Source organism: Chlorocebus sabaeus, chromosome 1 (assembly GCF_047675955.1).
Source record: "Chlorocebus sabaeus isolate Y175 chromosome 1, mChlSab1.0.hap1, whole genome shotgun sequence".
NCBI lineage: Eukaryota > Metazoa > Chordata > Mammalia > Primates > Cercopithecidae > Chlorocebus > Chlorocebus sabaeus.
The window spans coordinates 37,360,167-37,645,423 of NC_132904.1; the positions used below are offsets into that span (position 1 = coordinate 37,360,167).

At 39.4% G+C, this 285,257-nt stretch overlaps 3 protein-coding genes across 3 annotated transcripts; all 3 read left to right on the forward strand.

Annotated features, from left to right (window-relative positions):
- The first annotated feature begins 6,863 nt into the window (after positions 1-6,863).
- LIN7C (lin-7 homolog C, crumbs cell polarity complex component) lies at positions 6,864-19,043 on the forward strand. Its single transcript, XM_008003731.3, has 5 exons — positions 6,864-6,957; positions 11,763-11,881; positions 12,121-12,192; positions 13,890-14,099; positions 14,651-19,043. Exons 1-5 carry the CDS (start codon positions 6,921-6,923, stop codon positions 14,804-14,806), a joined length of 594 nt encoding a protein of 197 aa, XP_008001922.1. The 5' UTR covers positions 6,864-6,920; the 3' UTR covers positions 14,807-19,043.
- Positions 19,044-41,043: 22,000 nt separating this feature from the next.
- Positions 41,044-149,412, forward strand: LGR4 (leucine rich repeat containing G protein-coupled receptor 4). The gene is made up of 18 exons (XM_008003745.3): positions 41,044-41,750; positions 101,266-101,337; positions 122,038-122,109; positions 123,382-123,453; positions 129,104-129,319; positions 130,142-130,213; positions 132,627-132,695; positions 134,240-134,311; positions 134,495-134,566; positions 134,864-134,932; positions 136,780-136,851; positions 138,335-138,400; positions 139,183-139,254; positions 141,486-141,557; positions 141,849-141,974; positions 143,132-143,247; positions 143,832-143,915; positions 146,361-149,412. Exons 1-18 carry the CDS (start codon positions 41,566-41,568, stop codon positions 147,635-147,637), a joined length of 2,856 nt encoding a protein of 951 aa, XP_008001936.1. The 5' UTR covers positions 41,044-41,565; the 3' UTR covers positions 147,638-149,412.
- A 2,841-nt stretch (positions 149,413-152,253) lies between these two features.
- On the forward strand, positions 152,254-175,777 carry CCDC34 (coiled-coil domain containing 34). The gene is made up of 6 exons (XM_008003758.3): positions 152,254-152,652; positions 157,485-157,623; positions 164,775-164,882; positions 172,721-172,879; positions 173,451-173,592; positions 175,254-175,777. The coding sequence occupies exons 1-6, from the start codon at positions 152,312-152,314 to the stop codon at positions 175,466-175,468; spliced, it is 1,104 nt and encodes a 367-aa protein (XP_008001949.2). The 5' UTR covers positions 152,254-152,311; the 3' UTR covers positions 175,469-175,777.
- Positions 175,778-285,257: the final 109,480 nt, after the last annotated feature.

A 285,257-nucleotide genomic window follows, 5' to 3' on the forward strand; every position in this document is an offset into this window, starting at 1 on the left:
TGCTTCTCCATATTACTTTCCATTTTCCTAGCTTCCCTTTAGACAGCCTTCTACCCCCACTGTTCCCCACCCACTCCTTTTTTCACTTAGTACGTTGTATTTGCAATGTCTCGGGTTAAGAAAGCTTTTATACCTTGGCAGCCTACTTAGGGTTTTCATTCGTTAAACAAAGACTAAATTTCCATAATTTAGCTTTCACTGGGATTTGTCTAGACCCAAACATCCTATTCCAATTTTAAAGTTCCTCTACATCTCTGAGGCAGGAAGTAATATGAGGAAGCAACAGATGAAGAGGAGTTCTTCCACACGAAGAGCAATTCTTGATTAGGAGAATTGGTGATTTAATAGCCTGGCAGAGGCATAAAAGGAAAACCAGCTTCCCCTGGTTCATGCTCCTAATGGCCTCCTTTGAGATGCAGGACAGCAATCCATATTCTCTTCTTTAAAATGAGGGAGCTGGACTCTCTAGGTCTTTCCCAATGCTAATAGTCTTGAATTTTCAATTAACGAGGAACATTTTGGGATTCTCTCCTTACACAATAGTTGATTCTTTTGTTTATTTTGTATGTTAAGTACCAGTGGGCTGTTGGTTAATGTGAGGCATATTTTTCCCTCTCAGAAGTAGTTTCCAAAACTTTTTTCTTCCTTACCTATGCCTAAAATAATTGATATAAAATTTAAAATCAGCTAGAAATGCTGCCCTTTATGCAAGAGCTACATATTCTTTTATAATGAAAATCACTTTCTCAATAATTTGTCTCTGCAGTTTTATAAAGAAACCGAATTTTAGTAGAAAAAGGCCCTAGAAATAATCTTTTAAATCCTGAACACAGTTCCCTGTGTCAGGCTAGCTGTGTCAGAATCACTAGAGGTGTTTTAAAATACAGATTCCCAGAGGCTTCTCCTAAGGATTCTGATTTGTTAAGTCCATGAAGTTCAAGGGAATCTGTACATATTTATATTAATTACTTTATTGATATAGAGTCAAGTAATTTTTACATGCTGACCGATTTTTTTAAAGAGTTAGGGTGTTGCTGTGATGCTCAGGCTGGAGTACAGTGGCTACTTACAGGCACAATCATACAGCCTCAAACTCCTGGCCTCCATCCTCCTGCCTCAGCCTCCCAAGAACTGGGACTGCATACAGGTGGATGTCACTGCGGCTGGCTCAGACAGATCTTATTCAGTGGTCGTGCCAAATAAGGAAACAGGTCTAGAATGAGAATGTGATATTGTCAAGATCACACTATCACAAGGTGGCTTATCTATGATTAGTAACCAGCTCTCCTGACACTTAGTCCTGTGCTTTTCCCATAATGTCAGGCTGCTACTCTTATGGAATTTGCAACATTTTTCCCAAATGTATATGTAATGTACTATATTAGATAGGCCAAATGCATTGCCTGCTGTACTCTAGCCCTTTCTAAGGGAAAATGTTCTGTCCCCAGACTTATCAGAGACTTGGGTGAACCATTACTTCCACTGTACCAGATAGAGTTGATTGAACCAGGGGTGAGTATCTGATCAAGGGTAGCAAATCCATAGACTACAGCACAATGAGATTCAAATACCAAATAAAGCGCATTTACAAATCTATTAAATGAAAATTGTCTAATCATTAAACACTGCTTTAAACCTAATAAGTCTGTGCTTTTCAAGCATTCAGATTGTGCTTATAATCAAGTTTTCTTATTCCCCTTCCCAAGAGCAAAGATTTCAAACTGAAAACATGAGGCCAATACAAATTAAAGATTTCAAAATAAAATACATCAAATATTATCTTTAGTATTGTGATTGCTATTTATTAATTTTCATTTTTATTAAAATGTCTTTTTAAAAATGCAAACAGCATTACAGGGTTTATACTTTAAAAAAGTAAAAGTTACTGAATATGTTGTATGCAGCTGATCCACCTTCTACTCATTATATATTTCCTTTATTACATGGCTTTTTAGGTTTTTTTGGAGTTAATAATTGCTTTATTTCCTCCCATTTGCTTAGTTTTCTATGTGTCTATCACCACTTTATTCCCAAACTCTCCACTAAAATGCAGAAATGTGTTATCGATATGCTCACCCACATTGGTGAACTGCACATTTCTTTTTTTTCTTGGCAACATCTCACCTCCACTTCTGCCCTGCTCCAGTGTGAATGGATTGCTCACCTTGCCAGCTGCATGTCTGCTACCCTAGGCTTCCCTTCACAGTTGTGGTGGATTAATTTTATGTGTCAACTTGACTGGGCTAAGTGATGCTCAGATAGCTGGTAAAACATTATTTCTGAGTGTGTCAGGAAGTTTCTAGAGCAGATTAGCATTTTAATCAGTAAACTGAGTAAAGATCACTCTCATTAATGTGAATAGACAACATCCAATCCACTGAGGGCCTGACTAGAGCAAAAAGACAGAGGAAGGGCATATTTGCCCTTTCTGTTTGAGCTCAGATATCCTTCTTCTGCCCTTGGACTCCAGTGTTCCCAGTTCTCAGGCCTTCAGACTCAGACTTTAGTACTTACACCAGAGGCCCCTCTGGTTCTCAGGCCTTGGTTCTTCATGCTTGGACTGGAACTAAAGCATCTTTTCTGGGTCTCCCACTTGAAGACAGCAAGTTATGGGATTTCTTGGCTTCTGTAGCCTCCTGAGCCAATCCCTCATAATAAATCCTTTCTATATACCTAAATATATTCTATTGGTTCTGTTTCTGTGAGGCACCCTGAGACAGTAATCATTCTGAAATCACCTTGATCTCCTCTATATTTCTATATTGGATCCTCTTTTTATTGTACTACATATACCTTTCTTGGCTAACTTTTTTTTTTTTTTTTTGAGACAGATTCTTGCTTTGTTGCCCAGGCTGGAGTGCAGTGGTGCAATCTCAGCTCACTGCACCTCCCGGATTCAAGTGATTCTCCTGCCTCAGCCTCCTGAAGGGCTGGGATTACCACTCCTGGCTAATTTTTGTATTTTTAGTAGAGATGGGGTTTCACAGTGTCAGCCAGGCTGGTTTCGAACTCCTGACCTCAAGTGATCCACCTGTCTCAGCCACCCAAAGTGCTGGGATTACAGGTATAAGCCACCGCCCCTGGCCAGCTAACTTTTTTTCTTAAAGATGGAGTTTCACTCTGTCACCCAGGCTGGAGTGCAGTGGCACAATCATAGCTCACTGTAGCCTCAAACTCCTGGGCTCAAGTGATTCTCCCACCTCAGCCTCCTGAGTAGTTTGAACTACAGGTGTGAGCTACTGTACTTGGCTTGGCTCACTTCCTACTATTGATGGAGCATATTTTCTAATAGCTCTTGAGAAAGTATATATGGAAGGTTAACATTTTTTAGAACTCACATGTGTAAAATATTTTTCATTATTCCTTCACACCTGATTGATACTCTGGTTGGTGTTATGGGGTGAACTGTATCTCTTCCCCTCAAAAAAAATTAAAGTTCTAACTCCCAGAACCTCAAAATGTTACTTTATATGGAAATGAGGTCACTGATGATGCAACTAATTTAGGGTATGGTCATACTGAAATAGGAAGTTCTTATAAGATTTCCAGCTGACGACAGATACACATATTTATATTGATTTACATATGATAATGACAACAGAGATTGAAGTAATGCAGTTGCAGGCCAAGGAACACAAAAGCCTGCCAGCAAACTACCAGAAAGTGAGGAAGAGACAAGGAAGGAATCCTCTACACTTTCAGAGAGCACATGGCATCTTGACTTCTGACTTCTAGCCTCCGGAAGTGTGAGACAGTGAATATCTATTGTTTTAAGTCACCCAGTTTGTTTTATCTTGTTATGGCAGCCCTAGAAACCTAATACAGTTGGGTATAGAAATCTAGTTTGCAAATAATTTTTTCTAAAAATTTAATTGCTCTCTGTGTCTTAGCTTCCAGTATTGCTGAGAAGTACAATCTTGTTCTGATTTCCAGTCCTTAGAATATAACTTTTTATCCTCTCTGGAAACTTCTAGGATCTTCTACCTATTCCTGGGATTCTGAAATTTTATGATGATTACATGTGTTAATCATCCACCCGGGTGCAGTGGCTCACGCCTGTAATCCCAGCACTTTGGGAAACCAAGGTGGGCGAATCACTTGAGGACAGAAGTTTGAGGCCAGCTGGCCAAACATGGTGAAATTCCGTCTCTACTAAAGATACAAAAATTAGCAGGGTGTGGTAGTAGGTGCCTGTAATCCTAGCTACTCAGATGGCTGAGGCACAAGAATCACTTGAACCCAGGAGGCAGAGGCTGCAGTGAGTTGAGACTGTGTCACTGCATTCCAGACTGGGTGACAGAGCGAGATTCCATCTGAAGAAGAAAGAAGAAGAAGGAGAAGGAGAAGGAAGAAAGAAGAAGAAACAAATTACCAGACAGGGAAAGGAAAAGAGTCAAAAAAATCCACAATCTCAGTTCATAAGAACAGTCCTGTTCCTACCAAAGTAGAAAAACCATATAATTCACATTGGGTATGGGGTAAGGAACTTCGAAGGGTACTGTCTTAGTAGTGGTATACAATTAGCCCTACATAAATGACTGAATTGGTTCCACCTAACAAAACAAAACAAAAAATCAGACCCCAAAAGAACAAAATTGTTTTTCAAGTAAGTAAATTTTACAAAGTCTACCATTTTGTTTAAAAAAAAAAAAAAAGTGTCCAGGCATGCAAGAAGCAGGAAATTATGAACCATAATGAAGAGAAAAATCAATCAATAGAAACTGTGCCAGAAATAGTGTAGATCATAGAATTAGTAGACAAGGACATTAAAACTGTCATTATAATTGTATTCTATGTGTTTAAGAAGCTACAGAAAAGATTGAGCATGTTAAAATATAAAAGATGTAAAACACACACCCACACCCAAATCAAACTAGTAGAAGCAACAACTACAATGTTTTATATGAAGAATGAACTGGACAGGATTTCAATATTAGATATTGAAAAAAGATTAATGAACATGAAAACCTAGCAATTATCCAAGAGGAAACATAAAGAAAACCTTGAAAAAAAGAAGAGCATCATTGAGCTGTGAGACAATGCCAGTTAGCTCAATATACATGTATACTATGTACATGCACACGACTCCAATAGTCACCAGTGGAGAGGAGCAAGAGAATGCAAAGAAAAAATATTTGAAGAAATAAGAGCAATGTTTGCATTTGTCTTGTTCTACCTGGTATTCCTATCAAGGCACCTGGTATATATTAGGTGCTTAATAAACATTTCTTGAACACATTTGCAGCAGAAAAAAATGACAACAATGAGTAAGAGATAAGCACCTGAGTGTTATTGCAGGGTATTTAGGCCATCAGAGGACAAAAAAGTGGAACAATATGGAGAAAAGGCTTGGTAGAAGTGGCATGTCTTCAGCAAGGACCCATGAAATGGGTTCAACTGAGTGTCTACAAAGTTTGGAGAATAGGAGGAGATGAAGAAGGGCATTCCACACAAGAACAACATAAATGAAGATTTGGGGCCCGGCACAGTGGCCCACGCCTGTAATCCCAGCACTTTGGGAAGCCAAAGCAGGAAGACTGCTTGAGCTCAGGAGTTTGAGCCTGGGCAACATAGCAAGACCCCCATCTCTACTAAAAATTTAAAAATTTACCAGGCATGGTGGTGCTTGCCTGAAGTCCTCACTACTGACAAGGCTGAGACAGGAGGCTCTCTTGAGCTGTGATCGCACCACTGAACTCCAGTCTGGACAACAGAAAGAAACTCTGTCTCTAAACAAACAAAAAGACTTGAAACCAGGAATAAATATGGTTGAAACTATCCCACCTGGACTGAAGTGGTGGTTGCACTTAGCGGTAATGAGAAATGAACTTAGCTGGATGAGTTAGGGTCAGAGTATGCAAGGCTTTAGAAATAAGAAACAGGAGAGAACCATTGAAAGTTTCTGAACAAATCTTGTGATGATGAAATCAGAATTCAAGGGGAGAAAAAAGAAGCATAGTGATGGCAGATATCCGTGATGGATTTGGAGAAGAAAATACTAAAGGTGAATGGAAATGGTGGACCAGGGGCAACCAGGTTATTAAAACAGTCACATCATGAAGTGTTGAAATATTGGATGTAAACACACCTACCACAGTATCAGTATAGACTAAGGGCTTGGATAAATGTTAGTCAAATCCAAATACTAAAATTCTTCTTGGTTCGCGAAAATTTCAGGAGTGGTCAAATAATCTGTAATGCATTAAGAATACTATTTGCTTCACAATATTTAATTTACTTAAGATTTCATAAGAATCAGCTGCTTATAAAATTGTTACTTTGTGGTGCACCAAAGCACCTTGTTCTCTCCCTCACCCAGATATGTTTCATGCTGTTTGTACTTTCCACCCTTAAACAGATTTGGAGGGAAGATTCAAGCCGTGGATTTTTAAATTTAAAGCAATGCTGTCACAAACTGAGAACTGACAACATGTCATTACATATTTAATTGCCACCAGATCCCAGACTTTAAAAATTGGAAGGACCTAAGAGATAGGACCTTTCGTTGTACAGAGGTGGAAACTGAGACTGAGAGAGGGTAAGTGAACAGTCCCAGATCACAGAGCTGCTAATGGCCAAGGTGGGACTAGAATCTAGGCTTGACTCCTCTACGTGGAGCCAAGGGTTCGAAGCGATTCGGATAAGGGAAGCCCGAGGCAGGGAACGAGAGTCATGAAAGCAGCTCTTTCCAACCCTAGGAGGCCGGGGGACCTCGCCACCGCGGAAGGAGCGGAGCCACGCCGACCTCAAAAGCCGCAAGTCCAGGTACCCTTACCCAGATGGCCCCGGCGACACCCTCGGCCACCCTCCTGATCTCGCGATACTAGCCGGTACTCACTTTTCCGGCTTCCTCTAGGCCCCGCCCCTCCACCTCAGCCCTTCTGTCGTCATTTCCTGTGGGTCTGTGGGCTAGGGAGAAGATGGCGGCGTTAGGGGAACCCGTGCGACTGGAGAGGGGTGAGTGCAGCCGAGGCTCGGCCGAGGTGGGTGGAAGGGTTGGGAGAGTGCTGTGTCGCTGGAGGGGAGGAGGAGTGACCCAGGCTCTGAGATCCGGAGCCAGGCTATCCCTCGTGCCGGCGCCAGAGGCCACCGTTGTTCTGTGCCTGGCTTTAGTGAGGGCGCTTACGGTATTTCAGCTGTTACTCTAAGCTCTCCTCTGTTCCCACGGACTGTCCCGAAGCACAGCAAAACTAAACACAACCTGCCCGCTTCGCAGACACACGCCGCACACGCGCTCCCTTGGTGGGCACAGCAGAAGCAGCATTCGGAGACCCATATACCCGAAAAGCAAACGTCACACACCCGGTTCGCACAGACTACACTCAATGCCTGTACAACATGAGAACACACACGGTACAATTCAACAGAACCTCCCTTCCCCCTTGTTTACACACATACTCCTTCATTACTTTTTCCACAACATCGCTTGTATTTGGGTTGGGGTATTTGCTAGCTTTTGTGCCCCTCCTAGAAATGGAGAGGTTGCTTTAAAAACAATCCTACTCACTTGGTCTTGGGAAGGAGGTTACGTAAGTAAGCAGAATAGTGGTAGATGCTAAAACACTTGCAGGTGCAGTGTTTTTCATTTCTTGCAAACCCTGCAATTGCAAACTGGTTGGCTGATTGCTTTCTAGAGCAGACTGTCAAGGAAAATAAAACCTCCTCTTCTGAGTGATTTTTTTTTTTAGAGAAGCCTGTGAAAATAACTGGCTATGCGCCTACCAGATTTCCAGCATTACAGCGTTTCCAGTCCTTTTACAGATTTCCAGCATTCCACTCTGTCCCTAATCCTTTATTTCAAACAATTTCAAGCATGCTTTTCATGCACCAGCATTAGAAATCATTGATAGGAGTTGAGAAGTACAAATAAACATTTTGAGTACTTGTGGTTAAAGAAAAAAAAAAATTATAGGATGGAGACTGAAATTATATTGCACATATTAACATTTGCAGTTACAGTCTAAATACTACTATTGTTCCCTAAGAAAACACATTTTTAGAATTACTGTACTTAGAAAAACTTCTTTCCTAATGCCTTCCCACAAAGAAATGTGCACTTAATGTTGCTGATTTGCTCTTTACTGTGTTCACCATTTGGAAGTCTCACTGTAAATGAGATTCTTACCCTTAAGCCAATTAAAGCATCATTTTAGAGGACTAGCTACTCTGGGAAGTCTTGCCGAGTTAGGCCTAAGTCTGTGACATCTTCCTCTTGAGCGCAGTAGCACTGTGTTTTATGGATGGGAACAAATCTGTTTGGTGTTAACAGGAGTAGGTTTCTTCTTCGAAAGCTAGTTGTTAAGATTCTAACATATTGGTGGTCTTCTGTGTTTTTGTTGTTGCTGTTTGAAGACGTAGTCTTGCTTTGTCGCCCAGGCTGGAGTGCAGTGGTGCGATCTCAGCTTACTGCAACCTCCGCCTCCCGTGATCAAGCAATTATCTTGCCTCAGTCTCCTGAGTAGCTGGGACTACAGGCGCACACCACCACGCCCGGCTATTTTTTTGTATTTTAGTAAAGACAGGGTTTCACCGTGTTGCCCAGGCTGGTCTCAAACTCCTGAGCTCAGGCAGTTCGCCCGCCTCGGCCTCCCAAAGTGCTAGGATTATAGGCGTGAGCCCCTGCATCCGACCGGTCTTTGTATTTTTAAATGCAACACAAAATGTGGAACTTCTGTGGCATTTAGTTTTGATAGTCATGGCTTTGTTTTTTGCTGTTACAGACTTCTTTTCCGTTCTTCAGTAGAAGGCTCAGCCCCTTAGTAGGATGAATTACAGTTAGCCCTCCATATGCATGGGTTCCACGTTTCAGCCAACTGCAGATTAAAAATACTCAGAGAAAAAAATCGTGTCTGTATAGAACATGTACATTTTTTTCTTGTCCTTATTCCCTAAACAATGTGATATAACAACTATTCACATAGCGTCAGATATTGTAAGTAATCTAGAGATTATTTAAAGTATGGAGGGGGGATATGCATAAGGTTATATGCAAATACTACATCATTTTATATCGGAGACTTGAACATCTGCAGATCTTGATATCTGTGGTATCTGAAGAAGGTCCTAACGAATTCCCCACAGTTACTGAGACAGCTGTACTGGTCGTTGCCATTTAGCAGGGTAAGAAAGTCAGATTACATCACCTCTGATTCTTGTTTACAATTCTAACAGACTCTATTAACAAACACTCCCAACAATCTTACAGTAGAAAATCCTACAGTACAATTACAGTACAGTACCTGATCACATATGATTTAGAGTGCCTTCTAAATCATCAAACTATGATCTAATGAAACACAAATTTGAGCACATGTTAGCTACATTTTAGATTTAGTCAAAAGCATTTTATTTTTTTCCGTTTTTTTTTCTTCATTGGAAATTTTTATATGACTTATATATTATAACTTTATAAATCAAAATAATTGAACCAACAGTCCCCATTTATCAGTCATTCTGGTGATGGGAAATCAGAATGGTGAAGGTCTATTTGTTTCCATTGCATTTGATTAACTTTTTAAGTTTAAGCTTTCTTTACACAAATTTAAAAATCTGTTTTCTGCCAGGTGCAGTGGCTCATGCCTGTAATCCCAGCAGTTTGGGAGGCCGAGGCGAGCAGATCAATTGAGGTCAGGAGTTTGAGACTAGCCTGGCCAACATGGTGAAACCCTGTCTCTACTGAAAATACAAAAATTAAGTGGGCGTGGTGGCAGGTACCTGTAGTCCCAGCTACTCCGGGAGACTGAGGCACAAGAATCACTTGAACCCTGGAGGCGGAGGTAGCAGTGAGCCAAGATCATACCACTGCACTCCAGCCTCAGCAATAGAGGGAGACTCTGTCTCAAATAAATAAATAAATTATCTTTCAGCCGGGCTTGATGGCTCACGCGTGTGATCCCAGCACTTCGGGAGGCCAAGGTGGGTGGATCATGAGGTCTGGAGTTCGAGACCAGCCAGACCAACAGGGTGAAACCCCGTCTCTACTAAAAATACAAAAATTAGCCAAGCGTGGTGGTGGACCCCTATAATCCCAGCTACTCAGGAGGCTGAGGCAAGAGACTCTCTTGAACCTGGGAGGCAGAGGTTGCAGTGAGTGGAGATTGCGCAACTGCACTCCAGGCTGGGTGACAGAGTGAGACTCCCTCTCAAATAAATAAATAAATAAATATCTTTCTTTACTGCATTTATTCATAGTTTTCTATCTGCAAACACGAAGAAGGCCATACTATATGAAGAAAAATTTCTAGTCCTTGAGTATAACATGAAATCAGAAACTACTTCTACTTAAGTCAAAAGGAAGCAAAGCAGTAATGGAATACTGGGCACTGTAGTACCTGGGGTACAGAAACTGTACAAAAACAGTTTTTGGAAAAAAAAAAGTAGAGATAGTTAACAGTATTATAGCTGACCTCCTGAATCTTCTAAAAATGTCTCAATTCATAACATTTATCCTCGCACTTCTCAATGAGAATCCCTTAACATGCTTCATACATTTCTATAAATGTATACAACCTCTTAGGGTTTTTTTGGTTTGGTTGGATTTTTTTTTTTTTTTTTTGGAGATGGAGTTTCACTCTGTTCACCCAGACTGGAGTGCAGTGGCACAATCTCAGCTCACTGCAACCTCTGCCTCCCGGGATCAAGTGCTTTCTCCTGCCTCGGTCTCCCAAGTAGCTGGGATTACAGGCACCTGCCACCATGCTTGGCTAATTTTTGTATTTTTTTTTTTTTTATTAGAGATGGGGTTTCACCATGTTGGCCAGGCTGGTCTTGAACTCCTGACCTCAGGTGATCCACCCACCTCAGCCTCCCAGAGTGCTGGGATTACAAGCATAAGCCACTATGCCCAGCCAGTATTTCTTATGATTAATTGGTACCAATGTAACATAACATTTTTGCTTGCTGAGCCCTTTTTTATGTATTGTGTGGTTCAGTCGTTAACTGAACTCATAACTCTTCCTCGTAACCCTTATATGGAAGGTACTGTTATTTCCATTTTACAGTGAAAGAAACTGAGACATAAGGAAGTCATGTAACTTGCCCAAGGTCACACAGGTAGTATAGAGACCAGATCGACAAAGCTAATTGTTTTTATTTTTCTCTTTCATAAACGTAAGTGTTTGAGCTTGTTTGAATTAACAGTGTTAATTAAGGTGAAAAAAATCAGTTTAATTCATTTGTACTGCTTGTTTTTGCATTTTTACGGTTGTTTTAAATGTGTCCCTGCCACTCACTGCATCTGCTCTTTAATGGTTATCTACCTGTGTATCATGTTTCTTTCAAGAAACGATCAGTGATTTTACTAGCTTATAGTGCCTTGTACTGTTCAGTGCTTTGGTTACTAATAATGATAATTTGGTAAATTTTTGTTGACTAGTTTCTGACAATATTGCTAGCTTTTCTGAAGCAGTACAATGTTCATGTAATGGTCACGTTTGAGTCGCAGTCCTTTCTGATGACATTTGGTATTTTGTGTTCAATTTGCCTGTGTTTCTCCAAGGTCTTACTTTATGCTTCTGTAATCTCAGTAGTTTTTCCTATCTACTGTAAATTTTAGTGTTCTTACATTTTACATTCTCACCCTTCATGTGTGTACACACGCACAGTTTCCTCCCCACCAAACACATGTGCAAATTCAATGCTTTTTTCCCCACTATTGTCTGTATATTATTAGCCCTTGAAGAATGAATCCTAAGTGCTACACTGTTACCTAGGCATTGAGAAAACCCTTGGAGAAAATTATCTGTGTGTGTGTTTAACTCTAGATATTTGTAGAGCAATTGAATTATTGGAAAAACTACAAAGGAGTGGAGAAGTACCACCACAGAAACTTCAGGCTTTGCAGAGAGTCCTTCAAAGTGAGTTCTGCAATGCTGTGAGAGAGGTGAGTAAACATCTTTAAAATTTACTAAAAATTTGAGTTAATTAGGTCAGATAATACTCTAAATTTACATTCAAAATTTCTTAAGAAAAACTTCAGAAAACGTTAAAACCAATCCCTTTCATTTTTGGAATTTCTGATAGAAAAAACATTTTATAAAGATGCATAACTTTGCCTGAAATTTTAACTTCACAGAGAACTCAAGCATGGTATATTCTGAGATATAACTTTGGCTTTTACAGGTATATGAACATGTCTATGAGACTGTGGACATCAGTAGCAGTCCCGAAGTGAGAGCAAACGCTACCGCAAAGGTAAATTTTTTTGTTTACCAAAAGTGAGAATTCTTCATAAATTAGAAGTTTAAAATATGCAATTATTAAATTCATAATAAACTTACTTTGAAGACTAACATGTATCTTTCAAGCTACACCAAATTTCTCAAGTACTAAGAAGACATTTGTTTCTACTGGCTTTACATAAATGGTCCATGATAAATAACTTTACATAAGCTGTGTTATGCAGTTTAGATAATGCAATAAAAATGTACTTGCATACAATATCGTGCAATATATAATTGTGTTGTATATGTTACATATATGATACTATATAATATTCATTATACAAAATCTAATCATAATTTTAAGATATGAATTACTATCCTCGTCTTATTGATGAGGAAGCATGAGGTTATTTGCCCCAAACCACACAAATAGCATATGATAGAGCTGTGGTACTACCCCGAGCTGATTTTTGCTTTCTTCTTTACATTATCTGCATCTCTATGCCATTGTTTTCCGCAAATAATTTAGGTATTGACCTCACTGTTCATGATAGGTGGTTTGAACAGGATAATACCAGCAGTCGGTGACTTAAATTAATCATCAGCAGATAATTTTTTATGGATAGTTACTGGCTCTCAGAAGGAAATGGTGGATTCTTTGTTGAATACAAATGCTTAAACACGTGGATGTAGTTTGTCAGTGTAGAAAAGACCAGAGAAACACGGTTTTAATTGCTGAGTTGTGTGACTTTGATAGCCTGCTGAATTTCTGAGCCTTAGATAACGGGTATTCAGTAAATCTTGATTTCTTTCTTCCTCCCCATTTTTGTGATCCATCACAAAAAAAAGGTACTAGATGATTACCCTTAAAAGCAAAGTGAAACAAAATCTCAACTTTATAATTAGTTTGGATTAGTCTAAGTTTGAGCTTTAAATAAGATATGGCTCTGTTTCATCTTCTGTGGGGATTTTTAGTTGTGACTAGTTAACTAAAGCAACAAAAACATTCAGATTGGCTATATGTACCTCTCTTTTTCTCATTATTGAGTTACTTCTTGACATCTTAGATATTTAGTATATGGTACAAATAGTGTAGAAGCCAAAATGATTACATATAGGGACAACTCCATGTTGATTATATAGGTAGGTTGTGTCCTGCACAGAGGCTCCTGAAGGAGTTGGGCAATCCAGATCTAAAGCTCAGGGCTGCTGGCATGGTAGGGGAGGGGTTTTCCTCCTTACCATGTATAATGTCCATCTGCCCAGCAAGTCTGCTTGCTAAGCCCTGTGCATATGGGACTGCACCAAAGACTGACACTGGGCACTGGATGGGCTAGGAATGACCTGAAAAATCATAACATTTCCTGTGTAACTCAGAATTATTCATTTGTCATCTCTAAAATACCTTCTGTTTAGCTTACCTTCTCAGAGTCACCAGTGAATTTGTGAGTATTCAGACGTCAAAAATACGTGCTCAAAAGTAGTTTTTAAAAAGAGGCCAGGTGCGGTGGCTCACGCCTGTAATCCCAGCACTTGGGAGGCCAAGGTGGGCAGATCACGAGGTCAGGAGATCAAGACCATCCTGGCTAACACGGTGAAACCCTGTCTCTACTGAAAATACAAAAAATTAGCCGGGCGTGGTGGCAGGTGCCTGTAATCTCAGCTAAAGAGACATAAGAACCGAAGTAAATAAAAGTCATACTTTTAATACGTAAAACTTCCTTTCAGGCTACTGTTGCTGCATTTGCTGCCAGTGAAGGACATTCTCATCCTCGAGTTGTTGAGCTACCAAAAACAGAAGAGGGCCTTGGATTCAATATTATGGGAGGCAAAGAACAAAATTCTCCAATCTATATATCTCGAATAATTCCAGGTGGAATTGCTGATAGACATGGGGGCCTCAAACGTGGAGATCAACTCCTCTCTGTTAATGGCGTGGTAAGGATGAATTTTATTTCTATTTGTAGTGATCTGTTATGACCACCTGGGGGCGTATTTGAGTTATAGGAGAAACCTAGGAAACTTGTGGTTTAGAAATGCCTTGAGGGAATCCTAGGCAGTACTATTAATACAGTGGTCCTTTTTTTTTTTTTTTTTAAGAACTGTAAGTGTATTTTGCAGTGTGAATTAGCAGTGCTTGGTGTTTGTAATTTTTATGACATAAGCTCTTTATTAAAGGCAATACATTAAATCAGAAGTCTACCCTAATTTTACTCTTATGGCAATTGCTTGATCTACTGACATAATAAGGCATATAGATTGATATGCTAATTATTTGGAACTTAAAAGCCAGTTTTTAGATTATAAACAGAATATATGTAAGAGGATTTCATATAGATTAAAATGGTAAGGCAGGATTATTTCTTAGTTTTATAACGTTGGAATAATATAACATTAAAACTTTCTTCCTTATATATATTTTAATAATTTTTGCAATTTGAGTTACTTTCAAAACTTAGTGTATGGTTGTTTGTTTTTTTTTCCCCTAGAGTGTTGAAGGAGAACATCATGAAAAAGCTGTAGAACTGCTGAAAGCTGCACAAGGAAAGGTTAAATTAGTGGTGCGATATACACCCAAAGTCTTAGAAGAAATGGAGTCGCGCTTTGAAAAAATGAGATCAGCAAAACGCAGGCAACAGACCTAATACATTTCAAAACTTGATATTTCATTTTGCATTTTAGCTAGAGAAGTTTTCCTTGTGACTTACTAATGGCTGCAATGCCAATGATTGTAAGAAAACAAACAAATTTATCATGAAATTCTCCTTGCCATTTTATAAATGCCTATTTTAACATCATTTATGGTTCTAGAGATGCATACACTTTTTTCTGACAAGAAAAAGTAAAAGGTGATGAGGGCAATTCTGTCCTCCTGTTTTTACAGGCCTTTTTCAAATGCAGATTTTGTCATAAAGTTGTTATAGATTTTTTAAAATGCTTTTTTAATATTAAAATGTACTTTTACATTCTTAATCTTTTTTTAGAAAGGAAAAGTTTTCTTCATTTGGCTGCTGATTTAAAAGTAAAGTTCTCCAATTCTTTTTTTGCTTACTCTGTTTTTTTTAACCTGTGAAATTTCTTTACAGTTTTCCAAAAAGGTAAACATAACAGTCTTACCTACAGCAGTTCATTACACCGTCAATGTTAACATCATTGCTGCATTTTGTACTTTGAACACACACATAATATATATAAAACCAGTGGTAAATCATGACTCAGCCCAGTGCAAGTTTTTTCACTTTTACTTAAGCATAATATATAATGGATATTCATTTATGTTGATTTATAAAAGTAAGTTTTTAAACACTGAAACAATCATTGCTAAAGGATGTATTCTTAATATTTGAACATTGAGGCAAGAGGATGTAATTGATAGCATTACTTATTACATCCCTATTTATATTCAACAATACATCAAATTATAAATGCAAAACAGGTTCAGATTTCATCTTTTGCAATTTATTTTAAATACTATTCATTTTTATTTAAATACACAGTATTTCCCCTATATTTTGGTCCTTCCATTCCTAGAGAGAAACCAGTTATTTTGTGGTGGGAAGTAGCTGAAGCAAAGAAGGAAAAGTAATACCGTTAACCTCACTAGCTTCGAGAGTAGACATTCTTACTAGCTCAATTTAAATAATTGATTTTAGGAAGAAAAGAGGATATATTTAAGATACATAGAAATTATGATGTGATGTTTTCATGAGAATCTGTAGATTCCATCAAAATAAGTAGGAACTGATACTAAAATTGTTGGATTTAGAGATGCACCTTTTGTTTATGATTCAAATATGGGAATTTGAGAAATATTTCATTTGTCCACTGGATGTCACTATTTTACTAAAAGGCAGCTATTAGTGTGTGACTGTGACTGAGGTCTTAAAGACTGAGAGTTGAGGTTCATTTTCTGTCACAACTTACAGGAACATGTGTACTTTAAGAAAAGCTTAAGTGACAAATGTTAGAAGATGATGGATTGAAAAATATAAGTAATTTGGCATCGTTATTGACCTTGTATAAAAGAGTGGGCATTTTGTAACATTCCTTCAGGAAGAATAGTATGCTTTTTTCTGCATGTTTGTGATCTCTGTGAGTGAGTCTCAGATGATTATTCCAGTTTTCAATGATTTTTCAAAACAAAAGTCAATCGGCATTGTTATTTATCATTTAGGTATTGAACACTGGATTGCATGGTTGAATGTGTCTTTAATCCACTGCAAAATGTGCTTGTTATTGATAGGATCATGTTGTTAAATTGTATATTTTCAAAATTAATTGATGTTTTAAAAATGTTGAGACCAAAGTAGTATAGAAGTATGGACTTAATTTAATTGTAAAATTATTAGAGGTATTTGTTGTAGAGCTTTATATATTAAAGAGAGGTATTGGTGCATATAAAAACAGTAATATTATTGTTATGCTTGTATTCTTGCATTTCAGGGTAAGTAAACCCTGAAGAAATCTTATTTTAGTATAGCTACAGCTGCAATAGCTTTTACGGATGTATCAACATTTCATTATAAATTATAGCTTCCTGGGTCTGTGTCTCAGCTGTTTAAGAACTTTCAGCCAAGTTAAATCTTTTTTAGTGTTGAAACTTTTAGTAAGTTGAGTAAGCTATTTTTTTTTCCCTACGGTAATCCACAATCTGTTCTTTGTGTGGGTTGACACCTATTTATAATTCTTAAAATAAGGGTAGCTCAAAGGAGCCAAATATAGTAGTTTAGCTTGCTACTGTTGAGCATGAATAGCAGTAGTTTGTTTTCATTAATGCAGTTTTCATAATGTATCCCAGAATTTTAAATCTTGACCATAGAAAAATACAGTCATTCATTGCCAGAGATGTACAGTGGTGGTTTAGTGCAGTGAGGAAATGATGGGAATTTTTATCTTAGAAATGGATGATTCATGAATAAAACTAGGTACATAGTATATGATAGATGTTTGATTTGTCAATTACAAATATAAATTATCACCCCCATTTCCGTTTATTTTCTTGATATATCAAAATGTGTTGACTTAGTGATTCTCAATCTTAACTACATATTAGAAAGCCCAGCAGAGCTTTAAAAAATTGATACCTGGGTCCTATTCCGTAACAACTAAATCAAAACCAGTTTTTTTTTTTTTTTTTAAGCTTTCCAAGTGATTCTAAAGGACGCCTAGGGTTGAGAACCCATTATAAAATGATCTGATTACACTGGACACTGTCAGGAAGTATCAGAATAGAACAGTTTAATTTGCAGCTACTTAATGATTAATTATATTTCTTAGTTTTTGTTTGTTTGTTTGTTTGTTTGTTTGTTTTAAGAGACAGGATCTTGCTTTGTCTCCCAGGCTGGAACACAGTGGTATGATCATAGCTCACTGCAGCCTGAAACTCTTTGGCTTCCACCTCAGCCTTCCAAAGCATTAGGATTATAGGCGTGAGCCACTGCACCTGGCCAAGTAATTTCTTTAGGAATAAAAGGTACTTGGCATTTCTTATTTGGGAAGTAATTACAGTCTTATCTTTTTTTGGTTGTTTTTAAATAAAATCTACCAGTAGTTTAAATGTGAGCTTTTTATGTCTGTCATCAATCTGCCCCCTTTGCCTTTAAAACTTACAAGAATACGTGTCTGTTACTTGAGAAAGCATGTTTAAAAATTGCAGATGAGCAGTATTGTCGTTAATATATGTGCTGTCTTAATGTGAGCACTTGATTTGTTAGTGTAGTAGTAGATTATAGCAGCCTAGTTCTTTAGGATTTGATGATTCAAACATGTTTTTGGTTTTTTTGTTTGTTTTGGTTTTTTTTTTTTTTTTTTGAGACGGAGTCTTGCTCTGTTGCCCAGGCTGGCATGCAGTGGTGCAATCTCAGCTCACTTCAACCTCCGCCGCCTCAAGGCAGTTCAAGCGATTCTCCTGCCTCAGCCTCCCAAGTAGCTGAGACTACAGGCGTGTGCCACCACACCCGGCTAATTTTTTTGTATTTTTAGTAGAGACGGGGTTTCACCATGTTAGCCAGGATGGTCTCAATCTCCTGACCTCATGATTCACCCCCCGCAGCCTCCCAAAGTGCTGGAATTACTGGCATGAGCCACTGTGCCCAGCCTCAAATATGTTTTTTAAAAATATCATTGTCCTCCTCCTCTAAGATTTTTGAAGTTCTTTTGCTCAAGTACTTAAGTAGTTTGGTTCAAGTACTTTGTTTACAATTAAAATGGATATTACAGCATTTAATAGAAGAAATGGTTATGGCTTATCCAAAAAGAATAATGTCAGCATGACGACTTTAAAAACTACACGTTTGTGAATATTTTATAATGTGGAATGATCATTGAAATATCAAGGATTCTAGTAATTGTATTTCCTGAATAAATGTATGTTTATGAATTTTCTAACCTACATTTTGTTGTGTCCTCTGCCAACAATCTGATTTTATAATTGTTGTCTAAAGTTTGCTGGTAGTGTTTCTTCAAAGGTTATTCCAGTTATGGTTAAGTAGTGCGAAAAATCACTTACTAATTTTCAGGAACTTTGAGACTAATTTGTATTGACTCGGTTTTTAAAAATACTGGCAAATACTATGCTTCTACTTTTAAAATTTGTGGTAATACCCAGAATGGATGTAAAATGCCACTTTTTCAATAGATTAATTCATTTATCAATTTAATTCTGATTTTAAGGCATATTTAAAATAAATTTGTATGAGTTATGTCCTCGTTCTTTGGAATTGAAAAAAGTTGATATAACTACACAATAGATAATGTTTGTGAAAGCTATGTATAAAAAAGCATAATTCATGGTGGCTGCCGAAATGAAACTTTGAATTTCTATATTTTGGTTTGTCTTTCATAAAATTAAAAAAAAAAAAAATTTCTTCTGTTATTTCGAGAGTGGCAATATGACATGTGATTGAGAGCACAGATTCTGAAGCCAGACAACTCTGGTTTCAATCCCAGTTCCACCATTACCGTGTGTCACCTTAAACAAATTGCTTGATTTCTTTGTGCCTTAGTTCCCTCACCTGTCATTGGTAACAAAAATACCTGTAAGTGTCATGCCATTTTCTGTAAGGCCCTTAAAAAGGTGCCTGGCATAGTAAATACTGTTTGTGTTTGCTTTTGTTCATGTAAAATAGCTTCAGAACCTTATGAGCTAAAGGAAATAATTCTGGTCAAAAAATTAAAATTAGCAAGTTTTTATTTTTGATGTTTAGAAAACAACCTTTATGCTTAAAAACTTTAGAAGAATAAGATTCATAAGAAATTATCAAATTTCTATTTTGGTCAAAGAAACTCAGAACTTTTAAATTGGAACTTTGAGGATTGAGGCCATATTCAAATGAAAATCATTGGAAAATAAGTCCAAGTAAGGATTTGTTTTTTTTTTTTTTTTTTTTTTTTTTTGAGACGGAGTCTCGCTCTGTCGCCCAGGCTGGAGTGCAGTGGCTGGATCTCAGCTCACTGCAAGCTCCGCCTCCCGGGTTTACGGCATTCTCCTGCCTCAGCCTCCCGAGTAGCTGGGACTACAGGCGCTCGCCACCTCGCCCGGCTAGTTTTTTTTTTGTATTTTTTAGTAGAGACGGGGGTTTCACCGGGTTAGCCAGGATGGTCTTGATCTCCTGACCTCGTGATCCGCCCGTCTGGCCTCCCAAAGTGCTGGGATTACAGGCTTGAGCCACCGCGCCTGGCCTTGGATTTGTTAAACTGTAAGGCAACAACCTAGGTCTAGAGATAGTAGACTGCTGGACTAGGTGTTAGTACAAGGCATCACCACCATTAACTTTAAAAAAGTGTGGAAATGTGCCATGCAGCCGAGGAACAACAAAAAGCATTTAGTGTTAGGACTCAGTTTTTTCAAAACTTTCATAGACCAGAGTATCCATTTGCTAAATTTTTCGAGTTGGGTTTTGTTATATTCACTATTTTGATTATTCTGATTTTAATATAATCAATTACTGACCCATATTTTGTACATGTATTTATTAGTGGCAGATAATCTCCCTGATGGAATCTTTAAGATTTACTTTATATACAGAGCAAAAGGTAAATTCATACAGAACCCATTTGTCGATTTTATTTTTTTGAGTTTTAAATTTTAAAGGGACAAATGCTTCATTTCAATAAGGTATATGTAAGACCTCTCCTAATTCTCATAAACTATACCTGTTGGTTAGAATGAGAAGTCATCCACACTTTCTTACCTAGAGACAACTTTAAAAACACCAAATCTTTTTTTTTTATTTATTTTGTGACAGGGTCTATTTGGACACCACAATACGTATATTTAAAATCACCAAACATCAAGACTTGGTGTTTTGGGGCCAGGTGCAGTGGCTCACACCTGTAATCCCAGCACTTTGGGAGGCCGAGGCAGGTGGATCGCTTGAGCCCAGGAGTTTGAGACCAGCCTGGGCAACATGGCAAAAACCCGTCTCTACTAAAAAGACAAAAATTGAGGCCCAGCATAGTGGCTCACGCCTGTAATCCCAACACTTTGGGAGGCCAAGGAGGGTGGATCACTTGAGGTCAGGAGTTCAAGACCAGCCTGGCCAACATGGCGAAACCTTGTCTCTACTGAAAATACAAAAATAAGCCAGGCATGGTGGCGTGTTCCTGTAATCCCAGCTACTTGGGAGGCCGAGGCAGGAGAATTGCTTGAACCCGGAAGCCAGAGGTTGCAGTGAGCTAAGATTTCACCACTGCACTCCAGCCTAGGCAACAGAGTGAGACTCTGTCTCAATAAAAGTACAAAAATTAGCCAGGTGTGGTGGCACGTCCCTGTAGTCCTAGCTACTAGGGAAGCTGAGGTTCTCATGAGAATTGCTTGAGCCCAGGAGGCAGAGATTGCACTGAACTGAGATAGCACCACTACACTCCAGTCTGGGCAACAGAGACCCCATCTCAAAAAAAAAAAAAAAAAAAAAAGGTGGTGTTTTTAGAGTTATCTCTAGGTAAGAACCTGTGGATGATTTCTCATTCTAACCAATAGGGATAGAAATTTTAGCCACTGCAGCAGGTAAGTTTCCTGTATATGGCAGTTACTGGAAGTAATTCATTTCATCAGAGAGTATTAAAAACCCAAAACTAATTTTGTGTTTGTTTTTTATTTGACAAAGAAATGCAATCAAACCATGAAGAAGGAAGTTATTCCTGGTATCTCTTATTTGACATAATTTTGAGCCCAGACTTTAAATGCTATCTAACCTTTGTGTTTGAGTTACGGGTTGAATTGTGGTCCCCTAAGATAGGTTGGAGTCCTAACCTCCAGTACCTCAGAATGTGACTTCATTTTGAGATAAGATCTTTATGGGGTAATCCAATTAAAATGAGGTCATTTGGGTGGGCCCTAATTCAGTATGGCTAGTACCATACTTTTTGAAAAGCTGAGAGAGATTTGAACACAGACGCACACCCAGGGAGAACACGATGGGTAGATGAAGGCAAAGATTGGGGTGATGGTTCTACAAATCAAGAAATATTGAAGATTGCCAACAAACTTCCAGAAGCAAGAAGAAAGGCATAGACCAAATTCTCCCTCACACTGAGAAGGAACCAAGTCTCCTGACACTTTGATCTTGGACTTAACAGCCTCCAGACCGTGAAACAATAACTCACTGAAGCCACCCAGTTTGTGGTACTTTGTTATGCCAGCCCTAGAAAATGGATATGTGAGAGAATCCACCTTTCGGCAGCATCACTACCAAAACTGGGTACAGAAGCAAAATTAAATGTTGGTTCTCCAATGTGTGATAAAAACATTCCAGTAGAAGTGGCTTTGGCTAAGAAAGGATGAGATTCCTGGCCCTTGGGGGTGAGGAGAATGCTGGTTTCTTTGTTTTCTATGGTTGAAATGCTTCCTTGGACACCTGTGCAGCTGTGTAACTGAGCTTGTGCCTCCATGTTGGCCCCCTGGACTCATAAGCACCTAAGCACCTAGCTGTTTCTTCACTTAGGTTGGCAGTTACTGCATGGCTGCGTGTTAACCCCAGGACTTGTCAGGAGTTGGTATGGTCAGAGCATTGTCTCCTTCAGCACTGAGAGTAGTTTCTGCAGCAGTCCTTGCTCCAGCTGGAGTGAGATGAGGATTTGTCTTTGACCTGGGGCATTTCAGCCTGTAAAGGTTTGTACAGGTTCCTTATGATCCATGGGTTTAGTACCAAGCACTAATTAAGTCAGAACTGATTGTGTTGCTCCCTCTTTAAAACTCTGCATTGTACTTAGGATAAAATCCAAATACCTTGCCATGACCTCAAAGGTTCCGCATAATCCATGCCCTACTTCCTCTCAGGCCTCATCTCGGTCCACTGCCCTATTTGTTTTGCTCCACAGCCTATTCCCTTACCGGAAAGCTTCCCTCTAGTTATTCCATTAACTGGCTGCCCTCGTTCAGGGGTCAGCTGAAGTTGCTTTGCCTGTTAAGTTCACCATCTCAAGGCTGATTCCTCATCCTTTAATGTGGCAACACCTTGTTGTTTTTGATTTCTGGGGTGTTTTTGTTTCTGTTTTTTTGTTTTGTTTTGTTTTGTTTTTTTGAGAGACAGTTTCACTCTTGTTGCCCAGGCTGGAGGTCAGTGGCGTGATCCAAGCTCACTGCAACCTCCACTCCCAGGTTCAAGCGATCTTCCTGCCTCAGTCTCTTAAGTAGCTGGGATTACAGACATGCCACCATGCCCAGCTAATTTTGTATTTTTAGTAGAGATGGGGTTTCACCATGTTGGCCAGGCTGGTCTCGAACTCCTGACCTCAGGTGATCCACCCACCTCGGCCTCCCAAAGTGCTGAGATTATAGGCATCAGCCACCATGCCCAGCCAAAACCTTGTTTATATTAACATGCTTAATTGTTTCTTTTCTATTAGAATTTAAGTTACATGACAGCAAGAAGGACACAACTGTGCCCCCATTAACACAGCGCCTAAAACATGGTATGATGACTTGTTATACCTTGTTGAATTGACTGGCTTTCCATAATTCCACAGGTAGATCAATAACTTATATTAGAACTATATAAAAACAAACGTGTGTATCAGGTAGACACAGTATCAACTGATCTTGATGTTAGATGTCCTAGAAAGGATCAAAATACTAAAGGGACAATGCCCTTGTCAATCTTTTATTAGCTCACGCCATTAAAATGCCAAGTACCGTTTGTGGAGGACAACAATGAAGGTTACTTTCATCTTTTATGTAAAACTGTTCCAACTAATGTTAATAGATGAAATTTGTACAGTAACACCTAATTTTTAAAAATAGAACAAAGATTCTCTTTCTTTGGGTATTACAACAACCAAAATTAAATGAAGAATTGTGCACTGCTTGGCCAGGCGCGGCGGCTCACGCCTGTAATCCCAGCACTTTGGGAGGCCGAGGCGGGCAGATCACGAGGTCAGGAGATCGAGACCATCCTGGCTAATGCAGTGAAACCCCGTCTCTACTAAAAATACAAAAAAAAAAATTAGCCAGGCATGGTGGTGGGCGCCTGTAGTCCCAGCTACTTGGGAGGCTGAGGCAGGAGAATGGCGTAAACCCGGGAGGCGGAGCTTGCAGTGAGCCTAGATCGCGCCATTGCACTCCAGCCTGGGCAACAGAGCAAGACTCTGTCTCAAAAAAAAAAAAAAAAAAAAAAAGAATTGTGCACTGCTACCCAAGACCTAGTTTTTAAAATGTCTATTGTGTAATTTTAAATAAAAAATAGCAGGGCTGGACACAGTGGCTCACACCTGTAATCCCACCACTTTGAGAGGCCAAGGCAGACACACCGTTTGAGCCCAGAAGTTCAGGACTAGCCTGGGCAACATGGCGAAACCCTGTCTTTACAAAAAATACAAAAGTTAGCCAGGTATGGTGCACACCTGTAATCCCAGTTACTGCGGAGGCTGAGGCAGAGAATCAGTTGAGTCTGGGAGTTCAAGGCTTCAGTGAGTCCTGATCATGCTACTGCCCTCCATCCTGGATGACAGAATGAGACCCTGTCTCAAAAAATAACAGCAATGACAAAGTGTAGTGGAAGAAACACTGGACTTACGTTCCAGTTCTGCCATTAACATGATCCTTAAGTCTTCATTTTCTTGATTGTATAATAAGGGAGGTTGGTAGTTTCCAATCTGGTTTCATTTCTCTATTCCTTAGAAAAGTCCTCTCTTCAGCCAAAGCCTAATGTATAGAACTATGCTGGTTCAAGAAGGCTGTCCCTCTTCAACCCACCGTCCCATGCTGCAGACAGGAGTTCCTCTGAGCACAGTTTGAAAACCTTTGTCCTAGAGCTGGGGTCCCCAACTCCACGCTGCAGATCTGTTAGTGTCTGGTAAATCTGTTAGGAACCAGGCTACACACCAGGAGGTGAGTGGCAGGAGAGCGAGCATTATCGCCTGAGCTCCGCCTCCTGTCAGATCAGCGATGACGGCGTTAGATTCTCAGAGGAGCGTGAACCTTATTGTGAACTGTGCATACATGCAAGGGACCTAAGTTGCCTACTCATTATGAGAATCTAATGCCTGATGAGCTGAGGTGGAACAGTTTCATCCTGAAACCATTCCTATCTCCCCATAAACCACCGCCTTCCCCCGCAACCCCTGTGGAAAATATTATCTTCCACAAAACCATTCCCTGGTGCCAAAAAGGTCAGGGACCAGTTTAAAGTCCATTACTGTTCTAAAAGTTCAATAACATTAACATGCAATTGGTTTGATGTGAACTATTTTGTATCATGTGATGACATATAAATTAGTTTATGCACAAAGGGGGTATTTGCTAAAATATCAGAAATATTGATAATCATGCATGGCTGCCTTTCATAAAGCATCTACTAAGCACTGCATCTAATCCTTATACTCCCCAATAAGGTGGGTATTATTCTGTTTCACAGAATCAAAAACACCAAATAGCTTATTCATAATTACACACATACTAACTCATGGACCAGATTCTAATCCCAAGTTTGTTCTCAAAACCCATAATTTTTCCCCAATACCGCATTGCACTTTTAGCAAGATTTTGTCTCTCATTCATTTGATTTTAATTTTTTTAGGTTTCTTGTTGGATTTGTTGCAGTTTTTTGTTTTTTTTTTTAATCTAGAGTCCTGTATGAAAAACAACAAAAAAGCAGAGCATGAATCTAACTAGTATATTTATGTCAATATTCAATTGGATATTTTTAAGTTGACATCTCTTCCCCAGTATACAGGTATTATTATTTCATTAAATAGCATTAGTACGTTGAAAATACCACCTATTGTTTTCTACCTATTGTTACTTTGTATCACAAAATTATAAAAAGAATGTTGTAGCAATTAAAAATTTTTAAGCGATGAATGCTACAGAAAATGGCAGCAATCTGAATTATTTCCCTAGGAAAAAAAAAAAAAAAAAAAAAACATTTAAAAAAATAGGCTGGGTGTAGTGGCTCACACCTATAATCCCAACAATTTCAGAGGTTGATGTGGGAGGATTGCTTGAGGCCAGGATTTGGAGACCAGCCTGGGCAACATAAACCCTATTTCTACATACATTTTGTATTAAAAAATAAAGAAATAGCATTTTATTAACTGTTGATGATAGTGAAAGGAACTAACTAAAGAAATGACAATGGGAAAAATTGGAAGAAGAAAGTGATCAGCTATGGTTTTATACATTTCAATAAAATGAGCTTGATTTTGAGTCTTGTTTTACTGGGTACATACCATAAAATTAATTCATTCATTTATTCATTCACTCAACATGTATTTATTGAGCATCTATTATGTACTGGACAGTGTACTTAAGATATAGCAGTCTACAAGATAAAATCCTGCTGATAAGGAGCACATATTCTAGTGGGAGAAGCAGAACAACAAGAGAACAAATAACATAATTTTAGGTAGTGACAAGTATTATAAAGTCCAGCAGGCTAGGAGGGCTGGAAAGCAATAAAAAAGATAAGACTCATGGACATTCAGTCACTTGTCAAGGTGCCAGCTAAATCCCACAGTCCCTTCTCCTCACACTGGGGTATGTCTGGGGTGGACTCAGGGACATGGGCTCAACGTGTCTAAGCAGCTTATTGTAGCTTTTGTCAGAATCTCCATACCGCACCAACCGCACTTCCCATCATGCTTGTAATTACTAAGCACTCATCTTACCTTTTTTTTCTTTTTTTCTTTCTTTTTTTTTTGAGACGGAGTTTTGAGCTCATATTCTGGCCCTCTGTCACCCAGGCTGGGGTGCAATGGCACGATCTCAGCTCAGTGCAAGCTCCGCCTCCCAGGTTCAAGCAATTCTTCCTACCTCAGCCCCCCAAGTAGCTGGGATTACAGGCACCGGCCATCACACCCGACTAATTTTTGTATTTTCAGTAGACATGGGGTTTCGCCATGTTGGCCAGGCTAGTCTTGAACTCCTGACTTCAGATGATTTGCCTGCCTTGGCCTCCCAAAGTGCTGGGCTTGCAGGGGTGAGCCACTGCACCCAGTCAGCACTCATGTTATCTTGAAAGCACCTGCTGTGTGCTGGTGAGTCCTTTCTACCAGTTATCCTTAAGACACCCGTTGGCTGCCCAGCCCAGTTAGAATGGAAACCCAAGCCCCTCACTATGACCCACCAAGCCGTGCATAATCCAGCTGCTGCTTCCCTCCCCAGCCGTCACTCGTACACTTTTTCCCTCTCTGTCTCCAAGTGTCTCCAACAGGACAGGCCTTCACACTCGCGGTGCTCTCTACCTGGAACCTTCTTTACCCTCTGTTGCTATGTATTTATTTGTCCATTTTGGCTACTCCCTCCTCAAGATTATAAACTTGAGGGCAAGCAGGACACTGTTTAGTTTTCTGTTATATATTTATAGCTGAGAACAGCACCTACCACATAGTAAACAGTATTTGTTCACAGAAGAAACAATTTGAAAGAAGACTGTGGTGTTGTTTTTGATAGGGCAGGTAAGGACATCTGAGATGACATTTAAAGAGAGATCTGAATGGTGTGAACTGAAGAAGCCACTCTTGGACTATCTGGGAAATCGGGGGTTTTGACAGGGATCAATAAAGAGTATCTCCCTTCCCCACTTGGGTTCTAGGTACAGCAGGAAATAAATGAGTGGTGGATGAGGGCCAGAATATGAGCTTTATTACTTATTAATTTATACTGACCACAAATGTTTGTCAGATGTCCACCATTTACCAGCCACGGTTAGGGGCTGGGAATTCTGTGGAAAACAGAACAAAGCTCTTGCTCTCACAGAGCGGACACTCTGCTCAAGGCTGGGCAGGGGCATGTACCTGAGGCCTGAGAAGAAAATGGGCATTGTCAAAACTGGCCAGAGAAGCTTCTCAGAGAAGCCTGTGGCTGGGGACTCAGTCTGGACAATTTTCAAGCATGGAATGGGCATGGTCGGGAATGGACTCTGATGGTGCCAATCCCGCAGGGGCAGAGCTTGCCCCCTCTCTAGGCGTGTCCAGGATAAGGGCCTGTTGCTGCCTCCCAGATTACCAGTCAGTTGCCACTCCACTCCCATGGAGTGAATTTTACCAAGGGTGGAAGCAGTTAGGAGTCACTCACGTGATGACACCTAGAAAGTATGGTATCTCTGCAGCCAGGCAAATACATGAACATATCAATAATTATAAAATAGAATGGCTGCTAACAAAATTAAAATCACTGTTGTTGCAAATATTGGCAGTATTGGAATTTATAATATGATATTTTCCTTTCAAAGCTAAAGACAGAAGGACTTCATCACACACACACACACACGCACTGTTCCCCACACTGCCTTCTGTAAATACATACAACTCACAGATTTATTATACTATTTGCATAACCCTTTTCTCCTAGCTTTTCACATTTGACCACAAGGTGGCGCCAAAGCGCTATTGTTTCTATTTTAGACTTCTCTAGCAGTACTTGCCAACTGAAGCTGAGACCTAAGCTTTAAAATGTACTTCAACTTTTCTTTTTAATTCAAAATTAAAATTGAAATGTATTTTACAAAATTCAAAGCTCTGTAAATGTGGAGAAACAACTCCTCCCAAATAAACCCTAAAGAAAACAAACATGTAAAATACCAAATTACATAAATGGTCATCTACCATTTAGTATAAAGGTTTGGGAAGGTGGTGGGGTGGTGTAATTCATACTGTTTTTTTGGCCCTTCTACTAAATATAAACAACTTTAGATGATTGGAAATTATCTTTGGCTTTGCTTCTCTTACGTGTCTTCACCCTTCACAGGATGTTTGAGAAAGGTAATTTCAGAGGCATGTGGCAACTTCTTTTAAATAAACTGGAGACCATTTGAATCATTGCGATTAACTTGTTGTGTGTGACAATAAACTTGTCAAAAATTTTCTTTTCCATGAAAATTTAAAATAAAAATTAAACCGACTACAGAGTAGAAAGAGCAATTGACCTAGAAATTAGCTCCAGTTCTGTCTGTAACTAGGTACATTGTGGCTTTGGGTAATTTGGTTATCCTCTGTGGGTCTGACTTCTCGCTATTAAATGAGGGGATTTAGCACATATCCCCAAAGTTTTTTCTATTCCTGAGGATCTTTTTTTTTTTTTTTTTGAAACAGTGTCTCTTTTTGTCACCCAGGCTGTAGTGCAATGGTGTGATCATGGCTCACTGCAGCCTCAACCTCCTGGGCTCCACGTGACCTCCCACCTCAGCCTCCTGAGTAGCTGGGACTAAAGGTGCAGGCCAGCACACCTGGATAATTATCATATATATATATAGACATTTCATGGGAAATTATAATTGTTTCATACTGTTTCCTGAAAACGCTAATACAGCATAGGTCAAAGAAAACACCAAAAGTATAATAGAAGAGGCTGTATACGTATATTCTTTAGTATATCCTTTACCTTTAGAAATTTTTTGGAGACAAGAGTCTCCCTGTCACCCAGGCTGGAGTGCCGTGGCATGATCTCGGCTCACTGTAACCTCTGCTTCCTGGGTTCAAGCGATTCTGGTGCCTGAGCTTCCCAAATAGCTGAGATGACAGGCATGCACCACCACACCGGGCTATTTTTTGTATTTTTAGTAGTGACAGGGTTTCGCTGTGTTGGCCAGGCTGGTCTCAAACTCCTGACCTCAAGTAATCCACCTACCTCGGCCACCCAAAGTGCTGGGATTACAGGCCTGAGTCACCATGTCCAGCCTAAAAACAGTTTTTTAAAAAAAATATTAACAGTAATTTTAAGACTAAACTGCCAGGCGCAGTGGCTCACACTTGTAATCCCAGCACTTTCGGAGGCCGAGACGGGTAGATCACGAGGTCAGGAATTCAAGAGCAGCCTGACCAACATGGTGAAACCCTGTCTACTAAAAATACAAAAATTAGCCGGGCATGGTGGCAGGCACTTGTAATCCCAGCTACTCGAGAGACTAAGGCAGAAAAATTGCCTGAACCCGGGAGGCGGAGGTTGCAGTGAGCCGAAATTGCCCCTGTGCACTTCAGCCTGGGCGACAGAGCAAGACTCCGTCTCAAAAAACAAACAAGCAAACAAAACACTAAAGTGTGCAGTTTGCTCCAATGTGTCTCAAAGTCAAACTGGCAGGAACAGACTTATAAAAAGCTAATAGATATACCTAACTTGGAAGACTTGTATCCTTATGCCATATTTTATCATTTGACTACTAAAAAAAGAAACTGAATTAAAAGAATCCATCTCAAGCATGCTGAGATGATAGTATTAACACAATGCAAACATCAGAATATCCAATAAAGTTAACAAGCCAAGGCAATTTTGTTACATAAATTAACCCACTTATTATAGGCCTCTGATGGTGACTTTATGGTGACAGTAGAGGTGGTATTGTAGGTCCAGGCACCGCCAGTCATTGTCTTCATGCAGGAACCACCGTGCCAGATCCCCACAGCTCATCTCTTCATCTTGGTTTTGCCACAGAAAGAGCAAATGTACTTGGTGCGCTGGGTGATTTCAGTTTTTCTTCACCATTTTCCGGAGGGAGGCCCCATAGCGGGTCCCACAATTACGGACGATTCTGACTTTCTTGGTGCATTTGGCCATGTTGCCGCGAACTAAGTCCGAGCCCAGAGGGCTATGTTTTGTTTTTTAGTAGAGATGAGGTCTCACTGTTGCCCAAGCTGGTCTTGAACTCCTGAGCTCAAGCAATCCTCCCACCTCAGCTTCTCAAACTGCTGGGATTACAGGCATAAGCCACCACACCCAGCCTTATTTCTCATTTTTAAAGCATCAAGAACAAACAGTTTGTCACAACATAATAGAACTTTCTAACAGACAGAAGTGCCCAAAGATGGACTACTCCCCGTGGCAGTATGAATATGCCAACTCTAAGGTATCTAAGAATAGCAGGGATGCTGTTCAGCCTTCTTAAGCCCTAGGAAGGTAATTAAACTAGTGTTAATGTCTTTTCTAACCCCGCGTTTCTACATTCTGAAAGTTGAATTGTAAACTGCTTGAAGGAGAGCTCCATGTCGTACCTTCTATCCTGGGACTGAGGTGAAAGGCACCTGTCAGACCTCTGACTGTGGGGACACTAATTGAGTAACAGTCCTAAGGTAAAATCCTTCACCCTGTTTGTGCCAAGACCACACTTCCTACGAGCTGGTCCCAGGCAACGACTGAGCATGGCGGGGATACTAAGGTAGTCCTGTTCCTGGGAGATGTGAGACTCTGGCAGATCATATTTGTGGCCTTGCTGAAATTTTATGGAACTGCACTGCAATCTAAGACTCTTTTCCTTCCTTTACCTCCTCACCTGGGGCCAGACCCACACATCTCAATCTGATGGTTTTTCAGACGCTTTTAGCTCCCTCCCCATTTTCCCTTCACAATCACTTCCCCTAACAAAACTCTTGCATGAGTAATCCCATATTGATGTCTGCTTCTCAGAGGACCCACATTTGCCTTATCCTGTAGCAAAAAGTCATACATCTTGGTTGGGGGTGGAGGCCTATGTCAGAATCAGGAACTTTTTAAACACTGGGAATTCAGGGACCCACAGAGACCCTCTATAATAGAATCAGTGGAGATGGAATCTTGGAACTTCTGTATTACAAACCTTCCCAGGGTGATTTACATGCAGACAGCCCAGCATCAGTTAAAACTCTTCAGTGCCCAAGAGAGTAAATTCTGAAAAGTAGGTGTGTAGTAAATAGTCCTTGAAAAACAAAATCCAGCCAGGTGTGGTGGCTCCTGCCTGTAATCCCAGCACTTTGGGAGGCCAAGGTGGGGCAGATCACCTGAGGCCAGGAGTTCGAGACCAGCCTGGCCAACATGGTGAAACCCCGTCTCTACCAAAAATACAAAATTAGCCAGGCATGGTGGTGCAGGCCTGTAGTCCCAGCTACTTGGGAGGCTGAGACAGGAGAATTGCTTGAACCCAGGAGGTGAAGGTTGCAGTGAGCCGAGATTGTGTCACTGCACTCCAGCATAGGCAACAGAGTGAGACTCCATCTCTAAAAAAAAAAAAAAAAACAAATTCAAAGAATGTTGAAAAGTCTGACAAGTTTGTGTTATTTTAGAATAAAAGGGGCAAATTGGCAGAGTTACTATAAAGTTTTTCCCTATTATCTCAACATCCTTCATTTTCTCTTTCATATCAAACATTTTCTAAATTTTCTCTTACATTATACAGATCGCCAAGTATGTTTTAACATTAGCCTGAGGCAGAGGGAGAATGAGAGAGAGAGATATTAGCAGATATTACCAGATTTTGTCAACCATCTTCAGTATCATCCTGATCCAGCACCACTGACCCAGCATTGAAGCTTTGCTTTGCCCCTTTCCAAAGTAATCTTGGAAATTACAAATGGCTGGCAGTTTGCCTGTGTCTTTAAAAGCACTGCTTCAGGGTTTTTTATTTTGAAAATTAAAAGACATTTTCAAAAATTTTCGGATTGCTAACATTTTCATTCTCACTGCCGCTTTTCTTATTTGAAGACAGCCATGGTAGCTGTCACTAGACAAGAATAACAGCTTGGGAATTACCAAAGAGGTATTTAAGAGTGTTCCTTTTTTTTTTTTTTTTTTTTTCTTTTTTGAGACAGTATTTGGTGTCTAGTTAGGAAAAAGACAATTTACAGAATATAGAGTCTTCCCTCCACATCCTACCCAGTATTTCTCCTTGGGTCTACATTTAATTTCCTCTTTCTTTTCTAGATTTCTTTCATAACATGTTCCTGTAGACAAAGAACAGCTTTTCAGAACGTTTTAGCACCACCACCACCACAGCCCCCTACTCCACCCTAAGTGCTGGTTTTCTGATTACACATCAGCATGGTATGCGCAGATTTTGCACGTAGTTTCTTGAAATAATTGTGTCATGCTAATATCTTTCTAAAATGTTCAAAGTTTTATTTGGGATTCTGAGGGAGTGAAAACTACCCAATTCCATGGCTAAACTTTGTGTTGGTATTTTGGTCTTAACAAATTATCAGTTTGACCAGCTGGTAGTCTTCCTGCCTTTCTATTCTGATTTTTCTACCTTTACTTTTCTATCTCTTATAATATCTGGTTTCTTTAACAATCATTTAATTTTTGCCTACTTCTATTTCTCACCAGTAGTTTATGCACTCAGACTTTGGAACCCACACGTGGTTCTGTAATTCAGAAGTTGCTCCCTTGAGTCTCATTTTCCTCTTGTGTTAGAATTGAAAGGGAAAGATCAGGAAAAGAAAATCAGATTTAGAAAAGATTAGGCGGCCGGGCGCGGTGGCTCACGCCTGTAATCCCAACACTTTGGGAGGCCGAGACGGGCGGATCACGAGGTCAGGAGATTGAGACCATCCTGGCTAACACGGTGAAACCCCGTCTCTACTAAAAATACAAAAAATTAGCCAGGCGCCGTGGCGGGCACCTGTAGTCCCAGCTACTTGGGAGGCTGAGGCAGGAGAATGGCGTAAACCCGGGAGGCGGAGTTTGCAGTGAGTTGAGATCTCGCCACTGCACTCCAGACTGGGCGACAGAGCGAGACTCCGTCTCAAAAAAAAAAAAAAAGGAAAAGACAAGACTAGGCATGGCCAGGCACGGTGGCTCACGCCTGTAATCCCAGCACTTTGGGAAGCTGAAGTGGACAGATCATCACCTGAGGTCAGGAGTTTGAGACCAAACTAACCAACAAGAAGAAACCCCGTCTCTACTAAAATTACAAAAGTAGCCGGGTGTGGTGGCACACGCCTGTAATCCCAGCTGCTAGGGAATCCCAGCTACACACACACACACACACACACACACACACACACACAGAATTTTGTTTTGTTTTTAGACAGAGTCTCACTCTATTGCCCAGGCTGGAGTGCAGTGGCATGATCTCGGCTCACTGCAACCTCTGCCTCCCGTGTTCAAGCGATTCTTCTGCCTCAGCCTCCCGAGTAGCTTGGACTACAGGTGCACATTGCCACACCTGGCTAATTTTTGTATTTTTAGTAGAGACGGGGTTTCACCATGTTGGTCAGGCTGGTCTGGTTTTGAACTCCTGACCTCGTGATCTGCCCGTCTCGGCCTCCCAAAGTACTGGGATTACAGGCATGAACCACCACGCCCAGCCCATACAGGTATATTTTTAATGTATAGCCAGCTTCTCACTTCAGGTAGCTTTTTTGCACTTATGCTTTTATTTAAGCTCTGTAACTATTTCTCACAGGTTATGTTATTATTTGGGTCAAAAATATTTAGGGTGCCTTTTACACAAAGGGTAAGGTAAACTCTAAGTGCCCAGGACTCCCTCTGTGTCCGTCATTCTAGAAAGCAGGGCATTTTTATTTATTTATTTATTTTTTTTTGAGACCGAGTCTCCCTCTGTGGCCCAGGCTGGAGTGCAGTGGCCGGATCTCAGCTCACTGCAAGCTACGCCTCCCGGGTTTACGCCATTCTCCTGGCTCAGCCTCCCGAGTAGCTGGGACTACAGGCGCCCGCCACCTCGCCCGGCTAGTTTTTTGTATTTTTTTAGTAGAGACGGGGTTTCACCGTGTTAGCCAGGCTGGTCTCGATCTCCTGACCTCGTAATCCGCCTGTCTCGGTCTCCCAAAGTGCTGGGATTACAGGATTGAGCCACCGCGCCCGGCCAAAAGCAGGGCGTTTTTAAGCTTGCACTCTTCATGGCTCATTCTGCAATATAATCTTCAGCAAGAGGTCACCATGGAGACTGGAATTTTGAAAGTGCTTGAACTTAACTTGCAATAAAAGATGGTTGCCTTTGAGGTGTGTCCCTCTGAATTTTACATAATCATGTAAATTGTTTCCAAAACAATCAGTAGGCTGGGCGTGGTGGCTCACTCCTATAACTCTAGCACTTTGGGAGGCTGAGGTGGGAGGCTCCCTTGAAGCCAGGAATTTGAGACCAGTCTGAGCAACATAGCAATACTAGGTCTCTACAAAAAAAGATAGTAATAATAATAATTAGCTGGCATGGCGGTGCGAGACTACAGTCCTAGCTACTCTGGAGGCTAAGAAGGATGGATCCCTTGAGCCCAGGTGTTTGAGGCTGCAATGAGCTAAGATCATGGCATGCAACTGGGTGACACAGGAAGAGCCTGTCCTTTAAAAACAAGCAAGCAAACAAAAACAAACAGAAATAATGAGTATATTTTAATAAAGGATTAACATCCTATAAAACAGGGTTAGCAAACTATGACCTATGGGCCAGAACTAGTCCAACACCTGTTTTTGTCAAAGAAGTCTTACAGGAATACAATGACATCTATTTTGTATTATGGTTGCTTTTGTGCTGCATGGCAGAGTTGAATAGTTGTGACAGAGACCATATGGCCCACAAAGTCCAAAATATTTACTACTGGGCCCTTAACAGAAAACCTTTGCTGATCCCCACTATAAAACCATAAAAGCAAATATAAACAACTCAACGGAAAACAAACAGGCAAAGGAAATGAATGGGCAATGCATAGAACAGCACACAAGAATGTCCAATAAATACATGAAAATATGCAGTTGGAATCAGGGGAACTCAAATTTAAACCACACAGATTTCATTTCCTATGCATTAGATTCATAAACATTTAAGCCTTACAATATCAGGTATTGGTAAGATGTTGAGTAACAGGGGTTGTTATTCTCTTCTGAGGGAAGCATAACTAACGCAGTCACTTTTGAGAACAATTTAGCAACATCTAATCATGGTAAATGCACCTAATCTACAACCTAACAATTCTGCTTTTTTTTTTTTTTTTTTTTTTTTTTTTGAGATGGAGTCTTGCTCTGTCGCCCAGGCTGGAGTGCAGTGGCCAGATCTCGGCTCACTGCAAGCTCCTCCTCCTGGGTTCACGCCATTCTCCTGCCTCAGCCTCCCGAGTAGCTGGGACTACAGGCACCCGCCACCTCGCCCGGCTAGTTTTTTGTAATGTTTAGTAGAGACGGGGTTTCACTGTGTTAGCCAGGATGGTCTTGATCTCCTGACCTCGTGATCCACCCGTCTCTGCCTCCCAAAGTGCTGGGATTACAGGCTTGAGCCACCGTGCCCGGCTTTTTTTTTTTTTTTTTTTTTTAAGACCGGGTCTTGCTCTTGTCTTAGGCTGGCGGGCAATTGTCCAATCATGTACTCCCAAGCTAGAGTGCAGTGGTACAACCTTGACCTCCCGGCCTCAAGCCATCCTGCCACCTCAGCCTCCTAAGTAGGTGGTACTACAAGTGTGGACCACCAAGCTTGGCCAATTTTAAACTTTTTTTGTAGAGATGGGGTCTTGCTATGTTGCCCAGGCTGGTCTTGAACTCCTGGACTCAAGTGATCCTCCCATTTTGGTCTTTCAAAGTATTGGGATTACACGCATGAGCCACAGTGCCCAGCAGCAATTCCACTTCTAGACACACACACATACACACATATACACATGAGTATTTAAAGAAAATATACACATTTTAGAGAAACTCTTACATGTATGAACAAGCAAATATATACAAAAATATCCATAGTCCAATTGTTATTAGAAAAAATAAAAATAAACAATATTAACCCAGAGGATGGATAAATAAATACTGAGAATAATGATGAATTTTATATGTCAACTTGACTGGGCAAAGAATGGCCAGATAGCTGGTAAAACATTACATCTTGGGTGTGTCTGTGAGGGTATTTCTGGAAGAGATTCAGTAGACTGAGTAAGAAGATGCCCTCATGTGGGTCGGGCGCGGTGGCTCACGCCTATAATCCCAGTACTTTGGAAGGCCAAGGCGGGCAGATTACCTGAGGTCAGGAGTTTGAGACCAGCCTGACCAACATGGAGAAACCCCATCTTTACTAAAAATACAAAATTAGCCGGGCATGGTGGCACATGCCTGTAATCCCAGCCACTAGGGAGGCTGAGGCAGGAGAATCACTTGAACCTGGGAGGCGGAGGTTGCAGTGAGCCGAGATCATGACATTGCACTCCAGCCTGGGCAACAAGAGTGAAACTCCGTCTCAAAAAAAAAAAAAGAAGATGCCCTCGTGCAACCCATTGAGGGCCTGAATAGAACAAAACGACAATGGAAGGCTGGGCGCAGTGGGTCACACCTGTGATGCCAGCACTTTGGGAGGCTGAGGTGGGTGGATCACTTAGGCCAGGAGTTTAAGACCAGCCTGGCCAACATGGCGAAAACCCTTGTCTACTAAAAATACAACAATTAGTTCGGTGTGGTGGTGCATGCCTGTGGTCCCAGCTACTTGAGAGACTGAGGCAGGAGAATCACTTGAACCCAGGAGGCGGAGGCTGCAGTGAGCTGAGGTCATACCACTACACTCCGTCCTGGACCACAGAGAGAGACTCCATCTCAAAAACAAAACAAAACTCCATTAAAAAAAAAAAACAACAACAGTGGAAGGATGAAAAGGTAAATTTGCTTTCTGCTTGAGCTGGGACATCTGTCTTCAGCTCAGACTTCACTGCTCCTGATTCTCAGGCCTTCAGACTTGGACCAAAACACCATTGACTCCCTTGGGTCTTAGGCCTTCGAGTTTGGACTACAACAAATCCACCAGCTTTCCTGGGCCTTCAGCATGTAGATGGAAGACTGTCACTTAGTCTCCATAATTGTGTGAGTCAATGCCTCACAATAAATCTCTTTTTGTATTTCTATATATATCCTATCGGTTCTGTTCTCTGGAGAACCCTAACACACTGGGCATATTCATTAAGTGGAATATTATATAGTAATGAAAATGAAGTTACAATAGCCATGTAGTTCATGAACGTCGATTATGCTCACAGGTTGAGTGAAAAAGCAGGTTGCAGAACAGTATACAATGATGTTGATTTATATATGCAAAACAATAGTGTTTATTGTTTAGGGATACATGCATAGGAAAAGCATGAAAATATGCATGGGAATTAATTACAAAGTTTAGGAAAGTGCTTCTCAGGGAGAGGAAGAAAAGGAATATGATTGGGGAGTGGTACAAAGGGAATATAAACTACATTTGTAACATTATTTCTTAAGCTGATTGCCATTAACAATTTCTAAGTTGAAATATTTCATAAAAAGTGAAATTCTACATGTTTGAGGACTTTTATCCAGTCAATCATGATAGCACTTCCTGAAAGCCCCCACTGTCTCTGAGCTGTTACTGCTGTAACAGAGCACCTTGAACCATTCACCCAACAGGTAGGGACTCTGCATATACTTGTTCAGGTTCTATGTTTATAAGAGTTCTCGGGTAAAGGGGTGATAGAAGGGAAGTCCAGCTTATCCACCAGTCAACAAGCCCTGTGTGCTCTGCACAAAGACACCAAGGCAAGCACCACTACGATAGGGTACTTTCTTCATGGCCCAAAAGCTCCATGCCACGTATACAGAGGGGTTGCAGCCCAGTTCTACTTTTTACCTAGCCTGTGGATGCTGCAAATTTACTTATCCCAAACCAGTGAAAACTTTTTTTTTCTTTTTTCTTTTTTTTTTTTTTGAGACGGAGTCTCGCTCTGTCGCCCAGGCTGGAGTGCAGTGGCCGATCTCAGCTCACTGCAAGCTCTGCCTCCCGGGTTTATGCCATTCTCCTGCCTCAGCCTCCCGAGTAGCTGGGACTACAGGCGCCCACCACCTCGCCTGGCTGGTTTTTTGTATTTTTTAGTGGAGACGGGGTTTCACCGCGTTAGCCAGGATGGTCTTGATCTCCTGACCTCGTGATCCGCCCGTCTCCGCCTCCCAAAGTGCTGGGATTACAGGCTTGAGCCACCGCGCCCGGTCAACCAGTGAAAACTTTAACAGGAACCAGTCTGTAAACAGAGACCATATTATTTTTTGCTTGCCATCAATTTTTATTTGATTTATTTCAGTATATTTTCAGTCCTTATGGTTTATTTAAGAGCTGATCATTTTTCTCTAGTTATCTGAGGTAGTATCTTAATCATTAGTTTTTTGTTTTTTGTCTTTATACTCTCTTGGGACATCTTATTCAAGAGATGGAGACTAATTGACCAATTTATCTTTAATGCAAAGCACACAAAATGTAGCAAATAAGAAATACAAACACTTTAATATATCGTATCTTTTCTGTTCCCTACCCAAGTCTTTTGTTCCTGATCTTTTATCTTCCTGGCTAAGTTGCAAATTTGAATCTTCCTTTCTTACATTTGTCATCTAACAGACAATAGGAATTTATTCTGTAGTAAAATCTGCATCTCTCCTTTTTTCAAAATCTGAAACTCTCCTTTCACCTAAGTTTTCAGCCATAAGACTTTATTATTTGAAGACAAAGAATAAAGTTCTCCAAGTGTGGTTCATGAATCACCTGTGTCACTTTCACTTGCTGTGCAAAAAAATGCTGGTTTCTGGGCCCCACTTAGGCCTACTAAATCATTCTCCATTTGTAATCAAGATTTGCATGTAAGCCAGGCTCCATGGCTCCTGACTGTAATCCCAGCACTTTGGGAGGCTGAGGCAGGTGGATCACTTGCGGTGAGGAGTTCAAGACCAGCCTGGCCAACATGAGAAACCCCGTCTCTAGTAAAAAAAAAAAAAAAAAAAAAAAAAAAAAAAAAAAAAAAAAAAAAAAGGTAGCTAAACACGGTGGTGGGCACCTGTAATCCCAGCTACTGGTGAGGCTGAGATAGGAGAATCACTTGAACCTGGAAGGTGGAGGTTGCAGTGAGCTAAACTGTGCCACTGGACACACTGAGACTCAGTCTCAAAAAAAAAAAAAAAAAGAGAGAGATCTTAAAGAACCGATTACAGAAACTAACTTTACAATTTCTTCCTTATTTCATTTGTTTATGAAATTTGCTAGAAAATAATGGAAATGATTTAGACGATGAAAGCCAACTTAGGGAAGGCTCCAAGAGCACCAGATTGGGAGCCAGGAGCCCAGGAGCTGTTCTGTGACGATGATGGGCAGAACACACTCTCTTGAGAGCCTCAGGTTTCTTATCTATAAAACCAGAGTTGTCCGGGGATCTTTAAGTTGTCTTTCAGCCCTACAGTGAGAGGAGGTATGTCATTCCTAAAACTTGAAATGAAGGCATATTAAACTCTCTAGCTTCTAGACATATTTACTGTATGTGACTTGTGTGTCCAACCTGACATTATCATTTAGATAAACTCCCAAATACAAAGATGATAGAAGTTTTTCATTTTAAACTTATAGGTCTGCATCAACCTGTTTCCATTGTTCTAAGTTTTATTTATATACGATGGCTAGTCAACTTTATATGATAATTATTTTTAAATCCTGCTTTTTTTGTTTTGTTTTGAGACGGAGTTTTGCTCTTGTTGCCCAGGCTGAGTGCAATGGCGCGATCTCCAGCTCACCGCAACCTCCACCTCCCGGGTTCAAGCAATTCTCCTGCCTCAGCCTCCCGAGTAGCTGGGATTACAGGCATCTGCCACCACACCCTGCTAATTTTGTATTTTTAGTAGAGATGGGGTTTCTCCATGTTGGTCAGGGTGGTCTAGAATTCCCAGCCTCAGGTGATCTGCCCGCCTCGGCCTCCCAAAGTGCTGGGATTACAGGCGTGAGCCACTGGGCTTGGCCCGGTGAATCCTGCTTGTTTTAATGTATTCATTAAAAATGTCTCCATTATAAAGTAAAACAATGCCACAGCAGAGAGCAAGAAAGGAAGTACCCCTAAAGCAGTAGTTGGTACAGATAATGTGGGGTCCACAGATTCGGTGGGGTCTATTAGGCCACAGGTACTCAAAATCCAGCAGAGGAGGGAATGCTGATAATTACCTAACACCAATGTTGCTGCCGGCTTCTCAGCCGTAGTCACCTCCCACTCAGATGTTTTGGAAATTGTCCAGTGTTCAGAAACATCATTTTCTCTGACCTTTACAACATTCCTGTGTTTCAGGATTTTAAAGTGTGTGCGAAAGGAGTCTGATTTGCAGTCACCAAAAACACCAAATACAGAGAGAGAACTGGGAGAATGAATTGCTAAGTAAGACTTAGCTACCAAATGCATATCAAGATAGGTGTAAAGATCCCAGGTGAAGTGACGCACTGGAGAGGGTACACTTTTAGCTTAGTGCATAGCTAAAATCCAAAGATGTGTGCCACATCGAGGGAAACTTTTTTCCTCCTCTTCAAAATCTTTTTTCCGTTTACAGAGCTCCAGACGTCCTCGCCCTTTGGAACAGCGGAGAGTCATTTGAAACTTAACTGAACGCTGGAGGGAAGTTCTACTTTCCAGGTCATCCAATTTAGGAGATCCAATTTCTGCGGAGGGAAGAAAAAGATGGCTGGGGGAGGGAAAAACTAGACCCCTTGTCCGCTTATCCTTCTACCTTCAATCCACAACCTGCCACACAAATCCAGCCAAGTCAGGGATTTTGCCTTGAACCACTACCACCACCACCACAACCACCACCACCTTGTCACTCACACTCGAGAAACACGCCCCTCTGGTCCTACTCTTGGCCAATGGCGGCTCTCTTCTCTGCATACTAATGAGCTCGAGATCTCCCCGGGCCAATGGCGCTCCGGGAGAAGGGGTAGTTTTGCATGTACCTAAGTGATTTGCATAAGCCAGCGGCCGGGGGCTTGGGAACCAGAGCGTGCAACCCTAGAAGGGAAAAGGACGGGAAGAGATTGATCCGCGGCGGGGAGAGAGCGAGCCAGAGTCTGGGTGTTTGTGCGAGAGCCGCGGCGGGGGCTGGGGCGAGTGGCCGGCATGGCTGAAGGCTGCGCTCTGCAACCTTGAAGAGCCGCTGCATTGGGAGGCCGGGGACAGGGAGGCGGGTGCGATGGCAGAGTGCGGCCCCCGCCGCTGCGCCGGGCCGGCCCTGCTGGCCTGAGCCGCCGGAGGAGCGGGGCTGCCTCTGCGCGTCCATGGAGCAGCGGGAAGGGCGAAACTCCGGAGCTCCGCGTCCCTGCGCCGCTGCGGCGGACTGCTGAAGGGGTCGAGCCCGCGCGGACCGCCGAGGAAGAGACCCCTGCCCCAGCCCGCAGGCCGGCTGCCCAGGGGCGAAGGGGGGCGTCGGAGGGCAGCGGAGCAAGCGGCGCCGCGGGAGAGGCCGGCGCGGGAGGCGGCCGCAGCAATGCCGGGCCCGCTGGGGCTGCTCTGCTTCCTCGCCCTGGGGCTGCTCGGCTCTGCCGGGCCCAGCGGCGCGGCGCCGCCTCTCTGCGCGGCGCCCTGCAGCTGCGACGGCGACCGTCGGGTGGACTGCTCCGGGAAGGGGCTGACGGCCGTGCCCGAGGGGCTCAGCGCCTTCACCCAAGCGCTGTGAGTGCGGGCGGCGGGGACGCGGGGGAGGGGGCCCAGCGGGGGGCGCCGCGGGGCGGAGCCAGGGGTCAGTCCCACCCCACCCCGCCCCGCCGCCGCCCGGGCCTGGGAAGGGGGTCCGCCGGTCACCTGCGTGCGGGCTGACTGGCACCCACTCCTGCGCCACGGGCTTTCCGCACTTTGCCAGTCCGTGTTCGAGCCAGCAGTAGCTTTCGTTCCCAGACTTTTTGGGCACAAGCACCCTCCCACCCCACCGCGCACACCCCCAACTCACAAGGGCATCTGGGGCCAAGGAGGAGGAAGGAATCTACACACGCTTGCCCCGGACAGCCTGTCCACGCGACCTTCCCTTCTCTTGCGGGCCCTCGCTCAGCTAGCAGGAGTTCCGCCACTGTCGGGGCTGAGGGCGCCGAGAACTTACTTGGTCTCAGTCTGCAGACTGAGGCACGTCTCGTGGGGAAGCACCTGGAGCCTCCAGGGTTCCAGCATGTGGGGAGAAGAAACACCTGTACCTCAGTCAGGGCGAATCTCCTTCCAATTTGGCCCCATCCAGGTAGTGCGTCCTGGCACCTACTTCCCCCCAGTTCCACTCGGGACTACCCCTCTAACGCCCAGGCTTCTGCAGCACGCAGAGGAGTCCGAGAAAACAAGGGAGAATTACAGGGTTCTCTTGGTGGACATGATGTTACCCAACAAGGTCTTTTAAAGAAGGAATGCTGACTTGAGGTGCAGGATGTTGGAAGAGAAGCAAGTTCCGGAGCATATGCTCAACCCAGGCTGCAAGGTAGCAGCCGGTTTCTAATGCACCTTCACGCAGCCAACAGATCTTTTCTTTTGAGCTGTCTGAGATCGAGAGACACTCAAATGTTTCAGACTTCCAAAATCTCCCTGTTCAAACGGGGACTTGAGAGCTTTAGATGTTCCCTTGAGAAAATAAGAGGAATCTGAACTAGGTTGTGAGGTGGTGGCAAAGGCCACGGATAGAGGAAGAGGGTGACTGAGGGCAGGGCTTGCGTGTTCTTATTGCTTCTTGTGTTGCGTGGCCAGCTGAATGCTTACATCAGGAGCAGTCAAAGAAACGTGTGAGAGAGGAAGGGATCCTGAGGGGCCCGAGGGTAGACGGAATTTCCTTTTACCTATTGTGGAAGGGACCTCTTAGAAACAGAAAGTTTTAAAGGACCCTGTGGAGAAATCTTTATGCAGGCAGGAGCATTGCTGTATTTCCAGGTCGGTGGTGGCAAAGGTGTTCTGCTTGCCCTCTCAGAATGGACTTTTAGTGAGCATCGAGGCCTGTTGTCTTGGAACCTGTTTCATTCTTTCACCTTCAGCCTTCCCCTCACCATTTGTTATTTTTCTTGTCTCAGGTTAGTTTTAGTTATGTATTTGAGGTTTTTTTTTTTTTTTTCAGTATAGTGAAGTTTAACTTACATTAAAAAACAAAAGTTAACTTTGCGGTGAAGAGCATTTTGTTCACAAAGTTACATTAAGTGGGAAAGTTTGAGCAGGAATGAATTGAATCAAGAGAAAGAAGACCTGTGGAGAGGAAATGGGGCTAATTTTTCCCCAAGTTCTCTACAAACGTTTAGGGAATTTGTGCAGAAAGAAAGGTCCCTCTACCTGAACCTCTTGCAAGGCTCTGCATAGAATAGAAAAGCACGATTTTACTATTTTGACTAGTTGTAAAGACCTTGTTTAGCAGATTCCTCACATTTTAGTGAGGAGACTTGTCCTATAAGGAAAAGGGCTGTTTTACATTAGTATCTAAAACCACAAAGAAATAATCACATTTTTATGGGAACATACTCCTCTCTCCAAAGCATATTCTGGTAGAACTCACTGAAGGTAGTGAAATGCTGTATCTTCAACTTTGGGCCTTAGAATAAGTTAGTGTTCATGGCTTAGGAAACAAAAATAATTGGTACCAGTCTAAATTGGAGTGCCTAAACTAGCATTATCTTAGCACTTTCTGAGCTTTGGTGGTGTGCAAATGTGTTTTATTTTCTTAGATTTGTGACCCATAGGTAGAGTGATTGTATATTCTGGTGACTCCTTATTTCTCCCTACTACTCATTTCACCCTCAAAAATATATATAACCACCCTCTCTAAAATGGTTTTCAAGAGCAGCATATTTGCGTTTTACTCATGGGGAAACTAGCTCATTCAGTGATTCTCAAAAGCCATGTATGAAGCGAGGCCAGTGCTGCAGGTCTGCACACTCCAGTCGATCGTATATAGGACATGTTGTGATCAGCTAGGGTCTTTTTCCAAGTACTTCCAGTCTCTTCTCCCATCGCAGCTTTACTTAGCTACAGTTACACATCAGGAGACTAGTTCCGTGGTCTCTAAGCGTTTGTTCACCTATTCTTAATTGCTGGAGCATGTGAACCAAAAACCTCTGTAGTTATACAGAAAATTACAATCATGAAAGTAGAAGTTAAAAAGATGAGACTATAATTACTAATCAGAGTTCTTCATTTTCTTCTCATTGCTCAATGGCTTGTCCTGGAGTAGTGCTTTCACCTCCCCTGGGGACAGGGGTGGAGGGTGCATTCCACTTTAGAGATCCTGGGACTGACAGAGCAGTGATTTTATTTTATTCAACTTGGGGTCCCCAGAGCCTGGTATATAGGAGGCACTTAAAAATGCTGGAGTGAATAAATAAGGATGCAAGGCCACACTGACAGCAGAACCATGGCATGGAATTCAGACACCATTCCTACAGGGGATTTTCAGATGCAACATTCTCAGCACTTAGCCTTTTGTCCAGATTTGAGAAGGTCCCAGAGAGAGAATACCTGCTTCTTCTCCTTGAGGCTCGTTGAAACTTGTTCAGTCTAACAGTGTCTATTTCCTGGTGAAAGCTGCTTTACTGGAGTCTGGGGACAGCGTCAGATGTAATCCTCAGTACTGTGAATGGGATTCCTGTGTTCACACCATTTGCTGCACCTGTAGTGACTATTTATGTTTTTGAACGACAGTGTTCAATCTTGTGTCACAATGGACTGACCTGTCACAATTTACCCTGAGGAGTGTTCAAGGCCGTAATCTTACTAATATTAAAATTCAAAAGTTTAATCAGAAGGATTCAAGGTTATTACCATATTTGTGGTAATAACTCAATCACCTACATTCCAAGATTGGAAGAAAGGGATGAAGTCATGGGGAGGGGAATGTGTATGTGAGTCCTCTCATTTGTGTGTTATTGCTATGGTGTTTGAGAAACGTAGACCTTGAGCACAAATTTGCACGTCCTAGGTTATGTTTGGCATATAGTTTTAAGATTAGCAAGGCTATTTCTGTGACTTCGTGAAGAAAGTGGTGGACCTGAGTACTTGATCACAGCCTTACTATGCCACTGAGTAATTGTATGGCCTTGGGCAAGTCATTCACTTTTTTTTCTTTCTTTTTTTTTGTGACAATTTCCTCATCTGAAAAATGAAGCAATTCACTGACAATTTCCTCATCTGAAAAGTGAAGCAATTGGATTCACTTGATCACCTCTAAGGCTGCTGCTTACTTCCAGAAGTTTTGTTTTGTTTTGTTTTGTTTTGTTTTGTTTTTGAGACGGAGTCTCGCTCTGTTGCCCCGGCTAGAGTGCAGTGGCCGGATCTCAGCTCACTGCAAGCTCCGCCTCCGGGTTTACGCCATTCTCCTGCCTCAGTCTCCCGTGTAGCTGGGACTACAGGCGCCCGCCACCTCGCCCGGCTAATTTTTTGTATTTTTAGTAGAGATGGGGTTTCACCGTGTTAGCCAGGATGATCTCGATCTCCTGACCTCGTGATCCGCCCGTCTCTGCCTCCCAAAGTGCTAGGATTACAGGCTTGAGCCACCACGCCCGGCCACTTCCAGAAGTTTTATGACTTTATATTTTTTATGCAATTTTAGGATGGCAAGGTGACAATAAGGTTATGATCCTCTCATAAAAGTATCGCAGGAGTAGCAGAATATCCTTTTAGTTGAACTCACACCAACCTGTTTATTACTTGGAGGGGTTCTTTGTGTTTAGAAGTGTGTGTTAGGAAATTTGCCATGGAGACTTGTTGCAGAATGCATGACTAGCTAAGGCACTCTGCTAGGGTAGAATAGCCTTGGTTGTTTCCTGTGGGTAGGCTTAACACTTGGAAAAGAAAATCACTCTGTTTCAGTAATTTGGATACTGTACAAAAAGTTACTCAACATCTTCACTTCCATATAATTAGTCATAATCTCTCAAACCTTCACAGTGTATGTATCCTGTACATGAGCAGGTTGTCCAGCTTTTTATATAGAATTGAGTTACCTGAAGGGCTTTAAAGTGTTTTTAAAGAATCTGCTTTTGGAAAGATCATCTCAGATTCTTCCCTAAGGTGTATTTTTTTTTTTTTTTCCACTACTCCAAGCACCTTTCTTCTTTTACTAATACCATTTGAAAGTATTTTTTTTTTACATATTTTCTGATATCTACTGTATATTCTCTGGCAGGTCAGGTTAGTAATCAGCGGCTACATGTTTGTATTTATTGATGGTAGAGTTTTGTCATCTTTTGATTTCTGAATTACAGAAATCAATTGTTGGCTTAGTTTGTGTTGTGTGTCTTTCTAGGGATGCATTAGTTTTATATACAAGTGAACTTTGTTCAAAACAAGAACGATGTATGAATATCTTTAAGTATAGGTCCTTTATTTTCTGAACTAGTGAACCATGGATTCTCTTTAAATATAAGCAAGGAAAAAATATTCTGCCAGGCATAGGGAGAGCTGGGTTCCAGATCTGTCAATAATTCACAGGAGTGACCTTGAATGAATCACATGCTTAACCCTTTAGGACCTTATTTTCCTCATCTGTAAAACAAGTCAACAACTCTTACTGCCAAAAGTTTTTTTTTTGTTGTTCTCTATTTAATTAAATTAATTAATTAATTAATTAATTTATTTTTTGAGATGGACTCTTGCTCTGTTGACCAGGCTGGAGTGCAGTGGCACAACCTCGGCTCACTGCAACCTCCGCCTCCCAGGTTCAAGCAATTCTCTGCCTCAGCCTCCCAAGTAGCTGGGATTACAGGCACCTGCCACCACACCTGGCTAATTTTTTTGTGTCTAGTAGAGTCGGGGTTTTACCATCTTGACCAGGCTGGTCTTGAATTCCTGACCTTGTGATCCACCGGTGTCGGCCTCCCAAAGTGCTGGGATTACAGGTATGAGCCATCATGCCCGGCCTTAATTTGATGTTTATACATTCTTTGGGTCCTCTGTATTGTCTTAAGTGAAGTATAGGTGTCTAAATTGTAGACTGTCTCACCTACCCAGGACAACTGGAACCAGTTGTCCAGTTCACCTGAAACATTTCCACTGAATGGGGAACTCATGCCTCACAGGCAAAAGTGTACTGGATATGACCTGAGCAATTCTTAAGACTTGAGGCCAGGCGTGGTGGCTCACGCCTGTAATCCCAACACTTTGGGAGGCCAAAGTGTGTAGATCCCTTGAAGTCAGGAGTTCAAGACCAGTCTGGCCAACATGGTGAAACCCCATCTCTACTTAAAATTTTAAAAGTTAGCTAGGCATGGTGGTGCACGCCTGTGGTCCCAGCTACTTGGGAGGATGAGGCAGGAGAATCTCTTGAACCCAGGAGGCAGAGGTTGCAGTGAACCGAGATTGTGCCACTGCACTCCAGCCTGGGCAACAGAGCGAGACTCCTCTCAAGAAAAAAAAAAGAAAGAGAGACATGAACCAGTAATTCCCTCACTTAGGGTTCCTTAAGGCTTATAGTAACCAATAATGTTTTATAATTTCCAGTCAAACTAAATGCTGTGCCGGTTATGGTATCATAAGTGATTTTTAATGTCCAGGCCCTTGGCTCTTAACGTTAGGATTGTAAGGTAACATTTGACAACTTAATCTCTTAGGAAAGATCAAAGTTCTGTATTAGTAGGTGGATCCAGGCAAGTTTAGGCATATTCTTGGCCTCTGTCTCTGTCAAGTCTATCTGTCAGCTTCTTATTTTAGTCATCTTTATAATAATGGAAAGTACTGGCAGCTTGCAAGTTTGGAGTTTGGTTTCTGGTCTCCTTGATGGTGCCTTTTATGCTCATTCTTCTAATCAATAAATAATGGTCATTTGACTAGATGATGGCTAATGCCTCTCTCTTTGCTTTGAATTTCTGTGAATCTGAGTAGAATATTAAGTAAAGTTGTAAGAATCATTTAGTAATTCATGGAAATATTTTTAAGACTGTCTCCCACCTTTTCTCTATTAAAAAATGATAAATATCTTTAAAAGTACAGTATTTGTTGGTATACTTGGGTTAAAAGTTAAAACCCTGCAAAATGTGCCTTTAACTCTGAAAAATAAAAGTAATGTAACTTAGAGTATTCTTTATAAGACAGCTTTGCTCTTTTAATGTTTTAAACTTGATCTCAAGGTTTTGGAGTAAGAAATATGTTACCCAGCTTGCTATTTAACCGTCCTGTGCGGCCTTCAAGTTGTTGGCAAGGTTAAAGCTTGTTTTCCTATATATAAAAGAATATGGATGACTTTTTTCTTTTTTTCCCCAACTTTGTTCGGTGAAGTGTGGTTTTTTAAAAGCTTGATTGAAGATGATAAAATGCGGTAATTGTAAATCCTGTCAGTGAAAAAAAAAAAAATCTAGGACATTTAGCAAATCAGTACTCTTACACAATGGCTAATTTGTCTGCCTCTCTTGACATTTCTTTTGTGCCTTTCAGCACCTGATGGTCACACTATATGCTAGGTGTCAACTCTATTGTCTACAATTGGGTGAGTTAAAAATTGAGTTTAGAAATCAGTCTTAGCATGAGACAGATCATGATTTTTAGCTCATGTACAGTTAATAACTTCTCAATTTTCCAAAGACTAACAAGTTAGTATTCAAACACCTCTTTTAAATTGCAAGATGTAATTGTGTGGTAGTATACTCTCAGTTCACTCACACATAGACAAATATTTGTTATTAAACTTTGTGTATGGCTGAGCTATTTTTAGCAAGATTTTTAAAGCATACTAAAATATTCTGTGTCGTGTCCAGGCAATTAAAACTCTGAATAATTGGGTTGGTTGATTTTAATCTCTAAAATGTGTTTTTTATACCATTACATATTTTAGTTGTCAAAAAAGCTCATTAGCCTGGTCTTTCCCCAACCACAAGATTTGGCATTATGCACCTCTTATTTTAGATGCAAGTGACTGAGGTTCAGTAATACCCTTGTAATAGTCCAGGTCCCAGAAATGAATATTTAAAAAATATATACTACTTAGCTTTCTGTCATGAAAGATCTTATGGGTAAGACATTGAACCACCCTCCTGTGGCAACATGTTGGTTCGTAAGTATATAAGCATATCCTTGTAAGGAAATGTAAACCATAGATATTTTGGGAGGCAGCTGGGCCAAGATTGGGTATACGTTTAGATCCCAGGCTGGCCTGCTATTTGTGCTAGTGAGAAAATGTGCAGAGGAAGCATATTTAATTTGTTACAAGACATTTAGTGGTTCTTTATTCTTTATATTTAATTTGTAATTAAGTATTCTGAATCAAGATAAGCCTTTTTAAAAGGCCATGTAAACCCCTTTAGCTGGTTGTATTTTCTAGATTTACACTAAGAGAATGTAGTTTTTTTTTTTTTTTTTCAAAGTTTTAAAAACAAAATTGACCCTTGAAAGAGTGAAAATCTCATTGTACCCTGGCAGCAAAGTATTTTTGGTATTTGAATCAGGATGTAGAACCCGATATCCAGAAAAAATAACAAGTAAGATTCTCTCTATCCCCTTATATTTTTAAAGTTCTATTTTGGGAAATTTTTCTTCCTAAGAAGAGTGACATAAATTTGGCAGGGAGATAGCTCCTTACCTTGGAGCTGTAATAGGCATAGCTAAGGAATGTGCCTGGGATTGCTTCAGGTCGCACTTCTCCACTCCCCTCAGGCTTTGAGGTTCCTTGTGTAGCTCTTAGTGTAAACAGCAGAGTCATTTAGTACAAGTGGTGACATCAAAACTCCCCTAAAGAGCTTTATTAGAGCTGTTTTCATGTGAGGGGTGATGAATTTTATAATTCTCACTCTTCAAGTGTCTGGTTTTGAAGTTGCTGAATGGGAGGTGTGTTTGCAAACTGGCGATCTCTTCTCTGAAACTCTAGGGAGTAAGGCGTGGGCTATACCATGGCTAACTTCCTGGTTTTTCCCATTTCCGTAAGGGATCAGCTTTATGCTTAGAAGCCCTTGAAGAAACCATAAGGGTCATATATGAAGGGCTTGGCAGACCAGATATTTTCAGGAGGGAGGAAACTCATGGTTGCCACTCCATTCTAGATTATCAGTCTTTTTCTGTGTGCAAACCATCTCAGAGAGCTGGATTTTTGCAGAATAATTCTCCAGAGAATGAGAGAACACTCTTGAGTAACTTAACAGGAACTCTTAGGCTAGCCTATCAACTCTTTTCTGTAGTAGGGGAGAGAAAGCAGATATGTTAACTGTGGACCTTCAGATTTCAGTTCGTGGAAACTGTTCATGTGCTCTTCAGCCTTCTGTTTTAGATACTAAATTAATCCAGTCTTTGCATATTTTAAATGTGATAATTGCTCTTTAGTTGCCCTTCAGGATCTCCTTCTCTCACACAAGTTGAAGTGTACACAGAATTCTTACATAATTTAATCTGAGTTCATGAGAAGGGAATATTAAATGAATTTAATACATTTCAAATATCTTTCTGTCCTGTTTTTGTTTTGTTTTGTTTTGTTTTGTTTTGTTTTGAGGTGGAGTTTCATTCCTGTTGCCCAGGCTGGAGTGCAGTGGCACGATCTCAGTTCACTGCAACCTCCGCCTCCTGGGTTTAAGTGATTCTCCAGCCTCAGCCTCCCAAGTAGCTGGGATTACAGGCACCTGCTACCACACTCGACTGATTTTTGTATTTTTAGTAGAGACAGGGTTTCACCATGTTGGCCAGGCTGCTCTCGAACTCCTGAGCTCAGGTAATCTGCCCGCCTCAGCCTCCCAAAGTGCTGGGATTACAGGTGTGAGCCACCGCGCCCAGCCAAGTGTCATGTTTTAAATATTCTACATTATAGGCTTATTAACTGATATTTAGCAGTTTATCATAATCTCGGTTTTCATCCCTTCTTTGCTATTTCTGCTATTTATTTCATTTGATTAATTTTTAAACATCTTAATGTTTTTCTACAAGGAAAAATTTTCTGGTTGGCCTTCCATTCTCCAAGTTCATTTTTAGTCCATGGTCATGTCATCTAGCTTTTTAAGTTACTATCAACTCCCCAGTCTTTTTATTTTTGAGACAGGATCTCACTGTGTCACCCAGGCTGAAGTGCAGTGGTGCAATCACGGCTCACTGCAGCCTTGACCTCCCAGGCTAAGGGCATCCTCATACCTCAGTCTCCGAAGTAGCTGGGACTACAGGTGAGCGCCACCTTGCCTGGCTAAGTTTTGTATTTTTTTTTCCTTTTTTAGAGACAGAGTCTCACCGTGTTGCCCAGGCTGGTCTCCAACTCCTGGGCTCAAGTGATCTGACTGCCTTGGCCTTCCAAAATGCTGGGATTACAGTTATGAGCCACTGTGCCAGGCCCTCAGGCTTCTTTTATAGGCGTATTTTTATGAATAGATTTTCAAAAATGGTTTGTTTTTTTCCTTTCTTCTTTTCTTTTTTTTTGAAGAGTCTGACACAGGACATGAAGACCTCTGAGTTCAGAAAGGCATTGTAGAGCTTGGGCAAGTCACTTAACCACTTTGGACTTAGCATTTCCCTTGTGCAAGAAGAGGGAGCTTGCATTATCTTTAGGGTTGCACCAAGGAAACGCTTCAGCATGACTTTTTTTTTTTGAGACAGAGTCTCGCTCAGTCGCCCGGGCTGGAGTGCAGTGGCGCCATCTTGGCTCACTGCAAGCTCCACCTCCTGGGTTTTACACCGTTCTCCTGCCTCAGCCTCCCCAGTAGCTGGGACTACAGGCGTCCGCCACCACGCCCAGCTAATTTTTTGTATTTTTAGTAGAGACAGGGTTTCACCGTGTTAGCCAGGATGGTCTCGATCTCCTGACCTCGTGATCCGCCCACCTCGGCCTCCCAAAGTGCTGGGATTACAGGCGTGAGCCACCGCACCTGGCCTCAGCATGACTTTTTTGAGTGACACCGAGTGAAAACTCAATTTGTTGTCATTTCTTGTGGGAGTGACTAAGCCGTTGTGTGTGTGTTATAACAGTGACTTAAAATTCTAACCCTGTTTCTTTGGTTCTTTGAATATATATCAGGTTCAAAGCCCATAGACTTCACAGGTGAGCCACTGTGCTAATGGAAAAAGGCTACTCATCTGGTGGATTTTTTGTGCAAAAATCCATAAAGACCCTGGTAGAGAAACAGTAGTACATCTGATTTTATAAATATACCTTCTTGTAGATGGTGCTACTTTCCTCTAACAAGAAAGCCTTATGGAGGAGAGGTACGGTTTATCTGGAGGAGGGGGCTCAAGGGAAATCTTACATTTTTTGCCTGGGTCTCTGTGACTTGTTGCTGCTTTCCTGAGATGGCTGGTCAAGTAGAAAGTGCTGTCCTAACAGGCGAATGTAGGGTTTCTCTTCAGAGCAAATGGGTGTGTGATAGCCCATCCTTTAAAGACAGTGTCAATGTGATCTGTAGATACTGACTTTCTACTTCCAGACTTTGTGACAATGAGGACTTTCGTTAAAAATCCTAACTCAGTGGCTGGGGGCAGTGGTTCACACCTATAATCCCAGCACTTTGGGAGGCCAAGGCGGGTAGATTACCTGAAGTCAGGCGTTCAAGACCAGCCAGGCCAATGTGGTGAAACCCTGTCTCTACTAAAAATACAAAAAAGAAGTTAGCTTGGCATGGCAATGGGCGCCTGTAGTCCCAGCTACTTGGGAGACTGAGGCAGGAGAATTGCTTGAATCCGGGAGGCGGAGGTTGCAGTGAGTCAAGATCCAGTCTGGACGACACAGTGAGATTCTATCTCAAAAAAAAAAAAATCCCAACTCAGTCTTTGGGAACCTTCATGCCAATGAGAGCCCACTGTAGTTTTTCAGATCACTTTCTTTCCATGTGGACGTAAGGAGCAGGGGTGTCCAATCTTTTGGCTTCCCTGGGCCACATTGGAAGAAAAATTGTCTTTGGCCACACATAAATTATACTAACAGTAACGATAGTTGATGAGCTAAAAAAAAAAAAAAAAAAAAAAAAAAAAGTGCAGAAAAATCTCATAATGTTTTTAGAAAGTTTATGAATTTGTGTTGTGCTGCATTCAAAGCTGTCCTAGGCTGCATGTGGCCTGTGGGCTGTGGGTTGGACAAGCTTGATGTAGAAGATGGGTAAGATTTACTTATCATGGACAATTTGGCTGCATTCTTATTTTTCACATCACTTTGTTCTAGAAATATGCAGATTACAAAAGAACTTTTTAAGTATTTTGAAAATATTTCTTTTATGATTTTACTGGTTATTGGATACCTGTGTGTTTTTTATTTTTATTTTTTTAATTTATGGAGATAGGTTCTCATTTTGCTGTCCAGGTTGGCCTCGAACTCCTGGCCTCAAACGATCCACTCTGAAAGTGCTGGGATTACAGGTGTGAGCCAGCGTGCTCCAAAGTTTTTTTTTTTTTTACATTTGAGATTAATACTTGGTTTTGTGGCTAAAGAAAAGCTTATTATCTTAAAAGTAAATTTAAAACTAAAATCCTTTCTTTAAAGTATTACATATTTTTAAAAAGTTATATGACATTCTTAAGCACAGTTAAATCTTTCTCAGAAACTTTAAAAACTTCTCTGAGTTTTGATTCAGACCTGATTTGAACATGAATTATAAAGCCAGAATGGTAGCTAACATATGCGGTAGCACTCACAACCTATTTAGATTGAGTGTTTCAAATACAGTTGTGCATTTTCTACCCTGGGTCTCTTTCTTAAAAAAAAAAAAAAAAAAAAAAGTTTGAGATGTTTTTCCCATTACCATCTTGACATCTGCCTGGTTACACATGAATAGCTTGACCCAGTCCCTCAGCAGGGAGACTACCGTGGCCTTGCTTTCAATAGCCATGTCACTGACAAAGAAAACATATGGAATATTTCATTCCTATCCTTCACACACAGAGTCTGGGGCTGTGAGGGCATGCAGCAGAATGCTTCATACTTCATGGTAGGCTGGCAAATCTGTGCACAAACCACAGGCTCTGTTGTTAGTAATCAAACTGTGTTTTCCAGAGCCTCATTATATTCTGTGGAAAGAAAATCCCTTGTTTTGGATAAATCAATTTCTAATATCAATTTGAATTAACTTAGGATGGCCTGCTTCCATAATGGGTTTTCTACCTAATCATGTATTTCACCAAAGGGCATTTGGGTATTGCTGTCCCACATTTGATATGTGGTGTGTGTTGGGATCACAGATGCTTGAATTCCCAGTAGGATAGACCTTGAAGACTGCCTGCCTTTATGTTTATCTTCTTGTCAGTCCACAGAAAGAGATCAATTGATCATTGTCCTGCTAGCCAAACACTGCTGCAATGACCTTTAAAAGTTTTGTTGCATATAGTACTAGCCTTCTACTTGGGGGCTCGGTTTCAGCTCAGCTAGCATTGAGGACTTTTGTCTGTGGCATCTAAATCTATAGTATTGAGGCTCATCAGCAGGTGTGATAGGAGATGGTCAAGAACATGAAATTGAAGAGTAAGTTAATTCCTGTCTTTCTCAGCTCTTATTCTTTTGTTTGAGACGGAGTCTTGTTCTGTTGCCCAGGCTTAAGCATAGTGGCACCATCTTGGCTCACTGCAGCCTCTGCCTCCCAGTTCAAGTGATTCTCGTGCTTCAGCCTCTCAAGTAGCTGGGACCACAGGCACATGTCACCACGCTTGGCTGTTTTTTATTTTTTTTAGTAGAGACGGGGTTTCACTATGTTGGCCCTGCTGGTCTCGAACTCCTGACCTGCCTCGGCCTCTCAAAGTACTGGGATTACAGGAGTGAGCCATTGCACTCAGCCTCTCCAGCACTTATTCTGTGTTAAAAGAATTTGCCAGCCAGGTACTGTGGCTCATGCCTGTAATCTCAGCACTTTGGGAGGCCGAGGTGGGTGGATCATGAGATCCGGAGTTTGAGACCAGCCTGGCCAAGATGATGAAACCCCGTCTCTACTAAATATACAAAAATTTGGTGGGTGCGGTGGTGGGCGCCTGTAATCCCAGCTATTTGGGAGGATGAGGCAGGAGAATCACTTGAACCCAGGAGGTGGAGGTTGCAGTGAGCCGAGATCGCACCAGTGCACTCTAGCCAGGGTGACAGCAAGACTGTCTCAAAAAAAAAAAAAAAAAAAGAATTTGCCCTTCACACCATCCTGGCTGAGGTGGCATTCCAGAAGTAGGAAAAAACCCCCGCTGTGGCATCCAAGGATAAGAAGATTTATGATGTTGGCAGAGGAAGTAATGACATCCATTTCATCAGGGTCCTTCCCAACCCTCAAGTTACTCCAGCCTGAATTTCTAGTTTCATTGTTTTTCAGACATGTAGACTGGTTTTGACAGAAGTTGATGATTTATCTAAAAGGCAATGAGCTCCTATTGATTATTTTATCCCTGATATAGCCAAATATAAATTTATATAGACATCCCTTCTAGAAGTTATTTCTGATGGTTCTTGGTATCATTACTGAACATAAGCTGAATAACAATGTGCTAATAGAAATTATTGGCCTTCACGTTTTCTCGTAAGAGTGATTCCTTTTGTAGTTCTTGATTATAATAGATTTCCTTTAAATTTATTGGCTCTTTTAAGGTTAAATTTTTAAAAGTTTCTGTTTTATGGTTCTTCATAAATGAATCTATTTGTGGTTCCCTTTTTATTTATTGCCTCCGTATTTTTATCCTAAAATAAATGGTTAATCTTAGATGTTCCATCTTCCTTACTTTGACCGCTTCCTTGACTTTCAAAACTATAAATTAAAGGCCTGGCATGGTAGCTCACACTTGTAGTCCCAGCACTTTGGGAGGCCGCGGTGGGTGGATCACCTGACATCAGGAGTTTGAGACCAGCCTGGCCAACATGGTGAAACCCCATCTCTACTAAAAACACAAAAATTAGCTGGGCATAGTGGCAGGTGCCTATAGTCCTAGCTACTTGGAGGCTGAGACAGGAGAATCGCTTGAACCCAGGAGGCAGAGGTTGTAGTGAGCTGAGATCGTGCCGTTGCATTCCAGCCTGGGTGAAAAGAGCGAAATTCCATCTCAAAAAAAAAAAAAAAAAAAAAAAAAATTAAAAAAAAACCCTGTGAATTCATAGAGAAAACTCCCCCAAGCTCCTCAATTTTAAAATTCATCCTTTTTAGTGTTCAGTTCTGTGAGTTTCAAAATGTATACAGTCATATGACTACAGTCACTGTGAATATATAGAGCATTTCTTCACCAGCTGAATTTCCATGCCTCTCTGTAGTTATCTCCTCTCTTCACCTCCAACCTCTAACAACTGCTGAACTGTTTTCTACCTTGGTTTCCTCACTTTTTGTAGTTTTGCCTTTATTAGGATGCCATAAAAATGTAATAGAACAGTGTAGCCTTTTGTGTCTGGCCTCTTTTACTCACCATACTGCATTTGAGATTGTAACATGTTGTTGCATATATTAATATGTAATACTCACTTTCTTTTCTTTTTCTTCTTTTTCTTTTTGAGATAGGGACTTGCTTTGTTGCCCAAGCTGGAGCACGGTAGCATGATCACAGCTCACTGCAGCCTCTAACTCCTGGGCTCAAGCAGTCCTCCTACCTCAGCCATCCAAATAGTTGGGACTACAGGCATGTGCCACCATGCCTGCCTAATTTTTTAATTTTTTTGCAGAGATGGGGTCTTGCTGTTTTTCCCAGACTAGTCTTGAACTCCTGGCCTCAAATGAGCCTCCTGCCCTGGCTCCCAAAGTGCTGGGATTACAGGTGTGAGCCACTGTGCCTGGCTAGTACTCATTTTCATTGCTAAGGAGTGTTCCATTGTATACATATACTATAATTTGTTTCTCCATTCGCCGGTTGAGGGACATTTGCCCTATTTCTAGATTTTTGGCAATTATAAATAAAGCTACCGTAGATATTCACATAGAGGTTTTTGTACGAACATAGGGTTTTATTTCATTTGCGTAAATACTAGAGTGAGATCCTGGGTCATATGCTAAATGTATGTTTATAAGAAAATCTCAATTTTAATGTCTTGGGCTGTGGTGAGGTTTGCTATCACCAATTCCTTATAGTCACAATGTATTGTTAGCATGGTGTGTAGTATTAGCAAAAGCTGTTAAAAACTGATTTTGTTTAAATGTCTGCTTTCTTTTTTTAAGTTCTTTAAGCTCCTCTAAACTGAGAATGTCTGCTTTTAGAAGAATTCTTAGCTTGCTTTATGATACCTAGCAGTTATTGTAATACCCGCCAGAGACTCCTGTAGAAATTACCCTAACGTGAAACATTTTGCTTACAGTGAAAAAAGTTTGAATTATTAATATATTCGTATTTGGTCTGATTTTTTAAAAAATGGAAATTTAATGAAGAATTTCAGGGCCTATTATGCATCTTACATGTGCTAATGGGAATTTCCACAGTAACCATCTTGGTCCATGACAGGATTCCCATTTTGTCACTGAGCAAACTGGGATTTAAAAGGATTAGGTAACTTGGTCAAATATCCCACAGTTAGTGGATGGTAGTTTGTGAAGCTCAGGTGTTCCATATTTAAGTTTGTTCATCCCTGTAGTTTGCTTAGATATTTGACAATTTATCAGAAGAGGAAAAGGTGAAATGAGAAACAAAATGGTGAGAAGCTACAGGTTATTACAGGAAAAAAAAAAATAAGAACAGGAAAAAAATGTGTATCCAAAAAGCACACACACATCTGTACGTCTGTATACACTGGGAGACTATGACTTGATTTAGATTCAAAATCTATTGCGTAAAATGAAGTTATCTGTTATTCGTAGCAGAACTTTTAAAAAGTATCTCTAACTTAGTCTTTTTGCTTTTTACACATACTTGTTTAAAAGCTTTCACATCATTTCCCATGTTAATAGTGTTTTTTTGTGTGTGTCTGGAAAGTATCAGTCATATGCTTTTTGACTTGCTTTTTCTTTCTTGCATGAACTTCACTTACATGGTATATGAGGATCAGATCTGTTAGTGGACTCACTGTTCTGTTTCTAAAGGAGCAAATTTCTGAATATGCTGCTTTAAACCAAAACCTTGCAGTCGATTAAAAAGCAAAATGTGCAGTATGATGGTTTCCATATAACTGCCCCCATTCACTCACTGGAATTTCCTGCCTCTCTTGTTGAAGATGTTTTTATAGGGAAGTCAGCATAAAAGTGAATCACCCATGAGCCTTTTTTTCCCCCAAGGCATTCATTTAGTCAACTTGGTATTAATTTAGTTGGTACTCTTTCGTTGACTCGAACACTGTGTGTGTTGATGGTGTGAGCTGATGTTTATTAAGCTGTTAATGTTTTACAGACTTGATGGGTTTCCATTTGGATCTGTGTGCACTTTCCTTTAGCAGCAGGGCTATTATTCATGATTGAATCTGTGGCCACAGTTTTAATTTTGAATGTACTGGTGATAGCCAGCCTCATCCTAAACAGTCATTTGCTTGGTGATTCTAAAGGTTGTCTTCTTCCCCTGGAAGCATTTTGCTTTCTCATTTCACTTATGTTGCATTCTTAGTCATGAAGAGCTCTCCGGTCTGTCCTGCCATTCAGATAATATCATCACCATCCTCTTGTTATTAACTTAGATGCTCATAATAATGTTATTGAGTGCCAGGTACTAAGGGAAATGCTTAACACATATTATCTATTTAATCCTCCCAATAGGCCTCTAAAGCAATGCTGTTACTATTCTCCCCATTTTAGAGATGGAGAAACCATGGCAAGTGAGGACTTATTACCACTAGTAATGAGAGGTTTTGCAGGCAGGGTGTTGGATCTTGCTTTTATAGACTAGGGTTATTTGGTTGAGTGGGTTGTATAACAGTGTCTTTCAGTGCTCTTCCTAAATGTAGGCGTTCATCCATTGTACATGTCTTAGGTATCGTAAACTTCTCATTATGTAGATGGGGAATTAATTCTGGAGAGGTTTTGTTTTGTTCTGTGCTTGAAGTGTTCTCATCTCCTTAGAATGTAGATTTGGAAAGGATCTAGTCATCTAGTGCAGTGGAGCTAAAACTCTTGTGTATTATGGTCCACCCATCAAAAAGGCTATGTCGTTCCATGGGGAAAGCAAAAAATCAATTTCTTCCAATGGCATATATTTTTTTATAGACATGGTAGTTATTATTTGCTAAACTTTTCAGTCATGTAAATCATAACACCAAATTCTCCTGTTGATTTTTGTTTTTAGACTTTTCCTCCCTTCTCAGTATACTTCTGTTAGGAGCTGGCAGTTGCTCTGGCCCAAATTCCCCATTTAATGGGGGAGAAATTCAGTTACATTTAGTTGTATGACATGACCAGAAACATTTATAGTGCTCCAGGGTATGTTAAAAATGAAACACCTCATCTCTACAAAAAATAAATTAGCCTGGCATGGTGGCATACACTTGTAGTCTCAGCTACTCAGAAGGCTGAGGCAGGAGGATCACTTTAGAGACCAGGAATTTGAGGCTGCAGGGAACTATGATGTTGTCCCTGCACTGCAGCCTGGGCGACAAAGTGAGACTTGAAAAAAAAAAAAAAGAAAGACAAATAAGGCAAGTGGAACAGCATTATCAGAAGAGATGGTCCTTTGACTGTGTTAATCTTTAACATTTAATTTAATATTAACGTTTAGTGAGACTTTTGACTCGTGTTGCTGTGGCTTGTGTCTGTTGGATGACAATATAAAATTTCCTGTGCGTCTTCCTTGTCTTCCCAGTTTTCCATGGGCTCGGTACTTTGTTGAAATTGTTGGAGATAATTTGTGGAGGTAAATAAAAATGTTTAATGCAAATAATTTTACTTTTTTTTTAGAGACAGAGTCTTGCTCTGTCATCCAGGCTAGGGTGCAGTGGCACGATCTCGGCTCACTGCAACCACTACCTCGCTGGTTTAAGTAATTCCCCTGCCTCAGCCCCCTGAGAAGCTGGGATTACAGGTGCATGCCACCACATCAGACTAAGTTTTAGTATTTTTAGTAGAGATGGGGTTTCACCATGTTGGCCAGACTGGTCTCGAACTCCTGACCTCAGGCAATCTATCTGCCTTGGCCTCCCAAAGTTCTGGGATTACAGGCATGAGCCACCATGCCCAGCCAATAATTTTATTTATTCAAACTATTCTTTGAGAGCTACAAACATTTGTATAATGGTTCATGGAATTGTCAGCCCAAAAGTATCTGTGACAGATCTCAGTCAATTTAGAAAGTTGATTTTGCCAAGGCTAAGGACTTGCCCGTGACACAGCCACAGGCAGTCTTGAAGATGTGGTTGGGGTACAGCTTGCTTTTATACTTTTTAGGGAGATGTAGTATATCAATTAATACCTGTAAGATGTACATGGGTTTGACCTGGAAAGGCGGGACAACTTGAAGCCGGGGAACTTCCAGGTTATAGTTAGATTTAAAAATTTTCTGATTGGCAATTGGCTGAAAGAGTTTAGTTATTATCAAAACGCCTGGAATCAATAGAAAGGAATGTCCAGGTTTCAATGATAAGGGTTGTGGAGACCAAAGTTTTATCATGCAGATGAAGTCTCCAGGTAGCAGGCTTCTAAGAGAATAGATTGTATTATAAATGTTTCTTATAAGTCTTCAGGTCTGTGTTGATGCTCATGCTGGTCGACTCTTACTGAATTCCAAAAGGGTGTATGTAGGATATAATGAGGCATGTCCAACTTCCCCTTCCCATCATGGTCTGAACTAGTTTTTCAGGTTAACTTTGGAATGCCTTTGGCCAAGAGGAGGGTTCCATTCAGAAGGTTGGGGCCCTTAGAATTTTATTTTTGGTTTACAGAATCAGTACTCTTTCAACTTTAAAGTAATAATTACTGAGATAATAAGTTGGAACTTTAAAAATTAATTTGTTCAACATTTGTTTATTAAGTGTCTGATGTGTTAGGGACTGTTTTTGGTCCTGGGGACACAGAATTGAACAATATCTGACGCCATCCTTGCACTCCTATAACTTACCTGGTGCGGGGGTGGAGTGGGAGTTTTGGTAGACAGTAAATAAGCACAATGAATATAAAAGGTCAGGTAATATTAAATACTGTCAAGGAGAATAAAACAAGATGAAAGTGGTTTGCTGTTAAAGTAGGGTAGTCAGGGAAGGCTGCAATGAAATTTAGATATTAAGATAATTAGTCAATATCTATCAGAATATGAATCCATCTTAAGCAATGGCAAAACAAAGTTTAAAAAGTTCCTCCTGGCCGGGTGTGGTGGCTCACGTTTGTAATCCCAGCACTTTGGGAGGCCAAGGTGGGCAGATCATGAGGTCGGGAGTTTGAAACCAGCCTGGCCAACACAGTGAAACCCCATCTCTACTAAAAATACAAACATTAGCTGGGCGTGGTGGCGGGTGCCTATAATCCCAGCTACTCGGGAGGCTAAGGCAGGAGATTGGCTTGAACCCGGGAGGTGGAGGTTGTGGTGAGCCGAGATCGCACCATTGCACTCCAGCCTGGGCGACAGAGCTAGACTCCATCTCAAAAAAAAAAAAAAAAAAAAGTGTCTCCCTACCCCATAGTAACAACTTAATTAAACATAAAAGTCACTGTGCGTGTAGGAGCATTGAAAAAGAAAATAAAAGAAAAAAGAAAAAACATAAAAAGGTTTGAAATCAATGTGGCAGAGTAAATTGGTATGTCAATACGGCAGGCACATGTCTGTAAACCCAAGACTTTGGGGGGCCAAGGCGGGAAGATAGCCTGAGCCCAGAAGTTCGAGAACAGTCTGGGCAACAGGGCAAATCCCTATCTCTACAAAAAAAATACAAAAGTAATACAAACTATTGATACACATGACTATGGATAGTTTTCCATGGTATTAAGGCTGAATGATTAAAACCAAACTCAAAAAGTTGTATACTGTATGATTCCGGGTTTACTATAAATGACAAAATTATAGTGTTGGAGAACACAGCAGTGGTTGCTAGGGTTGGAGATAGGAAAATGATGCGAGAGAAAGGTGTTGCAGGAGGGCATTTCTTTGCAGTGATGGAGCAGTTCCTTATCATGATTGTAGTGGTAGTTACATGAATCCATCTGAGTAGGGTCTGTAGTTTTAGTAGTGTTGCATCAAAGTAAATTTCCCGGTTTAGCTAATATATTATGATTATGTAAGATGTTGCCATTGGGAAAAGCTGTATGAAGGGTATGCAGGAACTGTCTGTACTGTTTTTGCAACTTCTCGTGAGTCTTATTTAAAAAACAACAACAAAAGTATACCAGATCTGTTGAGAGTCCTGAGAAGTCTTAGTCATGGCCTTACCCCTTAAAGAAGATGAGGAAACTGAGTCTCTAAGGTAAGATGACAGCCTGGGGTTGCAAAGCCAGAGTCTCAATCTAGATCTTTTAACTTTCACATCAACATTATTTTGCTCCCTGAGAGCATAACCAGTTTTAATTTGCTATTGAGCAATTGTTGGAAGATTATGTGGGTGTCCATTTTTCTCCCCAGCTTCATGCCCACATTCCCCCCAGCTATGTATGTGTGTACGTGAATTCTCTTTTATGTTCTGAAGCAGAGAAAGTACAATATACAAATTATGCATTAGGTTTGTAATTTAAATGGTTTGAATCATAATTTTGAATGGAATGAACATGGATCTCCTATTATGAAAGTATTTCATTACTGAGTGCTTGGTACAGTCTAAGTAGTATGAGGAATGACCTTGGATCTCTGCCTGTGAATTAGTAGCTGAATGGTGTTTTACTTCTGATGATTCAGTATATTTCCCTTAATTGCTGGATTAACCAATTTCTTGCCTCCCACTAAAAGCACACACAGTTATCTAAACAGAGGATGAATGAATGAAGTTTTAGGGACTAATTTTTGTGGTATTTAAGCAACAATAGTCTAGATTACCCACAACCTTAATTTCCTTTCATGAGTCCTATAGATGGGCTCTGTCACCATTTACACTTGATTACTTCATTGTTAACCCCAGTGATGTGATTTAGCATGCAAAGACTTAATTATTCCTTTCTGGCCTAGTGAGAAATTTCCTTCCAATAATTGCCTCCACTGCCCTTTAGCCTCTTTAAAACATTCAGTTTGCTTGAAACAACATGGTTGCTCAGTAAGCAATTCCAAGCTCAGCAGTGCCTGGCGCTGTCTTTGGACCATAATTTGTACCTTTGACATAGTGACTTAGGCCTCAGTTCTTAAGTGATGTCTGGTGGGTACTCTTCATTAAAGTAGTGGTGTAAAGCATTTGTCTGAAGTTATGGTTCCTAACTAAATGGTCCTAAACAGTTCTCTGGTCGTCTCTTTACATTTAACATTACCTTATTTTAAGTGAAAAATTGTGCCAACTTTGAAAATAAAAGTAGACTCTTTAAACTTGTTTTAAGTATTGAAAAGTACCATTCATTTAGTTGTGAATACTAAAAACTGTAGTATTTTTAAGAAGTGTTTTTGTAAGGAGTCCTAGAAATAGTATAGATCCTTACATAACCTAGAAATAGTAATCCTGGAAGTAGTATATAGATCATTACATAACCTGCCACTGGACATTATTCTGTCCCAGGGTATCAGACTTGTTGGAGAAACTGAAACGTTTATGAAGAGTTGGCAAAGAGATGGTTTTGTTTTGTTTTTAAATACAGGTGCATTGCATCTAGCACCCCAAAGCAAGGAATAGATGTGAGAGTACAATTTTCTTTCTTTCTCTCTCTCTTTCTCCTTCCTCCCTCCCTCCCTCCCTCCCTCCTCCCTTTTTTCGCAGTTTCACTCTTGTTGCCCAGGCTGGAGTGCAATGGCATGATCTCAGCTCACCGCAACCTCTGCCTCCCAGGTTCAAGCGATTCTCCCGCCTCAGCCTCCCAAGTAGCTGGGATTACAGGCATGTGCCACCACCCCCAGCTAATTCTGTATTTTTAGTAGAGATGGGGTTTCTCCATGTTGCTCAGGCCGGTCTCAAACTCCCTAACTCAGGTGATCCACCCACCTCAGCCTCTCAAAGTACTGGGATTCACAGACGTGAGCCACCGCGCCTGGTCTGAGAGCACAATTTTCTGTGAGAGTATTTTTTATTATACAGCAAAAACATTATGGGAAGTTCCGTTTCATTTTCCAAGTGGAAGTTTGTGGAATTGAAAGTGTCTATTTTCTACCAGGAGAAATTGAAGATATTCTGCCAGAAGGAAAGTATTCTGCCAGGAGGAGTTGAAAAGTATTAATTGTACCATGTTTCAAGTAGAGGAATATACCCATGTCTCTACTGACAATGTATAAGGCTTGTTGAATGTTGCTTTTTAAATTTTTTTGGTAGCATAGGTTTAGAGCTTTAGTCTTAAGGCCCTATTGTCCATCTTCAAAATTCTGTCCCTTCCCATGTCCTTAATGTTAACAGCTTCATTTTGCTCAGAGGATCTAGAATAACAATAGCATATAGGGAATTGGATATTCTACATTAAAAATACTAGCATGCCAGTCTTTTGGAAAGCAGAATATTACATTTATCAGACATAATGAAAGCGTTTTTCAGGGGAATGTAGCCAAGTTCCACCTTTCAGTTTGCATGTCATACAAGGCATTTTAAATCATCAGCTTTTAGGGGAACCAACTTTCAGGTAACCTAGAAATAAGTCAAAGGAACACTCACTGAAGAGATATTGATAATAAAGCAGTTCTAATTATTAAAATTCTGATCAGGAAGCATAGCAGAAACAATTGAAGCTCATCCTGTTTTATTTTCTGGAGTGTTTTTAAAGAGTTTAGACTATTCAGCTTATTATAGATATATGTCATTTGAATTCTGTAAATGATATCTCCTACAGAATTTTTCTCAGAAATGATATAATTGTCAATATTTTAAACTTTATTTTTATTTAATTTACTTTTTAATTTATTGGTCTTTTTTTTTTTTCTTTTTTTAGTAATAGTAAATAACCAAGCAAGTTTTTGAATTTTTTAAGAGACAGCGTCTCACTTTGTCACCCAGGCTGGTGTGCAGTGGCGTGATCATGGGTCACTGCACGCTGAAGCTCTTAGGCTCAAGTCACCCTCCTGCCTCAGCTTTCTGAGTAGCTGGGACCACAGGCGCAGACCACCATACCTGGCTAATTTTTTATGTTTTGTAGACACGGTGTCTGGCTGTGTTGCCCAGGCTGGTCTTGAACTCCTCAGCTCAAATGATCATCTTACCTCGGCCTCCTGAAATGCTGGGATTATAGGCATGAGCCATCTCACCTGGCTGACATTTGACAAAATGATTGAAATAGATTTTTGTTAAACTTTAATTATTATGATACTATACATTCAATATCAAAAAATAAACTCTTAGGCATGTATGAGGATTCACTCATTATACTTCAGTAGGTATTGGTTATTTTATAGCAGCTGATAAGTATCTGGACAGTTTTGATGATAGGCATCACGTTCTCTTGGATGAAGGTAATACAAATAATATCCTTTACTTTTGATAGTTTTATTATTATAGTTTAGCTAACTTGTGATAGTTAGATAGTTAGATATGATAGGTGAGTTTTACCTCCCATTTGCATACTTCCATAGAAAAATAAGAAAAGATGTAAAAATTTATTATAGTATGTGTTTATTATGTTTTATTTAGTTTTTATGCAGTATCAGTGAGTGAATGAGAAAGGCATTTGTTGGTAGTCGTAATCTAGTGAGAGTAGAGGTGAAAGGCAATACTCCTGCCCTCAGGGGGCTTACTCCAGTGGTTGATTTAAGGAGCTCATTTTTGTTAGTCTCATGACTCTCTTCTAGAAAAATGGAATACAGTAAACCTGCCTGATATTTTCAAATGCAAATGCATATCTGTAGCTTTAATGCTTTATTCAGACTCATGAAATTAGTATTTCATGACAAAATAATTTGGATTATGAACAAATATATAGAAAAATCATTTTGTTTCTATACATTCTTTTCAGCTAAAGAACAACTGAGGTGGGGTGTGGTGGCTCACGCCTGTAATCCTAGCACTTTGGGAGGCTGAGGTGGGTGGATCACCTGAGGTCGGGAGTTCGAGACCAGCCTGACCAACATGGAGAAACTCCATGTCTACTAAAAATACAAAATTAGCCGAGCATGGAGGTGCATGCCTGTAATTCCAGCTACTCGGGAGGCTGAGGCAGGAGAATCGCTTGAACCCGGGAGGTGGAGGTTGCGGTGAGCCAAGATCGCGCCATTGCATTCTAACTTGGGCAACAAGAGCAAAAGCTCTGTTTCAAAAAGAAAAAAAAAAGAACAACTGAAACTCTGGATGATTTATTCTAATTTAAAAATGATTCTAACTTACTGATGATTTTATTAAACTAGGTCTTACTAGATTGCTACATTTAAGCCAGTGATCCTGTATTTCATGGTAAGGTCTTTGAAAAGAGCATTATGGAAACAAAATGATTTTACCACACATTTGTTCATGATCCAAATTCTTTAATTTCATGTGTAAGTAGTTTTGACTCTTACGGTGCTACAGAGAGCAATAACTGTAATCATAGAACCACAGGATATAGACTTGGAACGTATACATGGTGCTATGTTAACATGAAGCATTGGTGAGAATTATAAGGTTCATTGAAGTATATTAAATATAACATGCATAAACCCTATTACTTTCTATTCCTTTAGTGAAATGCGATACTTTGATTGTACATATATTTTTAAAATATTTAGACTTAAAATATTTTAAAATATTTAAAGACTTTAAAAATATTTAAAGTCTAATGAGAAAATGCACATTAGACAAACATATTGTGAAAGCGTAGTGTCAGCCATGAATACAATAGACATATAGTTCTAGATGCTTTGTCATAGGATGAACCCCAAAATTGGGGTTCAACCTACGAGACCATGGGAATTCTTGGCTTTGCACAGGAAGGAATTCAAGAATGAGTGACGAAGTTCTGTGAAAACAAATTTATTAAGAATGTAAAGGAATAAATTGGCAGAGCAACCCCAAGGGCTGCTGGTCAGCTATTTTTATGGTTATTTCTTTATCATATGCTAAACAAAGGGTGGATTGTTCATGAGTTTTCCAGGAAAGGGGCAGGGAGTTCCCCAGAACTGAGGGTTCCTCCCTGTTTCAGACCATATAGGGTAAGTTCTGGACATTGCCATGACATTTGTAAACTCTCATGGCACTGGTGGGAGGTTCCTTTAGTATGTTAATATATTATAATTAGCATATAACGAGCAGTGAGGATGTCCAGAGGACGCTCACACCACCTTGGTTTTGGCAGGTTTTGGCCAGCTTCTTTATTGCATCCTGTTTTATCAGAGGGGTCTTTACGACCTGTATCTTGTGCAACCACTCCTGCTGACCTCCTATCAGCTTCATGCTCAGAATCATTTGTAGGCTCTCTCTCTTTTTTTTTTTTTTATTATACTTTAAGTTCTAGGGTACATGTGTACAACATGTAGGTTTGTTACATAGGTATACATGTGTCATGCTGGTGTGCTGCACCCATTAACTCATTATTTACATTAGGTATATCTCCTAATGCTATCCCTCCCCACTCCTCCTACCCCACAACTGGCCCTGGTGTGTGATGTTCCCCACCCTGTGTCCAAGTGTTCTCATTGTTCAATTCCCACCTATGAGTGAGAACATGTGGTGTTTGGTTTTCTGTTCTTGCGACAGTTTGCTCAGAATGATGGTTTCCAGCTTCATCCATGTCCCTACAAAGGACATGAACTCATCCTTTTTTATGGCTGCATAGTATTCCATGGTGTATATGTGCCACATTTTCTTAATCCAGTCTATCATTGATGGGTATTTGGGTTGTTTCCAAGTCTTTACTATTGTGAATAGTGCCGCAATAAACATACGTGTGCATGTGTCTTTATAGCAGCATGATTTATAATCCTTTGGGTATATACCCAGTAATGGGATGACAGGGTCAAATGGTATTTCTAGTTCTAGATCCTTGAGGAATTGCCACACTGTCTTCCACAGTGGTTGAACTAGTTTACACTCCCACCAACAGTGTAAAAGTGTTCCTATTTCTCCACATCCTTTCCAGCACCTGTTGTTTCCTGACTTTTTAATGGTCACCATTCTAACTGGTGTGAGATGGTATCTCATTGTGGTTTTGATTTGCATTTCTCTGATGGCCAGTGATGATGAGCATTTTTTCATGTGTTTGTTGGTTGCATAAATGTCTTCTTTTGAGAAGTGTCTGTTCATATCCTTTGCCCACTTTTTGATGGGGTTGTTGCATGACTAAGACACCAAAAGCAATGGCAACAAAAGCCAAAATTGACGAATGGGATCTAATTTAACTAAAGAGCTTCTGCACAGCAAAAGAAACTACCATCAGAGTGAACAGACAACCTACAGAATGGGAGAAAATTTTTACAATCTACCCATCTGCCAAAGGGCTAATATCCAGAATCTACAAAAAACTTAAACAAATTTACAAGAAAAAAATCAAACAACCCCGTTTGTAAGCTCTCTAAGGGCAGGAATCAACTCTCACTCAGTATCTTTTTAGTTCTTCCCTTGCTTATATTTGTGCCTTGCATGTAACATACTCTTAAATGCTGAAAAATTTGAAGGACATAGACAGATTGTCTTTCAATATTCTATTATATTTTACTGGCGACATTTTATTAATTAACTTGCTTAGCCAAAGTTTATACCGTGAACATCAAATGTGTGCCTACTGCACTTTTTTTTTGAGACAAGGTGTCACTCTGCTGCCCAGCCTGGAGTACAGTGGCGCCATCTCAGCTCACTGCAACCTTTCCTCCAGACTCAAGTGATCTACCGGCCTCTGCCTTCAGAGTAGTTGGGACTGCAGGCATGCACCACGAGGCTTGAATAATTTTTAAATTTTTCTGTGGAGACGAAGTCTTACTGTCTTGCCTAGCTGGACTCAAACTTTACCTCACACCATCCTTCTACCTCGGCCTCCCAAAATGCTTGGATTACAGGTGTGAGCCACTGAAACCAGCCTCTATTGTACTTCTAAATGTGCTGCTGTATTCATGGGGGGAGGAGGGACAATATAAACTCTTCTTCCTCTTTTAACATTTATGAAGCTCTTCATGTGTACCAGATATCATGCTGAGAGCTTTATATATGTGAGTTTACTTGATCATCATAACAGCTGTGTAAGAGGTATTCTTTATCTCCATTTTAAGCTCAGAAAACTGAAGTACAAAATGTTTAAATACACATTAGTCAAATATATTGAAAATATATATCCAAGGTCATGATTTATAATCTCTAACCAGAATTTGAACCCACATAGTCTGACTCCAGAGCTTGTGCCCTCCAGTCTCTCACACTGGCCTGCACGTGTCCGTAGGTGATAGGGTTTGGTGGAAAAGATAGACATAAACAAATAAAATACAGTACGAGAGTACCCTAAAGGAGGGATGAACAAAGGGCTGTGGGAGCAAAGAGGAGGGGAATTTACTCTGCCTTGGGGATTGGAAGGCTTCGCAGCAGAGGTGACATTTGAGCTGGGTCATTTAGTCTTCTGTAGGGCAGCTGCCCGAGTTCTGCCTTGTTTGAAATAAGCACATTTACAAGAGAATAGTGGAGCACATTCCACTTGATGGATTGGATTGACAGATTGAAAGTAACTCCCCAGAATGATGGCTTTGTTAGGTATTTGTTCTCTGAGAACCCTACCTGCCACTCCCCTTTGGTGAATTGTGGCAAGAAAGCTGTCACATTAAGCTGTCACTCAGGATACTTGTGAGAGGGGGAGGGAAGAACAAATTATGGGCAGAACTAGGTATTTTCAGAACAGTCTAAAACCCGGAAAGATTGTATTTCAGAGCATTTAAAAGTGAACACAACAGCCTTTTTTTAAGTTGTGCAAAAAGAAAATTGAATAATGAAAACTTAATTAGGCTATGGATATTTTTAAAGCTGGACATTCTGATTCTTATCCACCCTAATTATATGAAGCTTTTTAAAGGCCAAGATAGAAAAAGAAATCAATTATAGACCTACACAAAGTTCTTATAGAGATTGTTTAATTGTAAAAATATCTTTTTTGTGTGTGGTTTTTAAGGAGTGTTTCAGAAGCAGATTCAATTCCAATTTGTATTACCTTTTGTCTCGGTTGACTAGTTGTTTGCTCTAAGAATATTTCATGTTTTGCTGTTTCTTTCAGTTTGTAGGTGCTAAGCTATTGAAAGGTCTAGAGACTAATCTAGGTCTTTCTAAATTATGGCTGCTTGCAGTTTTATTCCTGGCGAAATGGTTTAACAGCACTTCTTTGAGTTGGCACTCTTCTGCCTGTCTCAGCTTTAACTTTCCCGCCTCCTTCTCAGTAGTCCCTCTTTCACCCTCCACTCCCCAAGCCTGAAATGGAAAGAACTTGCTTTGTTACTGATGATAATATTTAAGCTCTAAAATTTTAACAGTATTTCAGTTGCAAATAAATGGAAATTGTGTATTCTGTTTAATGTGTTTCAGAAAATCCCTGCTATTTTTTTTTCTTTAAATACAAGAAAACAGGCGTGTAATGCCTCATTGAAAAAAGCCTGTAGGGGTGCTTTGTGCAGGTCTTAATTAAGGGCTTTGAAAGACCAAACAAAAGGAAAAAGGAAAATGCTACAGGGTTATTGTTATTCCACCCCATTGGCTCAGCTAGCTGACCATCCATTGGAGCATTTTGTCCATTTTGAAACTGAATGACACTTTTGTTCGTGATTAACAGAGGTGAAAGAAGCCAATTATTGGGCCGTCTTTTTCCATAGAGCAGCTGCTGTTGGATTTAACTGCAGGCAAATATGGCCTTTTACTACCACAAGGATGTTGTGATGACAGTTTATTTTTATAGAACTCTGGTAGAAAACAAAATCTGTCTGACTCCTGTTATGAATATGCCCTGGAATTTTCATGAAAGGGTCATTTTAATGTTCTAGCTGTCCCAGAGGTCTCTTTAAAAAACAACATATATGTATATAAATACCTAGGTACATATTTTTAACAGCTCCTTGTGTATGGATTCAGCCTTAAAGTTATGTAAAGATTTTTTAAATTCGTACATTTGTAAGCTGCTTCAGCCTTCCCCCATTTCCATTTTAATAAAATCCTCCAAAGCTTGTTAAAGTGACCAAGTAATTCGGGAAAAACAGAGTAGTCTTGCTCAAGCTGTTTTGATATACAGGCTACTTAGGTGGGACGCATGAGTCTCAGAGACCACCTACCCATTAGTTCAGACTTCTAGCCTCTCTGGTGTTCAGTGGTAGGAATGAGCTTGGGGAGGAATTTCCCATTGTGCGATGATACTACATGAGTGTGTAATAACAGGTGTAGCTGGGAGAGGGGCACATGGTTCAGTTCTCAGGATCCACCCAACTCTGATATGCCCTTAGACAATGGAGTAGGAGATGGGGTTCGGGGACCAGCGATCTGCCAGGATTTCTTTCAGTGAGACTCTAGGCCTTCCATTTTTGAGGCATCCTTGTGCTGTGGATAAAGTGCCCTGTCCAGTGTTTCCTTGGGCAAGTTTCTTAACCTTTCCGAGTCTCAGTTTCATCCTCCAGTTGGAGTTAATAATACCTGTCTCTCAGAATGCTTCTGAGAATTAAATGAGTTGAGCATGATATGTGTCTATCACAGTCCCTGTTATATAGGAAATATTTGATGAATACTATCTTCCTTTATTTCTCTTTTGCTGTGAACATTCCTTATACCAAAATCTGAAACCAAACTCTGCTTCTTACCCAGTTAGTCTTCTTCCTCTCAGATTTTCAAGTAGCAGAGGATTCAGTTTTCAGGGATAATTTAATGAAAATAAATGGCTTCTCTCTATAGCCCTCTCTTCTTCATTTGTCTAGAACAGAACCAACACAGCTCTGTGTACAATGTGAAGAACATGGAATATTGATCCTTTGTTTGTGATTGATTGTCATAATTCATTTGAGAGTATTCTCAAGTCTGGTGCTGTTGTGCTCTGTAGTCTTTTGAAAATCACCTGTGTTTTTTTGTTTTCGTTGTTGTTGACAACATAGTGGTAACAACATTTAACTCACTACCCCTCAGATGTGTTTTGAAGACGATTATAAGTGGTTTATAAGCCCCCTGTAGATATCATTACATTAAAATGGAAGGATGAGGCCCCTAAAATTGTAAAACAAAACAAAATAAAGTTTTCTGGCAAGGTAGGTAACGTAATTGTGTAGCTACATGAGACTAAGTTATTAGTTGAACAAGGTGTTTAATAGTGAGGTTCATCTTGTTGTCTATCAGGTTCTTTGGATGGCACTTTCACCCCCACAAAAGAGTGAGTAGTTCTATTTGTAGACCTCCCACAAAAGGTGATATTGGAGCTGGGTTGCTTGTCTCTTCTTCTCTGGTTTGATTTCCTACTCCTCTTCTTAATCCCAAGCCCTTGCTTGACCCATTCAGTCTAACCCTCTTCCATGGTTGATACACTTTTCTCCGTCTCAGCCTGTTCACTAGCTCTTCCCTGAGGAACTGCTTCCCCTGCAGACTTTTGGTTAGAGGCTGCTCATCTTCCTACACTGTTAAGAGAATAGCATTGATTCTCACCACTCCTCGTTGCTGCCCATGGGTCACTGGGCTTTCATCTTCACTCACGACCTCTGTTCTGTCTGTGGTCCATGACCTTTAGTTCTGATCCCTCGCAAATACTGTCATCTACTGGTTCCTCTGTTGGTCCCCTTTAAAGGAGAATTGGGTGCCAAGTTCATGATCTTATGATTTCTGCTATCCTCTCCCCTGCCTAAGTTCTGTCATTCACCCAACATGAACAATGCTTCCAACAGTTTTGCCTCTCATTTCATTTATCTCCATCACATTGGTGAGCCCTGTCTTAACTCCACTTCAGCCTTTTCCTCCCATGACCACATCTTGGACCTTGTGAACACAGAACTGCTAAAACACTCTGACTAACCTCTCTTGCTCTCTTTTTAAGAAAAATTTTAGCTCAGTGTATACAACTTTTTCAGCCTCATTAAACCCTCATGCCCCTTGAACTTTTACTTTCTATCATTCATTTCTTTCTCTGGTTAGATTAAGATCTACTGTCCATTCGTTTAACCTCAGTGTCCTTAACCCTCTTACCCTGTTGTCTTATCAAAGACATTCAAAGACATTCATTTTTATGTAATGATGAAATCAGTCTTATTTAATCACCCATGCCACTTTTTTTGTGTGTGAAATACTTAGTAAGTCCCAAACTAAGTACTTATTGTTTTGTTTAATTTAATTTAATTTAGGAGAGCTAAGTAATTAAACATGAGGCCAAAGTAGGTAAGAAAGTGGCAGTCTTTTATTGCAAATATGCACACACTCTTGGGCGAGGTTCTCTGGTCCTCAGGTGTGGGGGGCCAGGGAAGTGGTGCCGGGCACTCTAGGGTGATGTTCTCCGGTCCACAAATGCGGGGGCCGAAGAAGTCACGCCGGCTCCTGCTGGCAGCGGACTTTTATGCATTGGTACTGGAAGGGGGAGGGCAGTGGAGGGCGGGATAAAGGCGTGATAGGGGCGTCTCCGTAGGCGTGGCGGGTAAGTTTCCATCTCTTCGGATTGACATCACCTGGCGCATGCTCAGTTGATCTGCATCTTCCCCGGGCGGGCTGCATATTCCCGCGCACGGGAAAGTTGGTGAGGAAGAACCCGGAAGCAACATGGATTATGCCTTCTTGTTCACCTTCCTCCATCTTGTCCTTTGTCCTTCACCCAAACACTTATCACACACAACTCATCATTTGAAGAGGTAGTTAACTAGTAGAGGCCGACTGCTTAGATGGAATGGTTTGATTGAGAGTGAGGATGGCACTTTGGCAGGAGAAGAGGCTTTCCGTTATGGCATGTGTGATCTTGTTCATATCATTGAGGCTCTGGGTTCTAGTCGCCTCACCTGTGCATTGAGGATACTTGGTTACGTGATCCCCAGTATTTCTCTAGTTCTATGAATTTCTTATTCTGTTTGTTTAACTGTGTCGCTTTAGGTAAGTCAGGGGACTCCTCTGGGCCTCAATTTCCCCATTTGTAAAAGGGGACACTCTCCCAACTCTACCTGCCTTGTAAAGTTGCTGTGAAGTCCAAATAATTTCACGAGCATAAAAGTGCTTTGTGAGAGCTGGGCAGTGGTTCCCCAGTGTGCCGCCATAATGTGTATTCAGATCACTGGGAGCCTGTGTAAAACACATTGCTGGGCCCCACCTCTAGGATTTTTGATTCTGTCAGCCTGGGTGGGGACCCAGTTACTTGTATTTCTGGCATATTTCCAGGTGATGTTGGTGCTGCTAGTTCTGAGAGCACAATTTGAGAACCCCTACTTTAAGGAGTTCTGGATATGTGAGATACTACCTTACCCTTTCAGACAGTTCCATGCGGGTATGGTAACCATACTTCTTAGTCAAAAGTAAAGACAAGCCTCTGGGTCTTTGTGGGAACAAAGTTACAAATTAATTGAAATCCATACTCTTCCTAAGCAGCTTGGACCTACTATTGTCCCACATGTAAGTATGCAAAGCTACATTTTGCCAAGAATTAACTCGTGAAAACCATTGAACTTGTATTTAAAGTCAGCTTAACAGTGGTACTGTGCTCTGTAAAACCAGAATCTTTTCCCACAAGATGCATGTAAATAAGAGACCTCAAAAATAGAAAGACTGTGTTTTTCAAAGAATGCAAACAGGTGTCACATAGAAAACTTGAGATGACATGGGGATTATTTTTCTCAGGTTTCACAGACTGCGGTCTTGGGTGGCTTTCAGGATTGGTTTGGAGAAGGGTCCATCTGCTGGGTGGGCAGGTGTCTTCCTTCCCATGTGCTCTGTGCCTCTGCACACCCTTCCACTGTGGTCAAGATGCATTGTAGAAATCCTACCTCAAGGCCAGGCACAGTGTCTCACGCCTGTAATCCCAGTATTTGGGAGGCCGAGGAGGGCAGGTCACCTGAAGTCAGGAGTTCAAGACCATCTTGACCAACATGGTGAAACCATGTCTCTACTAAAAATACAAAAATTAGCTAGGCGTGGTGGTGGGTGCCTATAATCTCAGCTACTTGGGAGGCTGAGGTGGGAGAATTGCTTGAACCTGAGAGGCGGAAGTTGCAGTGAGCCGAGATCGTGCCACTGCACTACAGTCTAAGCAACAGAGCGAGACTCTGTCTCAAAAAAAAAAAAAAAAAAAGACATCCGCCTCAAGGAAAACCAGAGAGTGACAATTCATATTTAAAAAATCACTCCCTAGGGTGTCTTTAAGAGTGCCCCAGTTTTTAAAGTATTGGCTCACTACCTGCTTCATAAAATGGCCAGGGTACAGGGAGGGAAGTGGAGCAGTGAGAGGTAGACAGAAGAAAACTTCTGCTAATGAGAGCATTGCTGAGTAAAAATGCACCCAAAGGAATGTAAAATGGCATAGCTTCTGTGGAAAACAGTGTGGTGGTTCCTCAAAAAATTAAAATAGAGTTTCCATATGGCCCAGCATTTTCACTCCTGGGTGTATGTATTCCCCCCAAATTGAAAGCAGGATTTTAAAAGAAATATTTGCACACCTGTGCTCATAGCAGCATTATTCACAGTAGTCAAAATGTAGAAGCTCCCCATGTGTCCATTGATGGGTAATTGGACGAACAAAATATGGTATATACACACATACAATGGAATATCGTTTAGCCTTAAAAAGGAAGGCAATCCATCCTGACACATGCTACAAAATGGATGAACTTTGAAGACATGCTAAGTGAAAGAAGCCAGTCACAAAAGGAGAAACACTCTATAATTCCCATTCATATAGGTACTTAGAGTAGTCAAATTCATAGAGACAGAAAGTAGCATGGTGGATGCCAAGGGCTAGGGGGAGTGGGGAATAGGGAGTTACTGATTGATGGGTAGAGTTTCAGTTTTGCAAGATGAAAAAAGTTCTGTGTGGATGGATGGTAGTGATGGATGCTACTGAACTGTACATTTAAAATGGTAAATCTCCATTTACCATCATGACATCTCCATTACGAAAATGTCAATATTCTTATACATCAGGGTTTTTTAACCTTGGCATTGACATTTTGTGCTGGGTAATTCTTGTTGTAGGGGCCAGTATTAGCAGGGGTTTTCCAGAGAAATAAGACCAGTGGAATATATATAGGATATATGTATATATGTTTACTGAGATTGATTAAAAGGAATTGGCTCAGGTGGTTATTGGAGGTATAGTTCCAGTCCACGACTGAAGGCCTGGGACCCAGGAGAGCTGATGAGATAAGTTTCAGTTAGAATCTGAAGGCCTGAGAGCCAAGAGAGTCAATCATGTAAGTTCTAGTTCGAGTATGAGTTGGAATGCCAATGTCTCAGCTCAAAGACAGTTAGGCAGAGAGAGCAAATTCTCCTTTACTTTACCTTTTAATTGTTTTCTAACCTTCAACAGATTGGATGAGGCCCACCCATATTAAGGAGTGCAATCTGGTTTACTCAGTTTACTGATTAAAATGATAATCTCATCCAGAAACACCCTTACATATATACCAAGAATAATGTTTAACCAAATATGTGGGAACTCCATGGCTTAGTAAGTTGACACATAAAATTAACCATCACAGGGCCTGTCCTATGCATTGTAGGAAGCTTAACATCATCCCTGGCCCCTACTCATTAGATACCAGTAACCTCCCAGCTTCTGCCTGCCAAGTGGTGGCAACCAAAAATATCCTCAGACATTGCCAAATGTCTCCAATGCCAAATCACCCCTGGTTGAGAACTATTGCTAAACATTCTTCAGAAGAGTATAAATGTCTTAGGTAAGGAAAATAGATATTCATTCTAGACTTGCATTTGTTTTGCCATCCCTTGCAATTTTTAGATTCTGATATTTTTATATAATACATGCTAGTTATCAGGTTGTATTGGGAGAAATGTGGGAAATGCACAGACCAAAATTTGGGTCTTGATTCTGGTTGTGTGGCTTTGAAAAAAGAAATGGCCTTTGATTTACTCGTCAGTACAAGTTCCAAAGGTGGGGGTGAGAATCACTTGAACTAGGTCATCTCTATGGTTTCTTTCTTTCTTTTTTTTCCTGGGGCAGGCAGAGAGTCTTGCTGTGTTGCTCAGGCTGGAGTGCAGTGGAGCAATCATAGCTTACTGCAATCTCAACCTCCCAAGCTCAAGTGGTCCTTCCATCTCAGCCCCTTCGCCCCTGTCTTGAGTATCTGGGACTACAGGGGCACGCCACCCCTCCTGGCTGTATTTTTAATCTTTTTTGTAGAGACAGAATCTCACTGTGTTATCCAGGCTGATTTCAAACTCCTGGACTCAGGAGCTCCTCCTGCCTGGACCTCCCAAAGTGCTGGAATTATAAGCTTGAGCCATTGCACCTAGCTTTATGGTTTCTTTTTAGCATAAACACACACGCACACACCACCAGCCTTTTAAAAGACATTCAAGTAAAAATCCATAAAGACTTTGGAAATAGGACCACCCTCTTTTCATGCCTAGCATTACAAGGATTTGAAGGACGGATCTAGTCCCTGTTCTTGCAGAAAATACCTGACCAGGTGACATGCAATAAAAATAGCCACTCCTTCTCAATTTTAACTCGCTATTTATTTTTAAAGCACTTGATAAAAAGTGCATTTTATGGAGGTACGTTGGTTTTAATGATTGCTTCTAGGTAGCACTCAACACTAGAAAATAGTAGCATGTCTTTGGTCTGTTCAACACACATGGATAATTATAATTTCTTTTCAAAATAGCAATTTATAAAAAAAAAAATGGCCAAAACAGTAGGGTTCCTTGACTATTTTTAGGGAAGAAATTACTAAGATGCAAAATAAGTTTTAAAATATAAACAAGTGTGTGTATATTTGGACTAACTTACATGTTTATGTTGGTTGTCCTGACTCAGCCACTTAAGTGGCAGTTTGCATTCTGGGCCAAGCTTTTTAGCCTGCTAGCCCCCAAATTTAAGACCCATCCCAACTTTTTTGTCTCATGTTTCTATCTAAATATTGGGTGGAAACAGCAGAAGAACCAAAGTAAAATGGAAGGGGGGATTATTTGAAATTAAAACTAGTTAGTAACCAAGCAGGCAGATATATGCCAGATTTTTTAGGGCCATTCCCACCCCCTCAAATCCCTCCATCTCCCTTCACCCCTTCCTATTCCCACGATGCAGTGCAAAGACTGGTATAGCTAAGGGCCTATATATCAAACAGATTCAGGATTTGCAAGCATAAGACATGTAGGGTTAGAGTTACCTACAGCTGTGTGATAGGTGCGTGATAACATTATGAACAAACCTGTGATGACTGAGTGGTCCAATAGCTATTTTTATTGCCATGTTGTAAACTATAATGACAAAAATTGTAGGGCTTGTAGAAAATATCTTTACTGCTATCATGATTTATTTTCCTGGGATTTTGCTCTTTTTTCTCTCCATATACATGATAAATATGATGAAAACACTATTACATATATATATTTTAGTTATATAAGTGTTGTCTTCACTTTTCACCAAACCAAGTGAAATATCCGTCCTTATAATTTATTCATCCAGGATAAATTTCCTGGATAAATAAGTAGTTTTAGAACATTTCTTAAAATCATTTGTTAGTGCCTGACAGTTTCCTTCCTTTCCTTCCTTCCTTCCTTCCTTCCTTCCTTCCTTCCTTCCTTCCTTCCTTCCTTCCTTCCTTCCTTCCTTCCTCCCTCCCTCCCTCCCTCCCTCCCTTTCCTCCTTCCTTCCTCCCTCCCTTCCCTCCCCTCCCCTCCCCCCCTTCCTTTCTTAGCATTATGGTGTAGTGATTAGGAAGACAGGATTTTGAAGATGGTCTGGGTATTCAGATCCTGGCTTGACATCATTGTGAGGTAACTTTAAAAAGTTCCATTTGGCCGGGCACGGTGGCTCACACCTGTAATCCCAGCACTTTGGGAGGCCGAGGTGGGCGAATCATGAAGTCAGGAGATCGAGACCATCCTGGCTAACACGGTGAAACCCCGTCTCTACTAAAAATACAAAAAATTAGCCAGGCTTGGTGGTGGGCGCCTGTAGTCCCAGCTGCTCAGGAGGCTGAGGCAGGAGAATGGCGTGAACTCAGGAGGTGGAGCTTGCAGTGAGCTGAGATCAGGCCACTGCACTCCAGCCTGGGGACTCCGTCTCAAAAAAAAAAAAAAAAAAAAAAAACAAAGAAGTTCCATTTCCAGTTCTGTAAAATGAGAATAGTGATAGGACCTACCTCTTAGGATTATTGTGAGGTTTAGGTATGTGGAATCATTTGAATGCATTCAAAGTAGTTGATGAGCTGGACACAGTGGCTCATACCTGTAATCACAACACTTTGGGAGGTTGAAGTGGGAGGATCACTTGAGGTCAGAAGTTCAAGACCAGCCTGGCCAACATGATGAAACCTCATTTCTACTAAAAATACAAAAATTAGCTGGCTGTGGTGGTGGGCGCCTGTAATCCCAGGTACTCAGGAGGCTGAGGCAGGAGAATAGCTTGAGCCTAGGAGGCGGAGGTTGCAGTGAACCAAGATTGCACCACTGTACTCCAGCCTGGGCAACAGAGTGAGACTCTCTCACTCTGTTGAAAAAAAAAAGTAGTTGATGAACAGAAGAGGCACTTGGTCAAATAAGTGTTATCTAAAAGGATAATACCATTATTAGAATTTGATCATTTAAGAGACTCTGTCTAGTAGCATTGTTATCTCTGAGTTTTTTTTGTTGTTGTTTGTTGTTTGTTTTTTGAGACAGAGTCTCACTCTGTTGCCCAGGCTCGAGTGTAATGGCACAATCTCAGCTCACTGCAGCCTCTGCCTCCTGGGTTCAAGCTATTCTCCTTCCTCAGCCTCCCAAATGACTGGGATTACAGGTGTGCGTCACCATGCCCAGCTAATTTGTATTTTTAGTAGACGCGGGGTTTCACTATATTGGCCAGGCTGGTCTTGAACTCCTGATCTCAAGGGATCTCCCGCCTTGGCCTCCCAAAGTGCTGGGATTACAGGCATGAGCCATCGCATCTGGCCGAGTTTTAATATATAAGTAGCTCGTCAGGAAGGTCATCTGGTGTAGTGATGTGGATTTCCAGCTACCTGTTTGACAAATTGCATGGCGAAATATGAAAACTAGGGGTATTGTCTTGATTTTTAAGTGACTCTATTCTTATTCTATTTAATTTCCTATTAAATAGAATAAGAATTTAAAGGGCCATCTTTTATTCTAAGATCATACTCTTTGGCTCTTTAGATTGATGGAGTTGTTTTATAAATGTGCTTACAAGTCAAGTCAAAATAAAAAGTTGACAGCCTTGAATTGGTCTCTCCAGTTGTGTGGTATTTCAGGGGGTATGGGTAGGCATTGTATTGATTTAAGGTACCAGAACTCCAGGAGTCACATTCATGGCAGGAAGCTTTTCTCCAGTGTCCTTGACAGATTGTCTTTAGCCACTGCCTTTAGTATCTCTGGCAAGGCAGGGGCTTCTCTTACTGAACAGCTCAAGACATTAACAGTAATCTTTTTTGTTATATTTTGTAACAATTAGCTTCCCAGTTCAGTATAGTGGACAGACCATGGACCTCTCCTTCACCAAAAATTATTTTACTTTGGGTATGTAAGACCAGAGTTGTGAATATTAAATGGGGAAATGAGATGGAAACACTAAGCTATATTAAACATTTTGGAATTACTAGTTCCTTTCTTCCTTGCTTTCCCATCGAAAGCATCTATTGATTGTACTTAATTCACGCATCTAGAACAATGGAGATATTCTTCTCTTATTTACATGAGAACTCTTCAAGTTTCTTCCTCAATCTTATCTTCTCCAGACTAAATAGCCTCTCTTTTCAGTGGCTGCCCTCGTCAGGTTCCAGATCCCTCACTGTCCTAGCCTTCAGTTTTAGAGGCTGAATACGTGAAGTTTCTATGTTTGGTTCATGAATTCTGCATGGGCATCTAGTATATGTAGAATAGTAATAAAAATGCCTTAAGTTCCCAGAAGACTGTAGTTTTAATGGTGCTTTCCAATCTTCCCAGCCCTGTGGTAGGGGAGATATTTTCCCTTTTGACTGTGAGGAACCTGAGAGCCTTTCTAAGAACAAACAGACATCATTTAATTTTAGAGTTGGGAAGGCTTTGCATGCCAAGCCGACCTCACATCCCAGAAGAGAAACTAGAAGCTCGGAAGAGTTAAGGGACTTGCTTCAGGTCACATGGCCAAAGTTTGGCTGTGGCCCATGGGAATTGGACTCCATTTTTAAGTCCCATTTTAACCCAGAAATTGAACCACCGCACTGTGCTGCCTCTGTGTTGTGCAAAGGATGAGAGAAGCATAAGGCAAATAACAGGCTCCTTAGTGCAAAGAACTTGCACAGGAATAGAGTGAATTATTTGTTTTGACTTTCTGTTTAATTCATTAAAAAAATTCCAGCAGCTTACATGATGATAGGGTACAAACTATAGGAGAAACCTTCACATCGGGTGAGATTGTTCACGGAGGATAGTTTAGACTACACTCTGAAGAACATTAGGTTGTAGGAGAAAAGAATAGAAGAGTGGGCCTGGCGTGGTGGCCCATGCCTGTAATCCCAGCACTTTGGGAGGCTGAGGCAGGCAGATCACGAGGTCAGGAGATCGAGACCATCCTGGCTAATATGGTGAAACCCCATCTCTACTAAAAAAAAAAAATTAGCTGGGCGTGGTGGCGGGTGCCTGTGGTCCCAGCTACTCGGGAGGCTGAGGCAAGATAATGGCGTGAACCCGGGAGGCGGAGCTTGCAGTGAGCTGAGATGGCACCACTGCACTCCAGTCTGGGTGACAGAGCAAGACTCTGTCTCAAAAAAAAAAAAAAAAAAAAAAAAGAATAGAAGAGTGTTCCCTGTGAGTGATCTAGGGTAGTGTTCCTTAACATTCCTGTGCTGAGGTGCCAGTTTTTTTTTTTTGTTTTTTTGTTTTTTTAAATTTCTAATCCAATATGGTTCATGTTTTTATAAAATATAAAGATTAATTTTCAGTAAAATAAAATGGAACAAAGAAAGTCTACATAATACAAACCCAAAGTTCTTATTGTTGATTCAAAGTCATAAAATTTGTCCTGTTGCCATGATGTGAACTTTCAGTAGCTCTGCTTGTCTCATTGTGGAATGTTAACAGTTTACAGACTACTCAGGTTTTGAGTAGCATTGGTGTAGTGGGAACAAAAGTGGGAAGAAACCAGCTGTTGTAGTGGGGAGGATATAGGGGTAAGGAGATCTAGGGGAAGAGGACCTGGCCAGAGCAGAAGAGTATAGGTAAAGCATGCAAAGGAAAAGGTTAAGGCTGTGTAACTGATGGAGAATCTCAATTTCTTCCAGTGGGTGGAGAGGAATTTGAATTTGCCTCTAGAAGCACAATGGGGGGCCTCTATAAGATCTTAGGCTTGTCAGAGCTATGCTTTAGACACTCTTGAGTGTTCCTAGTAATTCTAAGATATTTACTGCTGTCTGTAAGTTCTGTGTGTATCCAGAACTTCTTTGTTATATGTCAATTGTTCTTCCACGATTTCTTTTCTCTTAATTTTCCTCTGTTATTTGAAGGGCAGAAATAGGCTGCTTTTTCTGTGTCTTCCTCTTTGAATTTTGCCATTGGGTCTTCTCTGGGACAAGCACTTTGTAGGTCAGCCAGCCTCCTGTACTCCTTGTCCTGTGGCTTGACCACCTCTGGGCGATTTCATTCAACTGCAGTCATCTTCCAGGAAATGTCTAATTTGTTAAACAAATACTTGTTTTATTTCTGAGCATTTTGAAAGCAAGGTCAAAGATGGTGGCTGGGGAGAGAAGGTGTTCAAGTGGAAAAGGCTACTAGTGTACAGTAGGAAACTGTGAGAAGGAGGATTTAGGGAATTATAAAGACTAGCTCATCTTAAGTAGGGTTAGTGCTCCTGGTATGTGGAATGCCTTTTTATTCCTTGCCTAGGAGTGAGTGGTAATGCTCTGCTATATAGATCAGTATTTCAGTCCTGAACCATCAGGGCCAAGAATTTGCCATCCTACTAGGGATAATAACCAGCAGGATGTGACATATTACAGTCAATGTGCATAGAGTACTTTCCTTATGTCAGCATGATCCAAACACTTTACATGATGAATTACTTTATTCTCACAGCAACCTTGTGAGGTGGATGCCATGATTCATTATTTATAGATGAGGAAGCTAAAGCACAGAATTTAATCCATCTGTTGAAGATTATACAGCTAATACATGGTAGAACTTGGATTTGAACTCAGGCAGCCTTGCTGAAAGTCATGTTCTACTTCTTAAGACTGAAATAATATTGTATGGATGTAGTACTCTTGAAGATTGGTCATCTTGCATGGATTAGTAAGTTCTTTGGATGGACAATCCTTTTGTCCCGAGCATCAAGAAATATGGAAGAAAAATATCGTGACCCAAGAGTCATGGAAGAAGAAAAACAGAAGGAAGAGCAAACCCAGGCTAGGCAATGTCTTTGGGGGACGATGAAAAACAACAGACCATTTAAACGTCCATGATGTTTACATAGCTTTAGTTTAGTAACACAAATATTGGTTATGGAATAGGATATCTTCTCCTCGTGAATGTTTATAGTATGTTAGGTGTTGGGCTAGGGGTTAGAAAATTGGTGGTGAACAAGGCAGACTAGATCTTTGTCCTCATAAATGTTCTTTTCTAGTGGGGAAGACCATGAACACATAAGGGGCCACTGTAATATACTGCAGTGGTTCTCACATGTGAACATGCATCAAAATCACATGGAAAGTTTGTTAATACCCCTAGAGTATTTGATTAGTTGGTCTGGAGAGGGCACAAGAAAGTGCCTTTCTATCAAATTCTCATTCCCAGGTGACATAGGACAACTTTCTGAGAACCCCTAGCTCAGTGGTTAATGCTGAAGAAAGTTTGTTTTCTAATAAAGTAAAAGGAAAGAAGGTAAATCCAATGATAACTAGACAGAGGAAATAAACTGGTTGGTAATATAGAGTTAACTGGTGGCCATTTTAGAGGGGCTAAGGAGAGACTGTGAAGGGGTGACATTTGAGATAAAACCAGGACATAAGAAGGAGGTGCTATGGGAAGAGCTAGGGAAGAGTAGACCAGGCAGAGAACAAGTGCAAAGGTGGAAGGGGGAGAGGTTTGCGTTCTTGTGGGAGTTGGGGGAGCTGGGAGTGGGGTGAGGATGATTTGAGATGATGTTGGGGAGGATGCAGGAGCAAGTTCAGGTAGGGCCTTGATATAGAACAAAGAGAGTGCTACGCACTAGATGGGCATGAATTGTCTTCTTGTTTTAAAAAGATTGCTTTGACTGCCATGTGTAGGTTGAATTCAGAGGGGCAAGCATGGAAAGAGGGAGACCAGACAGAAGGCTACTGTCGTGGTCCTGGGAGAGATGGTGATGGCTTGGATTGAGGCAAGGGGTCAAGGGGTGGAGAAACAAGATAGAAGTGAGCTGGAGGAATGCACTGTTTTTGTTTCTACTGGCTTATCACCACCTGGGGATGTTCATAATGGAGGCCCGTGAAAAGCTTAAATTATATTTCCTATGTGCTGTTTTAGAAAGCAGAGAAGCACAAATAACATATTAGAAAAATAGTCATTATCAAGTTATTTCAGTGTCTGTGCCTCCACCTCCTCCATTCCCCTGAAGGTAAACCTCAGCTATCTGGAAAGCTTGGCTGTCCAGGGCAACTTGTTCTCTGAGATCTCTGATTTAGCCCTATTAACATGGAGTATAATCTGTGTGTGTGTCATTGCTTAATTGTTGGCATGTAGTGACTCAACTGGTAATTTAAATTAAAAGACTGCATATAAGCATACTATTGTTCTTCTTGGATCTCGATGGAGCTTTGATTGGCACTTAAGTGATGGCGTCTTTGAACTAATTACTATAGCTGGGGAAGAGCTGGGAAAACACACTAGGAAAAAAATACATAGTTGTGATGTAGGAGTGAGAGGAGTACATTTAACGTGAAAGTGAGCCTAGAATGAACCATACTGGAGTCAGATAATAAAGGAATAGATGCCAAGTACTCACAGATGTCTGGGGCCCCATCTACACCACTGTACCCTGCTGAGGTGTGGTCAGGAGGTAGCCCCACCTGCTCACTGATGGGGGAACTTCCCCCTGCCCTGCAGGGCTGCATGGGGAACAGTCACATGGAGGTCCCCCCTCTTCCTGTCTCTCGGGATCCCAGCCCAGGAAGATCCACCTCAGGCAGTCTCTTTCTCACATGTTTACACACATCCTCTTCAAACCTTGTGTTTCTTTTCCTTTGCTCTTTTAAATCTTGCCCAGTCACCTCAGGAAATTCTCTCCTTTTCTTTGTTCTGCTCCAGAGCCAAAATAAGGGAAAAAAATTTTTAGTCATAGTTAATATGCGTGAGATTCATGCTATGATAAACATATAGACAAATGATCTAATTACTAAATCCTGTGGCTCCTCTATTTACAGATTCCTTTGCAACCTTGGACAGCAGAACACTTTCTGTCCTGGAAGCTTTTCTTTTAGGTTCCTCCTCCATTTCCTGATCACTCCTGCTTCCCACCTCCCCACCTCCCCACCTCCCCTTCCTGTTTCTATTCCTTTTTTTTTTTTTTTTGAGAGGGAATCTCGTTCTGTCGCCCAGGCTAGAGTGCAGTGGTGCAATCTCAACCCACTGCAACCTCCACCTCCGGGGTTTGTGATTCTCCTGCCTCAGCCTCTTGAGTAGCTGGGACTACAGGCGCCTGCCACCATGCCCAGCTAATTTTTGTATTTTTACTAGAGACAAGGTTTCACCATGTTGGCCAGGCTGATCTTGAACTCCTGACCTCAAGTGATCTGCCCACCTCAGCCTCCCAAAGTGCTGGGATTACAGGCATGAGCCACTGTGCCTGCTGTGTTTCTATTCCTCAACTTTGGTTATGTCTAGAAATGTTTTTCTCAGCCGTTTTCTTTATTTTTCTCCTCTTTATCTCTAAGTGATGCCATCCACTTCTGCAGTTTTGATGCTCCATGTTGCCCACTCCCTCACCTTTACCTCCTCCTCTTTGACATTTCTTCTCAATTCTAGGCTTGAATTTACAACTCCCTGCTGGATAACAACACATGACCCAACAGACCCAACACACAGTTTCCTCCTGTTGTGTCTCCAGGTGACAGCAGCATCACTGTACCGGACACATGGACAAAAAAACCAACATGTCATCTTCAGAGTTTGCTTTTAAGCTGGGCACAGTGGTACATGCCTGTAGTTCCAGCTACTTGGGAGGCCAAAGCAGGAGGATCCCTTGAGCCCAGGAGTTTGAGTCCAGCCTGGGCAACATAGCAAGAGCCTGTCTCTTAAAAAGAAAAAAAAAAAAAAGAAAAGAAAAGTTTGCCTTTTTTTCCAACCTCTAATCAGTAACATTCAGTAACAAAGTTCTACTGGTTCTGCCCCCTGAGGGAGCTCTTATCTATCTATCCCTTTCTGTCCCTTGTGCTGCTCTTTTGGCTCAGGATCTCATTTATCCCTCAGAGTTGATCTTTCCTTCTTGACTCTGCAATCACCTTTTTATACTTCCAAGCAAGACATGTTTGGGCATTTGTTGGCATATGCATGCCAGGCACATAGAGGGTGCTCACAAGATACTAATATAATCCATTTTATTCCAAAAAGAGTGCAAGATAAGCCAGGTGCAGTGGCTCATGCCTGTAATCCCAGTACTTTGGGAGGCCAAGGCAGGCAGATCACTTAAGGTCAGGAGTTTGAGACCAGCCTGGCCAACATGGTGAAACACAGTCTCTACTAAAAATACCAAAAAGTTAGCCAGATGTGGTGATGGATGCCTGTAATCCCAGCTACTCGGGAGGCTGGAGGAGGAGAATCACTTGAACCTGGGAGGCGGAGGTTGCAGTGAGCTGAGATTGTGCCATTGCACTCCAGCCTGGGTGACTGCATCTCACAAAAAAAAAAAAAAAGAAAAAAAGAAAAAGAATGCAAGATAGCATATCAAAAAAATGCGTAAGATAAAATGCAAAATAAGTCGATGAGATGACCAGGAACCACCCCCAACCCCCGACTCTTGCCAAACAGGGCGAGAAAATACGAATCCAGGACAGGAATTACTGAAGCTGCTCACCTAATGTATGCATTTGTAAACATCGGGTTACAATTTTGGCTCACAGAGTCTTTAGCTGATAGGGAAAGAGGGTCCATTTCTGTGATTCCACATTGTCCATAAGATAAAAAAGATGAGTCGTGAAGGAGAAACGCAGCTATTCTTGGAATTGAGGTCAGAGAGAACTTTTTTCCCAAGGGCTCTGATAAAGGGAATTCGGTGTAGCTTCCTGAATAGTAACCTCATTGGCATTCTTGGAATATGCATAGCAATCAGTTTCTTGAAGCTGCTACTTCTAACATCACTCATTGTGGGCCAGGAGAAGAGTGCCAATGTGCTGTTTCAATTAAAGTAGTTGCAAAGGTGTAGGGAATGTAAAAATTGTGCCTACCCACCAGAATTTCTTTGTAAAGCAAACTTGTTTATGTTCCTTAAAAAATATTTCATACCTTCTTGTTTCATTCTCAAACTCTATATTATATGGAACTTCCCTGGCAACTGTAATATGAGCCTGGGTTATCTTTCTAGGTTGTTCAGAGACCCCAGCCTCCACCTGCCAATGTGCAGCCCCATAACCCAGCCATACTTGTCTACTTGCAGTTTCCTGAATGGCTCTGTCCTCTAGACTCTACCTTCGTGCCAGCTGTTCTTTCGTTTCAGAGGCCCTTCCCTGTACTCCTTTACTTGGCTGTCTTCCCCACTTGCATACAGCTGCTCTTTTTCCCCTTAAGATCAGAGGGAATGCTTTGCTCATCACGCCAATAAAGATATGTTGATTAACAACCAGAAAAGCTGTGAGTTAAGTAAAACTGAACATATTACCATCAATAACACATCCACTCCTTTTAAAGGTACCCAGAATTGCATGTTATAAATTTTGCCTCATTTTAAATTTATTAAACTTCTACAAGGACCATTATTCTTAGTAAGCAAGAAGAGACTTTTCCTGCATTTCCTTGGTTAGGTACTGGTAGTACTGTTTTTCTCTTTGTTTTGATGTTTTGTTGTAACATTAGGTCATTAGTTTAGCTACAGGGAGGGGCTCACCCCGCTCTGACCCATTAACCTCATAGGCTAAGCACCATTTGACCATTGTTTCTGGGGAAATTATTTTCCCAAATTCCAAAGCATATTTTTAAAACATAACTGCAACACAATCCAGCTTAAGGTAGTGGAAAGAATCATGGACCAGGATTTATCATTTGGAGTCTGATCTTGGTGCTTTAATTAATTATTTAACCCCTCTGGGTCTCAGTTCCCTCATTATTAAAATGAGATGGTTAGATTAGATGGTGTTGCATGTTGGTGGTAATAGAAAAATAATAATAACTGACTCTTTGCTATGAGCTGGGCATTCGCCAGAGGTCATGTCATCTAATCTTTATAGCAGTGTTCTAAAGTCAGAATCGTTATCCCCGTTTACACTTGCAGAAACTGAGGCACAGAGATTAAGGGACTTGCCCAGGGTTATACATCTAGTAAGAGTTATACAGCAGGCTCTTGGGGTGGCTTGGGGAAATTGGTAACCACTATGCTTTCTAGTTCAGTGGTTCTGTGAGATACTATTTATAGGATAAAGCCTGTATTTTGAAATTTTGAGGAAGAAAAATTAGTTTTACTGAAATCCAGTTTTACATCACTCCCCCCAAGCTATTTTTAACGCAGTAACTTGTATTTAAATGAAAACCTTACTCTCTTCCCTGCTTTTTCCCCAATGTGTTTGCATGTAAAATTATTTGGTTGTAGCAATAGACAGGGAGGAAATGTGTTGTTAATGCTCTGTCCATAGGAAATATTGGTCTTTCCCAGAAACTTATTAGGTGTCACATGTAAAGAAGATATTTTATATGTCTTCCCTTTCTTTCCTCCTGCAACCAGCCCTTTGATTTAGATGGTTGGAAAATTGTTAGGCCTGTTTTTCTTTGGAAGTGCCAAGTAAGTACTTGCTACTATTACTATGTAAAGCATTTAATGCAATGTCTGGCACATCATTCACTCAACAGTTGCTATGACCACACATGGTACTAGAGGCTTGGCATACAACAGTGAGCAAAACACAGACCCTACCCTAACAGAGGAGCATAGGGGTCCAGGAAGAAGAGCAGGGGATCGATCAAAGAGATATTGATAAACTTTACAGATTCTCCATAAGTTTAAGTTTTTCTTAATATTATAATATTGTACAGATGAGGAATTAGCCTTTTATTCAAGCTCTTTTCCCAAGGCAGTCCAAACCAAAAATTTTACCTCTTCCCATCACAACCCACCCAACTTCATTCACCCACATCTACTGCTATTAGTGGGATGGTCAGTTCATTTACTGTCCATAGTAGGATACCTTCAAGAGTGAAAGGGTGTACTATTAATATTTATGATGGAGGCCGGTTATGGTGGCTCCTTCTTATAATTCCAGCACTTTGGGATGCTGAGGTGGGATCTTCACTGAGGCCAAGAGTTCCAGACCAGCCTGGGCAACAAAGCAAGATCCTGTCACTACAAAAAAATTTAAAAAATTAGCCCTGCATGCCTGTAGTCCTAGCTACTGAGAAGGCTGAGATGGGATAATCTCTTGAGACCAGGAGGTGGAGGCTGCAGTGAGCTCTGATTGTGCCACATGTACTCCAGCCCGAGTGACAGAGTGAGACTCTGTCTCCAAAAAAAAAAAAGAACTATGCTGAGACAATAACTATAAACTGGAATTGTACCAGGCCAACCAGAATATATTATTGTTGTCACCTACTTCACGGTATCTGAGTTGACCCTCTAACGTACATTCTTTATTTTTTATTTTATTTTTTATGTATATTTTTTTTTGAGAGACAGGGTCTCACTTTATCGCCTAGGCTGGAGTGCAGTGGTGCCATCTTGGCTCATTGCAGCCTCACCCTCCCAGGTTTAAGCAGTCATCCCACCTCAGCCTCTGAGTAGCCTCCCTCAGGCTCCCGAGCAGCCTCACTATGTTGCTGAGGCTTGTCTCGAACTCCTGGGCTCAAGCAATCTTACTTCCTCGGCCTCCTAAAGTGCTGGAATTGCAGGGGTGAGCCACTGTGCCTGGCCTTATATTCTTTAAGATTATTCTCTTTATAATGTGTATGTGTGTGTGTAGGTATGTGAATCAGAGGTGTGTGGCTGGTTTTGCTGGAGGTTAGAGGAATTAGGTATTCTCTTCCTTGTAGGAGCTTATTTTCTAAGACATTCGTTTTTCTGCTTACTAATTTAGTAACAGAAGCTGCTTCAGTAAAAAACCAGATCAGCGGCAGAATTGAGAAATTTTCTCAGGTAAATGTCATAAAGCAGTAACTCTCAGTCATCTTTCTCCGGACAGAAAACTATGTTCTGCTGTGAAATTTGTGTTTGTGTCTGGGTGTGTGTATGCCTCGTTCTCTATTTTTTCTTATTAAGCAAATTTCATGGCAGCACGTTGTTTTCTCCCTAGAGAAAGAAACAAGGGACCATATTATTCATATTGATTGCAGAAATTAAAAATAATTTAAACTTTTTGTTCCTGGGACTTTTAGAACTTAAAGACTTGTCACAAGTGGAGCTGTCCAGGAGTATTACAAACCAGGTTTAAGAATATTTGCTCCCCAAGATTCAGGACCTTGTCATGCTCTGATGGCACAGCCTCTTCTATACTGAATACATCATTAGTGATTTTAATGAGTTATAAGTCATTCCCAAGGGAATATCTCTAGTGACATTTTATAAATCATCATTATCAATGTCTGTTGTCTTACAGTTAATAGAAACAATTGAGTCATCCCAGTTATAATTTTGAGTCATTTCTTTAAGGATAGAATACATTTTTATAAGCCTTTAAAAAATGGCCATCAGAGCAGAGGGGAGAAAGGAGAGTGTGTGTGGGGGGTATGTGTTTGGGAGGGGAGTCTGCACGCCTCATCGCCTGAAGGGAAGTGATTGCTCCACAAGCCTGCATTACAGGGATGGTGAAATCCCAGGGAGCCTGCCTTTGGGTTCAGGCCCTGACGGTTGGCAGCTGGTCTTCAGGGTATATAGATTGCCTCATCATTTAGAATTCTTCTCTTGCCTCAACATAATGAGGTCAGTGCCTTAGTGTCTTAGAAACTGGAGCTGCTCTTGCCTAGGTCACTTATTGGATGTACAAACGGTGCTTATTGGAAGGCCCCTTTCAGACTGGGGGCATTAGGAGGGATTTACTGGAGTGTAGGTTTTTTGTGGTTTTTCCCCTTGTTTTGTTTTTTTAATCTTAAAATCAAAATACGTAGGGATGGTTTTATCAAGGTTGTGTATAAACATTTTATGCACAGGAAGTGAAAAAAATGTCACAATGTTACTGTATACTTATAAAAACTCAATAGAACCCAGGGGTAGCAGAGTGAAAATAGAGCCATCTCAGTTTATCACCGGTTCTATAGAAACAGTGGAAAATAGAAGTGTAAGAAATTCTCTTAAATACCCCATGGGATCTCATTGGCATTCTCTCATACTGTTACTGTCAGTTTTAGAGAGCCCATGACACTAAAATATTAAAGATTAGGATGTGGACAAAGAAAAGGGAAACTTTAAAGGTTTTTAAAATCACTGGGCCAAGCTTGTGGTACTAGGAAGGCAGCTATAATTTTGATACAGTTTAAGTGGAGGAATAAGAAATATTTGACTTGAGTAGGCAATTCCTTGAACTCATGGTTTTAACTCTGTTTCATGGACAATGTATTCGAACTTGGGGCTAAACCAGGGCACTCAGAGTTTGCAATCAGGAAGAGAGAAGCAGGTACATGCTGAAACAAATTTTCCTGAATTGATACTTACCTTTACAGCATTTGATGCATTCTGGCATTTTTCTGTTCTATTCTTTACTATTTCAATTTTTTAAAAAAGTTGGCTCTGACCCATTGAAGTGATTTCACAATCCATTAATCATTGTGAGCCGAAGTTTAAAAAATACGCGTCTAAACAGAAGTTTTCGTGGGCGTGTATGTTAGAAGGCAAGGACGGTGAAGTAATGTTTTCCTATCAGTCGTGTTAATAAGTGTAGCCATAATAAAACATAAACCATTTAGTTAATTAGAATATTTACCATACTAAATGCTGTTGGATTGTTTTCTTTATGAATAGTGCATTTTGTCTGCTAGGATGAAGTAATTGAGTGTTTCCAATTTGCCCAGACGATAATCTTTATAATGCTTCTTGTTGATGTTAAATGGACTACTGAAATAGTATTTTGTCTGTGTGTCTTGGCTGCTAATAAGCACTGTTTTGTCATCATAACGTTACCAGAACAGCTGTTGACACCCAAAGAATGCCTGGGAACACCAGTTAGGTAGGAAGAAAACAAGGAATATTATAGTTTTAACCCTTATCTATTCCCTGTGATGGCAGATGGTAGGGTTCTTGATCAAATTAGAGACAGGAAAGTAATTTTTTTTTGTCTTTGGCATTTATTTTTCTTTGCCATTTAATAGACATTACTCCAGAATTAGAGCATTTTATATTTTTCTTTTTACAACATATCCCACACTTGTGAAAACTAACCTGTTTAAAATGACCAAAAGAAAAACAAACAAAAAAACACAAAAGAAGCTGAAACTTGTTTTAAAGCTAGAAAATATTGAATTAGTCTAACTAGTTTTATTTGTTTTATTTATTTCTTTGTAGGTGGGCACCATCCAATAGTTTTTTTTTAGTTACCCTTTTAAGAATTTGTTTTAAGAATTTGTAATTTAAGCCACACATACCTTTTGTTGTGTTGTGATATTTACACACCAGTGTTTTATCCTCACTCTTTTCTACCTTCTAGTGTTAGCATCCTCTTGAAGAACACACCCTTAAATGTCTCCTAGGCTGTATTGCTTCATCAAGAGTGTAAACAATTACAGCATAAAATAGTACCTTTGGAAATGAAGTCATGCATCTTTCTTAATTGCTGAACTCTTATAATTCTGAAAGGGGTCTATTTTAGCCTGTACTTACTCCCATACTTGCTAACACATGCAAATGGGCCTACACATACAGATAGGAAAAGCATGAATCTAAGGGTTTCTTAGGGTTCCATAATTATGCATGGAATGTGCAGGAGCAGCAATGTCGAAGTAGGAGTAATAATGATAGATTTAGAAAGGGCCTTAGAGGTTAGTTGGTACACAGTATTTTACAGTGAAGGAAGCTGGAATTGAGCAGATCTGGGTTTCTTCTTCCTAGCTTCCCCTCCCTTCATCCCATTGTAATATGTGGCTGTCAGGATGACGTTTCTACAGCAAACTTGATGTGCATAAACTTTGCTGGCAGCTTTCCACACTTTTAGAATAAAGTTCTGATTTCTAAAGGTCACATATGAAGACCTTTTGGGATGTAGTTTTTGCTTGTCTGGGCAGCTTTTCTCACCACTTGTACACATACTGCCTATAATGATCAAATTCCTTGGTGGTCTTATCTTTTTTGACCATACTGCTTGTAATTCTCTAATTCCTTGATGGTTTTATCTCTTTGACCACTGTGGTTTTATCTCATTTGACCATGCTTTGACACATGATATTCTTTCTGACAGGAAGGCGCCCTCCACCTTCCCCCAAGACACACATTATCTAGTTCAGAGGCTTTCAAAAATAAATTTATTTTAGTATAAACCCAGTGTGGATTACATTTATATTATGACCGTATACATATATAGGTGTGTGTGTATGAATGTACATGTGTGTATGTATATTATATGTAATATATATTTTATATGTAAATCTAAATAATTGTCATGAACATGCTTATTTTTATATGTGATATACTTAACTTTGATATTAGTGATATCTGCCCTTTGTAACTGCACAGCAGCTTTGGTGTTGGAAGGCTTTTTTGAGCTCCAGGTCTGATTCGATCATCTTCACTTGCTGGGTCACACATGTCATAGTATTTACTTGTTTTATTCCTCTCACTGCCTCAGACAGCTCTTGAGGGTAGAGACTATGTCTCACTCATCCTAGCACACAGGCACAAACCTAATAGGTGCTTAGTAAAGAGATAATGAAGAAACTGGGCCCAGTGTTCTGCTACAAATTGATAGCCAAAATCGCAAAGACAGAAAAGCGCCCCACGTTTCTCGATTCTCAAGACAGAGCTATGCGTCACAATTTTTCATTTGGAGTAGGACTTGCAGAATGGCTAGACATTGGATGAATTATTTTTTTTCTTGAGGGGAAAATGTAAGGAGACACTATCATATATGCTCTTAGTTATAAAGGAAAAATCCCACAAAATACAAGTATTAAGGCTTAATTACATACAGCCAAATTCACACTTTTTAATATATAGTTGTTTTGAAAAGCTGTACAGTTGTGTTACTGCTATCAAAATCAAGATATAGATCATTTCTATCACCACATAAATGTTTTTAATGCCTCTTTGTAGCCAGTCTTTTCTCCACTCCCCAGCTGTTGCCACCTCTGATCAATTTCCTATGTCTATAAGTTCACGTTTTCCAGAATGCTGTATAAATAGAATCATGCAATATGTAACCTGTTGCATCTAGCCTCTTTGACTTAGCGTAAGGTGTTTGAAATCATCCGTGTTGTTGCTTATATCAGTAGTCTGCTCCTTTTTGTGCTGGATAATATTCCATTGTGTAGATATACCAAAATTTCTTTATCCATTTACTAATTCAGGTTGTTTCCAGTTTGGGGCAAATATATATAATTTATGTCTAGGATTGCTGGGTCATATAGTCATAAGTATATGTTTAATTTTATAAGAAATTACCAAACTGTTTTCCAAAGTGGTTGTACCATCTTGCTCATTGCCAACAGCAGATGAGAGTTCCAGTTGTTCTACATCTTTATCAGTACTTGATATTGTCAGCTGCTATTTAAACAAATTTTAGCCATTCTAATAGTTGTAAGATGTCTCATTGTGGTCTGATTTGCATTTCCTTATTAACTACTATGCACATCTTTTCATGTGCTTATTTGCCATTTGTGTATCTTATTTGGTGAAGTATCTGTTCAAATCTTTTGCCCATTTTAAAATCAGACTTTTCTTATTATTGATTGTAAGAGTTCTTTATACATTGTAATATAAATTATTTATATTTTTGTAAATATTTCTTCCCAATCTTTTTTGTATTGTTTCATTTTCTTAACAATGGCAGCACAGCTTTGAAAGTCTTTGAAGGGAACATCCTAAAAGGTACTAAAATAGAGGTTTTACCAGCCTGGGCAACATAGTGAGACCTGGTCTCTACAAATAATAAAAAAATAATTAGCCGAGGAAGGTGGTGCTTGCCTGTAGTCCCGGCTACTTGGGAAGCTGAGGTGGGAGAATTGCTTGAGCCTGGGCAGTTGAGGCTGCAGTGAGCCGTGATTGTGCCACTGCATTCTAGCCTGGGCAACAAAGTGAGACTCCAGTCTCAAAAAAAAAAAAAAAAAAAAAGAAAAAGAAAAAAAAGAAAAAGAGTTCAATCCACTAAAGTAGATGATCATAAAATGAATTAAATGTTTTTCTGATAGAAACAAGTTTTTAAAATTCATTTCTAAGATTTGAAGGTGACATTTTCTCTAGCCTTTCCAAGTTGTTAAGAAAGATTATACTTAGGATGTTGAAGTACCTTAAATAGATGACTTTACAAGTTGATAACTTATCTCTGCCGTAATTAATGTTTATTTTTAAGTGTCAATATGGGTGTTGTGGCATCTGTCCCCTTAAGAATTCTAAGGCTGTAGAGAAGCATGTTTTGGATTCCTCTTGCTAGGAAGTACTGAGCCTTGGTACCTGAAAAAAACAGAGAAGATGTCAGACAGCATGGAGCCAGTTTATCCTACTGCTCAAAACTGTTTGTAGTAGAAATGGTGCACAGACATTAGAAGGATGTCTATTGTGACACTTGGTTGGATTCTAGTCGTGCTAAAACATGTAGGGTCAAAAAAAAATCTTTGGAGCAAAATCTAACATGGCACATACACTGTTTTGGCTGCATTTCTGCAGTTTAAATAGCCATATCTTCATGTAGCTGTTCTTGTTTTCAAAATGAAATAATGCAATTTTAAAACAGTTAAATTTAATTGAATGTTGCAACAATATCTTCAACAGTAATAGCAAGTTAAGAATAGAGTGGACTGATGGAGTTTAATACAAAAAAAAAAAACCCCTATTGATAACATCTTTTTGCATAAAAGCCTTACTATCCTCGCACAGTACCTTGCACATATGTGCATAATGGATATTTTGTAAATATTTGTTAAATGGATGACAGGATATCTCCTTTTCCTCTTGTAAAGGAAAGCCCTTAATTAACCTCTATTCCTTTTGACATGGTGGCTTTCAGTAGCAAAGATGTTCCAATCCCATGATGTATGGGCTGCTAAAAATAGATTGATAAATATTAGACTTCAATGTTTACACTTTCATTTGAAGATATTTTCGAGGAAGATTTTTTTCATTTTGCAAATTAAGAATCTTTGTGGTGTCAAGAGATGAACATGTTCAGAACTATACGATTTCAGATTTGTAAAAATATGTACCATGCATAGAAAAAATATGTAATGAAATTCTTGAAATATGGCAGTGGTACCAGCGGGTGTTGATATTGTGGATGGTTTCCTCTGTATTTCAATTTTTTAAAAACAATTAACAGTGGTTACTTTGGTTATTATAAAAAGGTGGGGAGAAAATGAGATTACTTGCCCAAAGATAGGGAATAGTGTCAGAAATCAAATCCTTAATGAACTTTGATTAGAACTTTGGTGTTATGTGTGTCTTTACTACTTGTGGTTGAGAGAGACCTTCCCTTCAAATTTGTTCCACCGGAGGCATTTTGCAAAGTTCATTTTTAGTTTTTAGTTTTTGGTCATACTATAGACCCTGGAAAAGTCATTGGGAGAGTTTTTTTTTTTTTTTTTTTTAATTTATTTTTAAGATTTGAAGGTGACCTTCTTGGTCATTATCAACATGTGTTTTTTGAGTTTATGGACATCACCATCATTTTTTTTTTTTTCTTTTCCTAGAGAACACTTTAGAGAACCCTGTGTTCTCTTGAACCTGTATATAATTCAGTGACTTTTTAAACTGCCAGGTAATATTTGAGATAAAATCAACAATATAGTAGTAGCAGTACAGTTTTATCTAATACAAATAGAAAGGCTTGTTCAAATTTAGATAACATTGGGTCAATCACAGTATATTTAAAATTAAATAATTCTGTGGCAGAAGGCCCAGACCCAGTAAGGATGCAGTGTTAGAGTCCACAGTGGTACATGCTTAGCCATCAGCAAACTGGTTGGGCTCGCTTAGGGATCATTTTACAGGGATCTTAAAAGGTACCTTGTTGAAACATGATATTCTTTACTCTGTAGATACTTCAGCATTAGTGAATTTTATGGGGGAAAAAAAGATGAGAGTTTAACCACTGGAGAGATTTGGCAGTTTCAATTAAACAATTGCACCCTTTAAATTTTAATTTTGAAATCAATGACTGCTGGTATTTGGGAGTTCATGTTTATTTTTCGGGGAAGGTGGTGTGCTTTTGTATTTCTAATCTTTTGTTTAAATGAAGTATTTGATCTCGAAGGGTTCTCCCAGCTTAAAATCTGTGTCTCCTGGGTTCTGGAGTTTAGTTTTGTGTTTAGGAACAGCTGCTCCAAGTTTTAGGTCTTCTGCAACATTTAGTGTCTTCTGTAAAAGTGATTTCTTTCTGAGAAGGCCAACAAAGGCAATGTGGTGTCTCCTTTTAGTTTGGCCTTGGTCCATTGGATTCAGATGGCTTCCAGGAGCAGCAAAAACAGGGGATGATGATGAGATAACAGCTTTTTCTTGTTGAACTTATTACATATGACCTGACATTTTTCTGATCTTCACAGCAATCTATAAGGTTCAGTTATTACGGCCTCCATTTTACAAACGAAGAAGCCAGGGCACAGAAAAGATGAACAATTTGCAAAGATCACACAGCTAGTGGTAGTAAATTCATATGTAAACCTTGGTCTGTCTGGCGCCAAAACCTGTATTCAATGCTGGCTCCAAGTAAGGCCATCAGCTCTCTGGAAAATGCCCTTCTGAGACATTTGTGAGTTGGTGGTGCTTTGACCTCATATGATATATATTTATATTTAGTTCTCTATCCCAGAAGGTGAATTCCTGGGATTTATTACTGATGCCACTGGTAAGATTGTGCTACTCATGTGAATTTGAAGGTACTGATCTGTGGGAGCATCTTCTGGCTGAAAATTCTTTAAACAGCTTCCTTTTATTTCCTTTTATTTATGTATCATAGTAATTTATATGGCTTTTGAGCCTCATATATTTGTAATTATTGTCATAGGTCATCATTTCTAACCTCTTATTTATAAAGTCTCTTTATGGTGTTGGTAATGTCAGGTCTAGAATCTACTCTTAAGACTATCCATAGGTTGTTTATCACCATCAGCCCTCATTATTTTAAATGGATACCCACGCATCTATACTCTGTAACCACAGGTTTCCAGAGCTTCTCCAGAGATAGCATCTTGTAGCTCACCGCTGCCCCCACCCCCAACTTTTTACTTCATAAATGTTGTAACTGAATCCCAGAAAGTATGAGAAAAAACATCTGTAAAGAGGGAACCTCTCCGGGTGTGTGAAATTAAGAAAAATTTAGAAATAAGTATTGCTCCTGAATCTGAAGCTTTGAAAGAAAAACTCACTGTGTGTTTTACATATATTAGTTTGTAAATATGGAGTCTCACTAATTGCATTAACAGCTCACAGCAAAACTACCTGTTATGTCTTGTTACTATAAGGAAAAAAATGAGAGCTCTGTGTGTGTGTGTGCGCGCGCATGTTTTAAAAAACTGGAATAGTGTGGTGTAAATTGTCTCTAATTATGTGTCTTTTTCTGGTGAGGCAATTAATTGGTTCTCTCCCAGACCTTTTTCTGATGAGGAAATTAATCAGTTTTTCTGTTACAGTGATAACTCACCTGAATTCAGGTGTGCCAAGCTTAGAGGAAACTGTACAGAATGCCTCATTTTGTAAAGCAGTTATTGTTGTTCTTTCTCTTTTTATTGGAATGACTAAAAAGCACCACAACTGTCTGATATTTTACAGAATGATTGTTTACTCATATCGGATCATTATTTTGCTTTCGATATGATTAAATGTTTTGTTGTATTCTTGAGAAGGATTTTACTAGTTAAGGCCAAATGTATCTGCCATGAGAGTGACTTAGTAATTTAACAATGACAGAGGGATAGTCTTTAAACTTTGCGTTGTGATAAATTTTTCAGAAACATTCTATAGAATGAATCTCATCTGTTTTTATCTGAAAAGGTGGACTCCTCCATGAAGAAACTACAGAAAAGGGTGAATCAGCATATAATGTCAGTATAAAGGCGACAGTATATCATGTCAGACCAGGAAGCCACCCAACCAATCAGCTTCAATTTACTGATGAGCAGATGGAGGCCCAGTATCACACAATGGCTATGTGGCAGGGTGGGAGTTGCGCCTGCCTTTTCTGACCCCTGTTTTAATGCCATTTCTCCAGTATCTTGCTAGAGTGTTTATGAAAAACAAAGCATTTCCTCTGCCCTTCCCCCAGGGCTAATGATCACTGACTAAAGTAGTATTGAGGCCTGGGTTTTAAAATAGTAATTCCTAGAGAAGCATAGTAATTTGACTTTTCTTATAAGTTTCTTTAGTAGGACTTGAGTTGTTTTCAGTGATATAAAATTTTAGAGTGCACTTATGTCTCTATGGTCATAAGATTCATCTAAAGGAAAATTTCTTGTGCTAAGAAATGTATATTAGTATTGGTTAATGTTCGTTCCTTAATTGCTAAAGCTATTCCTGGTCCTCCTTTTTTTTTTTTTTTTTTTTTTTTTTTTTTTAAACCCCAGTTGTCAAGCAAAAGTGCTCTTCCAGAGATTCATGGATAATTGTGTGAAGGTGTTAGGGGCATTATTCCTCCCAGTTTTTAAGCTTGATGGGACTCAAGTATTTGTTTTACATTTTGACTACCACTGGAGAGAAGTATTAATAACAGGATTCAAATAATACTTAAGAAGACTCATGATTTGCACTTAACATCATAGGCTCTGGTGTTTTCTGTTATACTGCTTGTTGAATGGTCTTGGGGAAGCTTTTTTAACCTCAGTAAGCCTCAGTTTCCCCATTTGTAAAGTAAGATTTTCTGTCTAGTCTTACCAGGTTACAAGTATGCACTGCATCTTAGCTGCTGCTCCTGCCGTTTTTGCTGCTGCTACTGTTACGGTTATTCCCAAGCCAAAAACTTTTCCAAACCTGCATTGGGAAAGTCTAGTAAGAAAGGATGTGGATTCCATTTCTAAATTTTAGTGAGAGGAAAGATGGGGAGAAAGGTTGTACCTAGCATGATACTGAAGGTGTCGCCTCCTTTAAAAGAAAATTTTACCTGATGGAATGGATGTAATAACACGGTATTAGTATTGTTAGCTGACTTTGGTATGCTTCATTTCTCTTCTCCTTCCTCATACCGATACATGTACTGTACTAATGGGCATGTCTCACATGTGAACTTCCATGCCAGGTTCTCGAGAGGGGAGACCCAAGGGCTCAGCCACAGAATTAAACACCATGGAACTGAAGGAGGCAGCTCCACTGCCCCAGCGCATGCTGGGACTTTCCCTTATGGAGCTGTTTTAACCTGTCTTTCACGGTGCTGATATCAAGTGGAGTGTGGCAGAGAAAGCCAGTTCAAAAGGCAGCTGCCAGGGAAGAGGGAAATGGTTAATAAAGTATTTTTTAGCTGTTTGAACTAGTGAATTGTTGAGTTATATTGTTGGGTGAGTTTTCTTTCTGTGGACGCTCTTAAGGGAAAACTGGAAATGGACCACATACCTATCGTGTATGCACTTGTCCTTAGCCTGCATCTGTGCATAGGCGGAACATGAAATCCACTGACAACTGTTACCTGGAGGACTTTTATAGGTTTTGAAGAAAATATGACTAGGGTAGAGCTAGGACATGCTTTTATTGTCCTTGAGTGACTCCAGAAGGCACCCTCACCTGCAAATTCTATGTATCGTTCCTAGAGTATTCATTGGTTTATTTTGATAGGTATGTGTACTGCCATGAATACCAGAGCACAGGGAAGTCACCCTGGCCCACTTATTGTAGGTAGTTTGTGACTTTTTTTCCAATGATACTTAAGAGGGGAAAATACAGGATCTGAGTATATTTCTAAATTATGTGACATAATTTATAACAAAACATTTAGCTTTTCTGTGTTTTCTGAATTTTGCATTCTGAAGCCAGATTGTGACTGTTTCTATGTGTCTTCTATGCCCTTTCACAAAATTGTAGCACCTAGTTAGTTTTCTGTTGGATTAAATGCTTTAAGTTTCACGCCACTTAATTAATAATATTCTTAACTTTATGTTTTCCAGGGATATCAGTATGAACAACATTACTCAGTTGCCAGAAGATGCATTTAAGAACTTTCCTTTTCTAGAAGAGCTGTAAGTATTACTTTGAGAAATGTGTGTGTATGACTTTTTCCCCTCAATTCATTTTGGAAGCTTTTGCTACAGAGAAAGTCTGATGTTTTCTGTTAGGAGACATTCTGATAGCTTAGTTTCAGTGGGCTTTGTGAGGAGGAAATCATGTTTCTTGGAGGAAATCATGTTTCTTGGGGGAAATAAACTTGGTTTTCTAAGTAGCGTAGTTGCTGAAGCTATTTTTGAAAGCCGTAACTTAAAAAATACTACTTCCACAGGACTTTTTTGCTGCAATTATTATAACTGCAAATGCTGCAGTGACACCAGTTAATTACAGTGTTATTCTGAGATAACAAGGCTGCTGTATAATTACCATTGTTGCCAAGGAGTTGCTATATGGGTAACAGAACCACAAAAAATAACACAAGGTGTTTCAGGGTCATTGAGCAACAATCTCAGCAGCAAGCCAGCAGAAAACTGAGGGTAGGACCCCTTGGATAATTGCAGATGACCTTTGGAAATGGGGTGAAGGCGTGAAACACTGTCCAGGTCTCTACGAGCACCTTTAACTTTGAGAACGTTTCTGAACTTGTCAGTTGCATCTTACATTTCCAATTTAACAGTTTGCACTGTGGAAATATTTTCTCCTTGTTTCAACTTCCTTTTTGTTGTGCTCTCCACACTTGTTTGAAATCCATAATCAAAATAGGCACTTTTGGATTTTAAAAGAATTGGGAACTGTATATTATATTTTAAGAATCCCAGTGAAAAAATAAAATCGACTTGAATTAAGTTAATATAGGCTTCTAAAGGCCAAGCTAATGGATTATATAATATATAGAGGTAGGAGGGTGACAGTTTGATACTAAGAACATCAAAGAGATATAGCCCTGAAGGAATCTAAATTCATATTACAGATTGTGTCATACAGCCCAGCTGTTGAGTATTAGATCCAAGTCAGCGAATGTCCTCCATCTTTTAGCTTGGCCCCTCCCCTAGAGAATGGGGAATAGGAGTCAAATAAGATATCCAGGTTGTGTACTCTCATAGAATATTGAAATAGTAGTTAAAGATTTAATACAGAGAAATGTTTCCTCCCACACTAGTTAGTCGAACATAATGCTCCCACAGCAAAAGTTGAACAGAGATTATTCGCCACTTACAAGTTTATGAGCTAGGTCAAATTATTCTTTCTGCTTAGTTTCTTTGAAAGGTGCAGCTAATAATGGCCCCTCCCTCATAGTGTTCTAGTGAAGAGAGAGTGAATTCATTTATGTTAAATGCTTAGGACAGTACATGAAACAGAATGAATGTTATATAAATGCTGGCTAATGTTTATTTTACTATTTTCAAAGTGCATAAGAAAAAAAAGCAGAAGAGTATATACCAAATGTTATCTTTGGGTAAAAGTATATGTTTTATTTTTGCCTCCTATGGTTTTTTTTTTTCCTATAGTGAACATTAATTATTTTGTAATAAATTTATTTTTAATTAATATTTTTCAATTGAGTTTAAAAGAAGCAAACCATCCATTTGAAGTTTCCACCTCCATCCCCCTTATCCAGCCTTAAGATGCTTTACCTCTTCCTTTTTATTTCACATACAATTTGACACTATAGGATTAGTCTCTCTTTACAGAAGTAATTATGCAATGGAAGGACATTAACAAATGGTTGTTCAGCCATTGTATAATTTAATCACTATGGGATAGGTAATGTACCAGGCCAGCAATGGAGAAGCTCCCCTCATTCTGGATGGGGCCATTGTGTGCAGACCATCTTTGTTGATGCCTTTGATTGCCGGTTATCTTTAAGGAATTTGGAAGTGAGGACCTGGATGTGGAGTCAAACCTGGTTAATCTACTTAGCGAAGTTCACGTCTTGGATTTCTTAAAATCTCAAATGACCAACCATATGCCAACCTCATGAATTCTGCCAACCAGGACTTTTAATTGGAACCAAATTGAATTTGGCTGCTGATTCTTTGTAGCAAGGTCATATTCTCTCCGTATTCTCCTATCATAGTAATGAAACCCATCAAATCAAGTCCGTATACTCTCTCTAAATGTGGTATGGTATTTCAAAAATGAATTCAGTTAGGAGAGCAGAATGTTATTTTTAAAGAATACTTCAAAATAGTCTTTAATAACTTTTACAGTACTGTAGGCATTCAAGGGAATTTATTTTTCACATTAATATAAATACTAAAATAAATATAAAAAGCCTATGCTTTTTCCTTATTAAACAATGTAGTTGATTTTGACACCAAAATGATGCTGCCATGACTATTGTAATATTTCATAAACAGCATAACTGTTTGTCTTGGAGTCATCTGGAAGTCATTTAAGAGTGATCATGAAGCCAAATGCCCTGAATAGAAATTATTTGCTGAGGGTTTTTTCCATGTTAGTTAATGAGGTGTGCTTTACAAGATGTGACTGGGTTTGGCAAAATTTGATGTGGTGAATGTTTGAATGTGATAGAATGCTTGAGGTATTGGGAGAAATCACTTCCCAAGAATACACAAGTATGTATGGATACTTATACATTTCCTTATTCTTTCAATAAACTCTGAATCCTACACTATGCAAGGTGGCAGGTGCTGGGAATACAGATACAAGCATGACCCATCTTCAGAGTTGACAGACCCTCTAGAGTTGTGCTGTCCAGCATCGTAGCCACTAGCCACAGGTAGCTATTATGTTTAGATTTAAAATAAATAAAATTAAATACAATGAAAAATTCAGTTCCCTAGTTGAACTAGCCACATTTCAAGTACTCGTATAGTTGCCTGTGGTTAGTTGCTACTATATTAGACAGTACAGATGTAGATCATTTCCATCATTGCAGAAAGTTCTATTGGACAACATTGATCTAGAGGGAGAAATGAAACTAACCCTTGTTGCATCATGGTGAAGACGCGTGTGCAGGGACAGAGGCCTAAAACAATGTATTTTCTTAAGACTGTAGCATTTGGGAAAGTCGTCCACAATAGCTTCTGCTGAGTGTTGAAGGACATGTAGGAATTAACCAAATGAGGGTAGTAGTAAGGGTGTTCTAGGAAGAACTTCATAGCATGTGGAAGGCATGGAGATGGAAAATTTCAGAAGTTTTAGGACACATAAAGTTGTGTCTTGTTATGGCAAGACTAAAGGGTACATACGGAAAAATGTCAGGAGATGAGGCCAGATAATGAAGGGTCATTTTAAGATAAGAAATTTAGACTTGTCCTAAAGGAGTTTAATTTGATATTTGGGTGAGTAATAGGAATGAGACTAGGGTTTTTGCCCTGAATAACTGGGTGCCGTTTGCTGAGACTGAGAACACAGAGAGCTGATCTATTTGGGGCCCAAAGAATTCCATTTTATAAAGATAGGATGGTAAATAGTATGTGTCTAGAGCTTTACAATGAACAGAAGTCCATTCCCATAACTCTGAAAGGAAAGTCAGTTTCACAAAGGTAGACATTGAGCTGACGAGGTTAATGGCCTATTGGAGTTCATGAGCCTGGTATGTTGTTTTGCTGGGACTTGAAGTCAGGTCCCTAGAGCCCAGTTCTTTCTGGAACACTGTGAGTGATAATATATTTGTTCTCAGGAAAATATTCCATCCAACTTTTTCGGTGAAATGTACTTTAGATACTATTGTTGCCAGTTGTTTTGTTTTCACATTTAACCTACTTTTTTTCTCACTCTTTTTCCAATCCTGCTCCTTCTGTATATTTAACCTACTTTCTGAAAGTTTTATAGTTCATAAATAGTGTTACCTAGTGATTCCTGCTTTCCCCCAACACCTTTTGGGAATATAGAAACATAGATTGTGGCCCCAAATTCCGTACATGCAAGGTTCTGAAATCTTTGCACTTTACTTTCCTATTCTTTACAATGGAACTTCTCACAGAAGTACTGTAAAGGGAATATGAGATAATTGATGTAAAAGTGATTTGTGACCATAAAGTGCTATGTCGCCGTGAGAAATTTCACTAATCATCTTAAACATTGCAGTCTTCCTTAAAGTTGTTTGGAAGAGAGATGGTTTTGCTTGGGGATAGAAGTCGCAGTTTCTGTTTGCATTGTAAAAGGAAAGCCAGATTAAAGAAAACATTCACTTAGCGTTGACAGGCTCTGCTGCCTGACCTGATGTTGTCAGACGTGGTTTTGGCTCTCCTTTAGGCTTGTTGGGTATCAGTAGTCATTTGGGGGATGGCTGAAATTTGGAGCTGTGAAAATGATTGAGTTAGAAACAGTAGAAGGAATATCCAGCTAATTTTCCGTAGTCTGTCACTGAAAAAATTGCTGTGGCTGTTACTTTGATGTGGCAAAGCAGTAGAAGCCATTGCCAGCTTTGGCACTTGGACAGTTATTGTTTAATGCACACTATATGACTAGGATAATTCCAGTTGTTCAAAACGTGATTTGACTTTGGAAGACTTCACAATGCTAAAGTGAAACTTACGTCTCTTCACAAGACCTAAACTGACACTTAGGTCTCTCAATACTAATTGAAGATTACCTGTCATTTTATTTCACCTATAGGACAGTTATTTCTAAATGGAATTACTACTTTACAGAAGGGGACTGGTAAATAATTTAGACAGAAAGTTTTAAAATCAAATAAAAACAGGGGTGGGTCAAATTAAATAGTTTAAAATAATTGAATTACATATTTATACACACACATAACATATGTCAAATACAGCTATTCAATTCATATATGTAATTCAACTCATGATAATAGCATACACAAAACATATTTAAAAATATTCTGCACACACATCAATATAATATTCTGTACCAAGGTATTTTCAGACTTAGAAAATATTGCAAGCATAATTTTTCATATACCCTTCACTCCGATTTCTGAAATATTAACTTTCTCTCTCTGTTTCTCTCCACACACATACAAAATATATGTACATATTTTTCGGAACCATTTGAGAGTAAATTGTAGATAAATCTTTAAATATTGCATTGTGTAGTCCAGAAACGCAAGGATATTCTCTTGAATAACCGCAAGACAATTGTCAAACTCAGAAAACTAGCTTTGATATATATTATCATCTGATCTACAATTCTTATTCAAATTTCAACAGCTGTCCCACTGATATCCTTTAGAGAAAAAGAAAAAAAAAATCTGGTCCAGGATATTATCCAGAATAATAAATTATATCTGGTTCCTGTGTTTCAATAATTCATTTTAAATTTCGAAAACTATTTTTTCATAGTCTTTACCAAAGTTAATGCTAAAAATATATTGTACTGCATTTAATACTCTTGAGACCCCTATGAGGAGTTTATTATTACTTATTTACAGATGATGACATGGAGGCTTTAGAGAGGTGGAAAACCTAACTGTGCTCATAGAATAAAAGTACAGCCAGGAATTGAATCTATGTTAATCTGATTCAAGTCATTGCTCTTAATTTCTAAGCTATAATGTTGCCTCAAAAGGCACAGAATTGGAGGGAAGCTAAAAGGACCATCCACTCACTATTACCTGCAACTCTAAGTAGGTCAACATCTAACTGTCAAAGGTGATCAGCTGCCCAGTGTTTCCTGTAGTAAGTTTACTGAACAAATTTGTGAACAAGGAGTTCTTCCCAGAATAAAATTTCCTTATCTAGCCATACCATTTTACAGATGGGAATATCAAGACCCAATAGTAGATAAGTGGCTTGTCCACAGTAACACAGTTAATATGTAACTGAGCCAGAATTAGACCTTACAGAGTTCAATGCCATCTCTTCTATATCTTACCAATTTTTGTATCTCTGAGATGCCTAGTCTCAAAATAGTCTTTCTGGGTTGTTCAGAGCTGTACAAAGTAGCTATTGTTCTCTTCGAATACAAGGAATTCCCTTTGCTTCCAAACTAAAGTTTGACTCACTTAACGTTTACTCCCCTGATGTAGCCTTCTCAGATAAGCTCTATTGACTGCAGTAATGTCCCAGAAAAAGCAAAATAATTTCTCAGTTGCTCTGGTGATGTTTCACAGTTAAAAATATTAGCAAAGATCACCGCCCTTATTGTTGGGAAGCACATACAGAAGTCATATAGGAGTGTTACCTATCTTACTCAAGCCATTCCCTATAGTGTGTCATTTGGGGAGCTCTAAGAGTAGAGGTTAAGGGTGAAAACAGAGAAATCATGAGGGAGCTTGTACTAATACGCCACATAGGCCCTTCTGGAAAACATTGTTTTGTTTTAACTCATAAAACTCTGTGAGCTATCTTTATTCCCATTTTGCTGATGGATAGCCTGAGCTTTTCATCAGAGAGGTTAAGTGACTGACCCAAGTTTACATAGCTCATTATAAGCTAGGTGTCAATCCCAGATCTGACTGTGCCCCTATAGATGTGGAAAGGGGAATGAGGAAGAACTTGCTAGACAATGTATAATACATTCAACAAACTTTTGTTGCCTGAACCACTACATTCAGTGCACCAAATGGGATTCTTGCCTTCAAGGGAGAGGGATGGTATACTTGTTATGGGAGTTCAGATCAGAAGGGAAATTACTTCTAGCAAGAAGGAACAATGGCATTTCTGGAGAGCCTTGAGGGATAGGAGGAGTTATTCAAGAGAACATGTGCAAGGATCTGCAGAGGAGTGTGAGCAAAGATGGGGACAGAGACTGGGATAGGTGGTAAAAATGGTTGGTTTGGTTGCAATTTTGAATTATTGAAAGGAAGTTATGGAAAAGATACATAGAGTTTGGGGCTAGGCTAAGGACATTTTGGCAGACTGACAGAGTTTAAACTCTTGAGTGACTCTTGAAGTTTTTTTGAGCTAGGGAGTGATTTGTTCAATATGACCTTCGATAAATGTAGTCTCATAGCAGAGAGTTTGAAATTGAGAGAGTTCAGGGAGAAATGAAAATGCCAATGGCAATCGTCTAGGTGAGAATTATGAGAATCCGAATTAGGGCAGATGGGAGGCAGGGAGAAGGAGGAGGGCACCTATTCAAAAGATGTTATGGAAACAGAATCAGGAGAATGTCTTGGCTGGGATGATAGGGGTAACATCATTAACACTGAATTTTAAGATTACCAGGAGTCGCTGGGCATGGTGGCTCATGCCTGTAATCCCACCACTTTGGGAGGCCGAGGCAGGTGGATCACCTGAGTTCGAGAGTTCAAGACCAGCCTGACCATGATGGAGAAACCCCGTCTCTACTAAAAATACAAAATTAGCCGGGGTGGTGGCGCATGCCTGTAATCCCAGCTACTCGGGAGGCTGAGGCAGGAGAATTGCTTGAACCCGGGAGGCGGAGGTTGCGGCGAGCCTAGATCACGCCATTACACTCCAGCCTAGGCAAAAAGAGCGAAACTCCATCTCAAAAAAAAAAAAAGGATTACCAGGAGTCTGCCGGTGCTTTGACAAAATTAGCAACAATGCAGAAAGAGAAAATTTTTTAGAAGAGAAGATAATTAAATGCTGTTTTTAACATACATGTGGAGTTCAGGTGGGATATGGGTGGAGGCATCTGGAAATTCAGGAGTAGAGTCCAGGATAGAGATTGAAGGGCATAGATTATAGAATAGTATATCATGGGTATAGATTTAGGAGTCTTTTATTTTGAGGTCATTACTGGAAACATTAGACTGAAAGAGCTTGCCAAAGGAAAGAGGGTAGAAGAAAAGGGAAGAAGGCCAAAGACAACTCCTTGGGAAACACTTGAATCAGGGTGTGGGAAGAAGACCGAGTGCCAGAGGAGCAGGAGAACTGGGGCAGAACTCTGCCCCAGGAGCTGTGGGAGGAGAGGTTTTTCACAAAGAAATGAGGGATCAACACTGACATGCTGGAGAAAGATGCCCATGACTAGATACTGAGAAAGGGCCTTGACTTCTTTAAGTATTTTGGAATCATTTCAGTAAGTTGGTGAAAGTGACTTTTGGGTAAAGAAGCTCATCGAGAAACAGGCATTTGGGGACTGCTAATAGGCGGTTTTTGGAGAGTGGCTAAAACTTAGAAGTTGTACTGCATTTGACTGGACTCTATTGGGTTTAAGAGACAGAAACCCGGCTGAGGCATAATAGAGGATTTATTGTTGCATGTAGATAGAACTAGACAGTCCAGAAGTGGAGTTGGCTTCAGATGTTATTGGATCTCGAGGCTTAAAGCTACAAGAGTTTTCTCATGCTTTCCATTTCTTAGCTTCAGTTGTCTCTACTTTTGTGTTTTGGCTTCATTCTTTCCTGTTGCAAACAACCTGTCTCCATAGAGTGGGAAATACACCTTTCAGTACATTGTTGCATCTAGGCACCCAAAATAAATATCTAAAAGTGTTCCTCACTGCAAAACTCCTAGAGGGATCCTGATTGGCCAGACTGACCTCATATGCCTATCCTTGCACTCTGTTTGGGATGGTATGGTGCCACCTGGGTTTTGGACTCATCCTGGTAGGACTGCTTGGAGTTGAGAAGTCCCCAAAGGAAGCAGAAGAAAAGAGAAAGGAAGACCTGCTGGGCAGAAGGAAACTAGTTATTCACAGGACACTAGGATCTAGGGACTAGGCATACTGTGGGAAACATTTGTTTAATTGGGTCAGTCTGAAATGAAGAAAGTATTATTGAAGAATTGTAAGGACTGAGTTGGGCTTAGATAATATAAATTTGCAGTGAAACCAACTAGATCTTTCATTTTGTCCCATAGCTTAGCAGCCCAGGAATGAAGGTGATGAAAGATGTGATGGAATCAGAGTTTGGATTTGATTAATCAGAACTTCATAGGGGACTAGGTTCAGTATCACAGTGTTTGGCATGGGGTTCCAAAAGTGTAGAGAGGCAAATGAAACCATGGTTTACTGGTTCATTTATTTATTTTAATCGATACTGACTATTCTTTGGCTAAATATAGTAGTGACTATAAGTAAATGAAAATGTGTTTGATTTTCTACTAGTGGTATTCAATTTTCCAGCAAGAAAATAGGCCAAGTCATTTCTTTCATACATTGACCACTCTTAGTCAAGCCATGCTTATTCAACGCAATAAATATGTGCTTTAGTGGGACCTTTGACTTAGAATTTGTTCATCATTTTCCCCTGTTCACTACCTGTTAGTCTGGACTATATGCATACTTCAAAGATGATCATTTTAGATATACTAGAATATTTGTATCACAGATACATTCAGCTTTTTAAAAAAATCGTAGTTATAAAAATGCTTAATAAAAACTGGACTTAATAAAAAATGCTTAATAAAAAATTGTTTTTAAAAACAATTACGAAAAATAAGTGGATACTCAGTTTTTTAAATCTTGAAGATTTATCGTATTTGAAAGATATGGAGCCATTATCCTACCATGGAGAGATAACTATGGTTAATATTTTGTACATCCTTCCAAACTTTTCTCCGAGTATATGTATACAATTTCCTTTAAAAATAGACTCCTACTATATTTGCCATTTATACTATATCTGCCATATTATAATATTTACATATTAATGCATCTAGTTTTTACCATCATCTAATAAATGCATAGTGCTTTATCATTTGGATGATTCCCATTTTATGTAACAAATCTCTTGCTTTGTGGTGGTGTTATGAACAGCAGTTTTGGACAGGGTCTCACTCTATTGTCCAGCCTGGAATGCAATGCAGCTTACTGCAACCTTGACCTCGTGGGCTCAGGTGATTCTCCCACCTCAGCTTCCCAAGTAGCTGGCACATGCCACCGTGCCCAGCCAATTTTTGTATTTTTTGTAGAGATGGGGTTGCCCTGGCTGGTCTCTAAGTCCTGGGATCAAGCAATCCTCCTGCCTTGGCCTCCCAAAGTGTTGGGACTACAGGCATGAGCCATCGCACCCAGCTGTGAAACATTCTTATCCTATCTAGTCTTTGTTTATTAGATGTACTGTCTTTAATTGTGCTGCTTTTATTACAGTGTGGCTTGCCAAATTTAGGTCTTTTCCTAAATTCTTGTATTACAATTAGATTTAACTGTTTATAATGGAAAACTCCAAGTAACAGTGTCTTTAAACACACCAGGCTGTATTTTATTTACCTGAATATGAAATCTGCAGCCTGGTGACCTGGAGCTACTATGATGTGCCACAAAGTTGGCAGAGATGTAGGCCCTGATATTCTGCTCTGTAGTTCTTTGTGTATTCGCTTACATGTCAAGATCACTAGATGACTGTGTACTGGAGCTGTAGCCATCAAGACCCTATCCTCAGCAGTAGATAGGATGAAGTAGGGAATAAAGAGGGGCATAGTTCCCAGTAGCCAGCTTCCTTTAAGAAGCCATCTTGAACATACCACACAAATGCATCTGTTCACATCTCACATGGCCAAACAGCAGGGGATGCTGGGAAACAGGACTTTTGGGCTGGGTATATCGTTGTCTGGACTAAAATCAGCATTCTATTACTAGGTAAGAAAAGAAGAATAGTTATCATTTAGGCAGTTAACGTACTTTTGGCAGCAAGTGACAAAACTCAATTAAAAGTAACTTAAACAGTAAGGAAGTGTATTATCTTACATGACAAGGTGGTAGAACTATTCCAGGGCTGATTCATGGAGTTTCTCAGCCACGTCATCAAGAACCCAGGCTCTCTCCTACTTCCTAGTGTGCTCTCCCCAGGAGGGGCTGTACCATCCTGTTATCACTCCACATAGAATACTTAGACAGGAAAGCACCTAGAAGGAGAAAAGGGTCATCCTTCTAATGTTTTCTCATTTAGGAGTAGAACTGTCTTTCTCACATACTTCTGGTAGTCTTCCTCTCACTTCATTAACCAGAGCTGGGGTCACAGGTCTATCCCTAAACCAGTTACCGGAATGGGACCAGCAGGATGGGTTAAGGTCAGTTGGTATTTACTCATGGAGCTGAGTCATGTGGACGAGAGGATATTTGAACAAATATAGGCTCTGCCAGGAAGGCGTGAATGGGTGTTAGGTAGGCAACCAACAGGGTCTGCCAGAGTACCTCTCTATATTCACATTTTACCCGTGTTTATACAGCCATTTGAGCCCTTTCTGCCATGTGAAGCCTTCTCTGATCTTCCTTTTCTAAGCCCCTCTTGCACTCTCTCTACTCCTCACCACCTAGCAGCGTATTGCATGCCTTGTTCTTTCGTGCGTCAAGTGTGTCAGTGTGTACTTGTCTCCTCAACTCTATTGACTTTTCTCTAAGGAAGGGCAGGGCCTGTTGTCACACTTCTATATGACCTTGGTGGCAGTTACCACATTCTTGAACTTGAAATGGAGGGAGGGATTAAGATAAATGATTTCTTCTCATTTTGAATTGATTGATGTAAGAAACCTTATCTGTCTATATAAAAATGGAATTCCATTGAAGTTTGTGATTAATGAACTGTCCTTATTTAAAAGAAATGAAAAAAGAAATATCATGGGAAAACTCAGTACCTCCTTTGCCATACCTAGGGTACTTGGCCTGTAGTAGAAACTCAATAAATATTTGTTGGTTGACGTTGGCTGTAAATTTTTTTAAAGCTGGAACATATTATTTCCTCACATGGGCGGATATTGCATGTGCTTATTTCCAGAGGGTAAATGACTAGGTTGTCAGGATAACCTTGCTCAGGAAGTGTAACTGTTGCCTGGGTTTTTACTGATTTACCTATAAAATAAAGTATTCCATGGGTTCCTGTAAGAAGTGGGAGACACAAGGCCAATTTGGTGCGGGTGGAACTTAAAGTTTCCTTGAATTGAATATAAAGCTCTTTAGTAGGTAGAAGAGTTCTAGATGGCCTGTAAACCAAGTTTTAGCAGAAACATACTTATTTTTTGTTAAGCATTATGGCTTTCATTGTCGTGCATTTAAATAGAAATATATAATATGAAATATATGTGAAATAACTTCTCCCTTCTCGGCAAAGGAAAGCTATCCTAAAACCTTGAGAATTTCCATAATAAGGGTCTCTTAATTCATGTACATTCTTAAAACATAAAACTTTTACATATACTTTCGTAAGAGTTATATGAAGATGCAAAAGTCTTCCCTAGTATGTGAAGAAATGGGGTAGTACATTGTTAGTTGATGTAGAACTATTCCGATGTGCTGTCTCAGATGAGGATTATACTGATAACAGTGTCGAAGCAGAACTATAAAGGATGCTGTTAGTTGTTAGCCCTCTTTATTCACTAAGTAATCATATCCTCTGGTCCTCTTGAAGTCAATGGTAGAAAATAACTCAAAACAGGCCAGGTGTGGTGACTCACGCCTGTAATCCCAGCACTTTGGGAGGCCAAGGTGGGCGGATCATTTGAGGTCAGGAGTTCAAGGCCAGCCTGGCTAACATGGTGAAACTCCATCTCTACTAAAAATACAAAAATTAGCTAGGCATAGTGGCGGGTGTCTGTAATCCCAGCTACTCGGGAGGCTGAGGCAAGGGAACCGCTTGAACCTGGGAGGTAGAGGTTGCAGTGAGCCGAGATTGCACCACTGCACTCCAGCCTGGGTTGACAGAGTGAGACTCCTTCTCAAAAAAAAAAAAAAAAGAAAAAAAAGAAAGAAAAGGAATAAAATAACACAAACAACACTTTTCTGTTTCTAGGATTTACATTAGTTTATTTACATTGTTTTATTCCTGGGATTTACATTATTTAGGTGCTGTAGGTCTTTGGGGAAGGCACGTAGGAAATAGGCTCATATTCCTTTTCTTTAAAAAAAAGAAAAATGAAAAAACAGGAGGATTGGGGGGGCGATAAGCTTGCTTGGCCCATGACACAGGGTGGTTTTGAGGGCCAGTAGGTTCAGTATTCCTTATTTGAAATACTTGGGACCAGAAGTGTTTTGGATTTCACATTTTTTCAGATTTTAGAATATTTCCATTGCTTGAGCATCATAAATCTGAATATCTGAAATTCAAAATACCCAATGAACATTTCCTTTGAGTGTCATGCATGTCAGCACTCAAAAAGCTTCGAACTTTGAAGCATTTCAGATTTCACATTTTCAGATTAAGGATGCTCAACCTGTATAATAATAGGACAAGGAAAATGAAAAGTACTACAAAAATGATAGTTTTTTGTTACGTATATTGATTCCAAATGCTCCTACATGGGAACCAGTATACCTCTTTCAGTCTTTATTTCTCACAGGAGCCAACATAGTTCTGAACACATAGCCCATGACATATTAATAAATATATGGCCCAGGACTTTAAGAAGTATGTATTTTGCTTTTTAAAACAGTTGCCACCCGGGTGTGGTGGCTCATACCTGTAATCCCAGCACTTTGGGAGGCTGAGGCAGGTGGATCACCTGAGGTCAGAAGTTTGAGAGCAGCCTGGCCACCATGGTGAAACCCCGTCTCTACTAAAAATACAAAAATTAGTTGGGCATAGTGGTGGGCGCCTGTAATCCCAGCTACTCCAGAGGCTGAGGCAGGAGATTTGTTTGAACCCAGGAGGCGGAGTTTGCAGTGAGCTGAGATCATGCCACTGCACTCCAACCTGGAAGACAGCACAAAACTCCACTGCATCTCAAAAAGAAAAAAAAAAAAAGGCAGTTGCCAAAATTTTGGATCTTGATGATTTCAAATTACATTTAATAAAAGAATGTCACTCACATCCTGTTAAATGCTTTAGTTCAGTTTTGAACTAGAAATGCCTTCTCTGGAGGCAGTGTCATGGGCTGGTGGTTGTGCCTAGTGTGCTTCGCACATACGCGGCACTGCGGTGATCCACCCACTTGAGGGAATAGAATGGCATCCCAGGAGAAGCAGACTGGCTATGTTTGGGTACCACCTGTGATACTTCCTATGTGTGGTTTCAAAAGTAGGTGTAGAACAGTGAAACCCCATCTCTACTAAAAATACAAAAAATTAGCCGGGCGTGGTGGCGGGCACCTATAGTCCCAGCTACTTGGGAGGCTGAGGCAGGAGAATGGCGTGAACCCGGGAGGCGGAGCTTGCAGTGAGCTGAGATTGCGCCACTGTACTCCAGTCTGGGCGACAGAATGAGACTCCATCTCAAAAAAAAAAAAAAAAAAAAAGGTAGGTGTAAAAATAAACAAGGATAGCCAGGCCCGGTGACTCAGACTCACACCTGTAATCCTAGGGCTTTGGCAGGCTGAGGGGGGTGGATCACCTGAGGTCAGGAGTTTGAGACCAGCCTGACCAACTTGGTGAAACCCCAGTCTCTACTGAAAATACAGAATTAGCCGAGTGTGGTGGGGCATGCCTGTAATCCCAGCTACTTGGGAGGCTGAGGCAGGAGGAGAATTGCTTGAACCTGGGAGGTGGAGGTTGCAGTGAGCTGAGATCCTGCTGTTGCACTCCAGCCTGGGCAATAAGGATGAAACTCCAACTCAAAAAAAAAGAAAGAAATAGAGAGAGAGAGAGAGAAAGAAAGAGGAAGAGGAGAAAACGTTGCTGAGGGGTAGATAAATGTTGCTCAGAAGGGAATGGTGGTGCTCAAAGTACTTTTCAGGCAGGACTTGACGGGAGCAAAATACCAGGCCATCTGGTAACCACCTCTGCAAAGGGAAGGTAGGAACATAGTGAATGGGAGGCTGTGGTCACTCTCTTCTGGCTTTATCATCTACTCTCCAACCTCTCCATAAGGGGAAAGGTACATTGCCATTAGTAAGAAAGTACTCTATTATTTGTGTGCACAGTTGCTGTAGCCTCCCTCTGCTTTTTCTGCCCGATGTCTCCTCACAACAGCTGCTAAAAGCCACTGAATCCTCATGTGCCCTCCCCGCTGCTCAGTCCATATGTCTAATTAGTGTGTACATGGTATTTCTTACTCTACTAATTCTTGGCTAGAATTCCAGCCAAATGGCTACAATGAAATTTCTGTAATAGACCACAAGAAATTTAGTCACAGCATTTCTCAGAGAAATAACACCAATTGGTAAATTCTGTATTTCACACTTGCCTCTCATGTTTTTAAAGTTGCTTCCCAAGGGAAGAAACTAGTGTAGCTCAGTGCATTTCATGAAGAAATTAACTTTGGCCCAGGTTGCCATCTGAAATGTGGCCTAGTCCTTCACACATACCCTTGACCAGTGCCCCATATTTAGACAGCGCAGTTTCTACTTCTTCCCCCTGCTGGAAGGGAGAGCAGATAGGAAATTTCAGGTCATATATGCATTAAGAGTCGAGGATATTATTGAAAACTTGCTTTCCAAAAAGCTTTCCCTGGAAGGAGCCCCTAATGTCAATCCATGGTCTTTATGAATAATAAATGCACACAAAACAGATTCACAGAGACATTACACACTGAGTCACTTGTATGCCACTTCCTGGAATGGTTCCAAATCCAATGGGAAAGCGGAAATCTAGAGGATTGCTTTTTGCCTCTCCTCTGCCCTTTCTCTTTCTCTCCATTCTCTGTCTTTGCTCTCTTTGCTTCTGGGACTGTTGTAGCAAACAGAGTAAGTGGGAGTTGCCTTAAGGTAAACGGTGTCCCCTTTGAAATCCTGCTAGACTTGTTTTAATTCTGTGTGATCATGTGCACAACACAGCGTGTGTTGAGATACTACTGTGGACCAGTGGACTGATGTTCCCATGTTTAAAGGTCCTCCCCACCTTTCCTTGAGAAAATATACTTCCAGCATATGTCAAGAAAGAAAATGTCTGCCCTGGCACTTGACACTTTAGCCACGTAGTTCTTTCTTTCCTGTTAGGAGACTGAGGGAGTAGAAATGAAATGAGAAAGGTGCAGAAGAGGGAAGATAATCAGGAAGCTTTCTCACCGTTTCAGTAGTAATATTAGCTTTGCAAATCCAGAGTCTTACAATGGGGCTTAGTGGAGACATTACAGCAAATACCAAGTGTCTTCTCTTTTTAAGGGATCGTACAAAGGAATACAGAATAAAGGTGACCTAGTCCCTGCTCGTGAGGGACACGTAAGATCATTGAAGAAGATCAGAGCAGTACAAAGGAACTAAAGGCAGACTAAGATGCACCCAATGAGACAGCTTTGTCTAAGGTACCTGTGGAATTAAAGGAAGGTGGTATCATAATGAGTTCATACTGGTGGTGGTGTACCCTACTTGGACAACTTGAACAAGGCTTCAGTTTGCAGAGGGCAGAGTTGTGGGTATTTCAGGTGAAGGAAATGGTATGAGCAATGAGGCAGAGGTGGCAATGCATTGTGTGTTTGGACGTAGTAACAGTGCTAAGTTGCAGTAGGGGAAAAGAGATCCTTGGGGAAAAGAGAGCCTTTGGGAAAATGCTTAGAATTGTGCTTTTTCAGATTAAGTGGTTTGAGGCAGGAATACTGTGGAAGTTCATGGCAGTAGTCCAGGAGGAAAAAACATCAGGTGATAACAGGAGGAGTCAAAGAGTGGATGGGGTTGAAACCTTGCAGAGAGACACTCTCTGTGGTTTTTGGAAACATAACACAAAGGGGAAAGAACTGATGCCTGGGACTGTCCACCTCTACAGACAGAAAACCATACCACTTTTACCCTGATTTTTTCACCGATTGTTATTTTTTTTTCTTTAGTATTTCACAGACACTGGAAAATAGTAAAAGAATATTGTTTGTGGGGCAAAAATAAAAATATAAATAACATGATTTAGTCAATGAAAAAGGTTTTCTGGGAGTAGCCAATAGATCCTGAAGTAGTGAGAAACTAAGAAAACTGTTGGCTATAGCACTGAAGTGCAAACCCAGGCATGGAATGGGAAGTGGCTGGTCTTTGCTAATAGAGGGCCAAATTCCTCCTCAAGATCAGCCACCTCTTTTTCCTTGGGAGTTGCCTAAAAAAATAAAAATAATAATAATAAAAAAACAAACAACACAGAATGCTGTATATCCTTAACCAAGTCTCACTGAGTTTAGGACATAACCTACCTTTGGGCACTCAGGTAATCCCATTCTCAGCCCCTCTTGCTGGTCATCTTTGGCTATGGGAAGGATGGCACTGTAGGTCTGTTGGGAACTTCTCTGTAATTGCAGTTATGAGCTCCTAATGCCTAGTCTCTCCTTACTAGCTTTGTTCTGCTAGGTGACAGCTATTGATACTCAGACAAGGCTATGAACTTGCCCAAGTCCACTCTGCCCCACGTTTTCTGAGAATTATTTCCTAATCTTTTGGTGACTACCAGAGGCATCACAATACAGGTAGAAGTGGATAAGTATTTCAGCCAGCCAGGCAAGAGAACTTGAATGCTGGCTCCTTTATGTACCAGCTGTGTGACTTAGGCCAAGTCACCTAACCACTCAGGGACTCAGAAAAGCAGGGCGGTTGTCTTGAGATGATTAAAATGAAAGAATGTTTGTGTACCATCTGTTACTATCACAGTGTCTGCAACTACTGTAGGCTTATAGTTTTTTTCTTCCAAAGAATTTGGGATTTTGTTCCTAACCCTGCTATTTATTTACTTTGCACTTTTCTGAATCTGAGCTTTTAGACATGAAGCATCCCTAAGGTTTGCTATAAGAAATACTAGCTCATAAAATAAGCAACATGTGAAGAGCTTCTGGAGGGTGCAATTACTGAAGCTGCAGAGCTTTTACCAAGCTGCTGTGCTTGTTACTCATTAACACAGCAGCTCTGTAAACTTAGGTAGATACATTCCTGAAGGCTCCACAGGATATGTTTACTCTTCTAACAAACTAAGTAATCAAAGTAGGGTGTCCTCTTGGAAGGCATTATCACTGTCCACCACATACCAGCAGTGTTTATTTCTTCAGATCGTTGGCTTGTATTTCGGGATAAGCCTCATGCAGAGCTCATTTTGTCATTTATATAAAGATAGAGGAGAAAGAGAATGCTTTTTGAAGTTATGTGACTTTAGTTTTCTCATGGTTTATAAAAGGGGCAGAGATTTGGGAAAAGGAAGCAAATATTTTGGCTAATGTGGTCAAACACTCTTTTCTGTTGGCAAGTTAAGATAATCAGGTGTTCTGCATTTTGCTACTTTTCTTTGTTACTTTATAAAATACTTTTTTTTTTTTTTTTTTTAATGAGCCCAGCACAATAGGCTGAACTCAAGGAAAGCCCCATAGATACAAGGACATTGAAGACTCGTATTAGAGACAAAAGAATAATAAGAATCCTGCAGCAGCCTTAGTCTGTTTATTGTGTTTCTTTTTTGGAGGACTCTAGCTTTTTAACACTTGGAAGAGCAATCACAGGGCTATCTGAGGCCCTGGGGAAAGATGACTACTGCCTCTTATGGCTCTTATGGTGCAATTTGATCTTTTAAAATGTGACCTTTTAAACACTTTGCATTACAGCTGTGAGCATTATCAGTTGAATTTAATGAGTGAGACGGGTCCCTTTGAGATTGCTTGTACCAAGCCTGCACTAAGGTAGACTTTGGGATGCTATGGCATCGGAATGGTGAGCATTTTCAAGGAGGAGCTTCTGAGAAAGCAGTTTCTAGCTAATGAATTGGCATGTTGGTGGGTGGTAACAGAAGTTTGAGATGCACACCCTGCTCTTGAAGGCATTTGTACTTGGCCCACAAGACTAATATACAAGAAACAACCAGTAGACGGTAGCTTGTGACCAAGTTTATGAGCTCTGAGTGTTCATGCATAGGGCACATGTATAAGAACTGAAGCTTTCAAGAGAAGCAGCATTGCAGTTGGGTGTTTAAGGGGGTGCAAATGAGGTTGCTAGGTGAAACATTTAAAAGATGTAGTGCTTTGGGAGGCCGAGGGAGGCTGATCATTTGAGGTCAGGAATTCGAAACCAACCTGGCCAACATGGTGAAACCCCGTCTCTACTAAAAATACAAAAATTAGCTGGGCGTGGTGGTGGGCGTCTGTAATCCCAGCTACTCTGGAGGCTGAGGTAGGAGAATCGCTTGAAGCCAGGAGGTGGAGATTGCAGTGAGCCAAGATTGCACCACTGCACTCCAGCCTGGGTGACAGAGTGAGACTCCATCTCAAAAAAATAAATAAATAAAATAAATAAATAAGTAAAAAATGTAGTGGTAAAGCTGGCTAGTCCAGAACCAAGAGGATTTGCTAAAGAGAAATATTTTAAAATGGAAGCAACTGAAGAGGCCTTAAAACCATCTTCTTCAGTCCCTTGTTTTACTTCTGGTGGGCCCTGAGAGGTGAAGGGCTACAAGGCTGACGGCACAAAGCAAGCTGTTGTGAGCCTGGGTTATGGAGAAATGTTGAAAGGCAATGCAGCGTAGAATGTAGGTGCTTGGATGCCTTGTGAGAAACAAAGTGCATGGTGGAAGGACTTTTTAGGAAGAATTTAGTTTAGGAGCATGAACTGTGCTAAACTTGGTGGTATTGCCTGAGAATCCAGCATTGTTATTCTTGCCATTGAAGAAATAATTCTTCATACTTACCCCTTTTCTGGGTCTTTTGGCTGTTTGCTTTCCTGTCCCCTTGCTGCCCCCTATCTTCAGTGCAATCGCCTCTGTGTTAATGTTACGTAAGGATTACACTTCCCAGGCCAATTTGCATTTTATTAATAAGTGGAACACCACTTCAAGAGAAAACAGTGCATCTAAAAGTAGAGCTTCAGGCCACAGTGACTTCAGATTTTAAGGCCGGTAAAGTATCTTTCTTGTATCCCTAAAATCAGGATATATAAGTGGAACAGATTAGAAGAGGAGAGGGGGGAACCTAAAGATGTTGTGTGTCTGGCCCTTACTAGGTACTCATTTTTAAATGAATGAATAAATTGATGAATAAGGCTTAGGGATGCAGAGGTTTTAGGGAGGGAATAGGAAGAATAGTGGAAATGCATACCTTTTAAAGGAGGGATCATAAACATTAAGTTTTATAAATTTTTAAACTTAAAAAATTTAATTATAAATTTTAACAGAGGAATTTTAAAGGAGGACTTGGTGACTATGTGGTCCTGAGACATGTGTGGAAAAGAGCATTAAAAAATATATATACATAGTTACAGAATCTAGCTGTTTAGGAGAGTATCCCTGACAGAACCAGGAACCAGGAGTGTCCTGTGTTTGATCATATGAACACACAGTCATCATTTTTGAGTACACATTTGAAAACTTTCCTTCACTTCACCTGTCTACAAATTAACTTATGTGAATCACTGCCCTGCATCCTGATTCTTCTCCCTAATATCCTCTGTTCAACTTTTTCTTCTATTTCTCTATGTGCAGGGAAATGGGAGGAAAAGTAGGGCTCAGAATGAATTGGGTGCCCAGATTTCTTACAAAAGGATCCAAAGAATTCTTATCATTTCCTTATTCTACTTTTATCCCCACTTGAATTTGTCATGTCAATATTTCTTTAGGAAAACCTGTTTACTTCAGAAAAAAAATATATAGGCCATTGTTTGGAAAGTTATGCTTTCAGTGACTCACTTTTTGCCTCTCTTTTGCACTGGATATGCTGCCCTTGGTTATGCAGAGATAACAGGCTGACTTGCCTCCCAAAAGCATTCTTCCTTGACAGACTGGTTTGCTCTAATCTGTATAAACACTCTTGCCTGCTGACCAGTAGTCTTGTATTTATGAGGCCCTTAGAAAACACTGCAAGCTGCAGAGTGACCATGAATAGCAAACTTAATTTGGTTTAATGTGTTTTGGCTTGCTTGACCTCACCAGAATAAAAATGTGCCTGCTTAAATTATTGTATTGGGACTTAAAAAAAAATTCTAGAGACATTTATCTCATTGGAAGACTCGCAGGATCATTTTAGCAAGGGTTTAAGTCCACGTTTAATGTCAGATAGACTTGAGAAATGTTTAACATAGAGCTTTAATCACAGATTAGGTTTTTGTAAATTCGGAATTTTAAGTCTGAATCACTATCTTCTTTTCTTGCTACTTTTTTTTTTTTTTTTTTTTTTCTAGACAATTGGCGGGCAACGACCTTTCTTTTATCCACCCAAAGGCCTTGTCTGGGTTGAAAGAACTCAAAGTTCTGTAAGTAATGCAATTTTAGAGTTTCACAGCTGGCTGTGTATTTTCTTTCTGCATAGTCAACATGCTTGGAACTAGGTTAAGTACAGTTTCTTTTAGTTCAGGATTAAAAGATTTAAGGAGTGGCCAGTGGGGAGTGTGGGAGGCTAGAGGCTGATTTGGGCAACCCTGCACCTAGATAACAAAAGTTAAAACTCTAACTAATAGGTATTCTGACCTCCAGCATATTACAGTTGAATGTTAGGCTTTTTGGGTGCCTAATGCATTGAAGCAAACCCATACTTAAGTTTTACTGGTAGGGTTTTGTTTCTACTTATAGCTGTAAGAACTTTGAATTACCTGACCGTAAAAGGGAAAAAGGCTCACAAGCGCTCCAAATGTTAAAATAATTTTAGAGCTCAAGGGAATTCAGATGCCTACAATTTATATAGCCAGCGAACGGTGAGGAAATAAATTCCTGGCAGTGGTCAGGAGCCTGGAGTGTGGCAGATTAGGAAACAGGGGAACTGACTGCCCCCACTTCTGCCACTACCATGCTGGATGACCTTCAGCAGGTCATTAGACCTCTCTGGTTCAGTGAGCTAGGTGGGACCTTTATCTCTTCTATTCTGTGGTTATGATTCATGTCAGGCAGTCATTTTATTAACGTGACAGGAATGACTTCAGGCAAAAAATCAAAAGGATTTCATTTTCAGTATGGATCTATGCATCTATTCGGCAGGCCCTAACTAGTAGATGATCAAAGCTCTATTTCTCTTCTGGCCCTACATGCATTGAGGACATTGCTGCTGTTCCTTAAGAGCTGGAATCTACCATCCGCTTGGAAAAATTGGCTTTACCTGAAGTCCATGTTTCCGGGCTCTGCTTTATTCCAATTTGAAAAGGCATTAGGCATTCCAACGGATTTGCTTATTATACCTCCCAGTTAACTTGTTATAGCTCCTAATTAACATTAACTGATAGTACCCAGGGTGATGAACATTAACTGGAGTGCCTTAATTACCAGAAACAAAACCACCCTTGGAAACATGGATTACCCAGCAAGTCTGTGTTAGGGCATGGCTTGGGATAGCAGTATAGGTTTCCTTTCTGGCTTTATAGCAAGTGCTTCCTAGAGTTTTGCAATTCTCTTGTCTTAGATACTTTCCACCTCTGCCTCCCCCTACATTTTCCCATTGGAAATATTTTTTGGGAAAAAAAAAAAAGGCTCTGAATTTTTCTAAGAAAAAATGGTAACTATCACTTGTTACTCACTAACCAAAAATTTTCTTTCAGAACGCTCCAGAATAATCAGTTGAAAACAGTACCCAGTGAAGCCATTCGAGGGCTGAGTGCTTTGCAGTCTTTGTAAGTAACTTCTTGATTTCTTGACTCACCAAGAGACTACTCTGGCTGTTAAAGGTGTAAAGAACTGGAATCCTAAGGAAAGAGGAGATTTATCCTTTCATCTGAGATAAAAACAGAGATAGCTAGTCGATGTTATCCAAATGCCCTTTGGTGAGGGAGAAGGAGGTGGTTCTGTTTACCTCCTCTCTTGTCCTAGAGGCTGAGAGAAAGCTACTGGGTATTCACTGCTGGGTGTACTTCCATGAACTTGTGCACAGCTGGTGATCAGCACCTCTTTGGAACCAGTTATATGTGTACAGAAGTTTTAGTGTCTTGTGCCTTGACTGTCAAGAAACAGCCACAAAGAGGTTTCTGTTTCATGTAGTAATGATAATCAGAACAAATCGATTGTAATTCCTCAATGTGGTCAAGGGAACTTCTCGGAAAAAATGAAAAAGTATTCTTCAAAACAGGGAACTTCATTAGCTTCTACTAGAATAATGAATACAAATTTGCATTGCCTCACTTCATGTCCTAAATACCAAATACAATGGGACTCTGGGGCATAGTTTCTCTAAGTGTGGTACTTTGACCACGCTTTGCAACAGACTCACTAGGGGGAAATTGCTAAAATGCAGATCCCTAGGCTGTAACATAGAAGTAATGCTGGTTTTCTTTTTCAAGGTAGAATTCAGAAGTCTAATTTTAAATAGCAACCTCCCCAGAAGCACTCTGAATAAAAAATGTTAATAGTTATCACCCTTATGTGTGCTGGTATAAAATTGCATTTTAGCGACATAACGTATTTGTATACGAATTTGTCTCTTAGGTTTTGTATTATACTTTGAAATAACTGCAAATAGTAGGAAATACGCGCAAGTTAGAAAATGTACGGTGAAAATGATTGAGCTGCTTGTCCCATCAGTTTGCTAACATAAAGCCATTTTTAACTGCACCAAAGAGACATCCCTGGAAATTATAAATTATAGCTTACTGTTTGATTTTAGGTTAGATAGTCTAGTAGTTAATGAGCAATGAATGTGAAAATAAAAATATATGTTGTAAAGTTAAACTTTAAACTGTATCTAACCCATAAACAAGGAATATCCACGGTGTTGACCATTTAATTCTTAGTTTAAATGGAAGTTTAATTTAAGGTGGTCTGTATTAAGTAGCTCCCTTCACTAAAATGGTAAGTTATGGAATATAAGGATTTGTTTTTCACCACAGCTAATTGAGTAGGTTCTAGGTAGACGCTTAAAATGAATCCATGGGAATGAGTTCACTTATAGAAATGTTACTTGCTGACTTCACACACTCTCTCACCTCGGATGGATGTACACAGGGCAAGTCGTCTAACCTCTCTTGGACCTGAATTCATCAGACATTTTAAATAGTTATATTTTCTTTTGCGTCTTAAGAATGTATTTTACTTCAAGACCTTCATATTGAATTGTCATTTTGTAATATCTAATAATCAAAATACTCAATTATTTTGTCTAGTTTAAAGGGTAATAAAGAGAAGACTAAAATCTTACTTTCAACTGTAGAACAGAAAAATTACCAAGAAAACATGCAAATATTCTCTCTAATTTGTGGTCAATAAGTACATTAAAGTACATGAGACATTTATTGGTAATGTAGATGATTTAAAGAGGTGTTTTTCACAGAAATCATAGGTTTCTCTTTCATGTTTTAAAAAAGCATACTGTGCTTATCATTCATGGAGCAAGTTGCTTAGTTTAAATTATCTCCAAAATTGGGATGAGTGTATGGAGTGGAGATAAAACAAACTTTTTTTTTAAAGGCATTGAGATGTTTTCATATATATCAGAAACACAAGGATCTGCTATGTGTCAGGTCAGGCCTGTTTTCTTTAAGAAGGAAATGTTCATGCATTTGTTAGTAGAGTGGGTGCAGTGGTGAAGTTAGATACAGTTGAAGTTCTCTCATGGTGTAAAACAGTCTTATCAGCACTTGAGTCATTTTGAAAATCTGTTCTTCAGATCTGAATTACATGAAAGATTTCATTGTGGTTTTGAATAGTACTTAAAAGAAGCAAAGTTCATTAGGGATTGAAATTGATCAGAAGTGGTTTGATGCAAGTGTATGTTTGATAATGACTATAAAATCTGAAAGCCAATTGTTGATACTAATAAAAAGGTAGCATAATTCCCTCCCATAAAACTAAAATGACTAAAGCATTACCTCAGCAGAATATTAAAATGACATGTCATAATTATCTCCTCTAGAAATTTTTTAACATCAGATTACATTTTTATTGACTATTAAAATATCCCAAAGATTAAATTTCCTAGGTTTTTCTCAGTTTTAAAATATGTTTATAATACTTACATTATTGGTAAGTTAGAATAGAGAGAAAGGAGATCTTTTGATTATACAGGTGTTTATTGATAACAAAGACTTTCAGCAGTTAAATATCTGCATTTAATATTATTTTGTTACTGTAGTTTGTTTAGACAAGAAATTTAAAAATACATGAGTCTCAGTCAATTGTAAAACTGGCTTTTGAGAACAGAAAATAGAAACATGTTTTCCAGACAAAAATAACAAAGAAATTGAGTGAATAAATATGTTATTCACTGTTAAACAAGAAAGCTAAACAAAGCAATAGTTTATCTCTTACCGCATGGAGTTTAAATAGAAAAATACCTTGAATAAACCTTCATATTCTTTCCATTTTGTGAGATAGCTGATGCTTTTCAGCATCTACTTAAAGAATTATAGTATTTTCTTCATCTGTTAGTTAGGATGAATACTAATAGCATAGATCATTGCTACAAAGCCACTCTGAGACAGTGCTCTGGAGCACTGGTCTCAGTATAAGTACAGACTCTTCACTTTTATGGGTGCCTCACCACACCTACATGTGAATTGAGGGATAAGGATTAACCATGTGAGTCACCACAAATTGTTTTTCTCATTTAACCTCTTATTTAAGAGTTTCATTTTTCCATAGTTCTTTTTAATCTCTACTTATGTGTGACTTCACAATTGTTGGAAATTTTTAGTACAGAGGAAATTGTGTCCGTGCTTTTATTGTTGTATTAGGCTATTTTATTGTTGTACCTATGCTATTATTTGTTTAAGATAGTTTTATTACTGTCTTAGCTCAAAACTCACCTAGTTTTCTAGCAGTAAGTTAAGGCCATCTTTTTTCCTTGATGACACAGAATTCACAAGAGTTTAAAGGTTCTATACAGTACTGAATTTATATTAAAAAGACATTGACAGCTTTCCTTATTATACTATTTTCTGTATCAGTAGAGGCATTGTAGGTATTTGGAGGTGCATTACATACTATTTTATTGAATAGGAATATATATCATCAATATGATAAAATAAACAATTTAAACTTTTCAACTGCAGTAACACTAAGGAACTTCAAATTGTAACGAAAATACAACCCAAACCCCTTACCTGGCCTATAGGGACATATGGAATGTGGACCCTGTTTGCATCTACAGCTGTGTCTCCCTGGTCCCTCTACTCCCTTCCTCCTGTGTTTTAATCACTCATCCCTTCTGGGAGTTGCTGGATCATACCAGCAACCATTCTGCTACTGGGTCTCTGCCTTGGCTCTTTCCTTTGCCTAAAACACTCCTTGCCCAGCTCCTACTTTGACTCATTCTTGCTTTTTCTTTAGGTCTCACTTTAAATGTCACCTTCTTAGAAATACTTTTCTTGAGTAACTACCCTCCTCCTCAGAGTCCATCAGTCTGTAACCTCAGTGCCCTGTTTATCTACTCCAGAGGTACTTTTTAAAGAACTTCGTTATCATTTTGTGACTTGTTTATTATGTTGTATGTCACCTCTGCCACTGGAATGTCAGTCTCTTGAGGACAGGCCTCATGCCTGTTGTGTTCACTATCTTATCCTTTGTACCTAACAGGATGCTCAATTTAACTGTCTTGAGTCAACTGCAGGTAATTAAGTTACCTACAAGTATAATTTAGCTACATTAATTATTTATTTATATAATATGCTTAATTGTATGATTATGTGTTTAAATCTTTTTCTTCCTAAGAATGGAAAAGTTCCATGAGGGGTGTGTGTGTGTGTGTGTGTGCACGTGCACACGTGCACACGTGTTTGAACACATTCCTATCTGCTCATTAAAGCAAATCTCCTAAACGGCTCTGTAGGCAGTACTTTGCCGCTCTGTAGCCAATACTTTGCCAGTCTGTTATGTAAAAGTTGCCCGTCTCAGGGCAAGTTCTAGAAAGTCCAAAAAATAAACAACTCTAAAAATGTGTGTTTCTAGATAGATTCTTAAGGCAGCTGCTCAGTGTCCTAAGCTCTCCCTTTTCAAGTGTTTTTTCAGATATCTTGACTATTAGAAAGAAAGCTTTCATCAGATACTCACCAGGACCAACGGTCTTTAACCCATGCTATTCCGTCTTTAAGAAGGGAAAATGCATCTGGGGCTGGGAGCGGTTAATTGGGACCAGGGGCCCAGAACTTGTGGTGGAAACGGACAATTATGGCAGGAACTGAAGTTGGAACAGCATAAGGAAACAGGAGGCACAAAAACCACTCTAAAACTCAGAATTTCCTCAACTTGAACGTTGTCAAACTATTTCTTTAAAAAGATGCTGTCATTTTGAATTTTTAACCAGTTTTTGTGTGTGTGTGTGTTCTGTAATTTTCACAAAGAGGTTCAAGGCTGTGAGGCATGAATATAAGTAATGAAGATGCATCAACAAGGGATTTGTGAGGAAAGCTGTGATTTGCCTGGCACATAGTGTCCGTCATCATATTAATAGCAGATTGTCTTTGTGTTGAAAAGCAATTATTCCAACAATTATATCTTGTTGTGCCAACAATAATACATAGGACTTAGTTTCCTGATTTTCAGATGGGGACTTAATTTTAAATATTAGTAATCCTATTAGTAAGGTGTTCTTGATTCCAAAATTTTTGGAAAAATTGAAGAAGCTTTTAAGCCACAGTAACATTGATTTGAGGAGCTGCTTGATTTTTCCAACAGATAATTTGACCTTTTCTTAATAACTGTTCATTTTAGCACACTGATTTTTCAAAAGCACTTAACTGCTAAGGGAAGAGGAAAAAGTTGCTTTGCCTGTACATGACACTTACATGTTTAACTTGCCTAGAGGTAATAAGGATGATTGAAAATTTATTTAGATTCTTTATTGCTATACAAAAATTTTAAGTATTTTCTAATATTTCCCTTTGGTATAGAATCAGAGTAGCAACTAAATTTAATGTCTAATAGTAGTTATAATGTAACATTGGAAGTAAAGTAGCTTATTTGGTCAGCTTAGTTTCTTCTTTTTTTTTGTATGTCTGATAATTATGCTCTAAAACATAATTTCAATAAGAACTTTGCAAGTTTTTTTTTTAATATATCTTTCTGCTATAAAGTTACTTCTTAGCCAAAGATAGTTGAAGAATATAGATTTGGATACATGCCTTTCGCCATTCTTACGAAGGAAGAGAAAGCACTGACTTTCATATACAATACCGATCATGAAAAAGTTATTAGATTTTATGAGGACTTCTAGTAAAATTAAAGATGATCATTTTTATAAGTCCTTTTTGTTTTGAAAGCTTTGAGTTGTGAGACTTGAACTGACTCATTTCACTAGAATTTGTTACTGAACATGGTTGTTTCTGTTTCTGTTAGGCGTTTGGATGCCAACCATATTACCTCAGTCCCCGAGGACAGTTTTGAAGGACTTGTTCAGTTACGGCATCTGTGGCTGGATGACAACAGCTTGACAGAGGTGCCCATGCACCCCCTCAGCAATCTGCCCACCTTACAGGCGCTGACCCTGGCTCTCAACAAGATCTCAAGCATCCCTGACTTTGCATTTACCAACCTTTCAAGCCTGGTAGTTCTGTAAGTACCTAACCCTTTTTCTTCCATATATTTGTGTTAATTGGGGTACAAAAACAGGCTTCTGACAGATTATTATCAAAGCACCTCACTGAATATGCTCCTGAATAGTTAGTGCTTGAGGGAGCTGCTTTTGTACAAGATTAAACAGAATGGGAGAATTTAAAAAATTAATAGCTGGTGATAATTGTTGAATCTCCCTAAGATAAATGACCGGTTGTAATCATGAGAATAAATTAGGTCATTCAGCACACATTCATACAGCTTTTACTTGTGTCCCAGCAGTGTATTCAATGTTAAAAGAAGGGAAATCATTTCAAGGTGGCCATAGAAGTTAGTCCCAGGGATGTTTAGTGTTTTCCACTTGTTCAGAGAGTGTGGGATGCAGTGGGTTTTTAATCTTCCAAGACATAACAAAGTAGCACTTCTTTTAAAATCTGTTAGAGATCCCACTGGTGTAAACTACACTTCCTCCACACTGTTACCCTCATGTCCTCAGTAGGAGAGCTCATCAAATTTTGCTTCATATAATTAAGAGCTAATCAAAACTTTATTTTGATATGAGTAAATATTAAATAATCTTCCATGTACATACCGTATTTCCATTAGAGATACTTTTTCTTTCCATGGGGTATTCTATGTTTAGTGAGTCTGTGCAGTGTGCATGGCAAGAGATAACTACCCAATGCCACTTGTTTTCTATGGTCAACTGTTGATATGTTTAGCTATATCATTCCTTTACACACCAATTCAGACGTATAAAACAATGATGATAGTTGCCAATGGGAAATTGAAAAGTCATTTTATGCTTTTTTTCCTCCATAGGCATCTTCATAACAATAAAATTAAAAGCCTGAGTCAACACTGTTTTGATGGACTAGATAACCTGGAGACCTTGTAAGTATATTCATATTTTGGGCAACTGCATTGTGATATTGAAAGTGCAATTTTGTACTTCATTACAGAAAAAGAAAAAAATATTGGCCTTGAGTTCAGCTCCTTATTCACTTTGATACTTGACTAAATTCTTGCTATCAAATAACCCAATTATGAATACTAATCTAAGTCCATGGCTAAAAATGGCAAAGGGTGAATTGCATATTTTCCCCCAAAGAATACACATTCAAAACAGCTCAATCTGCACATTCAAAACAGCTCAATCTACAAAGATGTATATCTTTCCAGAAATGTTGGTTTTGTTAAATGTATGACAGTTTTGGAAGTTAGAAATTTCTAAAATGAATTCTGGATAGTTTTGTTTTTTTCATGACCTCAGTTGCCTTCTAGTTGTTGACACCGGGTTTGAATACTATATCTGCTTTTACATGTAACAAACGAAGATTTTATATTTTGCTGTTATACTTTTGTTGTTGTTTCCACTAGCTAAAGTGTTTGAGACCTCTGACTGTTTCAACTGTACATTGCACCACTATATAAGTAAAAGGCATTGTGCAGCTGTGTATAATTGAGAATAGGATCTTTATTTTTGTTCTTTTAGCCTATATTAGTTGCCTTTATTGCCTTTATTCAAAGATAATGTAATGTTTGCTGTTGTGATGAGTAAATGATTCAGAGAAGGTCTCAATTACATGGGTGAGTAAAACCTGATTGGAATGCTCAGGGTTTGTAGTACTTTATTTGACTGAATTTTCTGGTTAACTGTCAATTAATGAGAAGACTTAAAACCTTTTAGGACTCTATTAATTCACTTTCCTATCTAAATTAGAGGATAGGAAACATCAATGGATATATGAAAGTTGAAAATCTTTTTTTTTTTTTTTTTTTTTGAGACGGAGTCTTGCTCTGTAGCCCGGGCTGGACTGCAGTGGCCGGATCTCAGCTCACTGCAAGCTCCGCCTCCCGGGTTTACGCCATTCTCCTGCCTCAGCCTCCGGAGTAACTGGGACTACAGGCGCCCGCCACCTCGCCCGGCTAGTTTTTTGTATTTTTAGTGGAGACGGGGTTTCACCGTGTTAGCCAGGATGGTCTCGATCTCCTGACCTCGTGATCCGCCCGTCTCGGCCTCCCAAAGTGCTGGGATTACAGGCTTGAGCCACCGCGCCCAGCCGAAAGTTGAAAATCTTGTAGAAGATAGTTCCAAACTCAGATCTCCTTTGCTAAGTGTGTGAGTTTCAGTGTTATAAATAAAAGATTGAATAGGTTTCCTAATCCTAGGCTGTGTACACTATTTCAATTATGTTAAAATTAAACCTCTTCCCAGTTAAATTTTTATTTGCCTTTTTTTCTTCTATGTTACAAAAAGGAAAAGGAAAAAAAATAGGTCTCAAAGGAGCTGAGCTTTTTTTATTTTACTTTCATTCTGAAATCAATCATGCTAATCATATGCCAGTGTGCTCTTTATGTTAAAAGAAATTAAACTTTAAACACTCTCAGAACTAAGACTTTTTTAGTACAGATCACTATGGCTTATCTGTTCCCTAATATAAAATTCCCAATAATTCATAACCTATATGAGGACAACAGTTGTGTGAATCTACCCTTGTCCTTCTGATTATTCTTTTTTTTTTTTTTTTTTTTTTTTTTTGAGACGGAGTCTTGCTCTGTCACCAGGCTACAGTGCAGTGGCATGATCTCGGTTTACTGCAACCTCTGCCTCCCGGGTTCAAGAGATTCTCCTGTCTCAGCTTCCTCAGTAGCTGGGACTACAGGCATGTGCCACCATGCCCTGCTAATTTTGGTATTTTTAGTAGAGACGGGGTTCTACCATGTTGGCCAGGATGGTCTCAATCTCTTGACCTCATGATCTGCCCGCCTCAGCCTCCCAAAGTGCTGGGATTACAGGCACGAGCCACTGCGCCTAGCCTCCTTCTGATTATTCTTATCTCAGGTCATCATGCTGATGGTGGAACTGAGGTCAGCGTCTCTTATACCAGAATTTCAGGAAGCTACTGTGAACTCCAAATGGAAACCTCAGTTTCATGCTGTCATTTACAAATTGATATTCAATGAATTATTTTCTATAATGAATTTTCAGAGAAATACCATTCAGATGATTTATGTATTTAATGCATCAGTAATACATGATTCTGAAAATTATTTGAACTTTTAAGTTTGTTGACCTAAAAACATCATGGAAGAAGAATGATTTTTCTCTGTTCAGTATTGTAAGAAAAGGTGTAAATTCAGTTAAACTCCTACATGGTTTTGGTTTTGAATGACGATGTGGTTGGTAAAGAAAGATTACCATACAGAGAATGTGTTTAAAAAATATGTATCTGTAACAAAATGCCTTATGAATTATGACCACTATTTAATATTTTGATACATTTTCACCTATTTTATTTTCTAGAGACTTGAATTATAATAACTTGGGGGAATTTCCTCAGGCTATTAAAGCCCTTCCTAGCCTAAAAGAGCTGTGAGTATTGCTTCATTCTCTTTATGTCTTCATATCCCTGAAACTCACCATTTAATGTTCCAACAATGAGATTTTAGCACATCTTGTTCCATTGCATATAACTGTAATACATGCACACAAACACACAAATAATCATACAGTTAGATTGTGTTCCATCGAACACACAGACAATTTTGAGTATAGATTGCTATATAGGGTTAGATGCTGGTAAAACAAGAAGGCCTGATATACAGTGTCTACCTTTCAAGGAGCTTGTAGTCTTAGTCTCACTGGGGAAACTGACCATGTTAAGACAGACAGCTGTTTCTAGGTAGAAATAAATGCTGAATGAATAGGACAAATAAATCATTCCAGAAGAATACCTAATTGAAGCTTGGAGTTACTGCAGAAAGCATCACCAAAGGGAAGGAGTTTGACTGAACTTGAAAGAATAAAAATATTTAAACACGGCCGGGCGTGGTGGCTCACGCCTGTAATCCCAGCACTTTGGGAGGCCGAGGCGGGCGGATCATGAGGTCAGGAGATCGAGACCATCCTGCCTAACACGGTGAAACCCCGTCTCTACTAAAAATGCAAAAAATTAGCCGGGCGTGGCGGCGGGTGCCAGTGGTCCCAGCTACTGGGGAGGCTGAAGCAGGAGAATGACGTGAACCCGGGAGGTGGAGCTTGCAGTGAGCCGAGATCACACCACTGCACTCCGGCCTGGGCGACTGAGCGAGACTCCGTCTCAAAAATAAAATAAAATAAAATAAAATAATATTTAAACACAGGAATGAGGGAGCATTTTTGTTTTTATTTCTTTCTTTTTGTTTGTTTGTTTTGAGACAGGGTCTCACTCTGTCGCCTAGGCTGGGGTGCCACGGTGCAGTGGTGTGATCACAGCTCACTGCAGCCTTGACCTCCCAGGCTCAGGTGATCCTCCCACCTTAGCTTCCTGAATAGCTGGGACTGCAGGCATGCACTACCATGCCCAGCTAATTTTTAAATTTTTTCTAGAGATAGGATTTCATCGTGTTGCCCAGGCTGGTCTCAAACTCCTGGGCTCAAGTGATCCCCTCAGAGTGCTGGGATTACGGGCATGAGCCACTGTGCCCAGCCTGAGGGAACATTTTGGACGTTGGGTTTGTCATGGGTAGAGATAGTGACTGTATATGGCACAACAGGGACTGTGTGTCATGAGCTAGTTAATGGTTAACATTCTAAGATGCATTGCCAAGAGACTAAATACAGGCTACAGTGAGAGAGATTTGGAGGTTAGAACACCTGTTTCTCATGGTCTAAAGCTTTTTTCTATGATGAAGCAACAGATAAATGCGTATGAGGGATCTGATAGATACCAGGCTAAGCAGTGGGTTAAAAAAGAATTAGGTATGATACTGAAAAAGATAAGATAAAATTAAAATTTGAGATTTCCTATGTTTTTGAAAATTTTCATGTAGTCATTATCAGTTGTATTTTATATAATGCTGAACTGCAGTAGATGCTTGGATTTTATTTCACAAGAGGATAATGCATTTCAAAATACTTTTCTCCTATCTTTCTAGAGGATTTCATAGTAATTCTATTTCTGTTATCCCTGATGGAGCATTTGATGGTAACCCACTCTTAAGAACTATGTAAGTATTTTTAAAAGTTTCTTTTAACGTATAATTATGTGAAGCTATGTCTTTACAATGCCAAACATCCAGATAAAGAATGAAAATTCAGACTTTTAGATATATGTACATTGTGAACATAGATTTAATATTAGAGTGCTTGTGAACATATGAACATTTTACTTTTTTTGGGTATTTTCACAGACATTTGTATGATAATCCTCTATCTTATGTGGGGAACTCAGCATTTCACAATTTATCTGATCTTCATTCCCTGTAAGTATGTGAATTTAAAAACAAACCTGGATATTTATACAGTTGTTTTAGTGGAAAACAATAATTTGTTACTGGAACTCCAGAAAACAGAATCTTTAAAATTTTTTTCTCCCTTGGGCAGAATTTATAATGGTTCTTATTTTTGTGAACACTTGGCCAAATTATCACACTTTCAAGTACATTCGAGAGATGAAACTAGTTTTATTTTTAGTTATAGTTGCACTGTAATTTTAAACTGTTTAAAAGATAAAACATGAAAAAAATTAAAATTACTTTGTCTTTCTCAATTTCTTAAAGAGTCATTCGTGGTGCAAGCATGGTTCAGCAGTTCCCCAATCTTACAGGAACCGCCCACCTGGAAAGTCTGTAAGTGTGGCCCTTTGAAGAGGGCTTGTATAAAGATAACACTACTGGACTGCTAGCAGAGTGCCAGGGTCTGTTAGTGACAGTTTATGTTGATTCCTTCAGCTTCCCTTTGTATATTTCATGCGTGGAAAAGAATATATTGGGTTTGGGGTCAGTGAGCTTAGACAGAGTAGAGCTGATTATGTGGATAAGATCTGAAAAGTTCACAGAAAATACAAAGCAGCAACAAAGTGCCAAATTAGAAGCAGTGCTTTCAGAATTTAGAAGTGGGAGCAATGGATGTAGACTATCACAGAAGGCTTCACGAAGGAGGTGGAATGTTTGAATACTGTCAGGTTTCCCAGAGCTGAGTCTTTTATTTAAGGCAGGATTAGTAAAACTGGAAATACCAAAAGTATTCTCAGAGATGGCATATAGATGAACAAATATAGCTAGAATTGCATGTTTATAATAAGATGGGGGTGGTATGGAGACATCGGAGAATTGTTTGTGATTAGACTTTAAAATGACAGGCCTTGAACATTGGACATTTGGTTGTGGCAGTTTCCCAGTGAGTGGTCTGTGCATGGGTTTACAGGTGCATTTAAGATCTTGATGACCTCAGCCCTCCAGACAGTCAGGTGGGGCCTGAGGCAGCTAGGGCCTCTAGCCACAGGAGTCTTACTGCAGCGTGCCATTTAAATGTTACAATGGTCACATGTGACAAGATATTTATTTATTTATTTATTTATTTATTTATTTATTTTTTGAGACGGAGTCTTGCTCTGTCGCCCAGGCTGGAGTGCAATGGCACGATCTTGGCTCACTGCAACCTCCGCCTCCCGGGTTCAAGCGATTCTCCTGCCTCAGTCTACCGAGTAGTTGGGATTACAGGCGCCCACCACCACAACTGGCTAATTTTTTTGTATTTTTAGTAGAGATGGGGTTTCGCCATGTTGGTCAGGCTGGTCCTAAACTCCTGACCTCAGGTGATCCGCCCGCCTCGACTTCCCAAAGTGCTGGGATTACAGGCATGAGCCACCGCGCCCGGCCAACAAGATATTTTTTTAAAAAGAACTTGGGAAGCCCTGAGGTAAGGAGTTTAAACTTGACTCTTAAGGCAGTTGGAGATGTTGAGAATGTTCGAGCAGGTAATGTGAGCAGGGTAAGGAGAAAGAGACTAGAGATGGGGAGAACAGTGAGGCAGCTGTGGGAATAGTCCACCTGACCAGATGAACACACTGAATTATGAGAGCTCCAGATCTTTAATCCATCACTGGATTTGCACCAGAACAAATAGTGTGGTCTGTCTGAGATTCCTTCATCCCTCTCTGCCTCACTTCACTCTTTTTCTGAAAGAATTAGATGCTAGAAACACAACAGAGGAAAAAATAACAGGAACTGGTGATAGATTAGAGAAGGGAGGGGAATAAGAGAACATTTTCAAATGCTGACCCAGGTTGACTGAAAGAAAAGACAGAAACAAGGTTTGGGTGCAGAATGCAAGTTGGTTTCAAAGGTCTTGGGTGTAAGAAGGTGACAACTTGAAATTAACTGTGATCAGACTGTGTGACTGTAGATTAGTGTTTTCCTCCTGGTCCATGTGGAGAATCAAGCCCATCATCTGGACAATATCAGCATCTAATGTCACAAGTGTTTTTGAGTTACTGTGGAGATGATATCAGAATTGGGGTTCAGTTCACCTTCCTGCATGTCTAACTTTATGGAATAATTAGGCCATGGGATGTATAGAATCTAGTCCATATGTAAATATGTGAGCACTTTTTTTCTATCATTTTTCTATATGGGAATAAATTTTGCTTACTATTCTTGAGTTGAATTATTACATGAATAATGTTTTTCCACAGGACTTTGACAGGTACAAAGATAAGCAGCATACCTAATAATTTGTGTCAAGAACAAAAGATGCTTAGGACTTTGTAAGTTGGATTCTTCTTCCGTTCCCCTCATACCTTTTGTTTATATATTCACACATGTTCAGTTTTATTTTTAAGGATCTACTTTTCATAAGGTGGTTTTGAGGTATAATTACTACTTAGTTGTTCCCTTTCTGTAAAGGAGCAGATATTTGAGTCATCTCCATGGTGGGTAATATGCATTTGAATTAGGTTTTAGGATTATGAATATATCATATACTTGTGACTTTATTTGAACAAAGTAAAACCAAGCTAGGTTCTTTCTTAATTTTTTCTCATCCTGACTCTTTGTCTTTATTCTGGTTTGTCCAGGGGTATATCTCCTCATATTCTCCTCTCTTTTATCTGCAACCTAAGCAGAGCCTAAATCTTTATTCAATCAAGAATAAACTAAAGCATGTAGCTTTCTAAAAACTTTAGGCTGACCTAGAAACTAAAAGTAAATAAAGGATGTAAAAATGTCACCAGAATAAACAATTAAGTTATTAAGTTGTTAATAAGTATTCAGTGGTGGGAGATAGTAACAAGATAAATGACTGATTGATTAAGCAAGTCAAGTCACACATCCACTTAACCATAGGAATACATTCTAAGAAATGTGTCATGGGGCAATTTTGTCATTGTGTGAAAATCATAGAGTATGCTTACACAAACCTCGGTGGTTTCTTCTACATACCTGGGCTATATATAATCTGTTGCTTCTAGCCTACAAACCTGTACAGCATAATATGGTACTGAATACTGTAGGCAATTGTAACACAATGGTAAATATTTGTATATCTAAACATAGAAAAGTTGGAGAAGAAATATGGTATTATACTCTTATGGGACCATATCATTGTATATGGTGTCTGTCGTTGACCAAAACTGTTATGTGGGTCATGACTATAATTTAGTGATGTAGTGGTGTATCAAACTCAAACACAGTGATCACTGTTGAGGAAAAACTGCAGTGCCACTGAAAGTTAAATAATTCTGGTGTTTGATGTAACATAAATGTTTTTTAAAATGTTGATAAGCATACCATTTCTCTTAGAGCTTTTCAATAAAAGAACATATAAGTTATTTATGGGATAAACAAAATTGAAAAAATGCAAATTGTTAAACTGTATAAATACAAATTTTAAAAAATGTAGCTTTACCAACAAATTTTATATATTTTCTATATTTTTCTATATTTACATATTTAATTTTATATATTTATGTTATATACTTTATATATATACTTTATATAAATGTGTTTTTACATATTTTATAGTGTCTATGCTCAAAAATATATTCTTGAACTTTCATCAGTCTTAGGCTTATTGTATCACAGAGGTATTTGAAAAGTTGACAAGTCTTAGGAAAAAATAATTGCTTTTCTTATTCAGGCATATCTCTTTATTAGTTATCTTAACTCTGCTTTCAATGCTTCTGAGTACCACTCTTTTAATATAATATTCTGAAAACATAGCATTAATTTGTTAATTTCTGTTGTTTTAAGGGACTTGTCTTACAACAATATAAGAGACCTTCCAAGTTTTAATGGTTGCCATGCTCTGGAAGAAATGTGAGTTGGTCTTTGACTTACTCCTTTTGCTGTGGTATATTGTTAGCTTGTTGAGCATTTCCTATTTTTAATAGATGGCTTTAATAGTAAGAAATTAGAAATTCCTGTAATCAGATGTTCGCATACATAACATGTCAAATTGAACCAGATGTATTCATGCAACCAGCATGTATTAGGCACTTACCTATCAGGCATCCCATGAAACACTATGCGGGGGAAGTTGGTGTTTTTTAAAAGAAATAGAAAATGAAAACTTCTCCAGCTATTGAGGGAAACCAGACATGAATGCCAGTTCCCATCATGTCCTGTGTTGGACAGTTCTGGTGGAAGTTGACTGGGAGACGGGAAGAGGGAGGCATTAATTCTCCCATTTTCACTCTATTTAGTCCTGTAACTTTATTTCTATGGTATTTGTCATAGTTGTGTTGTCTTTGTTCCTTTTCTCCCTGCATCATCTTCCTTCTCTTATGCCTGAGGTGGGGTTGATGGGGGAGTTTAGATAGCATACCAATTAATTCCCAGTATAATATAGGATGAAATACCAATTAGTCTCTTTAATTTTATAGATGAGAAAAGGGCAGTTCTCTTTCAACAAGATCACTGTTACATAAGAATAGTTATTTAAACTTAGAAAAACTCAACTAAGAAATGTTATTATGTTATTTTTCAAAATAGAACATAACTTTTTTCTCTCTCTATCCCATTCTCTTTCCTCCTCCTCCTGCTCTCTTCTTCGTCTTTGTCTTCATCTTCATCTTCTTTCTTCTTCTTTTTTTCTTTAGTTCTTTACAGCGTAATCAGATCTACCAAATAAAGGAAGGCACCTTTCAAGGCCTGATATCTCTAAGGATTCTGTAAGTTTGTCTATGATTATTAAAGACGATAAGTTTTTTCCAAACTATGTTAGTATGTTGTTATGATTTCCATGTTATTAGATATACTTAAAGATATAATTTTAATTTCAGCCTGAACAACATGGTGAAACCCTATCTACTTAATACAAAAAATTAGCCGGGCGTGGTGGTGAATGCCTGTAATCCCAGTTACTTGGGAGGCTGAGGCAGGAGAATTGCTTGAACCCTGGAGGCAGAGGTTGCAGTGAGCTGAGATTGCGCCATTGCACTCCAGCCTGAACAAGAAGAGTGAAACTCTGCCTCAAAAAATTTGTGTTCAGTAAACATTATTTTTAGACTTTTCCTAAAATATTATTTTACGCATTGCAAGATTTTTAGACTTGCAACTTTATAAATAATCTACTTTCAATATTTTTTACTTTAGCTAATTGTTCATTGGCAAATAGAAAAATGTGTAATGTGTATTACTGAAGTGATGTAGCTTGTTTGTTTTCAAGTTATAATAGTGAGGTTTGCCAATTCATTAGGGCAAAGGTAGGCCGACTACAGCCTGTGGACCAAATCCAGTCTGCTTCCTGGCTTATCAATTAAGTTTAATTGAACACGGCCAGGTCTTTATTATTAAAGTGCTGTCTAAAGCTGCTCTCACCGCACTATAGCAGAATTGGGTAGTTGCAGCAGAGAGTATATGACCCACAAAGGTGAAAATATTTACTATCTGGCCCTCTACAGAAGAAGTTTGCTGACCCCTGCACTGGAGTATCTGTCATGACAAATAGAGTTCATAAGCCACAGAAGCACTTATTTAAAAAATCATTTGTATTTGACTACATATTTGTTCCGGGTACTCTCATAAGTACTTGGGAATATAGAAGTGACTGAGACAAAGCTTGCCACTCATTATATTCCTAGAACTTTAGTGCAGAAACATAGTACACTAAATTAGTGAACATTTTTCTTTTTTTTTGAGACAGGGTCACTCTGTCACTCAGGCTAGAATGCAATGGTGTAATCACAGCTCACTGCAGCCTCCAACTCCTGAGCTCAAGCAATCTTCCTGCCTCAACCTCCTGAATAGCTGAGGGACTACAGGTGCACACCACAATGTCAGCTAATTTTTTTCTTTTTTTTTTCCTTTCTTTCTTTTTTTTTTGTAGAGATGGGGTCTCCCTATGTTGCCCAGGCTTGTCTCAAACTCCTGGGCTCAAGTGATCCACCCACCTTGGCCTCCCAAAGTTGTTTGGATTACATGTGTGAGCTACCTTGCCCAGCACAACATTTTTCTATTATAGAAAAAGTTTGAAAAATTGACAGTGAAGCGAAATTACATGTATTGAATATGGTTTTTTAGTATATCCCCTTTAAGAAATATGACACACACTCTACTAGAAAATATTTAATTGGTAGTTGGGTTTCTGGATCATCGCAAGTCGTAGACTAACTTTCTGGAAGCCTGGGCAGTCATAGGGAAGAAGACTGGCTCCTAGTTGCCATCACTTCTAGAACACTGATAAGTGACAGTAAGGAGCTGGTCTTTTCGTAATTTGGAACCAAGTGTGTTGAGTTTCCTTGTTATCTATGAAATGTGTCTCGGAATGAATTTATTCAGTGTTTAAATTTCCTTTAAGGTTCAGTGTAAGTGTGTTTGTAGATTATTTCTGTTTTATTAATTCTATAATATCAGAATTTCTCAGGGTGTGTTCCTGAATACAGAGCTGGCTCTACTGTTGATGCAATGTTTATTTCCTGCTTAGGAAAAGAAGGGTATCTGCAGCCCTCTCGGAATGCTCTTGTTTGCATATTGATTGTTTGTCTTTTCTCAGGGCCTTATCAATAACCTTTGAGAAGGCAAATAATATGAAGTCTGTTTTTATTTTCAGCTTTTTCAGAAACTGGGCTTTTCCTCACTGAGTTAGCAGTACCGAAGGTTATATCATATCATTTATATTTTTGAATTGGTATCAGAATGATAAAGTGGGAAAATTCACAACTGTTTTGAAACAGACGCCAGCTAGAAATACTGCTGTACGGAACATATTCCAAGAAATAGATTGTTGTGAAGGAGAGGCATTCAACATAAACATGAAAAATATATTGCTGGGCGAGATTGAAGTTATTTGTTATCTTATCAGCAGTATTGTGTTACTGCCTCTAATTCTAAAGTATAGTATAAGTAAGTGGCATTTTGAGTGTTTATTTGAAAGATTAACATGTTACTCTTATAATTGCAGAGATCTGAGTAGAAACCTGATACATGAAATTCACAGTAAAGCTTTTGCCACACTTGGGCCAATAACTAACCTGTAAGTAGATGATTGTGCAATAATGTCATGAAAGTAGTAACTAGGGCTATAGAAACATCTGTTTTAACATTGTCAAATCAAAATATTTTTGTTTGGTTATTCCCTTGTATAAATGCTAAGCTGTATTTATAGTAAAATCTTCTCAAATGGCAAGATACAGGCTAGAATTATCATTTTAGCACCCCTACTTGAACTTCATCTTAGGGATCTAATATGATGTTAATACATGTACGGTTGTTTTCATGTGATTTCTATCTTGGGCATCAACTTGAAGTCTCATTCATATTTTAGAGATGTAAGTTTCAATGAATTAACTTCCTTTCCTACGGAAGGCCTGAATGGGCTAAATCAACTGAAACTTGTGGGCAACTTCAAGCTGAAAGAAGCCTTAGCAGCGAAAGACTTTGTTAACCTAAGGTGTGTTTTTGTTTATTTTTCTTTTTTGTTGAAGTTATGGTAGGCTCCAAAATTATAGAGTGTCCTGGTTTTTTGTTGTGGTTCTCAGATTTTCTGATAGGCTATAATTTAAGGGTATTTTCTACCTCAATCTTTGCAAATCTGGTAAAAAATAGAACATGAACGTTATTCCATAGTTTTTAAGAGCATGAACTGGAGCCCTTGATGGCCTCAAAGAGATAATAGAGCTATTAGAATGGTTTTTTAATACAGTGGATTTTTCATTAGCAATAAGATGTCAGAAACCATGTAAATGTGAGCCTGCAGAAAACGGATACAATGCTATAATACTTCAGGAAGATTTTAGAGTTATGGGGGACTACATTAAATATAATAGAGGGAGAATATTGTTATGAGGCCGAGCATGGTGGCTCACACCTGTAATCCCAGCACTTTGGGGAAGGCCATGGTGGGCGGATCACTTGACACCAGGAGTTCAAGACCAGCCTGGGCAACATGCTGAGACCCTGTTTCTACAAAAAGTACAAAAATTAGCTGGATGTGGTGGCACATGCCTGTAGTCCCAGCTACTCAGGGGGCTGAAATGGGAGGATCACTTGAGCCTGGGAGTTCTAGGCTCCACTGAGCTGTGATTGCACCCTTACACTATAGCCTGGGTGACAAGAGCAAGACCTTGTCTCTAAAAAAAGAGAGAGAATATTATTGTTGCAGAAGAAAATAAATATTTTCATTACATTTATTTAAACAAAGTAAATGTATTTAATGGTATAAATTCACGAATGACCTGGGGCATTAATTTTAAGTGAAACTATCAGTTTCATATGATAAATTGAGCATAGTTAATACATTTATAAAAGGAGTCATAAGATATTACTTTAAATTATAGTACTGCTGTTAAATTTTAAACAGTTTGATTTACATCCAACTGTTAAGAGAGATCTTATAGAAAGGGAGAAAGTCTCGGTGTCATCTGATATCAGAGCTGTTTTCACAGATAAGGAAACTGAAGCCCAGAGAGGATGAATGACCAGCCTAAAGCACATGGCAGATCTTTCTGACTCCTAGGCTGGGATTCTCAAAGTTTAAAATACTTTTACAAAACAAAACTGTATCTGTGGAGTTGCTATTCAGTGTAGATTTTACAATTTTTTTTCCAGGTCTTTATCAGTACCGTATGCTTATCAGTGCTGTGCATTTTGGGGTTGTGACTCTTATGCAAATTTAAACACAGAAGATAACAGCCTCCAGGACCACAGTGTGGCACAGGAGAAAGGCAAGTGCATGAGTTTTAAAAAACAGAACACTCCTTTAAGGCATGGATTAAAGTTTCTATTATTATAATCCCTTTGTGAATGATCAATAGGAAATCTGTGAGAAAATTGGCATTCTCTGGCCAGGCGCGATGGTTCATGCCTATAATTTCAGCACTTAGGGAGGCCAAGACAGGAGGGTCATTTGAGCCTAAGAGTTCAAGACCAGCCTAGGCAACAAAGCGAGACTCTGTCTCTATAAAAAAATTTTAAAACTAGCTGAGTATAGTGGCATGTGCCTGTATTTCCCACTACTTGGGAGGCTGAGGTGGCAGAATCCCTTGAGCGGAGCCCAGGAGTTCAAGGTTGCAGTGAGCTATGATTGTGCCATTGCATTCCAGACTGAGCAACAGAGCAAGACTTTGTCTCTAAGAAAAACCAAAACCAAAAAAGCAATGGCATTCACTGTGCTACCAGCATCTTCAATATGTTACTGAACCTTCTATAAGGAGAACTGACACTTATATACAGAGAAAGTCGCAGGAAAATATGGTTCTTTTGAGTTCCGTAAGGTTTTAATTAAACATGCTTTGTGTTATATGTTTAGGTACTGCTGATGCAGCAAATGTCACAAGCACTGTTGAAAATGAAGAACATAGTCAAATAATTATCCATTGTACACCTTCAACAGGTATGCCCGGCCTTTTTCTTTACTGTTACTCATGTTAAACAAACATTAGGCAAATATATCTAAATATCCTGGGTATAGATGTAATTTCTGTAATAGGGATGGTACTAGAGGATCCCGTGAAGCCTTCTGATTTGTGCTTTGTGTACCAACCAGCAGCTTAGGAATCTTTTGCAGAATCTCAGGCCCAGACCTACTGAATCAGAATCTGTATGTTAACAAGCTCCCCCAGGTGAGGGTTATACACATTAGAATTTCAGAGGCACTTTCTTAATGCTCCTTTAACTCTGGGACTAATACTATAAGTTAGTAGTCTGTGAAGATTGTATGTGTGTGCTTAATGTAGCCTTGCCTTTCCTTATTTCCCCTCATTTACTTCATTGAACTTTGTAGTTTTGGGAAAGTTATAAAACTGACACCACATATTTGGTCATGATTGTCATAGTCTGCCTAATCTACTAGAGAAGATGTATTTATAATTTTACTGTAAAAGGGAGGCCTAAATATTTTAGTTAAATTGTGTGCTACAAAATAGATTCCTTTGCTAGTATAATATCATAGGATCATCTGGACATTAATTTTATGGCTCGGAATTATAAGTATTATGGATTCACTAGTGATTGCTGCTGAATCATGAGTTTCTTAAAGGGCTGCGAATGTATTTTATGAATACTTTCTTCTGTAGAGAATAAGCTCTAAGTTTACCAGATAAGTCAATGCAATTGGCAAGAATCATCTAAGTTTATGTAATTTATTTTGTCGTGTGTTAGTGTCTATATTAATTTTTAAAGGTTGGGGTGCAGCTTGCTTACTTGTCTCCCTGGAGTTCATGTGCCCGAGAATGTACATAAAGAACTGATGATCCAATGAAAAGGGAACAGGTTTATCAAAAGGGAGGCTGGACTTGAACGTGAGGCATTTCCATTTCTTCCACCCCGAATCTAAACTTGGAGATTGGCCAGGAGGAAAGCCGGTCTGAGCTCATCTCCTTGGGCTGCCATGGGAATGAAATGCAGGCCTGCCTCCCCCTACTCAGTTGTAGTAACACAGACACGATGTGCTTGCTGCAGAAGCAGGAAGTGGAGGAGAGCTGGGATCCAGCTTAGCACCAGAGGAGGCAGCAGGCTTCCAAAGACAGGGATTGGGTGGAGGCTGCTTCCCAGGCTTTTTTTGAGAAGTAACCTTTTTCACCCATAAAAGTGTTCTCAAAAAGTCTCCTGTTCTCTCAGATAGATGAGCTACCCCTCCTTCCATGAAGGATGAGTTTAGATAACAGAGATAAAGATGATAACGAGTTTTCTCTTAGCACTTCCTGAAGGGTTAGTAAAAAGGAAATTAAAATAAGAGTTTCTTAACATTATTTGGAAGTCAGATAAATGGTGCAGAACTGGCTTTTGAGGTCTGTGAATATCCTAACAATTTAAAATATTTTATTGGATATATCATTTTCATGACAGTTCATAAAACATGTTTTTTAGACAATTGTAATACATAGTTTTCTTGTGTTTCATAGTCAAAATCTTGTTTCTCTTTTCTAATTTTTCAGTAAAACAGTTGTAATTTGTGTCATAACTAACATGTGAAAGTCAGTTACTGGAACATACAGTTCAGCGACTGAATGAGTTCTTGCAATGCTAGTTTGTATTATGTAGGATTTTATTGTACATAGCTTTGTATGAATAGTTAACATCACCGAGGTGTAGTCCTAGCTATGTTATCTTACTGAATGGCTTTTGTCAGGCCAATCAAATGATTTGAAATATCAGTTTCTCTGGATGAAAAATGGGGATAATTATACTATCTTAACCTGCTTCATCAGGTTGCTTTTGAAAGCCGTAAGAAAATGTATAAAAAATATGTGTGGATACATCTATATACATACATGATTATAAAGTATATTGGGGCTAGAAAGGAAGAAGAAAAGGGAGCTAATGTTTATTGAAGTCTAACTGTATATCCAGCATCCTGCTTAGTTTCTTATGTGTATAATTTTACTTAAGCTGCACAAGTGTATGAAACAGGCATTATTATTCACAAGTGAGAAAATTAATACAGGTTAAAATTTATACAATTTTAAGTTGCTTTCTTAAGGTAAGAATAGCAAGTTATGAACCATCTCATTCCAGACCCTCAGTTTATCAAATACCTCTTATGCCCTAGACATTGTGCTATGTAAATTAGCTTAGACGCAAGAAAAAATGAAAAATTTCACCTAAATATCACAGCCTTATCAAATATTTACTAAAAGAAATTAAAGTCAGTGTATTTTAAAAATAGCCTGGTCCATGACCAGACTATCTTAGAAGTAGTAATCAATTCAGTTTTGGTCAAGTAGAGAGCAGATTTAATTAGTCTATATCATTAGTTTTTCTATCAAGCCATATCATTTTCTAAATTGTTTTCTAAGTTATCTTTTATTTCTCTCTCTCTCTCTGTGTTTTGTTTTAGGTGCTTTTAAGCCCTGTGAATATTTACTGGGAAGCTGGATGATTCGTCTTACTGTGTGGTTCATTTTCTTGGTTGCATTATTTTTCAACCTACTTGTTATTTTAACAACATTTGCATCTTGTACATCACTGCCTTCGTCCAAATTGTTTATAGGCTTGATTTCTGTGTCTAACTTATTCATGGGAATCTATACTGGCATCCTAACTTTTCTTGATGCTGTGTCCTGGGGCAGATTCGCTGAATTTGGCATTTGGTGGGAAACTGGCAGTGGCTGCAAAGTAGCTGGGTTTCTTGCAGTTTTCTCCTCAGAAAGTGCCATATTTTTATTAATGCTAGCAACTGTCGAAAGAAGCTTATCTGCAAAAGATGTAATGAAAAATGGGAAGAGCAATCATCTCAAACAGTTCCGGGTTGCTGCCCTTTTGGCTTTCCTAGGTGCTACAGTAGCAGGCTGTTTTCCCCTTTTCCACAGAGGGGAATATTCTGCATCACCCCTTTGTTTGCCATTTCCTACAGGTGAAACGCCGTCATTAGGATTCACTGTAACCTTAGTGCTATTAAACTCACTAGCATTTTTATTAATGGCCATTATCTACACTAAGCTATACTGCAACTTGGAAAAAGAGGACCTCTCAGAAAACTCACAATCTAGCATGATTAAGCATGTTGCTTGGCTAATCTTCACCAATTGCATCTTTTTCTGCCCTGTGGCATTTTTTTCATTTGCACCATTGATCACTGCAATCTCTATCAGCCCCGAAATAATGAAGTCTGTTACTCTGATATTTTTTCCGTTGCCTGCTTGCCTGAATCCAGTCCTGTATGTTTTCTTCAACCCAAAGTTTAAAGAAGACTGGAAGTTACTGAAGCGACGTGTTACCAAGAAAAGTGGATCAGTTTCAGTTTCCATCAGTAGCCAAGGTGGTTGTCTGGAACAGGATTTCTACTACGACTGTGGCATGTACTCACATTTGCAGGGTAACCTGACTGTTTGCAACTGCTGCGAATCATTTCTTTTAACAAAGCCAGTATCATGCAAACACTTGATAAAATCACACAGCTGTCCTGCATTGGCAGTGGCTTCTTGCCAAAGACCGGAGGGCTATTGGTCCGACTGTGGCACACAGTCGGCCCACTCTGATTACGCAGATGAAGAAGATTCCTTTGTCTCAGACAGTTCTGACCAGGTGCAGGCCTGTGGACGAGCCTGCTTCTACCAGAGTAGAGGATTCCCTTTGGTGCGCTATGCTTACAATCTACCAAGAGTTAAAGACTGAACTACTATGTGTGTAACCGTTTCCCCCGTCAACCAAAATCAGTGTTTATAGAGTGAACCCTATTCTGATCTTTCATCTGGGAAGCACTTCTATAATCACTGCCTGGTGTCACTTAGAAGAAGGAGAGGTGACAGTTTATTTCTCAAACCAGTCATTTTCAAAGAACAGGTGCCTAAATTATAAATTGGTGAAAAATGCAATGTCCAAGCAATGTATGGTCTGTTTGAAACAAATGCATGACTTGAAAAGGATCTTAGGTGTAGTATAGCAATATAATGTTAGGTTTTTCTGATCCATAAGAAGCAAATTTATACCTATTTGTGAATTAAGCACAAGATAAAGAATAGCTGTTAATATTTTTAAAAATATATTTTAAAATGTGATTTTCTATAACTGAAGAAAATATCTTGCTAATTTTACCTAATGTTTCATCATTAATCTCAGGACAACTTACTGCAGGGCCAAAAAAGGGACTGTTCCAGCTAGAACTGTGAGAGTATACATAGGTATTACCTTATTATGTTTTCAATTGCCATCCTTGACATAAGAGGATCATAAATTTTGTTTAAACAGTTTATAAATCTAAAACCTGAAGATGTTTTTAAAACAATATTAACAGCTGTTAGGTTAAAAAAAAAAAAGCTGGACATTTGTTTTCAGTCATTATACATTGCTTTGGTCCAATCAGTAATTTTTTCTTAAGTGTTTTGTGATTACACTACTAGGAAAAAAGTAAAAGACTAATTGCTGTGTGGGTTTAGTCGATTTGGCTAAACCACTCACTAATGTGGGGGTTTAATAGTATCTGAGGGATTTGGTGGCTCCATGTAACGTTCTCATTAATGAATACTTCCTAATATCATTGGCTCTACTGATATTTTCCAATTTGTTGGTATGTCACCTAGTAATAGTTTAGATTATATAGAAAGTAAACTGTGGTCAATACTTGCATTTAATTAGAAGAAACGGGGAGTAATTACGACACAAAGTACTTATGTTTATTTCTTAGTGAGCTGGATTATCTTGAACCTGTGCTATTAAGTGGAAACTTCTATACATCTTCCCCATACTGTTTTTTACAAAAGAGCCTATTCAATAGCTCAGAGGTTGAACTCTGGTTAAACGAGATAATGTGTTATTAATAAAAATAGAAGAAGAAGGAATAAAGCTTAGTCCTGTGTCTTTAAAAATTAAAAATTTTACTTGATTCCCATCTATGGGCTTTAGACCTATTACTGTGTGGAGTCTTAAAGTTATAATTGTTCAATATGTTTTTTGAACAGTGTGCTAAATCAGTAGCAAACCCACTGCCATATTAGTTATTCCGAATATACTAAAACAATCCAGCTAGATTGCAGTTTAATAATTAAACTGTACATACTGTGCATATAATGAATTTTTATCTTATGTAAATTATTTTTAGAACACAAGTTGGGAAATGTGGCTTCTGTTCATTTCGTTTAATTAAAGCTACCTCCTAAACTATAGTGGCTGCCAGTAGCAGACTGTTAAATTGTGGTTTATATACTTTTTGCATTGTAAATAGTCTGTGTTGTACATTGTCAGTGTAATAAAAACAGAATCTTTGTATATCAAAATCATGTAGTTTGTATAAAATGTGGGAAGGATTTATTTACAGTGTGTTGTAATTTTGTAAGGCCAACTATTTACAAGTTTTAAAAATTGCTATCATGTTTGTATATTTACACATCGATAAATATTAAATCATAACTTGGTAAGAAACTCCTAATTAAAAGGTTTTTTCCAAAATTCAAGTTATTGAAAATTTTTCATTTTATTCATTTAAAAACTAGAATAACAGATATATAAAATGTGTTAATCTTTGTGCTATATGGTATGAAATACAATATTGTACTCAGTGTTTTGAATTATTAAAGTTTTTAGAAAGCAATCTATTTTGCCTTAATTTAAAACTAGGTATACTAATGAATTTAGTTTTAAAGTAAGCAAATTAAGTATTTTTAAGTGGACAGTATTAGAAGAAATGTTGGAAGTAACCATTAGAAAACACCATTTTGATATTTATTTGTAAATATATAAGAACATTTTGCTGAAATTTAGAAAAAGGCTTTTATCCTAAGTCTGAACTACACTCATGGAAAACAGATTATGAAATTTCAGAAAAACCATTGATTCAATCTTTATCTAAAAAGCAAATGATTAAAAAGTCTGTATGATATTAATGTAGTCAGTTGCCCAGATGCTTAGAAATACTTCAGTATTTACAATCACTAAGTCCTCATTTTACAGATGAGAAAACAAAAGGCTTAATAAAATGTAAGTGAGTCCCTGAGTCACAGCAAATTAGACCCCAAACCAGAACCCAGTGCCTCTTCATTCGGGACATAATTTTGTGTGTGTGTTTGTTTTAAACTTCATATATGCTTGAAATTTCCATAACAAAAAGTAGAGTAGTATAATTACCTCACCTCCCCACCCTTCACCCCATACCTGTCACTGCTTTGACAATTATCTGCAGCACGTAGTGAACCTTGTTTCATCTTCATCCTATTCACTGACCCCCTCCAATCCCTCCACCCCTTGCATTATTTTGAAGCAAATTTAAGACATCATATTGTTTCATCTGTAAATACTAATGTCTACGGATAAATTTTTAAAGTTGCATAATATATTGCCACAGGGCTAACTGGTGTTGGAATTATTTAAGCAAAAGTCCGTCTTATACAAGTTTCCAGAGCCTGTAAAACATAATTATCTCAAATATACCATGGTCAAAGTACTAATTGTATGAAAATATGTCACTAAGTGAATACCCTAAAACTTAAGGGGAGAGACACTCTTTTACACATTTGTACATTTATATATAATTCTACCCATCTCTATTATGGCTTCTCAGCTCCAGTAATGAAAAGGCACTGTAAGAAATGAGACCGCTGGAGTTAATTATGTTCAAACACTAGCACCAGCACCATCTGACTCTGCCTTATAGCCTTGGGGGTTCCAGCATTGCTAGTGCATAATGTCACACTTGGTCATAATGATGACCCTGGCGCATCAAGAAAAGGGTATACTTTGTTTAGGAAAACATTTTAAGGGGACAAAGAAGTATATGACATTTAGATTCCTATGCGAAGAGGTTAAAGTGAAGAAGTTCCGGAGTTTACACACAATTTTTTATTATATCTGTCCGATCCTGAGCTTAGAAACTTTGAGAATTAATGAGATAATATGACCCTGTGAGGTAAATTTTTTCCCCCATTTTCAGAGGAGTGTTAGGAATGGAAAACCTATCAAGTACCAGGAAAACCACTGATTCCAGGGCCCTTTCATACTAGTGTTTTTTCCCACTACAGTTATGTTTGGTTATTATCTATTGGCAAACAGCTTCTCAAGCTTACCTCTTTATGAGGCCCTCACACAGCCCAGTGCCTTTTGATGTTACTGATTCTAGAGATGTTCTGATAAAAGGTTTTTAAATGCCAATATTGAATAACTAGGGTCGACAACGAAAACTCCATTAGGTCACTTTTATTCCTTGATCAACTTTATTACTCATTTGGAGTGCTCCAATTTTCTTCCATTTTCATTTTGTTTTCACCGAATTTTGAACAAAATACTCCATTTAGATTTAACCAAGTCATATTTTATTAATTATAGCTCTGCCTTATGAATTGTCTTTGGTGGCTATTACTTCTACCATAGCTAATTCTCCTGTGTTAAATTTTGCAGATCTAGATTTCGTCAAAGATTTTTGTATCACTCTGGTCCCTAAAGAGTTTTGTGTGCTGTGGTAGCCATAGTCAGCTTTCATTTATGATATTTCTACCGGTAATATACATTATGAACTGGACAAAAGCCCTATTTATTTACAAATGTACAGTTTTGTCAGCATGAATAAAGCATCCACCTCTCCTTTACTACCTTTATCCCCATTCCCGAGTGACCCTAAGATCCCATATAAAATGCACATCAGCATATTTACTGAGATGATTTTTCGCCACAAAAGGATGAGGAACTTAAGGGAGAGACTTTTAATAATCTATCCCTTGTGCTTTACGCAGACCCTACCGTACACTAGAGGCTTCGAAGAGGTCAAAAATTCACACGTGTAGACAAATTATGGCCCTTAACATGCCAGGCAAACGAAGTGCTACCAAACACGCAAAGACTGTCCTAAAAGTACGTTCTGGAATACATCTGTAAACTCGGATCTAGTTCGCTCCCCTCTCCTCAAAATATATCGGCTTGCGCTGAAAGAAATCAGACCGATGCTCATAATTCTGACCCCTTATATAGGGGGTAGTTTTGGTTTCTGCTACTTTCCCTGATTCAGTGACAGGTAACATATTTCATGTACCAAATGAACTGCAACACCACGGCAAACAAGGGACAAGCCCTCAAAGTTGTCGGTAGGGAGCCAGGACCCCGCCCGTGGCGTGGGGAGGTACCGTGCTAAACAAGCTTGCAAACAGCAGGCACCTTCCTGCTACAGAGGAGGAAAGGCTGGCCAAGAGAGGCCGGGGCGGAGGAAGCCAAGCTCTGCAGGCCCAGACAAAGCCCTCCCGGCCTCCACGCGTCGCCATGGCAACGCAGGGCCTGTGCCGGCCGGGATTGGCTGGTCTGGCGCGCGCAGTGCCTGCTGGGAAAGCGCGTCCCCGCCGCGGCTCCGCCAGTTTGAACTTGGCGGGCCAGATGTGGGCGGCGGGGCGCTGGGGGCCTACTTCTCCTTCTTCCTACTCTGGTTTCACGGGTGACTGCAGACCCAGGTCACGGCCCTCCTCGGGTTCCTTCTCCGTCCCTATGACGAGCGCTCGTGGGCAGGGGTTGGAGGTGGTGCGCTCGCCGTCGCCGCCGCTGCCGCTGAGCTGCAGCAATTCCACCAGGTCACTGTTGTCTCCCCTTGGCCACCAGAGCTTCCAGTTTGACGAGGACGACGGTGACCGAGAGGATGAGGAAGACGTGGATGAAGATGCCCATGATTCAGAGGCCAAAGTGACGAGTCTGAGAGGAATGGAGTTACAGGGGTGCGCCAGGTAAACCCGAGACTGCCCGGCAGATTCAGCCTTTTTTAAGATTCCTTAGATCCTCCTAAGTACCCCCTTCTAACACCCTCCTGCCCTCCGACCCAAAGGCAGAGCAGGCACTTGCAGACTGAGGTGCTGTGTTTTTTGTTTTTTGGTTTTTTTGCACATAAAGAGCCCTGTGCAAATTCTTACAAATGACGGTAGATTTCCTACGGCTCTTAATCCTTTTTTCCTGACATATGATTGCTGCGGTCTCACTTCCCAGAAAAACTCACATAGTCTCAAACACACAAAACTTTGCTACCATTTCAGGCGTTCTATGAATCCTTAAAAGCCAGATTGTGAACTCCAGAACTCTTATCCCAAACCCGAACACCAGAACGTGGTTTACTGCACCTTAGTAGTACCTGTGGTTGGTTATTCTGAAAACATACTGATGCCTAGTGAAGTAGGTTGTAGTAAACAGGTCACTTTTTATAACACAGAGTGCTGAAGCACAGAGATTAGCAATGTCAACCTCAGCATGTGGCGACGTGGTTAGATAGGATCTGAGTACGCACAGAGGAATGGATGTCATTGTATCAAAGAATGTTAGGATCAATGGGGTTATTAAAACTACCTTAATTTGTTTATTTCTACTGTTATTCATTCAGCAAACATTGTGTGCCACATATTAGTCTAGGTACTGGAAACCATAAACAAGATACTGGTCTCTACTCTCATGGAATTGAATCCTAAATCAGTCCACTTGTTTTACAGATAATAAAACCACGGCTCAGAATGCAAAAAGTGACTCAAAGGCGTGCCCCTAGTTATTAGCAGACCTGGGTCTACTACGAAGACAGACCGATCATGTTCTCATTCCTAAACTGCATGCCTAGTACTGGGTATATAGAAATGGAGCAAAGGGCCTATCCCTGTAGGAATATTTCTGAGACGGGCCCAGTAATGCAGCTCCATTCTGGGATAGACGTACTGCGTTTTCTTCGGAAATCATTTACTAGTTTCTGATTGTCAGGCTGTGTAAGGCACAGTACAGGAGGTCTGAGAAATACAGGCCAGAGAACCCATGCTTTATGTGTAAATAGCAAGATACCCCCTTCAGTACAGGGTGTTGATATCTAGCATGAGTGAATGGAATATGGAACCCGTATGAAGTAACCCATATACATGGTTACAGGAGTGAATTAGTTACGGATGAGAAGTGAAAGTAAGTACATTGGTGGGAATGGAGATCAGAAAGAGTAACCAAGTAAGCCATTCATCCAGCTGGTTGTAGCAACAAGAAACAGGCCTCCTCTGATCAACCTGATAGTAAAATTTAATGGTGGAGTTAGGGTTTCAGTAATCTGTGTTCATCTGGGCGTTTGTAGGTATTCTTCAGGACTGAATTGGTCTCAAAGGTATTTAAAGTAAATTCGAAGACTCTGGGAAATACTTTCTGAGCATAATCAACTGGACTAAGCAATCTGGACACAAAGTTAGTGACCTGCAGAATAAATGACCGTCAGAACTATCGCTCAGCTACTGAAACCTTGCATTAGTTTCCAAGAGCCAAAGCCCTGACTAAATGGAGCCTGCCAGGGGAGGAGGCAGACGTATGTGTGTCTCACTTATGCAAAGCCAGAATCAACTGGTAAGCACCATAGGGCTAAGGCTGCCTTCCTTATCACGTTTCAGTCCCTATGAATCAAAGGAGTAGCTGGGACGTGGGTTTGAAAAGAGAATGCTGAAGTATCAAGCATTGTGTGTGGCAAATATCAGACGCTTGTTAGGTGCTCAATAAATGTGCTGACTGCATGCCCATTTCCCACTTCCTAAAGAACAGATACATGCAGTGATTATTGTCAAATGCTTTAGAAACTTAGCACTTCCTTTCAGGAAAGGTAGGTGTTTAGAAAATTTCCTCATTCCTCCTCCTTACTATGCTGACCTCTGTTTGGTGCCCTGGACAGCTTGGGGGTGACAGGATGAAGAGAGCAGGCAACCTAGTCATAGCGCTTTCGTTATTCTGGGCTGCGAGTATTCTGTGGAGCAGACAGCAACCTAGAGCTGTGTGGGATTTTATGCCTTTTCTCCATGCCTCACCTGCCACATTGATCTGACTGGCAAAACCAATCGGGTAAGGCTTCTTTGAGCTAGACTCAAGCATCAGCTGCACATAATGGATATTACCTCAAGGTATTTTTGGTATAAATAGTGCCATATTTAGAAGATGCATTGACCTTCAAGGGTATTGGTCAGAACTGAGATTAAGCTCAAAGTTAGCTTCGGAGAAGATAATGAGAAGCGTTTTCCTGGAATATTTTGTAATGTGCCCTGGGCTTGCTGTTTATCTATTCATCTTTATCCTGGTTTTTCTACCACTATCCATTAGGAAAACCATGCTGTAATTAATATCTTGTTCACAAATAGCCACTTGTCAAGCCTTTCTTGATTATAAGTAGAGCTGTAGTGTGTGCACCACGCAGTTTGAACACATTTGTTATAAATATTAAGGCAGAAAATTTAACATTTAAAGTGTCATTTCTTAAAAGAAAAAACCACTGATCTGATTGTCTTTCAACAAATGTTTCCTAGGACCCTACTATATTCTAGACCGTAAAGCCAGGCTCTTGAAATAAAAAAAAAATGAGTTAAGATATGTTTTCTTTAAGGAACTCATGGCCTGTGGCAGAGATGAACAAGTGACAGGAAGCCCAAGATTTTTACTGGCAGTGCTGGAGTTGAATTTTGAAGGGACAGTAGGAGTTCGTCATAGTAATAATAGTAAATGACTTACTAAGTGCTTACTGAGTGCCTGGAACTATATTAAGTGCTTTAGCATGGATAGTTTCATGCAATACTACCTGTAAGGGAGCCAGCCACAACTGTCATCTCCATTTTGTAGACAAGAAAACAGAAGCTTAAAGAAGTTTTTTTAAAAATGTACGTAGCTAGGAGGAAGCAGATAGGATTTCACCCCAGGCTGTTTTACGCCCAAATCTAAGCTCTTAATCTGACCCTATGCGGAGGTGGAAGAAAGGAATTTCAGATTTAGGTGAAAGTTACAGGGCATGGGGTGTGGCACATTCATCAACCTGCAGGAGTTCCTAGTAAGTGAAATGTAGAGTCCGGATCAACTATTGGTGACAGAAGAGGCTGGAAGTTAGGCAAAGGGCCGATTCATGGGTGTCAGGCTAAGGAATTTGGATTTTATCCTGTGGGTAAAGATGCCATTGAAGAACTTTAAGATGAGGAATGATATGATAGAAGGATTCATTTGAGGGATGAATCTGGCAAAAGGTGTGGATAATCGTTTGAAAGGGAGAAAGGGAGGCCAGTTTTGTCTGGATGGTGGTTGTAAGGTTGGAGGAAACAAGAATGGCTTTCAGAAATGGAAAGAGGAATGAACATGACTAGGTGATCATGTGAGTATGGGAGGTGGGCGGTCCAGATGTTGACAAGGAGCAGGTGGAGTCAGAGAGCTAGGGCTTCTGGCTTGAGTAACTGGCTGGAGGGTGATACCATTCACTGATGTAGGATTGTAAGAGGAGTACCTTTCTTGGTGGGAAGGGTAGTGGGTGGATGGTAGAGGATGATTAGATTTGTTTTCAACTGATTGATATTTAAGTTGAGTTATGTATCACATAGTTGGAAATCAAGATCTGGAACTCAAGATGACGATCTGGCCTGGAATTCTTGATCTAGGCATCATCATGTAGTGATAGTTGAAACTGCACTACAGTGGGGGCAGATGGGTTCCTTCTGCAAGACCAAGAAGGAAAGACTTATGTAAGAAATAACATATCAACAGTGTCTCTTTCCCACGAGAATACAAATTCCATAAGGGCATGAATGAATTAAGAAATAATAGTAGCAGAAAATAATGAGTATGCTGAATCTATGAAGTAGAAAAGTTGTGCAAAGCAGTGGGTGAAGCAATTGGTTGCTAGAAGCAGGAATGTGAAAGAGACAAAGAACTGAGTCTATAAAACTAGTCTTTAGAGCTACCTTATGTCCTGAACAACCTTGCTTTCTATGGCTTGATGGTTAAGCTTTTTCTAAGTTTCATGAGGTTTGTGGATCTGGCCAAGTCCTTGTGTTCTTTATTTATGTATGTACTTATTTCCCTGCCCCTCTTCTCTTTACCCTGAGTTGTCATTTTTCCTTATACCCAGAAGAGACAGACTGACAGAGGTGTATGGTGGAGATGGAGACTATGGTAGGAGGTAACCAGACTGGAGAGTCGTATACACCCTATCTAAGGATTGGCAAAAGGGAGTCAACCAAAATGTTAAAGAATGTTTTGTGGCTTCTTATTTCAAAACAATTTCAAACTTATAAAAAAGGTGAAATGTTATAAAGAACTTTCATTTACCCTTTACCCACAGTCCCTAATTGTTAACATGTTTGCTTTATCATTCTCTTTGTGTGTACTACATAATCTTTTTTTCCTAAACTACTTAAGGGAGGGAAAGGGAAGAGCCCGCTTCAGGATCTGCTTAGGATTATATGTTGTAATGAGTAATTAGTTATCCAGGTAAGATTTTTAGAAATAAAAAAGTGTTGGCATTGAGGCAAATGGATAGGGTGTGGATTATCCCAATGGGGTTTTAAATAATGTGGTTTTAGAAGATGAAGGAATTCAAAGGCAGTTTGTTGGATCAACTAATTCAAATATTAGAATTTCTTTTCATGATTTCTTAAATGTATGCTTATGTATAATTCGTGTATGTTTGTAAAAATCACAATATTGTAAATGCAGTATTAAATTTTGCTTTTACTGTACAGTTAAGTGATTTGGGCTAGGAAGCAAAAGAGGTTCTTGCACAAGTACTATAGTAGCCTCTCTTTTGTAGCACTGAGGTTGAATCAGAAGATAACCAAGAACAACAGAAACAGGTGTGCTTACCAGAAAGCCGCCTGACACCATGGGAGGTGTGGTTTATTGGCAAAGAAAAAGAAGAACGTGACCGGCTGCAACAGAAAGCTCTAGAGGTAAAACTAGACAGTATTCTTTTTATTTAATCTGTGAGCTCACAAAGTAGAGCTGCAGTTGTAAATTAAAATGTTAATGTTATTATTCCTGAAAGCAAAGTCTTTGCGTGTATGTTAGTTTACTATATCAAATTTAATAACTAAGTTATAATATAATAATAGAAATATGTTCATTGTTAGAGCGTTTGGAAAATACAGCTAAGCATAATTAAGAAAATTAAAATCTCTAATTTCACTGTCTGAAGATGATCATTGTTAGTATTATGACATAGCTTTCCAGATTTTCTATGTAAATTATTTTGAAATAAATATGTACAAATGTATATATATGTTGTATGTCTACATACACTGGAGCATCAACATATGTACATTTAACTAAGGTAAATTCAGTTGTATATACTCAGTAAAATTTTTAACTTTACTGAAACAAAATAGAGGCAGGAATCTACCTGCCCCTCCCCGCCCGCCCCATCCCACCGTGTGTCACTCAGTGAGCATGTGCCCTGTGTGCTGGGCGATGGGAAACTGCTTGCTAGTCTTTCAGGGTGTTTCAGTTTCTCTGTGCCTCCCTCACTTATGGACATTTCCATGCTTGAGTCTCTTTTGAACTTTTACTATATGAACTCAAAAAACAAATAGTTTTAGATGCATTTTCACATCTCTTCTTTAATGAGAATATTCACATATTTTTTTGAACTCTTACTGTTTCAGAACATGGCAACCAAATAGATTTGGATAAATTGGCATCCCCTACACTCACTATCCAGACTCACTACCTGAATTCTTCCTATCCAAACACTGAAGCCAAATACATTTGAATGATGAGGGACACTTCTTGTTTTTAATGAAACAGGATAAAATTCTTTTTCTCTGTCATTAAACATTTTTATAGCATTTTAAAATGGCTCTCTAATATTATTAAAATGTATTTAAAATGTATTACATATTTGTTAAAATATAGTTAACTGGTTCACTCTTGTTGGATATTTCAGTCTATTAGTAACTGTTGCAAAAAAAATCCTGGGAATTGGCCGGGCATGGTGGCTCACACCTGTAATCCCAGCACTTCTGGGAGGCCAAGGCAGGTGGATCACCTGAGGTTGGGAGTTTGAGACCAGCCTGACCAACATAGAGAAACCATCTCTACTAAAAATACAAAATTATCTGGGCATGGTGGTGCATGCCTGTAATCCCAGCTACTCAGGAGGCTGAGGCAGGAGAATCGCTTGAACCCAAGAGGCGGAGGTTGCGGTGAGCCGAGATCACACCATTGCACTCCAGCCTGGACAACAAGAGTGAAACTCCGTCTAAAAAAAAACACACACTCACACACACACACAAAATCATGGGAACAAAAGCTTCATGATCTTCCTTAGAATAACTTTTCTGTTAGTTTTGAAACCAGTTATTATTTGATAAGTTTCTAACCAGGCAGGCAGTCACATGTTTCAGAGGCTTGGCATAATTCAAATGATTATGAAAACTAGTACATTCTGCTATTTTCCTATTGTATGATACTTTGTATTCTAGATTACAAATTTATTCCTGGAAAAGGGCGCTGTGAGAGTGGCACTTATTTCCTCTTGGCAGTACACAGGGCTTGAGAAAGACCTTACGGTTGATGTTAGGCAAGAATAATAAAAACCTGGTTCTTTTTATTTGCTGGGTGTAAGCAAGTTATTTAAACTTTTATGTTTCCATTTTCTCATCTGCTTAAGAGGAATAAAATAATACCTGTGTCACAGGGGTTTTGTGAGGATTAAGTGTAACAAAGTATAAAGATGCCTGGCTTTGTTTTTATTTGTATTGTTATTTATATCATTACTATTCATAGCCTTCTTAAAGCTTTTTCATTTATTTTCAGAATTAGGGTGTATTTTTGAATTTCCAGACTTCTCTTACCTCAGTGACTAATTCCATTATTTAGTTAGTAGCTTTTAAGAATATTTGTTCACAGTGAGCACTCTATTTTTTTATGTTATAAAAACACGTACCTACATATATATCTATATAGATGTATTTATACATATGTATGGGAAATAGCATCTTAATTTTGTTCAAAAGGCTGGTCATAATTCATTAAATTGGTTTTAAACTTACAATTTGGAAAATACTGATCCAGTGAGTTAATGGTAGAACAAAGTTCAATTTCTGGTTTTGGGCTTTATCTGTAGTCTCACAAGAAGTTACTTGCTATATTAAGAAAAGGCGGGTCACTTCAAGTGATTTTTAGTCAGTATACAGAGAAAAGTTAATCAAATTTCAGAGATAGTAAAATTTCTGGGCTTGGTAGTTGCACAGAACAAGGCTGAAATTTTAGCCTTGCCATTCTAATTCTGTGACATTAGAAAAGTTAATTAACTGCTCTGAGCCTCAGTTTTTTCATCTATAAGCCAGATGTTAGAGAGGCAATAGTGGAGTAGTTAAAAGTGTAAATTCTGGGTTTTGTTTTGTTTTTTTGAGACAGGGTCTCACTCTGTCACCCATGCTGATATATAGTGGCGCGATCACTGCTCACTGCAGCTTTGACCTCCTCTCCTCTTCCACCTCAGCTTCCTGAGTAGCTGGGACTGTAGGCACACATTACCACGCCTGGCTAATTTTTGTTTTTGTTATTGTTTTTTAGAGAGGGGGGTTTTGCCATGTTGCCCAGGCTGGCCTCTAACTCCTGGGCTCTACAGGTGTGAGCCACGGTGCCTGGTTTAAAAGTGTAAATTCTTGAGCCACACTTCCTGCATTGAAAATTTGGACTTTGAGCAAATCTTTAACCTTTCTGTGTCTCAATTTCCTTATCAGTGAAAGGGGGAGAATAGTATTTACTTCATAGTGTTGTTATGAGGACTAAATGAACATTAGGATATGTACAAAGCACTCAATAAAGTTATTATATGTGAAAGGAGATCATAATAACTGCTATGAAGATTTGTTTTGAGAAAAGATTAAAATAATAAATATAAACCCTACCACAATGATAAGCATGTAGCAGGGTATAATTATTTGTAATTTGATTGAAAGATTAAAACCTTTTTATGTATTTAGTAGTTTGACATTTCTTATGGCTGCTTTATTACTTAACTCTGAAGTGATTCCATTTTAGCATGACTCTTACGTATCAGTTATGCCAGGGATATCCTAACATATAGGCCAACTAAGCTTGCTGTAAACTCATGTTGAGCTTTTGTGGTATTCACATTCTTTCACTGCCTTTTCCTTTATTTTGTTTTTATCTCATGTTTTCCTTATTTTTCTATCTTTATTTACTGTGTTCCCTAATTTGTTTATAAACCATATCAAATTTTTAACCATAAAGAATAGTCATCTCACATCCCTATTAAAACTAAAAAGCATGAAAGGCAGAAACGTAACTTTGCCAAGGCTTCATTCGTGGCAGAACTGGGACTGGCACCTAATTCTTTGACTTCCATTTAAATGCTTTTCCCATAATATCAAGATGTATTTTAGAAATAAGTGAGTCAGACTTAGTATTTATTTTTTAATGAACTCTGGTTTTCTAATTTTCTTCCTTTAAGATTTAAGAGAACATTTATAGGATAGTTTAATCATTAAAAAGATCATCCACACTCATAAATTTGATTTGAGCATCAGACATTTAGGTTTGTTTCAGACATCTCTGTGGGACTCAGGTTAAGAAATTATTTTAATTCATAAAAATTACCCACTTACAGAATGTTATACATTTGTAACTTTTGTTGAGATGATAAATATGGTAAACATTGAATCAGTTACCAAGCATTATGAAAAACTAGTATATTGGTTTTGTAGGTCATTTAATTTTTGTTTACTTTTTAATTATTAAAAATAATCCTTTAGCCACCTGCTCCAAGTTCTCTATGGTCTTTGGCTGATTCTAATTTTTAATATTTGCTTTAACATATTATTATAATCAGTTGTAAATTATAAAAATTACCTAGTTTGTGAATAGTCCTGGTGCCTTCTTTTTTCTTTTTTTAAACCATCTTGCGTTTCCCCATTTTATTCATCAGTCCTTAATGAAGGAATAGGGTAGGATATAGAGCTGTTGGAGAAACTCAAAACTGTCAGTTTTTCTAATATTACCTTCAGTGGTAAAAAATTATTTGAAAGTAGGCAAAACCTATTGAAATACAAATGCATGTTTAAGATCTTCTTTGGATTTTGGTTTTCCATAATCAAGTGTTGTATTCCATGGGAAAATATTAATAGCTATCTGTAATCCTGTTGAAATTCAGTGGTATACCAGAAGACTATGTAGGGACCTCTTGAAGGAAGACTCCAGCTGTGTCCAGAAGGAGATTGGCCTTTGTGGTAAACATGGAGTCATTCAGGGTGGGAAATTCTAAGTAGGGCCAGCCTTGGAAGGGAGGGTTCTGTCTCAAAATATGATGTATATTCTGGTTTGGCAAATTACTTGAACAGACATCCTGAGATTTGAACACTGGGTTATTGGTAGCATTTTCTAGGTACATTTTGACCCTTTTTCTTTAACCCCTCAATCAACTTTAACTAAAATATGTTAACCATCAAATAGGAGTACAGGGCTTATTTTTTTCTGATTTTTTAGTTTAGTTAAATGAAGAATCTTAAAAAGGCACATAAATATATAGTAAATCATGTCTTTATACATTTAAATAATTACATTTCTTTTTTTTTTTTTTTTTTTTTTGAGCCGGAGTCTTGCTCTGTTGCCCAGGCTGGAGTGCAGTGGCCAGATCTCAGCTCACTGCAAGCTCCGCCTCCCGGGTTTACTCCATTCTCCTGCCTCAGCCTCCCGGGTAGCTGGGACTACAGGTGCCCGCCACCTCGCCTGGCTAGTTTTTTTTTGTATTTTTTAGTAGAGACAGGGTTTCACCGTGTTAGCTGGGATGGTCTCGATCTCCTGACCTCATGATCCGCCCGTCTTGGCCTCCCAAAGTGCTGGGATTACAGGCTTGAGCCACCGCGCCCGGCCAATAATTACTTTTCTTGAAAATAAAATTTAGAACTATTTTGGAAAAGTTTTGATATATAGTTGTCAGGTCTATATCTAGCCAATTAATTAATGTCTTTCATATTTATATATTTGTATACATACATATATAGACATACATATATACACACGTATTTGTGTACGTGTGTGTGTGTATATATATGTATGTATAATTTTTCCCCCCTTTTGTTTCCTGACATAAGTCCAAACCATCTTCTCCTTTTCTTTTTTTTTTTTTTTTTTTTGAGATGGAGTCTCACTTTGTCATCCAGGCTGGAGTACAGTGGCGTGATTTCGGCTCACTGAAACCTCCACCTCCCAGATTCAAGCAATGCTCCTGCCTCAGCCTCCCTAGTAGCTAGGATTACAGGTACCTGCCACCACACCTGGCTAATTTTTGTATTTTTAGTAGAGACAGGGTTTTACCATATTGCCCAGGCTGGTCTCAAACCCTTGACCTCAAGTGATCCACCTACTTCAGCTTCCCAGAGTACTGGGATTACTTGCATGAGCCACTGTGCCTGGCCCAGAGGCCCAGACCTTCTTTTTCTTATAACCCATATACTATGGCAAACTCAGTCTTCCTCAGAATAGTTCTCATCCCTTCAAATGCAATCTTCAGCCTTTGTCATTAAGAGCTCTGAATTTTCCCTTTTGCCAGGTATTCTTGTTTCATAACATTCACTTTACTTTGCCTGTCTCAAAAGACCTTCCTCACCTTGCTAGTACCACACTTAAATTTTCTAACCCCTCCCACCTCTCAATCTCTCTCCTTTTGAAGCCATCTTTTCACTATTCCTCATATGGTGCTCATTTCTTACTAGCCTGGTATACCAGGCTAGGGGGAAGGGCAGATGTTTCTCCTCATCTTCCCTTCCTTTCTCTGAACTTTTATAATATGCAATAACTCACAATGTAGCGCTTACTTCTTTGGTGTATAGAGAATCACATTAGATCAGAGACTTCTGGGATTTCATCTTCATATCAGTTCTTGCTAGGTTCATAGTAGCTGTACCCTAAAAGTATACTGAGTAAGTAATCAAAGAACAATAGTTGCTGAAGTGATGAAAAATCCTTAAAATAAAGATGGATATTTGCTTTTAGGGGTATAGTGTTTAAAAGTTGGAAGACTTCCTGAGTGAGGGCAGCTATCTTCTATGCAGCAGAATTTTAGGATGAGAGGTTATGGAAGACAGATTTCCTGTGACCAGTTGTTTAAAATGCAAAAGAGATGTTCTTGGTGTCTAGCTTTATCTTCATTTAAGACACTGGAATTAGTCTGAGGGTTGGAAAATTGTCTTTCTCACTACCACCCATGCCCAGGTAGGTAGGTCTTTGGGAAACAGGGGCCTGGGGAGGAGAGTGGAGACCAATAGAAGATACGTAAGGTATCTGACTATTAGTATCTAAAGACAGAGAAGAAAAATAACCAGTAATTATGGTTGTGGAGCCCTAGTGAATTCTAGTTTGAACAGCATTCTCAACCAATGGAGTAATTTAACTGATGAGTGACAGAGTGGTGGCATTCAACTTGTAGTTTTATTTGGCCATACCTTTCACATTCTTTTTCCTGAGGAAATGCCCAAACGTGTAGATTCGAGTGACAGCAAGGCAGTTAAATAATCTGGGATATGAATGTGGTTTTGTTTTACACTTCAGCAGCTATAAAATCAGTGAAGAAAACTCTGGGTTCTTTTTTTCCCTAAGGAAAATTGAATGGTTTCTTTGTATTTCTTTTGTGTAACTCTGAATTAAATTTTTAATATAGGGATTATTTAATTCCTATGCTTTATCTTTCATCAGAAGTCCAGAAGCTTCTTATAACTAAAAAAAAAAAAAAGTTGCAATTCTCTTGAGCTTCTGCCAGTAGCTTAGAGTGATGCCAAAATTTATGTGTGGGAAAGTTGATTTCAATGAGGGTAATTTAGCTGAAGTTTAGTCTGGGAAACTAGTGTTTTGCTGCCAAGCAATTATTTGCACATTTCTAAAAAATGACTTATACTTTTACCAATGCTTTTTTTCATCATAAACTGGTTACTTAAGTAAGTTATTGCCACTAGTGGCATATGCTGTATAAAGGAGACTATATTCTTGTTTAATTTAGTTAATAACCTCAGACTTTTAAAATATAGATTATTTGGGTACTTCTATTAAATGTTGCCTTTTGTCTAAATAAAATCCACAGGAATTAAATCAACAACTAGAAAAAAGAAAAGAAATGGAAGAACGTGAAAAAAGAAAGATAATTGCTGAAGAAAAGCACAAAGAATGGGTTCAGAAAAAGAATGAGGAGGTAAGGAGGGAAAAATGCATACACACGTTGGTATCTCTTTTACAAAATCTTTCTTCCTATTACACTTCATTACCTAGGTTTTAAAAAATATTTCTCTTAGAGTCTTTCTTCTCTGGCTTCTTTTGTTTTTCTATCCTGGTAGACATTTATCAAGTCTCTGTCTTCTGCCCTTTGCCCTCTACTTTTCTCCTTTTTCCCTCCTGTGGCTTGCACTAATATTTGCCTGCAGGCAGTCACCAAGTCTGTATCTCTAGGCCTGACCTTCTGAATCCTTATGGCAAGTGCCCAAGTCTGCAAATCTAAAACAACCCATTTTGCCCATTCCTCCTTCATAAAACCATTCTGCCATTTCTCTGTTTCATTCAGCTGTCTTCTCGGTCACCAAGGCTTAATTAGAATTCTTCTGTTGTTCCTAATTGTCTCCTCCTTTTCTTTACAATTACTACTCCCCGGTTTGTGATCTCTTTCCATTACATCTTTCAATTTATTGTTTACTTCTTATACTGGATTGTAAGCTACATAAGGGCAGGGATTTTTGCCTCTGTTGTTCAGTTTGCCAGGAGCTAGATGAGTACCTGCACATAATAAATGTACAAAAATAGTTGAGTGAAGATGTTCATTGAATGGATGCATTTTTTCCTTTTAATTTTAATATATTGTTGTATGGATCACACACATTAGAAATTCTAAAAATACTTATTCTGTGGCCAATTTGTCTTCTGTTGTGATTTTTACATATTTAGAATGGTATTGCTTTTATTATTGTAATCCAATCTTACAGATTTGGAAAAATGTTTAAATTGCAGGACAATATTTTAAATTTTAATTCTAACTTTTTATTGTTGATCTAATGCCCAGTGGTGTTAATAAGAGTACTATGTAAATAATTTCAGTAAATTGAAGATGATATAACCTTCTTCATCCAAGTATTACAAGAAGGAAATTGGTTAGATGTATGAGTGTGTTATAACCATATTTGTTTAGAAGTCAATTACTTTGGTTTTTTAAAAAAGGTTGCTTCATCCCATGATATAACACGAAAGAGATCTTTGTGAATAAATTCAAAAATAAGTCTCTGTGACTGTTATAAAAGTTTGGGTAGTATCTTTTTGAAATTTGTAACTATAAAACACAATTATTTTATACATGCAGAATAGTTTGCTCTTTCCTCTAAAAGTCCCTCTTATCTTCTAACTCCATTAAGCTAATTTTACCATGCCAGTCAAACCTAGTTGTTGTTTGTCTAAGAGTGTGAGATACTGCTGGGAGACAATATATTCACTGTTTTAATTAGTGGCAATAGACCTAATCCAATTATTTGAAGAAAAAAAAATTATTTCTTTTGGAAGGAAGTGGCTTGCCCTGATATGAATCACTAGTTATTGAAGGCAAAATTCCATAATGTTGAGAATTATTTAAAAATAAAACTGAGAAGTTATATTTACCTGTTCTGCAGAACTTTTGTTCATGTTAAGGAATAATTGATTATTCTAAATTTTTTTTTTTCTTTAAGACCTATCAGATTTCTTCTTTCAGACATAGTTACATTTACCTCTATTTGTAAAGACTGCTCTCCTGGTTCTTCTCTTCCTGTCTGGCATCTAGCTTTTTTCTCCTCTGTTTACATTTCATGGTGTGTGGTCCTCAGCTGCCTCCAGCTTCATTCACATTTTAGCTGTATCTGTGGCTGCTATTTTCTCTAAGTCATTTTCACTGTGTTCTATCAAAAAATCAGACAAAAAGAATTTATGCATTCATTAGCAAAGCTAGTTCTTATAATATGACTGTAAATTCTTAAGTGCTTTTAAAATAAATGTTCTAGCTCATCTGGTACTCCTAACATTTGTGTTACCGTGGTAATTTATTTTCTGGATGTGTTTATGATAGTGTTATCACATATTTTGTAAAAGGGCCTTTACTTTTAATGTTTTAAAAAATTATTTAAAAATAAAAGTTTTTAATTCTCAAAACACAACTGATTTTCTAATGTAAGACATTAATTCAGATCAACAAGGTGTCTGATTGATAACATTGTTATCACATTATTCATGCTTTCAATAAATATTTACTCAGCTTTTACTATGTGCAAAGCACTATTGGATAAAGCAAAATAGAAATCCAGAAACTTAAAGTAGCCAATTGTTATATTAGTTTCCTTTAGTTGTGTGAAACAAAGGTTCTCTCAGTGCAGCGTCTTTAAAGAAGGAAGATTTATTGTGCTCTGTGTGGTGTAGAACTAACATGCCAGAAAATCTGAAGCCAGTTAGTGGCTGCTTCCTCTCTCAGTAGTAGTGACTACTCTGAGTGCCTGCTGTGTCCTCCTCTTGCTAACTAAAGGCATTCTGTTCACTCTTCTTTAGTTTAAATCCTACAGAAGTCTGTCTGATTTTTTTTCAGAATTAATTCCCTTGAGCTATAGTTTGCATACAATAAAATACAACTATTTTAAATTTGATGACTTTGGCCAATTTAGGTACCCATGCAGCACCAGTAAAGATATAGAACATTTCCATCACCCCAGAAAGTTCCCTTGTGCCCCTTTGCATTCACCCCCACTCCCTGCCCCCAGCTAGCCTCAGCTCCAAGGAAACCGTTAATCTGCTTTCTGTACCTGTAGATTAGAGTTGCCTTTTCTATAATTTCATATAAATGGAATGATAGAATATATACTCTTTTGTGTTGGTCTTTTGTTTTAAAACTTACCCTATTTCATGTCTTATTCCTTTTTATTGCTGACTATAGTATTCTATGAAATACATTTCATAGAGTATATTTATCTGTTTCATTCAATTTCATAGAAATTGTTTATCTGTTCACTAGTTGATGGACAATTGAGTTTTCAGTTTGGGATATTATGAATAAAATTCTGTGACCACTCATGTACAAGTCTTTTTGTGTACACTTGTTTTCATTTCTCTTGGGTGAATGCCACCCAAGAGAATGCCACCCAAATAACTGGGCTATATGGTAATTATGTGTTTAACTTACAAGAAATTGCCAAACATTTGTTTAAAGTACTTGTACCATTTTACATCTCCACTACTGTTATAAGAAAGTTCCAATTGTTCCACATCTTTGACAAATTTGGTATGGCCAATCTTTTTCATTTTAAGTCCTTCTAGTGAGGAGTGGTATGCCATTGTTTTAATTTTCATTGCCCTGAGATCTAATGATGTTTAGCATATTTTCATAAGCTTATTGTATTAGTCTTCTAGAGCTTTCATGACAAAATACCATAAATTGGGTGGTTTAAACAACAGAAATATATCTTTACCCACAGTTCTGGAGACTGGAAATCAAGATAAAGGCGTCTGCAGGTTTGGTTTCTCCTGAGGCCTCTCTCCACGGCTGTCTTTTTATGTCCCCACAGTGCTTTCTCTGTGCACACATATCCCTGGTGTCTCTTCTTCTTGTTGTAAGGACACCAGTCCTGTTGGATTAGGGTCCTACCCTTATGACCTCATTTAAACTTGATTACCTCTTTAAAGATCCTGTCTCCAATTACAGTCACATTGGGGATTAGGGATTTAACGTAGGAATTTGGGAGGGGGCAGGAATACAATTCAGTCCATAACACATATTGACCATTTCTACATCTCTTGTTGTTGGCTTGTTTTGTGTTGTGTTGATTTAAGTCATTTGCCCATTTTTTGAAGGGGTTGTATGACATGAGAATTCTTTGTATATTCAGACTATAAGTCCCTTTTCAGATATATGTGATGCAAATATTTCTTCCCATTTAATCCTTCCTTCCCTCCCTCCCTTCCTTCCTTCCTTCCTTCCTTCCTTCCTTCCTTCCTTCCTTCCTTCCTTCCTTCCTTCCATCCATCCATCTTCCCTCCCCTCCCCTTCCCCTCTCTTCTCTCTCTCTTTTTTTGTTTTTTTTTTTTTTTGAGTCAGAGTCTCACTCTGGTTGCCCAGACTGGAGTACAGTGGCATGGTCTTGGCTCTCGGGCGCAAGTGATTCTCCAGCCTCAGCCTCCTGAGTAGCTGGGATTATAGGAGTGCACCACCACACCTGGCTAATTTTTGTATTTTTAGTAGAGATGAGTTTTGCCATGTTGGCCAGGCTGGTTATGAACTCCCCATTTAATTTTTCTTAATGGTATTTTTTTTTTCACTAACAAGAAGAAGCACTGATTAATGGTATTTTTTAAAGAGCAGTTTTAAATTTTGATGAATTTCCGTATTTCAGTTTTTAAAATAGTTGGTGGTTTTTTGTGTTCTATTTAAGAAATGTTTACCCACCACAAGAGGGTAAAAATACTCTCCACTATTTCCTTCCAGAAGCTTTATAGCTTTAGCTTTACCTATATGTCTATTTCAGTTTAATTTTAATGTATGGTATGCATTAAACGTCAAGATTCATTTGTTTGCATGTGGATATCCAATTGTCCTAACAATATTGACAAGATAATCTTTTGCCTATTAAAGTACTTTGGCACCTTTGTCTAAAATCAGTTGACCATATATTTATAGGTCTGTTTCTGGATTCTATTCTATTCTATTGATTTATATCCTGTGCAGTACCACAGTAACTTGTTACTATAGTTTTATAGTTCTGATTTTATTATTGTTGAAATCAGATAGTATAAATCCTCCAGGTCTTTAATTCTTTTTCAAACTTGTTTTAGTTGCCCTGCATCTTTCCATATACAGTTTAGAATCAGCTTATCAATTTCCCTAATAATGCCTGTTCTAATAGTGCTTGACACTATTGGGATTCTGCTAAATATAAATACATAGATCATTTTGGAGAAAATTGCTATCTTAATAATATCAAAGTTTAAATCTACAAACATGGTTTTTCTTTCCAGTTATTTATGTCTTCTTTAATTTCAGCAGTGTTTTTTAGTTTTCAATGTATAGCAGTATTATCTTTTGTTAGTATATTTCTCAATATTTCATGTTTTTACTGATGAGGGCAGTTATCTTGCCTTGTTCCTGATATATAATATATATTTTTTATATATACATATATATAACATACATATGTTTATAACATTAACATACATGTCTATAACATTAACATACATGTTTATAACATGTATGTAGCATACATATGTTTATAACATGTAAGTTTATAACATATTTTTTTTTTCCAGCCACACTCCTGCCTGGTTTTGATATCAGAATAATGCTGGACTCTTAAAATGAGCTTTGATGTGTTTACTTTTTCTCTATATTCTAAAATCATTTTTTTAGGATTTGATACTATTAAGATATGCCACAATAATATTTTATATTAAAATATGGAATATCTTTCACTGTGTAATAGAATCTACTAGTGAAGCTTTCAGTGACTGGAATTTTTGTAGGAAAGTTTTTAATTTTGAATTGTTTTTATAAGTAGAGGGTTATTCAGACACTACTTTTTCTCAAATTAGTTTTGGGAAGTGACATATTTTAAGGAATTTTGACATTTCATTTAAAATATTGAATTTATTTACATAAAATTGTTTTTAGGATTCTCCCATTTTGATTTCTGTATGATGTCTGTAGTGATCTGCCACTCACCGTCTCTATGACCTTAGGCAAATTACCCTCCATGTGCCTTAGTTTCCTCCTTTGTAAAATGGGATAATAATAGTATCTACCTCACATCATTATTGTAAGAATTAATTGAGAGTGTGTACAAATAAAGTACGTAGAATGGTAACAGGCATAGTTAGCACTCAATAAATGTCAGCTGCTATAATTAAAAACAGTGTAAGAACTGGTTGATTCCTTGTAGGTAAAGTTGTGGAGGACAGTCATGAGTCACATGGAAATTAAGCAAGATATGCTCCAAGGTCCTTTTCAATTTGTAGATCTTCTGACAGTTTGAAGTAGTTAAAATCCAGTATTGTTCCAATGGCTATTGAGTTCTCAGCATGAAAAGATTCTGTTTCACAGCTATTAGCTGCCCAGCAAGAAGGAAATACAGCAGCTTTGATACTACTTGGGGGAATTACTTGAGATTTTTTTTTTTTTTTTTTTTTTTTTTTGAGATGGAGTCATGCTGTGTCTCCCAGGCTGGAGTTCAATGGCACGATCTTGGCTAAGTGCAACCTCCGCCTCCTGGGTTCAAGCAATTCTCCTGCCTCAGCCTCCCAAGTAGCTGAGATTATAGGCGTGTGCCACCACGCCGAGCTAATTTTTTGTATTTTTAATAGAGATGGGGTTTCACCATGTTAGCCAGCCTGGGCTCGAACTCCTGACCTCAGGTGATCCACCTACCTTGGCCTCCCAAAGTGCTGGGATTACAGGCATGAGCCACCGCGCCCGTCCTGAGCTTTAATTTTTAAGACTTGTCTTTTCCTGCACAGCCCTAGACATACCTTATCTATAACTGATGTTTGTTGGTTGAGTCTTAATTGAATTGCTTATATTAATGTATTCTATTAGCTGCTTTCAAGGGAAAAATTTCTTTTCTTGGCTCATAATTATTTGCCTGGGTGATATGTATGGCATTTATTTTGCATATACTTTTTATGCCTTGCAGATTTGTTTCCAAACCTTTGATAAAGAAGACCAGCTATGTCATTGGTTATTTAGAATTTAGCTGTGTTGGCAGATTATCTTTTAAATAAGGAGGAAAAAATATTGAGTTATAATCTGTATCAAGGATCAATATTTTTTTTTCTATAAAGGGCCAGTTAATTAATATTTTAAACTTTTGGGGTCCTGCAATCTCTGTTGCAGCCATTCAGCTTTGCTATGATAGTGCAAAAGCAACTATAAACAATAAATATGTAAACAAATGAGTGTGGCCACATTCCTATAAAACTTCATTTAGGAATACAGGTGGATGGTGGACCAGATGTGACTGGCAGTCCTTAGTTTGCCACCCTCTGGTCTATGGAAGAATTATATAGCCAGAGATTTGTCTGGATGTGCCCTTACATACAGTGTTTAATGAGCATTATTCATTTCTCCTCTCTTAATTCACTGATGGAAAAGATTTATGCAAATATTAATACTGACAAACTGCCCTGGAAATATGTGTGTGTGTGTGTGTATTTATATATATAAAAATGTATATGTATATGTATATTATATAAATATGTGTATATATACATAGATTTTGATTTTTTTGATATATATATAAATTGTGTGTGTATATATATAGCCCCTGTTTTAGAATGAGAGTAAATATCCATTAAAAAATGCTAAAATTCAGACAGTCTAACAGATTGTAATTTTTATTCACTGTTATTTATTCAACAAATTTTGATTGAACACTGTATTAGTCTGTTTTCATGCTGCTGATAAAGACATACCTGAGACTGGGAAATTTACAAAAGAAAGAGGTTTAATTGGACTTACAATTCCGTGTGGCTGGGGAAGCCTCATAATCATGGCAGAAGGCAAGGAGGAGCAAGTCACGTCTTACATGGATGGCAGCGGGCAAACAGAGAGACCTTGTGCGGGGGAACTCTTTTTTTTTAAAACCATCAGATCTTATGAGACTTATTCACCATCGTGAGAACAGAACGGGAAAGAATTGCCCCTATGATTCAGTTACCTCCCACCAGGTCCCTCAAAGATGATATTTGGGTGGAGACACAGCCAAACCATATCAAACACCTGCTGTTCACTCAGTACTGCCCCAGGCTCTGAGTGGACATTGGTGAGCAAGATCTTTGTCACTGACCTCATGAAACTGATAGCTCAGCAGGGAGACTGACATTGAACTGTTAATTGCAGGTATGTTATATATTTTTATAAACCATGTTGTGCCAGCTGTCATGATACCATGTCTATTTTAGTTTAGAAAATTGCTGGATGCAACAGTTTTTCCTTAGATGAGGATCATTACTGGTATTACAATTAACATTTATCTATTTTTATTTAAGAAAAGAAAAGAAAGAGAACAAAAAATTAATAAAGAAATGGAAGAAAAAACAGCAAAGGAACTGGAGAAAGAATACTTACAAGAAAAAGCAAAAGAAAAATATCAAGAATGGTTAAAGAAAAAAAATGCTGAAGAATGTGAGAGGAAGAAGAAAGAAAAGGTATTTTTATTAAAGTGACCAGTTAGAATACATAACTTTGGTGTTCATATGTGTCAACTACATCTTAGAAAAAGTATCTAATAGAAAATTGGCACTAGCTTAGCATAAAATAAATGTGTGAAGCTATCCCAGTTTATCCTGTTATGCTGTGTTTAAGTTTCAAAAATGAATATGCATTTGTAGTTTTCTTAAGTTGAGAAATAGTAAGCCTGTTGATATTTTTTTAGTCAAGTTTAAAACTTGTTGCTGTTATTCCTTTTGAATATTTTTCAATGCACTTTATGGGAAGTCTTACTACCATTTTATAAATTACTATTCTTTGAAAACAGCAAATAGTTTTTTCTTTGTGGGTTTGATGTCTTATTGTTTTTCAGAGCTGGACACCTTAACGTATATCCCTGATCATGTTCAATATTCTACTCATATTATAAAAATATGATTCAGTATTATGGCCAGTAAGCCATTGGAGGTAGGAAGCTACTGGAGAAAAAAAAGAAAAAATCAGTAGAATTTGAATGGAATATATAGTTACAGAATATCCCTGGAAATATTTTGGTCTTGTCATTTTAAGGAAAAAGAAAAACAACAGCAAGCTGAATTACAGGAGAAAAAGGAAATAGCAGAAAAAAAGTTTCAGGAATGGTTAGAAAATGCGAAACATAAACCTCGTCCAGCTGCAAAGAGCTATGGTTATGCCAATGGAAAACTTACAGGTTGGTTTTTATGTTGTGTGGCTTACATAAATATGGTTTGCAGAAGCAAATATTATACTCTTTTTGACAGAAATAGAAATGTGTAAAAATTATTTTTCTTTCAAATTACTATTTTCTGGAAGATTATATTATAAACATACCATGTTCCTATGGAGATGCTACAAATGTACTGTCATTCTCCACATTTGTATTTCTTAAAAGCAATAGTTACAAAACTGCAAACTTATGCTTTAAAGTAATGATTCCTAATATTAAGAAATAATGTTCTCTTATATTTTTTCAATGATAAAGCCTTAATAAGGATATATTTTAAGGGGTCGTTTTGCCTCCTCTCTTTCTAACCCTGTCTAAGGCAGAGCCTCCCATGTCCTTGGCACATTCTTTGTGTTAGGTAGAATACTAGACAGCACATGAACCAGACACAAAACCGACTGGCCTTTAGTCTTGGTCTGATTATAAAGGGCAGTGCATGTTTTTCTTTGTGCTTCATGTTGGAAGCTCATACCTTGCTGACAGCTGCCTTCACTTGTTTAAGTGATTTATTATTAAAATACTCCCATTCTGTTTTGTTCACACAATAGAACATATTCCAGACTTTGTTTTGACCATCTTGGTGAAGTGAGTGTTGACATATCTATGCAAAGTGGGTTGCCAGTGTCTGAAAGACACATTCCTGCTGTCAGGATTAGGCCTCTCTCATATGTCACGAAGGTCATCTGTTTTAGCTACTGAGCATAGCCTGCTCCTTTTTGTTTCTTGCTTGAAAAAAAGAGTAATAAGCAGTGGCTTTAACCCAGTAATTGAGTAGTAAAGTTAAAAGTTTAGGTGGGAATACTAAACATATTGACTAGAAGTTAATTACTAAAATAATGGATTGTTTTATTAATTTTTGTCATTTTTAATGAGTTTAATTCTAGCAAGCAGCATATTTGTCTGTAAATGTTGTACTTAAGTTTCTTTATTCTTTATGCTGATATCATTTTTATAAATTATGAAATAAAGGAATTTTTGTGCCAGTAGTGACTGAAGGATGTGGAGATGATTTGTAAAAGGTTCTTCCTTCAGATGTGCTTATTAGATGTCAGACATCACAATACTTTAAACATTTCATATACATTAGCAAAAGAGTGCTCCGTAACTCATAACACAATTACAGTGATACTGTGAAATCTTATTGACACTGATTCAGAATTTCTGTGATTCTAAACAAGAATCTTGATTTACTATAACTTCATATGAAAAATAAATGTTTTTCTGTAAACTTCAGTATCTGACAAGAGGAAGCTAGTACACAATCAGTAGTTTCCCAGACCGAGTTAAGAAAATGAAAGTTTTGTTCAATTTAAGGATTGTAAAATTAATTTCTTAGTAAAAATTTTACAGGAGTTTGCATTTACATAGATTTTAACACTAATGTTATTTGGATTCTTAGACTTATCATTTATGTTTTTATGTTTTAATTTTAACTGTAATATTTACTGTATTTGGAAAGTGTTACTTCTTTGAAAATATCAAGGAGTTTAAGTTTTAAATAAATCACATTGGCTTATTAGTGATAATTTGTCCACTTGACATTTTAACATTTTTCTAGAAGTTTTAAGTGGCTTCTTTGATGTCAAGAAGTTTTTCCTTGTTTTGATCTGATTTTTCAATAATTTTAGGTTTTTACAGTGGAAATTCCTATCCAGAACCAGCCTTTTATAATCCAGTTCCGTGGAAACCAATTCATATGCCACCTCCCAAAGAAGCTAAGGATCTCTCAGGAAGGAAGAGTAAAAGACCTGTGATAAGTCAGCCACACAAATCATCATCTCTGGTAATTCATAAAGCCAGAAGCAATCTTTGCCTTGGAACTCTGTGCAGAATACAAAGATAGCATATGTGGAAAATAACATGCTTTTATCTGGAGCTATTTAATTTAAAAGTCAGAAATTGTTTTTTACTGCTCAGTCAATAACTCAACACTTAATGTGATTATTGACAAATAGCAATTTTTGCACTTGTATATGGAGTCCTTAGAGTTGAGGAAGATATTTTCTGGATTTTGGTTTTTATGAACTTTTCAAGGTTGATCTTGTCATGTTGTTTTGCAGAATAAGTGGCTGAATATGTAAGAATTGTGTTTGTATTTAGCTTGTATTAAAAATATACTGTAATACCAATAAAATTAACGGTTTTTCTTGTATTGTTTTATACTCTGTTACTAGTTTACATTTATGAACGTAAGATTAATTTGTTCAAAACAAGCACCTCTAAACTGCATGCTTGAGTAAGCCTTAGAAGAATTTAAAGCAAAAAAAAGGAAATAGAAAAAGAAGTTTAAGGGATGGTGGTTTAGAATTTAAGTGGGTTAGCACCCTAGAGTAATCAAAAACAGTCTTTGCTGATGGGTTTTGGCATATTTTTCCCTGTGTAGATATTTTAATTTTATTTATATTATATTAATTTAATTATTTATTTTGAGGCAGGGTCTCCCTCTGGCTCTGTTGCCCAGGGTGATAGTGGCTTACTGTAACCTTGAACTCATGGGCTCAAATGATCCTCTTACTTCAGCCTCCTGAGTAACTGAAATCACAGGAGCATGCCACCATGTACAGCAATTTTTCTTTTCTTCTTTTTTTTTTGGCAGAGATAGGGTCTTCCTATGTTGCCCAGCCTGGGATATTTTTAACTAACTGAAGGCATGTTTGTTACAAATAAATCAGGGTTGGGATTTCCAAAGGAAAATTTTTTTTTTTTTTTTGATGGAGTCTTGCTCTGTTGCACAGGCTGGAGTGCAGTGGCGTGATCTCGGCTCACCGCAGTCTCTGCCTCTCAGGTTCAAGTGATTCTCCTGCCCCAGCCTTCTAAGTAACTGGGACTACAGGTGCACGCCACCACACCCAGCCAATTTTTGTATTTTTAGTAGAGACAGGCTTTCACTGCCTTGGCCAGGATGGTCTTGATCTCTTGATCTTGTGATCCGCCCACCTTGGCCTCCCAAAGTGCTGGGACTACAGGCGTGAGCCACTGTGCCGGCCTCTAAAGGAGGATTTTAAAACATTGTTTTATATGCTGGCTGGGCACGGTAGTTCATGCCTGTACTCTCAACTCTTAGGGAGGCCGAGGCGGGAGCATAGCTTGAGCTGGGGAATTCAAGACCTGCCTGAGCCATATAGTGAGACCCCATTCTCCACAAAAAGGAAAAAAAGACAAAAACATTGTTTTGTACTCTTATCGTAGATTAATGTGTAGTAATCTTGAGACACTGATAATATTTTGCCACACTGTAAAAATACGTAAATATTAATTATAATTAGGTTGCTAGTTTCAAAATTAGGATTATTGCATTATTTTTTAATATTAAAAATGTTAAATGTTAAGAATAATGGTTCAAATGATTACCAAAACAATGCCTAGCATTTTTTATTAAATTTAAAAGTCTTTTATCTTTTTTAGAGGATGATCAAGACATGAAAATTTATTGCGGCCGTATAAGACTCAACCAGTTCATTTAAAAGTGACTTCTATTTAGAGTATATTCCATGTTTCTGTCAGATGAGTCATCTGCCAAGTTTCTGGTGATCTGCAGTGGTGTTGGTCAATGCAAGAAAACAGCAACACACTCTTTGAAGGGTATTCATGTCATCAGAAGTCTAGGAAAATTTACTTCTAAGCAGAGAACAGTTTATTGAGAATCAGTAGGGTTCAATGGGTCCAAATGTTGCTGAGATTTAGAGGCATGAGCATACTTCTCAGAACCTGTCAGATACAGTGAAACTTCCAGATGATCATTCTACTTGACCAAATTCACCTATATAGAGAGAACATAGAGTTTGCCTGGGTAGCAATAATCTTGTTTATAAGAAACATATGTATATATATTCCTGAATTTGTGAGGGTTTTAGATACAGTTGTTATATCTTACAAACCAATTCTACAGAGTAGATTAACTTTCAGCTATAACTATAATCCTAATAAGTCTTTACAGTCATTCAGTCATTATTTATATGTATACTGAGTTCACTAGTTTGAATTTTATTCTAATCGTAATAGGAAGTGTCTGGAAGATTTTAAGCAGGCAATTGATAAAATCTGGTTTATCCTTTGAGATTACTATGGCTGCTCTGAGGAAGCTGGCCTGTTGGGGGCAAAGAACGGCAGCAATGAGACCCATTAGGACGACTTTGCAGTATCCAGGAGAGAAGTCATGATAGCTTGGATTAAAATGGCAGCAGTGACATGGTAAGAAGTAGAGATAAATGTGGGATTTATTTTGGAGGTGGAACAAACAGGACCACTAACATTGGGATGTCAGATTGAGAGAAGGAGGAAAAATCAGATATGACTAGTGTTTTGGCCTGAATATTAAGTGAATGATGATACTATACCAGAAATATCAAGATTGAGAAGAGCAGGTGTATGGGCCGAGATGGGGAGAGGAAAGTCTTTAAGAATTCTTTCCTAGATTTGTTAGGTTTGCGATACCAACTTAATAACCTGGTAGAGATGATTAAATATATGATGCTCTGAGGAGAGCCAAGATAGGAGATACAAATTTGAGCAACATCAGCACATACATGGTATTTAAAAGCACGGGACTTGATCAGGTTACCTCGGAAGAGTTTAGATAGTAAAAAGGGAAAGCTGAGTATTCCAATATTTACAGATTAAGCAACCAGCAAGGATCCTGAAAATATGCAGCCAATGAAGTAGAAGGAAACCCAACAGAGTAGGATGTCACAGAATTCATGAGTAGAAGTGAGGTGTGGACTTTGTCCAGTGCTGCTTGAGAGAGAGGAACCTTCATTGTTGGATTTCATAAGATGAAGGAGGGTCATTGTTGACTACAATGGCAAGCATGTCTTGAACAATTTCTGTATGACTGGTATTCTTGTGCTTTTATATGTGCTATTTTAATCCTCACAACAGCCCTATGAGATAGTTACTTTTATTATCCTCATTTTATAATTGGGGAAACTGAGGCACAAAGAAGTTACATTGCTTTTAAACCTAGTAAATCACAGAACATGGATTAGAACCCATGAGGTCAAAGCCCAAACTTAATAACTGTATTTCCTCTCCTATATATATATGATAACTAAAACAGGTATAAAACTACAATCAAATAGGCTGGAGAGAATGGAAGGTGAGAAAGAGCCCATACCTAAAGACATTCTGGAAACGTTTTTTAGTGAAGAAGAGAAGAAAAGTGGGATAGGGGCCAGACGCAGTGGCTCATGCCTGTAATCCCAGCACTTTGGGAGGCCAAGATGAGAGAATCATCTGAAGTCAGGAGTTTGAGACCAACCTAGCCAACATGGCGAAACCCCGTGTCTACTAAAAATACAAAAATTAGCTGGGCGTGGTGGCAGGAGCCTGTAATCCCAGCTAGTTGGGAGGTTGAGGCAGGAGAATTGCTCGACCCCGGGAGGTGGAGGTTGCAGTGAGCTGAGATCACACCACTGCACTCCAGCCCAAGCGACAGAGCAAAACTCTGTCTAAAAAAAAAAAAAGGTGGGATAGGAGCTGAAAGAGAACATAAGGGTCAAGGACATTTTCTGTTTGTTTTGCTTAAGCTGGATGATACTGAATATGCTTTTCTGAGGCTGGTAATGATCCAGTTGAAAGAGGGGACCTGAAGATTTAGGAGAGATTAGGGGTGATTTTAGGAATGCAGTTCTTAAATAGCAAAAATGCTGGTTTATATAGAAGCAAGGAAATTTCTATTCACAGGGAGAACAAATTGTACATATAGTTTCTGATGTGGCTGGATTGATAGTTTTGGTGGCAGGAAGACAAGACAGACAGTTCTTGTCAAATCACTTCTTGTTTCTCAGTGAGGCGTGAAGGGAAGGCAAGGTCATCAGCAGAGGGATAGAATAGGATGTTCCAAGTTTGAGGAAAAGGAAAAGGTAATAGAAAAGTAAGCATTTTGGAGAAAGAAAAATTTGCCAGAGAGATTACTGAGACTGATGGGCAATGTTGTTTGCCGTTTGATATTTTTGGCCATAAAGACCAATTAGTGAAGTTCTGTCATGTTTCTCTTTATTTCTGGAGAAAAATTTGGCTAATTAGATGTAGACCCAGATTCACTTATAATTGGGGTTGGACAAGTAGGATGGAGGGAAAAAGGAACAAAGCAGTTAAAGTGTTCTCAAGGGAGTGATTATAGTACTGAAACATATTACTTAACACAGGTGGTGAGGAAGGGGGTCTTCTGTAGATTTCCTGTACTGTTTTGAGGTTGAGTAGGCGGTGCTTGAGGGAAGCTAGAGAGATAGGGGCTTTTGGTCAGGATGTTGATGACAAGAACCAGAGTATAACCATGGCAGTGAGTGGCGCAGATGGAACATAACAGCAAAGTTGAAGAAATTAAGAACGTTAGAGGCCAGAGCTAGGTGCAGTGGCCAGCACTTACAGTCCCAGCTACTCAGGAGGCTGAGGCAGGAGGATCACTTGAGGCCAGGAGCTGGAGTTGCCATGCACTGTGATTGCACCTATGAATAGCCACTGCACTCCACCCTGGCAACACAGTGAGACCCTGGCTCTAAAAAAACAAAAAGTATGGAAGTAACTTTTTAATGTGGATATTGAAATAGCCAAGGTTGTGATCGAAGGTGTGGTAGAGGAAGATGGCAAGCTGGGTGCTAAAATTTCAGCAAACCAGAGTAACTGGCTAGCCAGATGATAGTCAAAAGGAGCAATATTGGCTAATATGGTCAGATGGAAAAATCTTCAGAAGAGTGGGAAGTTTTGAAGGAGGAAAGAGATGAAGTGGTTTGGAGGTGCCAATGGGGAACAGGATGGGTAGGGAAAACGCCTTCCTACATACCAACTCCAAGCCCCTGGAGGTTGGAGGCTACAAAGGGATAAAAAACTGTTCTCAGGAGTCCATTGCAGACATGAAAAAATTTTAAAAGCATGGACATAGCAAGATGGTTTTGAGGGACAGAGACCAAAGACAGAGCCACCAGTAATGACATTATGGAACATTCCAGGAAGAGGTAATTGAGGATCCAATGAGGGTAGTAGGGTTGAAGAGAAGAAATGTGTGAAAGATCCATCAGAAGTAGAACTTACGCCAGGTGTGGTTGCTCATGCCTATAATCCCAGCACTTTGGGAGGCTGAGGTGGGAGGATCACTTGAGCCCAGGAGTTTAAGACCAGCCTGGACAACACAGGGAGACCCCATCTCTACAAAAAATTTAAAAATTAGCTTGGCATGGTGGCTTGTGCCTGTAGTTTCAGCTACTCAAGAGACTGAGGTGGGGGGATTGTTTGAGCTCAGGAAGTCAAAGCTGCAGTGAACTGTGATCATGCCACTACACTCCAGTCTGGGTGACAAGCGAGACCTTGTCTCAAAAAAAAAAAAAAAAAAAAAGTAGAACGTAAAGGGCTGTTTTGGAGCTAACGGGTGATAATATTAGCAGAGAAAGGGAATACAGAAAGGAATGACAGCTTTGGGGGTAAGAATCTGAGGGGTTTTTCTCCCCTTTCAAATTGTTTACCAAAGTAATATATGCACATAGTTTAAAATTCAAATAGTACCAAATGTTGTTTGATGGAAAACAGGAGCATTTTTATTTCTCACTGCCTCACAGTCAGAAATTTTGCTTTAGTTCTCACAGCTCCCAAGGGAATGTTTTATTGTATTATTTCTTTGATAATTTCCTCTCATAATATTCTGTGGTTCCTTTTTTCTAGAATCCTGTTAGGCAATTACTAGTCTTCCTGAATTAATTCTCTAATAATTTAAAAGGTAATATTTTTCTCCTGTCTTACTTTTTTTCCCCCTACCCTGGTGAGGGGGACCACTTTCTGTGAGATGTCCTTGATGCTATTTTCTAACTCTTGAATAATTTTTTATGGCTACCTTATTTTAAATTCCAAACATTCTTTTCTGTTTATTCGTTTTTCATAGCCTCCTATACTTGCTTTATGGGTGCAGTATCTTTTCTCATCTCTAAGGACATTAGTTGCAATTTTTTTTTTCTTAATTGGCTCTGTTTCTTCCAGATGCCTTTTTTATCTTCATGTTCTCTTTTTCTGAGATTTTATTAGAGGCTTTCCTCAAATGTTTGTTAATCTTTGTCTGACATTTATATTTGTAATATGAATTCCTGTCTGTTCCTATTTAAGAATAGGGCATTAAAAGGCTGAATAGAAGCTATGTGGGCATAGGTAGGGCTTGTTGATGGTGGATTTTTTTACTGTTGTGGGTAGACTTCCAAATACCTGGAAGTCTTTACCCCTTAGGCTGTTCATTTTCTCAGAGAAGGATCTTCTAATCTTCCGGAGAGATATAAGCCTAGCTTCCAGCATTCCTGAGTAGAAGCTGGGAATGTAGTTCTGTATATCACAGTTCATTTCTTGGTAAACTGTCACTTCCTATGTTTTCAGTCTAGCTAGTTAGTGTATAAGCTTCATTCTCCTTAGTATCTAGTGCTCCGCTATGCTGAGCCCTTCCAGAATTCTACAGGCTGAGTTGTTGTTGTTGTTGTATTTATTTCAGCGTTTAGAAACCTTTAAACAGTAAAGGAGAAAAAGAACAAAAAGTCACTCAGAAGAAACAGAGCCAATTAAGAAAGAAGAAAAAAAAATTGCAACTATCATTAATGTCCTTAAAGATGAGGAAAAAAACTACATCCATACTCTCCTAACTCCAGTACTCTCCAAAGTTGGTTGTTTCACCTCTATCCTCTTTGCACCATTGCACCATCCCAAAACTTGTAGGAATCTGTGGGTAACCATTGTATTCTCTTCTGTTTGACCTTGTGGATTTGTACTTTTTTTCTTAAAAGAAATTTCTTTGCCATCATCTTAGCAGAGATTGGAGTGGGAAAGGAGATAATTCTGTATGATTAATCTGCTGTGTTTAATTGGACATCCTAAATTTAGTTATGAACATATTGACATAAGGGGGCTGTTAGAGATACAGGTTTGTTGTCCAGATGAGAAGTGTAGTTTTGGAAATATTTAGACCTTATCAGGTTAACATAATCATTGAAACTATGGAGATGAGTAGCATTTTTCAAGGAGAGTCTGAAGCATGACATTATTTTATTCCTTCATTCCACCCATATTAAGTGCCTGCCATGTTTGGCCCAGAGAAGATAGACTAGGATGGAATGTAGAGGTTGAGTATAAAGGTAAGGCGGAAGGAAAGAAGCCACTGGAAGACCAATGAAAATGGTGGGAGGCGCACAAGAGGAGAGTGTGCCACAGTGAGAGAGGGGAGCTTTCAGGAAGGAGAAGTAGAAAGTCTTCTAGAATAACAAATGCTGCAAAAGGGGTCAGGTAGAATGAGCAAGGCATTCTAGTATGTATTGAATTCCTAGCACTATGCTAGAACCTGGGGATTCTAGTGGTAAATAAGACTGAACTAATCCTGAATCTTAGCATTTACATTCTAGCAGAGATTACAGTTAAAACCTTACTTACCTTAAAGCACAAGCTGTGAGGGTATATGAGGAGGTAGCTAACCTTTGTTGGAGTCAGGAAAAGCTTCTGGGAGAAAGTGATTAAGCTGAGACTCAGTCTTGAGGCACCTGAATAAACAAAATTTAGAATTTAATCATTTTGGAGGCTGGAGAGTAAGGAACAGACTTAGAACACTGGTGGTTCCCTATGTAACCTTACTTTCAGATTCCAAGGATAGGTGATATGACAGTTTTTGAACATCAGAGGGACTCAGACGCTTGTATATATTGACATATTACTACAAAGTTACAAAGGAAATTTCTAAAATCCTGGTCATTTGTAAAGAAAATATTTAACATTCCGTGGGAAAATATACTTTGAGGTTTGATGACAAAAATAGGCCATCTGTGGCCTCAGAGTAATAGAGTTGGGGCTTCTTAGTTTGAAAATAAATTGCTAATGATCTAATTAGCAATTCAAAGCGTATTCTTTTATGGACTTGCTTATTATGATACCTAAGGCCCAAGTGAATCAAGAATACGGTAGTTATGTTACACTAACAAATTACACTGTGATTTAAATGTAATACCTCAAATTATAAAAATCCTAGAAGAAAACTTCAGAAACACCATTCTGGACATCAACGTTGAGAAAGAATTTATGACTAAGTCCTAAAAAGCAATTGCAACAAAAACAAAAACTGACAGATGGGGCCTAATTAAACTAAAGAGCTTCTGCACAGCAAATGAAACTATGAACAGAGTAAATAGACAACCTACAGAATGGGAAAAAATATTTGCAAATTGTGCATCCAACAAAGGTATAATATCCAGAATCTGTAAGGAACTGAAACAATTGAACAAGCAAAAAAACAGCCACGCTAAAAAGTAAGCAAAGGACATGAACAGACACTTCTCAAAAGAAGGCATACAACTAGCCAAGAAACATGAAAAATGCTCATCATGACTAATCATCAGAGAAATGCAAATCAAAACCACAATGAGATACCGTTCTCACACCAGTCAGAATGGTTATTAAAAAGTGAAAAAACAACAGGTGTTGGTGAGGCTGTGGAGCAAAGGGAATGCTTATACACTGTTGGTGGGAATAAAATTAGTTCAGCCATTGTGGAAAGCAGCTTGGAGATTTCTCAAAGAACTTAAAGCAAACTACCATTTGAACCAGCAATCCCATTACTGGATATATACCCAAAAGAAAACAAATTGTTCTACCAAAAAGACACATGCGTGTGTATATGTTCATCACAGCACTATTCACAATAGCAAAGACATGGAATCAAGCTAGGGTGCCCATCAGTAGTGGATTGGATAAAGAAAATGTGGTACATATACACCATATAATACTACACAACCATAAAAAAGAACAAAGTCATGTTCATCCATGCAGCAACATGGATGAAGCTGGAGGCCATTATCTTAAGTGAATTAATACAAGAACAGAAAACCAAATACTGCATGTTCTCACTTATAAGTGGGAGCTAAACATTGGGTGCTCATGGACATAAAGATGGGAACAGTAGACACTGGGGATGACTAGAGAGGGAAGGGAGGGAGAGGGACAAGAGTTGAAAAACTAAATGTTGGTTACTATGCTCAGTACCTCAGTGAGGGGGTCATTTATACCCCAAACCTCAGCATCATGCAATATACCCAGGTAGCAAACCTGCCCATGTACCCTGAGTCTAAAATAAAAGCTGAAAAGGAAAAGAGTGTTTTCTCAAGCTCTAAAAAAAAAATAATAATAATATACTTTATGACAAAAAACTAATTTTTCTTTCTCTAAAAAAATATAGTAAAGGATATTCATGTATTTACTGTGGTCATTAATATCATAAATTATCTTCATATGTTGGCTTGAGGGAAAAAACACAGTTACTTTACAGTGAATATTTACCTACTACTGTTGATAATGGCAGTCTGCCTAAGAGAGCAAATTTTTCAGAAAAAGCAATTGTATCTTGAATTACCTTTTAAAATTGAGAAGGGAAAATATTCAATTATCTGTCATTTGGGAGAAAGTTATGCCTTATGCGTAGAAGTCAGAGGGAATACTACCCTTTTCTTTGCTAGAAACAACAGAGCTACCTCTCCCTTTTCTGTTCCTGGGCTCTTGGCTGATAGAATGCGCATATGACCTTGGAAAAAGAAAGAACCTCTCCCTCCTTGTTTCATGTCCCTGGGAACCACCTGAGGGGCAGCAGGAGATGGAAACTATCATTGTTTCTCTGGTGGTGGCAGCACAGGGTGGCGTGGGAGTGGAATGTGTTCTTAGTTGAAAAAATTTACCAAAACAACCATCCAGTACATACCAGTCTGCAACTCCCTCTCCCTGGGCCAAGAGTTTTCTTCCCTTGGTATAGGCTGAGATGCAAAGTGCTTACATAGGTAAATCTAAAACGTAAGTCTTGAAAGATATCTCTCAGTAAAATAGAGGAAATGCTCACTAGTTTATTGGTTCAATGAAGATGTTAGGCTGATCTCAAAGGCCCCTTTCTATTCTAAAAATTCTATTTTGTATGGTTGATTTTTTGTATTTTGAGTATGTGAACATTGGTCACTGCTTATCTCTAGTAAAGGCAGTAAGAACAATGTCATTCCCATCTTGGAAGAGTGGGTGTTGCATAAACAACTGACTCCAGGAAGCCTTCCTATGGGCCAAGCCCAGTTTCTGCTGGGAGGCAGCCTGGCTCAGGAGAGCTGTAGGACTCACCTGAGGTTAAAAACATGGTCTAGGCCAGGCACAGTGCCTCATGCCTATAATCCCAGCACTTTGGGAGGCCGAGCCTGGTGGATCACCTGAGGACAGGAGTTCAAGACCAGCCTGACAAACATGATGAAACCCCGTCTCTACTAAAAATACAAAAATTAACTGGCCGTGGTGGAGGGCGCCTATAATCCCAGCTACTTGAGGGGCTGAGGCAGGAGAATTGCTTGAACCCTGGAGGTGAAGGTTGCAGTGAGCCAAGATCGTGCCATTGCACTCCAGCCTGGGCAACAACAGTGAAACTCCATCTCAAAAAACAAACAAACAAAATACATGGTGTACTACCTACGCTGTGGGAACTTAGACAAGTCTCTTAACCTCTCTAAGGCTCAGTTTACTCTTCTAAAAAATGCGCTTAATAATACTCACTTCATAAGGTGATTGCAAAGATTAACAAACCACATAAAGTACTTCATACAATATTTGACCCATAGAAGATGCTTAATAAATCATTTTGTGTACTTGTTAATAACAGCAGTAGCATATGCCTACTGACAGATTATATGATGCTACACATTTTCCAATACATGATTCTTTATGGGATTTAGAAGCTTTAATGCAATCAGTTTCTTTGTTATGATTTTGCAGAAATCTTCCATATGAATTCTTGAGGGAAATGCAGACATATTTTGGTTTTCTCTGGCTAGATTGGTTTGCCTGATTAAATTTGATACTTTTTTTTCTTTTTTTAAGAAATTATACTTTAAGTTCTAGGGTACAACGTGCAGGTTTGATACATAGGTATACATGTGCTATGTTGGTTTGCTGCACCCAACAACTCGTCATTTACATTAGGAATTTCTCCTAATGCTATCCCTCCCCCAGCCCCCAGCCCTACGACAGGCCCTGGTGTGTGATGCTCCCCACCCTGTGTCCAAGTGTTCTCATTGTTCAGTTCCCACCTATGAGTGAGAACATGCGGTGTTTGGTTTTCTGTCCTTGTGATAGTTTGCTGAGAATGATGGTTTCCAGCTTCATGCATGTCCCTGCAAAGGACATGAACTCATCCTTTTTTATGGCTGCATAGTATTCCATGGTGTGTATGTGCCACATTTTCTTAATCCAGTCTATCACTGATGGACATTTGGGTTGGTTCCAAGTCTTTACTATTGTGAATAGTACCGCAGTAAACATATGTGTGGATGTGTCTTTATAGTAGCATGATTTATAATCCTTTGGGTATATACCCAGTAATGAAATTGCTGGGTCAAATGGTATTTCCAGTTCTAGATCCTTGAGAAATCACCACACTGTCTTCCACAATGGTTGAACTAATTTACACTCCCACCAACAGTATAAAAGTGTTTCTATTTCTCTACATCCTCTCCAGCATCTGTTGTTTCCTGACTTTTTAATGATTGTCATTCTAACTGGCATGAGATGGTATCTCATTGTGGTTTTGATTTACATTTCTCTGATGGCCAGTGATGATGAGCGTTTTTTCATGTGTCCATTGGCTACATAGATGTCTTCTTTTGAGAAGTGTCTGTTCATGTCCTTTGCCCACTTTTTGATGGGATTGTTTGTTTTTTTCTTGTAAACTTGTTTGAGTTCTTTGTAGATTCTGGATATTAGCACCTCTTCAGATGGGTAGATTGCAAAAATTTTCTCCCATTCTGCAGGTTGCCTGTTCATTCTGATGGTGGTTTCTTTTGCCATGCAGAAGCTCTTTGGTTTAATTAGATCCCATTTGTCTATTTTGACTTTTGTTGCCATTGCCTTTGGTGTTTTAGTCATGAAGTCCTTGCTCATGCCTATATCCTGAGTGGTATTGCCCAGATTTTCTTCTAGGATTTTTATGATTTTAGGTCTAACATTTAAGTCTTTAATCCATCTTGAATTAATTTTGTATAAGGTGTAAGAAAGGGATCCAGTTTCAGCTTTCTACATATGGCTAGCCACTTTTCCCAGTATCATTTATTAAACAGAGAATCCTTTCCCCATTTATTGTTTTTGTCAGATTTGGTTGTAGATGTGTGGTGTTATTTCTGAGACTTCTGTTCTGTTCCATTGGTCTATATATCTGTTTTGGTACCAGTACCATGCTGTTTTGGTTACTGTAGCTTAGTGGTATAGTTTGAAGTCAGGTAGCATGATGCCTCCAGTTTTGTTCTTTATGCTTAGGATTGTCTTGGCAATGTAGGCTCTTTTTTGGTTCTATATGAATTTTAAAGTATTTTCTTCCAATTCTGTGAAGAAAGTCATTGGTAGCTCAATGGGAATAGCATTGAATCTATAAATTACCTCGGGCAGTATGGCCATTTTCACAATATTGATTCTTCCTATCCATGAGCTTGGAGTGTTATTCCATTTGTTTGTGTCCTGTTTTATTTTGTTGAGCAGTGGTTTGTAGTTTTCTTTGAAGAGGTCCTTCACATCCCTTGTAAGTTGGATTCCTAGATATTTTATTTTCTTTGAACCAGTTGTGAATGGGAGTTCACTCATGATTTGGCTCTCTGTCTGTTATCAGTGTATAGGAATGCTTGTGATTTTTGCACATTGATTTTGTATCCTAAGACTTTGCTGAAGTTGTTTATCAGCTTAAGGAGATTTCGGGCTGAGACAATGGGGTTTTCTAAATATACAATCAGGTCATCTGCAAACAGGGACAATTTGACTTCCTCATTTCCTAATTGAATACCCTTTATTTCTTTCTCTTGCCTGATTGCCCTGACCAGAACTTCCAACACTATTTGAATAGCAGTGGTGAGAGAGGGCATCCTTGTCTTGCACCAGTTTTCAAAGGGAATGCTTCCAGTTTTTGCCCATTAAATATGATATTGGCTGTGGGTTTGTCATAAATCACTCTTATTATTTTGAGATAAGTTCCATCAATACCTAGTTTATTGAGAGTTTTTAGCATGAAAGCTGTTGAATTTTGTTGAAGGCCTTTTCTGCATCTATTGAGATAATAGTGTGGTTTTTGTCATTGGTTCTATTTATGTGATGGATTACGTTTATCAATTTGCATATGTTGAGCGAGCCATGTTCCCAGAGATGACGCCAACTTGATTGTGGTGGATAAGCTTTTTGATGCGCTGATGGATTCAGTTTGCCAGTATTTTATTGAGGATTTTCACATCGATATTCATCAGGGACTTTGGTCTAAAATTCTCTTTTTCTTATGTCTTTGCCAGGTTTTGGTATCAGGATGATGCTGGCCTCATAAAATGAGTTAGGGAGGATTCCCTCTTTTTCTATTTATTGGAATAGTTTTAGAAGGAATGGTAGCAGCTCCTCTTTGTACCTCTGGTAGAATTTGACTGTGAATCTATCTGGTCCTGGGCTTTTTTTTGTTGGTTGGTAGGCTATTAATTATTGCCTCAATTTCAGAGCCTGCTATTGGTCTATTCAGAGATTCAACTTCTTCCTGGTTTTGTGTTGGGAGGGTGTATGTGTCCAGGAATTTCTCCATTTCTTCTAGATTTTCTAGTTTATTTGCATAGAGGCATTTATAGTATTCTGTGACGGTAGTTTGTATTTCTGTGGGATCAGTGGTGATATCCCCTTTATCATTTTTTATTGCATCTATTTGATTCTGGTCTTTTTTCTTCTTTATTAGTCTTGCTAGCAGTCTATCAATTTTGTTGATCTTTTCGAAAAACCAGCTCCTGGATTCATTGATTTTTTTGAAGGGTTTTTTGTGTCTCTATCTCTTTCAGTTCTGCTCTGATCTTAGTTATTTCTTGCCTTCTGCTGGATTTTGAATATGTTTGCTCTTGCTTCTCTAGTTCTTTTAATTGTGATGTTAGGGGGTCAATTTTAGATCTTTCCTGCTTTCTCTTGTGGGCATTTAGTGCTATATATTTCCTTCTACACACTGCTTTAAATGTGTCCCAGAGATTCTGGTACCTTGTGTCTTTGTTCTCATTGGTTTCAAAGAACATCTTTATTTCTGCCTTCATTTCATTATTTACCCAGTATTCATTCAGGAGCAGGTTGTTCAGTTTTCATGTAGTTGTGTGGTTTTGAGACAGTTTCTTAATCCTGAGTTCTAATTTGATTTCACTGTGGTCTGAGAGACAGTTTGTTGTGATTTCTATTCTTTTACATTTACTGAGGAGTGCTTTATTTCCAATTATGTGGTCAATTTTAGAATAAGTGTGATGTGGTGCTGAGAAGAATGTGTATTCTGTTGATTTGGAGTGAAGAGTTCTGTAGATGTCTATTAGTTCCACTTGTTGCAGAGCTGAGTTCAAGTCCTGGATATCCTTGTTAATCTGTCTCGTTGATCTGTCTAATATTGACAGTGGGGTGTTAAAGTCTACCATTATTATTGTGTGGAAGTCTAAGTCTCTTTGTAGGTCTCTAAGGACTTGCTTTATGAATCTGGGTGCTCCTGTATTTGGTGCGTATATACTTAGGATAGTTAGCTCTTCTTGTTGAATTGATCCCTTTATGATTATGTAATGGCTTTCTTTGTCTCTTTTGATCTTTGTTGGTTTAAAGTCTGTTTTATCAGAGACTAGGATTGCAACTTCTGTTTTTTTTTTTTTTGTTTTTGTTTTTTTTTTTTTGCTTTCCATGTGCTTGGTAGATCTTCCTCCATCCCTTTATTTTGAGCCTATGTGTGTCTTTGCACGTGAGATGGGTCTCCTGAATACAGCACACCAATGGGTCTTGACTCTTTATCCAATTTGCCAGTCTGTGTCTTTTAATTGGGGCATTTAGCCCATTTCCATTTAAGGTTAATATTGTTATATGTGAATTTGATCCTGCCATTATGATGTTAGCTGGTTATTTTGCCCGTTAGTTGATGCAGTTGCTTCACAGCATCAATGTTCTTTACAATTTGGCATGTTTTTGCAGTGACTGGTACCAGTTGTTTCTTTCCGTGTTCATTGCTTCCTTCAGGAGCTCTTGTAAGGCAGGCCTGGTGGTGACAGAATCTCTCAGCATTTGCTTGTCTGTAAAGGATTTTAATTCTCCTTCCCTTATGAAACTTAGTTTGACTGGATATGAAATTCTGGGTTGAAAATTATTTTCTTTAAGAATGTTGAATATTGGCCCCCACTCTCTTCTGGCTTGTAGGGTTTCTGCAGACAGATCCACTGTTAGTCTGATGGGCTTCCCTTTGTGGGTAACCTGACCTTTCTCTCTGGTTGCCCTTAACATTTTTTTCCTTCATTTCAACCTTGGTGAATCTGACAATTATGTGTCTTGGGGTTGCCCTTCTCAAGGAGTATATTTGTGGTGTTCTTTGTATTTCCTGAATTTGAATGTTGGCCTGCCTTGCCAGGTTGGGGAAGTTCTCCTGAATAATATACTGAAAAGTGTTTTCCAACTTGGTTCTATTCTCCCCATCAATTTCAGTTATACCAATCAAACATAGATTTGGTCTTTTCATATAGTCCCATATTTCTTGGAGGTTTTGTTCATTTCTTTTTATTCTTTTTTCTCTAACCTTGTTTTCTCGCTTTATTTCATTAATTTGATCTTCAATCACTGATATCCTTTCTTCCACTTGATTGAATCAGCTATTGAAGCTTGTGCATGTGTCACGAAGTTCTCGTGCCATAGTTTTCAGCTCCATCAGGTCATTTAAGGTCTTCTCTACACTGTTTATTCTAGTTAGCCATTCATCTAACATTTTTTCATGGTTTTTAGCTTCTTGCAATGGGTTTGAACATGCTCCTTTAGCTCAGAGAAGTTTGTTATTATCGTCCTTCTGAAGCCTACTTCTGTCAACTTGTCAAAGTCATTCTCCATCCAGCTTTGTTCCATTGCTGGCGAGGAGCTGCGATCCTTTGGAGGATAAGAGGTGCTCTGGTTTTTAGAATTGTTAGCTTTTCTGCTCTGGTTTCTCCCTATCTTTGTGGTTTTATCTACCTTTTGTCTTTGATGTTGGTGACCTACAGATGGGGTTTTGATGTACATGTCCTTTTTGTTGATGTTGATGCTATTCCTTTCTGTTTGTTAGTTTTCCTTCTAACAGTCAGGTCTCTCAGCTGCAGGTCTGTTGGAGTTAGCTGGAGGTCCACTCCAGACCCTGTTTGCCTGGGTATCACCAGCAGAGGCTGCAGAACAGCAAACATTGCAGAACAGTAAATATTGCTGCCTGATCCTTCCTCTAGAATCTTTGTCCCAGATGGGTACCCGCCCATATGAGGTATCTGTCAGCCCCTACTGAGAGGTGTCTCCCAGTTAGGCTAAACGGGGGACAGGGACCCACTTGAGGAGGCAGTCTGTCCATTTTCAGAGCTCAAACACTGTGCTAGGAGAACCACTACTCTTTTCAGAGCTGTCAGAAAGGGATGCTTATGTCTGCAGAAGTTGTCTGCTGCCTCTTGTTCAGCTATGCCCTGTGCACAGATGTGGAGTCTATGGAGACAGGCCTTGATGGACTGTGGTGGGCTCCACCCAGTTCGAGCTTCTAAGCTGCTTTGTTTACCTACTCAAACCTCAGCAATGGCGACACCCCTCCCCCAGCCAGGCTGCCACCTTGCAGTTCGATCTCAGACTGCTGCGCTAGCAGTGAGCAAGGCTTCGTGGGCAGGGGACCCACTGAACCAGGTGTGGGAGAGAATCTCCTTGTCTGCCAGTTGCTAAGACCTTGGGAAAAGTGCAGTATTTGGGTGGAAGTGTCCTGTTTTTCCAGGTACAGTTCCGTCATGGCTTCCCTTGGCTAGGAAAGGGAAATCCCCCGAACCCTTGCACTTGCCAGATGAGGCGATACTCTACCCTGCTTCAGCTCACCCTCCATGGGCTGCACCCACTGTCCAACCAGTCCCAATGAGATGAACCAGGTACTTCAATTGGAAATGCAGAAATCACCTGTCTTCTGCGTCGATCATGCTGGGAGCTGCAAACTGGAGCTGTTCCTCTTTGGCCATCTTGGAACAGAGCTCGCCATATCAAATTTTATGCTTTGTTAATATATTTCTTGGAAACTAAATTGTCTTTGACTGAAATTATGGAGAATTGTTCCCTACATTTCATAAAAATCAAATAGAAAAATTAATTTTAAAACAGTTGAAACCTTAGTGTGTTATATTGGATCCTCTGAGAAACAGTAAGACAGTATTAGTCATGCAAGAGATTATTTGGGTAATAGTCTGTGAGGGAAAATGGGGAGGGAGCCAGAGGAGGCCAGGAGAGCCATAAGGCCATGATATAACTCTAACCCCTGTGGAGGAGAGAGGGAAGGAAGAAAAGTTGGGTAGGAAGAGTCTTAGATTGCAGTACAGTTCTAAAAACAGTTCAGCAGGGCTGATGTGGGAGTCCTCCAACCAAAGTTGTCCATCAGAGGAGTCTACTTCATGCGGTTATGAGCCTTAGAATCCCTGCTGTCTTTAGTCATTGTCTGGGAGCACACACGGGAAGGATGGCCTTAGCTGGAACACAGTGCCACTGCCAGGCTGCCTTTCCGTTTTTTGCATTTCCAGGCATAAAAGTGGATCAAAAAATTCTAATTTCTTCTTCAGATTACTGAAATGAATTTGTTTCAGATAATCTTTGGGAATGCCAGATGTCAGAGGGCTTTCATGTACAGTGCCACATGGCTTCAAAAGGGGAGGAAATTACTTTCTTAAAGAGTGGTCAGGGAAGCCCCCAGGAACCAACATTGGATGCTGGAAGATGGTAGATTTTGACTTGGCAGAGAGGAAGACAGTGAGCTTACAGGCTGGACGGAGAGTGTCCAAGGGCTCAAGGGGCAGGGAAGTATAGGATGTATTTGGGAAACTATGAATAGACAAAAATAACCAGCATCTTACGGGATATGAGTGGGAAATAAGATGGAAAAGTACATTAAAACCAGAATTTTAAGGTTTTTAAATGCCTAAGGAGTTATAAAGATAGATATGATTGAAGATTTTTGAGTAGGGAAGTGACCCAATGAAAGCTCTATTTTAGGAAAATGAATCTGACACTGGTGTGCAGCATGGAGCTAGTTGGAGGTTAATTTAGAGGAGCCTAGGAGAGTCATCTTAAATATCAGAATACAAGGGCCTGAACTAGGGTAGAGGAGGAGGGTTTGGAAACTGATCCAAGGGATAGGAAGGAGGCATCAATATCTCAAATTCAATGCATATGAAACTGAAATTATTGTCTTCTCTCCCAAAACCTGCTCTCTGTCATCTTCTCATCTATTCAACTGATATGTATTGGATGTCCACCATGGACCAGTGGCCCTGTGGGGTCCTGAATAACTTGTTTGTTGGTTCAACTCTGCCAAGTGACCCTTGCTAGAAATCTGGGGTTTCATTTATCCTTGATTCCTGTCCCACATTCTCACCTGCATCTAGTCAGTAACTGATTTCTACTGATTTTATACTCTTAGTCATTCCCTCCACATAAAAATAATCTGGGCAAAATTCCAAAGGCCAGACCACACCCAGATCAATTAAATCACAAGCTTCTTTGAAGACCTCCCAAATGACGTGCAGACAAGTTTGGAAACCACTGCCTGAAATGTTTTTCAAGTCTGATTCTCTCTGCATTCCTACTACCAAGGCCCTAGTCATTTCTCACTTGGATTACTCACCTACTTTCTGTTTGTCTTGATGCTTCTAATCTTATCCCCCTTGTATTTATCCTCTCTACAGCAACCTGGTGACCTTCCAGAAACGCAAATCTGACCATGTCACTTCACTGCTGTGCTTTCAACTCTTCCAAGGCTCCCACATATACAGCATTGCTTCTCAAGTCCTTCTCTTTTCCTTCCTGCCTCCGTAGCTTTCACCAGCATAACACATGTCCTTATGTCCTTCAGTGAGTATAGTACATGACGATTTTCAACCTATTTGGGCATGTTGCCCCTGGGGGAACAGTGTAAGAATATTGGAGGACTTAATCTGTGCAACTTTAAAAATACTTTCTCTCCACCACCTCTTTTTCTCTCTGTCCCCTTCTCTCCATTCTGATATGTTTTTGCTCACTAAGGGCCCAACCTTTAAAATGGAGTACAGCACCACACCACCTTTTGATCTAGCCCTGTCTCCCTAATCTCATCTTTTATTTTACTAATCTTTACCTTGTTACTTTTACTTCACGTACTCCAAACTTCTGAAAGTTGCTAGTATAAACTATATTGTTCCCATCCTTTAGGCCTTTCCTTATATCTTCTCTTTATGGAATGCCTCACCGTTTACTTTCTCCTTCAGTGCTGTTGCTTAAAGCAACTTGAAATTTTGAAAGTAACCAATAAGTCTCAATTCAGGGGTTACCTCGAATAAAGCCTTGGACTCCCTACTCCAGCTGGGTTGAGGACCCTTTTTTTTTTTTTTTTTTATCAAGGTCTCTGTGTGTTTTTCTCATTAATCTTGCTATGTTGTACTGTAATTAGCTGTTGCAATGGGTCTAGATTTGTTTTTCTCTAAGTTCTCCAGATTTAAAAATTTTATAATACTTTGGTTTTATTTACTCTGAGGTTTTGAAGCTAAGTAATTCAGCGAAAGGCATTATGATTAACAGAAGCTAGAATCATAAACATCAAAATTGGAAAGGACTTTTAAAAGTAATTTTGGTCAATCACCAAAGTTGATTTTTTTAAATAATTAATGAATTAATGATTTCCAAATGGAAATACCCCAGCATATTTTAGAATATGAAATTATAGTACATGCTGGAGAAATTAATAGAAAATGTATTGGAAACTTCCGAAGGAGAGAGTACAGGAAGAAAAGAACAAAACACAGAAGACTGATCATTAAATAACACCCATCTTCAGGAAACATGAAGAGTTTAAGAGATGCCAGTTAAGAAGACAGAAGATTTGCAAAACGGAATCAGTGCAGTGTCACAAAACTCAGAGAAAGGGGTGTTTTATGAAGCAGGGATTGCCTGTGAGGCCAGTACTCCAGGGGAGGCTCAGACAGCACGTGTTCCTGCAAAGTGACTCTTTGCTGTGACTCATGCTCTGGGAGGGAGCATCCACTGGGGGATAATCTGAACCTCTAAGGGGTCAGACTGGAAAATTCATGGAGACCCTAAGGCCTTGGCCATAACCTAAACTGAAGTAGTTCTTGGCATTTTTTGGGACTCAGGACCTTTTGATAATCTGATGAACTCCAATGACTCTATCCTCAGGAAAATGCACATCAGCACACATATGCATACAATTTTACATGCAATTTCTCGTGGCTCACTCTACCACCACCCCAAATATCCTCGAACCTCTCCATGGTTTCCCACATTAGTACTTACAGTTCCACTGTCAGATACCAAAACTTACTGGGGTCTCAAGGACAGGTGACGGTCTAAACCCATGGAGGCCTTAGAAGAAATCTTCTGTCTTGCTTTATCCTAAGGAGCAATAGGCTAAGTAGAGGTATTTCTTGGTGCCTCCAAGACTGCCCAGCTTGCCAATTGAACATTTTCTGGATTTGTGGCTACTGACTAACCAAGTCACTAACTTAAGTACTGCTGGCCACTGTACTTCTCCAAGCCCTGGTTTCTGAAAAGGCCTCCTTCAGAATTTTAACCAGCAACACGACTTACCTCATTTCCACCTGTCTGGCTTTTGACTTTCACTTCTTTTAAATGGCTCTCCTTCATTTCTTCCTTTTTCAAAGTAAATAATTTAGGAAAGCAATGAAAACATTTTTAGCTTGCACAAATAGAAAAAATGATTATTTAAATTTTTATGGGAAAAAGTAGTAGAGTCAGTTAACTTTTGTCAATCTCAGCCCCAGAAAAGAGCAAGGATGTGGAAAATTCAAGCACTGGACAATAAAATGCTATATTTGATTGTGATTTATATTTTGAAGCTATTTTTGTACCTATTTTTCTGATTTTAATTTCTTTGGTTGAGCATGGAAATGATTCTGCAATGGCCGTATGGACAAGGACATGTTGGGAACTTTACTAAGATCAAAGTGTGTTTGGTTGATTCATACATGTCATTAGTAATTGAGACTTGAAATGTCTTCAAGAGAGAACTTTAGAGTTCTGTAAATAATAGGAGTTTCTTAATGTGGAATATGAACTTTGAGTGAAAAAAATAAAAGCAAATGTGAAAGAATATTAGTCTAGAAATAATTATGGTGATCAATTAAATATATGAGTATTTTTGTTTGTAATTTTTTAATTTTTTTAGAGACAGAGTCTTGCTCCATTGTGCAGGCTGGCACAATCATAGCTCACTGTAACCTCAAGCTCCTGGGCTCAAGCTATCCTCCTGCCTCAGCCTCCTGAGTAGCTGGGACTACAGGCATGTGCCACCATGCCCGGCTAATTTTTGTATTTTTTAAAATAGAAATAGGCTCTCACCGTGTTGTCTAGGCTGTTCTCAAACTCCTGGCCTCAACCAGTTCTTCTGCCTCAGCCTGCTAAAATGCTGAGATTAATGGCGTAAGCTACCATGTCTGGCTGTGTATTAAGTTTTAAAGGAATATGGGTCTAGATAAAAATGCTGCCCCACTGCACAAGGAGATTTTTTTAAGGTGAGAAGCTGATCTATATAGTGCTGTGGTATTGGATTGCCTTACTCTGCATTTTCCAAAACCCACAGAATTGTATAACACAAAAGTGACTTTTACTGTATGCAAAAACGAAAACAAAACAAAACAAAACAAAAAAACAAAAAACGAAAACAAAAAAACTCAAGATATTAGGAGAATCCAGGATGGAATGCAGACTATGATGAATAAATTTAACTTTATTACAAATATAGCTTCTCTAAAGGGGCTGGGGAAAGGAAGGAGTTGACCTAAATAACTGTGGAAGATACTATTGTAAGGATCTAAAAGAAAAGACTAAGTAACTGTAACAGATTACAGGAGACTTCAGAAGGCAACTAAATGCAATGCAGTGTCCTGGATTGGAGGCTGGAATAGAGTAAGGCCATTAGTGGAAAGAGTGGAGAAATCCAAATAAAGTTTGTAGTTAATGGTATTGTGCCAATGAAAATTTATTAGTTTTGATAAATGTATCATAGTTATATAAATGTTTATAAATGATTATATGTTAATGAGCCATAGTTATAGCTAAGAGTAAGATGAAAGAAGAGGACATCTCAATGCTATGCTTTCAACTCTTGTAAATCCAAAATTATTTTAATATGAAAGTTAAAAAGAAGCTGCCCTGCAAATTTTACAAATTCAAAGTGTGTTTATTATTTACTTATTCTTTAAAATGTTAGATATCTTGTTATTCTTCTATTTTAACATGATAACTTGTCATTTGGTAGGAGAGCATTTAAGCATACTTATAAATACCTGGGATTTATTTAAAGTAAGATCTTCACCCCATTTATTTATAGGTCTTAAACAGAACTAAAGTCGAACTGAATAATAATCACAGCTAAGGTAAGGTAGGTTATGAATGTGCAAGAATGGCTACATTTCATTCAACATAGTGCTTTTGCTGAGCAGAGAGCTAGTGTTTAAAATATTTCCAACAGAACATTATCCACAGAGAAAAATTCATTATTTCAGATTAAATACATGAAAGGGAACTGTAATTTCATGGTGTTGTTGGGAGGAGAAAGTAGCTTCTTTATATCACGGCGTCGTCTATCTAAAAAAAAGTGCATGTGTGTATAACTGTAGATATTAAGGTAAAACACATGTTATCTTAATCCACCTCTAAGAATTTGAAATCACAAAAAATACAATAAGCTTATAGACAATTGAAGATATTCTGATTTAAGTTGGGATTGACTATGCCAAGTTTGCAAATTGGTAGCCCATGGGATGCACTTAGCCCTCTGTTTTCACTGACTGGCATAGTTATAAATTTTTTGAATTAAATGGCAATATTTAAAATAGGGAGTATCCACATTAAAATCTGAGTTTCCATTTTCTCTTAAACAATCAGATCTGACAACACCAAGCCCACATTCTGATATGGCAGAACTTGGTGAGGCTGGGTAGTAGATGTGTCTATTGGAAGGTATGCCCTTTCTGGTTTACCATAGTTCTTTTGTTGTTTTTGTAGATAGATTTCTTTTAAACTGAGGTGAAATTCACATAACAGAAAATTGACCTTCTCAAATTGAACAATTCAGTGGCATTTAGGACATTCACAAAGCTGTGCAACCACCACCTCTATCCAGTTCCAAACTTTTCATCACTCCAAAATAAAACTGCATTCCAATTAAACAGTTACTTATCATTCTTCACTTCCTCCACCTCTCCTGACAACCACCAATCTGCTTTCTGTTTCTAGGGGTTTATCTATTCTAGATGTTTCATATAAACACAGTCATACAATATGTCACCTTTCGTCTGTGGCTCTTCCACTTAGCATAATGTTTTCCAGGTTCATCGACATTGTAGCATGTGTCAGTACTTCATTCCTTTTTATGGCCAAATAACACTTTCACTATATGGATATACCACGTTTTGTTTATTCATTTATAGGTTGACAGATATTTGGCTATTACTACCTTTTAACTGTTATGAATAGTGCTGCTATGAATGCTTGTATACAAGATTTTGTTGGAATGAATATCACATTTTTGGTATTTTTGATTCATGTTGGGGTATTTCAGCCACAGTTCTTTTTTTGTTTTTTTGTTTTGAGACTGAGTCTTGCTCTGTCACCCAGGCTGGAGTGCAGTGGCACGATCTCGGCTCACTGCAATCTCCACCTCCCAGGTTCAAGCAATTCTCCTGCCTCAGCCTCCTCAGTAGCTGGGATTACAAGTGCGTGCCACCACGCCCACCTAATTTTTTTTTTTTTTTTTTGTATTTTTAGTAGAGACGGGGTTTCACCACGTTGACCAGGCTGGTCTTGAACTCCTGACCTCAGGTGATCCGCCCGCCTCGGCCTCCCAAAGTGCCTATTTTCCCACACCCTGGCCTGATCTACCCACTTGCTATATTATTCTGCCCCCATAAACTTTGCATTTACATTTTATGGTCTTTGTAAAGGGCATGAGTGTATTTGTTTCTCCACAATTTCTGCATTTTTTTCAGTACAAAACTTAAACTAATTAATAAAACTGTTTCTTGTTTTTTTCTTAAAAATATACAGCTACACTAAATTTCTTTGTTTTTTCTCCCACAGTTGTGGTTACTCTCTGGTAAATATTGACGATGGATGAGGGTTGTTTTTATTTTCTTCTATTTTTAACATTAAAAAATTGGACAGTTTGAGAAGATCTAAATTGAAGATAGAGCTTTGCCCCATTTATACTAAGCAGTGACTTTATGAATGCATCTGGGTTTAATTATAGTTGGCATCTCTGAACTCTGAGGCAAAATATGCATTGCTGAGATGTCATGTGTTTTTGGCAGTCCAAGAGTATAATCACTCCAATGTATAATCACCCCTCTGGCTTTTTAAAACTCAACCTCAAGGTCTGTCTTACCTCCCTCTTTCTGCCTATGAACTCCTGCAAAGGCCTATTTTTCACTTCAATCCCTATCAGTGCCTCCCTGATTTCTCTTTATTTGCCGTTTTTCATTTACTCTAACATGACTTAACTTCTCTATGGTTATATTTTGCCTCTCTAACTAGATTATAAATCCTTACTAAGCAGAATCTAGTTTTGTGTTTAGTTTTTAAATGTTACAGTGCAGAGCAAATGTGATAAGTGTGCAATAAATGTTTGAATTAGTGACTCCCCAAACCAGAAAAATGACTCTTTACAGTATACCTAACTTCTCAGTATTATGTTGAACAACTCCATGTTTTAGTATAATGCTTATAATCAGGATTAACAGCACATTGAAAAAATAAGTTTTGTGCTATCATTATTGCAACTAAATCCCTTTTCAAGTCTGATTAACGTATTGGTGTAAGTTGGTGATTCTGAAGACATGTATTGGGAACCACCTGCATCAGAACTGCCTGTAGTGTTGGTTAAAAGTGGAGGTCCTGAAACCGAACTTTGAATTTACACACTAGTCTAATGGTTGAGGCCAAGAATCTGCATTTTTAAAAAAAGTTCTCTTGGAGTCTTATGTACTCTAAATTGTGAGAACCACTGAGATTGTTTGAGAAGTTAATACCATTGTTTGGCCTAACTCATGTAGATTGGAGGTTTAACTTAAGTTGGTATGGGGGAAAATAAACAATGAAATTGTATGTTTAATGTATGATGATTTCAACTTGATATTTGGGAAGTAATTTTTTTTGGTATGAGTCTACAAGTAAATGTTACTGATCTTGTAGTTTTAAAATTTAACAAATAAAATATGAAAATTTAAGAAGCCCTAATAACCTGAGCATTATTGAGGTTAAACAGAATAAAACCATTGAAAAACACTGTATATGATTAACATGTAAGTTACTCCCACATAATTAGATAAAGAAATGCTACTTTTTCTTCCAAAAGCTGAAGGTGTAGTTGAAAACAATTGCTACAGAACACCTTCCAAGTTATAATTAATATTCCCTATTATTTTAAAAAAATCCTGCACTAGTTATTGCTATTAGAAAGAAGCCCTGAACAGGGCTGAACAGGCTTTTAAAGGCATGGCATTCAGATAATGCACACTTTTGTGTCCTAGGAATTAAATAAACAAATCATTAATAAGTAATCCAGGAGTATTACGAAATGATCACAAAACAAAAGTGACACAGTGCATTGCTTGCTAATAGCAAGTAATTGAAATGAAACAAGTTTGTTATACTTTGGACATGTTGCAGGCAATAAACTAGAGCTTTTCGTTAGAAAGATCAGTAGTTTTTTTGGCAATCTGTTTCATCCACTTGTAAATGTTTTCCTCCCTCTTGACCTTTTGACATTTTTCACTTCTTAAATGTATCACTTTATGTAAGCATTCATTGGGTTGCATTGGTGTTTTTCCTTTACTTTGCACAGACGTTTAAATATATTTTTCTTGTGGGATTATATTTAATTCTTATCCATACATTGATAATTCACTACGTGATTTAACTTGAGGTTGAGCTTCTTCCCACCTAAAACTAATACAATGAAGCTATCATTTTTACAGAATTAAGTATGATTTGCCACACCATCTCATTTAACCCTAACCAGAATCAGCTCATATGTAAAGGAAAGGAAACTGAAGACAGTAACTTACTTAAGATAATCCAAAATCTGTTTATCCTTATTCATGCATTGTGTGGCCCTATTAATAGCCACTAGAAGGGTTTTCCACTCCGTATGCAATTTTCTCCCTTATTTAATGGAAGATGGAAGCCTCAAAGACTAGAGGCTGAAAAAGGAAAAGTTCCACTTGGGTTGTTAATCTGGCAAATAAAAGCTCAACTCCTGATGGAACTGAAAGCAGAAGGGGTTGAAGACAAGTTCAAGGTAGAGAATCTGGGCTGCTTTTCCTGGTTCTTTGGGTCAAATAGTGTGACTTCATTATTTTGTTTCACTTTCCAATTCCAAGAACTCAAGACATGCCCAAGATCAAATGTAAATACAAAACGCATTCCAAAATTGAATCAATAATGTTTGGATTATCTGGGTCACTGGTCCCCTTCACTAATGTGTATCATCAGGAGGTGATGATGCCATGTATGATCAGCAATCCTTGATGAAAGACTTGATGGTTCATTCCTTGTAGGAGTTCGGAGTTCTGCCAGTTTTGACTGTTCAGTCCTCTGGATTTTAGAATGTCATTTGAAATTCTTAGCCATTAAAGAAAAGGAAAACGAAGTCAAGTTTCAGGGAAAAAAAAAAAAATGACTCCAACTGGGAATAACAACTTGAGCCAGGTAGGACATCATAAAGCATTAACTATGACTGTTGAAATAACAAGTTGGCAATCATAAACCAGAGTTCCATCAAAAATGAAGCAGTTGGCCCCCACTTTATTCTTTTCTCTTACTTACAACTTTTATAATGCACTTGTCAGGCCAGTCATTAAATTCACATTTGTATGCTGACCATGAAGACTGTTTTGGCTCCCAAGTTGGTCAAATTGAACTGCTTTGAAGCTAGTAATCTGCTGAATTAGCTGACTTCTTTCATGGTATTCCAGAACAAACAGATCCCCTAAAAAAAAATCCCCACTTTTGTTATTTCAGGTGGTTTGAGTCTGTTATTCTTACATAAAGATGTTAAGGTTCTTCCAAGAGAGGTTCAAAGAGAATTTAGAAATAAAATGTTAAGCAGATTAAGAGGAACTTTAATATAATGATCATGTCACTGGGTGAAAGATGAGGTTAAAATTGGTCATCACTTTACTGTATAGACAATCAATTACAAAAAACTTGCATAGAAAGTTTCAAGGTAGCCCTAAATATCGAAAAGAAATGTCATCATTAGGACAAACATCAGACTAATAATAATAATATTTATTGAGTGCTTACTCTAAGAACCCTGGGATGTAGGCACTGTTATTGTCTCCACTTTACAGATGAGGAAACTGAGGGCACACAGACTAAGACCATATGTTCAAGGTAAGATTGAAAAGTTATCAGATTGAGGAGGCAATGTGGCATAATGGGAAGCATGGCTTTCAAAGACAGGCAGAAATGGGTTCAAATTCCCGCTGTGGCTTTTATTAGCTGAGTGTGCAAGTTTACTGGCCTCTGAACCTCAACATCCTCATCTGTAAAATGGGATTATTATATCTCCTTTAAAGGGTGGTTTTGGGGATTAACTTAAATAATAGTAAGTAATAATAGCACTGGACATTTATTGAGTGTTTTCTATGTACCACACATTGTTCTATCCACTTAATGGTAATTTTTACAGCAACCCTATTATGTAGGTACTTTTATCTTTGTTTTTACAAGTAAGGAAACGTAGAGAAGCTAAATTGCTAATAAACAGCAGAACTGGGTTTCAAAATATCTAGCATAACAGTTGACATATAATAAGCATTTGATAAAAAATAACTCTATTATTGGTAACTAGAGAAAGGGAAATGTTTGTAATATATCGGAATAATGGAAAAACAGCAAATCTTCCTTTTTCTCCTGAGGCTTTACTAATGTATCTTGGAGAAGGACAAGGGTACAAAAAACAAACAAACAAACAAAAAACCCAGTTTCATGGTTTCTATTTAGGATTACCTAAACCTGTGCATTAGAATGAAATCAGAAAGGAATAAATAATTTTTAGCAAATTCGATTTCAGCTCGGTTACAGATGACGCATTAAAACAACAGTTGCTACTTTTTCATCAATGGGACCAGTCGAATGGATATACCTAAGCAAAGTATGAAGAGTAACTGACAATCATATCTAGATATGTATCCTCATGTTCGTGTATAATTAGGTTTTGTTGTCTCCTAAATGAATTTAGTCAGTGAGAACCCTAAAATTACGTTTTGGAACTGTTTTTCTTTTGTACATTTTGCTATCTATCTTTTTTGACTATGAATGGTTGCCATGTTCACTTTTAAAATACTGTCAATCTTCCAAGCTGCATTTTCTCTTTTTTTCTCCTTTATCCTCAGCCCTATCCCCAGCCCCAATACATACACACACACACACAGAGCTATACAAAAGTAGGCTTTTAAAACTCCATCATTAAGCACAAAAAAAGCCAAGGAATGTTTGGAACTGGTACGTTGGAGCCAAAAGGGTTTATCACATTCTAAAAAAGAATCTTTGGCATTAATGGCAGAACCAATTGTAAAGCATGATTACTGCACAAACACGCAGTATGTGTGAAGCTATGATCATTTCTTTAATCACTCTTACCAGAGAAAATCTAGACAATGTGTCTGTTGTTTGAATTCCCATTCACACTCCTCCCATATCCTGCTCAAACATTGCTTTGCTTATACATATATTCATATAAAATGCAAGCAAACACCCAAGCTTAACTTTTTGGAAAATATGGTTTGAGTTCTTGAAGTAGATTCAGAGTCTGGGCTCCTCATACACATAAAAAGGGTAGGTCACATAGCTTTATGGCTCCAATTCAATAGCCAAAGGGTCTCATGCAAATGAATGGACAACTTTCACTCCCAAGCAATGGTGCTGCTTAGGGAAGCTATGTGGTAAACCCACTTTTAGGAAGGAAACCTATTTTTCACATTTGTGAAACAAATTTCCCAGCAGTATCTTAAAAGTGTCTTGGGTTTCTTTCTACCACACAAGGATTTCTGTAACCTTCACCAACTTCTTTTTTCTTCATAACACAATTACAATGAATATTAATTATTATTATAACTAATAGATTATTATGATGATAGTGTGTGGGGGAGGGCTTGCTATGTTCTAAGCACCTTGCTAAGTCATTTATATGCATAGCCCACATAACTCATTCAATACCACCACTTGGTAGGTGCTATTATTATATTCATTTTCTTGATGATTTTATTTGGTCTGTCAATTTGTTAAAACACCATTCCCTAAATCTTCAGATTTTAGATAAAATGGTTTTTTTTCTTGAGAGTCATTTTAATTATTATGCTTCACATATTAATTTCTTCTTAATTTTCCTAAAATGTATTTTTGTTTATTCAGTACATGGTTTTAGGAGGAAATGTAGGGAAGGGATGGAAGACATCAAGGAAAACTGGCTGGATGACCTAATGCATGAACTGGAGTTTAAAGGACAAGAAGAGTTAACCAGATGAACAAAGAAGAAAGAACAAGAGCAAGCAAGAGAAAGAACATGTGCAAAGGCACAAGGCATAAAACCACTTTGTATGTTTAGATAATTATAACCTCACTATGTATATTATTGACAATAATGTTTGAAGTGAAAGGGAAAGAAAAGAAGGCAGGAATCTGGTTGTGAAGGGCCAAGAAAGCAACGTTAAGGTGCTGAGACTCTATTCCATAAATGATTAACTTGTGTAGGGCTTTAAATAAACCATACAGGTTTATGTTTTAAAAAACCCACTTCAATGGCTACTGTGTTAGTCTAAGCAAAAAATATTAAAGTCCTGAACTTAGATTCCAGCAGTATAAAATGAGCAGTAAGGGAAGATTTGAGAGCTATTTAGGAATCAAAATAAGCAAAATGTGTTAAATGTGGTGCAGGGTAGGGGACAAGGAGGGGGTGGCAAGGAAAAAAAAAATAACCTAGTATGACTGAGGTTTGAGATTTGGGAGAGGTACTAGTTAGGCCTAGACTTGCTGCTTATAACACTCCCTGTCTCCTCCAAAATAATGGAAGCTCACACAAAGAGATTTACTTCTCTCTCATAAAGAAGTTCAGAGGTTGATGGTTCAGGCTAATATGGCTCCATGGGGTCAGTAAAGACCTATCCTGTTTTCATGCCTTATCCTCGTAGTACATGGCTTCCAACCTCACAGTCACCTCTTGTCCCAAGACGGATGCTGAAGGTCCATAATCATTCCAGTCATGTTGTAGGACAGAATTTGGAGGGAAGACAAGCACAGAGAGGGGCCCCTCCTAGCCAAAGCAGCTCTCTTCCTTTCTTCCTGGAAATCCCATACAACACTGCCATGTCACTGGCCATAACTTAGTTACAGGGCTCTATTTAAATGCAAAGAAGGCTGGGAAATGGGTCATTCTGAGAAGTATTATGCCAGATAAAATCTGCAAATTTTGGCCAGGTGCAGTGGCTCACACCTGTAATCCCAGCAACTTTGGGAGGCTGACGTGAGTGGATTACTCGAATCTAGGAGTTCAAGACCACTCTGGGCACATGGTAAGACCTCGTCTCTACAAAAAAATTAGCCAGGTGTGGTGGTGTGGGCCTGTAGTCCCAGCTATTTGGGAGGCTGAAGTGGGAGTATCACCTGAGCCCAGGTGGTCAAGGCTGCAGTGAGTCAAGATCATGGCACTGCACTCTAGCCTGGGCAACACAGCAAGACCATGTCTCAAAAAAACAAAACAAAACACCCTGGGGATTTTTATTGAGGAAGGAAAAAAAATGGCTTTGAAGATGGCAACTAGTAGTATATGGTTTGTGAGATTTGGTAAAAGATGATTCTACAAAGAGAAAATCAAGGAAAAACTTTTGCAACGTATTGAAAAGAAATGAGCAGAGAAAGAGGATCCAATGAGAAGAAATGACTGGGGAGGCAGAAGTAGAATTAGAATGATGTAAAAGAATGTAAAGAAGAGAGAATGTCATACTGGAGAGAGTGATCCAAAGTACCAGATGTTACATATTAGTCCAGAAAGATAGGACTGTTTATTGGAGTTGGCAGGTGGAGGTAATCATTGTTGGTTTTCTAAAGATCAGTTTTACTGGAGATGTGGAGGCAGATGCAGATGACAATGGGTTAAAAGATGAATTAAAGATTATAAAATCAAGATGACTGTAGTCAATTCTTTTTAAAAACTTGGCTGGGAGGTAGTGTGAGAGAATGCTACAGTTAAAAGAGAGGATCCAGGGTTAAGCAAGGATTTTTTAAGGATGGTAGATACTTGAGTATGTTACCAGCTGATGAGAATGAGCCCCTAAAAACGGTCTAAAGATACAAACAAGAGTCTTTATTCTGTCATGATAACAGAATAGGCATTGTAAAATTAAAATAACTAAAATTCAGAAGGGACATTTTAAAAGGAAAATGCTGAAATGCATAAAAATAAGGAATCTACAGACACTTAAAACAATATGAAAAAGTAAACCTTGGGAGATAAACCAGCAAAGCTGGTTTTTGTTCGGAGGATTTCTGAACCCTGAAGATGCTGAGCTTCTCTTTTGATGGCTGCATGGCATGTAGGGGACAAGATGTAACACCTAGGCCCTATGTTGTATTCCCAATAGAAGCAGCATGCATAAAGCTGGGATCCCAAAGGCTAACAACTCAGTATAATGGTGAACAAGAAATAAGCCTTGTCTTGCAGAAGGTGGCATTAAGAAAACTTTCCCCTCTCAACAGTAGTGTCAGAGGATCCTTGGGGTGTCACTTCACCAGCCAGAAACCTCTGTGGCCAGTGATGACTTTGCCCGAGTTTTGCTCAAGCCAGCTGGGCTTGTTCCACCCACTCGGCCTGGCAGGCTGCACTTGGGTTGCGCGCTACAGGCCAGGATCCCATGCCTGCCAAGGGTGAGCCAAGTGTGGAGTGGCAAGGGGTACGTGAACAAGCAAGTGCAGTGTCCAGCCGCTGTGCATAGCCAGACATGCTGACTGCAGTGGGGTGGGCAGCTCCAGGCATCCGCGTGAGTGCCAGTGCCCTATGAGGCTATGGCTGGACCACGCATACTGCAAGTGGCTTTCACTGTGGGCACTGGGGAATTTGGTGGCGCCCAGAAGCTTGGAGGTGCCAGGAACCACAGAGCCCCAAAGAGGGTATCACAGCCCTGGCTCAGGGAGCTCCTAGGTCTGGGGTCCCCAAAGGGCCACCACTCTTCTCTCCTCTCTCCTTTTCATTGATCACAACATGGCAAGCTGGTGGGGGGAGTGGGGCAGGCGTGTTTCAGCCTTGTTTGTGTTACAGCTCTTTCAGTCCTGCCATTTGGTGAGTACTGAGTTCTTGTCCCATGTCCAGGAAGAATGAGGTATGCAGCTATCTGGAGGGTGAGCGAGGCAAAGGGGTGCTTTACTAAGTGATAGTACAGCTCTCAGGAGACTGGAAGTGGGTAGCTCCTTTCCACAAGCAAGTCATCCCAGCATCTGTGCAGCCCTCAACAGAGAGGAGATCAGGAGCAGGTAGCTCCTTTCTGCAGGCAGATCGTCCTGGTGTCTGTGCAACCCTCAGCGGAGAGGAGACCTGGAGTGGGTAGTTCCTTTCTTCAGGTAGGTCATCCTTGCGTCCGTGCAGCCCTCAGTGGAGAGGAGACCTGGAGTGGGTAGCTCCTTTGTGCAGGCAAGTTGTCTCAATGAGTGTACAGCCCTCAGTGGAGAGGAGACCCACAGTGGGTAGCTCCTCTCTGTAGGCAGGTTGTGCCCATTTGCCCAAGTCTGACTGAGCCCTGGAGTTTTATGGGCTTCAGAGGGGAGGAAGTGCCTGCTGATTGGTCAGTGGGCAGTCACGAGCAGGCTTGGAGAAAGCACCATAAGGTTTGTGGAAATGGCAGCCAAGCCCAAGCCCCCAGGCTTCAGGCCGTCCCTGACTTGAAGGTGGGATTTCACTGGGGACCTTCCCCTTTCAGCCCAGGAGCCTTCCTGCCTCCTACTGCTATTCATGGTGCCAGGCTCTTTGTGCTGAGGGGTGCCTGCAGGCCTGCGCCAAGCCACCCTCAGCACCCCCTCGACCTTCCTCTCTTGCTTGTCAGTGCCCAAGGTCTGGAGGGAGCCGAGGCGGCAGGGGGCTGGTGTGTCAGTGCCACCCTGAGGGTGTGGATACCGGGCCGGATCATGACAGCACCTGGGCTCAGCCACAACTTTGCTCCAAAATCAGAGCAGGCGCCAAGGGCAGGGAGAGGCCAGGCAGCGGGAGCAGACACTTCCAAGCCTGCAGGGGGAGGGGAGATTCCTGGGCCCCAGAGAGCACAGAATGCCAGGGTCTGTAGCCATGGCTGGGTGGCTGCAGTTGTGCCTGGGAGCGGGGGCTCCTGCCCCTCCAACTTGGAAGGGGGCGGGGCTCCTGCCTGTTCCTGGCTCCGGCTTGATCTACGGAGTGCAGCCCCTGCCACACCTCCCAGACTACAGCCCAAGTCACTCCTGATGGGCTGCTGCTGGTATCAGTAGTGCTGAGTCAGGGTTGGGGGTAATTCTGCCTGAGAATTGATAACCATACACTCATTCACACAATTCAAGTGAAGAATTTAACTTTAAAGTGGTCCTTAACTGATAATGGTTCCAAGTCATTGACAGAAGCAAACACAAATCTCTTCTGAAGGAAATCAGCTCTAAATTGAGCCTCAAAGAATTATCCTAAAAGGTAAGTTCCAAGGAAAATCTGCAACTCCTAGTTAGATGTCACAAAGTACATAAGGATACGAGTCAGGACTTTCACTTCCAGCCATGATGGAGTAAGAGGAACCAGGTTTATCCTCTTACCCAAAAAAAAAAAAAAAAAAAAAAAAAAACCCACAAAAAAATAGAAGATAGTACATGAAACAACAGTTTTTCAGACTTTGGACATCAGACCACAATAGACAGTGACTCTGAGAGATGGGAAACAAGCCAGGTGATCCCTAACATTGTTTCAGCTTACTGCCTGGAGAGAATTTCCTGCCTGTGTACAGGTAGGGGTACCCCAGGCTGAGAGCGGTGGTAGGCCTGAGTTGAGGAGATGGAGCTGGCAGTCTAGGAAGATCAAGATGACTAGACATCACCGGGCACTGTTACTGGCATGGGAAGAACGGCACAGAAAGAGGACTCTGAAGATTTGCAGAGAGTCCCCCTCATGTTTTCAGCTCAGTACTACTCAGTGCATGCAGGCAAGAAATTACCTGAGGCTAGGAAATAACCACCTGAAAGGATTACAAGATACAAACTCCAATGCTCACAGAAGACTAGTAATTGTTTCTGCTTCCACTAGCCAGAGTCAAAAATCTCCTACTCATGTGTTAGAATACTACTTAGCAGTGAAAAAGAATGTGCGGTAGACACACACTATGAATAGACCCCAGAATAATTGTACTGAGTAAAAGAAGAAGACTAAAAGGAATATATACTGTATGATTTCATTTATCATAGTTCATTAACTACAAGTTAGTCTATTCTGATAACAAACTGGTTTCTTAGAAACAGAAGTGTGGGGATGGGCAGGGAAGTTGCTGAGGGAGGATTCACACAGGGCCAGGAGAAAATTTGGCTTCTATCCATTATTTTGATTGTGGTGATGGTTCACAGATGTATACGTATGCCAAATTTATCAAACTGAACACCTTAAATATGTACAGTTCATTGTATGTGTTCATTGTATGTCAATTATATCTCAATAATGCTATTTTAATGATGTTATTAAAATTTTAAGAAAAATCACAAGAAAAGAAGAAGCCACAAGTAAGGATCATGAAAATGACAAATAAAATAATAAAAATTCTTTCTATAGAAAGGAACCTCCTTAACTTATAAGGGAACTCCAAAACCTACAGCAAATATGTTTTATGATGAAATGTTGAAAGTGTTCCCTTTAGGATCAAGGGAAAACAGGGAGGTCAGCTAGGATCTGAATGCACTGTGGATCCTGGCCAGTACAATAAGATAAGTAAAAGAAATAAAATGATAAAGACTAGAAAATAAAAACAAAAGATCATCATTAATGCCAGTAATTCTAAAAGAGCCTACAGGTAAGACATTTTATCTAATGAGAGAAGTGGGCAAAGCTTGATGTAGTCTCAACATAGAAAAATTAGATGCATTTCTATTTACCAGTAGCAATCAGTTAGTTGCCTTTTTATAATAGCAATGCAAAATACAAAGTTCTAAGGACTATAGACCTCTTTATGAATAAAATTATTAAATATTAATGAATATATTGAAAATTATTAAATTATTAATTGGACCAGATAATCTAAATGATATATATACCATAATCTTGAGTAGAAAAACTCAGTGTTGTAAGATGCCAAGCATCTCTAGATTCACCAATAGAGTAAATGTGATTCCAATAAAAATCCAAATGGGTTTGTGAGCAAATTGAAACAGTGATTTTAAAATGTACATGGAAGGAAAAAAGTCAACAACAGACTAGAAACTTGGGAAGAAGAACAAGTTATGGGGGGATTGCTTTACCAAGATTTAAGTCTCCTTAGACAGCTATAATGATGAAGACATTGTATTGCCCCAGAGGTAGACAAATGGATTCATGGATCAGAATAGAGAAGATCTAGAAACAAACCACTCACACATGCAGTCTTGATTCATGATGAAGTCACTGCAGATCACTAAAGAAAAGATGAACCATTAAATAAAAGGTGCTGGGGTAGTCCGTGTGTATTAATAAAATAAATATCTCAACCTTGTACCATACATAAAAATCAATTTTGGTGGATAAGAGATTTAAATGTGAAAGCATAAGCTTGGTGTTTTTACAAGACTAGGTAGTAGAATATAGTATTTTGATACAGAAAGAGGCCTTTTGACATTAAACAAGGACAAAAAACACAAATCATAGAAGAAAAGATTGTTACATTCAACCATGTTACATAACTGCAATTAATTAAGAAACACAATAAAATCAAAAGACAAGCCATGAAGTAGGAGATATTTCAATTTATTTCCAAAAAACAATCAGCACCCAGAAAATATTTAGGACTTCTATGAAAATATCAGATGTGGATACCCTAATAGGAAAATGGCCAAAATATAAACAGGCATTTCATGAAAGAGGAAACACAGATGGCCTATAATATAGGAAAATATGCTCTATCTAGCTGTGAAAATGCAAATTAAAACCACCATGAAATATCATGTAATAACAACAAATGGAAAAAAAATTATAAATTAAAAGATTAGCAAGGCCATAGAACAATGTAACTTACATTTTCTCTTGATGGTAGTATAAATTGAGAGTGTGCCATTGGAACATGATTCATCGAAAAGTTAAAATACACATGTGCTTCACAACTCAGCAATGTCACTCCTAGGTATGTCCTGCGGCACTTTCTAATTTTTCTTAACCCACACTGGTGGGTTAACCAGCGTTTAAAAAATTGAATTAGAACAGGATATGATAGCGTTAAACAGAACAACAAAAAAACAGAAAATATCAGAATGCATTACTGCAGTGTTTTGTTAATCTTTTGGGTTGCTAATAGTCACGTTTTGTATTGTTCTGTTCATCTTTTTGGGTTATGTTATAGAATGTGTTTCTTAGTGTGAGTTGTGATCGAGAAGTTTTGAAAGCCATCTCCCTAGAGAAATCTTCATATGCATCAGGACACAATACAGGAATGTCATAAATAATAGTATTTCTTATAATAACTAAAAGCTCAAAATAGCTCAAATACCCAACAACAGTAACATGATAAATACATTGTGGATTAGTCACATAATGGAATATTCTACAGATGAAAGAACCTTGTGGATCAGTCATGAAATGAAATACTCCACAGAAGTGAAAATAAGGAAACTATCACTATACACACCCACATGGATAAACCTCTGGAGCATAATGTTGAGAAAAAGAAATGAGTCAGAGTATAATCAGTATGATTCAATTTACATAAAATTTAAAACTAAGCAAAACTAAAGGATACATTGCTTAAGTCTACATATACAGGTAGTAAACCTATAAAGAATGGCCAGCTTACACTTGGATGGGAGGGGGAGAGATACAATGAGGACATGCACAAAGCATGTTTGAAGGTATCAGTAGTGCTCTATTAACCTGAGTGATGGGTATATGGGTGCTTGTATTTTCTTTTTTATTTATTTTATTTTATTTATTTTTTTGAGACAGAGTATTGCTCTGTCGCCCAGGCTGGAGTGCAGTGGTGTGATCTTGGCTCACTGCAAGCTCTGCCTCCTGGGTTCACACCATTCTCCTGCCTCAGCCTCCCGAGTAGCTGGGACTACAGGAGTCCGCCACCACGCCCGGCTAATTTTTTGTTTTTTTTTTAGTAGAGATGGGGCTTCACCATGTTAGCCAGGATGGTCTTGATCTCCTGACCTGGTGATCTGCCTGCCTCAGCCTCCCAAAGTGCTGGGATTACAGGCGTGAGCCAACACACCCAGCCTATATTTTCATTATTATTTAATTTGAACAAATATGTTTATATTAATTTCTATGCATAACATTTCACAATTCAAAATAATTAAGATAACTACAAGCAAGAGAGAAGTTATTTGATGGAGTAAGGTCCTTAAGGCAGTCCACTGGGATAAGCTTCAGAACACAAGCAAGTGGACATTTCTTGAACAGAATGAAGGACAATTTCTGAGAGAGAGCAAGTCGATGCAAGGATGGGAACCAGATGAAGGAATGCTTTCAGGTCTGTGTATAGAGTAGGAAGATATGGCGAGAAGCAAGTTGAGGGAATTCAAATCTGACGGACTCTCTTTTTCCAGAAGGTGGGGTGGTCTGCTGAGAATGAAGAGATAGTTTGGGTAGGAGGCATGAGGTGGGTAGTGGGGGCTTTAAAAAGTATTTCACAAAGTGGAGCAGGTGTGCCATGGATAATACTTGGAGGTGATTATCATGGCTACATAGGTGTTTTTAAACTTTTAACAGTTATGAGATTATTTTAATGCATTTTTTCATTTTAATAGTTTTTGTTTAATGTGTATTCATGAAAAATGGCATGTCAAATCTCATATTTCATGAATATTACAGTACTTACAAAGCAAAAATGATGTTTAAAAGTTGAGTTAAAGAAAGCTTTTCAGTAAATATTAACTCAGGTGCTACTTTAATATGTCAAAAATCCTGAAGGTGGAACTCAAACACCTAAAATTTGGGAAATTGTGATTTAAATAAGATAACCAATGATTATGAAAAGAGAAGCACTATGGGTGAAAAGTCTGGTGAGTGATGGTTAGGACCCAACTGCACTTAAAATCCCAGCCTTGTAGTGGCTTAGACCTTAATTTTTCATTGAGAAGCGTCTGTGCCTTCATGACAGTGTTGCCACTAACTGCTAAACAAAATTGGATTTGTCAGAATCAAAATAAAAAATTGAATTTGCAACCAAGATAAGCAAAATAAGCTGGAGAATGAGAGGTATAGTTCGTTCTTGAACTCAGTACCTCCCTCTCCTGTTGTTGGATTTACTGCCATATGGGGAAAAAGGGGAAAAATATATATAATCATGGTAGTATCATAGCACAGTCGTAAAGGTATGAACTCTGCTAAGGAAGCAAGCAAGAGTTGCCAACCAGAGGAGCTGGAAAAGACATTTTTGAGGTGACATTTCAGTAGGTGGACAGAGTCTATGAGAAACTCGGGAAAGTTATATGATAGAAGCTCAGACACATGGAAAGGCATGATGAGTAGGCAGTACATAATAAGATCCAAAAAAGCCTTCCTAATTCAGAGGAATGCTTAGAAGTCTGCCTTGATACTGTAATGTTCTTCTAGTCATTAGAATCTTGCATTTTTACTCAAATTTTAAAATATCCTTTTAAACTGTGATACCGTTTCTGGGAGGTTTAAGGTAGGAAGCTGTTATTATTACTTAGGTTGGCTTGTCACCCAAACTAGACTGCAGGAGAGGATCACAGGGTAAAGAACACAACTTTTCATAAGAGTGGCCCAGTATCCAGAGCCTGAGGTTGTTTGTATGTAGAATTCTAGGGGAACATCCCAGATAACCAGAGGCTATTGATTAGGGGGAAATGAGAGGGTTCCCAGAAGGACTGACTCAATGAGGACCATTCACATATTCATTCATTAAGTATTTGTTGAGTGTGCACTAGTGCCAGGGGTGGTGTTGGGTGTCCAGAATTTGAATGAACAATATAAACATGCTTCCTACCCTCATGGAGCTTACCTGGAAGAGACTCATGTTAATTAGTGAATTAGTCACTGTTCATTCATGCTTTTCCAAAGCCATTAGAAATGCCAGGATGAAAAGAGCTAAGAATTTAGAATCAGTGTTTGATTTTGTTGACTGAAAAAAGCCCTTCCTATATTCACTGTGTTGCTTCTTTAGGCTCTTCTCAGAGCTAGCCAGTGAGACTGTGGTGAGCTCCTACATTTGAAAAAATGCTTCCAAATTGCTACTTTCCTAGAAACATCTCAATTTGCTACTAATCTTAGGCATGCCTGTGGAAATGCTAGAATGCCTTCCTTGATTGCAATATCCACAGACTTTTTCTTAAATGTTAGTAAATATACACTGATTTGTTCCTTCTTTGAAAATACTCTGAATAATGGGCTGAAGAGATTACTGGATAAGCATGGAAAACACCATAATTAAGGGAAAGAGTAAGAGCTACAAAGTTAATCTTCCTTAGGTTCTTGACATCTCAAGATTGTACCAGTAGATGTTGATGAGTCCTTAACTTGGAGTCCTTGGAGTCATGGAGGATCAGTGGACGCCTTTCAATGTGGTCCACAAATTTCTTGATATTGTATGGAAACATTTGTAAGTATGGGCTCATAGCTCTCATCTGATTTCTAATGGGATCCCTGGAAAATCAAGAATCACTTCTATAAATTCCCTGAAAGTGATTTCATGAAGGTAGAAAGGATAGTAGCATTTATGAGAGTATTCATGGATAATCACTATGGTGTGAATATTTATCCTCTCCAAAACTCATGTTGAACTTTGATCCCTGATGTGGCAATATTGAGAAGTAGGGTCATTAAAAAGTGATTGGATCATGAAGGCTCGGTCCTCGTGAATGAATTAATCCATTCGTAGATTAATGAATTAGTGGGTTAATGGGTTATCATGGGAGTGGGACTGGTGACTTTATAAGAAGAGGAATAGAGACTGGAGTTAGTTCTCTCAGCCCTCCCTGTCATGTGATGCCTGTGCCATCCTGGGACTCTGCAGAGAGTCCCCACCAGCAAGAAGGCTCTCACCAGATAAGGCCCCTCAACCTTGGAATTCTTAGCCTTCATGACTGTAAGAAATAAATTATTTTTCTTTATAAATTACCCAATTTAAGTTATTCTGTTTTAAGCCACAGAAAATGGACTATGACCATGACTTTATATAACTGTCATAGAATATGAGGCAGTTCAACAGAACAATAGGGCCTAGGAATCAGCAGACCTGATCTCTAGCTCTAGTTTCCTAGTTACCAGCTATGTGACCTTGCATAAGTGTCGGTCCCATTTCAGCCTCAGTTTGCCTATCTTTTAAATGGAGGAATCCATAGTTCATGTGGCTTTGTTTTAAATGATCAGATGTATGTGGAAATGCTATTCAAACTTCAAGGCATTATCTAAAAGCAAGAGAAGTTAGATTACATTTACTGTCATACCTGTAGTCGGTGTATGTTCTTGGTCACTAGAGGGAGCCTTAGCATTCAGGGGAAGAATAAGCCAGTGATACTTATTCTTGAAAGCTTGAGGCCTCTATGAGGAATTAATTCTTTAAAAAACTTGCGCTTTATAAATATCCACTTCGATTTTTTAGAAAATTCAGAGAAAGGTCTATAAAAGCAAATATGACCACAGTTCCTTGGGACACAGATTTTCCCACCCATTAACCCACAGGATTCTTCCTTTTAACTTTCTCTATGATAAATTTAGCTTGTGGAAAATTGTAATATTTATGTAGAATCAATTTAACGCAAGAAAAAGAAAGTAGAAAACACAACTTTCCAGAAGGCCATAGGAAAAAAGTACTTTTCCACTAGCAAATCAATCCATTGTAAATTCCATGGCACATGGCAATGCTGTTAGAGGATTTTTGTATCCAGGCAGGACAGGGAAAGTACATTGTCTAACTTTGGCTTTTGATGTCCTATTCAGACCTTCTGAATTTCTTAACTGGTGTGTTTTCCTCCTGCTGGTGCTAGAGTGGGAGGAATCTTACTCATTCAAAAAGAGCTTGAATGTTACATCAGAGGACGCTGGGACAGCCTGAAGGAGGAGGTATGAGATAATGAAAGATACTGGACTTAGGCTGGGCATGGTGGCTCACACCTATAATCCCAGCACTTTGGGAGGCCAAGGTAGGTGGATTACTTTAGGTCAGGAGTTTGAGACCAGCCTGGCCAACATGGTGAAACCTTGTCTCTACTAAAAATACAAAAATTAGCTGGGCCTGGTGGTATGCATGTGTAATCCCAGCTACTTAGGAGGCTGAGGTGGGAGAATTACTTGAACCCAGGAGGTGGAAGTTGCAGTGAGCTGAGATCACGTCACTGCACTCCAGCCTGGGTGACAGGGTGAGACTCCATGTTTTTTTACAAAACGATACTGAACTTGTACTTCAGGGAATCAGAATTTCACTGACTCATTGTGTATTTTGGAGATAATATTTGTCCCCCTTTGGGACCTCAGTTTTTCTCTCTGATTCTGACCAATACCCTATCCCATGTACTCCACATGTGTATACTCATGGTCTGATGAGCATTCCTTATCAAGTACGGGACATTAGGTGATTAGACTCAGGCCCCAGATTGTGAAAGACAGTGTTTTGAAGGGGCACAAAGGTCCTAGATTTATCTGATTTTCAACCCAAATGTATTTGGAGAAGGTGGAGTCTTAATATTTTTCTTTATGGCCCTTCAGATTGTGTTTTCATTCTGCAGTACAACAAATATCTTCAAAAAACAGTGAACTTCATTTTTTCACATACATTTGCAGGAAGCTGTAAAGGTAAACTGAGGCTGGAGCCAAACCGGGAATGAAGACACAAGGCAAATGGCAGTGAGAATAGCCTTTATTAGGACTCACGGGCGAGGTTCCTTGGTCCAAAGGTGCAGGCCGAGGAAGTCGCGCTGAGGGAGGAGGGTAGGGGCTTCTTATAGCCTGAGAGGTAGGGAAGCTGGTTGTGCAAACACGGCCTGGGGGGTCTTGAAACTACTAGGGCGGGAGTTGAGTAAGGGTCACGAGGAAGGGGTCTTTGGAAACTATTAACCGAAACTGCTGTTTACGAACTTGTGGAATGCAGGTGAGCTGCAGGTCATGGGGGAGTGTGACTGCCCAGCCGGAACTCTGACGCATGTAAGTCTGCCGGTGTGTACAAGGGTGAAGGGAGTCTTTAACAAAAGGCCTGCTACACCAGGTAACACCGCCATGTTGGGTCTAGATTACTGCCTAACAGAAGCAATGTAAAAACTTAATTGCTAATGTTTGTTAGCAAAACTGGCCAATGAAATCATCAAGCACTGATCTGCCAAGTTTCCTTGATTCTAAGACATACTCCCACAAACCCTCCCCTCTTCAATTTAACTTCTTTTTAAAACAGGGACATGTCTGCGTCTCATTTAAGGAAGCATCGACTACCCCTCCTGAAGAGCTATTATTAAATCTATTGTGTTTCCTACAGTCAATGGCCTTTTTGAATTCAGCAAGTGTTTTTGGAAATACTTGATATTTGTTTTGTATATTTCTCATACGTGGAGGTTCAATAAGCCCTCCTTTACTACCACATTTAAGCTCGAGCTTGCATTGCAGCTATTAGTGTCTCCAAAGTCATCCCAGCAGGAAGGGATTTCTCTCTGTTGACAAAGGCAGGAGACTGAAGGTTATAAAGGATGAATGAAGCCCTGCTAGGCTTGTTCATTGCAGTTTATGAGAAACAGCTGCCTTTCTTTGTCGAAGCACTTGTTTAAGGCTTTCCTCTCCTTTCCCTTGAAGTGTAATAATTACCCGAGACTAATCAGCTGACTTGGGTCAGAACAAGCCAGAGGCTCTGCTAGTCCATTTAAAGCATTGCATGTACCATGTTAGCAACAGGAAATTTTCTAGAACAAGGCAAATGGGTTGGTCAATGATTCCATTCATGATTATAGTCCAAGTAATTTTCTACTCTTTTTGTTTTTCAGAGGTTGTTTCTTCTTAAAGCTTTCAAGTGGTGTATAAGTCCCTTTATGCCGCTATAAAGGAATACCCAAGACTGGGTAACTTACAAAGAAAAGAGATTTATTTGGCTCATTGTTCTGCTAGCTATACATGAAGCATAATGCCAGCATTTGCTCTGGTGAGGGCCTCAAGAAGCTTATAATCGTGGAAGAAGGAGATAGAGAGCCAGCATGTCACATGGAAGCATGAGAGGAAGCAAGAGAGAGCGGGAGGAGGTGCTAGGCTCTTTTAAACAACCAGTTCTCTCATGAACTCAGAGAAAACTCACTCATTACTGTGAGGACAGCAGCAGCAAGTCATTCATGAGGCATCCACCTCCATGACTCAAACACCTCCCACTAGGCCCACCTCCAACACTGGAGGCCACATTTTAACATGTGATTTGGAGGGGACAAGCATCCAACCCATATCAGGTGGGGAAGGTCAGGAAGTGGACAAGAGAATCATTGTTGCCCAGTTTAGGACTTCTCAAATTTTAGTGTACATGGAAATCACTGGAGTTCTTGTTAAAATGCAAATTCTGATTCCGTAGGTCTGGGAGTGAAGTCAGTGGGTAGAAGAGCTGAGATTCAGCATTGCTAAGGCATTCCCAGGTGATCCAGTACGGCTGGTCTTTGGACCACACTAAGCGGCAAGGCCTTAAATAATTTATATGTCTTGTGTTTCCTGTTTCAAGTTGATGCACGATGTTAGTAGGATGAAGAATACATTTTATAACCTATCCTCCTATCTGTCAGAAATGAAGAATGAATAAATAATGATTGCAAAGCATATGAAAAATCATGAGGTCGCACATTCTGTCTTCTGAATTAACACTTCAAGCAGATCTGGTTTTTCTCATGAGATTGCAAAGCAACTGTTTATTTGAGCATCCCCTCCCTTCCCCACCCTTCTCCTCTCCTCCCCTCCCGTTCCCTCCCTTCCCCTCCCTTCCCCTCCCCCTCCCCTCCTTCTCCCCCTCTTTTCTTTTCTTTTCTTTTTTCTTCTCTTCTCTTTTCTTTTCTTCTCTTTTCTTTTTTCCTTTCTTTTTATCTCACTCTGTTGCCCAGGCTAGCTCACTCACTGCAGCCTCCACCTCCTGGGTTTAAGCAATCTTCATGTCTTAGCTTCCTGAGTAGCTGGGATTACAGGTGTATGCCACCACACCTGACTAATTTTTGTATTTTTAGTAGAGACAGGGTTTTTCCATGTTGGCAATGCTGGTCTCGAACTCCTGACCTCAAGTAATCTGCCTGCCTCAGCCTCCCAAAGTGCTGGGATTACAGGTATGAGCCACCATGCCTAGCCTATTTGAGGTTATTTTTCATCGGCAGGCATCACATTCTATACCACATTTATGCAGGAACACAGGAGGACGGCATGAGACTCGGTCTACCAATTCCTCTGGCCCTAAATTATCTGTTTTCTTCTTCTTTCTCTTACTACCAGGAAGCAATCCAATTATTGCATATGCAAAGGGGTGAGAAATTTCAGGTTTTTCTTGAATATTCTCTGGAGAGCTGGATTTTGGAATTGTTATGCTGAGTTTTTAGACCATTAATTTGGCCCATTTTATGTTGCTTTGGAGCTGCTATTTTTACAGTTTGTCTTATCTTGGTGAAACTGTAAGTTCATTGTAGTTGGAGGTCATGCCTCTATCTTTATAGGACTGGAAGATTGGAAGTGAACTTTAAACTCATCGTGTCCCATTTTCTTTTTTAATATTTGAATTTCTACAAGCCAGCGTTTGCTTGAAATATAGTTGGTGATGGAGATCTTACTACTTTATACCTAACTTTTGAACAGCTCTGAGTGTGAGAAAGCTTTTCTATTATTCAATTTAGAGTGGTCTCCCTGTGGCTTTTGTCCACTGGCCCAGTTTTATTGACTGAGGGCAATTTTTTTGTCTTGAGTAGAGTGTGGACACTTAATGCATATTGTTGGATAATGACTTGTTCAGGCCCAGGATGTGGTGTTCTCTGTGCCTATGGCAGTTCCTCAGGCAGCAGAGTAGCCTTTAACTCCCAACCTGAGGAATAAACCCGCAGCAAAGTCCAAAGCTGCACTGCCAGAAATTGCCTGAGCCAGGGTGAAGTAAAATAGTCACTCCTCATAAGGACTTTACCCTGCTTGATTACAGGGGTTTACCATTTCCTGCGTTTCCTTCTTACACTCATCCTGACTTAAGCCTTAAATCAAATGCAGGATGAAGATTCATGATTACTCATGAATTTTCACACAACCAGATCATTCAATAGGAATCTTTAAAATGGTGTCAATTTATAAAATATTTGTTTTTTCTTTATTCCTTACCTAATGCAAAATTTTAAAACTGGCAAAGTTGGACTTTGGTCCTCCTTTCCTATTCCTCTTTTGGAACCTTTCCACCCTTCCTGTTTTATGCTCCATGGGTGATCTGATCTCCAGGGATTCTCTCTTGCAGTGTCATCTATGCCTTAGAGCATACATTTCCTCTTTCCTCCTCAAAACTTACCTGTTTCCACTGTCTGACTGTCTCAGCAGCTGGCTTTATGCAATGGGACCTTGCTTGCTAATGGGTTTTTCTCCCCTTAACAAATCCTTCATAATGTGTAAGATAGCTCTTGCTTTATCTGTCTACCTCAGTGTCATAATCTCTTAATCCTGTCAAACATGTGTTTCCAGATGGCCCATATGGAATGGCTTTATAGTGAGGAAGGATAGGTATCATGATAAGGTCATGGATGAGAAAATGTTTTGGTCTCTGTGTCCCTCAGTACAATTTCACATCATCCATTTCCCTCATTATATCGTAGTAGTCTCTATAAACAACAATAACAGCTTATTACATGTGATTATTAATTACAGCTACTTGCTATGTTCCAGGTACTGTGTCCAGGGCTTAACTGATTTCTCATTTTATTTTCACAACATCCTGCCATGTAGGAAGAATTATTCTTATTTTACAGCAAACTGAAGTTCAGAGAGCATAAGGGAAATGGTTGTGCTTTAGTCAGGGGTAGGCTGAGTTGGCCTTCTGGTGCAGCATGACTCAGCAGGTTTGGAGTGCAGGTGCACAGCTCCGCACATTATGTAACCACACCACATGAAGCACATTAGGTGATCACCCACGTGAGTTCCTGCTTGGCTCAGAGCCACTATTGTATGTGAAAGGTATAACTACCCTGCTGATGCTGTACATACAGCTTGTGCCCAGGCTCGCTCATGCCCAGAGAGAGAATAAAGTCATGTCAAAACTGTTTACACTTCCTGAAGTGTTTTTCCAGCTACCTGCCACTTGCCCACCAACTCCCCTTGGACCTCAGTTAGAACCTGACAGAGAGGTTAGGTAATTTGCTTATCATCACATAGCTACTACATTGCAGAGACAGGGTTCAAACCAAGGTCTGTCTGACTGAACCCCATGTGGCCATCTTTTCTCTGATCACCCAAAGAACAGAAACCCAGGATTAGTGAGATTCCTTAGACAAGCCCTGCTTTGTCCACTTGGAATGTAACCTTCCTACTTCATCTAAGTGTGAAAAAACTACCACCTTGCTCTTCCCTGTTCTCTCAGCTTTCACCTCTCCCAGTTTTCTATGCTGAGAAAGGCTTTTTCTGACTTTTGCATGCACAAGAATAAGAAATATTTGTTATTTAATAATAAGAATTTATTATGGAATGGGAGGGAAAATACTAACAAATCCCATCTGGGGCCAATTAAAAAGAACTGTGTTTCCAAGTATATGTGGTTTTTCTTTTTTCAGGAGAAGAACAGTTTCATTAGCTCTTTGGTGCAGGAAGCGTGGCATGACTTCGCGGGAGCTGGGTGACTGAGATATCTCTGTGCTATTTCTCAGAAGGCAAGATGGGTTCATCACCATCACTTTATATGACCAAGGCTCTATAGTGTCAGCCTTGGACTGGTGCATTTGTATCTGTGCCTAGATTTGCCACATTTTTCTTAACGGGCATCCCCATGAAAGGTTTTTGGAGGGACAGAGGGAATAAAAAGATGCCAAAATGCTGCTTTCAGGATAAACACATCAGTGTGCAAAAATTCATAGAGTTTCCCAGGGTGGCCACCCACAGAGAAGGCAACATCTGGTGGCCATGCTGTCACAACAGGGAGAGCGGTGCTTGGGCACAGAACAAAAGAAAACATTCCTTATAACTGGATGGAATACATGCAGTTAGACTAGAGCCATGAGGCAACGGACCTCTGCAGGTCCAGAAAGTGCTGAGCTGAGAAAGGTCACTGGACCCGATGTGCAGTCACACTTACCCTACGATGCCTCAGCAATTTTGAAACAGACTTATACGTTAATCAGAAAAATAGGAATCTCCAGAGAGATTGTTGCATGTTTTTAGAACACAAGTAGAATACATTTATATTTTTTCAGATGAATAAGGAAACATCTCCATTCTTTAACATGTGTTTGAGGCCCCGTTCCCCATAAAAGACAATTTCCATTTGTTCATTCATCAGATGTTTATGAAGTGTCCCCCCTGTGCTGAGATCTGTGCTGTGTACTTGAGATACACAGAGGGATGAGAGACTGCCTTTACCCTCAGGAAGCTCATAGACTAACAAAGACTTATATCTAAATGTGCTTCTAGGAACCCTGAGGAGGGCACCTAACCGGCCTGCAGGCATCCATGAAAGCTGCCTGGAGGAGGTGTCATCTCAGCTGGCTCTTGCAAGCATAGTCAGAAGTTATGCTCCAAAATCTGTATTTGCATAATATTCCTCTGCCACGTAATAAGGGAAGAGATGAAATGACTAAATAGATAGTGTGGGGTGTGGGCATTGGAAGGTAGTAAGTAAATAATAAGAATTAAAACATTCAAACTGGAGTGTTTGAGGGAGGGTGTCGGACAGTGCAGGTTCTGACTTTGGATGACTGAGGTTGGGATCTCTACCATTTCTAGGTGTGTGAGCCACAGTAAACTGTTTAACATTTCTAAAGATCCAGTTCCTCACGGGGTTTTCAGGTTTCAGGTACTTTGCTCAGGGCCTGGCTTATTTAAATGTTAATTATTAAATGTCAGCTCTTATTATTAATGTTATTATCATCAATGGTTCCTTTTAGGATTTTCCTTCTAAGCTCCCTGAAACTCCTCTCCTTGGTTATTGCCCCAGAAGAAAAATAGGGGAACAGGGAAAAAGAAAGCTAAGAAGGTTTTTTTTTTTTTTTTTTTTTTTTGAGGATATGATAGTGATCTCTGTCAGAATTGGTGGACTGAGAAGAATTATCTTCCAAAGAACAGGAACACAATGCTCTTTTCTCCATCCTATCACTAATCTTGCTTTCAGGTCCCCAATCTCTTTGCTTAGAAAGGCGAAAGCATTAGTGACATGCAGTTATAAAATATAATTAAACCTGGGTGTGGTGGCTCATGCCCATAATCCCAGCACTTTGGGAGACTGAGGCAGGTGCATCACTTGAGATCAGGAGTTCGAGACCAGCCTGGCGAAGATGGCGAAACCCTGTCTCTACTAAAAATACAAAAATGAGCCTGGTATGGTGGTGTGCCTGTAGTCCCAGCTACTCAGGAGGCTGAGGCAGGAGAATCGCTTGCAACCCAGGAGGTTGCAGTTAGCCAAGATCACGCCATTGCACTGCTGCCTGGGCAACAGAGTGAGACTCTCTCAAAAAAATAATCCATCAATTAATTAAATAAAAAAAATATAATTAAGACAACTTCCAGGTCTGCTGGGACCAAGTAATCTAAACCCCTCCTACTGTAAAACTTCTTTTAAAAAGTACTAGTAAGATAAGTGAAATTCCCAGAGGCAGGGGGAAAAAAAGGACAAAAGGGCATAAAAACTGAAGGAGAAAGGGTATGAGTTGAACTGATGCTGTGGCTCCAAGTGGTGAAGGGAGATGAGGCAGTGGGCCTGCCTGCGGTGAAAAGTTAAAACTTAGACCATTCATGGAGAAGGGTTATGTCTTTACTACAGGAGGTGCTAGAAAACAATCTACCGTCCATACAAGAAGATGACAAGGAAGAGAGGCCTACGTCACAGGGGCTTGGGGCTTGAATTTAAACCATGTGTGCAGTCCTGAAACCACATGCCACACTTCCCCAGCTGGGAATTTAATATGAAAGGTGGCTAAGGCCAGTGATGTCCCAGGCAGTGATAACTTTGGAGCACCTTACAGAAGCAACTCTGACAAATAGATTTTAAGACAAAGATTGTTTTACTAGCCTAAAGCAGTTCACTACTTGCATGTACTTAAGGTGTCCTCAAATATATTTAAAGCAGAAATCAATCAAGTTAAGAGAAAATAAAAAAACCTATAGACAGTGAGTTATAAAAAACATCTCTCTTAGTAATTGATGGAGAAAAAATTATAAAACAATAAGGATATTAAATATCTGAATAACCAAATTAACTAGCTTAATCTAGTCTACACATGCAAAACCCAACAACTGATTGCTTGCTAGGTCATTAAGAAAATCTCATCAAATAGCAAAGACTCAGTAACATATAAGACATATCCTCTGACCACCTTCTAATAAAATATAAACTTGAAAGAGACACTTGAGCTGGCCTGGCGTGGTGGCTCACGCCTGTAATCCCAGCACTTTGGGAGGCTGAGGCAGGTGGGTCACCTGAGGTCGGGAGTTTGAGACCAGCCTGACCAACATGGAGAAACCCCATCTCTACTAAAAATACAGAATTAGTCGGGGGCGTGGTGGCACATGCCTGTAATCGCAGCTATTTGGGAAGCTGAGGCAGGAGAATTGCTTGAACCCAGGAGGGAGAGGTTGCGGTGAGCCAAGATGGCGCCATTGCACTCCAGCCTGGGCAACAAGAGCGAAACTCCATCTCAAAAAAAAAAAAAAAAAAAAAAAAGAAAGACACTTGAAATTACTCCATACATTTGAAAATTAAAAAGAGAGAAGTAAAGATACTTCTAAAGACTATTTGGTCAATGTAGCATTCATAATTGCATAAGTTATGCTGCAATAATACACAAACTGAAAATATCTTAATGTTTTAAAACAATGAAGGTTTATTTCCCATTCATGGTACATTTCCAATGTAAGTCAGCTGGGAGCTCCCTTCCACATTTTCTTACGTTGGGACCCGAGCTTATGGAGACTCCATCACCTGGCGTATTGCCAGTTACAGTGGTGGAATGAACACACATCACTTTCGCTTGTATTCTGTTGACCAAAGCATATTCATTGGCATAGCTGACTTCAAGAGGATGGGGACCTGGCCAGAAAGAGGTGAATTGGACAGGTCAGTGACCAGTACTAGTGATTATCACAAAGAGAAAGTAAATATGAAAATGAGAAAACATTTACACTTTAAAAATAATGAAAATGAAATGCATTCAAATTTGTGGGATGGTTCCAGGCACGGTGGCTCATGCCTGTAATCCCAGCACTTTGGGAGGCCGAGCGGGGGGTGGATCACTTGAGGTCAGGAGTTAGAGACCAGTCTGTCTAACATGGTGAAACTCCATCTGTATTAAAAATACAAAAAATTAGCCAGGCGTGATGGCACATGCCTGTAGTCCCAGCTACTCAGGAGGCTGAGGCAGAAGAATCGCTTGAACCTGGGAGGTGGAGGTTGCAGTGAGCCAAGACTGCATCACTGCACTCCGGCCTGGGCGACGGAGAGAGATTCCGTCTCAAAAGAACAAATGAAACAAAAAAACCAAAAACTTCTGGGCTGTAGCTAAAGCAGTGCTTAGAGTAAAATTTACAGCCTTAGATAATTATATTAAGAAAAAGAGACTGCGAATTAAGGAGCTAATCATCTAATCCAAGAAAATTAAGTATCCCAGAAATAGTAGGGGGGAAAAAAAAAGAACGATAAGAAATGCATTAATGACACAGTCGAAAACAGAACACAATACAATCAGAAACAAACAAACAAACAAAAATAAACCTGTTGTTTTCTTGGTTTCCTCGGAAGTAGACTCTGAGATGAAGATGAGTGTGTATTTGACCTGTGAAGGAAAAGCTCCATAGAGGAGCAGGTAAGGGGGCAGTGAAAACTGGCCAGGGAAAAAGACACTAGGCAAGGGTACCATTTCAGGCCAGGTCCCAGGGAGAACAGCTTCCTTCTGATCCCACAGTGGGTTTCTGAAGTGTGAAGTACGCTCAGCGTTCTTTTTCTTGGGGCCTCCATACTCCCACAGCTGTCAGTTATATTTGGCTAAGGGCTAACTGGAGTGAATGTGGATTCCTAGACACTTCAGTGTCTCTGCATAAGTGGCCAAAGTGGCTCCAGTAGCCTGAGGGCAGTCTTCTGAAAAAAAAGTTTTAGGTGCTGGCCACGGGAAGGGAAACCACCCTGAATTTGGAAGAGGAATAAAAGAGCCCTAGGGAATCTGGATGGAACTAAAGCAGTCTATTCTAATTGAATCTGTGAAAAAAAACTAATAGACAAGAATTTAGCCAAACTTTTTGAAAAAACAAGTCAGCATTTACAAACAATATCAGAAATGAAAAAGGGATCAAAACTGCTGATGCCATACAGATGAAAAAGAAGATATTACACCAATAAATTTGAAAAGATGGAAATGATCAATGTCCAAGGAAAATATGATTTACCAAAACTACCTCAAGAAGAAATTGAAGCAGGAGTACAGCCTTAACCATTAAAGAAATGGAATCAACTGTTAAAAAGCTTACTCTTGCCCCCCACATAGGCCCAGATGAGTTTGGCTGAGGATTCAAGGAACAGATAATCTCATATGGGTGTCCATTTAACTGAAGAATAGAAAACAAAGGAATATTCCCCAACTCAGACAAATAGAGTATAAAAAAATGGAGATTGCAAATCAACCTTACTTATAAATGTATATGTACAACTAAACAAAAGACAAGAATCTTAATAAGTGTATTAAAATAAAATTAAATTCATCATAGGAATGCACAGATAGATTTATGTTAAAAAGATTAAATGAGAAAAGCCATATGATTATCTCAATAACATTTTATAAAACTCAATACCTATTCATGATTAGAAAACTCTCTCAGCCAACCCCTCGCAAAATAGGAATAAAAAGAGTCTTTCTAAATGAAAGATAGGTACTAAAAACCTCAAGTGACTTTTTTTTTCCTTTACTTTTACATATTCTTTCTTTTCTTCAACTTTTATTTTAGACACAGGGGTACATGTGCAGGTTTGCTACATGTATATTGTACCTTGTACCCAGGTAGTGCGCATAGTACCCAATAGATTTTTTTTTTTTTTTTTTTTTCTTTTTGAGACGGAGTCTCGCTCTGTCACCAGGCTGGAGTGTGGTGGCACGATCTTGGTTCACTCCAATCTCTGACTCCTGGGTTCAAGTGATTCTCCTGCCTTAGCCTCCTGAGTAGCTGGGATTACAGGCAGGCGCCACCATGCTCAGCTAATTTTTGTATTTTTAGTAGAGACAGGGTTTCACCATGTTGGCCAGGATGGTCTCTATCTCTTGTGATCTTCCCGCCTCGGCCTCCCAAAGTGATTAGCTCCCACTTATAAATGTGAACGTGTAGTATTTGGTTTTCTGTTCCTGCATTAATTCACTTAGGACTATGACCTCCAGCTCCATCTATATTGCTGCAAAGGACATCATTTTATTTCTTTTGTGGGACAGCAATCATCTTTAACGATGAAATGTTAAAATCTTTTTCTCCAAAATAAGGAACAAAACAAAGATTCCTTATGTGGATGGGCAAAAGAAAGTATAAAATAATTTAAGAAGAAAAAAACTATCATTATTCACAGGCAATATGACTATCTCAATAGAAAACCCAAGGACACCTATAAATTATTAGAACTAATAAAGCTCAGCAAGATTTCTGGATAAGTTATTTACATACAGACTTCATTTGAATTTTTATAAAAGAATTAGAAAATATCTTGTAAAAACACATCACATTAGCATAAAAATTAGTGCATTTGAGAATGTGTGTGAAATAATGCACAAGACTTCATGGTAAAATTTTATTTTTGGAAATTTTTCTCAAAAAGTTTTAAGAAAAGCTAAAGAAATGGAGAAACATATCATGGTCATATATGTGATGATTCAGTATCAAGAAGATAACAGTTCCATCTCCAAATTGCCTTGTAGATTATGACAAAAATCTCAATAGGGTTTTTCCTAGAACTTAATTGAGTGATCCTAAAATTGATATAAAGGGCAAAGGTTAATGTCAAAAAACACGATAGATAAAATGGAGGAGGAAGGGTATTGGAGTTGTCCTACCAAATATAAACACATTACAAAGCTGTAGTAATTAAGATTGTGGATATCATAACAGGAATAGAAAGAACAGAGCTCAGCAGATAACCCACACAGATATGTAAACTTGACATACAAAAAACGTGGCATTACCAATGTGGAAAGAATGGAGGTAGTGGGAATAAGTGAGACTGGGAAAATTTATTCTCTGTGGGAAAAAGTAAATTAGATTGCTATCTCATTATTTAATCCAAAATAAGTTCCAGATAATTTATATACCTAAATATAAAAATTGAATATTTAAACCTTGTAGAAGAAAATGCGGAGGAATTATTTTGATTTTTGGGGTTTAAAAAAATTCTTAAACGAGAAGGAACAGCCGAAATGATTGATAAATGTGACTCCTTTAAAATAAAAATAAAACTTCTGGACAAAAATAGCAATCACTGTTTGTGAGTACTAAATATATCAATACATGGAGAGCAGTGAAGCTTCATTGTGACTGAACACACAGTAAAGACTATTAGGTATTTGCTATTACTTCACGTATAGGTTATTTTCCCCCACAATAATTACAATAAAGCTATTTTTACAATGTATTTCTTTTCTCCGTCAGGGAGAAAAAATGTACCTTCTAGCTCTCCATCTAATGATGCAACTAAAGGAAGAGACTATTATCTGAAAAACATGTTTTCATGTTAATGAAAATGAGTATTTTACTCTTAGGCAAACTTGCCAATTTTAATACAAGCATTTCTTCCATGGGAACCAGTCGTCATTTGCATAAACTCTGTAGCTTGTGGTCTTTTCTTGGTAATGGTAACATGGAGCAAATTTCTCCTGGTGACTTGTTTTGTGTGCCCAAAAATGCAACCACTGGCTTTTCACAGGAATGTAACTATTGGCAGGCCCCCAGCAGGTCTGACGCTGCCATATTGCTGGGGACTGAACTGGTTAGTGTGAAAACCAGGAGTCTTCTCTGTTTTCCCTTTTGACCCTGGGTCATCATTTTACATTTTCATCTGGGCCCTTCTCCATTTGTCTTTTGCAGGCTGCTGAAATAAACAAGTGAACTTTATTCCTGCTTCTATATTAGACTGCACCAAAATATTGGTGTAATTAGAAGATAAACATTTGTAGAAGCTCTAGAGGTCTTATTAATAGATATTCATCATTTAAAAGATAAAAATCAGATGATCCTGGGTTAGTGTTGGTCATTGGAGGTGAAGGGTGGCCATTTTTAAGAAAAAGTCTTTCCTCAAAATGATATTATTTCTGGCTCTGTGGCCAAGTCCCTACCATTTAAAATGGTGATCTCTCTAAACCCAAGCTCTTCCACATTACAAATAAACTATTACCATGCACCTCTTAAGCAGCAGCAAGAACTGTTTTTGCTTCAACCCATAGCACAGTTCAGAAGGTCAGACGTGACCACAGTATCTCCTGTTATTTCAGAGCTCACATGTGTTTGCTTTGGCTCTATTTCCCTGGCATTTGGTTTCCGTTATTTTTCCATGGGTTTGGCTTGCAGGAATCAAAGAAACATTTTTTAAAATAAGCAAAGTTTGTAAAGATGAAGTATTCTGAACTGGTCATGACTGGACACAGTTGGAGGGAATGCAGGCCTCCCAGTTTATGTTCAGTAGCACGGCCCTGACCCCAACATGATGAATGTGAGTAATGGCGAGGGCAGAGGGCTGTCCCACTTGGCCAGACTGGCCAGGGCCTCCGTCCTTGCTCTCCGTCCAGATTCCAGCACAGCTCAGCTTAGTGAGTACCTCAGTTCAGAGTACTTACTAAGGCCAAAAGCTAAATACGTAGGAGAGCTGAGGGCCTCCCTTGATGAAACATTTTCTATTTCATCCTCAGTTGCAGCTGATTGTTCTCAATGGAGAGATACTGTGATTGTCTCATTGCTGGGACTGGTTTTGGTTCCTGCTGTTAGCTCTCTGCAAAATGTGTCTGGGAAATAGATATTCACTCTGCATAAAGCATGATTAAGAACACTACTGTGGGGTTAAACCGACAGCAGAGACCTCAAAGCCAGATGTTATCAGCCTGTTGGTTTGATATGGGAGAAAGGTGGTAGACCGGGTGGGGAGGAATGGAGTGAAGTACAGCGGTTCCCAAGTTTGTCTGCACAATGGGATCACCTGGGGAGTTTTAGAAACTACAAATACCCATTTTCCACCCCAAGAGGTTGTGATTTAATTGGCCACCTGAAGTTAGGATGTTTTAAAGGATTCCTGGGTGATTTGGGAAGCAATGATACAGTGGTCAAGAGCCCAGACTTTGATGTTGTACAGCCCTGGTTTGAATCCCAATCCCACCACTTAATAACTGTGACTTTGATCAAGACGTTAAACCTTTCTGAGTCTCAACTTTCTCATCTTTAATATGGGGATGCTCTTTTCTCCTTTATGTGGTTATTATGGGAGTAAGTATAAACATGCCAAGTTTTAAATACTAAAAATGTTGTATCCACAGTCAGTGAGCTGAGCAGGAGTGCAAACTCTGCCACTTTCTAGCCATACACTAGAGAGGTCATATGGTAGAGCTGTTGCCAGTCTGGGTTTTGGAATCATATTGGCCTACGTTGGAATCCTGGCTCCCCTCTTGGACCTTGGGCAAATGTCTTCACTTTTAAGTCTTCATTTTCCTTGTTGATAAAATACACATTTTTACCCCATAGGCCTCATAGGAGGATTAACTTACACAATGCATTTAGCGTTTAGGTTGAACAATGTAAAATTACCTTTCCTGATAGGTTAAATGATAAAATATCAGCAGTTTCATTTGTTCTTCACATGAGTCTTCAAAAATGTGAAAAGTCTTCATAAGTCTTCAAAAATGTTAGTAGTAATGGCTGTTATTATTATTAATCAGTATGACCTTGATGGAATTACTTTACTTCAGAGGGTCTCAGTTTCCCCAACCGTATAAAGGACACATTGAAATTCTGCCTCTTTCGGCCAATTGCTACAAAATTTAAGTGAGTTGATGTTTGTATAATAACTTTGAGGATTATAAAATATGAGAAAATCATGATAATTTAGAAAAACATCTTCTTAGAGCCGGGCGCAGTGGCTCATGCCTGTAATCCCAACACTTTGGGAGGCCAAGGTGGGTGGATCACCTGAGGTCAGGAGTTTGAGACCAGCCTGGCCAACATGGATGAACCCTGTCTCTACTAAAAACACACAAAAAAAGAAAAAAAAAATAGCTGAGTGGGGTGGCACATACCTGTAATCTCAGCTACTTGGCAGGTTGAGGCATAAGAATGGCTTGATCCTGGGAGGCAGAGGTTGCAGTCAGCCAAGATCGTGCCACCGCACTCACTCCAGTCTGGTAACAAGGCTCTGTCTCATATGCACACAAAAAATAAAAAAAGAAAAAAATCTTCTTAGAAACAGCATTTCATGTATATAATGGTAAATATTCTGGGAAAGAATATCTGTAAAGTATGAAACATGGGAAGGAAATTGAGTTATACAGAGCTTGGCCTTTGGGATTCAGACAGGAAATTATTTAAGTCTACTCTGAGTTGAGCACCACTAAGCATTGTGGAGAACAGAAGGGGAATGAAACCCGTGGCTCCTGCCAAAGAAAAACTTGTGTCATGATTGAGAAGATGCATTGCGTTATCTGTGTAGAGAATAATAACTAATACTTACATAATGCTTACCACATGCCAGACCCTGCTAAAGTTTCCTACATATATTATTTCATTTCATCCTCACAAAGTCTTATCATTATCCTAGTTTTTCGTAGGTGATTAACTGAGGCACAGAGAGGTTAAATAATGTGTCCGGGCATAATAATAAAAGACATTTAAGCAATGATTTTTGTGAAAAGTATTTGTGTCAAATAAATAAGTTCAAATCGTAACAAATTACAATCAATATCAAAATACTTTACCTAGAGCTCTCTGTGCTTTCCTACTTTTTACTTTTAACATGGACATTTTCACTAGCATTATAAACATTCCTCACAGAAAATGTCTCATGGCTCATGTTGAGGACTGATTACCCATATTTTTGGTTCTTAACCTTGTTTTTATCCCTGACACTTTGGGTGGCCTTGGGTGGGCAAAATAACATCCCCATGGCTATAGTTTCTCCACCTACAACACAAGTCTGATAATGCCTCCCTTGAAAGCATGTTGTGGAGGCCAATTATCATAAAGTCATGTGGTTTTTTTTCATTTTTTTTTTTTTTTTTGCCTCGGATTTAGACTGGAAACCCAAAGGGCCACCCAGACTTCAGCCCTGTGGTAAAATCTTGGCGTCTCTGGGACAAAGGCAAGAGTATTGCCTCTTGGTGGGCTTCCAAACCCTCTTACTGTCTGTTTGTTGCATAGGGAAGTTCTTGGTGTCTTTTTTCACATGCAACATTACTTGGAGTGAGTTACCATAAATACCCTGTGGTCAAGGAGTAAGTGATACCATTTATTATAAAGCTAGCTGGGAAATATTTTCAACTAATAGAGATCATTAAGGCAGTAGCAATGTCACTTGATATGCTCATGGTCTTATAGGGAAAATATTATTCCATATAGGAAAAACTTAAAAAGGATTGACTGTCTTTCTGGGCAGAGATAGTGTCTCCTGTGGATTCTAGAGCCTCACCTCTCCAGGTGTGGTGCACAGTGCAGCATAGATATCACCTGGGAGCTTATCAGAGATGGAGAATCTCAGGTTCCATTCCAGTCCCATTGAATCAGACTCTGCATTCCAACAACATCCACAGGTGTGTGGCACACCCATTAAAGCTTGAGATGCACCACTCCACTTGGAGCCATAGCCAAGATGATACAGAAGATGGTGGAGCTAGAAACCCACTTGAGGTCTACCATGTTCTGTCCTCTTTGCTGCTCTGCCTCCTCTGTTGGTGGATGCGGGTAGGGTCTGAATTTTTGCTGAAATGCAGTCTGATCTGTTTGTAAGAAGCCTGAGCATTGCTCCTACAGTGGGTTGCAAACTCCTCAGCTCAGGGAACTTCTGAATTAAAAACAGTTTTAACCACAGTGTTTGTAATTTTGTTACATTTTGATTTTTTGCCTTTATTTTGGAAAAACTCAAGTTATTTTCTTACCTGAGGGAAAAAAGAGAGAGGCAGGGAAAGAGGGAGTAGAGAAAGAAAAGAGAGTAGAGGAGAAAGAAAAGCAAAAGCAATCATTTGAGCAAACCAAAAGTTTACTTTCGTACTCCAGTTATTTATCCTGGCTATGGGGCAAATGAATTTACTATTAATCTTTAAGGGCTATTGTTTTATTTCAGAAGTTTTCTTAAAAAATAAAAATCTTTCTGAAATCGTTGAACAGCATCAGCGAAAGAGAATGCCAAAACAACTTATTCCTGTTTTCTTTCCCTTTGGACTTACTTATTTTTACAGACTATTAAAATTATCAAACCAGCAGGAGGTACCCAATAAATATTCATATCGTTAGAACTTGATTTTGATTGTCATTCTCATGAGGTTGCACCTAATTAAAGAGCTATTACAGTTATTCCTTTTTAAGATAACTTGTCCTATAGTTGGAATGATCTTTGAAAATTTAAACTTCTGATGAATTATTTTATCTAGGCATTTGATCTTCAGTGGCTGTTAATATCATAAAAAGACAAACATCATGTGTTGTGTGCCTCCCAATGGAAGCACACAATACCACCATAGGAAATATTCTTTCCAAAAGATAGAATCTGGATCTCATCAATATTCTATATCTAATTGTCAAAGTACAGGAAATATGGAAGTCACTTAACTGTCACCTGAGCCTTTTGGAATGCGTGCTCTTGGGTCGCTTTATCTTGGAATCCAACTGCCATGCCTTGAGAAGCCCAAGTCACATGAAGAAGCTATGCATAGGCAATTCGGTTGACAGCTCCAGCTGAGCTTCCAGCTGACAGTCACCATCAGCTGTCACTGTATGAATGAGCCATTTGGATGTCCAGCTGACACATGACTGCAACTGCATGAGAGACCCCAAATAAGAACCACCCAGCGAATCCCAGTCAACCCACAGAACAAAGAGGGTAAATAATAAATATTTTGAGGAACTACATTTTGGGAGGTAATGGTAGTATGGACTGAATGTTTGTGTTCTCTCTCTCTGTCTCTCTCTGACATGTGAAGACATAACCAGAAGGTAGCTGTGTGCAGACAAGGAGGTGAACTCCTACCAGGAACTGAATCTGCTGCTGCCACCTTGATCACGGACTTCCTAGCCTCTAGAGCTGTGAGAAATAAATGTCTGTTATTTAAACCATTCAGTCTATGGTATTCTGTTATAGCAGTCTGAGTTGACTAAGGCAAGTAGCAATAATCATATCAGTATGTAGATCACATTGACTATGAAAGATAAAACATAGTGAGGATACTAACATGATCCCAGGTTTTGGGCTTGGAAAAATGTGAAGATCATGGTGCCATTCACTGAACTAGGAAACCCAGGAGGAGGAGCAGTTTGGGGATGGGAGGGCAAGAAGAAATAACTTAAATATTTTCCATAATTATCTTAATAATATATACCAATTTTAGAAAATTTGTAATATGCACAAAAAGTGAAGAAAAGGAAATAAAAATCCCTTGTAATCCTACTACATAGAGCTAACCAGTCTTGCTATTTATGATAATCCTCTTCAGTGTTTGTTTGTTCTTTGTTTTTTACAAAATTTTAGAGGCAGTTTTCCCCAAACTATATTAAAGCTTACTAACTTGGCAACCCTTTTGGAGAGGAGTTAGTTAACTCAAGATCTTGGACCAAAAAATCTAATGTTAACTTACTGCTGCAACTCTTTTTATTCCCTGCATAAAACTTTAAATTAAAAAAAGACATAAATGTTGGAAATTATTTGTTTTGGGGAAAAAAGGTGATTGTTTTCCAAAGAGTTAAATTTTCAAGGAAATTCTAAACATCTTCTCTGTGATGGAATTGCTGGCCTATGAGAAAGGGGCAGACGAGGCCATGCTTCAGTGTGTGCAGAAACAAAATTTACTGGATAATTGTCTATTCAGTCTAAATGGGAAAGGTAAGGTGAACCTGGAGAATGTATGGAAATAATATGAATCCTTGGTTGTCCTTTGGTCTGTTCACTCAATCATGTATTTTTAAATCAAGAAATACTTATTGAGCACCTACCATATATCAGCTCCTGAGGTAAGTATCAGAGATTCAATGGTAAGCAAAAGTCATTAATTTCCTCCTGTTCAGTGGGTGAGACAATCATTAATCAAATAGTTTTACAAATATATACATAAATACTATGACCAAAAAGCCCATAATAAGTAGCTACTGAGTGCCTACCATGTGCCTGTCCTGTGCTTAGTGTTGTGAGTGCTACCAGGAAGGTTGAGGGGGCGTTGGTCTTCAGCATCATTACAATCCAGCTGGAGAAGCATGTGTTCCCTGCAGTGATGAGGGAACCTGGGTGCTCCTTTGTGTAGTGTAGACTTGCTATGACAGGAGATCAGAGACAGGAGTAGTCAGTGTTGGAGCTAACCAATATCTTAAACTGGAAAACTAATACACAATAAATACCATGGTGTCTTAGTTCTGGATGCTATAACAAAAATACCATACACTGAGTGGCTTAAACAGCAAACATTTATTTTCTTATAGTTCTGGAGGCTGAAAGTCCAAAGATCACAGTGCCAGCGTGGTTGAGTTCTGATGAGGGCTCTCTTCCTGGTTTGTAGATGGTTGCCCTCTTGCTGTGTCTTCATGTGGTGGAGAGAGAGATTATCTGTCTTGTGAGCTTTCCCTATAAGGGCTCTAATCCCTAATCTTGGCTAGGTAGCTCTTGCCTTTAAGTTCATTTCTGGAATTTGCATTGTCAGTGAACGCAGTCAAGGCACAATGGCTGTGAAATAGATGGAGAGTGAGGTTGAAGCCTTAGGTATCAATCTCCATCCTGCTCACAACTAGCCTGATGCAAGGCTAACCAAGGTGCAAGACACCTTAAGCAAGTGCCTTACCTTATCGGGATTGCAGTTTGATTAACTGAAAAATGAGTTGCTTAGAGAATGACATTGAATTGAATAGGAAATATTTTGCATGCATTGAAAGTACTATCTGTACTTTTAACTGACAAACAAAACTCAGCTCTGAAATTTCTTTAGCACCCACCAGAATGTTTGCCTCACAGCTTCCAGGTGGCACAGGAGGAGAAAAGGTATTTTCTGAGCCCCACCATAAATATGCAAGTGCCAAGTTCAAGGAGGAGCTATAGAACCTAGAGCTCTCTCTCCACTTGGATTGAGAGAGAAAGAGAGAGAGAGAGAGAGAGAGAGAGAGAGAGAGAGAGAGAGAGTATGTTTAGAGGGTCACAGTATAAAATGTATTTCTCAGGTGAGCCATGACCAAAAAGTTTGAAAGCTGATAGACTAGAGGACTCTATGCTATGGGTTTAAGTGATTAGCCAAAGATTGTGAAAATGAAAGAACTTGAGATTTTCAGTGCAATAGACCATTGGCATAGAAAGAACTCTCTTGTGGTATAAGCAGTGGGGATGGAGCTGCTTCTTCCCTGATTTTATTTGTTGCTGAGGTCCAGGGCCAGGAAAAAGATCCCCTTTCAATCAATGGCCCTGGTACTATATATTTGGGGTCATTTTGTTAACCTAGCATGTTTTGAGCAATTCCCAGATTGGTGCCAGTCCTAAGATCATACTCTATCATCTTGATTTAACTTCTGACTCCCTCAGTCTTGGTTGTCTTTCTGGTTATGCTGCCTGCATCCTGGACCAGACTGTGTTTGCAATGTCCTTGGACTTCTGTTGCCACTGTGACACAGTGAAGTGTGCATTTCCGTGACACTTAATGGCTTCTTTGTTCTTTGTGTCTCCTGATTCATATTTAGGACAGAGGAGATGGTGCTCCAAATAGCTGAAATGTCTGCACTCTAGGTTGGAAGTAGAAGACTAATTTACAAGTGCTAGCAAGGAGGCAAAACATTTTTAGACCTTTTTTTTATTTTTGCACTGACATTCTGAAATTGAAACTGAATTTGACACCAGATGGTTAAGAGTGGGAAGATGGAAAGCCCTCAAGGCACAGGTTTACCAGGATCCCTCAGTATATTTATCCTTTTACTTCCTGATGTATTTCAAGGGCTGTGGAGAAAGTCACATGATTTAGAGTTCTAGGCTCTATAGCTCCTTCTTGAACTTGGCACTTGCATATTTAAGGTGGGGCTCAGAAAATACCTTTTCTCCTCCTGTCCCACCTGGAAGCTGTGAGGCAAACATTCTGGTGGTGCTAATGAAATTTCAGAACTGAGTTTTGTTTGTCAATCCTAGGGCAGGCCCTGGCAGATTTGGGGTGAAAGAGCACAATGAGGTGGGCTCCACAGGATGTGTACACTTAAGTGGAACCCATTGTGATGTGTCTTGGGGAGCTGGGATTTATTTTTTCCAACCATGCATACTCCTGGGAGCTGTTAGATTTCTCCAAAGCCTTCACAACTCATGACCCTAGGTAAGCTCAGGTTCCATTTTCCTACCTCCTGAACCTTATTAGCTTTGCTCTCCAAAATAAAAAGAGCAAAGTCTGTTAGAGTGGACACTAGTTGGAAAGGACATCCCTGATCAGTTTTGGGAAAGTATTTTACAAGCTCAAAATGACTACACATCTGGGAGGTGGGGTATTTGTTTCTGGAGGTTGATTTTTCACACATGTTTTCAAATGACCAAACAAGGCTTATCTTTCAAAATGATCACATTGTAGGCTTGTTTCCTTCTTTCACATTTGTGCCTGGGCTCAGAGAGTGTTTGCAATGGTATCCAGAGCCAGTTAGAAGACATGTGATAGATTTGGTATCTGTAAAATTTCACCTTAGCTTTGACCTGAATATCCATCTCTGGCTTGATCTCCAGGATTGTTCACTAGCTTTGGCACTGAATACCAGATGGCTTTTCCAGAAATGAAAACCTCTTTCTGGGTTATGTGCAGTGGCTCACACCTGTAGTCCTCACACTTTGGAAGGCCAAGGTAGGTGGATCTCTTGAGCCCAGAAGTTTGAGACCAGCCTCCATGGTGAAACCCCATCTTTACAAAAACACATGCAAAATTAGCCAAGCATGGTGGCATGCCCCTGTAGTCCCAGCTACTTGGGAGGCTGAGGTGGGAGGATCTCTTGAGACTGGGAGAAGGTTGCAGTGAGCCAAGATCATACCACTGCACTCCAGCCTGGGCAACAGAGCAAGACCCTGTCTCAAAACAACAACAAAAACCCTCCTTCTGAAGGTCGTAATCTTGCCATTATTGAGGAAATCAAAAAGAATATATTGAATATATTCCAGGCAAGTTCCAAAGGGGTGTTTTAGAAGTACACTAAATTGCTTTCCAGATTCCTCCTCTCTGGGCAGGGCATATTTGAAAGAAAGGCAGTAGTCCCAGTCAGGGGCTTATAGATAAAACTCCCATCTCCCTGGGACAGAGCACCTGGGGGACGGGCAGCTGTGGGCGCAGCTTCAGCAGACTTAAATATTCCTGCCTGCTAGCTCTGAAGAGAGCAGCAGATCTCCCAGAAGAGCGCTCAAGCTCTGCTAAGGGACAGACTACCTCTTCAGTTGGGTCCCTGACCCCTGTGCCTCCTGACTGGGAGACACCTCCCAGCAGGGGTCAACAGACATCTCATACAGGAGAGCTCTGGCTGGCATCTGGTGGTTGCCCCTCTGGGACAAAGCTTCCAGAGGAAGGAACAGGCAGCAATCTTTGCTGTTCTGCAGCCTCCATTGGTGATACCCAGGCAAACAGCATCTGGAGTGGACCTCCAGCAAACTCCAGCAGACCTGAAGCAGAGGGTCCTGACTGTTAGAAGGAAAACCAACAAATAGAAAGGAATAGCATCAATATCAACAAAAAGGACATCCACATAAAAACCCCATCTGAAAGTCACCAGCATTAAAGATCAAAGGTACATAAATCCAAGAAGATGAGGAAAAACCAATGCAAAAAGCCTGAACATTCGAAAAGCCAGAATGCCTCTTTTCCTCCAAAGGATCACAACTCTTCACCAGCAAGGGAACAAAACTGGACAGGGAATTAGTTTGATGAACTGACAGAAGTAGACTTCAGAAAGTGGGTAATAACGAACTCCTCTGCGCTAAAGAAGCATGTTCTAACCCAATGCAAGGGATCTAAGAACCTTGAAAAAAGGTTAGATGAATTGCTAACTAGAATAACAAGTTCAGAGAAGAACACAGATGACCTGATGGAGCTGAAAAACACAGCACGAGAATTTCGTGAAGCATACACAAGTATCAATAGCCAAATCGATCAAGCAGAAGAAAGGATATCAGAGACTGAAAATCAACTTAATGAAATAAAGCATGAAGACAAAATTAGAGAAAAAAGAATGAAAAGGAACAAACAAAGCCTCCAAGAAATATGGGACTACGTGAACAGAGCAAACCTACGTTTGATTGGTGTACCTGAAAGTGACAGGGAGAATGAAACCAAGTTGGAAAACACTCTTTAGGATATTATCCAGGAGAATTACTCCAATCTAGCAAGATAGGCCAATATTCAAATTCAGGAAATACAGAGAACACCACAAAGATACTTCTTGAGAAGAGCACCCCAAGACACATAATCGTCAGATTCACCAAGGTTAAAATGAAAGAAAAAATGTTAAGGGCAGCCAAAGAGAAAGGTTGGGTTACTAACAAAGGGAAGCCCATCAGACTAATAGTGGATCTCTCTGCAGAAACCCTACAAGCCAGAGGAGAATGGGGACCAATATTCAACATTCTTAAAGAATTTTCAACCCAGAATTTTATATCCAAACTAAGCTTCATAAGCAAAGGAGAAATAAAATCCTTTACAGACAAGCAAATGCTGAGAGATTTTGTCACCACCAGGCCTACCTTACAAGAGCTCCTGAAGGAAACATTAAATATGGAAATCAAGAAACAGTATCAGCCTCTGCAAAAGCATACCAAATTGTAAAGACCATTGACACTATGAAGAAACTGCATCAACTAACGGGCAAAGTAACCAGCTAGCGTCGTAGTGACAGAATCAAATTCACACATAACAATATTAACCTTAACTGTAAATGGGCTAAATGTCCCAATTAAAAGACACAGACTGGCAAATTGAATAAAGAGTAAAGACCCATCGGTGTGCCGTATTCAGGAGACCCATCTCACGTGTAAAGACACACATAGGCTCAAAATAAAGGGATGGAGGAATATTTACCAAGCTAATGGAAAGCAAATGGAAAGAAAAAAAAAAAAAAAAAAAGCAGGGGTTGCAATCCTAGTCTCTGATAAAGCAGACTTTAAGCCAACAAAGATAAAAAAAGTCAAAGAAGGGCATTACAAAATGATAACGGGATCAATGCGACAAGAAGAGCTAACTATCCTAAATATATATGCACCCAATACAGAAGCACCCAGACTCATAAAGCAAGTTCTTAGAGACTTACAAAGAGACTTAGACTCCCACACAATAATGGTGGGAGACTTTAACACCCCACTGTTAATATTAGACAGATCAACGAGACAGAAAATTAACAAGGATATTCAGGACTTGAACTCAGCTCTGAACCAAGTGGACCTAATAGACATCTACAGAACTCCCCACCCCAAATCAACAGAATATACGTTCTTCTAAGCACCACATCACACTTATTCTAAAATTGACCACATAATTGGAAGGAAAACACTCCTCAGCAAATGCAAAAGAACAGAAATCTTAATAAACAGTCTCTCTGACCAAAGTGCAATCAAGTTAGAACTCAGGATTAAGAAATTCACTTAGAACCTCACAACTACGTGGAAACTGAACAACTTGCTGCTGAATGACTACTGGGTAAATAACAAAATGAAGTCAGAAATAAATTAGTTATTTGAAACCATTAAGAACAAAGACACAACATACCAGAATCTTTGGGACACAGCTAAAGCAGTGTTTACAGGGACATTTATAGCACTAAATGCCCACAGGAGAAGGCAGAAAGCAAGAAAGATCTAAAACTGACATCCTAACATCACAATCAAGAAAACTGGAGAGGCAAGAGCAAACAAATTCAAAAGCTAGCAGAGACAAGAAATAACTAAGATCAGAGCAGAATGGGGCAAACAAATGCAAAAGCTAGCAGAGACAAGAAATAACTAAGATCAGAGCAGAACTGAAGTTGATAGAGACACGAAAAACCCTTCAAAAAATCAATGAATCCAGGAGCTGATTTTTTGAAAGGCTTAGCAAAATAGACCACTAGCCAGACTAGTAAAGAAGAAAAGAGAGAAGAATCAAATAGACACAATAAAAAATGATAAAGGGGATATCACCACCAATCCCACAGAAATACAAGCTACCATCAGAGAATACTATAAACACTTCTATGCAAATGAACTAGAAAATCTAGAAGAAATGGATAAATTCCTGGACACTTACACCCTCCCAAGACTAAACCAGGAAGAAGTCAAATCACTGAATAGACCAATTACGAGTTCTGAACTTGAGTGAGTAATTAATAGCCTACTAACCAAAAAAAGCCCAGGACTAGACAGATTCATAGCCAAATTCTACCAGAGGTACAAAGAGAAGCTGGTACTATTCCTTCTGAAACTATTTCAAACAATAGAAAAAGAGGGAATCCTCTCTAACTCATTTTATAAGGCCAGCATCATCCTGATACCAAAACCTGGCAGAGACACAACAAAACAAAAGAAAATTTCAGGCCAATATTCCTGATGAACATCGATGTGAAAATTCTCAATAAAATACTGGCAAACCAAATCCAGCAGCACTTCAAAAAGCTTATCCACCATAATCATGTCAGCTTCATTCCTGGGTTGCAAGGCTGGCTCAACATAGGCAAATTGGTAAACATAATCCAGCACATAAACAGAACCAGTGACAGAAACCACATGATTATCTCAATAGATGCAGAAAAGGCTTCCAATAAAATTCAACACCCCTTCATGCTAAAAACTCTAAATAAACTAGGTATTGATGGAACGTATCTCAAAATAATAAGAGCTATTTATGACAAACCCACAGCTAACATCATATTGAATGGGCAAAAGCTGGAAGCATTCCCTCTGAAAACCAGCACAAGACAAGGATACCCTCTCTCACCACTCCTATTCAGTATAGTATTGCAAGTTCTGGCCAGGGCAATCAGGCAAGAGAAAGAAATAAAGGGTATTCAAATAGGAAGAGAGGAAGTCAAATTGTCTCTGTTTGCAGATGACATGATTGTATATTTAGAAAATCCCATCTCAGTCCCAAATTTCCTTAAGTTGATAAGCAACTTCAGCAAAGTCCCAGGATACAAAATCAGTGTGCAAAAATCACACATATTCCTATACATCAATAACAGGCAAAGAGAGAGCCAAATTGTGAGTGAACTCCCACTCAAAATTCGTACAAAGAGAATAAAATACCTAGGAATCCAACTTACAAGGGATGTGAAAATCTTCTTCAAGGAAAACTACAAACTGCTGCTCAAGCAAATAAGAAAGGATACAAACAAATGGAAAAACATTCCATGCTCGTGGATAGGAAGAATCTATATCATGAAAATGGCCATACTGCCCAAAGTAATTTATAGATTCAATGCTATCCCCATCAAGCTATAATTTACTTTCTTACAGAATTAGAAAAGACTACTTTAAATTTCATATAGAGCCAAAAAAGAACCCATATAGCCAAGACAATCCTAAGCAAAAAGAACAAAGCTGGAGGCATCATACTACCTGACTTCAAACTATACTACAAGGCTACAGTAACCAAAACAGCATGGTACTGGTACCAAAACAGATATATAGACCAATGCAACAGAACAGAGACCTCAGAAATAACACCACACATCCACAACCATCTGATCTTTGACAAACAGAACAAGAAATGGGGAAAGGATTTCCTATTTAATAAACGGTGTTGGGAAATCTGGCTAGCCATATACAGAAAACTGAAACTGGACCCCTTCTTTACACCTTATACAAAAATTACCTCAAGATGGATTAAAGACTTAAATGTAAGACCTAAAGCTATAAAAACTCTAGAAGAAAACCTAGGCAATATCATTTAGGACATAGGCATGTGCAAAGACTTCATGACTAAAACATCAAAGGCAATGGCAATGGAAGCCAAAATTGACAAATGGGATCTAATTAAACTAAAGAGCTTCTGCACAGCAAAATAAACTATCATCAGCATGAACCGACAACCAACAGAATGAGAGAAAATATTTGCAACCTATCCATCTGACAAAGGGCCAATATCCAGAATCAGCAAGGAACTTAAACAAATTTACAAGAAAAAAACAGATGACTCCATCAAAAAGTGGGTTAAGGATATGAACCGGCACTTCTCAAAAGAAGACATTTATGCAGCCAACAAACATATGAAATAAAGCTCATCATCACTGGTCATTAGAGAAATGCAAATCAAAACCACAATGAGATACCATCTCATGCCAGTTAGAATGGTGATCACTAAAAAGTTAGCAAACAATAGATGGTGGAGAGGATATGGAGAAATAGGAATGCTTTTACACTGTTGGTGGGAGTATAAATTAGTCCAACCATTGTGGAAGACAGCGTGGCAATTCCTCAAGGATCTAGAACTAGAAATACCATTTGACCTAGCATTCCCATTAATGGGCATATACCTAAAGGATTATAAATCATTCTGCTATAAAGACACATGCATGCATATGTTTATTGCCACACTGTTCATAATAGCAAACACTTGGAACCAACCCAAATGCCCATCAATGATAGACTGGATAAAGAAAATGTGGCACATGTACACCATGGAATACTATGCAGCCATAGTAAAGGATGAGTTCACGTCCTTTGCAGGGACATGGATGAAGCTGGAAACCATCATTCTCAGCAAACCAACACAGGAACAGAAAACCAAACACTGCACGTTCTCACTCGTAAGTGGGAGTTGAACAATGAGAACACATGGACACAGGGAAGGGAACATCACACACTGGGGCTTTTCGTGGAGTGGGGGCTAGGTGAGGAATAGCATTAGGAGAAATGCCTAATGTAAATGATGGGTTGATGTGTGCAGGAAACCACCATGGCACGTGTGTACATATGTAACAAACCTGCACGTTCTGCACATGTATCCCATAACTTAAAGTATACCAAAAAAAAAAAAAAAGAAAAAAAAAAAGAAAACATTATGCTAAGTGAAAAAAAGCCAATAATCACAAAAGACCACATATTGTATGACTCCTTTTTTTTTTTTTTTTTTTTTTTTTTTTTGAGATAGAATCTCGCTCTCTCGCCCAGGCTGGAGAGCAGTAGCGCGATCTCGGCTCACCGCAACCTCCACCGCCTGGATTCAAGCAATTCTCCATCTCAGCCTCCTGAGTAGCTGGGATTACAGGCACCTGCCAGCATGCTCAGCTAAGTTTTGTATTTTTTTTTTTTTAGTAGAGATGGGGTTTCACCATCTTGGCCAGGCTGGTCTTGAGCTCCTGATCTCGTGATCCACCTGTCTTGGCCTCCCAAAGTTCTGGGATTACAGGCGTGAGCCGCTGTGCCCAGCCTGTATGATTTCATTTATATGAAGTGTCCAAAAATAGGTCAATCTATTAAAAAAAAGTACACTGAATTGTATCTTTGGGAAAAGGGTCCAGCTTTAAGAGGAAAACAGTATGAAAGTCAGTATTTCAAAAACCTATATATATATATGTATGTATACACACATATTATATATATTTATAATTATGTTATAAAGGGCACCATTAGGTGCCCTCCTACCATTTTATATACCTTCTACCATTTTATAAATGTATTAATACATATATAATTTTTCTTTTTTTTTGGCAGGAGAAGACAGTAGGTAACCAATTATGTATTCATCCATCATCGATTTGTTTATTCATTTATTCTGTCGAAATCTGCCTACTGTTCAGCTTTCAATGGTAGAATAGATGGTTCCTGCCCACATTCAAATGAGAGAGACAGTTGAACATTGATCAAAGAGTCAGGCAAATAACCAAAATCCACTGTGATAAGGGTTGTGGAGGGGAGGAGCATCCTTGGAGCTAATGAGCAGTCTAAGGCACAGCTCCCCGGCCAGGGAGGAGGAGAAGGAGTGGTTTGGTGAAAACGAGGGAAGTGGAAAAGGTTTCCAGCCAGAAAGGATACCTTATGTAAAGTCTCTGATAGGAGGATAATAGGGAGTTGGAGGAACAGAAAGAAGCCTAGTAGGGCTACTGCTCAGAGCACAGTAGGAGATAAGGAAGGAGACATCTGTGATGAAAAAACCTCATGGGACATTAAAAAGAGGGGGGACCACATAACTTACCATATAAACTGAAACACTTGTGAGAGTAAAATAAAGGGGCAAACCCAAACAGGCATAAACTCCAATTACCCAGGGGACACCAGGACATATGCACACCTTACCTATAGAACATGCTAGGGATTTTGGTCTTCATCCTAAAAGCAATGCTAAGCTACTGCAAGGTTCAAGATTGGGGATGAGAATGAATGAAGACATGATCACATTTGCATTTTGAATAGATCTTTCTGGTTATGCTGTGGAGACAGGAATAGTAGTTATTTCCTTATATGCTGAGAGACCTGGCTTGGGATCTTCTTTATGTGCCACTTTCCCTTCTCTGCTCCCAGCCCAGTGCTCCACACACATCTGTGCAGCAGCTGCAGAATTGGATTCCAGAGGCTCTGGTAATTTGTAGCATTATGGAGATGGTGTCTGGCAGTGGACTGCTCCCATTAGTGCTGCTCATGTAAGCTTGATGTCTTCCACATGCTCCTGGTTTATTCCAGTCCTCCTGAGGCCAGGCCAGTAATTAACTCTTTGGGGAAATCTAGTCCGATCTAGTGTCTTTCATTGCTCAATATGCAAGAAAACAGGGCCTGTGCATGTAAATCAGTGGGAACAGTGCCTCAAACCCACAAGGGGTCTATGTCTCTTCCAGAATCTCTTCTCTGCTTCTCATAGAGTCATTGACTCAGAAGGGGCTTCAAAAGATCTGAAACCCTCCCTTTGAGGGATATTGAGGGATGGCCTGTAGAGAAGTGGTCATCCCAGTTCTCTTGAGGGATGGCCTATTGAGAAGGGGTCATCCAAGTTCTGCCAGGGACCTGGACCACACTCCCTCCCAGGACTCTATCCCAGATCTGCTCTCTTCTCTCTGTCTCCATTGTCACCCCGTTGGTCCAAGCTGCCATTTCTCACCTGGATCACTGCAATAGCCTCCTAACAGACCTTCTTGCTTCCACTACAGCCTCTCGAATCCATTATCCATAGCAAAGTCAGTGACCATTTTAAAAACAAAAATCAGTCAAGTATTAAACTTGACTGCTTAAACTTCTTCAACAGTTTCAACTTCTTGTGGCCTTTGGATTAGGATTCAAACTCCTTACTATGCCCATAGGGTGCTGTTTTCTGCTTCTTTCCTCAACCTTCTCTCTCTCTCCATTCTTCTCTTCTCACACTATGCTCCAGCACCATTACCCTTCTTTCACTGTTTCAAACACATAAGCTCTTTTTTTTTTTTTTTGCCTCCAAGCTATACCCTGGAATATTTTGTTGCTGTTTATATGACTGGCTCCTTCTCATTCTTTAGATCTCCACTGAATTGTCACCTACATGGAAAAGTTTTTCTCAACTATTTGTTTGCTCTAGTCCCTCTCACTACTCTATTTCAGGCCCTTTTCTTGTTTATAACACACAATTTGTGATTTTTTTTTTTTTTTTTTTTTTTTAAGACAGAGTCTCTGTTGCCCAGGCTGGAGTACAGTGGCTCTGTCTTGCTCACTGCAACCTCCACTTCCTGGGTTGAAGCGATTCTCCTGCCTCAGCCTCCCGAGTAGCTGGGAGTACAGACGTGCGACACCACATCCGGCTAATTTTATTGTATTTTTAGTATAGACGGAGTTTCATCATGTTGGCCAGTCTGGTGTCGAACTCCTGACCTCAAGGGATCCATCTGCCATGGCCTCCCATAGTGCTGGGATTACAGATGTGAGCCACTGTGCCTGGCTTGTGAGTTTTAATTGGTATATTTGATTGTTTTGTTTCAGTTGTGTCTCTGGCTAAAATGTGGGCATCCTGAGAGGGGAGTTGAGCATGATTGCCTCGTTCCCTGCTAGCACATAGTACTTAGCACATAGCAGGTGTGCTCAATAAATATTTATGGAATAAATGGACAAATGACGGTGGCTGGCTTTTTGTTTAACAGCTCCATTTGTTATGAAGTAATTTCTTAATTTGAATCTTATAGTCATGGTTACCTTTTGCTACAGTTCTCTTTAGAATTCCCTTTTCATAATAAAAATCCCTCAGATATTTGAAGACCATTATCTTGTCCATTCTAAGACATCTTTTCTCTAGTCAAAACATCCTCAGTTCTTTCAGCTCTTACCCTGTGAAATGCCATCTTGTATGATTCATTGTATTGTATTTTCAGCCTATCAAATTCTCTTTGGATTCAGAATCTGTCATCTGCCATAATGGTTATGACTTTCAACTCCTAAGCCACTTACAAATTTGATAAATATGTTGGCTAAGGCCTCATTCAATTCACAAGCAAATATGTCGAATGCCCCTAGAGTCCTTTCTTCAGGTAATGATAACTTAATATGACCATGGAAAAAATTACAGAGACCATTGCATTAAATAGAAAGCAAAGAATTGAATGCTTCAACCAAGAAACAAATTATTTGTGGAGCTGTCTAGATGACATTTCCAATTGGATCTCTTGCCTGCTGCATACACTTAACATGTTTGAAAAGAAACAAATTAAGATACATAATAGTAAGTGGCCACTTAAATGGTGATTATAAAGACTATGTAGCAATATAGAATAATGATTCTGCTATGTGATACATGGTAAATGGAAAAAGTACAATGCCAAATTATGAGCGAATTTTCTTCTCTATTTTGAAATATGTGTTTTTCATATTTATAATGTAAAACATACATTTATAGGAAAACTACTTCTATTCGTCTTGTAAAAATCAGTACTTTCTACTAAGGAGTCTTGCTTTCTCATAGAAATAGGAATCGGGACTTTTTTTTAGGAAATACAAGGATATGAATTTTTAGGGACTGGGAGAATCAATTCCCTTGTATCTTAACCACTTAGAGAGCTTAAAATTGTACCTACATACCATTTTGTAAGTTTGTGGCTCCTTTCTTTTGAATGACACTTTTTTTTTCTATGAAACTTACTAGGAAAAATTGTGAAATGAAGACAGGTTTTTTTTTTTTCTTTTTAAATTTCCCTTTTTCCTTTACCTTTTTTCAGTCCTCAGATACCTTGATTTCATGCTATCCCCACTATAGCACCCACCTTAATCCCAGAATTCTTTCTTTAATTCTCCTGACCTTCATCAAAGTTTACCTATTCTGATTCCTACTTCTTCCTGCTCCAAAAGTAATATAGATCAGGAAAGGTCTCTCTATTTAAAAAATACATATAAGAATTCAATTTGGCCTAAAATGTTTATGGATGGTAATGCCTTAGTCTCCCCTGTACCGTTTTTACTCTAAATGAATAGTGGTCTTTAAACTCCTGAACTGGAAGGAGTGGCTTATTGTCGGACATTTTATCCCCCGTAATGAGGTTGCAGGAGAATTTTCTTAGGAAGATCAGGAAGAAGGAGCTATTCACCTTCTTCAAATGAGACCAGTAAGCAGCCACTTACTCCATCTTCTTAGAAATGCATCCTCTCTTCAAGCTCCCATGTGGAGAAAATGCAACGTAATACTCTTCCCTTATTTCTTCATTCAATAATTTATCTCAGTCCTCACTTCCCACTCCTAGGCAGTTCTCCAGCTTCCAGTGCTGTTTATTGGGGACAGGCCACCCAGCTAGTCCATGTCTTCTCTAAATTCCTATTATATTTCATTGTCTATTCTGCTTGATTCTTTCCAGCCTTGTATTTTTCCTTAGTTGTTTCTTAGAAAGAAGGTCAGCCTTTCACCCAGACATGATTCAAAGGGCCAGCTCTGGGCCTTACGTAGAAAAATCTCACTTAATCAGAATGATTCAGGGGGCTTAGGGCTGGTGCACTTTACTATAAATGTGAGTAAATGTGAGTAACCAAAAAACTAATCTGAGTTTTTTTTTTCTTCAAAATATATGCAAGATAACTGATTCTTCTTTTATGTCTCCATAATAAAGTTTAGAGAATATCATGAAATTTTCCATAATTTTTAAAGAACTTGTAGATTCAGTATTCTGGGCAAAGGTTCTCATTTCCAAAAATCTTACTCTTAAAGCAAGAATATAAGATTCAAGGTTTCATAATCTCTTTCAGTCTTTATTCCCAAGACAACCTTCAATCATCATCACTTGAGGTGTCCAAGTCAATAGAAGTGATGTTGAAAGGGAGGATGAAAGATGGTGTTGGTAAGACAAGAGAAACTCAAAGTTATGGCTGGGGCTACTCATGTGATGAGGAAAGATAGCAGGGCACCAGGAGCCCAGATTAGGGCAGTCAATACATTAAGTTTCCCTGAAGGAGTGTCAGTCCTGTACAATTTTTCATAGGGCAAAGGGTGGTTGTTTGTGATACTGGATCCCAGAGACTCAACTTTTGACTAGAAGTAAAAACACATTTTACTATAATTTTTCTTTCCCCTCCCCAGCATCAAGTCATCTGTTCTCTTTGGAACGCCTCTGAGTATGTGATTGAGATGATACTGTTAAACATTTAACAGGTGAAAATATAAAATAAAGATTCAGAGTCTGAAACATAGAAAGCATTCAATAAATTTCTGGTGGCTGGATGAATAAGTACACAGATTTGAATTCTGCCTTTGCCTCTAATTTCCTGAGGGACCCTGGAAAGTCGCTTAACCTCACTGAGCCTTAGTGTTCTCATTTGTAAAATGGGGTGCTAGTACCTTCCTTATAGGATTTCTGTGATGATTAAATGAGCTAATTGATATAGTTTGGCTCTGTGTCCTCACCAAATCTCATGTTAAATTGTAATCCCCAGTGTTAAAGGTGAGGCCTGGTGGGAGGTGATTGAATCATGGGGACAGATTTCTCATGAATGGTGTAGTACCATCTCCTTTGTACAGTCCCCACGATAGAGAGTGAGTGAGTTCTTGTGAGATCTGATTGCTTAAGAGTGTGTAGCACCTCCTACTCTGTCTCTTCTTGCTCCTGCTTTAGCCATGTGAAGTGCCTGCTCCCCCTTCGCCTTCCACCATGATTGTAAATTCCTGAGGCCTCCCCAGAAGCCAGCAGTTTCCAGAATCATGCTTCCTGTACAACCTGTGGAACTGTGAGCCAATTAAAGCTTGTTTGTTTAATAAATTATCCAGTCTCAGGTATTTCTTTATAGCAATGAGAGAAAGGACTAATACACTAATGCATGTAAAATATAGAGTACAGTGGGGTTTGTATGTATGTTTTCTGTACTTTTAGTTGTGTTTTCTTTTTTTTTCCTTTTAACATTAAACAAACTTTTATTTTAGGTTCAGGGGCACTTGTGCAGGTTTGTTATGTAAGTAAATTGCATGTTGTGAGAATTTGGTATGCAGATTATTTCCTCACCCAGGTAATAAGCATAGTATCCGATAGGTAGTTCTTTGCTCTTCACCCTCTTCCCAGCCTCCACCCTCAGGTAGGTTCCAAGGTCTGTTGTTCTCTTCTTTGTGACCATATGTACTTGATGTTTAGCTCCCACTTATAAGTGAGAACATGCGGTATTTGATTTTCTGTTTCTGTGTTAATTCACTTAGGATAATGGCCTCCCTGTGTTGTATTCCATGGTAGATATGTACCACATTTTCTTTATTCAGTCGACTGTTGATAGGCATTTAGGTTGATTCCATGTCTTTGCTGTTGTGAATAGTCCTAAAGTGAACAAACATGTGCATGTGTCTAAATGATTTGTATTCCCTTGGGTATATACCCAATAATGGGATTGCTTGGTTGAATGGTTATTCTCTTTTAAGTTCTTTGAGGAATTTTCCACAATGGTTGCTTTCCACAATGGCTGAACTATTTTAAATTCTCATCAGCAGTATATAAGTGCTCCCTTTTCTCCACAACCTCTCCAGCTTCTCTTATTTGACTTTTTAATAACAACCATTCTGACTGATACGGGATGGTATCTATTCATTGTGGTTTCTATTCACATTTCTCTAAAGATTAGTGATGTTGACCATTTTTCATGTTTGTTGGTCACATGTATGTTTTCTTTTGAAAAGTGTCTGTTCATGTTCTTTGCCCACTTTTTTATTTTATTTTATTTTTGGTTTTTTTGCTTGTAAATTTAAGTTCCTTATAGATCCTGGATATTAGACCTTTGTTGGATACACGGTTTATAAATATTTTCTCCCATTCTGTAGTTTGCCTATTTACTCCATTGATATTTTCCTTTACTGTGCAGAAGCTCTTTAGTTTAGGTCCCATTTGTCAAGTTTCATTTTTGTCGCAATTGCTATTGGCATCTTCATCATGGAATCTTTGCCAGGTCCTATGTCCAGAATGGTTTTTCCTAGGTTATCTTCCAGAAGTTTTTATATTTTATGTTTTATATTTAAGTTTTTAATTCATCTTGAGTTGATTTTTGTATATGGCATAAAGAAGGGGTCCAGTTTCAATCTTTTGCATATGGCTAGCCAGTTATCCCAGCACCATTTAGTGAATAGGGAGTCCTTTCCCCATTGCTTGCTTTTGTCAACTTTTTTGATCAGATGGTTGTAAGTGTGCAACTTTATTTCTGTCTCTATTCTGTTCCATTGATCTAAGTATCTGTTTCTGTACCAGAGTACAGTGATTTTTATAAAGTAAAATGGTAGCAATAGCAGAAGTAAGCCCAGTAATAACTGCTATTATTGTTATTTTTAGTATGTAATGCCAGTAAATTAGGACTACTTTTAGTTATATTTCGATGTGTTGAAATTTGTATTATACTTTTAGATTGTAGCAGTCTAGTTGCCCAGTATAGGTCTGAGAAGACTGTAGGGCCTCAATAAGTGCTGTTGCTGTATTTTTGTTCTAGGGGCAGAATTGAAATCTATTCCTTTGATTCTTTCTCTAGCCTCTTAGACCATGTACCCTTCCTCATTATTCACTAAATTATTGCAAAGAACTTAATTATTGGTGGAAAAAATATTTCATGTATAAAAAATGTCAGATAACTTCTTTAATGATGAAATTGCCACCTATGTCATACGTGTATTTTGGGGGGAAAATGCTTAATTATTTTAAGATGTTGATCTGCCCAGTCAGAAGAAATGACCTTTAGTGTCTAGTAGATTTTGTGGATCAAGCAAATAGGTTCTTTGGGAGAAGAAAACCAGTGATGGTTTGGATCTGTGTCCTCACCCAAATCTCATGTCAAATTGTAATCCCCAGTATTGGAGGTGGGGCCTGGTGGGAAGTGATTGGATCATGGGGGTGGTTTCCAGTGGTTTAGTACCATACTTGTAGAACTGTTCTTGTGATAGAGTTCTTATAAGACCTGGTTGTTTAAAAGCGTGTAGCACCTTCCCGCCAGCCTTCCTCCTGCTCTGGCCATGTAAGATGTGCCTGCTCCCCCCTTTGCCTTCTGCCATGATTGAAAGTTTCATAAGGCCTCCCCAGCCATGCTTCCTGTACAGCCTGTGGAACTGTGGGCCAATGAAACCTCTTTTCTTTATAGATTAACCAGTCTCAGGTACTTCTTTATAGTAGTGGGAGAATGGGCTAATACTACCAGGTTCTGCAGAAACTTCTTAATCTTCAAAGTCGTGTCTTCATTTTGCATTTCTCACTCTTATAATGAACCACACCTTCTGGTGTTCATGCCTTTGTGTAGTCTTCATCCTCCTACTTTGATTTTAGGCTTGACCAAGTGACTTGCATTGGCCAATGGAATATTAATAATTGTGATGCAAGCAGAGACTTGATAAACACGTGCACATGGGAGCATGTCCTCTTGGAAAGTTTCCTCCTGAACTCCAGGCTTCATGCTGTAAATAAGCTTAGGACAGTCCACTAAATGATGAGAGACCACGCGAAAAGAGACTGAAGGATAACAGCCAACTTGGACATTCCTACTTCAGCTGAACTCAGAGTTGAATGCAGTACCTGAGTGACCTCAGCTATACCATATGAAACAGATGAACCACCTAGCTAATCCCAGGCAACCACAGACTTGTGGAATTTAAGACATTAAATTTTGGGGTGTTTTGTTTACGTAGCAATATACAATGGCTACATAACCTCTTTTCTCCCTTCCTCCAGCACTCATGGACAGACCAAATGGAAACATCGCATGATGTATCACCAAAAATATATTGGTGTTCAGAATAGTCACAGCTCTTATTTATCCTGGGAAAATATCATTCATCTCTTCAAATGCCTTTGCTTTAAAAATGTGAATATTGAGGCTCAGAGGGAGTAAGTAACTTATCCAAAATTACTTGTTTAGATCTTTGGATTCAGCATCCAATGCCTTTTCTCTGAAGAGCCATGAAAATATCTTCAGTTTCAGAGAGAATTTCAGATCAAAATCATATCATAACATCCAATGTACACACAGAAGTTTCTATCTACTCACACAACAATCCTTGTTTATGGGATGGGATTCTTTTATAATATGAACTAGTAATCAAAATATCCTAAGGAGAGTCATGTTGGCCATGGAAATTAAAAACTAACTTAGCCCAGGGAATGCAAATAAGATGCTAGCAAAAATACAAATGGATGTCATAAAATGAATATAGATGCAATTCCTACTGATTCTTGCTAAAAGTTACACAACCTTTTATAAGTTCAAATTATGCCTCACCTATTTTTGCAAACCCACTCATTCAGCACCTATTCATTGGGCACGTTCTTTGTGCCAGGTGCTGTGGTGGATGTTAGGGATATACTGTGAACAAGACAGTCCTTGCCAAGGGAATTTAACGTAAAGTTTAAGCAAATCATTCAGGGTCATATAGTTAGTTAGTGATAGATCTTGGGCTATACACAAGGGATGGTCTTGTCTCCTTAGTGGCTGCCAAAGATATGCCGATGGCACACTGGAATTGTCGCATACTCTTAAATTTAGTAACTGTGATCTTAACGGGGATATTTTCCTTGGGCCTCTATCTCCTTTTAAGATTAGAATTGTGATTTCTGAGGCTTTGCCATAATTTACTCTTTCTAATACTCTCCTTTGTATGTCAAGAAAAATTTTCTTATAGATTAGATTCAGCTTTTCTCTCTCTTATTCATTGAGGCAGAGTATAATTGTTATACTTGCATTCCTGAGAAGTCTTTTTATATAAATCACTTTAAAAATAATTATTTCAAAGAGTAAATAGGGGATTTGGGGATGGGCCATTTCAACTCACAATAATAATTTTGCCTGCAGCCATTTCAATAATACTAGTGTTTTTATAGCTTTAAGTCTATAGATATAAAGCTAAATATCCCTGGGCAAATCCAGCCTTGATTACATCTCGCTTTTGATCAAGAGGAATGGCCTTTGTTTTTCTATCCTCCCAAGACTATCACTGGCACAAAGCTTTTAAGTCATTTTTATCACATTTATTACCCATTGTTGGATAAACATATCACAAAGCCACTCAAAGAAGCTGAGAGCAAGTTTTTTCCTCCTTGTCTGATATAATGTTAGTTCTAGCATTATAATCATGTGCGTAATGAAAATCACACGTCCCATCCTTTATTTGACAAATATTTTTTGATGCCTACCTAGTGATAGGCATTGAGTTAGGCAATGGGGATATACTGGCAAATAAGACAAACAAGTTCCTGCTGTCATGGAGCTTCCATTTCAGTAGAGGAGATGGTCCATAAACAGATAAACAAACATACATTATCATGTCACCTGATGGTAAGTGGTATGGAGTCAACCGTGATAGGATCAGGGAATGGCCAGTAGCCAGATCATGGTGAGCCTCAGGAGTCATTGAAAGTACTTTGGATTTTATTCTGTGTGTGATGGAAACAATTAGAAGTTTTTGATCAGGAGAATGGCATGTTACGATTTACATTCTAGAAAACCTACTCTGGCTGCTGTAGAACAGACTCTAGAAGATTAAAAGGGATTGCTGGGGGAAATTAGGAGGCTGCTGTAGCCTGAGTTGCTCTACAAAACCAAGCTTGAGACAAGAGCTTGTGTGTAGCAGTTTATTTTAGGAAGTTATTGAAGGAATAGAAGTGAAGGAAAGGGAAGTGTTAGACAAGAAAGGAGGCAAAGTCAATCTGGTAGGGTGGAAGATGCTAATAAACTCTGTAGGACTCTGAGCCACTGGAGATCCTCTAAGGAGTAGGGTGGGAATACAGCTCTGATGTTCTCAGCTCCTGCCCCACATTGGTCCAGGCTGCCCACGGGGATAACTCCCTTGCACTGAGGGATGAGGCAGACTGAAGTAGAATGACTGAGCAATCCCCATAGGCATCCCACATTTCAAACAGCAGTGACAGAAGCAGGAGTTCTGTGAAGCATCTGAGACTCAGTGAAGGCCAGTTACATGCAAGAAGTATCCAATATAGATAAGCTGGTGGCATGCGAGATGATGCGAGGTTGGAGTTGGATGGCAGAGGGAAGGTGATAAGGACTGGACAGATGCCCAGGTAACATGGTTTGGATTTATGTCCCTGCATAAATCTCATGTCAAATTGCAATACCCAATGTTGGAGGAAAGGTCTGGTGGGAGGTGGGGGCAGATTTCCCCCTTGCTCTTCTTGTGACAGTGAGGAGTTCTCATGAGATGTGGTCATTTAAAAGTGTGTAGTGCCTCCTACTTCTCTCTCTTTCTCCTGCTCCAGCCATGTAAGATGTACCTCCTCCTCTTTCCCCTCTGCCATGGTTGTAAGCTTCCCACGACTTCCCCAGTTGTGCTTCCTGTACAGCCTGCAGAACTGTGAGTCAATTAAACTTCTTTTCTTTATTGACTACCCAGCCTCAGGTAGTTTTTTATAGCAATGTGAGAATGGACTGATACATCAGATTACATTCCAATTACTCAGTGAAAATTTGCACTGGAATAGAAATATCTATATTTCTACAGTGAGGGCAGGCCACTAATTTCATAATTACTTGCCTCTATGATGTTGTATTAGTCCATTTTCATGCTGCTGATAAGGAGACACCTGAGACGGGGCAACTTACAAAAGAAAGAGGTTTAATTGGACTTACAGTTCCACGTGACTGGGGAAGCCTCCCAATCATGGCAGAAGGCAAAGAAGAGCAAGTCCCATCTCACAAGGATGACAGCAAGCAAAGAGGGAGAGCTTGTGCAGGGGAACTCCTCCTCTTTTTAAAACCATCAGATCTCATGAGACTTATTCACTGTCATGAGAACAGCATGGGAAACACTTGCCCCATGATTCAATTACCTCCCACCTAGTCCCTCCCACAACACGTGGAAATTCAAGATGAGATCTGGCTGGGGATACAGCCAAACCATATCAGATGTTGTCTTCATTCCATAGCTGTGTTCTCATTCATACTCACACAATTACCCATTTTGTGAACATCAAAACTTAACATTTACAGTGATGAATGAAGAGTAAAACCACAGGGAAAAATAAGGTAACTATGAAAGGTGATAGATATGTAATTTGCTTGACTCTAATCATTGCACTATGTATATGAATATCAAAATATCATGTATACCTTAAATATATACAGCAAAAATAAATTAATTAATTGAAAAAAGATTCAAGAACGCATGAACAAGTCTCTGTAGCCTTAGAGGTCTTCTGTGTTTAATGTATTTGATAGACTGTAGAGGCAAAGGAAGGTGAAGTAATGGGAACAAGCTTGAACTTGCTATATATTTGGACAGGAAAATGCATTTTGGTTTAGATAAATGTCTGAAAGGGTAGAAGACTTATGGGAAATATCAAAAATGTCTGTTTAAAAGTCAGAAAACAAAAGATTATCCCTGCATTGGTCATGGTTATTCAAGTTTCTTATATCATGCTAACGCAAGGCCAGGAACACAAGTTTCATGGCATGAAACTCAACATTTTGAAAAACAATATGTGTTAGGGTGTTTCTCAGGAAAAGAACATCTGTAATTTGTCAAAAAATATTTTCTTGTTGATGAAGGTGCCTAGGAGAGTGATTCTGGAGAACAGCAATTCAAAGAATGCTGCCAAAATCCTCAGTAAAGAAGTTGGGGAGAAATGCACTCGGTGTCAGAGGTGGCTGTGCATCTCCTGGGAATATTTCAGGGTATTTTCGCAGAAACATTGTCTCTCTTGCCTAGAACCTGGCCCTTCTGCTTTTTTGTCATTCTCTACAGTCACTGTAAGCTTTCTGTTTAAGCTCACTTAGGCAAAGTGACAATAATAATGCTAATAGTAATAATAATAATTTCCATTTAATGAGTCCTCTTGTGCAAGCACTATGCAAATCCCTATGCATACATATGCATTGATAAAGAAAAATGTTTTCTTAGTAGATGATGTGAGAATTCTTTGTGGAGAGAGATTTTTTTTTGCTGAAAAGTTAGTTTCTTCAACCCACCAAGGTATAGAAGGAAACCTCTGGGGCTTGGGCGGGGCAGGTTTAAAATAGGGTTCTGTGTAGTAGAAAGTGGGGCAAAAGGAGCTGACAGAGGATACTAGCCTGCTATACATGAAGGGTGAGGAAAGAACTGGCACCACATGGCTAGAACCAGGAGAAGCGACTTGGGAATAAGACTTGTCTAATGGGGACTTTTTTTTAAAAATTTTTTCTTGAGAAGAAGTTTTGCTCTTGTTGCCCAGGCTGGAGTGCAATGGCATGATCTCGGCTCACTGCAACCTCTGCCTCCCGGGTTCAAACGATTCTCCTGCCTTAGCCTCCCAAGTAGCTGGGATTACAGGCATGTGCCACCATGCATAGCTAATTTTGTATTTTTAGTAGAGATAGGGTTTCTTCATGTTGGTCAGGCTGGTCTCGAACTCCTGACCTCTGGTGATCTGCCCGCGTCTGCCTCCCAAAGTGCTAGGATTACAGGCCTGAGCCACTGCATCTGGCCTAATGGGGACTCTTTTAAGTAAATCATTTGCGCTCCTTGTTTAGTGAATCCTCCTGGTGAAAATCATGCCTTTAAGCAAAAGTGCTGTCTGCTCTCAAGGTGGACATGGAACTGAGGCACCAAGGGCTTTGCAGATATGGAGGAGAGAAGCTAACTGGTTTACTCTCAAAAGGCAATGGAGTGAGTGGTTAATAGTATGGATTTGAATCCTACCTCTACTGTGTTTTAGTTTTTCTCCACTTGCAAGTCCATTCTGGGCCCTATTCTGTGTCCTGGGATGCTGACCTCTATGTCCAATGTCACCTGGGATCCCTTGACCTATGACTTCCAGTTGAGTTTGATCTGTGAGAAGTACTGACAGAAGATTAGAGGTGGAGAGAAAAGAGAGGTCAGGATATTAATCCCCTTTCTTCTCTCTTGCCAAGATGTGGTTTTGGCAGTGGCTGGGTTTCTCTATGACCGTCTCTCCCATGTGTACAGTTCTCACCTGGTTTCAGCTATACTGGTCTCTCTTCTTGTCCCTTCTGGCTGAGAGGTGAGAATGACTCTGTTCAGTAGTCCCTGGATCTGCCATCTTATTAGTCAGTTTTCATATTGCTATAAAGATTCTACCTGAGACTGAGTAATTTATAAGAAAAGGAGATTTAATTGACTCACAGTTCTGCACGACTGGGGAGGCCTCAGGAAACATACAATCATGGTGAAAGAGGAAGCAGTCACCTTCTTCGCAAGGTGGCAGGAGAGGGAGAGCATGTGTAGGAGGAACTGTCAAACACTTACAAAACCATCAGATCTCGTGAGAACTCACCCACTATTAGGAGAACAGCATGGGGGAAGCTGCCGCTACGATCCAATCACTTCCTATCAGGTCCCTCCCTAGACACATGGGGATTATGGGGATTACAATTCAAGATGAGATTTGGGTGGGGACACAGAGTCAAACCATATCAGTCACTATCAAACATTCTCAGTTCACCCTTTGAACATGTCTGCCTCCCTGTCTTAGTCTGTTCAAAGTGCTAAAACAAATATATCTTAAACTGGGTGGCTTGTAAAAAAAAACAAAAACAAAAACAGAAATGTATTTCTTACAGGTATAGAGGCTGTCAAGTCCAAGATCAAGGCGCTGGCAGATTTGTTTCTCATGAGAGCCTGCTACTTCTTAGAGAGTACCGTCTCACTGTGTCCTCACATAGTAGAGTGGGAAAGTGGTCTTGCTTTGGTTTCCTTTATAAGGGCACTAGTTCCATTCATGAGGACTTCATCCACATGACCTAATCACCTCCCAAGGGCTCCACTTCCTAATACCATTGCCTTGGAAGTTAGGATTTTGATATATAAATTTTGGAGGAGCATAAACTTTCAGTCCATTGTACTCCCTGACTGTTGCAGTGAGTGATCTTGAGCAAGTTACTTAACTGTTTTGTGCCTCTGCATTCTCATCTGCAAAATGAAGTTGATAATAGTATATACCACAGGGTATTGACTGTTGTAGGATTAATTAACATATATAAGATACTTTGCATGCAATAAGTGTTAGCTACTATTATAGATCCAGTTTCTTATTTAATCTTTAAAACTAGAAATAATGTAGGCATTTTCTTATTTTATATATGGGGAAACAAAGACATAATACAATTTAGATGACCGAGTTGTGATTCAAAAACCAAGTCTGATTTAAAAGTTATTTGTCATCTCATTGTGTTAAAAAAGATTTCTTCTCTAGTTAAGGGGCAGAGAACAAAGGGCAAGATTAATAGCTAGCAAAAAAAAAAAAAAAAAAAAAAAAAAAAACATACTGAAACACTCTAGTGATGATGGAGTATGGAGTAGATTTGTTTTTAGAGAAACCAATCTCCCCAAAATGACTTTGGACAGTAAAAAGAACATTGATCAATGTCATGCCAATCATGCCATGAAAAATGGCTTTTTCCTCCTCAAAAATAGCTTTTCACTTTTATTTTTATTTATTTTTTAAGCCAATTGATTTTTTCTTTGGCCTCAGGGGCCTTTCCCTTTTAGTATGCTTTTGTGTCCTCAAACATGGATTCTAGAAAAGGACTATTTTCATCTTCCCTATTGCCCACTGGAAAAATCTGAAATCCTGTGATTAACCAAATAATTCTCACTCTCATTTTCCAAGGTAGGGCTTTTGTACTGAAGGTAGAATGGAAAAAGTGAAACTGGAAAGTCTCAGTTTCACATTAAACTTTCCTTTAGAAGGTTTTGTGTTGTGTAAGGGAAGACAAGGAAACAATGCATGTAATCAAGTTGGATTTGTCTAAGTCAGTAATACAGGATCTCCTGAAACCTCTTTGGAAGGAAACACATTCTTCTTGGCTCCTACAGCATGAAGGAGGCATTATTTTTCAGACTGAAAACAAAATGATGGGCTCCAGACAAAGATAACTCGGGAATCTGTGCATGCCAAGTTCTGTCCAACAGTCTCCCCTAAGGCAGCTGGACCAGAAAGAGGAAGTGTAAAGCAGCTGTGTTAGAAAGGAGATTGGCCAGAGCTGTCAGGAACAATGTTTCTCTACAAGAAGGCACATTGAGGGTAGAAATTAGTAATCAATTACATTCAAATTGAGTATGTGAATATATATTATTTATATATTAATTCGTATGTATTATGAATATATATATTATTTTTCTTCCTGGGAGATTGCATGAAGATTCTCCCAGGAAGAAAAGTAATTCACTTGAAAATAAATAGAGGAAAGATTTGGTGGCATGGGAGAAAAGCCAAGCCTAACACATTTGATTTTATGAGGTTTTGGCCAGAGGTCATCATTCACTTGACTCTGTATAAAACATATCCAATTCACCAACTTCCTTTCCTTTTCCTTTTCCTTTTTTTTTTTTTTATAGGGTCTCACTCTGTTGCCCAGGCTGGAGTGTGGTGGCGCAATCATGGCTCACTATAGCCTAGACTTCCCGGGCTTAGGTGATCCTCCCACCTCAGCCTCCGAGTAGCTGGGACTATAGGTGTGTACCACCATACCTAGCTAAATTTTTGTATCTTTTGTAGAGACGAGGTTTCACCATGCTGCCCTGGCTGGTCTCAAACTCCTAGGCTCAAGTGATCTGCCCACCTAGGTATCCCAAAGTGTTGCAATTACAGGTGTGAGCCACCGCGTCCAGCCCTCCTTTCTTTTCATATCCCCGCCAAACCTGGCCGGTGTGTAGTGGTGCCTGCATTAGCACACATAGGCTAATTGTGATAAGAAACAATCTTTACATCTCAAGACAAGCACAGTAAAGCTTATTTTGTGGCTCACTTATAGACCAATACAGATCAGTAGAACAGATTTGCCAAATTTGTTTCCCGTTATCTTAAAATTTTTTAAGCCATCCTTTTTTCCCCTCTCCCCAATGACAGGAGCTCTATGATCAGGAACTGTCCTTGTCAGTATGCCTGTCATCATTATCAGCATCATCACTAACAGGTGGATGAGAGCAACCACCATTTATTGAGTGTTACTAAGGGAGGAGACCACCCCTCATATTGTCTTATGTCCAATTTCTGCCTCCAAAGAAACAAAAAGTAAAAACTAAAAGGCAGAAATGAAATCCACAAGCAGACAGCCCGGTGCCACACCCTGGGCCTGGTAGTTAAACATCGACCCCTGACTTAATCGGTTCTGTTATCTATAGAATACAGACATTGTACAGAAAAGCACTGTGAAAATCCCTATCCTGTTTTGTTCCGATCTAATTACCCATGCAGCAGCCCCCAGTCACATACCTGCTGCTTGCTCAATCGATCACGACCCTCTCATGCCTACCCCCTTAAAGTTATGAGCCCTTAAAAGGGACAGGAATTGCTCACTTGGGGAGCTCAGCTCTTGAGACAGGAGTTTTGCTGATGCCCCTGGCTGAATAAACTCCTTCCTTCTTTAATTTGGTGTCTGAGGAGTTTTGTCTGCAGCTTGTCTTGCTACATTACTTTGTGTCAGTTACCATGGCAAACATTTCACATAGATTGTTTCATTGATCCTTTATAAGGAATGATCATTAAAAGGAATATGTCATTGGTTCCTACTTAATAAATTAGGAAACTGAGGCTTGGAATCACATAGACCTGGAACACAGACCCATATTTGTTGAAATCCTAAATTTATATTCATTACCACTTTTCCATAGTGCCCTAATATGTCTCAAACATGGAAAAAAATTGAAAAAGGTAGAAAGTAAATTATCAGTTCAATTCACTTTCCACTTAGAATAAAAGGGAGAAACCGCTAGAAAATTTAGCCAATTCTTAGGGGTTGAACCCAGTATCATTATGGTCCCTAACCCCTACAACCTGAGTTTAGCAACACACACAACTATCTCTTTTCCATATTGACCTAGAAGTGAAACTCAGGCCTTTTTTGGGGTTTGCATAAGGCCATACTCACACAAAGCCATGTATGTATTTATTAGATTTTACTGAAATGTTGAGATGTGGTTAGGGGGTAAAAGAACAGTTTATATTGCCCAAAAACAATGAACTATAAGTTGAACCTCAGGTTCTCCTATTCCCAGGGCTTTGTATTGGGTGCTTGGCCCTAGCCTCAGGCCATCTCCTCCCCTGGTCACCTTTCCCTTCTGTCCTGGATGGTTATTCAAACTCTAAATTTTCCTTATTCTATTAAGTAGGATCATTTAGTGTTCTCTCATTTCATACTCTGCTTCATGCCCACCTTTGTGCACATGAATCCATCAAGGTGCCCAACAGAGCAACAGAGGTGTCCATTTAACAGATTCCACCTTCCTTAAAAGACATTAGAGATTTCCTGTACTACCTTCTCTGGAGCCAGTGCCCTGGAGAGATTGGATCTATTCCTACAAGGACCTAGCAGAGCCTAAGATCAGCATTAATGGTAACTCCAGCATCTCACACGTCTCCCGACAGCTTGGATTAAGCAGATTCCCTGGAGACTAATTTGACTGGAGTCTGGGTCTGTGTCTCTACCTCCCACTGACTCTGGGTTAGGCTGGGGTTTCTGGAACCCGAGAGACTGCTTTGGGTTTCTAGGCTCCTTAAAGGGCATTTGGCACCTTGTAAAAGCTGCTCATTAAAGGAAACAGTAGGACTGCTTTCCCTTTAATAGCCAGCTATGGAAAGCTTGATCCATTTGGGGAGGTCGGAGGTGGAAGACTGCAGAGTTTGAGAGGGTGGGATGAGCCCGTTTGGCAAGGCGATAGCAAGGCTACAGAGGGAAGACCAGGCCTCTGGAGCCCTAAGGCCTGGTCCTCCGTGGTCAGGAAAGCCCAGGGAAGGCTCTATAAAAAATAATGATAGCAGCTAAATGTTCAAGCGTCCAGTTTGGAGCTGCAATTCCAGATTTTACTTTTTTTTCCCCCCTCACTCTTGAGGTTTGGCTCACTGCTATTTCGCCTCTCCTAAGGTCCTGTTGACACATGAGTGTTATGAAGGCTTCCGGAGGGTGGAATGAAGGGCCATCATGTCACAAAGGAAGGCTAATTGGCTGGAACTCCCTCCTCTGCCCCCTCCAGCTGGCCTGAATCTTTTTGGTTTTTAGTTATTCCTAAAGGGTCTTGGCATTGGTGGCCTGCCTCTCTTTTCAAAATAATTAAAACCAAAGCAATTCAAATGAGAGCCTTTCTCATTGTCAGTGCCATTTTGCCTTTGTTTGTGAGGTTGGCGGAAGCAGTGTTCTGTTGGGGTATTGGGGCTCCCTGGCTGGACCTGAACCAGTTAACTCCTCCTGCAGACTATGTCCAGGTTGTGACATCCCCTAAGCAGGAACAGCAAATTCTGGGCAGGCAAGTGGTTCCCAAACTTGTGGCAGATCTTACTAACGGGCAGAGGGTTTTTTTTTTTTTTTTTTAACGTTTCCAGCTAAGCCTGGGCAAAACCTCACATTTCTTCTTACTAGAACTCTCTCAGCAGCTACCACCAGGAAGCAATGTTGGTGCAGGGGTTGGAATCCATTTAGCATCCTTGCCCTTACCCTAAGTTGCTCTAAAACTCAGAAGGCATTGCCTTCTTGGTAGGGGCTGGGCCACGGTTAATTGGGTCTATTGTAGGTTTGTTTCCAAATCCAAAAGAACCTCCTTTCTGTGTCTTCAGGCTTCTTGTGCCTTCCTTCTTCTCTCTCCCATCTGCCTCCACTCTTCTTCTTCAAAATGTATCATTATAGCTTCTGAGGGGAGGCTCTCTGCTTTCTAAGATGCCTGCTACTGAGAATCCCAGTATTAGTGATGGAAGGGTTCACCCAGTCCAATTGAGGCCCCTCCAGCCCAAAAGTTATACCACTTACAGACAAACTTTCAGGTTAGACCCCCAGTTAAAATGAAAAATATGTTACCTAGAAGGAATTGAGCCCATGATGGCATTTCTGTGATGTCGAGTGAGCAGAGCAGAGTGATTTAGATTCAAGGTACTAGGACCTGATACAGCTGGACCTAAATTGCAGCTGGACCACTTCCTTGCTGGATGACCTTCAGGAAGTTAATTAAACTTCTTTGAATATCTGTTTCCTAATTAGTGAAATGGAGAAAATAATAAAATCTTATCTTTTGTTGTGTTTTAAGGATAAAGCAAATTCATATCTATAAGGTACTTGGCATATTTTGGCAAATTCTGTGCATGTGTGAGGCCCCTTCCTCAAACTTGTGGCAGACAATATTAGTGGACAAAGCATTTAATAGAGTTGGGCTGATTTTATCCTCTACTTATTGACTACTTGAGAAAGGGGTGAAATTTGTTGTCCAAGGTCACAGAGCTAATAAGACAGATTTAAGCTTCGATTCTGTCTGCTGGATTTCAAAGACCTTGCTCTTAAACACCTTGAGGCTTCCTGTTTGACCTTAAATAAGCTACTATGATTTTTAGCTTCCTGGAGGGAGAATTAGTTTCCTCATCAGTAAAGTAGAAATAATAAGATCAATTTCACTGAGTTATTGTAAGGATTAAATGCATCATTGCTTGTAGAATAGTGCTTGGTTAGAAACACATGCTATCGCGTATTTATCATGATCATCAGCATTATTGTTTTTATCTGAGTTCACTTCCTCTTCCCTATCATCTAGCACCATAGTTGGCACATACCAGGTGTTCAGTATATGAGTAGCTCTTTTGAAGCAACATATGGTATTATTACTCCAGTAAGAGAAGCGGAATGAATGACTGTCAGGACTGCGTACTCTGGCTGACCTTCTGGTATCCTCATAAATAATTCCAGGAAATCTCTTTCTGGCTACCTGGGGAAAACCCTGGAGGAGAAGCTTAGCCAAGCAAGGATCAGAAGCTCTTCCTACTCCCGACAGAATCCCTGCTTTCTGTGACTGTTCTGTAGAGGTTGGCCTTCTGAAGAGTGAGTGAATAAAACTTGAAGGAGATCTCATTAACTGTTGTGTCCCTATCTTTAACAGCCAATGTCTGAGATAGACAACTCATGTTGAGATTGTTAAGAGAGGTGTATTTTGTCACCAAGAGTTCTAAGAAAAGCAGCATTCCTTGAGCTTTTGCTTGAACTGTGCCCAGACAAATGCTAATATAGGATGTATTATCTGGATTCTTATACTTCCCCATCCCCATTAGGGGATCATTATGATTCAGGCAGTCTTCCTTAAGCTCTGAGTGATAATTTCCGTCTTAAAAACATGTCAATTTCAGTGATGCCAACTTTATATTTCCAATGGGCAAATGACAGTGGTATTCTTTGCTTCCAGTCTGCACATATCTGTTATTCCTCATGGTTCACATATTTTTTTTTTTTTTAAACAACTTTTTTCTAGATTACATTTTTAGAGTAGTTTTAGGTTCACAGCAGATTTGAGAGTGAAGTACAGAGATTTGCCCCCACATATGCATCGCCTCCTTCATTATCAATATCCCCCTCCAGAGTGGTACAACTGTTACAATTAATGAACTTAAAAAGACATAACATAATCAACCACAGTTTACTTAGGGTAAAGTTTACTTAGGGTCCATTCTTGGTGTTGCACATTTCATGGATCTGGACAAATGTATTGTGATGGTTAACACTGAGTGTCAACTTGATTGGATTGAATGATGCAAAGTATTGATCCTGGGTGTGTCTGTGAAGGTGTTGCCAAAGGAGATTAACATTTGAGTCAGTGGGCTAGGAAAGGCAGACCCACCCTTAATCTGGGTGGGCACCATCTAGTCAGCTGCCAGTGTAGCTAGAATATAAAGCAGGCAAAAAAACGTAAAAAGGCTAGACTGGCTTAGCCTCCCAGCCTACATCTTTCTCCCATGCTGGATGCTTCTTGCCCTTGAACATCAGACTCCAAGTTCTTCAGCTTTGGGACTTGGACTGGCTTCCTTGCATCTCAGCTTTCAGACAGCCTATTATGGGACCTTGTGATTGTGTGAGTGAATGTTCCTTAATAAACTCCTCTTTTTATATGTATCTATCCTATTAGTTCTGTATATGTATATGATGACATGTACCCTCTCTGCTTGGCCTGTTTATTCCTCTTCTCTCCCAGCCTCTGTCTTTTTACTGTCACCATAGTTTTGCCCTTTCTAGAATGTTATATAGTTAGAATCATATAGTATGTAGACAAAATTTTTTTTGAAACTTTTAATTTCCAAACAATTGTAGATTTACAGAAAAGTTGGAAAGAAAGCGCTGACAGTTTCCGTATACTTTCACGGGCTTTCTCTAACATCTCACACAATCATGGTACATTTGTCAAAACTAAGAAATTGGTTTTGGTACAATACCACTAACTAAACTACATGCTTTATTTGAATTTCATTAGTTTTTCCACTAGTATCTGTTTTGTTATGGGGTCCAATCCAGAATATCACAGTTTCTGAGTTTTTCTTAGTTTTTCATGGCACTGACAAGATACTTTGCAGAAAGTATCTCTATTTGGGTTTTTTTAAACGCACTTATTTATTTAAATAAATTTTTTAGTAGTTTTTGATTTACAAAAATTGCAAAAATAGAACAGAGAGTTCCATACACCCCACATCCATTTTCCTTATTCTTAACATTATCTTACATTATTATGGCATATTTATCACAATTAGTAAACCAATATTAATATGTTATTATTAACTAAACTCTATAGAGTATAAATATTTTCTTATATATATATTTTTTACCTAAAGCACTTTTTGTGTTCCAGAATCCCACCTAGGCTACCAAATGTAATGTACATTTAGTTGTCATATCTCCTTAGGCTCCTGTGGTCTGTGACAGTTTCTTAAACTTTCCTTATTTTTGATGACCTTGACAGTTTTGAGGAGAACTAGAAAGGTATTTAGTAGAATGTCCCTTAATTGAGATTCATCTTATGTTTTTCTCATGATAAGACTGGGGTTATGGTTGTTTGGTAGGAAGACTACAGAGGTAAAGTGCCATTCTTACTACATCATATGAAGGGTACATATTATCATTATTTATCATTGTTGATGTTGACCATGTACCCTGGCTGAAGTAATTATTCATCAGATTTCTCCATTGTAAAGTCACTCCTCCCTCTGTCATCTTTCTTATCCTGTAATCTTTATAAAAATGTCTTTTAAGGAGTGAAGAGTCATGTTCCACCTCCTTGAGTACATCCTTGAGATACTCCATGTTCCAAGTAGTATCTAAATATACTACTTGGAAAATTTCACATGTAATATTTGTATTATCTCTCCTACTTATTTATTGATTGATCATTTATTTATATCTAAGTAGACTCATTAATTTTATACTTTGGGTTATAACTCAAGACTACTTTATTCTGTTGCTCAAATTGTTCTAACTTTGGTCACTGGGAGCTCTGTCACTTGGCTCCTGTAGGTCTATCATTTTGTATTGATTTTTTTTCACTCCTTATTTTCTGGTACTACAAGATGATTCAAACTCATCTTGTGTAATTCCTGCCCAAATTCTGAATCAGTCATTTCTCTATGAAGCTCTGGCTCTTTTTTATTAGAGACTGGTATTAGAAACCAAGATTTGGGTACTAGGAGTGCTCATTGCTATTGGGGTGTTATTTTTCTAGCCCTCTCAGCTGAGTGAGCAAGGAAATATATGTGTGTATACTAACCTATGTATCAATTAATATTCCTATTGTTAATATCTGCATCTATATTATGTCAAACATGAATTTGTCCCAATTTCTCTGGTTCTAATCCAGCTTCCCATCCTTGCTTATTGGTAAATTCTTCCTCCAAAAGTAAGAAACCTGGATCCTACTATCTTCCATCCATTTACTTAATTGTGAATTCTAGTACATATGTAGAGTGGTTGCAGAATTAATTCATACACCCATGGAAAGCAACTTTATCAATTATAGTACAGTGTTATATATAGTTCCTTTTTCCCTTAGTCTTACAGACTATACTCATTTCTAGTTACTAGGTTGGCACTTTTCCCCAGTATGCCCTTCAGTGAGGTTTGCTTCATGAATTTGCAGTACAATTATATTCTTTTGTCACTATTTGCATTTCATCTGGGATTCTCATGATTTCCTAAATGATTTATTTTTAATTTGGACTCATTATGGTTTGCTCTTTGTGTTGAAAAGTTCTATAATTTTTTGACAAATATATGGTGTTGTCCACTTATCCTGTTATTCAGCAATACTTTTCAAGAGTATTTAAAAAATCTCTCTCATACAAATATAAGATGTGTTAAAGATTCTATTTAACTCATGAAGTATTGAAGGGAACTGAAAGATATTAAAACCAGCCCAAAGAGCATTTGAGATGCTAAGTATCTAATATTAGGGTAGGAGTTCTAGATCAGATACATAACTGGTTATTGTCCAACAGAACCATAAACCACAAATTATGAGATTATCTACTCCAGGCCAGGTGCAGTGGCTCATGCCTATAATCCCAGCACTTTGGGAGGCCAAGGCGAGTGGATCACTTCAGGTCAGGAGTTGGAGACAAGCCTGGCCAACATGGTTAAACCCGTCCTTACTAAAAATACAAAAACTATCGGGGCATGGTGGCATGCATCTGTAATCCCAGCTACTCAGGAGGCTGAGGCAGGAGGATTGCTTGAACCTGGGAGGTAGAGGTTGCAATGAGCCAAGATTGCACCACTGCACTCCAGCCTGAGCAACAGAGTGAGATTCCGTTTCCAAAACACAAAATAAAAAAGATTATCTGTTCCATGGGAAGGAAATTATCTCCATCTCTACTGGATAAAAATGTTCCAGGAGAGCTTTAAAATAGCTTATATAATAAAGACCAGAACTGTACTGGGAGAATATTCCATAATTGCTTTTCAAGTTTCAGATACTTTCTGATACTGAGTTGATAAAAAAAAAATGAAGTGTGGGTGTCTAACAAAAGTACATAATTGGGAATAGGACAAAAATTGGCAAAGAGATAGCATTAAGAGAGGAAAGGGCTAGCCAGAGCCCCTTACTAATTAAACCAAGGTCATGGGTCTACCTGCTATGAACCAGAGAAAAGATAGCTCTTTGATGTTCCCCACTGTAGTGTGTCTGGCTAAGTTCATTTTCTATATATATATCACTTGAAAACGTGATAAGTTTGTGTTAATGGTGATAGAATAACAAATCCCCACCAAACTGCCTGTCACTAGAGCTGGTATTCCCAATCTTTTGGAACACACATATTCAAGGGCTGGGGGACTAAGAATCACAAAGAGATCTCTTTAGGCTAGAACAGGGCTCAGAGCATAACAGAATTAGAAAGTCAACCATGGAAAAGTCAGAAGCTTGCTCCTGCTTCTAGCTTACTTTGACTATTTTTTGGTTAATCTCCCTGTCATGTTTTTGCATTTTAGGTAGAGGTCCTTTTGAAATGTGCAACCTTTGTTCCTTCATCTGCATTGCAGCAGCAGAGACAAGGACACATTAAATCTCCATGGGTGGCATTGGAATTATCATGAAAGAAATCCTAGAAGGGAGGAACATATCAGAGGCCAAAAGTTGTGGTTACTTATGTGGCTGGGTCCTCCCAAGAACTGTACTTCCTAGGAACACATCTCTGCCCTGGTTTTAGAAGGAAAACTTTGTAATTGGTTCTTTTAAGGGGTGATTCCCTGACTGTGTCTTTATGTAGAGCTGGAGTTGAGATCCTTTATACCTGAATCATGATCTCTCAGTCAAGAAGCAGGCTGTAGGATATTTCCCCCATATATTAATACTATTAATGGAAAACAGCTTTGTTTGTTTGTTTGTTTGTTTGAAAGGGTGTTGGAAACCGAATCCCTTCACTGGTCTCAAATTCAGGAAGATCACTTCCAAGACAAGTGTTCTCTATTGAACCATTTTCATTTTCCCAGTGAGGTCACCACTTGCCTCCCTGGGAGGCCTCCCACATAGGGGAACATCACACCAACTTGCTCAGCCCTGGAGATCCTATCTGGCTGCCCTGGCACGTGTCCCAAGTCTGAGACATGGTGAGAGCAGATATGGCTCCTCCTTGTCTCACCCACAAATATGTGAATCTCAGCACTTTGAGTGATGGTTTTGTGGTTTACACATGGTGAGAAGTGCTTACGACAGCAAATGAGCATTGTTTTATTCGAGGGCACTTCATAAAACACAAATGTCAGGTTTAAGGCTGCAAAAACTTTGAGGAATTTTCCATTTTCATCAGTATTGCTTTGTTATAAATTACTATAATGATTAGCATCTGGAAAATTCTAGGGACCAAAAGCATGAATATTCTACATATCACAAAAATGCAATGTCATATCTATACCTAGATACTATTATTTTATTATGTATACCACCACCACTGCCAGCACAGATATATAATTGCATAAAAATGTCTATAGTTGCATAAAAATGTCTCCTTCGTATTTCTCAAGATTCTACTTACAGAATATTTTTCTAAATTAAGAAATCTCTCAAAAATTATAAGTTGTCCTCTAAATTGAAGTCCATGAGACATAAATCATTCATGCTTCAGTCTTGTTTAATTATATAACCTGCTTTTTTTTTTTTTTTTTTTTCCTATCATCCTTCTGAGAATTGGCCCCTAGGGGATTGGAAACTTTTATCAGAAAGGAGTGGGGTGGGGATTTGGGGTGGGAAGAACTTGAATTGGGAAATATTGGACCATATCATAGGATCCTCGCAGTCTTCCGAATTTCTCTTGTTCAAAATATCCTTTACTTAAAAATGTATGTCCTGTATGTAAGCCAGTCTAGAGTATAATATGTGGTTACATTAATACACACAGGAGGATAGTCACTTAAAACAAACACCCAGTCAGGCTCTGGAATTAAATTTAAGTAGTGGTAAGAGAGCAGTTCCAAGTGAATGGTTTATTGTTTAGTGTGTGGCTCCTAAGGGGATTTCAAGCTATTGGTAACTGTGACTACAGAGTGAGTCAAAAAGTAGGAGGGGGAAAGTGGTGTCCTAACTTCTGAGACGCTTGTAGGCAATCAACATGTAGCATATTCCACATCTCCCTCATCCCATGATAAGGTCTGTCACCCTTTTACATTGCCCTGTTCAGCATTCTCTCTTGGGTTGTTTGATCCATCCATTAATATTTTCGCCCATCCATTCATTTGTTCATTCATTCTCAAGCAGTTATAAATTATGATTTTTAAATGGCAAACAATAGAAGCTGACTTCGATTAACTTAAAATTAAAAAGGGATGTAGTAGAAAATTAACAGGGAACTGAATAACAAAGCTGTGATAGTTTGCAGATATGACCATATTTTTCCACTCTCTCTGCATCCACACCCTTTGGAACATGACTTTACAACTCCTCCTATCAAGAAGGAGAACCTAGTTTTCACCCTCTTCAATCTAGGCTGGTCCTATGACTTACTTTGGCCAAAAGAATGCAGTGGAAATGGTGATATACCCAGTCTGAGCCTAGGCCTCAACAGGTCCTGTGTATTTCTATTCCCTTTCTTGGAAATCTGCCCAGCTGCATGTGAATAAGCTCAGGCTAGAATGCTGGAAAACAGCAAGACTCGGCTGAAGTCACCCTAGATCAGCAAGTTTCTTGTTCACCAACAGTCAGTTATAGTTGCATGTATGAATCCCTCCAAGACAAGAGAAATGCCCAGCCTAACCAAGTTCAAAATTTTGAGACAAACAAATAGATATTATTTTATACTACTAAGTTTTGAGATTATTTGTTACACAGCAAACACTCACTGGTACAAAACCTTGAGAAGAATATAATCTAGGAACCAGGGCACTTGTAGCTCTTCTAGAGTGCTGCCACCAGGTAACATAGCTCCAGTTGCCTTTTATTCTTTTTGAATCCCCTTCATTCCTGGATACAAAAAAAAATTGATTGGTCTATCTTGGGTCATATGCCCTCCCTTAGGATAGGGATGGAGTCCTCTGGTTTAGTAGCTTTGCCTAAACCACAAGGAGCAGAGAAAGGACAGTTCCTTAAAGGATAGTAGCATCTGCTATTTCCATGAATAGGGAAGAAGAGGTCCTGTATAGACAAAGCATATGTCTGCTATAAGCATTTACTCTGTGTACTTACTCAGGGAGAGTAAGACATTCACTTTCAGCAAGGAAAGTCCTGGTCTTTTAAGGAGTCAGGTAAGCAATGATGTCAGGCAAGTAGCAGTGTGGTTACTGCTGCCACAAAGGGGCCAGAGATAGCTTTGAGAGCTGGAGGAGGACAACTAACCCAGAATGAATACCAGGATGATTTTTGGGGAGATGGCATTGGAACCGTGCTCTGTGAGATAAACAATGAGCTAGGTGAAGGAGTAGCAGTGGTAAGGTACACAGGAGGCCTTTTTAGGCACTCGGATTTTAGCATGAGTGAAAACCTGGAGGGAGAGTCTTCATCTGTCACCATGGGCCAAGTATAAACCATGTTTATGCCTAGTTTGGCCTAACTTCTCTAAAAAAAAAAAATGAGATAACTCAATTCACAGACTCTACTGGTTCCTACTGTTTTATCTCCTCCAATTCTCACACTTGTTATCATTGGCTTGGTCCTTGTAGGTACCTGAGTTTGCCACTCTTAGCTAAGACCAGAGAGCATCACTTGTGGTTACAGTGGTAGAGAGGGTATGAGAAGGTAAGGGAGAAGGGCTTGAGGCTGAATAGCTAGTGGGGAATTATGGAGAGCCTGGTATGCTTGCTAAGAAACATGTACTTTCTCCTATAAACAATGCAGAACTATGACAGGTATTTGAGCAAGGGTAGTAGTCATGCTCAGACTTCAAAAGGACCAGTCTGGTAGCGAGTAGAAGATGGATGGCAAGTGCAACAAAGGAGGCAGGTAGAACAATTAGGAAGTGATTTTTGTTTTCTAGACAACAAGTACTGGCTTCCACCAAAGAGCATGGGATGAGGAAATGGTGAGGATGGGATACATCTTTGCATGATGTCCTCCAGGGAGATCTGGAGATGCTGGTTGCTTCTATCTTTAAAAACTACTGTTGTTTCCTTAGAGCAAAATCATAATTTAAAAGGCCTTTTTGCATCTGATAACAGAACTTCCCTTTGTCAAAATGAGACACACCTGTTCTGGAGAAACTGGTGATAAGTTTAGTCTACATGATGCTGAGACACAAAATCCCTCCTCCGTCTTGCTAGGAAAAATAAACGACTCCCCTGGACCAAATCAACTTGCCAGAGACCAGGGCAGTTTCCACACCACTTAGAGTCATGGATGGAGGGCTGTCAAAAGTGGGCCCCAAACTAGAAGCAGATGGGAGAGGATTCTTGCCAGAGACATCATCCAAACTTCTTGCTATTCAGTGATCAGAGGTTGAATGTTCAGAGAAAGTGCATCTGATGCCCTATTCACAACTGGATCAACTGAAATAACAATGAAAGGCGGTGTCTGCCTCAGGGGGGATAAACGGAGCAGCTGCCAGAAGATTCGTGTTTGCCTTCTGGGGAGAGGGTAACGGGAAGGGACAGTGTCCTTACTCAAAAGGGTCTGGACAGAAAGCAAAGAGAAAGTATTGATTTGAGAGTTCTTTTTCCATATCATAGAGTAGGCATGACGAGGAGGATGTATATGAGTTGGGATGGTGAAGAAAAAGTATGAATTTATGTTGGAGAGAGATAAATTTTTTGTTAGCTAGTTTTCTTTCCTTCTTTTTTTGTTTTTTTTTTTTTAAAAAAAGTATCAACAATTCAATTAATATGTTGCATGTCTGTTACAAGCATGAGAAGTTATAGCAGAGTGTATGACCCTTTTAGCCTGGTTGGGAAGCCCAGACATTTGCATGGAAAAATGTCAGTAATAATACAAGGAATAAAGGCTAATGGTGCAATCAGAACCTATTGGTGGTAATTAAAGGAGGAGGTGTTTAAGGGAAGCAATTTGGCAACAAATCTCAATTTTAGACTTGTTTTTAATCTCCAAATGATGCCACTGAGTCACAGAACTTCAGGGAAAGGATTGAAAGAAAGTGTACATCGGAGAGCTCTACAGTTTTTTTCTCCTTACTAGGCGATCTTGCCAACATGATGTATTCACAATCCATTATTTGCTTTCCATAAATCTTGAAATTATATTGTCAATTGCATAATTCGATTGTATTTTGGTTTCGCATGTGTATGCGTAATTAAAGCATTGGCTTGTTAAATGAAACATTTCAAATACATTGCACATTTTATAACTCTGTTTTTCTGTTTTTCTATTTTTATTTTTATTTTTTACTAAACTAGGCAGCTGCAGGAAATGAAAGTGAATCTATTCACTCTTGACAGGCAAGATCTCCTGATTTCCATGCAGGAGAAGTTAGAGCACTGTGTGATGAATTGCCAAATAATAGTGATTACTATTTATCAAAGACCTATAATGAGCCAGTTACTTTACTCATATCTTTTAAAAAATGTTTACAAGAAAGCAAATGCATTTATAGTGGAAACTACAGAAAAATCAGATGAGAAAGAAAATAAGCAACCTGCAATACTGTGGGATATCCCATTCCCGGAGCCCTTCTAAAAGGCAACCACATTGTCTCACAGTCTTGACACCTCACAGCTGGGTGGCGACAACACTGCTTCGCTCTGGTCAGTGGGGCTGAGAGAATGAGGGGAAGGTGAGAAGACACTTTGCAAGGGAATGAAGTTGAGAGAGGTCTTGGTGATCCTGGGCACTGCTGGTCAGCAAGGGAGCCTAGTCCTGAGGTACCAGCAAGGGCAAGGGACCCAGAATAGAGATGGGGAGGATCACTGGGGGACCTTTTGCTTTAAGCTGGCTAGCCTTTAGAAAGCACCCCCAGACTTTTTTGTCCAACATTCTGTTTCCCTAGTGAGATGTCTTGGGCTCTGCTAAGCTATCAGTCCTGCTTTGCTCAAGGATGACAGTCTGGGTGTGAGATGCTGTGGTAACCCCTTCTGCCTAGGAGACAGACACCTGGCTGACTGTGCCATAGTTGGGTCCAAAAGAACAGCATTTGGCCTGCCTTTCCTTCATGATGTTGTTGCTCTTCTGATGGCTTTATGGTATTTACCTTATGTGTTTCTCTTCCCCAGGCCTGCCAAAGGTCAGAGTGAAGTGTTTTGCCTGGTGAAGATATCTCCTTAACCTAGTGAAGATATCTGCTTTCACCAGAATCTTTCTCAGGGGGGATATAATTTAAAGGCAATAAGATGCTATGTTTAGAGCAGGGCCTCCATGAGCCCTACATATTCTGACTTTTGGAGGCCTTACCATACCACATATCAAACATGCTAAAGACACCCATATCCCACATTAAATATACTTTTTGACTTCGAATTCTTTTTGTAAGGGCCTTTATATTTGTGCTTTAGAAATTACTTGGCTCTATGTAACTTTCATTTAATTTACGATTGGCTGTGAGTTCCCAACAATCACTGTGTATACTTAGGGGAATGTGTGAAGTGAGAAAATTGAATCTATAAATTGTATTAGATATAATGAAATCTTTATGAATATTAAATTTTAACAGTTCATGAAGTTGGCATATTGGTGCTTTTTTGGAGACATTTAATTAAACATTTATTCATTTTAATTTTTATTGTTTTCTTTTGTAGTTCTGGAGCCAACAACTATTTTTCTACCTGAGGCTTATATATTTTCTAAGCCCCTGAAAAGCTCTTAGCTCTGGGGATCACATTGCGCTGATGAAATTTTGATGAAACAGTGCTTCTCAAAGATTTTGGCTTCAGGACCTTTTTAAAATTATTGAGGATTCCAAAGATTTAAGAATTATTGTGGACTTCAAAGATTAATTTAAAAAAATTTTTAAATGTGGGTTATATCTGTCAGCATTTATTGTAGTAGAAATTATAACTGAGAAATTTTAAAATCACTTATTTACTAGTGAGCTGACTGCATGTTACATAATTAACTTTTTGATGATAAATAACTGTATTTTCCTCCCAAAACTGTGGTAAGAACAGCAACATTTTTATAAATCTCTTTAATGTGTGACTTAACAGAAGATAGATTCTCATAATCTCTTTGGCATTCAATGCTTTGCCATAGATTGTTTTGGTTGCAGTACAGGAAAAAAATTTAGCTTCATGCAGATATGTATTTGGAAAAAAGGGGTGTGTTTTAATAGCCTTTTTTTTTTTTTTGGATACTACATCAAAACTTGACTGCCAGTTTTCTTGAAGGTAGTTGTAATATAGAATCTGAAACTATGCAAATGAAATTTTCATACTATGTTACCTTAAAATTCACTGGCCATGTTATGCTTTGAATCAACGTTTACCTGTGTGTGATTTTGCAATAAGATACAGTGAACATTTAAAAAATATTGGTTTACTGAATTATACAGATCCTTATATACTATCAAAGGATCACATTCTTTAATGCCAGCACAGATCTAATCAGAAAAGTCTTAATATATTAGGAAACTGGTGAGTTAACAGTGACATATATATTTTCTAAAATTCTAATTTTCACATGAAAGTTCAGATGTTACCATTGGCAACAAACATGGTCAGCTGTTTCCTTCCTTCCTTCCTTCCTTCCTTCCTTCCTTCCTTCCTTCCTTCCTTCCTTCCTTCCTTCCTTCCTTCCTTCCTTCCTTCCTTCTTCTCTCTTTCTCTCTCTCTTTTCTTTCTTTCTCTCTCTCTCTCTCGACGGAGTTTCGCTCTGTCACCCAGGCTGGACGGCAATGGTGTGATCTCAGCTCACTGCAACCTCTGCCTCCCAGGTTCAGGTGATTCTCCTGCCTCTGCCTCCCGAGTAGCTGGGACTACAGAATGCACCATCACACCCGACTAATTTTTGTATTTTTAGTAGAGACGGGGTTTCATCATGTTGGCCAGGCTGATCTTGAGCTCCTGACCTCATGATCCACCCGCCTCGGCCTCCAAAAGTCCTGGGATTACAGGTGTGAGCCACTGTGCCCGGCTAAGCTGTTTTCTTTGAAGTAAGAGGCTCACTTAGTTAAGTTTTGAGAACGTGTCTGCCAGCTACCAGAGTCTGAACACCCATAGTTTCTCTTTTGTTCTTTCAAGTAGAAATAGTGATCTATGAAGACTGAGCTTAGTTCAGATTGCAACTCAACAACTGTGCAGGTGCCTTTTCTTTGAGACAACCATGGTACTTGGACATGCCTCATGAATTCTTCCTGTTTCCTCGTGCAGAATCTTAAAAAGATGTTTGCATGCTCAAGGGTTAAAATTTAATAAAATTAAAAATGATTCTGCTTCATCAAAGACATGCTTATATGAATGGCCACATTTTTCTACCGCAAGTGGGAGGCATTGAAGAATTCAATGACTACTAGTGCAGTTTGGTGCACTGCCTTGATTTGTTCTACGGTGCTGGCAGCTTTCCCATCAGCAGTGCAAATGTAAATACAATGGAAAAGGCGAACACTGCTTTATTGTTTCTATGAATATTGTTTTGACCTTGTAGATCTCCTGTAAGGGTGCTGGGAACCCAGAGAGGTCCACAACCTGCACTTTGAGAACTGCTGGGATACCTAGCCCTACAGTAAGCACGTAATAAATGTTCAATCAACTGCAGCTAAGACCATATTCTGTTTGCTTCTCTAGGCATCATTTTTCTGTTTTTAAAAATAGGGTTAATGTTACTTCACAGGGCGATTGTGGAGATTAAATGCAGCAAAGTATGTAAAATGCTTACCGTAGTGTTCAGTATATAATAAATGTGCTATGAAGATTCAGTATTATCATTAATATTAATATTACTAATAAAAAGTTACTTAAAAACTTTTCCTGCAGAGCACCAGCAGGGTTGCTTCACATTTCTACTGCTAGTGCTTGACTGGAGTCTCTTTCCTATGGAGACTTTTAAAGGCGGTGGTACTTCTTTTCCCTTTTTATCTTCATCCTTCAAGCCAAGGCTGCTGCTGCTGCTGCTTCTGGGGATTTGCTCCTGTGTACTCTGGGAAAAGGGCCCCAGCCAGGAATTCCCACTTGTTTGAGAACCACAGAAAGCTGCAGTCGTTTTTTTTTTTTTTTTTTTTCCCAGCCTTCGTAATCTAGTCTAGACACTCTGAGGAGGTGAAGGATATAATTACAGCTTGAAACACTTCACATGCACCAGCAATGCAGCTCCTCCCGCACATGTGTGATTCAAGCCCCAAGAGGGCAGTGAAATCTGATGATTCACTTGTCTAGATAAGCTGGGAGTGAAACCCTAGCGGTCCAGGGTCCAGTTGCCTTTACCACATAGCACCCCTAACTGGCAACCAGTTTCTCCATTCGGTTCAGTTGAATTCAAAGCAGCACATGGGCCTCGAGGTCTTACTGAAAGCGTGCCCTTTGTGTACCACACTGTGTCAGCTACTGTGCTGGTTATTCACTCTTGGCTATCCCAGTCTCATTTCTGCTTTTCTCTGGGCTGCTCAAAGACTGACCTTCATGGATGGCATTTCCAGGCTCTTCTGCTTTCTGGCCTCCAGTTGGAGTCCATCTCTGGCGAGTACTGGCAAGAAAGAGATTGGAGGGTCATAGGAGAAACAGGTTGGTGCCACCTGACTAATTGTATAGCTGGTCTGCTCTGGCTAAAACTTCTGTTGGGAGACCCCTGTTCCACTGTTACAGCAGGCTATAGCTCTTGTCACAATCTGGTAATAACATTTTCTCCCTTTGTCCCTTTCAGGGTGGTAAGAGCCTCCCTCTGTGACTAGTCCCTGGCAAGCCGCTACCCCTGCTGTTCCCTTGTGCTGCCTGCCCACACCGCTATAAATATGGCCTTTGTTACATCCTTTCCAGTTAACCCTTTGAGTGTGCCATCTGTTCCCTGGCTGGACCTTACTGACACAGACAGAAAGCTGCCTTGGGAAATTTATGGTCTACTTAGACTAGTTATCCCAAGCACTAGTCAGATGCATACCATCTTCACAGCTGTTAAAGCCAAGAACCAACTCTACTATTATTATGCACTTAACACTTCTGCTTAACTTGATTAACTTTTTAACCATACATTATTTAATTCAGATAAAAAAAAGGAAGGGGCCAGGTACGGTGGTTCATGCGTGTAATCCCAGCACTTTGGGAGGCTGAAGCAGGCGGATCACCTGAGGTGAGGAGTTTGAGACCAGCCTGAGCAATGTGATGAAACCTCATCTCTACTAAAAGTACAAAAATCAGCTGGGTGTGGTAGCATTCGCCTGTAATCCCAGCTACTCAGGAGGCTGAGACAGGAAAATCACTTGAACCTGGGAGACAGAGGTTGCAGTGAGCCAAGATCGCGCCATTGCACTCCAGCTTGGGCAACAAAAGCAAAACTCCGTCTCAAAAGAAAAAAAAAAAAAAAAAGAGGGAAGGAAAGAGAGAGAGAGAGAGGACTTTTGTCACCACTTAAGCAGGAAATAAATATACTTGCTGCCATAGTCTGAATGTTTGTGTCCCACCAAAATCTGTATGTTGAAATTCCAGCAGGTGAGGCTTTGGGAGGTTATTAGGTCATGAGAGTGGAGCCCTACTGAGTGGGATGAGTGCCTTCATAAAACACACCTCAAGAGTTAGGTTGTCTCTTCCACCCTACGAGGATGCAGTGAGAAGGTGCCATTCATGAAACGGGAGATGGGCCCTCCCCAGACAGTGAATCTGCCAGTGTCTTGATCTCGGATACCTCAGCCTCCAGAATGGTGGGAAATATATTTCTGTTGTCTCTAAACTACCTAGTTTATGATATTTTGTGATAGCAGCCCAAACAGACTAAGACATTTGCCAAAAATATAAGAAGAGGGTAACAACAAATCACACGAAAACAAAACAGTATTGCTAAACCCCAGCACAGCATCATTGTGGTTAAAGAGCACCTGCTCTGTATACACTGGCTTGGTTTGAATCCTGGGTTCTCCCACTTTCCAGCCAAGTGACCACAAGCAAGTCACATAACTCTTCTGTGCCTCAGGGTCTTTATGTTTAAACTAGGAATGAGTCTGTCTACTTCGTAGAGTTGTGAGGCTAGGTGAATTAATATGTGTAAATATATGTAAAGCGCTTATAACACTGCCAGGCACACAGAAAGCACTGTGTGAATTTAAGTGGTTTTTTTTGGGTTTTTTTTTTTTTTTTGAGCCAGAGTCTTACTCTGTCACCCAGGTTGGAGTGCAGTGGCATGATCTCAACTCACTGCAACCTCTGCCTCCCGAGTTCAAGCGATTCTCCTGCCTCAGCCTCCCGAGTAGCTGGGATTACAGGTGTGAGCCATCACACCAGGCTAATTTTTGTATTTTTAGTAGAGATGGGATTTCACCATGTTGGCCAGTCTGGTCTCAAACTCCTGACCCCAGGCAATCTGCCCACCTTGGCCTCCCAAGTGCTGAGATTACAGGTGTGAGCCACTGCACCCAGCCAAGTAACATTATTTTTTTATGATCATGATGATGATGGTGATGATGGAATTGCCTGACTCAGGCTCAGAGCTGGAGGGTTATTAGCTAGAGGAGAAAGACACATCAGCTCCAGACTGAGGCTTTCTCCTAGTGTAATCAGTAGAGTTTGGAGAGAACTGAAAATAATAAACTTCCTTACCACGTGCTTCGGTGTCATTTGTTTCTCTGTTATCATCCAAAATTATTGATATTCCGCAAAAACTTGCCTCAGGTCCAACAGGGGAGCACGTCCTTTTGAGAAATGCAGGGAAACAATGGTTACACTACAGCAAACAAACAACAAGCAAGGTGGAAGAGGCAGCACAGAGAAAAAACCAGCGACAACCTCGGGGGTGGAGAGTGAGGAGGAAGCTGTTGGCCAGGTTGATCAGAGTCTGAGTTAGGGCTGGAAAACCGGCAGACAAAGGGGGATCTTGGGGATTAGAGGAAATAGCTTGTTTGAAGACGATGAGGGGGATGAGTTAACAACGGTAAGGTTAGGAAAGAGCAACATTCACAAAGAAATAACTTCCCCCAACAAAGAGACAGTAAAGGCTTATGAAGAGCTGCCTAGAGAAGCGGTTCTCCAAGGGTGGTTCAGAGAGCTACCTCATCAAGACCTGGCAACCTGTTAGAAATGCAAATTGTCAGGCTTTATCCCCAGACTGACTTAATCAGAGACTCTGGAGGAAGATTCCAGCAATCTGGAATTTGATAAGTCCCCATGTGATTCTTACACATGTCAGAGTTTGAGAACCACTGGCCTAGAGAAGGTTGGGAGAGTATCAACAGCAACTGAGCTTGAGATTTTGTGCCCAATAACAGTAAGAGACGTTTACTGAGCACTTTCTATGCACCGGCAATTGTGCTTATTATTTTACCTGCCCTAGCTTCTGTAATCCTCACAGCAACCCTGAGAGATACATTATTATGCCCATTTTACAACTGAGAAAATTGAGGCTTATGTTGAAGTTTAATAACCATTTGTTCCCAAGGCAATGGAGCCTAGAGTAATGAGACAATTAGGTGGTAGAAAGAAAGGCAGAGGGCAGACTGGAACAGACTGTTGGAAGATTGTCTACAGCAGCTTTGTCTGGTAAAACTTTCTATTTTTATTTTTTTGAGACACAGTGTTGCTCTGTCACCCAGGCTGGAGTATAGTGGCATGACCTCGGCTCACTGCCTCCTTTGTCTCCTGGGCTCAAGCGATCCTGCCACCACAGCCCTCCAAGTAACTGGGACCACAGGGGTGTACCACCATGCGTGGCTAATTTTTGTATTTCTAGTAGAGACAGGATCTTGCCATGTTGCCCAGACTGGTCTCAAACTCCTGAGCTCAAGTGATCTGCCCACCTCAGTCTCCCCAAGTGCTGGGATTACAGGCATGAGCCATGGCACCCTGCCTGGTAGAACTTCCTATAATGGTGGAAATGTCCTGTATCTGTATGGTCTGATATGATGGCCACTAGCCGTATGCAGATAGTGAGTTGACTAGTATGGCTAGTGTGATGGAGGAGCTGAATATTAAATTTTATTTAATTTTAATGAATTTAAGTGTAAATAGCCATGTGCAGGGCAAGTCTAAATTCATAGAACAAGTAGGTTCAAGGGCAGGACTTCACCTTAGGTCTGTCTGACTCATGAGCTATGGTCTTTTCTACTATTGCTCCTAATGTAGAGCCACTCTTGTCCATTGTCTGAAAAGAGCTGGGATCCCTTTCTGGCCAAGTCCCTATGAAATTACTTCATAGAACCAGAATGGCTCTCTGAGAACCCTCTTCCTTAGCTGATCAGTATGGTTGGAGGGAAGGCATAGAAAAAAGCCACAACAGACTACCCTCAAAATGTTCCCTATGATATGAATGACAGCTGACTGGTGGCTTTCAGGGCAAAGAGAGTGCAGGTTGACCCGCTTCTTCCTTAGCCTTTACTGTGCTCCTGGTGCCCTTTATGTCAATATTAAACATTGGATGGACCAGCCAGAGACCCCAGGAGATACCCTGGAAAAGATTTTTCTAAGCTAAATGCCAGAACTTGAGCATGTTTTTTTTTTTATTTGCTTGATTCTCCATGGAGCTGATGGAACATTGAAAACTCCTGCTCCCAGGAATTCTTGGCCTCATCAGCACTATAACTTCTTCAGATCCACCCCCTGCCTTTCTTTCCACCATCCAATGACCTCATTATTCTAGACAAGAGGTTGGCAATCTTTTTTCTGTGAAGAGCCAGATAGTAAATATTTTAGGCGTTATGAGCCATATAAGGTCTCTGTTCCATATTCTGTGTATGAGGTTTTTTTTTTAGACAACTAAAAATGTAAAAGCCATTCTTAATGCTCATGCAAGATTTGGCTTACCAGCTGTGATTTGCTCCCATTCTAGGCTCTCTTGCCTTGGAAACAAATGTTTATGAAACTTCAAGAAGCACAAGGATCTTAAACCCCAGATTCCTGTGCTCTCAGAAGACTGTGATTTCGTGGGGTTGGGCTAGGGTGTAGGAATGCATGTTTTAACAAACATTCTAAGTAACTGTTCTCATGCAAGTGGTCTGTAGTCTACCTTTTAAGAAATGCTGTTACAGGTGGAAGGGCTTTTAGATTCGTTTAGTGACCAACCCCTGCATTTTACAGATTAGGGAATTGAGGTCCAGGGAAGGGAAGTAATTTGTCCCAAGAGTTATTGAGTTAAGGCCACAAAGTATCTGTAGGAAGATCCCACTGCCCAAGGCAGGGCAAGGAGATGGAGACAAACTGGATCATCATTGATTTAACCAAGGGAACAAGCATCCCCTGAAGGTGATCATACTAGTGCATTTTCAAAAAAATTTCCTTTATGACTTAAGCCAGTTTGAATCGGATTCCCTGTTGCTGGTACGTGAAAGCACCCTAACTGATACAGACCCCTCTTGTTACCAGCCTTCTTTGATCCATCTCTTTTGAGAGAACTATCTTTGAAGAAATACTCCCAAGGCCTCATCCAAATGTTTAATCCTTTAAATGTCAAGGCCTTTGTAACGAATGGGGTAGGTTACACACACCTCCCTGCACCTGAAGGCAGAGTGTATAGAGTTGAAAGTGGGCCAGGCCCGGAATTGGGAAATTTGGCTTCTATTCTTGCTTCTATCATCATATATCTGTTTCAAATGGGCAAATTACCTAATTTCTCTGTGCCTGGCTTTCTCATTTGGAAAATGAAGGGGGTGGAAAAAGCCATTTTTAGGCCCCTTTGTCCTAGGTATTATCATTGCATTTTAATTGTTGACACTACTTTTCTTGATTTTCATAACTTGTTCCTTGTCTGTTTCTCTCACTCTCTTTCCAGAAAATAAACACACACAAAAAATGACAGCATTGACTTTGGGCCAGTCTATTCTTTCCTGGCAGAAATTATACCCCTGAAGAGCTCATATATGTTTGCATTTGAATCAACAGCCCTCAAAGGTTTCTCTAGGGAATGTGAACGTTTCCTTCCCAGTTTGAAGAATGGAGCTAATTGACACAACATAGCTTTGTGTCAGGTGGAAACACATTTTTTTTTTTTTTCATTTGCTAAAAAATAATCAGGCTAGTCAGTTAAACTGCAACAACAATTAAAAAAATGCA

What these genes read in the sequence shown, in the direction of transcription:
- LIN7C (XM_008003731.3), top strand. Translation starts at nt 6,921, where the DNA reads ATGGCGGCGTTAGGGGAACCCGTGCGACTGGAGAGGG. An exon ending in ACCCGTGCGACTGGAGAGGG is followed by an intron (nt 6,958 to 11,762) that starts GTGAGTGCAGCC and finishes GTTTAACTCTAG; the next exon opens with ATATTTGTAGAGCAATTGAA. An exon ending in TCCTCTCTGTTAATGGCGTG is followed by an intron (nt 14,100 to 14,650) that starts GTAAGGATGAAT and finishes TTTTTCCCCTAG; the next exon opens with AGTGTTGAAGGAGAACATCA.
- LGR4 (XM_008003745.3), top strand. Translation starts at nt 41,566, where the DNA reads ATGCCGGGCCCGCTGGGGCTGCTCTGCTTCCTCGCCCTGGGGCTGCTC. An exon ending in TTATCTGATCTTCATTCCCT is followed by an intron (nt 134,567 to 134,863) that starts GTAAGTATGTGA and finishes AATTTCTTAAAG; the next exon opens with AGTCATTCGTGGTGCAAGCA. An exon ending in AAAGACTTTGTTAACCTAAG is followed by an intron (nt 141,975 to 143,131) that starts GTGTGTTTTTGT and finishes TTTTTTTTCCAG; the next exon opens with GTCTTTATCAGTACCGTATG.
- CCDC34 (XM_008003758.3), top strand. Translation starts at nt 152,312, where the DNA reads ATGTGGGCGGCGGGGCGCTGGGGGCCTACTTCTCCTTCTTCCTACTCT. An exon ending in GAGTTACAGGGGTGCGCCAG is followed by an intron (nt 152,653 to 157,484) that starts GTAAACCCGAGA and finishes TCTCTTTTGTAG; the next exon opens with CACTGAGGTTGAATCAGAAG. An exon ending in TTCAGAAAAAGAATGAGGAG is followed by an intron (nt 164,883 to 172,720) that starts GTAAGGAGGGAA and finishes TTTTTATTTAAG; the next exon opens with AAAAGAAAAGAAAGAGAACA.